At 39.1% G+C, this 288,358-nt stretch overlaps 2 protein-coding genes and 1 pseudogene across 4 annotated transcripts; 2 read left to right on the plus strand and 1 right to left on the minus strand.

The window, feature by feature from the left end:
* Positions 1 to 12,687: 12,687 nt before the first annotated feature.
* On the plus strand, positions 12,688 to 35,273 carry STRAP (serine/threonine kinase receptor associated protein). The gene is made up of 10 exons (XM_003906065.4): positions 12,688 to 13,682; positions 14,402 to 14,537; positions 20,788 to 20,869; positions 21,449 to 21,521; positions 24,647 to 24,743; positions 25,953 to 26,090; positions 28,449 to 28,585; positions 30,750 to 30,899; positions 31,797 to 31,862; positions 33,723 to 35,273. Exons 1-10 carry the CDS (start codon positions 13,571 to 13,573, stop codon positions 33,782 to 33,784), a joined length of 1,053 nt encoding a protein of 350 aa, XP_003906114.1. The 5' UTR covers positions 12,688 to 13,570; the 3' UTR covers positions 33,785 to 35,273.
* A 4,672-nt stretch (positions 35,274 to 39,945) lies between these two features.
* On the plus strand, positions 39,946 to 241,848 carry DERA (deoxyribose-phosphate aldolase). 3 transcript variants are annotated; one of them, XM_009180293.4, is made up of 10 exons: positions 39,951 to 42,521; positions 80,811 to 80,908; positions 82,068 to 82,215; positions 83,702 to 83,797; positions 86,622 to 86,756; positions 106,109 to 106,237; positions 166,489 to 166,601; positions 184,512 to 184,595; positions 190,190 to 190,275; positions 241,693 to 241,848. In XM_009180293.4, the coding sequence occupies exons 1-9, from the start codon at positions 42,491 to 42,493 to the stop codon at positions 190,238 to 190,240; spliced, it is 885 nt and encodes a 294-aa protein (XP_009178557.1). In that variant the 5' UTR covers positions 39,951 to 42,490; the 3' UTR covers positions 190,241 to 190,275; positions 241,693 to 241,848. The 3 variants fall into 3 exon arrangements, with proteins under 3 accessions (XP_021777771.1, XP_009178557.1, XP_003906116.1); XM_003906067.5 differs by lacking the exons at positions 184,512 to 184,595; positions 190,190 to 190,275; positions 241,693 to 241,848 and adding exons at positions 170,155 to 170,304; positions 170,612 to 171,213 and having other exon boundaries at positions 39,971 to 42,521; XM_021922079.2 differs by lacking the exons at positions 166,489 to 166,601; positions 184,512 to 184,595; positions 190,190 to 190,275; positions 241,693 to 241,848 and adding an exon at positions 131,791 to 135,365 and having other exon boundaries at positions 39,946 to 42,521.
* LOC116268961 lies at positions 96,208 to 96,971 on the minus strand (annotated as a pseudogene).
* Positions 241,849 to 288,358: the final 46,510 nt, after the last annotated feature.

The following is a 288,358-nucleotide window of genomic DNA, read 5'->3' on the forward strand; positions in this document are numbered from 1 at the left end:
AATCAGTAGCTCTTCTATATACCAACAGCGACCAAGTGGAGAATCAAAACAAGAACTCAACCCCTTTGACAATAGCTGTAAAAAATAAATAAATAAATAAAATACTTAGGAATATACCTAACAAAGGAGTCAAAAGACCTCTACAAGGAAAACTACCAAGCACTGCTGAAATAAATCATAGGTGACACAAACAAATGGAAACACATCCCATGCTCATGGATGGGTAGAAACAATATTGTGAAAATGACCATACTGCCAAAACCAATCTATAAATGTAACTCAGTCCCCATCAAAATACCACCATCATTTGTCACAGAATTAGAAACAACTCTAAAATTCATATGGAACCAAAAAAGAGCCTGCATAGCCAAAGCAAGACTAAGTAAAAAGAACGAATCTGGAGGCATCACACTACCTGATTTCAAACTATATTATAAGGTCATAGTCACCAAAAGAGCATGGAACTAGTATAAAAATAGGCACACAGACCAATAGAACAGAATAGAGAACCCAGAAATAAACCCAAATACTTAGAGCCAACTGATCTTCGACAAAGCAAACAAAAACATAAAGTGGGGAAAGGACACCCTTTTCAACAAATAGTGGTGGGATAATTGGCAAGCCACATGTAGGAGAATGAAACTGGATCCTCATCTGTCACCTCATATAAAAATTAACACAAGATGGATTCAGTACTTAAATCTAAGACCTGAAACCATAAAATTCTAGAAAATAACATTGGAAAAAACCTTATAGATGTTGGCTTACGCAAGGATTTCATGACCAAGAACCAAAAAGCAAATGCAATAAAAAGAAAGATAAATAGCTGGGACCTAATTAAACTAAAGAGCTTTTGCATGGCAAAAGAAACAGTCAGCAGAGTAAACAGACAACCCACAGAGTGAGAGAAAATCTTCAAAATCTATACATGTGACAAAGGACTAATATTCAGAGTCTACAACGAACTCAAACAAATCAGTAAGAAAAAAACAATCCCATCAAAAAGCAGACTAATGATATGAATAGACAATTCTCAAAAGAAGATATACAAATGGCCAACAAACATATGAAAAAATGCTCAACACTACTAATGATCAGGGAAATGCAATCAAAACTACAATTCGATACCACCTTACTCCTACAAGAATGGCCATAATCAAAATATCAAAAAACAGTAGATGTTGGCATGGATGCAGTCAACAGGAAGTACTTCTACACTGCTGGTGGGAATGTAAACTAGTACAACCACTATGGAAAACAGTGTGGGAGATTCCTTAAATAACTAAAAGTAGAACTACCATTGGATCCAGGAGTCCCACTACTAGGTATTTACCCAGAGGAAAAGAAGTCATTATTCAAAAAAGATACTTGCACATGCATGTTTATAGCAGCTCAATTGCAAAATAGTGAAACCAACCGAAATGCACATCGATCAACAAGTGGATAAACTGTGAGAGATATATATATATAATGATGGAATACTACACAGCCATAAAAAGAAATATATTAACAGCATTTGCAGTGACCTGGATGAGATCAGAGACTATTATTCTAAGTGAAGTAACTCAGGAATGGAAAACTGTTGGGAGCAAGCCCCCCAAAATCCGGCCCTAAACTGGCCCCAAAACTGACCATGAACAAAATTTCTGCAGCACTACAACATGTCCATAAAGGACTTGGGCTAACGCCCAAGCTGGAAGGTTGTGGGTTTATGGGAATGAGGGAAAGGAACACCTGGCGCACCCAGGGTGGAAAACTGCTTAAAGGCATTCTTAAGCCACAAACAATAGCATGAGCGATTTATGCCTTAAGAGCATGTTCCTGCTGCAGTTAACTAGCCCAACCTATTCATTTAATTCAGATCCCTTCTTTCCCATAAGGGATACTTTTTGTTAATTTAATATCTATAGAAACAATGCTAATGACTGGTTTGCTGTTAATAAATATGCAGGTAAATCTCTGTTCAGGGCTCTCAGCTCTGAAGGCTGTGAGACCCGATTCCCCACTTCACACCTCTATATTTCTCTGTGTGTGTCTTTAATTCCTCTAGCGCCACTGGGTTAGGGTCTCCCTGACCGAGCTGGTCTCGGCAAGTGGCGTCCATTCATGGGGGCTCGAATCCAGGTCAAAGGATTGCCAGAGTGACGGTTGGAACCGAAAACTAGCTGGAGGACACCCAAGTACTTTTAAAGCAATCCCCATGGTGAGTAAGAAGGGAAGCTCAGAAGCGTCAGGGTAACAATGGCGCAAGTTTGGGGTCTGGTTCGTTCCACCTTGGAACTTTTTCACACTGATGACAAGGAGGAATAAGAGTAGAGCGAAGTGACAGAAGAGGTTACAGAGCATGTTTATTTGCCAACTAAAGCTAAACCGGCAAAAGAAGGAGACGTTCATCCCTACCCTTCTGCACCCCCTCCTTATTATTTTGAAGAAAATGACCCCCCAGATCTTTCTTCTCCAGAGGACACTGGGCGAAAAGTAGTTGCCCCAGTGACTGTTCCTGCAGTGCCTCGAGCGATGGCTCTTAGTTCTATTCAGGCAGGAATTCAGCAAGCTAGATGAGAGGGTGATCTAGAAGCTTGGCAGTCCCCTGTTAGAATACACCCCCCCAGATCAACAGGGAAATATTACAGCTACATTTGAGCCTTTTCCTTTTAAATTACTCAAAGAATTAAAATAAGCAATAAATCAGTATGGACTAGGTTCTCCTTTTGTAATGGGACTGTTAAAGAATGTTACTGTTTCCAGTTGGATGATTCCTACTGACTGGGACGCTCTTACTGGAGCTTGTCTAACTCCTGCTCAGTTCTTACAATTTAAAACTTGGTGGGCACATGAAGCTTCCATTCAGGCTGCTCACAATGCCCAGGCCCAACCTCAAATTAATATAACTGCAGACCAACTTTTGGGGGTTGGCGGCTGGGCTGGTTTAGATGCACAACTGGTCATGCAGGATGATGCCATAGAACAGCTTAGAGGAGTGTGCATTAGAGCTTGGGAAAAGAATCACTTCTGGTGGAGAACAATGCCCTTCCTTTAGTGCTATAAAACAGGGACCCAGAGAACCATATGTTGATTTTATAGCTCGGTTACAGGAGTCTCTTAAAAAGATGACTGCAGATTTGGCTGCTCAGGATATAGTGTTGCAGTTACTAGCTTTCAACAATGCTAATCCTGATTGCCAGGCTGCTCTGCCATCTATCAGAGGGAAAGCACATTTAGTCGATTATATCAAGGCCTGTGATGGTATTGGAGGTAATCTGCATAAAGCTCCCTTGTTGGCACAGGCAATGGCAGGACTGCAAGTGGATAAAGGAAATACTCCATTTCCTGGAGCTTGTTTTAACTGTGGGAAGCATGGTCATACTGAAAAAGAATGTAGAAAAAATCAGCGAGTCAGGCCGCCAGATAGGGGAAAAAAGAAAACTGTTGAGCCTAAAATATGTCCAAAATGTAACAAAGGAAAACAATGGGTTAGTCAGTGTCACTATAAGTTTGATAAAGATGGGAACCCGATTTTGGGAAACACCATGAAGGGCCCATCCCGGGCCCCGTTTTAAACCAGGGCATATCCAGCTCAAGCTATTCCCTCACCCCTGTACAATGTCTGTCCCTCGCCATAGCCAGGAGCGCCACAGTAGATTTATGCTGCACAAAAGCTGTGAGACTTCTGCCTGGGGAACCCCCACAAAAGGTCCCAACAGGAGTCTGTGGACCCTTGCCAGCAGGGACAATAGGATTACTTTTAGGAAGGTCTAGTGTAAGTTTAAAAGGTGTACAAATACATATAGGAGTCATTGATTCAGATTATAATGGGGAAATTCCCATTGTTATATCTACTTCTGTTCCCTGGAAAGCAGAGTCAGGAGAGTGCATAGCACAGCTCCTGATTGTGCTGTATGTGGGAATGGGAAAAAGTGAAATTAAACGAACAGGAGGATTTGGAAGCACAAATAAACAAGGCAAAGCAGCTTATTGGGTGAATCGAATTTCTGATAAACGTCATACTTGTAAAATAACTATTCAAGGAAAGAAATTTAAAGGTTTGGTAGATACAGGAGCAGACATTTCAATCATTTCTCTACAGCACTGACCATCCACGTGGCCAATTCAACCCGCTCAATTTAACATAGCTGGAGTTGGTAAAGCTGCTGAAGTATATCAAGGTAGTTATATTTTGCATGGTGAGGGGCCCGATGGACAACCTGGGACTATTCAACCAATTATAACTTCTGTACCTATAAATTTATGGGGTAGAGATTAATTACAACAATGGGGAACACAAGTTCTAATTCCACAAGTGGAAAAACAAAGCTTCTGCCAAAGATTAGAAAAAATTTTTTGATGGCAGCCATTATTAAGCCTCCAGAACCTATACCTTTAAAATGGTTAACAGATAAGCCAATTTGGATAGAACAATGGCCATTAAGTAAAGACAAACTGGAGGCTTTAGAGACATTAGTTCCTGAACAATTAGAAAATGGGCACGTAGCTCCAACATTTTCTCCTTGGAATTCTCCAGTTTTTGTAATTAAGAAAAAATCAGGTAAATGGAGAATGTCAACTGACTTAAGAGTCATCATTTCAGTTATACAACCTATGGGAGCATTACAGCCAGGACTGCCTTCTCCTGCTATAATTCCAAAAAATTGGCCTTTAATAGTCATAGATGTAGAAGACTTTCTTTACTACCCCTTTCGCTGAGCAAGACTGTGAAAGGTTTGCATTTACAATTCCTGCAGTAAACAACCTGCAGCCTGCTAAACGTTATCATTGGAGTGCTGCCACAGGGCATGTTAAACAATCCGACTATTTGCCAGATGCATGTGGAGTAAGCAATTGAACCTACTCAGAAAAATTTTCACAGTTTACATTATTCACTATATGGATGATATACTTTGTGCTGCCCCCACTCGAGAAATATTACTCCAATGTTATGATCACTTGCAAAATTCAATTTCTCGCGCTGCTTTAATTATAGCTCCTGACAAAATTCAGACTACTACTCCTTACTCCTACTTGGGGACCTTAGTAAATGACACTACCATTGTGCCACAGAAAGTAACCATACATAGGGATAAATTAAAATCATTAAATGATTTTCAAAATTTACTAGGGGATATTAATTGGATACAACCTGCTCTAGGCATTCCTACCTATGCCATGAGTAATCAGTTTTCTATCCTTGGAGGAAATCCTAGTCTGACTAGCCCTCAGCAATTAACAAAAGAGGCTGAGGCAGAGTTAAAACTGACTGAAAAGAAGTCCATAAAGCTCTGATAAATAGAATAGATCCAGAGAAGACTCTACATTTGCTAATTTTTTCAACTCAGCATTCACCTACTGGTGTTATTGTCCAAGAACAGGACTTAGTAGAGTGGCTTTTTCTTCCACATACTAATTCATGGACTCTAACTCCTTATTTAGATCAAATCGCTACTATGATAAGGATTGTGAGAACTCGGATTGTTAAATTACATGGATATGATCCTGGAAAAATTATTGTCCCTCTCATGAAGGCACAAATACAGCAAGCTTTTATAAATAGTCTTACTTGGCAAACCCATTTAGCTGACTGTGTGGGTATTCTCGATAATCATTTTCCTAAAATGAAGCTGTTCCAGTTTTTGAAATTAACTAATTGGGTTCTCCCTAAAATACCTAAATTTAAAGCAATTGAAGGTGCTGAGAATGTTTTTACAGATGGGTCTAGTAATGGCAAAGCTTCTTATTTTGGCTCAAAAAGTAAAGTTTTCCAGACGTTCTATACTTCAGCTCAAAAGCGGATCTTGTAGCTGTAATTGACGTATTGACTGCTTTTGATATGCCTATTAATGTGATTTCTGATTCTTCATACGTGGTTCATTCTACACAGTTACTTGAAAATGCTCAGTTACTATTTCATACAGAAGAACAACTGATGACAAAAACAAAAAAGGAGGAGAAATAGGGATTACAGGACAGCCCATACACAATTGAATCTAGCATCATTTGGTGAAAAGATCCGATAGCAAAAAGTTGGGAAATAGGTAAAGTAATAATTTGGGATAGAGGTTATGCTTGTATTTCTCCAGGCCAAAATCAACAGCCAATTTGGATACCACCAAGACACCTGAAAGCTTACCATGAGACCGATGCTGATGAGGAGATTCTGGGAGGATGCTGAGGACCCCGCAGCTGCAGCCATGTCGAGGCTGATGCTGAGGACGACCCCAACTGTCATGAGCAACACCTGTTGAACACAGCCACCCACCTGGGGACAGATCAAGAAGCTGTCACACATGGCAGAAGAAAACCTGAGGAAAGCGGGACAACCAGTCACAATGAATAATTTAATGGTAGCTATGATAGCGGTTATCACCACTGCCCTGAGTATTCCTTCAATAAGGGCTTGTAATAATGCCTGGATGCAATCACTCTATGACACAGTTACACATGCTTTCTGATCTCAGTATTTACCATAATAATCTGCTCCTATAATTGAAGCATATCACCCTCAAAAACCTGTTTGTAAACAGGATTGGATCCAGTTAGAAAAATGAATGTACTTGTTTAGGAAGATTGCACTGCAGAACAGGCAGAGGTGCTGCACAACAATTCCTATGGAATCATTACTGATTAGTCCCCTAAGGGGATGTTTAGCTTGAATTGCACCTCTCAGTCTGCATGCCACAGCTACACTATGTTCAGATAATCTGAACAAAACAGTCAGATGGTAGAAATGATAAGCATGGCAAAAGTTTCTATTATCTGGAACCATGGCGATATAGTGGCACATCAACCTCAAATGATATGGCCCGCTCTAGGAGCTAAACATAAGGATTTGTAGAAACTACTAATGCTCTTAAAAAGATAAAAATTTGGGAAATAATAAAAAAGCATCTGGAAGAACACTCTACAAACTAGTCTTTGGATATAGCAAAATTAAAAGAACAAATATTTAAAGGATCCCAGGCACACCTGACCTTAATGCCAGCAACTAGAGTGCTTAAAGGAGCTGCAGAAAAATTAGCAGCTAGTAACCCATTTAAATGGATTAAAACACTTGGAAGCTCTGTGATTGCAATGATGATTGTGCTTTAATCTATGTTGTCTTTGTATAGTCTGCAGATGCAGATCCCGACTCCTGCGAGAAGTAGCTCACCTTGACAAAGCTGCCCTTGCTTTTATCTCTTTGCAAATCAAAGAAGGGACACATGTTGGGAGCAAGCCCCTCAAAATCTGGCCATAAACTGGCCCCAAAACTGGCCATGAACAAAATCTCTGCAGCACTATGACATGTCCATAATGGCCCTAACGCCCAAGCTGGAAAGTTGTGGGTTTATGGGAATGAGGGCAAGGAACACCTGGCCCACCCAGGGTGGAAAACCGCTTAAAGGCATTCTTAAGCCACAAACAATAGCATGAGCGATTTATGCCTTAAGGGTGTGTTCCTGCTGCAGTTAACTAGCCTAATCTATTCATTTAATTCGGCCCATCCCTTTGTTTCCTATAAGGGATACTTTTAGTTAATATCTATAGAAAAAATGCTAATGACTGGTTTGCTGTTAATAAATATGTGAGTAAATCTCTGTTCACGGCTCTCAACTCTGAAGACTGTGAGACCCGATTCCCCAGTTCACACCTCTACACGTCTGTGTGTGTGTCTTTAATTCCTCTAGCACCACCGCGTTAGGGTCTCCCCGACCGAGCTGGTCTCAGCAGAAAACAAAACATCATATGTTCTCACTAATAAGTGGGAGCTAAGCTATGAGGATGCAAAGGCATAAGAATGATACAATGGATTTTGGGGACTTGGAGGGAGAAGTGGGAAGCTGGAGAAGGATTAAAAGACTACAAATATGGTGCAGTGTATACTGCTAGGGTGATATGTGCACCAAAGTCTCACAAATCTCCACTAAAGAACTTACTCATGTAACCAAATACTACCTGTACCCCAATAACTTATGGAAAAATAAAAATAATAATCTTAAAAAGGTCATTGCCCCCCCTCCAAAAAAAATCGGAACTTCTGTTTGTGATTGTATTGAATATGTAAATCATTTTGGAGTTGTATTTATTTTCTAGGTCTGCCATAACAGATGTTGGTGGCTTAAACAATGGAAATTTATTTTCTCACAGTTCTAGAATCTAGAAGTCCAAGATTAAGGTCTCTAAGTTTCCTTTCTTCTGAGGCCTCTCCCCGTGACTTGCAGATGGCTACCTTCTCACTCTGTCCTCATCTGGTCATTCCTTTGTGTTGTCTGTGTCCTCATCTCCTCTTCTCAATAAAGACAACTGTTGCACTGGATTAGGGTCCACCCATATTGTGTCTGGAATTGGTGGGTTCTTGGTCTCGCTGCCTTCAAGAATGAAGCCCCAGACCCTCACGGTGAGTGTTACAGTTCTTAAAGATGGTGTGTCTGGAGTTTATTCCTTCAGATGTTCAGATGTGTCCGCAGTTTCTTCCTTTTGGTGGGTTCATGGTCTCGCTGACTTCAGGAGTGAAGCTGCAGACCTTTGCAGTGAATATTACAGTTCTTAAAGGCGGCGCATCTGGAGTTGTTTCTTCTTCCCAGTGGCTTTGTGGTCTCGCTGGCTACAGGAGTGAAGCTGCAGACCTTCGCAGTGAGTGTTACAGTTCATAAAGGCGGCATGGACCCAGAAGAGTGAGGAGCAGCAAGATTTATTGTAAACAGCAAAAGAACAAACCATCCACAATGTGGAAAGGGACACTAGCAGGTTGCCACAGCTGGCTCAGGCAGCCTGCTTTTATTCCCTTATCTGACCCCACCCACATCCTGCTGATTGGTCCATTTTCCAGAGAGTTGATTGGTCTATTTTACAGAGAGCTGATTGGTCCATTTTACAGACAGCTGATTGGTCTGTTTTGACAGAGTGCTGATTGGTGTGTTTACAATCCCTGAGCTAGACACAGAGTGCTGATTGGTGTGTTTACAATCCTCTAGCTAGACACAAAGTGCTAGACAGAAAAGTTCTCCAAGTCCCCACTAGATTAGCTAGATACAGGAGTACTGATTGGTGTATTTACAAACCTTGAGCTATACACAGGTTGCTGATGTTGGCATTTACAATCCCTGAGCTAGACATAGTGCTGATTGGAGCGTTTACAATCCTTTAGCAAGACACAGAGTGTTAGAAAAGTTCTCCAAGCTCCCAATAGATTAGCTAGATACCGAATACTGATTGGTGTATTTATAAACCTTGAGCTAGACACAGGGTGCCGATTGGTGTATTTACAATCCCCTAGTTAGACATAAAGGTTCTCCAAGTCCCCACTAGACTCAGGACCCCAGCTGGCTTCACCTAGTGGATCCTGTACCAGGGCTGCAGGCAGAGTTACCCGCCAGTCCTGTGCTGTGCCCCTACACTCCTCAGCCCTTGGGCGGTCGATGGGACTGGGTGCCATGGAGCAGGGGGCGGCACCTGGTGAGGCTCAGGCTGTGCGGGAGCCCACCGTGGGGGGCTCGGGCATGGAGGGCTGCAGGTCCCGAGCCCCACCGTGTGGGGAGGCAGCTGAGCCCCAGTGAGTTTCAGAGCATGGCGCAGGCAAGCCGGCAGTGCTGGGGGATCCAGTGCACTCTCCACAGCTACAGGCCCGGGTGCTAAGCCCCTCACTGCCCTGGCCAGGGGCACTGGCCCACTGCTCCGAGTGTGGGCCGGCCAAGACTGCAGCTGCTGGAACTTGTGCTGGCCTGTGAGCACAGCGTGCAGCCCCGGTTCCTGCCTGGGCCTCTCCCTCCACACCTTCCCACAAGCAGAGGGAGCCGGTTCCAGCCTGGGGCAGCCTAGAGAGGGGCTCCCACAGTGCAGTGGCAGGATGAAGGGCTCCTCAAGTGCTGCCAGAGTGGACGCTGAGGCCGAGGAGGCACCGAGAGTGAGGGCTGCTAGCACGTTATCACCTCTCAATATGACCTAATTTTACCTTCCTTATCCAAATACGGTCACATTCTGAGATAGAGAGGATTAGGACATTATTTAACATAGGAATTTGGAGGAGGGGAACCCAATTCAGCCCATAACAGGGGAGCACTGATATTTTCCCAAAATTGAACCTGCCAACCCACGAACACAATATATCCATTTTCCATTTAATATTATTTAACGCCTTTAATAGACAGTGATACATTTTGCTGAGAGGCATTAAATAATATTGAACATCATGTTGGGTATCCCTTTATTTAATGAGATCCCCTTTTCTCCCTTTCGTACTATGTTTTAAGTCCTAGAAGGTTGACATTTATGGACCCCATTAAAGGGCTCCCTTGTCTTCTGGGCTCTGACTGGGTTTGACCAATGGGAAGCATGGGCAGAAGATCTAAAAGTAGATATCCATTTCCCCACTTCTTCCCCATGGCTGGGCTGATGATAATTGGGAGCAGTTGTGTTCCTCTACTGATTATTCCACCTCTCGCCCAGAGCCTTCTGCTGCAGCCATACCTTTCTCAATGAAATCAGGTTCAGATAACTGCTCCCTTTCAGTTTCTCGTTCAGATCTACGGTTAGTGCCCCATTTTCTTCTTGTTGGTTACTTTTGATCCTGGCCACACTTCTGTTAACTGATCCCTTCATTACGTTGCCCTCAACTTCTATATTTCAGTGTGCCAGTTTTCTTTTGCTGGGGAGTACACTTTGTTTATTCCAATGTACTTTATAACTCTTGATGCCATTTAATATGGTATACTTTAAAATTACATTTTCTGTTGTTGCTAACATATAGAAATGTGATGTCTTCATTACACACACACACACACCCCCCAAAAAAAAACCCAGTAATGTAGCCATTGCACTCTAGCCTGGGTAACATAGTAAGACCTTATCTCTTTTAAAAAAAGAAAAAATCAACTCCAGTAACCTTTCTAAATTCTCTCATTAATTCCAGTAATTTGTATTAGTTTTTTTTTTCTTTTGAGACACGTTCTTACCTCATCATCCAGGCTGAAGTGCAGTAGCAGAAATAGGGCTTATTGCAGCCACAAACTTCTGTGCTCAAGTGATCCTCCTGCCTCAGTGTCCCGTGTAGCTGGGATCACAGGTGTGTACCACCATGCTAGGCTAATTTAATTTTTTTGTGGAGTCTGGGTCTCATTCTGTTGCCCAGGTGGGTCTTGAATTCCTGGACTGGAGTGATCCTCCCAACTCAGCCTCCCAAAGTACTGGGAACTGGAATTACAGGCATGAGCCACCGCACCTTGCCTCTTTTCTTTATATATAACCTCTAAAACAATTTCTAATCACAGATTTACAACTTTCTTTGGAACATTTATGCATTTTTAAGTTTCCTGAACATCGAGTGCAATGCTGTATAGAACAGGCAGTTGCAATCATCTGTCTTGTACCTAATACAGAATGCTTTCTGTGTTTCACCATTAGGTGTGGGGTTTCAGATTGTCAGGTTAAAAAACTCCCTTCTATTTTTAGTGTCTAAGAGTTCTTGTAAGTGAAAGGATGCTGAATTCTATCAAAAACTTTTTACACATCTTTTGATATGATTTTCTTCTTTAATCTTTTAATATTGTGAATTTTATCAATTACATTAACCTGTCTTCTAATATTAAATTGACCTTGAAGCCTACACAATTGGTCATAATACACAATACTTTCAGAACTCAGAATCCAAATGAGCAGGAATACATTCTTTAGAGCCAAGTAGGTACCATAACTTACCAGTTATATTTTTATCTACACACAATCAGCAATAAATGAACATGTATCAGTATCTGACCAGTTGTGTCGTTTTGACTGGCTCTTTTATTTACCTCCATCAGTAATGCAACAATCTATTTAATCAGTAAACAGTAATGCTGAGCATTCACTAAATGTCATTCACTTTTCTGGCACTAGAGTACAAATGACAAAGCCATGACCATTGCCATTAAAGAGCTCATAAACGTGTGAGTGGTGTGTATGTGTGAGACAAAAGGGAGAGGCTGACACAAAGGAGGAGTCAAACAAAATAAAATGAAAACGTATATAATAAGTGCTTTACTGTAAGTGAATGAACGAGAGTACTAAGGAAAAAGAATGGAGACATATTTCAAGTTCTCACGTTGTTTGACGCAAATCTTGTAGACGGTGTTTGCTGCAAAAAGATGAAGAAAACATTCACAGACATTTATGTTGATTACATATTTATTGGTATGTGCCAAGACGTTTTGATCTTGGGGATGAAGTAGTAAACACAAAAATCTCTGTTGTATAGGGCTTACATTCTAGCAATAAAGAACTTGCCCAGAGAAAAGGCCTCTCCTAGTTAGTAAACAGTATGAACAATTAACAGCTCTGGTTGTTTCACAGAGCCACACTGAGCTGCCTGCTGCAGACAATATCACAGTTTGTTTATATTTAAATATTCTTTTAATTTGTCCATGTATGTAATTTGCAAATTATCACTCATATGTATACATATCGAAAGATGTGTAAAAGTTTTTGATAGAATTCAGCATTCATTCGCTTAAAAAATCAGTGCACGCTCACTTTATTGATGAGGGTATTTAATCAAAAATATTGGGGATCTACAACTCTAGAGTTCTCCAAAGTCCACCAAGGAAAAAGTAATTTGAATTTAATCGCATTTAAAACTATATAGTATCCACGCCTAAAACATTAGCAACATAGGAAAACTTACACAGCAGAAGAGAAGGCTGCGGAATTTTTTTTGGGTTTTGTTTTTTTGTTTTAAGACAGGGTCTCGCTCTGTCGTCCAGGCTGGAGTGCAGTGGCGCGACCACCGCTTACTGTGGCCTCGACTTCTCGGGCTCCAGTATCCTCCCACCTCAGCCTTCCAAGTAGGTGGGACCACAGGCACCACCACGCCAAGCCCGTATATGGTTTTTAAGTAAGACAAATTGCAAAAAAAACGTTGCTAGACAGTGTTCGCAGGTTTGGGCCGTCACTGGGAATGGCTTGTGTCCGTCTAGATATTCAAAGGCCGAGCACAGTCCTCAGTAGGGCTGCTCGGCGGGTACACTGCTGCCGCTGGCCCCTGGGCTTACGGGAGTGGGAAGGGCTTTCAACTCGGCCGCGGACCGGGAAGGCGTTCTGACCCGCTAGAGCTCGGGGCGAGGGACCCCATTCCGGTGCCTACAGCGCCTCCTTTAGCCGGCGTGGGCCAGCGTTAGTTACCTCAGGGCACTGAACTGGCACCTGCGTCTTTCTGCACTTCTCGCTCTTTCAAGTCACTTATGCCCAGCGAGCCCGCCCTCCCGCCAGCCAACCGTCATTTCCGGCGGGTGCTCTGCGTCATTTACGTCGTCACTTCCTGCCGATACCGGTGTGGACGGTGTGAATCGTGGCTGGGCCGGTTCTCTGTTTCTCCCCATCCCCTACTTTCCTCCCTCCCTCCCTTTCCCTCCCTCGTCGACTGTTGCTTGCTGGTAGCAGACTCCCTGACCCCTCCCTCACCCCTTCCTAACCTCGGTGCCACCGGATTGCCCTTCTTTTCCTGTTGCCCAGCCCAGCCCTAGTATCAGGGCGGGGGCCTGGAGGAGCTCGAGGCGCTGCAGCAGAAGAGAGAAAAGACAACGACGACCCTCAGCTCGCCAGTCCGGTCGCTGGGTTCGCCGCCGCCATGGCAATGAGACAGACGCCGCTCACCTGCTCTGGCCACACGCGTCCCGTGGTTGATTTGGCCTTCAGTGGCATCACGCCTTATGGGTATTTCTTAATCAGCGCTTGCAAAGGTGAGCAAGGCCTCAATCCTGGTCCCCGACGGCTGGGACTGGGCCGAAAGGGATTGGGACCCGCACTCTCCAGTGCTGAGCTGTGGTGTGGTGAGCGGGGAGGGGGCGATATTAACATCTGAGATGAGGGCCAACACTGGTCCGGTGGAGAAAGGAGTGTGTTAGGGAATCCGCACCTGGAGCCGAGAGGCCTCCGACGCTTATGTAGAAACTAGTACCCCCAACTAAGACCTCTCTCCTTATTTTATTTTTATTGCTATTTTTGAAGGAGCTGGACAGCACTTGCCTAGACTCTCGGGACAACACTGTAAATAGCTGTCAAGGATTTGGGGAAAGGAGAAATTAGGCCAGGCCGTGCAATACCTTACAAAGATGTTCGCTCTTGTCTCACTGGGTATTCCTTTGTGGTATTAGCCTCATTTTTCAAATGGGAAACAGATTTAGGCTACAATGTTTGTCCAAAATAAGACTAAAGTCTAAGTTATTTCGACGCAGATCAGTATTCCCAGCAAATTACAGATGCTTTTCAGGGAAAATGATCTGTTCAGCTCTTCAGTTAATTATTACTGGACATTCCTTAGTGACTTCAATCGGTGGTGATAGTTAAATAGCTGAAACAATTTTTCCACTTCGTCATTGAACATCATTGTATATTTACATTTGAATCTTAGACTTTAATCCGAACTTATAAATTACATGTTTTAAAAAATATTTTCTAGATGGTAAACCTATGCTACGCCAGGGAGATACAGGAGACTGGATTGGAACATTTTTGGGTCATAAAGGTGCTGTTTGGGGTGCAACACTGAATAAGGATGCCACCAAAGCAGCTACAGCAGCTGCAGATTTCACAGCGTAAGTGTAGCCAAGATGGCTAACTTTGGTGTTCTCTGTAGATTGTGTCCTGAAATAATCAAAAACTTCAGTCTCAGATATTCATAAAATTCTGACTCGCTGGCTGCCATATAGAACGCATGATGTTTGATCTCACCAAAATTCCATCCTGGTCCATCGTGGTCCTGTGTGCTTCTTTTGTCTTCAGTGGTTCTCAAAATTTTGAGGCCTAAATGACTTACTCCTTATATTTTGATTGAGACTCAGGAATCTGCATTAACAAACGCTCCGGATAATGAATGTTGATCTCCTTTACGAATGCTGCTCTGTGTGTACTCCTTAGTGATAACCTACAGTGATGACCCTAGGTTTTTATTTCAATCCCAGTTTTTGTTAACTGGCTGTAGGCATCACTAAAACTCATTGTGTCAAAAACAAACAAAAAGACAAAACAACAACAAAGCAAAACTCAACTGCTCTTCATTTCCTAAGTTTTTAAAGGTTGAAATCTAAAGCGTTCTTGATTTTCCCTTACATCGAGATTATCATCATCTGTTTTGATTGTGCCAGCAGGATGTCTCCTGACTACAATGTTCCTCCATGTAGTAACTGCCACTGCCTTAGTTGAGGATCATTTTTAACTTTCAGTAGTTTCTTTTCCTCCTATTCATATTCCATATTGCTGCCAGTTGTCTTCCTAAAAATGTATTTGATCATGTCACTTCTCTACCTAATGATCTTGCTGTCTTCCCTTTGCCATTTTAGTAGTTCATGACCTTTGATATACATTAGAATATCTGGAGAACTTTTCAAATATTCAAATGGTATGTGTCCCAGAAATTTGGATTTTTAAAACTTTTTTTTTTTTACTTTTTTACTCTCTCTATGCATATATATATTTACACTTTTTACTACATTGAAAAGTTTTTAAAATACTTTTTAGTATATAGACAGTATCTAGCTATGTTGCCCAGGCTGTCTTAAACTGTTGGCCTCCATGCGTCAGCCTCTCAAAGAGCTGGGGTTGTGGAGGTGAACTATTGTGCCTGGTACAGAAATTCTGGTTTGATTGGTCTTTGGGGATGGAGTACTGATCATACTGATCATTGGCGTTTTTTTATTTTTCTTCCCTCCTTTTCTTTCCTGATATGCAGTTGTAGAATTGCTGACCTAAAGGACACATTTCAATTGTTGGCCCTTTACAGTTTGCTTCATCCTAGTTCATCAACATCATCCTCTCCCATTGCACACCATAAACCTACAATCTAATTATACTAATCTTATTGTTGTCAGAATATACTTTACCTGTTCTGACTTTTGGCTGTTAATTATGTTATTAAACTGACCTACAGTGGCCCTCGTTGCCTTTTTGGGAATATATCATGTATTAAAAATCTTGTTATCTCCAGTTCCTACTTGGTATTTGTAACTTAGGAATTTGACACTTCATTGTTTAAACTGATGAAGGCAATATCAAGAGCTATTGTGCATACACAAATTTATTAGATTTAAGAGGCTAGAGAGTACAAGTGGTGTTGATTTTTTTTTTTTTTTAAAGACAGAGTCTTGCTCTGTCGCCCAGGCTGGAGTACAGTGGCACAATTTCGGCTCACTGCAACCTCCACCTCTGAGGTTCAAGTGATTCTCCCACCTCAGCTTCCTGAGAGGCTGGGACTACAGGTGCGCGCCACCATGCCCGGCTAATTTTTGTGTTTTTAGTAGAGATGGGGTTTTGCCATGTTGGCCAGGCTGGTCTCGAACTCCTGACCTCAAGTGATCTTGGCCTCCCAAAGTGCTGGGATTACAGGTGTGAGCCACTGTGGCTGGCCTTTGATTTTTTTTTTTTTTAAAACAACCTCACACTAAGGAGGAATTGTAAATGTGCTGCCTCCTTCCTTTTAAGTAAATTAAACATACCAATTTTAGAATGAGAAAATGAAGGCTGATTGATTGTGGTGGCGGATACGTGACTGTATGCTCTTGTTTGTTGAAACAGTGTTGTCTTTATGCTTTTTTAACATTTCAAGTCTCAATGTCTTGTGTTTACAACTGGTGTTAAGAGCATGAAGACTGGAGCCAGATGACTTGTATTTGAATTAGTGGCCTCATGCACTTTATTTAACCATTTCTTTTCTGTCGTGGTACCTACCTCATAGGTTGGTTTTGAATATTAAATAAGTTAATATGTTTCAAATACTTAGAATATTGCCTGAAGTCCATTACATCTATGAAAGTGTTACATATGTAAAGTAACGATGATAGCTACCATGTAAACTATTACCACCCTCACTTGATCAAAATCACTATTATTTTGAAACTAATATGGCTAAAGCCTTGAAACCATTTGGCCTCATGTAAGGAAGGTTGAATGGATTTAAATGTCAAGAAGGAAGATTTTTGTGATTTTTTTTCCCCCCTCAGTTAAGGCTTTAGGTGCTGTGTTAGAGTGGAAAATAGTAACAAGCATTGGCACTAGGTGGGCTTGCATTCATGTGCAAACTATGTTGTGTATTTCCAGTTTGATCATCATAGGGTTATTATTATTATTTTTTTTGAATCAGGGTCTTAGGTGCCTAGGCTAGAGTGCAGTGGCGTGATCATAGCTCACTGCAGCCTCTACCTCCCAGTCTCAAGCAGTTCTCCAACCTCAGCTTCCTGAGTAGTGACCACAGGCGTGTACTACCGTGCTTGGCTAATCTTTGTGTTTTTTGTAGAGACGGGTTTCTCCATGTTGTCCAGGTTGGTCTTGAACTCTTGGGCTCAAGCGATCTGCCCACCATGGCAGGATGTTTCTTAAACGTCAGTTTTCCTGTCTGTAAAATGGGACTAAGACCCATGAGATTATTGGAGGAACAGAGAGCTTTCTCTACCATATATCCCTGAAGTCCAATATGATCTCTGTCACATAGTAGGTGCTCAATAAATGCTACTTGAGATTTATCCCTCATTTCCTCTATGTCTTGTCTATGGGGTGTAGGAGCGTGTTTTCGTGTGTGTGTGTGTGTGTGTGTGTGTGTGTGTGTGTGTTCTCTCCAAGAAGTTACTCCCCACAGCCTACCTGATTAGTCATAGTTGGTATAAAGCATTTTCAGAAACATCTTTTTTTTCCCTCCATTCTTATGTTTCTTGGAAAACTCATTTCTGGTGTGGTCATCTAGAAGTGGATTTTGGTCCTGTTTCTAGTGGAGAAATTTGGCAGAATAGGTCTGTGGACTAGTGTAGAATGTTATCTTGGAGTAATTTGGGCAGTTGAGTCCAGTGTTGAGTACAGTGTCCCTACAACACCATCCTCTTTGTATCTGTTTGGGAAGAGTGCCAAACTAAAGACAATTCTGTGCTGTGCTCCCGAGAGTGCTTAAGTAGATCTGGGACTGGGCCCAGGAATTTATAGGTAATGAAAATGTATCACTCTTTCTTTCTTGTAAAGCCAATAAAAATACCTAATTTTAGTTTTAATAAGGTTCTTGATAAATCAAAAATGGTATTATCTCCTAGATGACTTGGTCAACATGTTCAGGTATTTAGGCAGTTTTTAAAAAAATCTTAAACTGGCCTGTTTTGTTGAAGGTTTAAATAAGGAAGTTAAGCAGCTCCTATTATGAGACTTATGGTAAGTTCATTCTGAGGATATGAAAAGTATCAGGCAGCATTATTATTTGCAAGAAAATGCGGTATAAGAGGTATCAGTAGTTGAAGGAGATGACAAGTACTTCGTGGGATGTGAAGAAAATAAATGTTGGAGGGTTAGCTGCTGAAAGGATATGGTTAATAGCGCTTTACTGTCTTGATTTGAGCCCTGTGGCTAACTAATATATGCCAGTTTCTTGCCTGGAGATTGAATAATACCTTAGGAAACATTTAGATTAGATCCATTTTAGGGCTCTTACTGTGAATATTGGAAATCTGCCAGAGTTAGTACATGCCATGTCAGAAAGTGTCATGCGTCTATTTTAGTACTGTTTCTAAATAGGAGGAAAAACTACAGACACATTACCTCTCTGGTTAATATTCCTGCTTTGGTCACTCCAACTCTTTCCTCATCTTTGAATAGAGACAGTCTAAGCAGAATCTTAAGATTTTTAGAGCTGGCATGTTGGCATTAGCCTGTAGCTACTTAGGAGGCTGAGGTGGAAAATCTTGAGGCCAGGAGTTCAAATATAGCTTGGACTATATACCAAGACCCTGTCTCAAAAAAGAGAGGTTTTAAGTTTATGGGAGATTATTTAATATACCTGAAATTAGCATATCAAAGGACATTGCCCAGATTTCTTTTGAGACTTGTGAATAACTAGAATAGTCATTTTAGATACGTTTGTTGTTTTCTTCACTTTTGATGCTTTCTGTCATTCTAATACTTGTGAACTCTTAACCATGAAATGCATTTCCCTGTGATTAAGGATATATGTAAACAAAAAACAAAGCAAATTTAAACACAGTAATAAGTATAAGTGGAGTTCTGTAGGAGAACAGAAAGGAATGGTCAATTTTTGGAGTGGAGGATAAATAGGTTTAAAGAAAAGATAGCATTTGAAATGAGCCCTAAGGGTGAGTTGAACTTTAATAGCTAAGAATGTAAAATACAGACTTAAGAGAATAATATGAACAAGAACATAGGAGCCTGGAAGAAAATACATAAGTTATTTGAGGAATAGTTTATAATCTAATGTGGCTAGATTCAGAGAAACAATACAAAATGAGGTTGGGAAAGTAGACTGGGGCCAAAGAGTTACACTGGAATGACAGCGAGACGAGTAGGTTTCCTGGGCAAAGAGAAATGAATACTAGGGAGTTTAGTAGCAAGACTACTTATAGTTGACATTATTTCTTTCAGAACATATTTATTCAGCCACTCGTATGACCCATGTTATTAAATATTGCAAGCTTTGGTAGTGTATCATAAGCATTCCTATTAGATGGTCATGATTTCATATTTATTAACCACATTGCAGATGCTATTATTGTTTATCTAGAATAGCCTTCCCTTGTTTTTCCCCTGATATATTTCTCTTTGCTTCTTCCGATGAGTAGCTCTGTTACATAGATTTTCGGGACAATATCTAAGTGCTTTTTTTTCTGAGTTTTTATAGCCATATATATGTCTTTTAATTATATTTCTTACATGTGTAATTTAATGCATGTTTTTCTCCTCAGCTAAAGCTCTACTAGGGCAGGAACCTGCTGTGGGGTATTTTTTGTCTCCCATTTGTGCCTTAGCACTAAGTATAGAATGATATATATTTAAAATATTTTATTATGTATTTATTGATAAACAAAAGAAAAGATATATCTTGCTTTTCTCTGATTTTTTTCCCTCTACCATTTTATTGCCCACTGTGTTCCCAAAAATAAGTATCAGTTGCATTAAAACGGAAATCTCTGTGGAACATAGCTTCTTCACTCTTAGCAATTCTTTTCCCTGTCTGCAAAGTTTTCTTGTTTATTTTTCACTGACCTGTTCTGATCTAAAATCAACTTTTTTCCCCCCTTCCTTAAGCTTTTTTATTTAGGGGAACCCTTTTAGAGTAATTTTGTATTGTTCAACTATTACCCGCTTGGAATATACACACATATATATGTATGTATACCTACAACCAACTTGTATTTTGGGGTGGGGTAGTACAGAAAAAACAATGTAAAGATTAAAATTCTCAATGTTAGCATTACATAATCAAAGGCTGATAGTTTGGGGGAAGTTAACTGTCCTAGAGTTTGAAAATTTAAGTCAGCTTTGAAGAAGAGATGAAGTGGACATTGTCTCTCCACTATCTTAATTTAAAATTTTATTTAACCTGTATTAAGGCTTTTCATTCCCCTGTAAAATTTTTAAGGATTTCTGGGTTTTTTTTTTTGTTATTGTTGTTGTGCATTTGAGTGGAGAATAGAGAAAAAATTGGCATAGTGAAACTAAAAATTGGTTAAAATGTATGACAGTCTTGCTAAAGGGATATTGTGGCTATCAACTAAAATAAAAGTAAGTAGGATGGGTTGGTTCATGAATCTTACTTAAATTGTTCATATCTTTTCCACTGTCAAAGAAAATTAGATTGGTTATAAAGTTTTTACAAAGAAATTTCTTTTCCCTTAAGCTTTTTTAAATATTTTATCAAATGAAGTCTGTGAGGGATATTAGAGATAAAGGAGATTTATAATACATTTATGTAACATTTCACATATCTAACTTATTTGGTACTCATCAATATTATAATTGTATTTATCCTTTTAATTTATTGGGTAATATTTATCCTACTAATTTTTCCTTTTTTACTTTTAGCAAAGTGTGGGATGCTGTCTCAGGAGATGAATTGATGACCCTGGCTCATAAACACATTGTCAAGACTGTAGATTTCACACAGGTATCAGAAAATTGAATTTATTTTAGCAAGTTAAGTTGCTATTATATAGTGTGACAATGCTTTTATATTTGATTGGTGTGTATATTTGATTTATATATTTTGTGTGGAATATTTCTTATGTCTTGGTTCATATTTAATTTGATTGTATATTAAGCTCTATGAATTTGTTTCATGGTCAATCCTGTCACGCTTTTAAGATACTGTGGAACAAGTACCAGTCCTTCAACAAGCAAAAAGCATCTGAAAAGCTCGTCACCTTTCTCACCTACTAATAGAAGTGAAAAGATAAATTTGAGATAATCAAAAAAGGGCCTCTCACAAGGGAGAGGAGTAGGATCAGGGGAGAATGGGAGAGTTCATGTATATGTAGCGTAATGTAACGCTTTTGAACTGGAAAGCTCATATGGCTTGGTAGTTATGAGAGGGCAGCTGTTCCACAGTATCTTCTCAGAAGTAATTGGCTATGTCTTGCATCTCTTTGTGATGTCTGTGAGCTAGATTTTGATTTTATTTGGTGTTGAAGTTTGAAAGAGAAATAACTATTAAAATGGTTAACCTATTCACATTTTGTGTTTTCAGGATAGTAATTATTTGTTAACCGGGGGACAGGATAAACTGTTACGCATATATGACTTGAACAAACCCGAAGCCGGTAAGCATAATTTAAACATCAGCTTGTAGTTTTATTTTTTTTTAAATTTAAATAACTGATTAAAGGATTTCATGCTCAGTACTCAAATTTGGAAAATAAAGATAGTCATGACCGGGCACTGTGGCACACACCTGTAATCCCAGCACTTTGGGAGGCTGAGGCAGGTGGATCACTTGAGTTCAGGAGTGCGAGACCAGCCTGGCCAACATGGCAAAACCCCGTCTCTACTAAAAATACAAAAATTAGCCAGGTGTGGTGGCGGGCGCTTGTAACCCCAGCTACTCGGGAGGCTGAGGCAGGAGAATTGCTTGAACCCGGGAGGTGGAGGTTGCAATGAGCCGAGATCACGCCGCTGCACTCCAGCCTGGGCAACAAGAGTGAAATGCCGTCTCAAAAAAAAAAAAAAAAATTAGTCACAAAGAAGAAAACTAAAACATAATTCACTCGTTTTCGGTTTATAAACTTTTGGTCTTTTTTATCCTGCAGTTAAAAAAAAAAGACAGTTTATTTGCCATGTTGCTATTGTATAACCTCCCAAATTGAAAAGTTACTATGGCAAAAAATTTTATCATTATATTAAGTTTTAAAACAGTGTAGAACAGTGTCACTATTTTCTGGTGAGAAAGAGTGGTTATTTATAGAAGGTGGTGATGGTGAGAATTCTCAGTTGTGTGCACATATTGCTTAGATTTTTGAACCATGTAAATATATTAGCTATTTGAAAGAATTTTTAAAAATCTGCAATTACAGTTTTTTCCTGTCACTAAATAGTCCATGAACTCTTTGTAATGACTTTCTGGTTTTCCATCCTGTGGATATATCATAAGTGAATTAACTAGTTTCCTGTTTTGGCCTGTTTGGGCTATTTACAAATTTTAAATGTTAAAAGCAGTATTATGCTAAACATCCATATAGTTGCAGATATTTTCACAATGATTTCCTTAAGATAACTAAGCAAAGTAGAATTGGTGGGACAAAGAGAAGTAGAATTGTTGGAAGGTGGCCGGGCGCAGTGGCTCACGCCTGTAATCCCAGCACTTTGGGAGGCCAAGGTGAGCGGATCACCTGAGGTCAGGAGTTCGATACCAGCCTGGCCAACATGGTGAAACCCCATCTCTACTAAAAGTACAAAAATATTAGCTGGGCATGGGCATGGTGGTGGGCGCCTGCAATTCCCAGGTACTCAGGAGGGTGAGGTAGGAGAATCGCTTGAACCCGGGAGGTAGCGGTTGGCAGTGAGCCAAGATTGTGCCATTGCATTCCAGCCTGGGGGACAACAGCGAAACTCCTTCTCAAAAAGAAAAAAAAAAATGAATTGTTGGAAGCCACTGATAGATAGTACCAAAGTGTCTTCCAACAAAGTATAGGTATATATATGTATCTATACCCAACATGTTCTAGTGAACACTGATAATTAACTTTATCTTTGTCAATTTAAGAAAATAATTCTGTTGTATTAATGTGAAAATTCATGAGATTAAAATGCTGTTGAATACCATTTTAACATATTTCCTTTTTTATGAAATAATTGCCTGTCTACCCTTTGTCCATTTATCTGTTGTGTTAGTCATGTTTTTCTTACTGGTTTTTAAAGGTTCTTTATTGAATTCCAATTTATCATTTGCTTTTAAATTTTGTTAAGGCGGTTTTATGGTATATTCTTTTTAACATTTTGGTGGTGAAATCTTTTATGCATTCTCTCATTTTATAGAAGTTATAGGTGTCTTCCCCACTCTACATACTTACTTTATTTTATAATATTTTAATCATTGCCCTCACCATATATATATACTTAGCTACCAAAACATGACAAACATAATTTTGTTTTATTATATGTTTGGTATCTTTGAAATTTTATTATGTGGGCATTTATGTAGTCATAAATCTATAACATTGAAAAGAGTAATAAGAGTCAGAACCGCATTGGAAATTAAGCAGTTGTTCTCTTGAGATACCTTACATTTCTGAGAGCTTTTTAAAATATTTTACGTTTTAGTGTTAGGGTAGTTTGTTATGAAAACATTTTTAAGGTGAGGAAACAAAGCCCATTTACAGATTATTTTATTCTCCATTGCATGTAGGGGTTTTTTTCTGCTTTCTTTTTTGATAAATTTATGCCAAAGCATAGGAAAGGACTCTGACCTCACTTAATCTATCAACTCATTCAGCAAAGCAAGGTAGTTCAGGGATTGGGTCAAAGCAAGGTAGTTCAGGGATTGGTCAAAGCAAGGTAGTTCAGGGATTGGGTGGACATTTTTCATACTCTGCCTTTCCCAAAGCTGTGTTATGAAAGTTGATCTTTCTCTCGCTGTGCTGGCAGCAGAAATGATAGCAACTTACTGAGGTTTTACTGTGTATCAGGTTATCTGTTAAGCACTATTCTCATTTGTAACCATTGTTATCTCATTTTATAGATAAGGAAATAAAGTTAAAAACTTAAGTAACATGCCCAAAGGTGAAAATAGTGTTGAATGGCATTGCCTCCAGTGTCTGCTTTTGTCCCTAGAGAAAGCAGTGAGGGTTTTTTGAAGTCCTTTGAAAGGATAATCTCCTACAGATTTAAGCTCCCTTCCTTTTTTTTTTTTTTTTTTTTAATGTTTTCCTCACAGTGTAGAAACATTCTTGGGAATTGCTGTCCCACTTTCTGTTTCCCTTTTTCCTTCTAACTCTTATTTCCTATTAGTTACTATCAATAGCTGCTTGGATGAAGGTCCCAGAGTTAGCCATAGTACTAGAATCAGTTTCAACTATCTTGTTCCTGGGTCCATGTTCTTATTAAATTATGCCACATTAATTATTATTTTATTTCATGGCGATACAAAAATGCTTTTGAATATTATCAGTTGTGCAGAAATTTAGCCTAGAGGGAGTGAGTGGTGCATTCACTCAGCTACATATAGCAAGCATGGTAGTTCCTTGGGTCCCTGTCATGCAGGTAAATTTATGTTCCAGTATGGAAAAACTAACTGTATTCTATATAAACATCAGGTTTGAATTGGGCTGGGCTTTGAAAAGTTGCAGTCTAATTTAAAATGTGTGTTTTTTAAAATATATAATAGTTTCAATATTGTTCAGTTAAAAAAATCATGTATTAACAAATGTACTTTTAATTGTTTTATCTCAAGAACCTAAGGAAATTAGTGGTCACACTTCTGGTATAAAAAAAGCTCTATGGTGCAGTGAGGATAAACAGATTCTTTCTGCTGATGACAAAACTGTTCGGTAAGTACTTTTTCTTTAATAATTTACAATTTGAGGCCGGGCATGGTGGCTCACGCCTGTAATTCCAGCACTTTGGGAGGTGAGGTGGATGGCTCATTTGAGGTCAGGAGTACTGGACCAGCCTGGCCAACATGGCAAAACACTGTCTCTATGAAAATTACAAAACTTAGCCAGGTGTGCTGGCACATACCTGTAATCCCAGCTACTCGGGAGGCTGAGGCAGGAGAATCACTTGATCTGGGAGACAAAGGTTGCTGAGAGTCGAAATTGCGCCATTACACTCTAGCCTGGGTGACAGAGCTAGACTGTCTCAAAAACAAAAAACAAACTTAAAATTTGAAAAATATTTTACCTTAGAGCTTGTATTTTAAATACATTTAATATTATGAGCAAAAAATGTTCTGAACATTAAAATTTAAGTTGCACCCAGGTCACATTTATCTGGAGCTATTTACTATTACAGGTCAAGTATCCGTAACCTGAAAATCTGAAATTTGAAACACTCTGAAATCTGAGACTTTGAGTGCTGACTTGATGCTTAAAGGAAATGCTCATTAGAGCATTTTGAATTTACTATTTTCAGGTTAGGGATTCTCAATTGGTAAGTGTCTGATGCAAATATTCCAAAATCCAAAAAAGTTTGAAATCCAGCTTCTTTCTGGTTGCAAGTATTTTCTGTAAGGGATGCTCACCTTGTATATACAGACAGCAAAATTCAGAAGAAAATTAAATCCTGATATCTTATAAGCAGGTGTTCTTAACCTGGGTCTGTGGGCAGGTTAAAGGGAGGGTCCATGAAGCCTCTGAAATTCTATACAAAAATCTTGTGTGCTGACACCTGATGTATATTTCTTTGGAAAGATGTGTAGCTATTGCTAGATTCACAAAAACAGAGTGTAAGAACCACTATTTATAGCAGTGCTGAAATTGACTAGATTAGAACTTGTCTTATGTAGTTTTGCCACAATGGGAAGTATATGTAGGTATTAAAGTTGATTTTACTTACAAGCTGTTGTCATGCATAATTTGACATTGTATATAGAAACCCAGAATTTCTTTTTATCATCTGTAATTTGTGACTTGGAATGAATGTTGTTTTTCTGTAATTGTGATTGTTCTTTCTTTGGCTAATCTGCAGATGTAATTAGAATTTATAAGCTTTTTTCTGACATGAGTAAACATCTTCATATTTTTATCTTTATTTTGCAGACTTTGGGATCATGCTACCATGACAGAAGTAAAATCTCTAAATTTTAATATGTCTGTTAGTAGTATGGAATATATTCCTGAGGGAGAGATTTTGGTTATAACTTATGGACGATCTATTGCTTTTCATAGTGCAGTAAGGTATGTCCAAGAAATACTTTCATTTTCTGTTTTAGGTAACAAAAGACAATTTGTCTACTTAAAAATGGAAAGGTATTTACTTTTTTTTTAAAAGTAAAGAGGCCAGGAATGGTGGCTAATGCCTATAAATCGCAGCACTTTAGGAGGCTGAGGTGGGAGGATGGCTTGAGACCAGCCTGGACAACACAGTGAGACCCCCACCTCTACAAAAAATAAAATTAGCTGGTCGTGGTGGCACATGCCTATAGTCCAGCTGCTTGGGAAGCTGAGGTGAGAGAGTTGCTGGAGCCTGGGAGGTTGAGGCTGCATTGTGCTGTGATCCTGACACTGCACTCCAGTCTGGATGACAGAGCAAAACATCCTCTGAAAAAGAAAAAAAAAAAAAGAAAAAGCAAAAACTGCTGGATTGGTAATGTAATTTATGTTTTTTTTACTATATAAAACCATTGCGGGCTGGGCGTGGTGGCTCACGTCTGTTATCCCAGCACCTTGGGAGGCTGAGGTGGGCGGATCACTTGAGGTCAGGGGTTCGAGACCAGCCTGGCCAACGTGGTGAAACCCCGTCTCTAAAATAAAAATACAAAAAGAAGAAAAATTAGCTTTTCTGTAGTCCCAGCTACTTGGGAGGCTGAGGCAGGAGAATTGCTTAAGCACAGGAGGTGGAGGTTGTAGTGAGCTGAGGTCGCACCACTGCATTCTAGCCTGGGTAACAGAGCAGAGTCTTTCTCAAACAAAAAAACAAAAAAACAGTGTGATCTTGATTCTACTATTTATTTTCACCTTAAAATTTTAGAGAAGGAATAATCTTATTTCTATTCCTAAATGATTTTTTTAAACAGATGTGAATTTTGCGACTGTAAATGTAGTAAATACTCTTGTAGAAAGACTGTAATATATAACATAATTGAAAAAAAATGTACCTATAATATTATAACCATAGGTGCAAGAGTGTTAATGGTAGTTATATTTTTTGCTAGTCCATTTCTCTATGTTATATATGTGGGTGTACAGTATTTGTGTTTTTTTCTTTAATTATTAGGACCATAATGAGTATCATTTTGATTTATTTAAAAATACTAGCCATTTGAAAACGTTTTTACTTGATACACTATATTGCATTATAGGTTGTACTAAATTATGGGTTAGTTTCCCTATTTTAGCATCATGGTGAATGATCTGGTACATCTCTGAGTGTTTCTTTACAGTAGATAGGATCCTGTAAGTAGAATTGTCAGTTCAAAGGGTAGAAATGAGTTTAAAATTCTTAGTTGTACATGACACTTAATTGATTTCCATAAAGATTATACCACATTATACTTTGATTGATATTTGACCAGTGTCTTAACCTTGTGTCTAAAGGGCTACTTGCAGAGTCAAACTTCACTAAACTGGGAGAAAGAAAAGGCAGTAAAATTGGAGGAGAGCAATTAAGACTGTCAAGGAGTTAATACACATACAATAAACTGTTAATAGAATACTATTTCCTGGAGCTATCAATTAGTATATTAATGCTCTTCACTCACTCCTGCAGTTAGGCAAATCCCATGTTGGTGGCAGAAATTTTCTGACCCATTGAATGTTCTAGCATTAGAGCTAGCAAGTTGCTATGTAGTGATCCTGCATAAGTCATGACTAACTTTAATTATCATGCTTTAAAGTATATGATGATGGGAAGTATTTAGGAGCTGGGATATCATGTTTTGTATTGGAGGCCTTTCATGATTTTTAGGGTTAAACTGAAAAAGCTAATGACCAAACTGTAATTAATTTTCAGATGAAGCTGTTATTATGCATTGATTTTTATTATATAACTACAGCCCCAAATTTTGTTAAGTCTTTTACTGCCTTATAGTAATAACTGTTTTTAGCAGTTTATATTTTATGACATTGAAAGTTTATCTTACTGAGGAGCTTAAACCCTCAGCAATTAATAATATATAAATAATCCTTTATATTAATTACCTACTGTGAAAACTTTTTCTATTTACAAAGGTAATATGTGCTTGTAGAAAATTGAAACAATACAGGTGAAATTTATTTAAGAGCAAAAATCCCAATGTATTATTCATACTGTTTTAATTAGTGAACACACGCATTTCCGGGAAGACATCCACTGCATAAACTGGGTATCCCTCCATCAAAATGTCTTTGTATTGCTGAGATGAACTCCACTTGGGCATAGGACCCGTTTGAATTTTTTTTTTTTTTGCTAACAGAGCTTTTTTACATCAGTGTTTATGTTTGAGTAAATGAGTATTTAATTGTTCCTTGGGTTTCAGAGTTTAAGAACAGTTCAAATGTAACTCGTTATTTATACAATATTCAAGATTTGTAAATACTACTTAAATTTTTTTTCAGTTTGGACCCAATTAAATCCTTTGAAGCTCCTGCAACCATCAATTCTGCATCTCTTCATCCTGAGAAAGAATTTCTTGTTGCGGGTGGTGAAGATTTTAAACTTTATAAGTATGATTATAATAGTGGAGAAGAATTAGGTGAGTTGTCCCCTTACAGTGATGTGGTTACCTTTATCATATGTTAAGTCCCAGTAATTAACACCTCATTTATATAACATGTTGAAAGCAAATTTTTCAGCTAACTTAAGCTTGGTGCTTACAAGTGAAAAAGGAGTTTTAATCATTTGGGTTAGATTTTTTTTTAGATCTGTAAACAAAGTATGCAAAAATTTGACCTTTTAACTGAAGTACATCATTATCCTAATGTATTACCGTACAGTGAGTTTTAGGCTTTATTGGCTGGGAGGAAGGGGGGAATCTTACGTCAAAGTCATATGTTAAACAGATGAAAGGAGATCCATTCTTTCTGAAGTATGCTGTGGGTGTGTAACCCCATCTACTTGGCCCATCTTCCTTGTTGCCAACTTAGGAATCCCTGAGACTCCATAAAGAACAGTGTGTGGGGGAAAACCAGTATAGCATATTACAGGGACACCTTTAGGAATCTGAATTGGGGAGTTATTTTTATCGACTTTTTATTTATTCTATTTTGGAGTTTGAGTTTTGTTTACATTTTCATGATAACAGTCCTTAGTAAGGGGAAGGGGAAGGCATGTGGATTAATTTGAAGTTAATGTATATTTATCTGATGGACCAGGTATTTCACATAGGTACATGTGGTTCTCAGTATCTACTTTTAGCCTTCCCAAATAGTTTTTGCTTTTAGTTCAAAAATATATTTAGTTTTTATAAATACATATTTTTATCTATAAGCTGTCTCTTCTTGTTCTTGTCTGTTTCTAGCTGCCCTGCTTTACCAATCAAAGAACAAAGCTTGCTAGATTACACCCAAAGAACAAAAGACAATTTTACAGTTTTGTTTCTTGGGGAACATTGATACGTCTGGGTTGCACAAATGGAACCTTGGTGATGGACCATGCAGAATCTATTTTAATTGCTTATAGTTCAACTTTTATTGCTTGAATACAAGTAACATAAATAAGATACTCTTTTCTGTTACTTTAGTGCCGGTTTTCAAAGTTTTAGAATGTTTTTGGTTTCATATTTTATTCTTTTTCAAGATGAGAGAACTGAATTATTTGCCTAAGATCTGAAGTCACAGTGAATACCAGACCTGCCCAGCCTTTCTCTTTCCAAAACCTTGTGTTCTTTGTACTCTTACAACTTTTCTATTCTCTGATTGGACACAGATGGGAGACAGAATAGGAACATTGGTCTAGTAAAGGACTTTGAGAACTAGTAAGGTGATGAGGCATTAGAAAGTAGATGAGAAAGGTTCATACATAAAGGCACTACTTGAATATAACAATGTGCCTAATCTGTACATTTTCTTGTTAGGTTCCATAGATTAAAATATTTATGGATCATTGTTGATCCTGTATCTCAGCCTTTCTGTGTGACAGAATAATTAGTGGACTGTAGGAAATTAAGAGGCAAAGTGTGTAAAAGAGCTCCACCTGGTGGCTCTCTGTAGTCATAATAAAAATTGGTTCCCTGAGAAATAGGCAGTGAGGTGTTTTTTTTTGTTTTGTTTTGTTTTGTTTTTGAGATGGAGTCTTGCTGTCCCCCAGGCTGGAGTGCAGTGGCGTGATCTCGGCTCACTGAAAGCTCCGCCTCCCGGGTTCACGCCGTTCTCCTGCCTCAGCCTCCTGAGTAGCTGGGACTACAGGCGCCCGCCACCATGCCCGGCTAATTTTTTGTATTTTCGTTAGAGATGGGGTTTCACCGTGTTAGCCAGGATGGTCTCGATCTCCTTACCTCGTGATCTGCCCGCCTCGGCCTCCCAAAGTGCTGGGATTACAGGTGTGAGCCACCGCGCCCGGCCGCAGTGAGTTTTAAGATGTGGAAATTGGAGGTTGAACTGATAAGACTTTAAATCTACTTTCTATAGAATTAATGGGGTTTTCATTTACCTCTTTTTCTCCATCCTTAATGAAACATGAAGCCTCATTTGCTTTTTTAGCGGGACAATCCAAAACTAGAATGTGTGCTAGATTTGGAAAGGAGTAATCTTACAGAGAAAGGGTCAATGATATACCACTTTTGTGATGAGAAATTAAGTACAGTTTTTAATGTTTGCCTTAAGAATTTTTCATCTCCCCAGTAACACAGTATTTTTTTTTCAGCATATCAATATTTAACCTAATAGTTAAAATTATCTAATAGCCCTCTTCTTTTTCAGAATCCTACAAGGGACACTTCGGTCCTATTCACTGTGTAAGATTTAGTCCTGATGGAGAACTCTATGCCAGTGGTTCAGAAGATGGAACATTGAGACTATGGCAAACTGTGGTAGGAAAGACGTATGGCCTTTGGAAATGTGTGCTTCCTGGTAAGAATTTTTATTCAGAGTAATAACATTTTTAAAATGCATGATTTTGTGTCATTTTTCATCATTAATTTTATTTCAGGGTTTTTGTCTTCTATAAATTTTAAATTATATGTTTTGGTTTAAGCAGAGAGAAGCCCAGGATTATGAATTGGCCAGAGAAAGGGTCATGTTCCTTTGTTTGTTTAAATTTTTTTTTTTTGGTATGGCTGGGTGTGGTGTCTCACGCCTGTAATCCCAGCACTTTTGGAGGCTGAGGTGGGCGGATCACGAGGTCAGGAGTTCAAGACCAGCCTGGCCAACATGGTGAAACCCCATCTCTACTAAAAATACAAAAATTAGCTGAGTGTGGTGGCGTGTGCCTGTAATCCCAGCTACTCAGGACGCTGAGGCACGAGAATCGCATGAACCCAGGAGGCATGCATTGAGCTGAGATCTCGCCACTGCACTCCAGCCTGGGTGACAGAATGAGACTTGGTCTCAAAAAAAATAAAATAAATTTTGTTGTACAATCTAGTCTGTTCCTAAATTTTTATACTAGCACATTTTGTGGCTGGAATATATCTAATTCAAAATTTGCTGGAAGGCAATATGAAGACAAGTAAATGTATCTAATCTCTGAATAGTATTACTCACTGATCCACACCAATAAAGGTAGACATGTTCTTAATAAAAAATATCTAGTTACTAATCCCTAGGTAGTTGCAGTGTGAACCTTAAAGTAATTTCGAAGAAAGACATACTATTTTAGAATCACAATTATTTAAAAATGAGTTGTTTTTATTATATTTTGTAGCGATTTCTTGGAATAGTCTTATCTTGCTCTACTTGCTTTCTGAACACTAGAAATTACTTGTAATAGTGTAATTCATATAATCATCATTGCTTTTCTTTTTACAGAAGAAGATAGTGGTGAGCTGGCAAAGCCAAAGATTGGTTTTCCAGAGACAACAGAAGAGGAGATAGGTAAATGCTAAGGACTTTTGTAAGAGTCCTAGGGGATTTAAAATTGAACTGTAACAGAAGTTTTACTCATTGGCAGAAGAAATGTATTAAATATGAACATATTTAAATAATGGAAACTTTATTTGTGCATGTATATATACATATTTATAAGCTAAATATTTAAATACCTACTGCATAGTAGTAATATGTGCAGAAATGTACTATGGACATGACCGATGTGGTTACTCTTTCAGAGCTTGGAGTCTAACTTAGGAGACATGCCAAAACAAACAAATTATTGTAAGGGGGATTTAAAAATGCTTCCTTGAGAAGTGACATTTAAACTGGGACCTAAGGATGAGCAGAAGTGATTTAGATGAGGTCATGAGAGGGGCTATTGGTACGGACAGGATGGAAAAGTTCATAGCAGGAAAACTATGTTAACTAAAAGTTCAGAACCAAAAAGGAGCATAGCATATGAGGAACTAAAAGAACTTCTCCCTGCCTCCAGGTTAAACAGCAAAGGCAGAGTGAAGCTGGAGAAGCTAGATCATTTGAGGGCCTCATTTGCTGTATTAGGACTTGGAGAATTTTATACTAAGAGCAATGAGAAACCTTTGAATTTTAAGAAGAGGAATTTAAAAGATTGCCTTGGGAGGTCGAAACCAGCCTGGCCAACATGGTGAAACCCTGTCTTTCCTAAAAATACAAAAACTAGCCGGTGACGGTGGCGGATACCTATAATTCCAGCTATTTAGGAGGCTGAAACAGGAGAATAGCTTGAACCCAGGAGGTGGAAGTTGCAGCGAGCGGAGATTGTGCCACTGCACTCCAGCCTGGGTAACAGAGAGAGACTGTCTCAAAAAAAAAAAAAAAAAAGTTGCCTTGGCTGTGGCACGTACAGAGAATTGGCCTGGGAACAAGAGTGAACATAGACCAGTTAGGGGGCATTGTAGTCTAGATGAGTGATCCTGTAGGTTTTGTTTTGTTTTGAGATGGAGTCTCGCTCTGTCACCTAGGCTGGAGTGCAGTGGCACGATCTCAGCTCACTGCAGCCTCTGCCTCTGGTTTCAAGCGATTCTCCTGCTTAAGCCTCCTGAGTAGTTGGAATTACAGGTGCACTACCATGCCTGGCTAATTTTTGTATTTTTAGTGGAGATGGAGTTTCACCATGTTGGTCTTGAACTCCTGACCTCATGATCTGCCCACCTCGGCCTCCCAAAGTGCTGGGATTACTGGCATGAGCCACTGTGCCCAGCCTATCATGTATTTTTTAACAAGGGTATTGCAATGAGAACAGAAAAAGGTAGATGCAGTTGAGAGTCTTTTAGACTTGTTAGAATTGTGAGATTGATGAGTGGGGGTATCATAAGGAAGAATTCAGATTGCTGCCATGAGGAACTGGGTGTGATGATTTTGGGGGAGATTGGGAAGGTGTTTACCCAATTAGAGTTTTCCTTAAATTTTTTATTGCTAAGCACCTTCTTGCTGAAACTTAATGTTGATGGTTAATGTTTTGCTTTAAATAGCACTAAATGTTAGGATTTGCATCACTAAAAGGGAGGACCAGATCCTTCAAAGACATGACTTTAATTCAGGGTTTATTAGATAGTTGGAGTCTGAAAATTTAGGCCAGAAAGGGACCCTTCGAGGTTGAGTTATGGTGTAAGAGAGTCTAGTGGATAAAACACATGAACTCTTTCTTTGCCTTTTCAATGACATGAGTCTAGTTGTTAGTGGCATGTGCAGTTCTCTTCTTCCCCTTACCAGAGTATGCTTTACACACACTTTTTTATTCCTTCATTACACGGAAATGTAGATTTGCTTCTTTCTTTTATTAAGTTGACTAATGCGACTGTTTTTTTTTTTTTTAACTTATAGAAGAAATTGCTTCAGAGAATTCAGATTGCATCTATCCTTCAGCTCCTGATGTTAAGGCCTGAGCATCAATCATATGCCACAGTTAGTATACACCTGACTAAAACGAGCAAGCAGAGAAAAGCATCAGCCTTCCAGAGTTACTCTCTGCTTAAGGCAGAAACAGCAGTAAATAATGAGGAAAATGAATTATCTCCAGTGCTGGAACAACTAACTAACTTGGTGTTACCTGTAAGTGAAAACTCAGGAGTGTCAGATAAAGGGAGGTGGAGTTATCCTCTTATAGTACAGTGGCCTGTTATCTTTTTAATGAATATATACAAGCCAACATCCAATTTCTATTATTACAATTAGGGTTCTTGTAGCCGTTTATGTTATTATGGAGAAGAAAAATATATTGGCTTATTTTTCTGATCTTTTTCCTTAAAGCAGAATGCCCTTTTTTTTTTTTTTTTGCTTCAGTTGTAAAGAAGAGGGAGTACATGATAAAGTAACTGGTTTGATTTCTCTTTCATTGTACACTGCTTCTGAACATCTAATTGTTTTTAGTTGTCTAAATAAAATGCCTCTAAAACAAAACAATGTTTGTTTTTTTGGGGGGAAAAACTACTAATTTGAGTTTTATAAGTGGAAATAGCCAGAAAGTTTTTCTGTATCATAATCATAGCAAAAGATAAGCTGATTAATCTGTAGTAAACATTACTTTATAATATTGAGATTCAGTTACTTGTACTGAATTTTTGAAATTATTACATCCTTTACTAGTGTTTCATTTACCTCCTCTATTCCCAGATTGGATAGAAGTGCTTGACATGCCTTTTTAAATGATTATTTAAAGAATACATGCTAGTTATAGGAAAAAAAATCAACTGAAATTTTAGCAGTAAGCTGAAAGATCACTTAAAATCCTACCACTCGTCAAAAAACTATTAAAATCGAATGACCGTTAATACATGTTAGGGCATCTCTGTATGTATATACAGATAGATAGAATGGATTTTATAAAAATGGGATTACTATAGACCTGCAGTGGTTTAAGAAGTATGGAATTTTACCTCATTCTTTAAATTAAATTTGGGTGGCATTCAGAAAGCCCTTTTAAAACCTTCTAATAAATTGGATCAACTGAGTTTAGACTTGTAATTTATTTTTTAAAATACAGAGGGCATATTAAATGAGTAAGTTGGAAATACTTGAGATGAATAAATAACATCTTTGCCAACTTCCTTTTTCTCCTGATCTGTCTTGTGAGTGACCCTTGATAACTTTTCTTAAAAGCAATATGAGTCAACCAAAGAATAAGATTAATTTTTGAGGATTTGTGATAACCAGAAGAAAGCACTGTAGGCTGTGACAGCCTGTGATGGCCAAGAGAAATACAGGGGAGCCAACTGGTGATCCACATAGGCTTTCATAGAGTGGTAGTATTTTTGTGTCAGCTTATTACATGCCTGAACCTCTGGATTGCAGCAGTGTTGTCATTGTACCAGCAGTTGCTCAGACTAATCAGAGTCTGATTTACCCTCAATAAACTTTTGTGTCATCAGATTGGAATCATGAAGTTGCTTGTTATTTATGAACCAAGGGAATTTCTACTTAGGTTTCATAAAAGTCTAATGACCCTGTACAAGTACAGTCCTTTGTGTATTGGTTTCCTGCTGCTGCTATAACAAGTGACCACAAATATGTACCTTAAGGCAACAACAATTTATTATCTTACAGTTTGGGAGGTCAGAAGTCCACAATAGGTCTTGCTGGGCTTAAATTAAGGTGTCAGCAGAGCTGCAAGCCTTCTAGAGGCTCTACAGGACAATCTGTTCCCTTGCCTTTTCTAGCTTCTAGAAGTCAGCTGCATTCCCTGGCTCATGGTTCCTTCCTCTTTACGTCCAGCAGTGTCTATTTTTTAATCTTTTACTCTGAATGTGACTCTGCATCTCCTGCTTCCTCTTCTTTTACTTAGAAGGAGGTTTGTAATTATATCAGGCCCTCCTGAATAATTCAGGATAATCTTCCCAGTTCAAGATCTTCAATTTAATTTTGTCTGCAAAGTCCTTTTTGCCATATGGAATGACATATTCACAGGTTCTGGGGATTGGGAAGTGAACATCTTTGTGGGGGCCATTAGTCATTAGTCTGCTTACCACACTTTGTAATGGTAGAATCCTACAGTAGAATTTAACAAAACTTAAGTACATGTTTCTAGAGCAGTGGTCACTTTTCTGTTCTCCTCTTTCTAAACCTTCAGAAGCATTCAATAATCATCCACTTGCTTGTTTTTTATTTATTTATTTTTTTTAGTTTCTATGAAACTACTCTCCTGGGTCTTTTTTTTTTTTTTTTTTGAGATGGAGGCTCGCTCTGTCACCCAGGCTGAAGTGCAATGGTGCAATCTCAGCTTACTGCAACCTCTGCCTCCCAGGTTCAAGCGATTCTCCCACCTCAGCCTCCTGTAGCTGGGACTACAGGCAACGCCACCACGCCTAGCTAATTTTTGTATTTTTAGTAGAGACGGGTTTCGCCATGTTGGCCAGGATGATCTTGATCTCCTGACCTCGTGATCCACCCGCCTCAGCCTCCCAAAGTGCTGGGATTACAGGTGTGAGCCACCGCGCCTGACCAGGTCTTTTTATACCTTACTGACTCCTGTATTTGCCAGTTCCTCCTTTTTTTTCTTGACTTCAGATCTGGGCTGTACTTTCTAGCTCTGTTCTCCAAAGAAAAATATCATCCACTGTTAGGACATTCAGGATCTTCTGATACGTTCTAAATTGTGTATCTGGGCTGCCTCTTTGAGCACCAGAGTTTGACAGCATAGTTGAGTGCTCCACCTTTCATGAGACTCTGAGACTTACCTATTGTAAGTCTTGATTTTTTTAATCAAACCTGTTTCTCCCTCAACCTTTCCCCACTCCACTAACTGGTACTAACTTATACTTACTTGTTCAAACTAAAAGATATGGAAATCCTTGACTCTGTTCTCTCTCATCCTCATGTCTATATGCAAGTTCTATGGGCACTTCTGAAGCTGTGCTTTGTCTCCTCTCCATTGTTAACCACCTTAGGCAGGCTACCTTTCTCAGTTCCTCCATAACTGCTCCCTCTTGCCCCTACTCATTTGTCTGGCTTGTCCCATCCATACTCCACACAGTAGGAAAGGTAATTGCTTTAGGATTTGAAGAGACTAGGTGATTTCCTTGTTAAGATCTGTAATGGCTTCCCATTATATCAAATTCTTACGATGAGTTGGCTCTTGAGACCTTTTGTGACTTTTTCATACTTCCCTTGCTTACCCTGCTCTAGCCACAGTGGCCTAATTTCTGTCTCAAGTGTCTTTCACTTGATATTTCTGCTACTTGGTTCACTCTTACCTAATGTTTGCTTGACTGATCCTTTCTTTGCATTCAGTCCTCAGGCCGGTCTGTATTCCATCTCTTGTCACTTCTTACTTAGTCCTATTTTATTCATACTTGTCAACACTATTTGAAATTATGTTGCATGTTTTTCTGCTTCATTGATAGTCTCCCTTTCCCTGGAAAGGTGACTGGTATGTTGTGAGTGCTCAATAGTTGTTGAAACAAGTCCCTCACCAAATCTTTTTAATCTCTCCCAGTAATCCATGTCAGACCAGGAAGACTTTTCCAGTTATCTCATATGCAGCAGGCCATCCTCCACTGAAGAGTGAGACGTGGCAGGAACCTATTCAAAGCTCTTGCCTCTCCAGTGAACCCGTGTACAGCTTCAGCCAGTGTGAGACTCAAGTTACTCAGGAAGAATCCACCTTTCACTTGCCTTCTCATCCCATTCATCCTCTGGAGTCTCCTCTCTAGGTCCTAATTTCCAGTAGGTCATGCTCTTCCAAGTTCCCTCCTAATATTAGTAATTTACCTTTTTATGAATCAATTACTTCTCTATTTTAGTGTCATCCAGAGGTTTCTTCTAGGAAACCAGGATTGAGTGTGGTCATTCAATTCTCCAGAATATTTTTTCATGTCAGTAAAGTTCAACACATTCTTTTTAATGTCTACAAAATAGCATAGTAAAGATGCACCATAATTTATAATAAATTACAGATTACATTTTTTAGTAGTTGCTCAAATTCCATGGAAGTATTTAGCTGCCTTTTCTTTGAGACCAACGTTGGGGAAAAATGGATGCAATTTTTCAGAAGGTAGCAACAACAAAATGAGGCATTGAAAAAGCAGACCAATGGAAAATATTTCTCAACTAGCTACCTTGCTTATGCTTTACACCTAGGGGATTAACAACTTAAAAAGTGGTTCCTATTAGGTTACTATATGTTACTGTGCATGTCTGTCTGTTACACTGGGGGGTTACCCATAAAAACACTGTTAAAGCAAGAACATTCTCAGATAAGAGGGGGCTTAGCTTTTCTTTGGTTATCTATTTAATAGAGAAATGCTTAATTGCAAGTGTGCCATAGTGTTACTTAGATTGAGGTGACTAGATCAGTAGAGTTCTTGGAGACATCTAACAAATTTACCTTTCGAAAAAAGGTATGTATCTAAATGACAGCTAATGAACAATAATAATACTTTATAGATTGAATCACTTTAATGAGAGAATAGAACATGGTCAAATGGAAGGTAACTGATTTTAGTTTAAGACGAGTATGGAAATGACATAAGTGCCTTATGTTAGGTTTTATTGTTAACATGTGTCACTTTCTAATTTCTCCCGGTAATCCAGTGAGATCAGTAATTGTCTCCATTGCATATATGGAAAACCTGAATTTCAGAGAGGTTTAATGGTTTGTCTAAGCAGGTTAGCTTCCAAGAGATAGTAGGGAATAGTAGTGTGTAGTCTAAGGTTATATATTGTTATATGATTATCTGTTGCCAGGTTTTAAGCAATCCTCTAGCACTTACAGGTGAATCTCTCTTAGCCTCAGTTTATCTGTACAGGGAGAAAAGTGTTCTCACACACAGATTTTTTTTTCAGGAAAAATCTCATAAATATGAAATACCAAATAAATTTATGGAAAGGGCTTAATTCATATGAAGCACTTAATATTAGTATTATATATTCTATCAGTGATTCCCAAGCTTTAGGATTCTGTGGCCAATAGACTTTAAAACGGAAGAGGAGATGGAATGGTCAGCTTCTAGCCAATTGAGGCTATTATAAAAGAAAAAATCATTATCTATCACCACAATCTTTATAAAACGACATTTTAAAATTCAAATTGGTAGTGAACAATGTAGTCTCAGAATGAAGGAGTGTTCTTTAAATTGAATAAATTTAGCTTCATAAACGACTCAGTGTAATTCTTTCTTTTTCTATTTTACTATTAACTAGGAATTGGATGTTCTATTAGTCTCCCTCCAGTTCTAAAATATTTTGACTCTAATATTCATACTTTTTCATAGTCCTCCCTGCTCCTACACTTTTCTCCATCTGACCTAGAAATGCTGGCTGACAGTTTGTAGTCTAAGTGGTTATTTACCTAATGAACTTGTGAATAATTGCTCTTAGAAATCGTAGGAGTAGAGACTATATCAAATGAAATTTGACTTGATAAAATAATAGGCAGTATAAGAAAAGTAGCAAAGACAGCAATATACACTCATTCATCTAACAAATATTTATAGTCTAATATTTGCCAACTACTGTACTAGATCCTACATATGATGAACCAGGCACAAATGATCTATGCCCTTTGGAACTTAAAATTTGTTTTACTCCTATCTCCCAGGACTGGTAGGTTTTTAGAAGCTTCAAGATAAATATTACATATTCCTAGAGCTTTAATTTAATTAAAGGAGGAGTGAGGGTAGGAGGATAATTAGGTAATTTATTTGGCAATTTAAAATTTACGTTGAAAAACATCAATGAATAGGAATAGCATGCAAAATTTACATGGCTTAAAAAATACAACATGTAATACTTTATTTTTTTTTTATTTTTATTTTTTTGAGACGGAGTCTCGCTCTGTCGCCCAGGCTGGAGTGCAGTGGCCGGATCTCAGCTCACTGCAAGCTCCGCCTCCCGGGTTCCCGCCATTCTCCTGCCTCAGCCTCCCACGTAGCTGGGACTACAGGCGCCCGCCACCTCGCCCGGCTAGTTTTTTGTATTTTTTAGTAGAGACGGGGTTTCACCGTGTTAGCCAGGCTGGTCTCAAACTCCTGACCTGGTGATCCACCCGTCTCGGCCTCCCAAAGTGCTGGGATTACAGGCTTGAGCCACCGCGCCCGGCCAACATGTAATACTTTAAAAGCAATTTTACTCAGTTTGGGCTATGGCTCCAGATTGACATGCATAGTTTATTTTCCTCTGCTTCTCGTTTGTGGTTCTTTACATTTAGTTTGCATAAACATCATTTGAAGAAACATTAAAATTGCAGATTCCTGGGTCCTACAGATTCTGATTGAGTAGGGCTGTGAGGAAGCCCAGGACTGCTTTAGAAAAAGCTCTTGGGTGATTCCCATGTAGTGGTCTATAGCTCTTTCTTTGAGGGGACTTGCCTTAGGGATACTTTAGAAGTTTCATAAGGCAATAAATTTAAAAGGAATCTTCACAAAGTGAAATGTAGAAACATTTCTCCGTGAAAGAAACTCATTTTTTGCATACTATCCCTGCTGTCTCTCCTAATGTTGCCAAATTAACATACTTTTAAACTGCAGAGATTAATTTGAGATTAATACATTCAACAGGTCCATTTTAGAAAAAGTCTTTGAGAAATTCTTGACTGATATATTGCCAAAACGTTTGCTTTAAGAGGCTGCCCTAATTCTGATTTTTCAACTAAGTTAGGATATCACAACTTAAAAACAAACAAACATTTATGTAATGAATGGTATGGAATCTGGTTTGGAGTTGTGTCTACTTCTAAAAGTAGAATTTCATGTATTGCCTTTGTATCTTCTAGAGATGTGAATGATCTCCAGCCAGAGACCCCACCAGTAACACACCTACAAGTTGACAAAGTTGGGTTTATTGACTTACTGTAACAAGGGAGAATGCTTGCCATGGGGACCTAATGTGAGGTGTCTCAGTAAGAGGATGTTAGAAACGACATAAGATTTGGGCCTGTCATAGGTGATTTGGGGAAAGTTCAAGAAAGGTGGCACATTGACCTGGACTGGATGATGGTAGGAACTAGTGATAATTCTATAATAGGGCATCTTAATTCTTACCTAAAATGTAGGAATGGAGTGAAGCTAGAACTGATTGGTAAAGAAGTCATAATAGCTAGGATAGGGTCTATTTGAACAATATTCGTGGTTTTCTATTATCAGAAATGATTATGATTATGTTTTTGTTGATTCATTATGGTCACAATGGCCTTGGCTGATGCTGTTCTGTGAAATTGTGTATGTTTAACCAGGGAAAACCATGTCCAGTTGTGAGTTTCAGGCCAGCTCCAGGGTCTGCTTTTCTCTTTTTCAAGGTTAATATAAAAAAGAAAAGTGCTATAGTATGTATGAATAGGATCTATTCATATGTATGAATGAATGTTTCATCCGAAACATTCAACAGTAGCTGTGTGTGGATAAGGCTGAACGCTCAGTGTAGAGGAGTATACAAATATTACCATTCCTATTTAAAACAGCTCAGTAATTACTGTGTGAACTTGACAATAACATTAACAGCTTCCATTTTTTAAGCATCTACTGTATGCCATGTTATGTACTAGGTGCCTTGCATACATTCAGCAGCTTTGCAAGGTGAACATATTTTGATCAGGTCTACTTTGCCAGGTAAGTAGATAGACTATTATTTCTAGAACCACTGAGTTACATTTATTAAGTGGAAGAGCTTGTATATTAATGGGTTCAACTCATTTTGAGCCCACTGTTTTTCCACTATACCAGGATGCCTTTCTATTCAGAACTTTGATGTCTAAAGGTATAGCAATGGAGATAAAATACATTATTGGCAGGATTGTTCAGAGACTCAGATGCTATCATACATCTATGTATGATGTATGAAAGCACCTAGCACAATAAGTGGCTCATGGTAGACAAGTCATAACTAACTGTACTCTGTTTTCATAGCAGAGGTGCCCCTAAATGTGAGTCCAGGAAAGTTAACTATATTGAGGTTGTGGAGTATCTCGACGATTTTAACCTCTCGGTCACAGAGAAGTCAGGCTGAAGCATTTTACCTTTATAGAATCATAGAATTTAAAGAACCAAGAAATTGCTAAGGTCTCCTTTTACAGATGAGACAAATGAAGCTCAGAAAAGCAGTTAATTTGCCCAGGGTCACACATTTAATTATTGCCGGAGCTAGGCTAAGAAACCAGGTCTTCTGATTCCTAAGCCCTTGCCTTCTTCAGGTCACATAACTGGTTCTTCTTATGACGTGTAGATTAGAAAAGTCAGTGTGCCCTGGGGCCCTTGCTCCTTGGTTTCCCTAACAGGGTTATGGGATCTCTGCTGACATTTCAGATCTGAAATTGCAGAGCTCTGCACTTGGATCCTCTCCCTTCTTGTTATGTAATCTTACAGTTAAAAGTTTCTAGGAATATTTTTATTACGTGCAGTTGGCAACTTCGGTATTTTTAAAAGGGTGTTGGTAGCATTATTTCCGGGAGCTAGCTAGCGCTCCAGTTCCTTACCTCGTGGAGAAGACGGGGGCGCAGAGCAGCGAGATTTCCTCGCGGAGCTATACGCCTAGGGTCCTGACCTCGTGGCCCCGGCCCGCGACTCCGCCCCGGGAGCGGGCAGGGGCGGGGCGAGCGCTCGAGCTGGCGGGAAGGAGAAAGGGCCGGGCGCCTACCAGCCGGCAGCTCCGGAGCGGCCCGCGCCATGTCCGCGCACAATCGGGGCACCGAACTCGGTAAGGGGCCCGCGGGGCTCCCCATCCCCTCTCCCTGGCGTCCCGCGCCGCCGGGACTAGCGCGGGGCCTGCCGCCGCCCAGTGCCCTGGCCGTGCGTCCCCGAGGAGTTTTCGCCGGGGCCGGAAGCTGTGGCGTCGGGTCCGCACCCACCCCAAGTAAAGGCCCAACCCGGCAGGCGTAACTCTTGGACACGTTCGCGCCGCCGGCCTTTGCACCCAGGCTTTACTCTTGTATGCGGGAGTAGGGGAGGATTAAATTATCATCTTCCTATCATTTCGTTCACTCTACCTTGCTGGTTGGAAAACCCAACAACCCAAAAAACAAAACCCAAAACAACCCCCAAGCAGGTAAAACCAGATAAAAACCTACCTTCTCCTCCTTTTAATAGAATACCGGTGTAATTTAATGCAGTATTTCCGTAGATAATTTTAACCGTATCCTTGAAGTGGCGGTGCTTGTGGAAAAGTTGTCAGCCTTCTGTGCTCAAAGTGTAACACTGCAGATTGCGTGGGATTTTAGAGTTAGAAAGTTTCGTAAAAATATCTGTATTATTTCCCAATTTTCATCTTTTTTTATATTCAAATATTACTGACAAGAAAGCTTAGTTCAGATTTCTTAAAATGTGAAAAATGTATAATTCAAAGAGCAAAACCATGATCAAGATAAGGTTTAAGCGTCTCAGTTTAAGTATTATAGCTTGGATATCTGTGTATCCAGGATCTTTAACTTCTTACCTGTGTGACTTCGGACAAATTAATCACTTTGCGCGTGTTTCTTCATCTGTAAAATGGTTATTATACCGGTAGTTACCATATAAGGCCGTTAGGAGATTAAATAGGAGGATACATATTTGGTAGATTGTGGGCACCTAGTAAGTCTTCAGTATAGATAGTATTAGTATATGAAGTTATGGTTTTAGGGGCTAATTTTGAGAAAATTGGCTATAAATTGTATGTAACACACACAGGTAGTTCCTTTCCACCCTCCTTAAAAGTGACTTGTACTTAACACAGTCTGCACTTCAAGAGGTGTTGTGGAATTTTTGTCGAATGGTAAGAGTAAATCTATCATTTTAAAGACAGTTGATTTCCTGACCTAGTTGATTTTGTTTTAGTCAATGTCCTCTAGCTGATTATGTTTTAAACTCTAGTCCCATCTCTGGAACGTGGTCTTTAGTAATAACGGCATATTTCTTAGATTGGAATATCCTTGAAGGTGGTGGATATGGGACAGGTTTGGGTGGTGTCTTACCTTGGTATTCCCAGGAATATGACCGTGTGATTATGCATACATCAAGGATGTGCCCTAAATTTCCCAAAACGTAGACGTTTTAAATTTTTCAAAAAACATAATTGAATCATTTTAAAATTTATTTATTTGCAGTAATTAGAATCAGTCACTTCCATTCATTTGTTGAAAAGTAAAAGTATAGACATGAATAATTACCAGGTGGAATAATAGTAAATGTGATTTTTATGCAGCTATCGAAATGATCATAGCTTTGTTTTTATTATCTTCTTTGTTAAAATCAGTTTTTTTTTTCCTTCACAGGTATTAATCCTTAATCCAAACAGGTTTAAACTGAAATGCTAAAATAAGTTATCTGAATTATGTACTAGGGAAAAAAATCTTTTAGTATTAATTTATGCAGTATATTAACTGATGATTTTTAAAATAGTTTTCTAATTGAAAGTCTTTTTAATAAACATTGTAATTAATTTCTAAAATAAATTAACATTTCTGTTCCCTTTTCTTAATACAAAAGGAATTCGTGGTTATTGTGAAAATTCTAGAAAATGCAGTTAGCACAAAAATATTGTAGAATTATTACTAGTCCAATCACTGTTATTTATGATTTGCTGTATATACTTCTAGTTCATAGACTTAAAAAGTATGGAGTTCCTTTGAGACTAAACCTGACCCTCATGATTAAAAAGTCTTTAAGGAAAACATTGGCATTTGGATGTATGAAAGATGTTTTCCAAACAGGGAATGTACCCTGTAGCTTTAATATTGGAGGACGGGGCCCAACATTCTGAGTTTTAACAAGTCCTGTGGGTAATACTGAAGCATACCCAAGTTTGAGAACCATTGGCTTAATGATCTCCAAGGTACTATCAAGTTTTGTACCTAGACTATTATGCCCTATGTAGTCTATTAAAATGTACAGATATTCTTCTATTTTATTAGATGCCACTTAACTATTGCCTAAAATGTAGGTGTCACATGGGTAGTGATCTTTCTTTTGTTCACTGATGTGTTCCAAGTACCTAGAATAGTGTTTGGTACACAGAAGGCCCTCAGAAATGTCTTGAGGCTGGGCATGGTGGCTCATGCCTGTAGTTCTGGCACTTTGGGAGGCCAAGGCAGCCGGATCACTTGAGATCAGATGTTGGAGACCAGCCAGGCCTACATGGCGAAACCCCGTCTTGACTAAAAATACAAAAATTAACTGGGCGTGGTGGCACATGCCTGTAGTCCCAGCTACTTGGGAAGCTGAGGTACGAGAATCGCTGGAACCCAGAGAGTGGAGGTTGCAGTGAGCCGGAGTTGTACCACTGCACTCCATTGGGCAACAGACTGGAGACAGACTGTGTCTGAAAAAAGAGAAAAAAAAAAAATGTCTGTTGAATGAAGGAATAAATTGAGAGCTGCTTCTTACTTGGGGAAACTGGGGAATCTTCCTGGTACCCGTACATGGGTCTCTGTACATGGTTGCATGGACCGGTGCTGTGAAGCTCGGCACCTTCTTCCTCTTTGTGAGTATTATTAAGATTCAGTTTTGTTACATCTGTCTTCAAAGATAGCTCAAGAAGCCTATAAAGGATGTAGACTGTAACTTCCTTGCAAATGTTATCTTTGGAGGCGTCTGGAGAATGGGCGTGTTATTAGATGACTTCTAAGCATCTCCCTGCTCTGTCTCTGTGTGTCTGAAAACTCTTCTGTACAAAAAAGAACATTTCAAAGATACCTGAAAAATAATCATGATGGGATTTTTTTTTTTTTTGAGACGGAGTCTCAGTCTGTCGCCCAGGCTGGAGTGCAGTGGTGTGATCTCGGCTCACTGCAATCCCAGGTTCAAGCGATTCCCCTGCCTCAGCGTCCCAAGTAGCTGAGATTACAGGTGCTAGCCACCACGCTGGGCTAATATTTTTGTATTTTCAGTAGAGACGGGGTTTTGCCATGTTGGCCAGACTGGTGGGATTTTTTATTTTAAGAAGCACATTTATTTAGGTAGTTATTGAGTACCAATCTGTACTGGGTAGTATTACCCCTAGGCTGGCGGTACAAGATAATCAGGGATGGTCACTGCCTTCACAGAGCTATTAATAGGTCTGGTTCAGGAGCTGGACATCAAGCTAGAACTACTATTAAAATAAACGCAAGTGTGATGTGCAATTATTTTTCCTTTATTTTTGTCTAAAAATTAGATAGATGTACCTAGACTGTGCTTTAAATGGGTTGTGAAAACAGAATGTCCTGGTCCTTTTGTATTATAATTTTTAATTTCCTTTTAAAAGAACCTACGAATTAGGGATTTAGGGAGCTCATTTTTGGCATTCCTGCTAAGGTATAACTTGGGTACAGAGTGTTTCTGATTTGGGTGATGATGATTTTCCACTGCAAAGTTAACGTTTAATTTTTGGAATGGATATTTATTTATTTATTTATTTATTGTTTTAATAGAGACTAGGTGTCACTATGTGGACCAGACTGGTCTCAAACTCCTAGCCTCAAGTGACACTCCAGCCTCTACCTCCCAAAGTGCTAGGATTGTAGGCATGAGCCACCGTGCATGGCCTAGAATGGAATCTTAAACCTCAACAATAGGCAAGGCTATCTGTTTGCACAATAATTCTTCACCTTATTTAACACCTACTGTGTGCAGACACTGCTTAGGTGCTGGATATAATGATAATGTTAACATAGAGCTCTAGCTACTTATAAGGCACTATGCTGAATGCTTGAAATTCTCATTTAGTTCACAATGGCCCTGTGAGGGAGATAGCATGATCCTCATTTACACATGAGCAAACTGAGGTACAGAGAGTTTTAAGTAACTTGCCAAAAACCAGTTAGGTATAGCTAATGTGGCAGAGCCAGAATTCAAGCCCAGGTGACCTAGTGCTAGTAACGCTACATGCTTAAACCACCACACTGTGTCGATTGGTGCTAACTGGGAGCACTACACCCTCATGTCAGAAAAGTCAAATAGATAACTGGTGAATAATGTTAATGTTACTCTTAGGTTTGATTTGTCTATTTAAAACATAAAAGGTTGCTGTTTTATTTCCATAACCCACATCTTAAGCATTGCAGTTTGTTTCAGAGAAGACACAGTTTTTCCTGAGGGAGAATGGAAAAGTCCAAACTTTGGTAGATGATGAGAGTAGCGTTAGATGTTAGTGAAGTTTTCAGGGATGGCATGTCAAAACCAGACTTCCTCTGGAACTGCTTCATGTGGATATGCTGATGAGCCTCAGAACATCATGTGATGGTGACCAGGAAGTGACCTCAGGGTGAACTGAGTGGGGCTTTTCTTTGTGTGTTTGTTTTGGTCTCTTGCAGTTTTGTAAAACGTCACCTTTCATACTTCAGTCTTTGGGCTGGCCTCAGCTTCCTAGGTTTAAAAAACAATCCTGTTTCTTTCTTTCTTTCTTTCTTTTTTTTTTTTTGAGACAGAGTCTCACTCTGTCACCCAGGCTGGAGTGCAGTGGCGCGATCTCAGCTCACTACAACCTCTGCCTCCCAGGTTCAAGCGATTCTCCAGTCTCAGCCTCCTGAGTAGCTGGGATTACAGGCGCCTGCCACTATGCCCAGCTAGGTTTTGTATTTTCACTAGAGACGAGGTTTCGCCATGTTGGCCAGGCTGGTCTTGAACTCTTGACCTCAGGTGATCCACCTGCCTCGGCCTCCCAAAGTAGTGGGATTACAGGGGTGAGCCATTGCACCTGGCACAGTCCTGTTTCTTGATGTATTCTTTTTAAACATTTTTAAAATAAGAGATGAGATCTCGCTGTGTTGCCTAGGCTGGTCTTGAACTCCTGGGCTCAAGCAGTTCTCCGCGGCCTCCCAAGTGGCTGGGTCTATAGGCTCTAGTCACTGTGCCAGGCTCTTGTTCTTTAGGTTAAAAAAAATTAAGTAGAAATAGTGAAGTATTTGATAATTTTATTAATTTGGATTGACTTTTTTTGTCCTGGATTTCTACATCTGGAGTTTCTCTTAGTAGTTTCCTGAAAAATAGAACTGGAATCTCTGTAGTCGTAAACAAGATAAACAGTTTAAGGAATCTATGGGTCACAAGTGAGAAGTGACCTAATACACCTTACAAAGTCTCCATATTTCTTTTTATTGATACAGAGGGCTTTAAATTTTGCCTTGTAAGTTACAAAAGTCAATTCCTACTAAAATAAAAAAAAACACCCAACAACAAAACTAAAACATAAGGCAGTGTATTCTTCACTAGGTGGCATATGAAAATTTGACTCTAGCTCTTAGCTCAGGTGGTAAGAGAATTTAAAAATTTTTAGATTTCTGCAGGGAATTTCCCAACTGGAGTTAACTTGAGGTTTCTTTAAACAATAAAGTTGATTTGCGTAATTTTAAGTTAATGTGGGTTTTATGTCTGAATCTAATTTTTTTCTCTTTAATATTTAATACTTAGCATACATATATTACTTTAGGTTTCACAGAGTACTTTTACTAACATAATCTCTTCTGAATTCTCCCAGGAATCCATTGTGCTAGGCATTATCATTCTCATTTCATGGATGAGAAAACGAAGGCTCAGAAAGCACAAGTAACTTGCTAGTAAGAGTTAGTAAGAATTGAGGTCACGACTCAAATGCAGAACTTCTGATTACAAGTTCTTTACCCTTTGCTTTACACCAGCGGTCCCGAACCTTTTTGGCACCAGGGACTGAACTGGTTTTGTGGAGGACAGTTTTTCCACAGACCGGGGTGGGAGTAAGGGTTTCAACAAGATGTTTCTGGCTTATCTTACAATTTCCCTTTCTCAGCACCAGAGTCAGCCAGCTCTCCAAGGAGCATTTTTTTCAGTGGATAACAATACTGAGAAGCCAAGATCTGAGCCTTAGGTATTCTCATTGTGATGGGTGACTGTTCTCAAGGCCCTCAGCTGGCAGAGCTGAAAAATGTACGTACTGTATACACACACACACTTCTAGATTCATCTACCTATCATTTCTCTGTATCTACATAGTGAAAACCGTGAGTTCACACGAATACCTCCAGTTCTGGTCCAACACCACTGGATTTATTCCAGTTTTCTCCCTTTCCATGTTTAAAACACTCCACATGCTTCCCCTGGCCCCAGCAGACGTTCTTCTTACTGTTCTCAAGCTCTGACCCCTGAGCTGGGCCTCCCTCCTGTGAGGCTGCCTTCCTCATCCCACTGGTGCTTCGTCCCCCACAGCAGGCTGCTGCCTACACAAATCTCCCTGTTACCTTAGTGTAGGGCTGTGGAGCTCTGTGCCCAGCCGCCTCTCCAGGTGGATACCCTCCTTACCCTGGTTGCACTTCCACTCCCCATGTCTTGCTCCCCGTTTGTGCAGATCCCCTCTTGTTCTGATTGGACTCTGGGCTACCCCATGCTGTTTGGCCCACTCTGGGCCATAGTGGTGCCCCCATTTCAACCTGGCTGAAATGACTACCTTGTTCATCTCTTCAGTGCCCCACTCCAGCGGTTTAGGACAATTGTTTGGGAAGGGGAAGGGGGCCAGAATAATTTGTTTTTTTATTTTTTAAAATGTAAATATTTAAGAATATTTTTAAAACGTTATGTGGAGTGCCTGCTGTTCTGGCATTTGTTACTTGCTGCTCATGGTCATGGCGGGGATGCCAAGGTGAGCCTGACCTGGTCTCTGCTTTCCCAGAGCTCATAGTCAACTAAGGGAGATGTTTATGTAAATCACCACACACAGTATGTTAAAACTGACAACAGGAACGTGGTGGGATTGGAAGGATAAAGACGAATTCACAGAGGGTCTGGGGAGGTTTTTTTTGGAGAGGATATTTCTGATGGAGTACTTTCTACAAAGGGACTAGTAAAAGCAGCCCTGGCGTGTTTCATTAACTATAGGAACTCAGTTTTCAGGTATCTAGTGTAATCTTATTACACTGTAATGGCTAAGAGTAATGTTTTCATGAAGAAAGAAAAAAAAAATCCTTCATGATCTATGTATGAAATACATACACTGAGTCAATAATTATGTACATTTTAGATTTTAAGTGGGGCATCCTTTTGTGAATGCTAACTACTTTGATTTTACCTTAGAAGTCTTTTACTTTTTGCTTGTAAGCGTAAATGATGAGGCTGTCTTTTATTATTCTGATACTGTTTGATAAATAGAAAAACTATAAAGTAATAATTTGGGTTTGTTGTATAATTAAATAATTAAAAGTCCTCCGTGGTGCCTGCTAAGTTAAAAAACATTTTTTTTTTAAACCATCTAAGCCCGGTGGATTTTAATTATTAGGAAGGAAGAAAAACTTCAAGCACTTATTTAAAATGGGATGCCTCAGCCAGGAAAGAAAGACTAGTAAATGAGACAGCAGACAGAGCCCTTGAGGATGCGATTTAAACATGTCACCAGAAATTGTTTAAGTGGAGAGCTCTGGCCCTTTAAAAACACTGTCTGTCATTTGAGGATTGGGTCACCTTGAAATGTGTTCATCTTTTGAGTTAAAGGCATAAAAAGGCACTTTGAAATTTTTCAGTTAACTTTGGTGTGTGTTGTGTGTGTGTCTACGAATGTACTTCTCCTCAGCCTGCGTCAGCCGTAACAGTGAGTTCCCTGGAAACCAGAGTGGTTGCACGGGAAGGATAAATGTTTAATCTTGGCTCCAGCAAACTATACAGATTTTTTAAATGTTGAGACACTCTGGCTGCAACTTCTGGCTCTCTTTGTATAATCAGGCCTTCCTCCCCCAAAGCAAAGTCTAAGATAAGAGTAGCTGCTGGTAGTTATTTCCTAAAAAGGTGCCACTTAACTGGTGTCTTTGTTCTTTTGGAAGGTGGTTAATGATGCTAAAGTCTTTAAAGACTGGAAAAATATCCAAATTAACTTATCTCATAATCCAGATTCAGATAAAGTTTTCAACTGCCCACCTAATGGACTGCCCCACAACCTCAGAAAGAAGTGTGTGTGTGTGTGTGTGTGTGTGTGTGAGAGAGAGAGAGAGAGAGAAAGAGAGAAAGAGAGAGGGAAGGAGGGAGGGAGAGAGAAAAGAGATTTCATTCAAATGTGTAAAATTTGACACTAAACTAGGTATCCAGCCTGCTGAAGGTATAATTAGAGACTCCTTATCTGATGTAGAGATCCTTGAATAAACATTACCTCTTATGAATATTTCAGATACTCTTTTCTAGGAAAATAATAGTGTCCACACTTATAAGGCTACCTCTTTTTGTTGTTGTTTTTCATGTCATGGAATTTCCTAACGGAAAGGCATGTTTGCTGTCAGTCCATCTCCCTTCTGTTGTGGGTAAGAAAACTGAGATCTAGGGAAGTTAAGCCTGTGGTCACATGGCTGGTTAGAGGCAGTACTGGAATGGAAATTCAGGCTCTCTCTATGCTGGTTTAGTCTAGTACGTTGCATTACCTTCTTTTCCACTAGCTTACCATGAGCTTGGCTGGGCTGTGACCCTGCCTCAGAATCACCTAAGATGCTTCTTAAAAATACAGATTCCTGAGCCCCACAGTAGCTTTAATTATTTGTATTATGGGGGCTGGGCTTGGCGGATCACGCCTGTAATCCCTGCACTTTGGGAGGCCGAGGCGGGCGGATCACGAGGTCGAGAGATTGAGTCTATCCTGGCCAACATGGTGAAACCCCGTCTCTACTAAAAGTACAAAAATTAGCTGGGCGCAGTGGCACGTGCCTGTAGTCCCACCTACTCACGAGGCTGAGGCAGGAGAATCACTTGAACTCAGGAGGCAAGGTTGCGGTGAGCCAAGTTCGTGCCACTACACTCCAGCCTGGCAACAGAGTGAGACTCCGTCTCAAAAAAAAAAAAAAAAAAAAACCAAAAAACAAAATAACAAATTATTTGTGTTATGGGGAGAAAGCCCAGGAGTCTGCATTTTTACAGGATTCCCAGATAGCTCTTATGAATGAATATTGCAGGGTCAGAACCATGCAGTAAGTTGTGGAGTAGACCCAGGTTCAGATTCAGAGAATCTCTAATTATGATCTATTTTTTTTTTTATAAATCTTCTGTCATTTTTACCTTTATCTTATTATCTTTATATATCATATATTTTACATTGATAAGCAAAGTTTAAGCAAATATGGAGAGAAATTAGCCTTTTTCTTTGATTGAGGTAAGTGAAGAAATGTGTTAAAGTGAATGTGAAGGCCTATTGGAAACATTGGGGTGACGTAGTGAAGTTTTAGTGCATATATCTGAAAAGTGCACTGTGTCTGAAAAGGGACATATTTTATTCAAATGATGCCAGTGGCTGGTGGAAGGATATAATTAGTCTTCTTGATGATTTTGGAAATTGACATAAGGGTATCTTCTTTGTGGTCTCAGAGACTTTAGGAGCTAGACCCCAATCCCATTAACTGAAGATGTGAGATTAACCAGAAAGAGTAATTCAGTTAATTTTCTGGTAGAAAAAAACATATTCATGCTTCCTTGAGATTATGGATTAAGTTTGTATTTTGGACTCAGGGAAGAAAGTAGGTTGTAACAATTCCTATTGTATTTGGTGAAGGAGCTCAAGATCTGTATATTGTGGTATTTTGAGGGAGATTATTTTTTCTACAGTAAATAGCAAGAGACTTAAGTGCTTCTAATAATTTTACAAAGAGGCCGGGCACGGTGGCTCACGCCTGTAATCCCAGCACTGTGGGAGGCCGAGGTGGGCAGATCATCTGAGTTCACACGTTCGAGACCAGCCTGGTCAACATGATGAAACTTCGTTTCTACTAAAAATACAGAAAAATTCAGCCAGGCCTGGTGGCGAGTCCCTTGTAATCCCAGCTACTCGGGAGACTGAGGCAGGAGAGTCGCTTGAACCCGGGAGGCAGAGGTTGCAGTGAGCTGAGCCGAGATCACGCCATTGTACTCCAGCCTGGGCGACGAGCAAAACTCCATCTCAAAAAAAAAAAAAAATAAAATTTAAAAATAAATAAATAAATAAATAATTTTCCAAAGAATAAACAAGAAATGTATTTTAGTTTTTTGTCTTTATAAGCAGAGTTTTCCTTTTTTAACTTTTGACTTCTTAGGAGGCAATCATTATTATAATCTCAAAGTCATTCATTCAGCACGTGTATGTTGAGTACTGTGAACTCATCACTGTCCATGTCTTTGTGAAAGCCACAAGAGCGATAGAACTTGGGAGCCCTGCCCTTGAGAAGCTTACCTTCATCAAACTTTAAAATATCCCTGGGGAAGTACACTGCCTTATTCTTGTCAAGGAAAGCAAACTGTGGCCATCATCAGGATATGCACTTGCCCTGTTTGAAATGATTAGCTGGTCAACATTGTATTATTAACCTTTAGATCATCATTTAAAAATGCTGTGGGAAATCTCTTGAGCTAGGCAAAGATCTAATATGGAATTTTATTAGTGACAACATTTCCATAGATCTGTCTCCAGCAAGAAAAAAATCATAATTTCAGTCTGCAGATGAATGCTGTATTTGACTGAGTGTTCCATTAAACTACTAATTAATATAGAGAAATTTTGGGACACAGTGATTAGCATGTAGAGTCTAGAAAATAGGCATTGGTGCTGATAATACTGAAGACTGTCTCAAAGAAAAGCATCCTAAAGAAAGTTCAGTTGTTTTGGTGCTTGACAGTAGTTATTTTTACAGGCCAAGTTGAAATTAGGTATCCTGTGGAATGAATGTCAGGGAATGTGAACCTGCTCATTTATGCTTCATTGAATGCATTGTGGTTTATCTGGAAGGATACAGGATTGGGAGCCAGGCACTTTAGTTCTAGATACGATGGCATCTAGCTGTGGAAGCTTGCGGGGTGGGGAGGGGCTTCAGTACATTGGCTTGTACTTCCCAAGTCTGTAAAACAGACACAGGAGAACGTAGGTTCATCAGTTGTAAGGTTTGTACCACTCTGATGGGGGATGTTGATAATGGGGGAGGCTATGCATGTGTGGGGGCAAAGCGTATGTGGGAAATCTCTATACCTTCTGTTCAGTTTTACTGTGAATCTGAAACTGCTCTAAAAAATAGTATTTTTTTTTTTTAAACAGACACAGATCTCTGAAAATCCTTCTAGTTCTGAACTTCTTTGAGTCTTCTCATCATTCCTTAAAATGACCATTTGGTGGAATTGTAGGTCTAGAACGTTCCCTGTGCTGGGAGTTCAGACTTTTCCTTCCTTCTCTGGCTGGCATAATCTTCTCTGGCTTTCAAGGCTCTGAATTCCAGTGATCAGTTTACATTTTCTGTCCTTTCTCTGATGATTAGACACATTATATTTTCTTTTTCTCTAGATGTCTCATGAATGTATACCTTGACTTAAAAATCTTTATGTGAACAGAGCCTTTTATTTTTGTATTCAGTCCTCTCTGCATGGCAGAATATTGGTTATAGTCTTACTGTTTTTTTTTTTCCCCCATAAAAATATCTCGTGAATTCATCTCTTCTGTTCCCTAGGCTTGGCTCATTCTATCACACATGTGAATCACAATGGTGGCTTCATAGCTGGTTTCTTTACCTCTGTGATTTCTCATCTGCCCCTGGAAAATCTATGTTTGGTTAAACTTTTTCTTGTTGTTTTTTCAAATAGAACACATTATATTCATCTCCAATTTGCTCTTCTGATTATTTGGTTCCTTCAGAATGTTCTTTCATTTCGTGAAAAGTATGTAATCTTACTTAAACAAATTACTGTATTCTCTGTCTTTAGTTGAAGAAAATAATTGAGTTAGTGAGTAACAGCCAAATAATTCTATCCAGAAATATGTGAATGATGTTAGCCAGGTAAGAATTCTAAAGACTGAAAATAGAAATGTCTATAAAATTCTATTAAAATTATATGTGTGGTTGGGTGAGGTGGCTTATGCCTGTCATCCTGACTCTTTGGGATGCTGCAGTGGGAAGAGCGCTTGAGCCCAGGAGTTTGAGATTAGCCTGGGCAATATAGCAGACTCCAACAAAAAGTTTTAAAATTAGCTGGGTGTGGTGGTATGCCGCTATGGTCCCAGCTACCTGGGACACTGAGGCGGGACAAGGTTACAGTGAGTTATGATCATACTGCTGTACTCTAGCCTGGGTGACAGAGCAATACCCTGTTTCTAAAATTAAAATGTATATATATAAAAGTTAAATAATCGAACTCAGTAAATATATTTTTCACTGTAGAGATTACAAATACAATATTCTAGAAATAACTTGGGTTTTTGAATTATAGAGATCTGGGTTTCTGTCTTAGCCCTGAGAAGTGTGGTGTGACCTTGAATAAATAATTTAATATCTGAGCTTCAACTGTTTCCTTATCTATAAAATAGACCTAATGGCTCCCTGGTAGAGTTAGTGAGACTATTAAATGAGATATAGAATTAAATCACCTTTAACTTGATGAGTGATCAATAAATGGTAGCCACTATTGTAGTAATTCCAATCGATCCTGTATTATCGTCCTAAAATACTTGGCTTTCACCATTTCACCTCCTCCGTGAAGGCTTACTTGGTGGTCTCTGCTAGACTTTCAACACTGATCTCCTAAGATACTTGGCCTTCTTTTATGGTACCTACCAATTTCAGTCTTGTGTTTTTATGTTCTAATGCTACCTTAATAGACTGCTTGATGGTAGGATCTGTGCTTATCAGGCCTCTGTATCCCTCATGTCACCTTGAACAGTACTTTTCATAATGTGAAGACTTGTTTTCATCAGTGTTTGTTGAATGAATAAGGAAGCATTGCTCCCGTTTTCTGGGAAGTTACAATGGCCTTTTACTGCCTGGTGTACCAAGCCCAGACACTTCATTCTCTCTCTCTTTGAAGATCCTCGGTCATTTGGCCCCATTCCTGTTACCCTCCCACCCCCCGAGCCCTAACCCCTTTGCTCTTGTCAGGCTGACTTGGTCTTTGTTGTTTGGGAATGTTGGTCCTGTTTCGAATGGCTCTTCATGTTACCCACTCTGCTACTGGAAATTATCCCTACCCTTGAAGGTGAAGCTTAAATTTCTTCACTTTCATGAACCCTTCTCTTATTCCTCTTGAGTTTTAACGCTCAATTATTTTGATTTTTTTCCTCTGTAAATTTTCTTCTATTTTGAACACGTGCCCCTTAACACCAAAGACAGTAACTAGAACATAAAAAAGGCCTACCTATCTGTAAACTTCGGAGAACGAATCAATGTGGAGGCTTCACTCTTTTAAATGTGGAGACTTTACTCTTTTAAGTGTGAAAAAAAAAGATGTTTAAAACTTGAACCATCTGGAGTGAAACTGTTCTAAAATTAAGTGTGTTTAAAAAATGTTTTTGCGTAATTGTAAAGGTATATACATAGATTACCTTAATAATTTATCTGTACATTATCAAGGAAATTAAAATTCACAAATTTTCAAGGAAATCAGAATTGCCTAGTATCATCTCCTGAAGAAGTAGAACTTTGAAGGTTTAGTCCCTGTGGGAGGTGGAGTGCACTGGGGAGAATTTAATCATTTTTGCTGACTTAGAGGACCTTACAAGCATCAAAGCCGCTGTGTTTTCATGCAGTGAGGCCCCCATCGACTCCTGAGACTTTTTTTTTTTTTTTTTTGAGACGGAGTCTCACTCTGTCACCCAGGCTGGAGTACAATGGCACAATCTTGGCTCACTGCAACCTCTGCCTCCCAGGTTCAAGCGATTCTCCTGCCTCAGCCTCCCAAGTAGCTGGGGTTACAGGCGCCCGCCATCACAGGCCCGGCTAATTTTTGTACTTTACTTAGTAGAGTCGGGGTTTCACTGTGTTGGCCGGGCTGGTCTGGAACTCCTGACCTCAGGTGATTTGCCCTCCTCGGCCTCCTAAAGTGCTGGGATTACAGGCGTGAGCCACTGTACCTGGCCAACTCCTGAGGCTTTTAGAGCCACTTTCCGCTAATCAAGTGGCCAGTGCTGCTCTTCTTTTTTGATGCACTGTTTTTTTTTTTTTTCTTTTCAAGATGAAGTCTTGCTATGTTGCCAAGGCTGGTGTCAAACTCCTGGCTTCAAGGAATCCTTCTGGTTCAGCCTCCTCAGTAGCTGGGACAACAGTTGTGTGCCACTGCTCTTGGCTCACTGAGTGTATTTTGAAATACATTTTTTGATTCCTCCCCTGTGATCAGACTCTCATTTCTCTATCATAGCAATTTCCACTTCAGATATGCTATTTCGAATGTGCAGTAGGCAAGAAACAAGAGAATCTAGGTTACCAGAATTGTGGGTAAACCAACAGCAAGATGGTTCTGAGTGGAGGTTCTAGCAGCTTTCAACAACTGGAATTCCGTAAAAGAATTCAGCCCTCATGCCTTGGGGCACCCATTATATGTAATGAATTAACTCTCCAGTGCATCTGGAAGGATACCAGTTCTTCATTGGGAAAACTGAGAAAATAGTTGTTCTCGAGATTTTTTGTTTTGTGGTTCAAATGAGAAACCTTGGTTGGAAAAGTCTGCTGGGGTCCTTCTGATTAGTCAAGTACATAAACTATCTGCTATCTATCATGCTAACACATGATAATGATCAAGTAGTTACATAATAATATAATTGAATTTGTTAAAGTTGGTTTACTTAAAATATTTTGAAAGGGAGATGCTCTTCATGAAGATGGTAATACATATAATAAAGATTAATATTTACTGATTACTTAGAACATGCTAGGCATTTCTAGGTACATGCATTATCTTCTACTCCTCCCAACAATTTTATTCTGATTTTTATCCTGATTTTACAAATGTGGGAGCTGATATTTTGAGAGGTGAGGCAACTTGCCCATTGTCATACAGCTAGCAAGAGAATGGTGAGCCAGGAATTAGCTGCGGTCTGTGTGATTCCAGAGATTGCACTCTCAATCTGAAAACTACTTTATATACTTGTATATGTTTAATTATTCACATAACCTTCACATTCCTTATACAACTAGCTGCTGATTATCTATTTTAAAAGGCTTTTTTTAAAAGTTAGGAATTCAAGGTATAATGAGATTACACGGATGAGATGTAGATTGATGTGGCATAGAATAGTGGCTAAAAACCATATAATGGAAGAAAAAGCAGACAAATGAATTAGAAGTTAATTTATATTTCTCTTGCTAACTTTTAATTTTAATGAACCTGTTCTTGGCTCAAAAATAGTTAAAACTTTTTTAATTGAAAAATAATAATTGTGTATATTTATGGGATACAATGTAATATGTTGATACATGTTTATACAATGTGAAATGATTAAATCAAGCTAATTAACATAATCACCTCACATACTTAGTTTTTGTGTTGAGAATGTCTGAAATTTACTCTCTTAGCAGTTTTGAAATATATATTATTATTAACTGTAGCCACCATGCTGTGCAGTAGATCTCAAAGACTTACTCTTCTTGTGTGACTGAAACTTTGTACCCTTTGACCATCATCTGTAATTACCTGCCTTTATTGGAAGACCAGAATGAAGGTAGATATGAAGTCTACAGGTAATCACTAAGTGTTTAATTAACAAATTTTAAATTTCTTTTTTTGTTTTTTTTGAGATGGAGTCTGGCTCAGTGGCCCAGGCTGGAGTGCAGTGGCGCAATCTCGGCTCATTGCAAGCTCCGCCTCCCGGGTTCACCCCATTGTCCTGCCTCAGCCTCCCGAGTAGCTGGGACTACAGGCGCCCGCCACCACGCCTGGCTAATTTTTTGTATTTTTAGTAGAGACGGGGTTTCACTGTGTTAACCAGGATGGTCTTGATCTCCGGACCTCGTGATCCACCTGCCTCGGCCTCCCAAAGTGGTGGGATTACAGGCGTGAGCCAGTGCGCCCGGCCACAAATTTTAAATTTCTTCCCCTTTATTCCACTTATAGAGATTTTTGAACAAGAAACAAAAAGGATTACTTTAAATTTCAACTCTTTCTGTATTTGCATTTTGGACTATATGGTGGACCTGACATGAGCAAACTGTGAGCACAGGAGAAGGCCGAGGGCAGAGATCACCCTGTTGGGACTGTTTACTCTTCAGTCATTGAGCCAGCTGATGGCAAGGACAGCCCTTATGAAGTCGGGGAGATTTTGCCTGTGGGTGTGTTGGACTCTTGCTGCTTGCTTTTCCCACCCCAAGGTGTCTACTTGGAGATTAGTTTCTCCTATTAAATTAAAAGCTGTCTGGGAGAAGAATAGAAAATTTGGCTCTCACTAAAGTGTGAAAGACTGTTGGTGCTAATAGCTTTTTCCTGGGAAAGGTAAGTTTGTTTGACACCAGGGAATGACCTTCTATATGTGCAGTTTAAATTGTTTAACCAAAGGGAATATTTGGTTATGGGGAGCCTTTTTGGTGTCCCCGAAATCTTGCCATTTCGACTTCTGTCCATCATGGTTTTTGTACACTTCACCTTACTTTTCTCAGCCTTCTAGATCTGTAGCTGTGAAATCCTGCCCTGCAGACAGGAGCAGGGTTCTCTGTGAAAACTGGACAGGAGTCAGCTCCTTTAGAGCACTGGCTCAGCCGGTGACTTCCACCAGGGCTTCGGGTTCAGCCGGGCAAGGGAGCAGAGGCGAGAAGCGGGTGTTCCTGTGGAGCCCCACCAGGGAGAGCGTCTCCCGGCGACCAGCATCCAGGCCACAGTGATCGCAGAGCTAACCCACACTAACTTCTGAGTGGCCACATCTAAGGACTTCCCTTTTAAAAGTGGAATGGGGTGCTTTAAAGTTTTTGATGACTTGTCACAGAGCATTTGAAAGCACTGGGAAAACCAGCCACCTTGTCAAAACCTGTGCCACAAAAGAACCTCTTCCAGACGAGAAATTGCAGAAAGAGAGCAGGTGCCGTGGGAAGCAATGTTTTGAATCAGCACCCAGCAGGTGGTGATTTCCCCTCTAATTCGGTTTTGAACAGATATTCCCAGACAGTGTTGGCAATCACTGTGCTCCATAATGTAGCGGAGGCTTGTTTGTTTGTTTTGGGAGACAATATCAACTCAAGCCCTGTCTGCTTATAGTCACAGTATTTTAGCACATGTTAGATGCCTGCTGTTTAAGGGGTACACCTACATTCCAAGCTCCTTCTGTGTGTGTGTCTGTATGTGCATGTTTAAATATATATTTAAGCACAGACAAAGGCATTACCGGAGAGCATGAGACTGTTAAGTAGGGATCTGGAGAGTATTTGATTTTTATCTGCAAGTCAAAGGGTAGTGCAAAGATAATATATATACAGTAGCTGCACAACAAAGCTTTCTTTTTTAAATTTTTCTTTGAAAGCTTAGCTCACTTCGGTTTTGAAGGATGACCCTGTACCCCGGTTAGAGAATTTGGTTATAGAGTTTGAGTCCATCCTGATTAAAATTTTCACAAATAAATAGATATGTTGGGATGTTACTATCTAATTACCTGTAGCTTTTTTGAAAAGAAATTGGATTTTCGGGTGAGACTGACATTCAAATCCTGGTTCTTCTACCTATAATTTTTGAGTTTTATAAGTAAAAAATATTGTGAGTAAAAGCTAGTTCAGTGTAACTGTGAAGATTAAATGAGGTATTATATGTACAGCAGTTGGCATGGTGCCTAGAATATAGTGAGCCACAATAAGAATTACAGATCCTTCCCTTTACACAAAATATATTAGGAATGTTGGAAAATTCTGACCTTAAAGCTAAAGAATAACTGATTGTGAACAAGGGTATTTGGTGACTGGAATATAACATAAAGTTGTGAGGGAAAAAAGTTCCAAGAGTGTAGGCAGTTGGAACCTCAATATATGCTAGGATATAATGGAAGTTGAAACTAGACATGTATTCAATACCTTTTTACTGATTTTCTTTAATATGGAAATGTGATTAAAGGTAGTTATCAATTGTTTTTTTTTGCTTCCAGAGGGAATTTATCCATCTGAAGTTCTTTTATTTTTCAGATTCTTTTTTGATCAGCATCTTTAAAAATTAATCAATAGCCAAACAACAGAGTAGTGTTTATTTGATAAGTCTCATTGGTACCATCCTATGACTATTTTAGATAAATAATCAGACACAAGTGTTCATACACTATTACTTAAGAACAGTAACACTTTTTTGTCGTTGCAAAATAGACACTGGTTTCAGAATTTAAATATATAAGTTTTAATAGCAAAATTACTGTTATAATTCTCAGTAGGTCATTAAAAAATTTGCTTAAAAAGTTAGGCATCAGGAATAATATGAACTCACAAACTTCAGGAAATGAAGTTCTTAACACCCCTCTTAAGATATGCTTTTCATAGTTTGTATCTTATCCTAGAGGTGAAACTTTAAATGTTTCTGGGAGAGGTCATGTATTACCTTAAATTCATGGTAAAGTATAAATGACCAATAATAGATTTTTCCTGAAATGAGACTTAAGTGGGATAGTTTGTAGTAAGAATAGGACATTGAGTACTGAACTATGTTAATATGGGAATAAGTTTCAGGAAAAATAGGTACAGATATTGTATAATCTTAAAGTTCCATTAATTGTTTCTCTTTGAGAGCTTAATATACTTACATTTAAATGAAATGGTTTTCAAATTATTTTAAGTGTTTTCTGTTTTGGAGATGTAAATAATATTTATAATATTTTCACAGGATTTATTGTTTGCGGATCTGTTTTAGCATGCAAGAATTCTTGCAGTCACTCCAACTTGCATGACTAGCACAACATCCGGCATAAGTAGCAGCTTTAGGAATAGTATTTTCAGTTGACTGATAGTATAAATTCAATAAGTAACAGGGCATTATTGGACATTCCAAAATTTTAATTTTGGAAAGTTCTTCATCTAGTTTCTCATTGAGAGGAAAGAGTTAAGTGGATTTTTCTCGGAAGCTCTTGGTTCCTAGAATAATTGATTAAATCTTTTCAGAGGACTGAGAGTTGACTCTTTACCCAACAGGGGACCAAAGTTATCCAGCTTCTTGATGAATTTCTCTAAGGTCTAATGATTCTCTCTGTACGTCAGGCACACTTAGGTGCTTGACGAAACTCTCACCAGGAGTTTTCCCAGAGTACATTAAGTTGAAAAACTACATATTTGGAAATCTAAATGTGGTTTATTAAGCCTCTTACGGAGTTATCTTCATGAGAGCGTGCTGTGGTTTGGATGTGGTTTGTCTACACTAAAGCTGATGTTCACATTTGATCCTCAGTGTGGCACTGTTGGGAGATGGGGCCTAGTGAGAGGTCTTTGAGTCATGGAGGTGGATCCCTCATTAATAGATTAATGCTCTCTCTGGGGATGGAGTGGGTGAGTGAGTTCTTGCTCTCTCGGGCATAGATTAATTCTCATGAGAGTGGGTTGTTAAAAATAATCTGACTTCCTCGCTTTTTATCCTCTTGCTTCTTCTCTTGAGGAAGATCTTGTGAGTTTTTTTGCACACACCTGCTACCTTTCGTGTGTCCACTTTCCCTTTGAACTTTAGCCATGTTATGACTCAGCAGAAAAGCCCTTACCAGAAGCCAGCACCACACTCTTGAACTTTGCAGCCTACAGAACTATGAGCCAAATAAACTCCTTTTCTTTGTAAGTTACCCAGTCTGTTACTCTTTTATTGCAACACAAAATGGACTAAGAGCATATAATAGTATAACCGGTATACTGACAATAAACTGTCTTGTGATATGGAAACTTTTGTCTGATACCTAATTTATCCAAGATGTTAATTTGACTGAAAAGCATGAAAGAGAACTGATTTTTAGATGACAACTTTCCAAAGCGTTGTTAGTTCAAGGATTAACTCACAACTTTAGGTATGTAAATATGTGTGTGTGTTTTCCAAATTTGACAAGAATGTATGAACCCATATGATACTTTACCTTAAAGTTTCACTATAATTTGTTGGCCAGACACAGTGGCTCACTCCTGTTTCCCAGCACTTTGGGAGGTTGAGGAGGGAAGCTCACTTGAGTCCAGGAGTTCGAGACTAGTCTGAGCAACATGACAAAATCCCATCTCTATAAAAAATACAAAAATTAGCTGGGTATGGTGGTGCACGCCTGTAGTCCCAGCTACTTGAGGTGGGAGGATTGCTTGAGTCCGAGAGGGGTGGAAGTTGCAGTGAGCAGTGATTGTGCCATTACACTTCAGCCTGACTGTGAGAACCTGTCTCAAAAAAAAAAAAAAAAAGTTTGACTATAATTTTAAAAAGAAATTTCACTGAGGTATAATATGTGGTGAGAACATTTAAAGTCTACTGTTAGCAATTTTCAGGAATATAATACATTGTTATTAACTGTAGTTACCATATTCTACAACAGATCTCTTGAACTGAATAGATCTTCTAACTGAAATTTTTGTATCCTTTGACCAACATCTCCCCAATCCTCTCTCCCCAGCCTCTGATAACTACCATTCTACTGTTTCTATGAATTCAGCTTTTTTAGAGTCTACATGTTAAGTGAAATATGTGGTATTTCACTTAATGTAATACCTTCCAGTGTATCCGGAATTTATTCCTTCTGGTGGGTTCTTGGTCTCGCTGACTTCAGGAATGAAACCGCAGACCCTTGTGGTGAGTGTTACAGCTCATAAAGGTAGTACAGACCCATAGAGTGAGCAGCAGCAAGATTTATTGTGAAGAGCGAAAGAACAGAGCTTCCACAGTGTGCAAGGGTACCTGAGCGGGTTGCTGTTGCTGGCTGGGGTGGCCAGTTTTTAATTCCCTTATTTGGCCCCGCCCACATTCTGCTGATTGGTCCATTTTACAGAGTGCTGATTCGTCCATTTTACAGAGTGCTGATTGGTCCATTTTACAGAGTGCTGATTGGTGCATTTTTACAGAGTGCTGATTGGTGTGTTTACGGTCATTTAGACACAGAGCGCTGATTGGTGTGTTTTTGCAGAGTGCTGATTGGTGCATTTACAATCCTTTATCTAGATGCAGAGCGCTAATTGGTGCGTTTTTACAGAGTGCCGATTGGTGCATTTACAATCCTTTAGCTAGACAGAAAAGTTTTCCAAGTCCCCACTCGACCCAGGAAGTCCAACTGTCTTGGCCTCTCACCAGGATTATCTGTATTGTTGTAAGTGGCAGGATTTCCTTCTTTTTAAAGGCTGAGTAGTATTCTATTATTTAGGTATACTACGTTTTCTTTGTCCATTCTTTGTTGACGGACACTTAGGTTGATTCCTTATCTTGGCTATGGTGAATAGTGCTGCAGTGAACGTGGTAGGGCAGATGTCTCTTCAACATACTGACTTCACTTCCTTTGGGTATATACCCAGTAGTGGGATTGCTGGATCATATGGTAGTTCTATTTTTAATTTTTTGAGGCACCTCTATACCATTCTTCATAATGGCTATACTAACTTACATTTCCACCAACAGTGAACATGGGTTCCCTTTTCTCCACATCCTATCATTTTTAAAAGTTATCTGTTTCTGGAATTCCTACTCCTTAGATATTGGACTTTCCACAGTGATCCTCTAATTTTATTTTCCTGATTTCCTATTGTATTAAATTAATTTTTTCCTCCTAGATTTTAAAATAAGTATGTGTTCATTATACCAAATTGGCAGAAACTTGGCTATAGTTTCTCCCTAACCAGTCTATCTTATCCACCAATCTAATCAAATCAGTGAATGTGGTCCACTGGTATTTCAAGTCTAGAGTCTGAATTTCAGGATTCTCTGTGACCTCGTATCATAGGAATAAAACATGCTCGGTACGTTTGAATGAATGTTCACTATACCCGTGCAACTGTATTTTTACTCCCACATGTAACTTTTACCATTGTTACTCTGGAAACAGGCTGTCACCATTCCCAAACTGGTCTTCATATTATACTCAGTGTTTGAAATGTCTGTCTTCTCCTTGATTCCAGTTAATTTCTGCTAGTCTATCAGGGCAGGTCTGTCGGCTTGTTGAAATCTTCTCTGGCCAGCCTCGTCTTTTCACAGTGACAGAATTGGAGCTAGAACCCAGTTTCCTGCTTTATTCTATACTGTTATGCCCTATATTTAGCACTGCTACTCAGATCAATTAAATGATGACTGTCAGGCCACATAAGCCGGTTCTTTCCTTTTTGTCAGTGATTGCCTTCTAATACTGTGGTTAAGTTACTCAGAGAAGACCTCTAGCATCAAGTTGGTTGTACTAGGATAAAAGCACTGTAAAACAGCTAACAAAGTGCCTGGTGGAGTTAGTGCTTCATAAACGGTTATTCATGGTTTTCAACTGCAAATCCAGTAATGATGCGTATCACAGAACCAGAGAACCTAGAGTTCCCTTTTTCCAGGTCAAAGCTGTGTTCCCAGTGCTGATGCCTTGCATGTTCCTGTGAATCTCCATCTGTGGCTACCCAGTACTTGGCCTCAGTAGACAGCCTGTGGGTTTGGATGTATTAGAACTATGCTGTTAAAAGTTTTACAATAGGCCAGGCGCGGTGGCACAAGCCTGTAATCCCAGCACTTTGGGAGGCCGAGGCAGGTGAATCACGAGGTCAGGAGATTGAGACCATCCTAATTAACATGGTGAAACCCCATCTCTAGTAAAAATACAAAAAATTAGCTGTGTGTGGTGGCACACGCCTGTAGTCCCAGCTACTCAGGAGGCTGAGGCAGGAGAAGTGCTTGAACCTGGGAGGTGGCGGAGGTTGCAGTGAGCTGAGATTGGGCCACTGCACTCCAGCCTGGGCGACAGAGCGAGACTCCATCTTAAAAAAAAAAAAGGTTTTACAATAAACTCACTTGGAACTATAGTAAATTCAAAACAAAATGGGTGGGAAACTTAATGGATATTTTAACTGCCTCTTTCTTCGACGTCTTGATTCAAGACCAGAAGTACATTTCTCAAACAACTTTTGATATGTGGTGCTGGGGAAGCTTGATATAGTCCCAACCCTGACAGGTTGGGGTGGTGAAATTATTGTTAATGAAATGCTTCATACTGGGAACTTGGTAGAAGTACTTAGTTTCTGAAAAATCTTTTGATAATGCTTCCCCTAAGAGTTTAAGGAAAATGCCAGCAGAGTAAAAAGTACTACCTTTTTTCATAGGTTTAAGCATATTAAAACAATAGCAAAAAAGATTATGATAAAACTGCTGTTCCTCCCAGAGAGGTCAGTCATTGGTTGGCACCACTTTTTTTTATAGCAGATATTTCCAAAGCTAGCAAAACTCTTTGGAAGAGAGTTTGGAAAAACAATTGATGGACATCAAATTAAGGTTTTTGGAAAACTGAAAATATACTAGTTTTCCAAATAAATTGAGCTGAATTTAAAGACATGGACATCCATTGCTATGGTATTTTTAAGTTTCACTATAATTTTTTGGCTGAGTATGGTGACTCATGCCTGTAATCTCAGCACTTTGGGAGGCTGAGGTGGGTGGATCACTTGAGCCCAGGAGTTCAAGACCACCCTGGGCAACATGGCAAAACCCTGTCTCTACAAAAAATATAAAAATCAGCCAGGCTTGGTAGCATGAACCTGTAGTCCCACCTACTTGGAAGGCTGAGCTGGGAGGATCGCTGGAACTCGGGAGGCAGAAGTTGCAGTGAGCAATGATTGTGCCACTGCACTCCAGCCTGGGCAACAGAGTGAGACCCTGTCTCAAAAAAAAAAATTTCACTATAATTTTTAAGAAGAAATTTCATTGAGGTATGTGTACAGTACTATGTACTAATTTTAAATGTATAGATTAGTTTTCACATATCTGTACAAGAGTTTCAGTGTAATTTGGTTCATATGTTTTTATTAGCAGGATTTTAAATATTTACACTTTAAAGTTGGGGAAGATAAAAATAAAACACTTCCTAGTCTGCCATTTTATTTTTATGAAGAAGGTTGCTACTAGAATCTTTTCATATTGGTTTCTATATGTTGTTTGTTGTTGTGTAATATATTACTCCAAAATTTAGGGGCCTGAAACAGTTAAGTATTATCTCACAACATTTCTGTGGGTCAAAAATTTGAGAATGGCTTAGCCGGGTGGTTCTGGCTTGGGGGTCTCTCATGAGTTTGCAATGAAGTTATTGGCCCAGACAGCCATCACCTGAAGGTTTGGCTGGAGCCGGAGGGTCTGATTCCAGAGTGGCTCACCCATATGGTTGGCAGCTTAGTGCTGGCATCTGGTGAGAGGCCTTAGCCCCTTTACCATGTGAACACCCTCCTAGGGTTGCTTGAGTGTCCTTATGACATGGCAAGTGGCTTCTCCCAAGGTGAGTGATCCAAGTAGGAAGGCAAAAGCTACCATGTGTTTTCTTACCAAGTGTTGAAGTCACACGCGGATGTTTCCACGATCTCCTCTTGGTTACATAGGTCAGCTCTATTAATTATGGAAGGGGCATGAATACTAGGAGGAGAGAATCCTCATGGATCATTTTTGAGGCTAGCTACCAGTTTCCCTTACGTGCTGTGTTAATTATTTTAACTTGCTTTTGTATAAGTTTCTTCCTATGACTAAAGATTTCAAACACTCAGAAAAGTAGGACTAGTATAAAGAACACTCATATATCTGTCATGACCTAACACAATAATTTACTCTTTGTGTTGGCAGTTTTTTCTGCAATATCTTACATTAAAATTACAGACATTTTGGAAAACATTTTACTATATGATCTGGCCCTTGCCGCCCTCTCTTTCACTCATAAACATAAAAAAGTTTGCACTTTAAAGAAATTAATGTATTTTCTTAAACACCATAACATCATTGTCACAGTAGCCAAATTTGAAATAATTCCTGGGTAACATCTACTACTGAGACCATATTTAAATTTCTCCAGTTGTCCCCAAAATGTAATGTATTTTATAGCTGGTTAACCCAAGCCATAATACAAATGAAGACTATGTATTTTATTCAGTTGTGTTTGTCTTCCTTTACAGCAGAACTCCCTTTTTTACTATCATGGTACTGGGTTATGTTTTCTGTAGATTGTCTCACCACCTGGATTTGTCTAATTATTTTCTCATGATGTCATTTAACTTATTTCTCCATCTGCTGTCTTGTCTTATCTTGTCCTATCCTGTCCTGTCCTGTCCTGTCCTGGCTTTCTTTTTTTTGAGATGGTATCTTGTTCTGTTGCCCAGGTTGGAGTACGGTAGCATGAACATGACTCACTGAAGCCTCAAGCTCCTGGGCTCAAACAATCCTCCCACACAGCTTCCTGTATAGCTGGGACCACTGGCATGCACCAGCACGTCCTGGCTAATTTTAAAATTTTTTGTAGAGACAGGGTCTCACCATATTGCGCAGGCTGATCTCCAACTCCTGGGCTCTAGCGATCTTCCCACCTTGGCTTTCCAAAGTGATTATGGACGTGAGCCACTGTGCCCACCATGTGTTTTCTTTAAGTTGGAAGTTATATCTAAGACTTGATTCAATTCAGATTAAACAGTTCTGGTAAAAGTACTTCAGAAGCGATGCTGTGTATTTTAAATATCACATCATGAGGCACAGAAATGAGTGCCTGGCGATCCCATTGTAAGTGAAGTTAAGTTTGATCATTTGCTTAAGGAGATTATAGCCACATCCGCCAGTAGTATAGTTCCAGTTCCCCCCCCTTGACCTGCATGTTGTGTATGAGTTGATAGTCCAATACCATGTGAATGTCTTGTTTTTCATTAATTTTTCACCCAGTGTCTTTAGCATCCATTGATAATGCTAAATGTATTATTTCATTAAGTGTTACAACATAATGTAGTTTGCTTTAATTTGATTCTTATGTTGTTAAATTACATGTTTTTCTCCTCCGTTCTCCTTTGATGGTTAACACTAAGCTGCACAATCTTTGTGGTTTTGGATTCTTTTTCCTTGCCCCAGATGTCCCTTTCTTTTTATGTTTGTTTATCAAGTAGTGGTTGCTTAATGAATCTTGGGTAAGTGAATGGCTATACTTCCTTTATTCTGGTGTATCAGGGCTTCCCCAAACTACCAGCTCCCTTTTTCATTAAGTTATGTGTTGTCGTCCTCAATTCATCAAATATTTGTAGATCATTTGCTATGCGTCAGTTAAGTACAGTGATGAGGAGCTGGGTTGTTATTAATGAAGTAGTCTGAATACCTTTGTTTTGAGGAAGCTCTAGTATCTTGTTGGCAACATCCAAGTAGATAATTCAACTATCACAACATAACCACTGGATTATGTACCAGGGCCTGATAGACAATAAAACACCTAAATATTTATTGACTGACTTGGGTAAGAGTTGTAATATCAATCTGTTAAGGTTCATTGGAGCCCAGAGGAAGACTTTGTGGTTGAAGAGCCGGGGAAAGTTGCTCAGAAATGACATTGACTTGGATATTTGGTAGGGTGACTTAGCATGCAAACTAGACACTTTTGGCAGTAAAAAGGGAGCACTAAAAATACTTAAAATTATATAATTAAAAACACTGAATGATACATTGCCTTTATTTTATTGGTAGATCCTCTGTTCAAGAGAAAATAGTTCCGTTCAAACACTAAAAAATTCATTCTAACACTAAAATATACTCATGTACATCAAAGCCAAAAAATGTATTCGTATTATCTCAGCATTATAAAACAACATAAGTTGAATTATTACTCTGCTTTAATTAGCTTCTTAGCTGTATCCATCTGTGTGTCAGAGTTGCATTTTGTGTTTATTAAGTTTAAAATTCTTGATAGTTTTCGATTGATTCTTATCCATGAAACATGTTTTTAAAATTGAGAAAATATTTTCTCTACAAGTGTTGAGGTACTTGGTAAGTTTAGCACATTCTATAAATGGAGGATATTTTCAATTCACATTTTTTTAATTGAAATGTATAAATATTTTACCAGAAATGTTTTCACAGCTAATATATTTATGCCTCCATTCTGAGACAAAATAGTAAATATTTTTATAAGACAAAACTTGTCAAATAAGATGTCTCTGTTTATGATTCTTTTGGATATTTTGCTAATTCAAATATTGTAAAATTACAGGTCTTCTCAATTTCATTTCTTTCCAGTACAGAATATAAGTTTATCTAATTTAAAATAGGAGCTTGGGGTAGCTAGTCTCCAGAGATGGACCACGTCTCTGGTACTGATGCCTTTGTGTAGTCCTGTGTTGCATTAATTCTGGGCTGGCCCTGTAACTCACTTTAACCAATGGAATATGGCAGAAGTGATGCTCTACAGCTGCTTTAACAATTTTGGGTGCTCTCAGCTGCCTATTAAGAAATTCAGCTACCTTGCTGGAAAAGGCACTTGGAAAGGGAGAGGTCTGAGGACTACATGGAGAGAAAGAAGGAGACTTAATGTCCCAGCAGAGCCCAGTCTTCCAGCTGCACCCTCCAAGGTATCAGAAATGTGAGTGAAATCTTGTATGTCCTAATCCCAGCCACCACTTGACTTTAGCCACACAAGAGATCTCAAGTGAAAGCAGCAGCACAACCACTCAGCTGAGCCCCAGTCAACCTATCAGGAGAAATAAAATGATTGCTGTTTTTAGCCACAATGTTTTGTGGTGGTTGTTATGTAACAAAAGATAGTCAAAACAGGCAAGTTGAAGTATTCCAAAGTGCAACGTTAGAATTTTAAAATTAACCCCATGTACACTAGTTGAAATCTCATTATTTTATTTGTTCAAATCCATTCTTTTGTAGGAGTACATTTTATGTCTCCCTCTTTGCAAAATTGTCATTAATAATTGTAGTTCACTAACAGTTTCAAAAACAAGAGGCTTTGGTGTTTTATTTATTTAACTTTTTTTAATAAGAGATTTTCAACTGATTTTGCAAAAAAAGCGCCAACATTTAAAGGTCTTATTTAGAAGATAGTTCAAGACCGGTGTATATCAGCTTAGATTGATTGACAGAATGGCTCTTAACTCTTCGAAGAGTCAGATATTTCTAGTATTCAACTGATGAGAATCAGCAAAGAGAGAGTGCATATTGCCGTGAAGAAGCTTTATGTTTAATTTAATGTCACCTTTTTCACAAAGATCAGATTGTTCCTTTATTCTGTGTATAAATAAAATGTTTAAAATTTGACAATGACAGTTTTTGTTTTAGTTGTTAGAGTATGGAAGCATATTTGGATGAAATTATGAATTATGTGTCTGTCACAAAGAGATCCAGGTATATTTCTGTTCCATAGGTTTCCTAATTTAATAAGAACATGTTTTTATCATGCTACTACAACAAAATTTTTATCCATGTTATCACTGCAAAATCACATAATTATGTGTTTTATTCTAACCTCTTTAACTGAATTTATAGTGGTAGTCACAGCAATGTCAGTTATTTTACCTTCCGGTTTTTTTATTTGATAAATTAGATTTTTAAAATGAGTCAATATTCAAATTAATTTAACTGATTTTCTCTTTGAAGTACCTATGACTCTGCTATGAAACTGATATTTTCTAGTATTTGTGAATCTTCTGCTAATGGAGCCAACAATTTAATAACCACTGCTTTCCTTTTTAAATTAAATTTAATTTAGTTTAATTTAATTTAATTTAATTTAAGTTTTTAAATTTGAGATGGAGTTTTACTCTGTCACCTAGGCTGGAGTACAGTGGCATGATGTTGGCTCACTGCAACCTCCACCTCCCGGGTTCAAACGATTCTCCTGTCTCAGCCTCTCGAGTAGCTGGGACTACAGGCGCCCGCCACCACACCCAGCTAATTTTTTGTATTTTTAGTAGAGATGGGGTTTCATCGTGTTAGTCAGGATGGTCTCGATCTCCTGACTTCGTGATCCGCCCGCCTTGGCCTCCCAAAGTGCTGGGATTACAGATGTGAGCCACTGCATCCGGCCTGCTTTAGTTCTTACACATTCACTAGAAAATTTAGATCTAAAAGTGAGCAATATTTAGAATATAGCCATTTATCTAAATGAAAGTCATGCTCAGAGTTTTCTGTAACTGTGTCTTCTGAAGATGTGTTAAATTGCTATCTTTGGACACAGGCATCTGAACTACTAATTTTTTGGGGGTAGATAGTGATGCTTTTTAGCAGATTTAGGTCATCCTGGAGTCTGATATATATGTATAGATAGATGATAGATAGATAGATAGATAGGTAGATAGATAGATAGATAGGTACCTTTGGTTTCTATGGCTCGTGGCAAATGTTGAAAAACATTTTGTGCAGATTACAAATAATCAACTTTCCTGAGAAATGGGAATTCGGAGTAAAATTTTTTATTAAACATACTTTTGTTGAGGTCATTGTTACTGATAGCTTTTGTTGTTGTGGCAGAATTAAAAAGCCTGACCCAAAGTAAATAGTTTTAGATTTACAGAATTTGATAAATCATATAGTTTTCTGTAGTGGTTGTACTAATTTATATTCCTATTACCAGTGTAAAAGTGTTCCCTTTTCACCACATTCACGTCAACATCTATTATTTTTTGACTTTTTAATTATGATCATTCTTGCAGGAGTAAGGTGGTGTCTTATTGTGGTTTTAATTTGCATTTCCCTGATAATTAGTGATTGAGCTTTTTTTTATATGTTGGTCATTTGTATATCTTTTTTTGAGAAATATCTATTCATGTCCTTTGTCCACTTTTAATGGGATTATTTGATTTTTTTCTTGCTGATTTGTTTGAGTTCCTTGTAGATTCTGGATGCTATTCTTTTGTCAAATGCAGAGTTTGCGAATATTTACTGCCACTTTGTGGGTTGTCTATTAACTTTGCTGATTTTTTTTTTTGCTGTGCAGAAGCTTCTTAGTTTAATTATGTCCCATTTATTTATTTATTTTTGTTGCATTTGCTTTTGGGGTCTTAGTCATGAATTGTTTACCTAAGCTAATGTCTAGAAGAGTTTTTCTCATATTGTCTTCTAGCTCTTCTAGCATTTTTATGGTTTCAGGTCTTAGATTTAAGTCTTTCATCCGTCTTGAGTTGATTTTTGTATAAGGTGAGAGATGGGAATCCAGTTTCATTCTTATACATGTCGCTTGCCAGTTTTCCTAGCACCATTTATTGAATAGAGTAGCCACAAATATTCTGCGTACCCTCAGTAATCAGTGAATGCCTGGCATGCTGGGAGTGTTTTGTTATGTCCAGGAGAGTGAGGAAGAGAGTCAAGTTTTGGTTTCCTTTTAGAGTGAACCACTTGGTAAAGGAACACTGTTCACTGTACCGGGCTCTCACATGCTGTGCGACATTGCTGGAGACTGAGAGAGAAGAGAAGCTAGAGTCTCCCAAATACATCTTGGTGTATTTTCAACTTTGTTAAGAAATGAAATGTAGAAGATGAATGCTAGCACAGAGGGGACAGGAGGCATAAACCGGGCTTGTCTTGGGCAACCCAGGATGAGGTGGTCACCCTAGTGAGGACCAAAAGCTCAGCAGTAGTTGGACCATATTGGGAAGAGCTATCAAATTTGACTTCAGTAGTTACTTGGAGCATAGAGTGGTTGGGGAGAGGGACAGCGAGGCTAGCGCTGACAGTGTGTTCTAATCTGTAAACTCTTCCACAGAGAGACTTACCTGAGGCTGTTTATGGGTAGTGAGCAGAGGAAGCTCTTCTTTGAATTTTGTGCTTTGTGAATCTGACAGATGCTTCTGGATCTTTGACTTTTCACTCTCCAGGTGGGAATAATAGTACCAGAGATTGAGTAGCTCCAATTTGTTTGAAGACAAATTTTAAATGCAGAATAGAAAAGCTATAGTCAGTTGATTGATGAGATTTTGACCCCTCTCCACTGTGCTTCTTCTAGTGATTTGCTACAGGCCACCACCTGCTCTTGCTTGAGCTTCCGACTTGGCTTTCCCACCACAGCCAGAGGGATTATTTTAGAATGTAAATCAGATCATTTCAGCCCTTGCTGAAAATTCTCTAAAAGACTTACCATCTTACACGGGAAAACCTGCTTAAAAAGTCTCCTTAAGGACCTTTTGAACCCTGTTGGCCGTGGCTCACCGTATGCAGTATATTTCATATTGCCACATGGTACACACCACACGGTACATGGGATTGAAACAGAACTTCCACGAATGATCCTACCTGTATAACATGCGTCGTATCTTGACATTTTCTATTTTTCTGTTTCTTTCTTTTTTAAAAATGCTCATCACTGACAAAATTGATTTCATGACATATCCATGGGTTATTACCCTCCTTTTGGAAAACGTTTTACTACGTGATCTGGCCGTTGCCGCCCTCTCTTCCATTTCCCGTACCTGGTCTTGCCTACTTTCCTCTGATTACACTGTGTCCCTGCTTTGCCTTAGGTACGACTGTTCCCTCTTGCCTTCTCCTCTTTCTGTTACCGGAAAGAGGTCCTGATGCAGACCCCAGGAGAGCGTTCTTGGATCTTGTGCAAGAAAGAATTTAGGGCGAGTTCAGAGTAAAGTTAAAGCAAGATTATTAAGAAAGTAAAGGAATAAAAGAATGGCTACTCCATTCTTTTATTTAACCCCTGAGGGCTGCTGGTTGCCTATTTTTCATAGTTATTTCCTGATGATATGCTAAACAAGGGGTGGATTATTCATGCCTCCCCTTTTTAGACCATATAGGTCTAAAAATATTCCTGATGTTGCCATGGAATTTGTCAACTGTCATGGCACTGGCGGGAGTGTAGCAGTGAGGAGGACCAGAGGTCAGTCTTGTAGCCATTTTGGTTTTGGTGGGTTTTAGCTGGCTTCTTTACTGCAACCTGTTTTATCAGCAAGGTCTTTAGGACCTGTATCGTGTGCTGACCTCCGGTCTCATCCTGTGACTTAGAATGCCTTAACCGTCTGGGAATGCAGCCCAGTAAACTTCAGCCTCATTTTACCCAGCCCCTATTCCAGATGGAGTTGCCCTGGTTCAAATGCCTCTGACATTTCTGCCTAGAACACTGTTTTCCTAGATGATGACCTCATTGCTTATTTCACTTGGTGCCCTGTTCAAATGTTTTATTATCAGATTTTCCTGGCCCATGCCCATCCTACATTCTCCATTTTCTTATCCTATATAACGTTTCATTGTAGCTCAGATGTATAATATAGTTAATAGATATTTATGTGTTTATCTCTTATTAGGAAAGGCCTGTGAGAGTAAGAATTTTGTTCTTTTCAGCACTGCTCAATCTGCAGAGCCTCCAGTGGTGTCTGGCACCATTGTGGATAGCCCTTTGATATTACTTGAATGAATGAATGGTATTCATAGGCATACTTGCATTTATCAAACTCTCCAGGAGGTTTTCTGTCCCTTGTCTGTCTTATATCTTGTTTAAGTCTTAACTTTGGGTAGAGATCCCTGCAGACTCTCTAAAGAAGGCTGGAGCTATTTGATCTAGAAATTTTGGGTCCTATGCACCTTGAGCATGGACTAGAGGGGAATGTTGGCCCAGGGACAGTCTCTGTCCTTGGCCCCACAGACCCCTGCCCATGGAGAGGAGCACAGCTACGGGTGGGCTAGAGTAGGATCTTAAATAGAGCGTGGGCCCATCTCATCCCCTTGTAATGTTAGTATCATGTAGGTAGGAGCAATATAATGATCAGTTTCTACCTGGGGGCCTGTGGTAAACATTTTGGTGATCTTTTCTGTGGGAACAGAAACGGCATTCTGACATCATCATTTCTGCCTGACATTGTGTAGCTGTGACAGGCTGGCTTTCTGGAACAGCTCAGTGGCCAAAGATTGATCACGAAGGGTTTAGAGCTGTGAAAATGCCCCAGGTAGGTGTTGTGTGATGCTGGTGCCTGGATCACAGACAGCTGCCTTACTGGTTTACCTCCTGTAGTCTGCCTTTCCTTCTAACTGTCCTTCACACTGCTGCCTGGCAGTTCCTCTTAATTCAACAGTTAAGTATTATGTGTTATGTTTTCTGCTCAATAAGATAATGCATGCTCTTTGTAAGAATGTTTAAGTATTAGGGGAATATATAACATGGGAAAGTAGGAATATAATCTAATCTCTGAAGAGAAACACTTCTATGAATTTGGCATATAGTTTTTTTTTTTTTTTTTTGCAAATACACCAACAGATACATGTTTTGTATTTTTTGTTTTTATGAACAGTTTTATTTTAAAAAGCACACTGCATATTTCTTATTTTTACTGAGTAATGGTATCATAATCAGTTTCTACAACAGTACTTACTGATGTACCTCGTTCTTTTTTTTTTTTTTTTTGAGGTGGAGTCTTGCTCTGTCACCCAGGCGGGAGTGCAGTGGCACAATCTCGGCTCACTGCAAGCTCTGTCTCCCGGGTTCAAGCGATTCTTCTGCCTCAGTCCCCAACTAGCTGAGACTACAGACTTGCGCCACCATGCCCAGCTAATTTTTGTATTTTTAGTGGAGACGGGTCTTCACCATATTGGCCAGACTGGTCTTGAACTCCTGACCTTGTGATCTGCCTGCCTCGGCCTCCCAAAGTGCTGGCATTACAGGCGTGAGCCACTGCACGCAGCCTGTACTTCGCTCTTTTTAATGGCTGAAGTGTATTCCGTATTACGGATTTGCTATATATTATTGAACTGGACATGGATCTTGGTGTCATTTGCAACAGTGCTACCATAAATGCCTTTTCATATTTGCATTTGCAAACTTACGAAAGTATTTCCATGGGACATATTCTGTGTGCCGATTGCTTTTTAAAAATACTCCTTTAATTCTGTTGCAGCCCTATTTGGAAATCTTCTGTGACTTCTGGTCACCTGTATCAGAAAGCCTAGACTAGAGCCTAGAGCCAATAGAAACATAACGTGAGACATGGAGTCGTTTTAAATTTTCAAGTGTGCACATTATAAAAAAATAAAAAGGAACAGGTGAAATATTTTAATAGCATTTTACTTAGCCAAATGCACCCCAGATATTATAATTTCACTGTGCAATCAGTGTTAAAACGTAAGTAGATATTTCACATCCTTCTTTTTGTACTGAATCTTTGATATCTGTGTATTTTACATTTAAAGCACATCTCAATTTGGACTATCCACATTTCAAGGGCTCAGGTAGGCACACATGTGTGGTTACTGATTGGACAGCCCGTGCCTGCACTCAGCCTGGTGCTTACGGCACTTTACAAATAAGCCACAGTCGGTCACACAAGCCACATTCAGTCACATTTAGCCAACCTGCTTTTGCTTCTGACAGCCCCACAAACTTGCAGTGCTTCCTGTTTATTTTTCCTGCATCCTGCACAGTTTTTTGGGCAGGGTTTCTCAGCTTTGGCACTGTTGACGTTTGGGACCACATACTTCTAAGTTGTGGGTGCCTTGTAGGATATTGAGCAGTATCCTTGGCCTCTACCCACTAGATACAAGTGGCACCTTCTCTGGAATCTCACTACCCTATCTGTGGCAACCAGAAATGTCTCTAGACTGAGAAACAATGCTTTAGGGGGAATCAGAAATCTCTACTTATCCATTAGGGTTGTTTTAGCCAACTGGATAAGCCTACTGTGACCTACCTTTCCTCTGAACTGGACTTCTTATCCAGCCAGTGTGGTACATTTTTATTTTTGTGTATTAGGAACAAAGTTAAAATCAAAACAGAAAATGCACCTCCTTTCATAGGGTTATCATTTGGTGTTACATGTTTTAGGAATACTGCGAAAAATACAAGAACTTCTGTAGAAACACAGATGAAAATGATGGAAAGGCTAGAAAGTAAAGTTGCAGGGAAAATGACCTCCGTCTCCACTAAGACTTGAACCGGAAAATAATAATAGTAAATTGTGAGAAGAGTATTTGAGGACAAATTTATAACCAACACAAGGGCCTAAAAACCACCAAAATGGCATACTAAGATAAATAGTGGGACTTTCTTCATTGGAGAATTTTAAGAGAAGAGTGTCATTGCCTTCCAATTATGGTTTCATGTCTGTTCTCCCCAAAGGCATGTGTACTTAAAACCCCTTTTGGCCCCATAAGAAGATTCTTTGGTCCTGATGAGATTATGTGCATTAGAATCACTTCTCCTGGAAAGGAGACGCTAAAGGGTACTTGAATAAAATATTAAAAATTATGAAGGACATAACAAAGGCCAATCAGTCCTTTCTTTTCCCCAGACCCCATAATATGAGAACATGGGTTATTTGATGAAATTAAAGAGTAGCAAATTAAGTGCTAATAAAACGAGATAGTCACTTACATAATTCATTGCCATGGGAGGTCACAGAGGCAAATTTTGTGGCTATATTAAATATGGGGCTGGATAATTTTATGACTGCTAATGATATTTTCAGCAGTCAAGGCTGATACTGTGAGAGAAGAAATCCTATTACATTCTCCAGTAGATGGTTTGCAGGGACCTCTGGCAAGAGGTTTCTGAGAAGTGTAAGAGCAGACCTTGTGAGTTCTAACCTTTGGTGTACTCAAAATTGGTTTTTAAGGTGAAAGTTCCCAGGCATCCCATTCATACTTCAGTGGCACCTTTTCTTGTAGAGATCCAAAAGCCCTTTGTAGTCAGAAGCAGTGGAGAAAGACATTGCCCAGAATTAAATCCTTTCTGGTCTTTGGGAACCACTCGACTTATTTATCATATGCCACCCATGTGTCAAGTCCTTCGCTTGGAGTTTTAACAAATCTTTTGGGGACATAAACATTTGGACGCATCAGTGGCATTCTGAGTGAAGGGGGTGTACTAAAGGTAGAATGCAGAGTTGCATGGGAGCACAAAGAAGCAAAGGGATGTCTCAACCTGTGAGGTTCAGGGAAGGCTCCCAGAGAAGGTGACATTTGAACTGAGTCTTAAAGGATGAGCAGCAGTTCACTGTTCGGCCAGGCAGGGAAGGGTATTCTTGGTAGAAGGAGCATTCAGCATGCACAGATCCGGAGATAGCCTGGCATAATGTGTCAGGGAACTGCCAGTAGATTAGGAAGGTTGCACCATAGAGGCAGAGGACCGGTGAGGAAGGAGCTGGGGCTTGAGAAGGAGGAAGGAGCTGGATGGTGAAGGAAGAGGCTTGTGTTTGCCTGAGACCCTTCTTCAACAGTGGTGCCAGTGTTTCCAGTGGCGACAGTAGTGGTGAGTTGGGAGTAGAGAAGGGGAAGGACTTCAGGGATGTCCTGTGATCGGTAAAGGACAGCCTCTCAAAGCCTTGCCCCACTGAGTAATAGGCCTACCTCTTTTTTGATCATAGTCAACAATTAGTTGGCAGTAAGCCTTGGAGTTGACATACTCTTTGCTTCACTCATTTTCCTATATCTGCCTGAAACAGTCTTGACCATGAACCCAATCACCATTATCAATCATTTGAGGAAAAAAAAAAAAAAGAGCCTCCTAGGGCTGGGCGTGGTGACTCATGCATAATCCTAGCATTTTGGGAGGGCGACGCAGGTAGATCACTTGAGGTCAGGAGTTTGAGACCAGCCTGGCCAACAGGGTGAAACCCCGTCTCTACTAAAAATACAAAAATTAGCCTGGCATGGTGGCGCACGCCTGTAGCCCTGGCTCCTTGGGAGGCTGAGGCATGAGATCGTTTGAACCCAGGAGGTGGAGGTTGCAGTGAGTCAAGATCGCACCACTGCACTCCAGCCTGGGCGACAGAGAGAAACTGTGTCCCCCCCCCCAAAAAAAAAGCCTCTCCTGTGTTTGAGTAGGGGCTGTTTCTTACAGGTCTTAGATAAATTGGGACGAAGTCTAGTGTGTCTGGTCTGATTTTCTCGGGCGCTGCTAGAACAAAAACAGCCCTTGTGTGGGAAAGCAGAGGCAGATTTCATCGGCCTGACCCCAGACTCCCATTTTCTCTGTGAAGTTGGCTCAGCAAACAAGCAAAAAAAACATACAATATCTTTGAGGAGCAGGAGCAGATGGATTGAAATGTTAAAAATCTGGTTTGTTAAATGATTTCAGCTAACAAAATAATTAGAGAGAAAAAGAAGCACCCAAACTCTTTTCCTTCTTCAGTGAAATTTAAATAAGAATATCATTATTAATCACTTAGAGTCCAACTTGCAATTTCTATACCTTTAATACTGATACTTTTAAGAAGAATGAAATGAAAATGAGAGAAAGAACGTCATCTGTAAACATGAGTTTAGATGCAAATACTTAAATTTGTATTGTTACATGATACAGTATGTGATCAGCAGTTTTCTTCATTGCATTATATAAAGAGTTCTGTAATTAGTGCATTTTTTCTAATGGATAACTTTTTCTACAGTGCTCTTTTAAGGCTCTTTTAAAAACATGGAATTGGCCGGGCGCGGTGGCTCAAGCCTGTAATCCCAGCACTTTGGGAGGCCGAGACGGGCGGATCACGAGGTCAGGAGATCGAGACCATCCTGGCTAACCCGGTGAAACCCCGTCTCTACTAAAAAATACAAAAAACTAGCCAGGCGCCCGCCACCTCGCCTGGCTAGGGCCACCTATGTTATAGGATATTGGTGGATGACATTGAAATATATGTACCAAACACTGTTTGATGTTAGACACCCAAAGATGGGTAAGATCATGGCTGGCAATGACTAAGTACAACAAATGGTTTCACCAGGAATCCCTGATGAACTGATTACAAGTTCTGTAGCAGAGATCTGTCTAATGTTAGCTCTGTCTAGGGAGCTGACAGTGTTTTCACAACAGCTAATATTTAGACTAGGTCTGAAAGTAGAAATTACAGTTAACTGGAAGAGAAGAGAGAGTAGATCAAGGTAGCAGAGAGCATTTCAGAACAAAAGCAACAGAGATCTCTCCTGAAACTTTAAATAATTTGTTTTTTCTTTTTTTCTAATTTCTGTTATATCAGTCAATGTTGTTATTTCTAATACATTTTGAAAATTTTTTCTTTGAAGAAAGAATGGGCTGTATCCTGTCAGCATGCAGTAGGTATTAATCTTGCCAGTAGTGAGCACAGTTTCTGTAATTCCCACCATTAGTTCACTTAAGTATTTATTAATCATTTGCTCTCCTGGACTGGACACTCACAAATACGTCTTTGCTGTCAGAGGTGAGGTGCGTGGCATGGGTAACACATTTCCCCAATGGTTAGGCACGTCTGTGTCATGAATCAATACAGGTTCTTCCAGTTCCAAATGTATGGGCTGGTACAGAAGCAATTATAGTTTTTGCCTTTGAAAGTAATGGCAGTGATTTTGCATGAAGTATGCCTTTTGTTGACTGGGCTTCCATCAACAAGGCTGTTTATTTATAGTTGTACAAAAAAGAAACATAAGCTTTAAAAAAAGGTTGATGTCAAGTGATAAATGTATCCTTTCAAGGACCATGTAAAAGTAGGTGACTATATTTAGTGAAACTTTAGGCTTCAAAAAGTGTTTTTTCTGTCTGTTTTAGACCTTAGCTGGATCTCCAAAATACAAGTGAATCACCCGGCAGTTCTGAGGCGTGCGGAACAAATCCAGGCTCGCAGAACGGTGAAAAAGGAGTGGCAGGTAAGGGTTCTTGAGCATTCTGTGCCTGTATTTTACAATGCATGGTCTCTTCCCTCAAGGCCACAATATTGAATTTCGCTCAAGATGCATCTAAACTTAAAAGATTGCAGCTGTCCATGACTTATTTTAATAATTCATATATGATGATGATGGGTTGGAGAAAGATAACACATTTATCCAAACAAGTTAAAAATCTTATCACTCTTGAGTGGCAAAACCGCAAATGAATTTGAGGCATCTTTATTCATGAGTGAATTAAATGGCATATTTTCTCAACACATTTATTCAGTTTTTTAGACATGCCTTCTTTGGTTGTCTTCTATTTTAATTTTAAAGCCCTAACATCTAAACTTGATGTGTCCACTCTTGAGGCCCTTAGGTTTAAGAGTTGACCTTTCTTGACCATCGTGTTTACCTTACTATTACTTTCCATAAATCATTTTTCAAAACCCAAAAATGATGTTTCGTAGAGTACTTGCGGTCAGCATTTTCTTCTGTGTATCCCAACCAAAGACGTGCTGTGTAAGATTAAAAGGAATTCAGAGTTCATTTCACACGTGAGGCAGAATACTGTGATTGAATCCTTGAGAGTGATAGTTCACATTTTGCTCATCCTTAGAAATATTCTGATTGAAAAGATAAAAGAAAATTCATCAGACTAAGTTGTGAAATATGAATATTGTTTTAAAAATGGAATTGGATTAAATTGAAAAAAAAAAAAAACACCAAAAAACTTGGAAACTTTTAAAAATAATAATCTCATCCCAGATCCCAGAGCGGGAGGTAAAATGTAAGATAGAAACCTTCTTTCGGAGTTCTTCTATGTCAGGGTGGCTCTGATGGGCTCTCCCTTTGGCTGAGATGGAGTAGTCGGAAGTGGGGAGACATGGGCTAATAGGGGTTTCAATGTGGGATGTCTGTGGGAGAAAAACAATGTTTAAGGCCACTCTTCCTCCCTTTTATTTTGGGCAGTGTTCATCTTGTTAGTGGCTCTTGAGCTGTGTTTATATCATATGTCAGAATATTCCATAGAACAGTGTGGGTATAAGATATTAACACCCATACTTGTCTAATGCTTCTCTACTAACCAACTGGGTTGGAGGTTTGTTTGTTTATTTATTTATTAAATTTACTTTGTTTTCACTTTTCTTGAAACCAGGCTGCTTGGCTGCTGAAAGCTGTTACCTTTATAGATCTTACTACACTTTCAGGCGATGATACATCTTCCAACATTCAAAGGCTCTGTTATAAAGCCAAATACCCAATCCGGGAAGATCTCTTAAAAGCTTTAAATATGTATGATAAAGGTAATGTTGTTGGTGTGATCTGTGTGGTGTTTACTGCTTACAATACTGATTACTAGATCTAAGAGGGCTTAAGATACAACTGCTAATGATAGCAGTGATAGAATCCATAATAGAAACTCTTGCTGTGTATACATGGACAGATTCTTCTCTGAAAAACAGCAGGAAGAGAATCTGAGTCTTTTTTTTTTTTAGGTCAGTTCTTTCCATCAATGAATTAAAGTGCTTAGTAGAGAGTGACTTTATTTCTTTTTAGTTCTTCAGTTTTGGGAAATTTCTGTTTAGTGACACTAAAATACTAATTCTGATTCCCTAGCCACACGTGAAAAAGCCAGTCTCATTACTTAATAATCACATCTCATACATAAAGTATTTTCTGTGAGTATATGAAATACTTTTGAAAATAAAGCACAAATGAGAAATATAGCCTGCTTGTATATTAGGTTAGATATTTCAAAAAAAGTCATGTTCACTGCCTTAGTATACATGAAAAGAAAGACTTTCCTAAAGTTGCCGTAAGTTTAGGACCTTAGCATTTTGGAGATGTTGGACACCTGTAAGAACTGATTCCCTTGTTTTCTAAATAAGGAACCCCACACCTGGAAGGCTAAGCGGGGTTCCCAAGACTACATGTCTTGTTACTTGCTGTGCTGGTTTTGGGAGCCAGGTCTCCTTCCCATGGAGTATGCTTCATGGCCCCCGAGTGCCGATCTGCTGTGAGTGCAACTAGAGACGCTGAATTGGCCCAATGCAGGTCTTTTGTCCCAAATAAACATGTTTAGGTTTGTAGGTAACATACAAACCTAAACAGCTCTATGGCTTTTGAAAAGTATTTATTATGTTTATTTCAAGTTGGCCATAAAAATACCACCTTATTTATTGCACTCAAAGGTAACAACTTGGTTTAAGGTCTTATGATATTTCTTTGTTTTATAGTGACTATTTGATTTCTAAGTTTTTTAAAATTTATGAACTTACTTCTTAAAATCAGGGCTTCCGTTTCAGATTTTATTATTTCTTTCAAAGTTGGGAATGGGATTAGTTAAATGTCATTTTTGTGGTACCGCCCTCTAAATTTTACTTAATATTTTTCTTCATGTGTCCTTCTTCAAACTGTCCTTTCTTCAGGTTGTCCTGTGAGAATGCTCTGTAAATACGGATTTTGTTATCTACCTGAAGTATTTTCATTTAGTAATGATCACCAAGTTTACTATTTAGACATTTCTTAAAAAACAGTACTATGTTAATCTCAAAGAAGAGTATATCAAACTTGTTTTTATGACTTTAACGATAACAAAATAATCCATGTTGTCAAGAACTAGAAGGGAATGTGGAAAATAAAAATCTTTTAATTTATTGCAGCATGGCGGGGGAATTATTTTTTCTCTCGTTTGATTTTTGCCAGTGTTGCAATATAAATAATAATTAAAAGCATGTTGTGTGAATTGAACTTCATTTAAAGTTGGCTATTCCTATTTTTTCTTGATAGGCATTACTACAGCTGCCGTCTGTGTTTATCCCGCCCGGGTGTGTGATGCTGTAAAAGCACTCAAGGCTGCAGGCTGTAATATCCCTGTGGCATCAGGTAAAATGTGCTGTGGCTTTTGTTGTGATTTTTTAAACATGTTTCCAGTTCTTCATACAGTGGGGTATTATATATAGTTTCGTACTATGATTTAAATTAGTTTATGTATTTAATTAGTTGTATTTATTCATGATTTTAGTATGTATTAATTGCTTAGTAAGTGGAAGACATATTTATTCCCAACAATATAGAACTGTATTCCTATCCTTAAGGAAACTGAGTTGGTTTAGGAGGAATAGTCAGGTGAAGAAAAAAATCATAAGGCACGATATATAGTATTTTTATATCTATATATATACACACACACATACACATACTAACACACACATATATGTGTGTTCTTTTTTTTTTTTATATATATGTATGTAAAATATAATAAGGATATGCGGACTGGGGACGGTGGCTCACAACTATAATCCCAGCACTTTGGGAGGCCGAAGCAGGTGGATCACTTGAGGTCAGGAATCCAAGACCAGCCTGGCTAACATGGCAAAACCCCATCTCTACTAAAAATACAAAAATTAGCCAGGCTTGGTGGCAGTGCCTGTAATCCCAGCTCCTGGGAGGCTGAGGCTGGAGAAAGAATCGCTTGAACCTGGGAGGCAGAGGTTGCAGTGAACCGAGATCATGCCGCTGCACTCCAGCTTGGGTGATAGACCAAGACTCCATCTCAGGAAAAAAAAAAAAAAAAAAAAAAAAGCAAGGATATGCGCAAAATGCAGTTGCAATTCTGAGCAGGGAATGATTATTTTGCAGAGGTTGGTGACACCAAAGTAAGAGAAAGCATCGTCCTGGAGATAATTGCGTTGGGTTTTAAGGATGAGGAGGAGTTCACAGTGTTAATAAGGTAGGGAACCGCATTTTAGACAGAGGCACTAGCACGTGTGAAGGCACAAAGCATGTTCAGGGGACTGGAGAAGGTTTGCAATTATTGGCTTCAAAGGCAGGGTTCCGAAGACAGGGCAAAGGGAGAGATACAGGAGTTGAAGCTGGAGAGGGAGATCAGGACAGAATTTCAGAGGGGATCCATGCCATGTGGTGGCATTTGGCCTGAATTCTGATGATAGGGAAGACATTGAAAGGTTAGAGGAGTGACATGATCAGCTTCATGACATAGTAAGTTACCTGATCGTACTGGATAAATTAGAAAAGAGTGAAATGGAGTTAGGGGAGACTTGTCACAGTCCACGTGGGAGCTGATAAGAGCCACACAAAACCTAGAAGATAAAGGAGAGAGTGCATTCAGGAGTCACTGACTTCAGATAGACACAGTAGGACTTGGTATGACAGAAAAGTCTTTAAAGCATTAGTTTGGTAAATATATATCTGTGTGTATATGGATGGATGAATAGACAGATATAAAATTAGATTCTAGTTTTAAGAGATGTTCGAGGAATATCCTGATGCTTTAAAAAGGGAGTCTAGGCCAGGCGTGGTGGCTCACATCTGTAATTCCAGCACTTTGGAAGGCCCAGGCAAGAGGATTGATTAAAGCCGGAAGTTTGAGACCAGCGTGGGCAACAAAGGTCTCTAGAAAAAAATAAAATAAGTAAACATTTAAAAGGAGTTTATAGCTTATTAGGAATATATTAAAACAAACATGGTGCACAGTATTTATATAGAATTGGTTTATGACGATTCCCGAAGTATTTGGCAGCTACACCTGTGCAGACCTTAATTTTTCATCAGCCTCAGTCAGTACAGTTTTTGCTTTAAACAACAGAGAAACATGCTTTCCTCTAAGGCAGCAGACCTAAGGAATTGTTTTTAATTTTTATTTTTTGAGACAGAGGCTCGCTGTGTCACCCAGGCTGGAGTGCAGTGGCACGATCTCGGCTCACTGCAACCTCTGCCTCCTGAGTTCAAGCAGTTCACCTGCCTCAGCCTCCCGAGTAGCTGGGGCTACGGGCGTGCACCACCACACCAGGCTAATTTTTATACTTTTAGTAGAGATGGGGTTTCACCATGTTGGCCAGGCTGGTCTCAACCTCCTCACCTCCGCTTGCCTTAACATCCCAAAATGTTGGGATTACAGGCAAGAGCCACCATGCCCAGCCCCAAGGAATTTAATGTCAAGGAAACATGACAGGTTGTATTTAGAAACAGGGATGGAGAGTTAATGATGTGTGTGTAAAAGATGTTACTATTTTTCAAGAGTGTAGTTGTCTTTTGTGTTTTCATTTTCCTCTTATTTACACTTGACTCTACCCTGCCCCTCCCCCCATTTTGTGGACTAATTAGGTACGTTTTCCTCCTGCATTCTCTTTTCTTTATGCTCGTCTGCCAGGCTGGTTGTTTTTAACATAGGCAATGGGAGGAACACATATGACAGTTTGTTTACCACAGCTAAAGAGGTTCATGAGAAAGTTAATCAAGATAAATCAAGGGTAAAGAGTAAAAATCAAAATAGCTAACTTGATCAAGATTTGGATCCAGAACTAGTGTGCTAGGTAACTAGTGTTCATTAAGACAGGGCTACAACTACTATTTTATGGCTATCACTGTGAAGATAACATTTTTGCTGGTTACTTAATCCACCTTCATGAGCATCTCTGCAGCATCTTAGTTTCAGGTCTTCCAGAAGATGATAACATTTGTCCTAACACTAATATGAGAGAACATTCTATTTCTTCACACTTATGCATAATATAAGTGATGTTCTTAAGTGTAGTTAATGCATTGGTCTTTAAATGCTGATGTTTTGGGGTTTGGAATTCTTTGATGAATTACTGACCAATTGAAATTTGTTTTCCCCTCCCCCACTTCCTTACTTTCCTTCTTCCCTCCTTCCCTCTTTCTTCCTTTCCTTTCTTATCTCTATTAGTGGCCACTGGATTTCCAGCTGGACAGACTCATTTGAAGACACGATTAGAAGAGATCAGATTGGCTGTGGAAGATGGAGCTACAGAAATCGACGTGGTAATTAACAGAAGCCTGGTGCTGACAGGCCAGTGGGAAGGTAGGTGCATGCTCTTACCTAAGAGAGTGTCACCATTCTTCCCTGGTGAATCAGATGATGAGATACGATGTAGTATGTTTTAGAGGTCACTGTTCTAGATGACAAGTTAGTAGATCAAAGGGTGAATTTAGGAGAAAGCATGACTAAGATTACTCATCCTTGTGCCCCTCATAAATCTAGGCAGTTGCCTACCTGCATGAACTTCTCAGATCCTTTTGAGTGCTTAGGTGAATAGTTGCTTCCATGCAATAGATTCATAACTTTTAAAACAATTTTACCAACATACTTTTTCTTTAGAAGGGAAAAGTTACTACTATTCTGTACTGTTAAACTCAATATGTACTTCACTCTAGGCAAGTCTTTTATGCAAAGTTTATTGGAATGTATTGGAGGAAACTTCCCTTTTTTATGTTAATTTTTGCAGTCTTTGAAGATATGGGATTATTTAGTTGACTAAGTTTATTTTTACTTCTTGCTTTCTTATACATAGCTCTGATGACTATCATGAGATTAATGATTCACTGTCACATCAGAATACAATAAGACATTGCCCTTTCCAGCAACAACCTTTTGTTTTTTTAAGTAGATATTAAAGAATCAAATAGATTTTACCTCTGTTTTAAATACATTTTGTATACTAAAGATGAGGTCATTGGTAGCTAGAAAAGTAAAATTCTCTCTTTCAAAAAAGTCATTATAATAAATAGTTTAACCAAATTTTTATTTTTCTTTTTTGAGACGGAGTCTTACTCTGTTGCCCAGGCTGGAGTGGAGTGGCGCAATCTCGGCTCACTGCAAGCTCTGACTCCCTGGTTAACGCCATTCTCCTGCCTCAGTCTCCTGAGTAGCTGGGACTACAGGCGCCCGCCACCACGCCTGGCTCATTTATTGTATTTTTAATAGAGACGGGGTTTCACCGTGTTAGTCAGGATAGTCTCTATCTCCTGACCTCGTGATCCGCCCTCCTCGGCCTCCCAAAGTGCTGGGATTACAGGCGTGAGCCACCATGCCCAGCCTAACCAGAAATTTTTAATGATATCACAAGTGAAAGCTAGGATAATATATTGTCTCTTTATATGTGTGTATATCAAAAGGCATATTTTATACTAATTATGGAGACTATACCTACTCACTGTTTAAAAACAAAAATCCCCACTAGTCATAAAGGAAGTGGATATTCCTTGTAATCTCACTCCCTTGAAATAACCCCTGGTAACACTGCAGGGTGTAACTTTCCACACTTCTCTACATAGCATGCTATCCCCACACTCTTTTAAAGTTTAAATAAGAGATAGGATCTTATCTCTTATTTAACCTGCTTATTGGACTTGCCTATATCTCATGGGTATTTTCCTGTGACTCTTTCTATTCATCTATATCTGTAAAGCCTTTGTTTGTCTATTTGTGAAGCCTAATTCCATTGATTGTCAATTATGAATTGCTTTTGGTTATGAAGTAGCAAACGTTCAGTCAGTGGTTTAAACCCTCAGTATTTACTCTCTTATATAAAGTCCAGAGGTAGGTATTTCAGGGGTGTGTGGCAGCTCCACAAAGTTCTTGGAGACCCGGTCTACGTTTATATTCCAGTTCCAAAGCACGTGGCTTTTGCTCTCAATATCAAGAGCACTTCATTGTCTGAGATGGCTTCTGAAGCTCCAGCCCCTTACACTCATTTTTTAGATTACAGGAAAGAAAGGCTTTTCACATCAAGTCTCACACAACACCTTTGCTTATTACACCTTTGCCCGTTGGCCTGAGCTGAGTGACGTGGCCATTTTTGGCTTCAAGTAAGCTGGAAAATAGAGTTTTTAGCTTGGAATATTAGCTACTTTGCTGTACATTCCCATTTCCATTACCTTCACCCCTCCGCTCCCCAAGTTCCCCATTAATACTCATCAACATTTATAATTCTTGCCAGGTTTAAATTCTTGACAGTTCACAAATATCTTTTTGTATTTTGTGTTCCTTTTTTATGATTGTTCATGTGTGTGTTTTAGCCAATTACAGTCATTCTTATAAGGCATATTTTAAATAGATGTCTCTGTTCCTATATATTAATTTTGCTTATCTGCTTTTAGTCACGGATTTCACTAAGATTTAAGGCTAGAGTAAAATGAAAAAGTGAGTAAGCACAGTATTTAAAACAAATCTGGCAATAAAGTTTATGTGATTTAGTTGTATATAAACCTATGTGTCCTTTATATCTTAAGCAATTGTAGGTATAGAAATAGAGTTTATAACTTACACCTTTTATTAAGCAGTTGTGGATATAGAAATATGGTTTATATTATGCTACTAATTGGAAAATAAAATACAATAGGAGATGGGTTTTGATGCAATTGACATAAAAAAAAAAATTCCTGTTCTTAATGAACTAGGAATGGTTGTTTTTAAGAACTGATAATTTCCCAATAACAGGCATTTATGCAAAATATAATGACACATCTTTGTCCTGGACCATACTTTTATATTAACTCTTTTTCTGGTGTTAATAACCTCTCAACCCAAACAAATTGAAAAGGAACATTAATACTAGAAATTTAATTCTAAATAGAAACCTGAAATGACTTAGGACTTTTCACTGCAATATTTTGTCTTAATTTTGATTCTCAATTTAATTGCATATTGTATTTTTCTGTGCCATGTTTTAATATTAGCTGTTTATTAAAATATGAACGTAAACGAATGTCTTGGAATTTGTGGATGGAAATGTCTATCAAGCAATTGCATTTTTAAATCTAGGGCCCTCTCCCTTGTGCAGTGAGGTTTGTGGGATACTTGGTAAAGCACAATAGAAAGAACCTCATTTAATTTCATTTTTTAAGTTCTGGGGGACATGTGCCGAATGTGCAGATTTGTCGCATAGGTAAACGTGTGCCATGGTGGTTTGCTCCACCTATCAACCCATCACCTAGGTAGGTATTAAGTGCCGCATGCATTAACTATTTTCCCTAATGCACTACCTGCCTCCACCCTCCCCCAACAGGCCCCACTGTGTGTTGTTCCCCTCCCTGGGTCCATGTGTTCTCATTAAGAACCCCATTTTTTAAACCTGGCCCTTTAGAGTGGTCTTAACCATTTCTCATGGACATGAGAGTCCACAGTTTAGGGTATGAACTAGTGGAGACTGGAGTTTGGGGGTGAGGGAGGTCTCATATTCCTCTCTGGGTTCTCCTTAGTGACCATTTAAAATGTCCACTTTCCTGAAATTTCTTACTTTTCTACCCTCTTTGAAGTTCCTTCACTGTTAGCATGTGAACTACCTGCTACTTCTCAGAGAAAATAAAACCATCAGACAGGAGCTCCCTCCAGGTCCTTGTATCAGGGCTGCTTTTCTTTGCTTCTTCCTTTGCTCCTTCCTCATAAATTCAGTCCCTCCACTGTGCTGTGGCTCTCATCTCCCCCTGCATTTTCAGAAGCCCTGCTCTATCCATTGGGCATTCTTTCTCTTGTGTCATCAGCCTCTCTCTGCCAGTTCATTGCCATTAAGCATTTAGACATACTCAAGCTTTTCTTAGCCATTTACGAAAGAACCCACATGCTGGCTTTCCCTTACCTTCATCCCCAGCAACGTCCTCCTTTCTTCTCTTCCCTTCATGACTAAAATTCTGAAAAGAAGACCCGGTGCGGTGGCTCACACCTGCAATCCCAGCACTTTGGGAGGCTGAAATGGGCACTTTGGGAGGCCTCATCCCTTTTTGCTCTGCGCCACCCTAAGTTCTGTTTCCGTAGCGACACTCGGGGGCAGGGCGGCTTCCTCACTTGAGGTCGGGAGTTCGAAACCAGCCTGGCCAACATGGCAAAACCCTGTCTCTACTAAAAATACAAAAACTCGTTGGGTATGGTGGCACATACCTGTAATCCCAGCTACTCTGGAGGTTGAGGTGAGCGAATTGCTTGAACCTGGGAGGCAGAAGTTGCAGTGAGCCGAGATTGTGCCAATGCACTGCAGCCTGAGGGACAGAGTGAGATTCCGTCTAAAAAAAAAAATTTGTTTTGAAAAGAGTTTATTTGTTTGTCTTGAGAAGTTCAAACTAATATACTAATGACCTCTCATCTCATTTTGTCCAGGTCATACTCCCTAGTTGTTTATTTAGCATTACCATGCAACATATGACACAGCAGACTGTTCCTTCCTTCTGGTAACACTTTCTTGTCGTGGCTTTGGTGACTACATTCCTGAGGTCTTCTTTTCTGTTTCTGATTACCCCTGCGTCTCATTTGCAAGCTCCTCCACCTCCTCTGTAATCTCACATTCTGAGAACCATGGACACTGAACTGTGGTTCTCAGAGTCTGTCCCAGTGCGACTTTTCTGCAACCTTGGTGTACTTTCCTTTGGAAACGTCATGTCCTTGCTGATTTAAGTTACATTCCTTATGGCAAAGACAACCAAACCTCCTGAGCACCAGGACCACCTGGACCCAGGGCCACCTACTCCAGAACCCGTATTCCGTTGTATCAGTATACCATGTTGCATTTCACCCATCATTTACATATAAGTAGACATTCAAAATCACTGAACCTTGATGAAATCAGAGAAATCTAGCTATTTTAGAAATAAATCTATTAGGCCAGGCACAGTGGCTTATGCCTGTAATCCTAGCACTCTGGGAGGCTGAGGCAGGCAGATCACTTGAGCCCAGGAGTTCAAGACCAGTCTGGACAAATGGCAAAACCCCATCTCTGAAAAAAAAAAATTGCACAAATTAGCCTGGCGTGGTGGTATGTGCCTGTAGTCCCAGCTACTCACGGTTGGGGCTGAGGTGGGAGGATTCCTTGAGCCTGGGAGGCAGAGGTTTCAGTGAGCCATGATTATGCCACTACATTCATAAACCACTGTGTGTGGCCTAATAGATTTATTTCTAAAATAGACTGAGCAAGAGAGTGAGACCCTGTCTCAAAAAAAAAACCAAAAAAACAAAAAGCTATTAAAAAATATTTTCATTTCCCTGACTTTCTTAACAATTTTTGTTAAATACAATTCAATTTTTTATTGATTGTTCCAAACTGTTTTGTTACTGATTATATTATCCCAGAATACAGTGATGCTTTCAGGGGCCAGTGAAATCTCTGAGATGATTGGCCTCATAGCTCACAGTCCAGACTCTTTTTTGATTTATGTATCTTCTTATTTGTTACTGTTTTTTTGCCTGCTCCTTAGTAGTTAAGCTTTTTACTGTTAGGTATGTTGAGCTCGTGATGGCACACTGTCCTTCCCTGACAGTCCTTCTGTCACTCCTGTCCAGCTGGACATGGAAATGTGGACAACTGCATTTCTCACTTATCACCATAGTTTTAAACAAATAGGGTGTGGCATGTATTGTTGATTCTCAAAATTATAATACCTCACAAACATTTTCAAATGATTTGCCCCAGCTGCTTTCCTGACAGGATCTAGCATATCCGACTGGGCATTTGTGATGAAAGAATTGAGGTGTGTATGTGAGGGAGGAATAGACTCCTAAATGGGGAAAATCTCTCCAGGTGATTTTGTTCCCCTTCCCCACCAGTCCCAGGTCCTTATTAAGAAGTACTAACTCAGGACTCTTTCTTCTTCTTCTTCTTCTTCTTCTTTTTTTTTTTTTTTTTTTGACATAATTCCAGTTCTTAGTTGCATATACTTTAGGTGCCAGATAATGGAAGCATTGTTGAATTTACATACAGCAATGTATGTAAATTCATACATTGAATACATTCACATATTGTATGTTTTATTTTATTACTAGTACTAATTTAATTTTTATACAATTATTTGTATTTATATTTATATACAATTAATAAATTATCAATAAATATTTAACAATAAATTAATAATCAATATATATAAAAATATATTTATATATAAAAATATATAAATATATTTATAAATATATTTATATACAATTAATTGTATTTCCTATATGTTTCTATGCCTTTAGCCTGGATCTGTAGTTAGCTGTAAACAGGAGAGTTTGATGAATAAAGTGTTATCCCGGTGAATTTAGCTAAGAAATGCATCTGCTTTCTGTGCTCTTGAGAAAAGAAGGCTTTCCTCTCCCTGGGATGGCTGTGCTCTCTGATAAAGATAGCATCCAAATGGGGGCATCACCCAGCCAGCCAGCCAGGCCACCCAGTCATTGCTGATGTCACAGTCAGACCCAGAACAAATGCACTGTGAGAGGACAGTACTGGGAAAGCAGGAATAGTTGAAAGTTGCATCTTTGCATTTAGACAGATCTTGGTTGGAATCTTGGCTCTATTGTTTACTCTTGGACAGGTTCTTCTCTGTGTTTTCTGTTCCTTCTATGTAAAATGGAGATAATGACATCTACTTCACAGGGTTACAATAGGGAAGAAATTAGATAATGTATGTAAAATGATCATCCTGTTGCTTGACCCAGATGAAGCCCTCCTTGCTAGCTGCAATGTTGCCTTCTCCTTCTCCTTCCTCCTGCCCCTGTTGATGGTCTGTTATCAAGGGAAGTGACACATAGCACATGTGTTAAGTGAATAAAGTGGAACTCTAAAGACTTGGGTTTTAGTCTTTATGATTTTGATAATTTATACCTAGACCTTGGGTAAACACTTCACTTCTCTCTGCTTCCATGTAAATGTTACAAATGAGGGGATAGAACATAATGATTTCTACAACCCTTTAGAACTATAATGATCTTTGATTTTATATTTAGTGTTTTCATTTTCAGTGAATATTATTCCCACGATTTGTACATGTAATACAATATTTCTTAATGGTGGTGGTGAAGTTGACATATAAGGTGCATTCCTTAAACAGTTCTTTGAAGAAAGCATTCAACAGAAGTGGTTCATCATCTCATAAATCTTATTGAGCAGGTTTTAAAAATTGAATAATTTCCGTGCTCTGTAAATATACAGAGGTGTTCATTTTACTTTTTAAATGACTTTTTCTGTTGCATCTGTTTACCTAACATATTTACCAGTGACAGGGAAATGCTGTCAGATTGCACCTTGTTCAGGAATCTAGCTCCATGAGCTGAGGACCTGGAGCTGGCTTTACTAGCTTTGGGAGACTGATTCCATACTGGAGCACCAGCAGATGTCATTCCAAAGGTGGCTAGGATTGTCTGATATTCTGCAGCATCTCATGTTCAGTGAGCAATTGGAAGTACCTTTTGTCTCCTGTATCCAGAGCCTCATGTACTTTTCATCTCCTTCAATTGTTTACCCCTGAATTGCTATCTTAAATCTGGCCTGTGAAGTACATACCTCATGGCTATCAAACATTTTAGGATAAGAAAATGAAATATCGGCACCAAAGTCACATTATTTTTCATTTTCTTATATGAAGAGAATCCTAAAGACCTTGAATCTGTGCAGTAATCTATTTTTCTTATTTGCTGATTTTTACACAAGAAGGATGGTAGAAAGAACATCTCATATAAATTGGTATATTTCTTTTATAGAGTGTTAATCATATTTCATTAGAAAAGTAGTTTCTAAATCTATAGACACTTTTTGGGGAGGAATTGCATAATCTATAATTTGTGGTTTCTCTGTTTTAGGAGTTGTATAGAACAAATTCTGGAAATACTTACGACAACTGTATACTTTTATGGGTTTTATTTTTATGCTACAGTTCTTCAAAACTTTAGATACTATTGATAAAAATGTGCATCTTATCTCTTGTAGGTTATTATTATATCTGGTGTGTTAGCTTTTCTCTGCCTTAGTCTCACAAGATTAATTAGTTGCCTTGGTGAATGAAACTGTTCTTGAACATTTTGTGACTTCTTTAGTTTAAAAGGTGGCTGTACAATTTTATATTAAGTGTTTTACTGTACATATAATTATCTTAAGAGTTATTTTCAGGCCATTCTTGTGCAGTGTTGAACATCTTTCTGATACTCAAAAAATAATTGCTTAGATATGTTCGTTAACAATTATTTTTTAAGTGCCTTTGAATAGCAGGAAATATAAAAGGAAATATACTTTTTGACTTTTAGATAGGAAACAGTCTTTAAACACTTGGATTCTTACTTAAATCATAATTTTAAACATATAAGTTTTAGTAACAGAGTTTTTGTTGTCTGGAGCAGTGCTTTTCCAGAATACTTAGCAGATTGCCAGCTGCTTCAAAATTGAGAAGATACTTTCCTTTCAGGTGGACCCTAGAGAGAAGAAAGTTAATTTTATTTATTTATTTATAAGTGTTTTTAGCTTTTTGAGAGTTTTAAAATTTTCATGTCCTTTTTAAAAATATACCATTCTATTTTTTAAAATAGTGTTAAGAATGATCTCATTAAAAAAACTGAAAAAAAAGAAAAACGGGTGCACCCACATTTCCAACTCCATCTCCCCTTTCAGATTGTTCAAGATGTATACATGTTGATTGTTTATCTGTAGACCTAGTTCTTTCCATGTTGTTATCAGAGGTTGACACCAAATTACCAAGGAGATATTTTTCCTTTGATTTAAATTTAGATTCCATTCCAGCAAAGCAACACGAAAAAACCTAATGTCTAGTTTTAGCTTCTGGTGATTAGGTTCTCCAGGTAAGAAGTGAAAATGGAGACTAAATGGTGTTACCATCTTTATTCAGAAAGTCATTATTTTCAGCAAAATGGGACCAAGGCAAAAAAATCCAGGTTGCAAGACTTGGAAAAACGAGTGTCCACCCCATGGGACATTTACAGATTGATCACTATGACAGCAGCTCTTCCTAGAGGTAATACTGTTGTCATTAGGTTGTGATAATTCTCCAGAGACCCCAACAGCCCCATATTGAGAACATCTGGAAATTGTTCAGATGACACAAATTTTTGTTTTCTGTTGTTAAGGCTTCCATGGTGCCTTTCTATGGCATCTGCCATTGGTTTTCTTTTTTTTTTTTCAAACCTCCTTTCAAATCAGGAAATTAAAATACAAGATTATTTTCCTCACCTATGCTCCTAGGCTCTTGTCCTGATACCCAGTGTTATGAAATCTATCAGGTAAACTGCTGGCCAACTGGGATGTCTGCTGAAATTTCTGGAGGTGGAATAGCAAATGAGTTCATCCAGCAAAGAGAGCATCTGAAGGTCCATGAGTCTTGTCAAGAAAACACAAAGTCCCACACATAAGACAGGGATGGGGAGTTTTTCGTCACTGAAGAGGCCATCTTTAGATGTCAACTCTTTTTTTTTCTTGAGATGGAGTTTCGTTCTTGTTGCCCAGGCAGGAGTGCAATGGCTCGATCTCGGCTCACTACAGTCTCCGCCTCCCAGGTTCTAGAGATTCTCCTTCCTCAGCCTCCAGGGTAGCTGGAATTACAAGTGTCCACCACCATGCCCGGCTAATTTTTTGTTTTTTTAATAGAGATGGGGTTTCTCCATGTTGGCCAGGCTGGTCTCGAACTCCTGACCTCAGGTGATCTACCCGCCTCGGCCTCCCAGAGTGCTGGGATTATAGGCGTGAGCCACTGTACCCGGCCAGATCTCAACTCTTAAAGAAAATTCAGGAACCACTGCTAAAATGAACAAGGCCAGCAGATTTCGGAGTACAGTCAGTCTTCAGTGAGGGCAGATGTTTCCTAATTAAATTCCTGAATTTCTTTTTGGCTTCTGTCCTTTCTTCATTATCAAAGTACCAAACAGTATAGCACATCTGGTCTCATAGGAAGACAGCACCTCGTGTGGGTTCCTGCAGTCTAACCAGAACAGGAGTTTTTCACAAATGGCCTCCACATCTGCCATGAGCGATTTCTCCTCTGGAAATAGCCATAGGATCCTACCGTGTAGCCTGGTATCCCAATTCTTGTTCAGACAGTGGATGTAGGCGATGCAGCAGCCATTGTTGTTGGGGTTGTCCGCATGATGAATGTAACCTATTCCATTTTTAAGATAGCAAGCCACCATTGCCTTGGACCTCTCCTTCACATAGTATTTTCCCAGTGGCTTCTGCACTAGAGGACCAGCCTGTCAATGAGGGACAGGAGGAAGCTAATGGCCTTGCAGCCCTTCTTGTTGCTCCCAGTCTACATGAACTGGTCACCCACAGTTCACCTTTTGGAGACGCTGCACACAGCCCAGCCAGCTGGCTGTCCCGCAGGGCCCCCTTGCAATGCAGCTGCTTAATGTGCTCCTGGATGCAGTTGCCCACCACCTCCTTGCCCAGGAAGATTTGCAGGTTGCAGGAACTGACCTTCTGCAGACAGGGCATGATGTATACTCTAGGGAAAATTTCTCCAATTCCTGCCTCATGATGTGTCCCGGGGTGTTTCACGCACAGGGCAGAAGTCGGGGACCCCCAGCATGCACCCAGAGAGGGAACGATGTATGCAATGTGAAGCCAAGGCGTGGGGAGCGGGGCCATGGTCCCGAGCCACTGCAGTCAGTACCAGGTACAGGGGAAGGTTGCTCACAACTCTCAGGAGAAGGGATCTGCGTTCAGGGACCAGTGGGAGAGTGGTGCAGGACTCCACGATCTAGTGCTGGACTTGCAAGTTCATCTTAAATAGAGAAAACTAAAATGCTATAGATGCAAGTTCTGCTGGCGTGCGGGGACAGCATTGCAGAAGGTAGGGCAGGTTGTCAATATGATTGGATGCTGTTTCAAACATGCAGTCTGACCCCTTTGCCTCCTCTCCAGCCCTTAGATCCACACTGATGCACACAGGCCTTTCTGAGTGTGGCCGAGTGCTCTGAGTTCTGTCAGTGAGTACTCCACTGACACAGCCTCACTTGTTTTTCAGCTGGGAACGACAGGCAGAGGTCAGGTTATGACTTCTACTTCTCAGTGTGGCAGTAGTAGGAGGGATGTGGGGAGACAAACAGGAGACAACTCTTCTGCTAGTTGTGCCACTATATTGATTAAGCATCTGCAATGTAATATATCCTGGGTTTCTAGCACGCCCACTTTCACTACCCCTGAAAACCTCATTATAAGTGAAAACATTTATTAATAGGTTTTTAATGGGACATCACTATGCCAGCCACTTCTCTGGTGTATGTGTTTTGTTAAATTTTGCATTATTCTGACCACTTTGCAGTTGTGGTATTGGAATTCCATTTTCATTTGTCAGGCACCTTTGATAATAGCCTACCAAATTAGTATTTTTCTAGTACATGGCAAGAATTGCTTTTTTTTTTTAAATAGAGAATTTCCAGTTTTCATAAGGTTTGAAGTTTTAACAACAGACATATATTACATGTGGATATGTAAGCAGAAAAAATAGTAAAGGCTCTGGAGAATAAGGTCGTGATGGTTGCAGATATTTAACTATGAGGACATTTACTGAAGTCTTACTTGTAATAGCAAAAAATCTGGAACCTTAAGTATCCAATAGGAAAATGATTGAATAAATTTTTTATGTCCATGTGATGGAATATTGTGCAGCCATTAATAATAGCTCCATAGACCTGTATTTATTAACATAGAAATATGTCAGGGATATATTGAAGGAAAAAAGCATGTTACAGAATAATATGTACCATATATAATCACTTCTTTTTAAAGTCATAGAAGTCATAGAGTGATTGATAGTCTAAAAAGCCCTCCTGTAAGAAAAATATCTGGATGCTAAATTACAGCAAACATATCAAATTATTTTTTAACTTTTATTTTTGAATGATTTTAAACTTACAAAAGAGTTGTAAAATTGGTACACAAGACTACAGTTTTATCACTGAGATTCCCCAGTTATAAAGTGCTATCCCATTTACTTTTTTTGACTTATTTCCTCTGTGATGTGTGTACATACATATATAAATATATACATATATACGTATTACATACATATTTTTCTGAACCATTAGGGAATAAGTTGCAGACCTGTTCACCTGTTACCCTTAAATACTTCAGTGTGTGTTTCCTGAAAACAAGGACAAGGACACTCTTGTACCAAGCCACAGTAGTGCATCAAAATCAGGAAATTAACATTGATAACCATATGGCCATTAAATCTACAGAGTATTCAGATTTTGCAGATTGTCCCAATAGTGTTTATTAGGTCTAGGATCAGTTGTTTCATATTTCTTTAATATTCTTTAACCTAATAATACTAAGAACAGTCCTCAGTCTTTCCTTGTCTTCGACGATTACGGGCCTGTTATTTTTGTAAAATATACCTCAGTTTGGGTTTGTTTGGTATTTTCTCACAATTAGATTCAGGTTATACATTTTTGGCAGGCGTACCATGGAACTTTTGCTCTGTTCTTCTCAGTGCATTATTTCAGGAGTCACAGGATGTTAATTTGTACCATTATTGATGATGTTCCTTTTTTTACTTGGCAAAGATGGTTTCTGCCAAGTTTCTCCATTGTAAAATTAATAAGTATTTTGCATTTTAATAAGTAATTAATACAGATTATGAATGGAGATATTTTGAGACTATGTTAATATCCTTTTCCTCATCTAACTTTTATTCACTCTTTTAGCATCCATTGATGATTTTTCAGCTATTACTTTGATTTTCTAATTCTGTCATTTCTTCTATACTTATGAGTTGGCATTACCAAATCTGGGCATGATGTGGAACCCTAGAAAGCCAGATGTGGTATTGACATCCCTCCCTCCCTTCTTCCCTCTGTCCTTACTGGTCTCTCTTCTTCCCTCCCTTCCTTCCTGTTTGTGAGAACTCATTGATTCTTATTTTACTCAATTGGTTATAATCCTTTACCATCATTATTTATTTTGATATTCAGATAGTCCCAGATTTGGCCAGTGGGAGTGTAACTGCTCACTGGGTTCACCTTGCCTGCTGCCTACGGAGAGCCAGTTTCTCAAGACAGGGAATTACAGTAGAGAAAGAGTAGTTCATGCTGAGCCAGCTGTATGGCAGACCAGAATTTTATTCTTACTCAAGTCAGTCTCCCCGAGCATTTGGGGATCAGTTTTTAAGGACAACTTGGTGGGTTGTCAGTGATCCAGGAATGCTAATTGGTTGGGTAGGAGATGGAATCCTAGGGAATTGAACCTGTCCTCTTGTGCTCAGTTAGTTTCTGGGTAGGGGCCACAAGGTCGAATGAGCCAGTTTATCAATTTGGGTGGTGCCAGCTGATCCATCAAGTGCAGGGCCTGCAAAATATCTCCAGCACTGATCTTAGGAGCAGTTTAGAGAGGGTTGGAATCTTGCAGCCCCCAGCTGCACGACTCTTAAGCCATAATTTCTAATCTTGTTAGTTCTACAAAGGCAGTCTAGTCCCCAGGCAGGAAGGAGGTTTGTTTTGGGAAAGCGCTGTTATTATCTTGTTTTAAACCATGAACTATCAACTAAGTTCCTCCCAAAGTTAGTTCAGCCTGTGCCCAGGAAGGACCAAGGACAGCTTAAAGGTGAGAAACAAGATGGAGTCAGTCAGGTTAGATCTCTTTTACTGTCTCAGTCATAATTTTGCAAAGACGGTTTCAGGAGCTGCTTCAAACTGGCTCCTCTATCCTTTTTATGTTCTCATCATTCTTTAGAAACTTCCTTGCTTTCTTGTAATAGATGTTTCAGGTGTATCTTTGACTTTGTCTGCTCCAGCTTTGGAATCAGTCATTTTTCCAAGGAGCTCTTCCTCCTTTTATTGATTAATTGTATTTAGAAACCAAGATCTGGCTGCTAGGTATAACTCATTGCTATTCGGATGTTATTTTTCTAGGCCCTCTTATCAGACAGATCTAGTAAATACATGAACGTACACACATACACAGCACACACATAGAAACACACATTCATTTATATTTGTTTATCTGTATGTCAGTCTATAAATCTGTCTTAGAACTTACCACTTCACACTGATAACCTCTATTACACTCTAGCATTGCATGGTTTATTCTTACTTTCCCCTTCCATATTTATACCCCTTCTTGTCAGTGAGAAATCTTGCTCCCATTATCCATTATCTTCAGTATATTCATCTTTTTGATCAATATTTACCTAGTTGATCAATTGCTTTGTATTTGACAATCTCTAGAGCCTACGGGTTATCTTCCTGGCTCTACTTACCACGTCCTCCCCAACCCCTAGAATTTTCAGTCCTCGCTGGTAAGGACTTTCACTTTCCCCAGAGCTGACTGCACGTCCTCCTCACCTTGCCTCCACCCTGATGTGGCAACATGCAGGCTAAGAATTTCTCTAGGCCCCAGTGACATGGGGGCTAGGTTTCTCTTCACCTGCTTGGCAGTATGTGACTTGAGAAAATCCCTGCTCCCTCTTGTCTGTGGTTGAGAGCTCCCAAAGACAGAGTTCAGAATCATCTTTCTAAATCAACAAGAGGCTCTTTCATTTTAGTTATAACAGCTTAAACTTTTAGAGTAAGTCAACGTTTACCATCATTTTACATGTGCTTATTATTAAAGGTGGATCTGAAGGAAAAATGATTATCTTCCTAACCATTTTAATACTTTTATATTTATTGGCAGAATTTGAGAAGGGTTTGAGCTATAAAAGTAAAGCTCTTCTATCTAATCTTGAGGAGAAAAATGAATCTTGGAGAGGTTCAGTAACTTTCCCAAGTAACACAACTAATCAGCGGCCAAGCAAGGGCTGAAAAGTCCTGATTGAAAAATGCGAACTCTACTGTAGCACCATACTCTTGTTTTCTTCCCATCCAGGGGAGCTAAAAGAGCAATTTATAGATCATTTTTAGTGTATTATACAAAATGAAGTATCTTAGGTTTCTGAATTACCTTGGAACTTTTCATTTTATGCAGCTTTTTTACCCTAGAAGCATGAAAACCAGGTCTTAGGATTATAATGCCCATCTGTCAAGTGAGTAGTTTGAACTGGAAGGGAATTGACATCCCTTTGGGTTCTGAGTTTTGACGACTCTGTGGCTCGAAGCACTGCAGTGTATTTCCCTGAGAATATGTTGTAACTACAGTGAGTGTGCCTGTGCATGCATGTGTGTTATGTGTGCTGGAATAGAGGCAGAAAATTTTGAGGAAATACAGTTTTATTCCACGTATGAAGGCATGACGAGTCCTTTCTGTAAGATTTGGGGCAGGTCATTCATCTCTCCATGTCTCACTTTTCCTTTTGAGATGGAGTTTCGGTCTTGTTGCCCAGGCTGGAGTGCAATTGCGCAATCTTGGCTCACTGCAACCTCTGTCTCCTGGGTTCAAGCAGTCCTCCTGCTTCAGCCTCTCTAGTAACTGGGATTATAGGTGTCCACCACCACGCCCTGCTCATTTTTTGTACTTTTTTAGTAGAGAAGGGGGTTCACCAGGTTGGCCAGGCTGGTCTCGAACTCCTGACCTCAGGTGATCCACCTGCCTCGGTCTCCCAAAGTGCTGGGATTACAGGCGTGAGCCACTGTGCCTGGCCCACATCTTACTTTTCACATTGGAAACATGAAGGTAACTGAACTATCTCACAAGGGAATGGTTAAATGGTGTGTGGAGAACACTGAGCATTTTTGAGGGAATAAGCTTTGAAAACGTAGGGGATTTCTTATCCTTTAGAGTAATTATTCCTCATGCAAAATTTTTTGGAAAGGGCATCTGTTGAACTTATTACTTCACTTGTAATTTCCTCTGCGTGTGTGGTCTAGCAGCAATTATAATAACTCCACACCCCACCATTGTCCTTTCCTGTGAACATAGGGGAAAACCTGCTCATTCATTTTTCCATTGTTTGGCTTATTTATATTGAAAGGAAAGTGCCAGCTGAGTTTGTTAAAGAACATAATTTGAGATTGACTGGGTTACATTTCAGCCATCAAGCCACTTTTTTTAGCATATGTCATTCATCTAGTTTCCAAGGTGTCTATCATGGTACTGTCAAAGTACTCAAAATGACCTAAACACTAATAATGCTTCTTTGTGGTTTCTATGGCTTGTGTTGGAGTGAAGTGGTCTATTTTTTCTTATATGTAAGATTGGCAAATTCTAGTTGTGCTTTCATAAGTATTAGGACAGTGCTTGCTTTTTGTTGTTGTTGTTGTTCATTATAGTTATTTTTGGGTTTTTGGAAGTGTATGAGAAAGAATGTGGGAAGCTGGTATTGAATGATTAAATGCCTACTAAATGCCTGGTTCTGTTCTAGCCACGTGTATTATTTAATCGTCACAAAAATATGTGAGCAAACCGAGCCTCCCTAAGTAATTAGGCTTAGAGAAATTGAATAATTCCTATGTTCTTTAAGGAACATAGATCATGGTGTCCTCAGCTTTTGTAAGTCCCTCTGTAATCTGAGCCTGATAAGCACCGAGTAATAACAGTAACACCATCACTGCTGCCACCAACAACTTTGAAAACAGGAACTGACATTCTTTGAGCATGAACAATGTGCGGGATATTGTCCTTATCTATTCATGTATGTTAACCTGTTTGATGCTCAAAATAACTCCGTGAGGTGTGCATACTTCTATCATTCCCATTTTGTAAATGAACGTGGGACAGGTTTAGAGTTAAGTAACTTACCCAAATCAAACAATAAACTAGTAGTAGAGTTGGGGTGTGAATCCATATACTCAGGAGAACCCACATTATTGTCTACAATACCATACGTCTTCAGTAAATATTCATGAGTTGAAGATGAACAAAACCAATTCTGATTAAGTGAAGCTGAAAGGGGATTTATTATATTAGAAAGACATAAAGCAGCTCACTGAATAAGAAGGAAGCCTTGCTTGGAAAAAAAGCAGGACCATGAGAGAATAAGGAGCAGAGGACACAGTCAGATTGTGCCACAGGAAGAGCGTGGTCCCAGGGCCACTGCTGGTGCTGCTCCTGCTGGCCAGCACAGGTACCACACTGTTGGCTGGTCGCTGGCCTCTGGGACACTGGACTTTTGGATCTCCTGCTATTGCTGATACCGCACTAATAAGGAAAATATCTAACTATTCTTTCATCTTTGCCTCACTCTGTAAGATTCAAAGGCCTGGGTAGAAGCAATCACTTGATAGAGCCCAGGTCACATTTTAAAAAGACCAGATTTGGTATAACTTTTGATGTAATTGTTCTAGTATATTTTGGGCAGAATGGTAACAAAGAAATGACAACTTTCCACCTGTTAAACCTTAAAGATTAAGATATTTTCTCAGAAAAACTTGACCCTATTATGTGGTAAAATAGGCCAGTAAAATGATTTTAGAAATTGGCAGTTAACGAATGAGAAGGCATTGGCTGCATATTTGTAAATCCAGTTATGTTGTAAGTGAGCACTTTTGGTTCATTCTGTTTGGATCATGGATTAAAGAGCATAACTTCCAAATGACTGAATCATAAAATACCTCTGGTTTTCCTGGTTAATTTTAACTATACTTCAAGAAATTCACTTGGCATCAGAAGGTAGTACTCTAGAAAAAGGATGATTTTTTTTTGGTTCACAAATATGGCTATGATCAGTGTTTTAAGAATTTGTTTTACAGGCCAAAGTTCACTTTAACAACTGCTATAATAAAATACTTTCAAGCCTTGTCTGATGGCTCACTGATTGTAAGCAGTAATCCATACAACAGAACTTTGGTTACTGGAACTGGGTCAGGCCATGAAATAAGATTTGACTTTTATAACACAACACTTAGTGGAAATTCATTTTACTAGAATTCTGAACTTAATAATTAAACTTTTTGAGTGCTTATAATATGTCAGGCAGTATGCGAAGTACTTTGTACCTCTCTCTCTTATTCCTAGTAACCCTGTAAAGTAAATATTATTGACACCTTAAGGATGGAGCTGATGCTGAGAGAAATAACTTGCCGAAGGTCCCACAGGAAATGATGGAGTTGGGTTTTAAATCTGCGTTTGTCTCACTCTAAAGCCAGCTTTTAATGACAACACTGTTTTGTGGAAGGAAATCATTAATTAAATCACAAGTTAACTTGGATTAGTGTTCTTGGATTTTTAGATCAGAAGATTTTCCTTGTCACTTGTTCTTAGAGAACAAGTTTCTTTTTTTAGATTCAGTAACTCAAGAGATGTCATTCCATCCAATTCATTCTCTGAATTAAAAGAATATATATGTATTTTTTGCTACATAGTCTATTACTATTTTTAACATTCTTATACAGGTTGTCACATTGAAGGCATAAGTAGGATGATTTTCTCCCAGGTTAGGTAGATGGGCAGGGTAAGGTAGGTGGTGTGGCATCTCAGATCAATCATCCCTAGTACTCAGAACTGCGCGTTACTAAGGATCTGTGAAAATAGTCTGTTCTTTATTGAAGAACCTTCTGTGGGTACCATCTCTCAGTGGTAACAAACTTTCTAAACTGAGCATCTTGGAATAGAATATTTGCTTTCATTTCTCTTCATTTTTCACTTTTGAGCTTCAAGTTCATGTTTTCTAGGACTGAGAAGGCAAGTTTTATTTGGCCGTTACAACTCTTGTGGTTTGAACTGAGTTTGCTAACTTGAGACTAATTTTTCATTTTTTAATGTACTTTAGTAAGCCTGTGAATTACAGAACTCTCATTTTAGCTTTAAGAAATGCTTACCCCAATGCTTATTATGAATGTTTCCCTCCTGCTTGGTTTAGTCCATGTGCTTATAAAACTACTTCCTATGAAAGATTCTCAAATACAAAGGAAAGAAAAAGCCTTGATCCTGATACCATGGCAGTAGCCTGAGTTCAAGAAATGAAAGTGGCCGGCCTGATACAGGGTAAAAGCCAAAATCCACTGGTGTCATTGAAAAAAGACTTAAATAAGTTTTTAAAGATTTAATACCCATGATTTTGGTCTAATTTGCTTACTAAAATCCTGTTACCTTTCATATGAGATGTTACCTTGAATATGAAATATGAAATAAATCTGGGCACAATGTGGAACCCTCCAAAGCCAGATGTGGTCCTGGGGTCATGGGCTCAGGGGTTAATAGATTCAAGGCAGCATCTCTGAGCCTCCCTACAGATGGCTTTGTGCACATGCATCCGACACTACCTGGCCAGGCTCAACACTTTTTAGTCAGATATATAAACATACTCTGGCAGGCAGTGGGGCAAGCTGCTGTGTCTTTATTGTCATGAACATAACTCTCGAGAAAGGTGTGTTTTGTATTTCAACCAAAGAACCTATTACTTGTGAATGGAAGAATTAATGAGAACCTAAGATTTATTTTATTACTTTTCAAAGGGGTACACCACTGTATGTATAGTAGCTACATTTGTTTTTTGTTGGAAGCAACCATCATATGGACAAGACAGAAATTATTTATAATTTGCATGTCATTATGATATTTAAAAAGCTCTATGTCTCTGGACCTCAGGCCAGGGCTTAGAAACGGTTTCATGGTAGCAAACCAAGCATTCCTTGTAACAGGATGTGAACTGCAACAGAATGCTCCAGGCAATGTTAAATTGGGGTGATTTTTAGAAAGTGACAAATGTTTTATGTTTCCTAAATGTGAAATGGGTTCTACCAGCTCTAAATGGCTGCCAAGTTATGTTATCACTTGCCTGCTTTGTAACTGCCTCAATTATTTTCTTTCCCAGCCCTGTATGATGAGATTCGTCAGTTTCGCAAGGCCTGTGGGGAGGCTCATCTGAAAACTATATTAGCAACAGGAGAGCTTGGATCTCTTACTAATGTCTATAAAGCCAGTATGATAGCAATGATGGCAGGTAAGTGTTTTGTATTCAAATGATGTTTTCTATTGAATTGATGTTTTTAGGAGAAATTTAAGTAAGTGAAAGCATTTAGCTATTATTAAACATGCTAACCACTTGGAATTTTTTTGTGGGAGGAATCCGATATTTTGTAAAAACATGTCCAGTGTGAAGTGGTCAAAAACTCCTGGCTGTCTTCCACATTTTTTTTTTTTTTTTTGTGGCATTTCATTGCTGCACTATGCTTATAAGGCAGTAGATGGCTCTCTTGTTAGTGAATTGCCTTCTGTTTTATTCTTTGATTATTCACTCATCAACATATGTTAGACAGGAATTTCTTTAACTCTGACTTACTCCTCTCTGAATGTAAGCTTTTCATTTATCTCAGAGGTATGTATCCATACTATCTGAGACAACCTCTGCCTTTGTTTGTGTTAATGTTTTCAAATTTAGTGCAGTATCATTGATTTTTATACTTTCAAATATGAGTTGACTTATTCTTTATCTCTGAACAGCAGGTCTATCCATTTAGACATCCACGCTTGCAGCCTAGGAGTCATGCTTGGTGCTTTCTTTTTCTCACCTCACATAAATCAGTGAATAAGCCTTGAGAGTTCTCTCTAGACCTCTTTGCTGTGTTTGACATGTCTTCCCTCCATTCTGAGTGCTGCTGTCTTAGGCCACCATCCTCCTCCACAGGGATTACTTCAGCTGTTCCCCGTCTTCTTGACTTTTGTTCCCCTCCAATCTGTTCTCCACGCTGTCGCCACAATTTTTTTTAATGCTAATTTTATTATGGTACTGCTTGCTTAAAATTCCTTCAGTTGTTTCCCTTCGTCTTCATGGTAAAATGTACATTCGTAGATTCTTATTTTAAAAAGGTCTTTCCTAAGACCCTGGCTGTGCCTCTGCCATCTCATTTTTCCGTCACACCATGTTCTCCAGCCATGTAGAATTACTTGCAGTTCTCTGCAGGTGGTGCCATCCAACCTTTTGAGTCTTTGTACGTTCTGTGTCTGCCTCCTGCCTGGAATGCCTTTTGCCCAAATAACTCAACATCTTTGGGTTCTGCACAGGTACCACCTTTTTCAGGAATTATTTCCCCTGATACTGCTTCTCCCCCTACTGTTTGGCTCATTATCTCCTCTGTGTGTCCCCACAGCATTCAATTAAAAGCCCTGTCTTATAACTTATCACATGACATTGTGATTGAGTGTTGAATTTCTAGGTGTCCTTCTAGGAGCCCTATATTTGGAGGAAGATACCTGGTTTCTCTGGTCTTGAATCTGGGCCAGCCATACTCTTAGGTACCTCTCGAATGCTCTGTCAGGCCTAGCAGATCATTCCTTGAACTCTACTGAAAATCAGCCTACTAGTCATCAGTGGTGTTGTTGGTCTGGTCACAGCTGCTGTATCTAGAAAATATCTGCACTTGTCGTCTGAGAGCAAAATCTCAGAAAAACCTAAGGATGAGAAGGGATGGAACACTTTGAACAGTTGTTCATCAGTGATGCTGGCATTTCAAAGATTCATAGTAGAAGACTCACTGTGCCTCTTAGGAACGTGGGAAAAGCCCCTTGGAGGCTACCTGGTGTGCAGGTAACCCCCCTTTTATGCTCCTTGCCAGCACAAGTGATTGTTAGCCCGGGTAACAAAGTAAAAGTTTGGAGACGAATAACAGCAGCCACTTATAGTACATGCTTTGTGGTAGCCACACTGTTGGTTGTACTCATGAAGCTGAGATACTCCTCAGGATCACATCGGAGCCAATCTTGTGATATCTGTTACCCCAGCTGTTATCCTGGTCACAATGAAAGTGTATTCATTCTGGAGGTCAGCCAACCCTGTCCTAACCACAGCACCTACTCCTCATGTGTCTGGAATTTATTCCCTCCAGTGGGTTCTTGGTCTCGCTGACTTCAAGAATGAAGTTGCGGACCCTCGCGGTGAAGACGGTGTGTCCAGAGTTTGTTCCTTCAGATGTTGAGGTGTATCTGGAGTTTCTTCCTTTGGTGGGTTTATGGCCTCGCTGACTTCAGGAGTGAAGCTGCAGACCTTTGCAGTGAATGTTACAGCTCTTAAAGTTGGTGCATCTGGAGTTGTTTGTTCCTCCCAGTGGGTTCATGGTCTCGCTGACTTCAGGAGTGAAGCCACAGACCTTCGCAGTGAGTGTTACAGCTCGTAAAGGTGGCACGTCCAGAGTTGTTTTCTCCTCCTGGTGGGTTTGTGGTCTTGCTGACTTCAGGAATGAAGCCGCAGACCCTCACGGTGAGTGTTACAGCTCATAAAGCTAGTGCAGACGCAAAGAGTGAGCAGCAGCAAGATTTATTGCGAAGAGCAAAAGAACAAAGCTTCCACAGTGTATAAGGGGACCTGAGCTGGTTGCCGCTGCTGGCTGGGGTTCCAAGCTTTTGTTCCCTTATTTGTCCCCACCTATGTCCTGCTGATTGGTGTGTTTTTACAGAGCACTGATTTGTGCATTTACAATCCTTTAGCTAGACAGAAATGTTCTCCAACTCCCCACTAAACCCAGGAAGCCAGCTGGCTTCACCTCTCTGCCTCTAAACAGGATACCCCAACTGCTGTTGGGAATTGGCCAATGACCGCTCTAGCTACTTCCTGCTGGATAGGGGCAAAGAAGGGGCCCTGAAATTGTAGTGTCCTCCAGAGGAGAACTCTTTAGGCCAGTGAAAGGGCCAGCGGGTCAGTTCAGGGGTCCTTGGTAGAAGTTGTTAGTTGAGCTCATTTGGGGTTCCATTTGTAAGACTATAGTTTGGCCTTGATTCTAGAGGAAACAAATTTGACAAGGAGGTTAAAAATAAAGGGCCCAAAGGCGAGTAATAGCAAATGGCTGTCACAGGACCTAGAAAGGGGAGAAGCCAGGTCGCCCAACTCCAGAGGTTGGTAGAAGAGTTTGAAAGGCGTTGTCTGATTTCAGAAGCCTTTTGCTGTAAATGTCGGGTGGTATCTCATACTATCCCCGACTGGTTAGTGTAAAAACAACACTCTTCCCCTAAGAAGGTGCAGAATCCTCCTTTCTCAGCAGTGAAGAGGTCTAGGCCTCGGCGATTTTGGAGAGTCACTGCTGCCAAAGAGTCTATTTGTAGAGTAAGGATAGATTTTGTTATTTCTTGCAAACTGTCTGAGAAATCCTTTGAGAGTGTGTGGTAGTAGGATAATACATGTTACACTGTTAACTTTTAGCAAACTTTACGTTAGTTGAAAACCTTGTAAGTTTGGGATTTTAATTTTTCTTTGCTATTAATGAAACCTCGTTCAGTTCATATTAACTTAGAATTGGTACAGATGACTCCTTCCTGATTCTGTAAGTACTTTAAGATTTGGCTGAGTGCAAACAACTCGCAGGTTTGAGCAGAACAGTTATTAGGCAATTTTACTAACTGCTTCTACAAGAGTTTCCTTATCACTTACTGAATACTCACTGTGTCTTTTTCCCTTAATTGCCTGGGAAGAACCATCTATTGTCCTGTCCTGAAGGGAGTTCCTCCTAGATCTGGTCAGACCTTTGTATGGTAATTAATTATGATTTAGATTTCGTGTTAGGAAACCTGCTGGGTTAAGGATTTTTGGTAGGAAGGCTATGGGCTGTCAGTGGCCTCAGTGCTTTTGGGCTACACTCTTGTTTACACTGACAGCAAGGTGGTGTTGGAGTGTTATAGGGTTACAGAGAAGACCTTCAATTATCAATTATAGGTTTTAAATTTACCCTGGCTTTTAAAGGAATAGGGTACACTGTTTTTTCTTTACCACTTCTATCTCTCTCTTTCTCTGTCTCTGATTTCTTCTTTGTCTCTCTCTTTCCCTCTTTCTCTCTGACTCCCTCTTTGTCTCTTCCTGTCTTTCCTTCTTTGACTTTCTGTCTCTCTGTCTCTTCCTCTCTCTGTCTCTCTTTGACTCTTTCTTTGTCTCTGTCTCTTCCTCTGTCTCCTTCTCTTTGTCTCTCTGTTTCTTCCTCTCTCTCTTTCCTTCTGTCTTTGACTTTGTCTCTCTTTCTCTGTCTATCTCTCTGTCTTTCCTCTCTGCTGGTTTTGGCAGTGTAAGACTGCCACCTCCTTGGGTTTTTGCACTGTGTGCAATAACTCCATGGTTTCCTTGTGGTATTTAATGGGGGTTCCCCCCAGAGGGTAGGAACTCCCTTTCTTTCCATATTGCAGCATGGGCATGTAGGATTAGATAAACATACTTGCTATCTGTATACACATTTATTCTTCTTCCCTTTCCCAGTTCTAATGCTTGGGCAAGTGCCACTAGTTCTGCTAACTGGGCGCTGGTCCCTGGGGGAAGAGGCTTACTTTCAAGTACTGTTACTATGGCATAACCTGCCCTTCGTATCCCATTCTCCACAAATGAACTTCCATCGGTATATAGGTTAAGGGCAGGATTAACTAAGGGGACTTCTAAGAGATCCTCTCGGGTGGCATAAGTCTGGACTATAATTTGTTGGCAGTCATGCTCTATTGGTTCCCCATCCTCTGGGAGAAAAGTGACAGGCTTGAGGGCCACACAAGTACGTATTTGAAGCACTGGTCCCTCGAGTAGTACCTGGTGTCTAAGCAGGTGGTAGTCTGAGAGCCATAAACTTCCTTTGGCACCTAGTATGCCATTTACATCATGAGTAGTCCAGTCAGTGAGGTCCTTTCCTTGTATTATTTTGATAGCCTCTGACACTAAAGACAGCCACCCCTGCAACTACCCATAAACAGTGAGGCCAGCCTTTTCTACTATATCAGTTTCCTTACTTAGGTATGCCACTGGTTATGGGGTTGTCCCACGAGTCTGAGTAAGGACACCAAGAGCTATTCCTGCTCTCTCTGACGTATAAAGAGAAGTTTTGTCCCATGGGAAGACTTAAGGCTGGAGCTTGAATTTGTTCCTTCCAGTGCCTAGACTTCAGGGTTGATTCCCTTCTCAAGCAGGGGACAACAAATGGGTAACTTGTTCCCCATATTCATGTAGACAATAGCTCCAGCCTTGGCTAATATATCTCTCCCTAAGGCATAACAAGAAAGTCATGTGAAAAGAGAAAAGTCTCCCAATTACACCTGAGGAGGTGGGAGAAATACCTGGTTACAGGCTGTCCTAGGATTCCTCGGTTGGTAACGGACCTTGAGGACAGTTGTCTGGGACAGGAGATTAACACTGAGAAGGCCACGCCAGTGTCCAGGAGGAAGTCAATTTCCTGGCCCTCAATGGTTAAATGTACCCAGGGCTCAGTGAGGGTGATGACATGAGCTGGCGCTTGCCCCGGGCACCCTCAGTCCTATTGTTGGATCATCTGGTTGTGGGCTTTTGGCCCAGAGAACCTTTGTCCTCTGAGGCAGTGCACCTTCCAGTGATTGCCTCGGCGTAGTGGACATGGGTGAGGGGGCAACTTCTCATTGGACAATCTTTTTTAAAGTGTCCTTGCAAACCACCCTGATAACAAGCCCCACCAGGTGATTGGCCTGCTCCATTTTCTGTCCTCTTTGAACCACCAAGGTTTGTATGTCTGAGGGCCATGACTAAGGCTGCGGTCTTTCTCTGATCTTACTTTTCCTTTTCCACCTGTTCCTCTTGGTCCCTATTATAGAACACTGAGGTTGCCAGGTTTAATAATGCCTCCACACAAGTATACATATGTAACAAACCTGCACGTTATGCACATGTACCCTAGAACTTAAAGTATAATAATAAAAAAAAATAATGCCTCCAGATTTTGTTCAGGGCCCAGGGCTCGCTTTTGGAACTTTCTTCTGATATCTGCGGCTGATTGGGTAATAAACTTATCTTTTAGAATCAATTGACCATTGAATGAGTTGGGTGACAGGTGAGTATATTTTCTTAAGGCCTTCTGTAGCTGCTCGAGGAAGGCAGAAGGATTTTCTTCCTTTCTCTGAGTTATGGTGGACATCACTGAATAATTCATGGACTTTTTCCTAATTCTCCTTAGTCCTTGTAGAACACAGGTCAGCGGATATTTACGACTCCAGTCCCCGTGATCTGAGTCTAGATCCCAGTGGGGATCCATACTGGGGACGGCTTGCTGAACAGAAGGGAATTTGTCCCTTTCTTCGGCCGTCATTCTATCATTTGCTTGATTAAGATACCAGGTATCTCCAAACTCTCGGGCTGCAGCTAAAGCCACATTCTTTTCATTAAAGGCCAGGGTTTGATCTAACAATAGCATGACATATCTCCATATGAGATTGAATGTTTGCCCTAGACCCTGTAGACATCTATGTACCTATCAGGATCATCTGAAAACTTCCCCAGGTCTGCTTTGATCTGCTTTAAATCAGAGAGGAAAAAGGGGACATGGACCTGCTTTGGGTCAAATTCCCCTCCCCCTACAGCTTGAAGGGGACATGACCAATAGCCTGGGGGTTCTTCTGGTCCCTTGGAGATTTCTTTGCTTGTTTCCTTCTGGGCAGGGGATATTAGAGGAGGCTTATCATTAATAGGAAGGGGAGCTATAGGGAGGCTGGGATATGGGGGTAAGTTGCGAGGTCCTCCTGTGAGATGTAAATTGCAAGCTTTGCATAGTTGTGTATTCTCCTTCAATGAAAAGAAAGCTTGGACATAAGGTATTTCACTCCATTTGTCTTCCCTCTTACAGAAAAGATCAATCTGCAGGATAGTATTGTAGTTTATACTTCCCTCAGGTGGCCGTTTTTCCCCATCAGAGAGAGAATATTGGGGCCAGGCCGTAGTACAGAAAAAATGAGTCACCTCTTTTTCAGGGTTTGTGGATCAAATTGGTCCCAGTGACTTAGCATGTATTTCAAGGGTGAGCCTGTTGATGCCTGAGTGTTTCCCATCTGAAAGACAGAACTGCCCGTGGTTTTGGATTGTTTGGCTCCCCCCAACCCAAGAACCTGCAACGGTCCCTGGACCCTGCTGATTGGAATAGTTGCGCTCACCGATGCAGCAGAAGAAACACTAGTTTTCCTCCTAGACCACAAGGAGGACTGAGAAAGGTCGGATTTAGTGGCCCTTATCGATGCATTCTTGAAAACCTGCACCTTTGCTTGTCCTCCTAGACCAAGAAGAGGAATGAAGAAACTCGGATTTAGTGTCCCTTACCGATGCAGTCTCGAAAAACTGTTAAGAGTCCTAAGTGTTCTCCTGTTAGTATTGGGACTTTACTCCTGTCCTATAAAGATGTTATGCCCCAAAAATGAAGTGGAGGTCCATACTCTGATGGAGGGAGGGGATCTCCAGGGTTGGAAGAGTGACGCCTTTTGTCCTTACTTATATGATAGGAAAGATACCATTTCTGAAGCTCCCCATATCCTAGCTTCAGGAATAGCTTTTGTTAGGCCTGCTAGTCTGAGGAGGGATCCTAAAATTCTTGCTAAGATAGTCCCCCCAACCCCAACAGGGCTTTGGGCAAAAATTATGTCTTTCTGATTGGTGAGCCTGAGTGCCTAAAGAAGGGAACAGAGTCCTGAAGTTTATACTAGAAATCATACTTACAGGAGAAACTAGAAAAGCACCAGAAACAGGGAGTGGTTTTTAGAAGCGGGACTAGCCCAGGAGAAGAGAGGCGAGAGGAAGTTTCTTTGGCAGGCATGAGGACCCAGGAGGCAAGGGTCAGGATAGATAGGATAGATGGGCGAGTCTCGCTTGGGTGACATGACTTTGAGAGTTCCACTCATGGCTGCAAGGTCAGACAACTTGTTGTCAGGACCCCGGGGCTGAATGACTTTCCTCTCTGTCAACCCTCGGCTTAGTCCAGAAGTACAGGAAAAGCGGAAGCTGGTTCCAGGCGAACCAATGCTCCCAACTCCGAAGAGTCGGGGGTTGTTAGAGAGCCCTTTTCCAGAAAGCCTGCCACCCGTGTCTTTAGTCCGGCGGCTGTGCTAGTCACTTTTAACTGGCCGACACATGCCCAATATTTAGCCCCCAAATTCTAAGGAAAAATAGGACAGAATAGCAAGTAAAAGGAGTCCGACGGTACTTACCACTTGGTGATTGTCACTTCATGGTCGCCAGAATGTGTCCGGAATTTATTCCCTCCGGTGGGTTCTTGGTCTCTCTGACTTCAAGAATGAAGCTGCGGACCTTCGCGGTGAGGGTTACAGTTCTGAAAGATGGTGAGTTGGAGTTTGTTCCTTCAGATGTTCAGATGTGTCCGGAGTTTCTTCCTTCCAGAGGGTTCGTGGTCTCGCTCACTTCAGGAATGAATCTGCAGACCCTCGTAGTGAGTGTTACAGCTCTTAAAGTTGGTGCGTCCGGAGTTGTTTATTCCTCCCAATGGGCTCGTGGTCTCATGACTTCAGGAATGAAGCCATAGACCCTCGCGGTGAGTGTTACAGCTCATAAAGGTATTGTGGACCCAAAGTGTGAGCAGCAGCAAGATTTATTATGAAGAGCAAAAGAACGAAGCTTCCACAGCATGGAAGGGGACCTGAGCAGGTTGCTGCTGCTGGCTGGAGTGGCCAGCTTTTATTCCCTTATTTGTCCCCGCCCACGTCCTGCTGATTGGTCCATTTTATAGAGCGCTGATTGGTCCATTTTACAGAGTGATGATTGATGCATTTTTACAGAGTGCTGATTGATGTGTTTACAAACCTTTAGCTAGACACAAAGCGCTGATTGGTGCGTTTTTACAGAGTGCTGATTGGTGCGTTTACAGTACTTTAGCAAGACACAGAGCGCTGATTGGTGCATTTACAATCCTTTAGCTAGACAGAAACGTTTTCCCAAGTCTCTACTCGACCCAGGAAGTCCAGGTGGCTTCACCTCTCATGATATGAATATGGTATTAGGTCATCATGCTTTGGAAGCTCTGTCCCACCCTCCAGCCATCCTCTCCACAGAAAACAATGTGATTATAAACATGTCCCTTTATTTCTTCCTTCTGCTTGTTTCTCTGTTCATGTTGTTTATCCACTTCATTTCTTCATTTCAGCAGTGTTTATTGAGCACTTACTGTGAGTAATAAAACTGTATTCATGGTGTGCTTTACCAGGTACATTGAAATAATATTCCTTAGTCCTCACATCAGTCCTAGAGTGGAAGAAATCTAAGATTGTGTGACTTGCTTAAGGTCACAAAACTAATAAATAAACTGTATCACTATTTCAGCACCTGAGTCTTCTGGCTCCAGGTTTATTGCTGTTTCATTTGTAACACAGCTGTTTCCCAAGGCACATGCTAGATTTTATCATGAATGAAAGACACAATCTTTGTGAGGCATAATATATGAAAGCATGTAGCATACTTCCTGGCCTGTAGTTTATACTTCCTACTCTGTTAAGAAGATATATAATAGAATTGAAGTATTAATTTTCAAGTATTTTTTATATTCTTGTCCCAAATTTTGTATGTAACCTGCACAAAATAATCCCCCAAAAAGTAATTAAAAAATTTCTGACTAAATTCAGTATTCTACTTCTGTGGTGTTGTAAAATAAGTTTTTTTTTTTTTTAAATCAATTTCATTGAGGCACATTTGCATTAAGTAAAATTCAGGTGTTATGTAGACAGTGTGATGAGTTTGGCAGTTTGAAAACACCTGTAACCACTACTCCCTTCAAGACACAGAACATTTCCATCCTCCTTGAAATATCCTTTGTGTCCCTTTATAGTCATTTCCACTCAGTTCACCTGCCGTCCCTGCTGCAACCACGTTTCTACTATTATCACCATGCTTAGCTTTGCCAGTATTAGAACATTATCTAATCACATAGTGTGAACTCTTGTGCGCTTCATTTTTGGTTGTTTTTGCCCTCACTAAAAATAATAGATGGGAGATCTTAAGGAGTTTGCCTAGAAGTATTTCATTGTGTTAGTATACTGAGTTGCTAAAATTATTGACAAAATATTGTTTGTAATATGTTTTTCTATTCTCATATCTGTGGGATCTGTAGTTATATCTCTTTCTTTATTCCCGATATTGGTCATTTTTGTTTCCTTTCCTGTTGTTATTTTTGTTTTCTTTCTTTCCCCTCTGCTTGTTCATGCTAAGACTTTGCCAATTAATCTTTTTGAAGGGCCAATTTTTTATTTTGTTGTTGTTTTTTTTCATTACTTTTTGGTTAAAGGTATTTTCTAATTTCGCTTGTGATATCTTTTGTTATTTAGAGTGTTATTTACAACGAGATATTTACTTTCCAAATATTTTGTGCTTTTATGGATATCCTATTGTTGCTTTATAATTTAAGATTCTGTTATCCTCAGAGAGTATCCATTGTAAGAATCTTTTGTCATTTGGAATTAACAGTTAATTTGTAGCTCATTTTATGGTTATATTTAGTTATATGCTTTAAGTGCACTTAAAAGAATGTGTATTTCAGATATTAGAGCAAATGTCAGATCAAATTGGTTGATAATGTTTTTCAGATCTAGTTTTGTTTTCTTTTTGGTCTACTGGTTCTATTTATTACTGAGAGAGTGTTAAAATCTCCAAACATTATTGTGGATTTGTCCGGTTATCCCTTTCGCCTGTCAGTTTTTTCATCGTGTATTTTGGAGCTCTCGTTATGTACATACACCTTTAGGATTATTATGTTTACCTGCTGAAGTAGCACATTTGTCATTATGAAACGTCCCTTTTTATCTCTGATACTAGTCCTTGTCTGAAGGTCTACTAATGATATTCATCTGGCCACACCAGCTTTCTTGTGTTTAATACTTGCATGGTATATATTTTTTCCATCTTTTTATTTTCAACTCATCTGTGGCTATATATTTAAAATGTATCTCTTGTAGGCATTTCTTTTCTAATCTAGTGTGACAGTTTCTACTTTTTAGAGTGTTTTATTCATTGACATTTCATATAATTATTGATACGGTAGGAGTTAAGTCTGTCACCTTGCAAACTTTCTCCTATTTGTTTGAATCTATTTTTGTTTCCTCTTTTCTTGCAACCTTTTGGGTTCATTAGCTCTTTTGTAACATTTTGTATCTTCTGTTGACTTTTTATCTAGAAACTCTTTGTACAAAATTTTTAAGTGGTTGCTCTAACAATGTGCATCCTTAATTGATCACAGTCTAATTAGAATTAATGTTGTTTCACTATACATGTCACAAATGGAAGAACCTTACAACAGTTTAATTTACATCCTCATTGGTTCTTTGAGTTATTTTAGTATTCTTCTTTTCTATATATCTTACAAACCTCTTATTACAGTGATACGACTTTTTTAACAGTCACTTGTCTGTTGAGGACATTAAGAAAGAAAAAACTAAGATAAGCTAGTATTTTATGTTTTCCCTAAATGTATCCCTTCAGTCTTTATTTCTTCCTACAAATATGAGTTTCCATCTTGTATAATTCAGTCTGGGAAGCTTCCACGGGTATTTTTTGCAGTACAGGTCTGCTGGTGATGAGTTCTTTCTGTTTTTTTTTCATCTGAAAGTATCTTTATTTCACCCCCATGTTTTAAGGATAGTTTGCTGAATATAGAGTTCTGGGTTGAGCATTTTCTTATTTCGGCCTTTAAATAAATCATTCAATATCTTGGCATCTCATTTCTTCTGTTTCTTTGTATGTAACATCTTATCTTACTGTGGCTATGGTCAATCAATATTTTCCTTTTGTCTTTTTTTTTTTCCCCCAGTAATTTGACCACGATCAACCTAAGCATGGTTTTCTTTTTATGTATCCTAAACTTTTCTGAGCTGCTTGGATTTGGAGTTTGATGTTTTCTATCAGTTTAGGACATTTTCAAAACCATATATATATATTTTTTGTTTTTGTGGGTTTTTTTTGTTTGTTTGTTTTGTTTGTTTTTTGAGACAGAGTCTGGCTCTGTCACACAGACTGGAGTGTAATGGGGTGATCTCAGCTCACTGCAATCTCAACCTCCTGAGTTTAAGTGACTCTACTGCCTCAGCCTCCCAAATAGCTGGGATTACAGGCGCACACTGCCACACCTAGCTAATTTTTGTATTTTTAGTAGAGATAGGGTTTCACCATATTGGCCAGATTGGCCTCAAACTCCTGAACTCAGGTGATTTGCCCACGTTGGCCTCCCAAAGTGCTGGGATTACAGTTGTAACCCACTGTGCCCAGCCAAAAACCATATTTTTAAATGCATCTTCTACCCCATTCTATTGGTCTTTCCTTCTCGGACCCCAAGTACATGAGTGTTAGACTACTTGATATCCTATAGGTTACTGAGGTCCTGTTTATTTTTAATCTTCTTTTCTCCTCTATTCTCCTGATTGGTTACATGGATCTTTATTCAAGTTCTTTTGTCACAGGATCTTTAGGGTGTTGCTTTGCTAGTCAGAAACCTCCGTGCGCTTCTGCTTGAGTTTTGCTCCTGGCTGCTGGGCTTGTTCTGCCCACTTGGCCTGGCAGGCTGCACTTGGCTCGCACTACTGGCCTGGATCCCACAGCTGCCAAGGGCAAGCCAGGCATGGAGTGGCAAGGGATGTGTGAGTGAGTGCACGCAAGGTCCGGCCACTACGCACAGCCAGGTGCATCAGCTGCAGCAGGGCAAGCAGCTCCAGATGCAGGCTCCATGTGAGGCTGTGGCTGGACCGGATGTACCACAAGCAGCTTCCACTGCAGGCACCAGCATCTGGACAAGGGGAACATAATGATGCCCAAAAACTTGGAGACACCGGGAACCACAGAGCCCCAAAGAAGGTGTTACAGCATGTCACAGGCCTAGCTGGGGGAGCCCTGAGGTCTGGGCTCCCAGAAGGGCTGCCACTCCTTCTTCCTTCTCATTGCCTGCACTGTGGTGAGTTGGGGACGTGTTTCAGGCCTGTTTGTGTTACAGTTCTTTCAGTCCCGCCATTTGGTGGGTCCTGAGTTCTTGTCCTATGTCCAGGAAGAATAAAGTACGTGGACAACTGGAGGGTGAGCAAGGCACAGAGGAGCTTCATTAAGCAACAGAACAGCTCTCAGGAGACCCAAAGCGAGTAGCTCCTTTCTGCAGGCAGGTCGTCCCAACAAGTGTCCAGCTCTCAGGGGAGAGGAAACCTGTAGTGGGTAGATGCTTTTTGCAGGCAGATCATCCCTGTGAGTGTCTGTGAATCTGACTGAGTCTGAGGTTTTTATGTGCTCAGAATGAAGGAAGTGCATGCTGATTGGTCCATGGGCAGCCATGGATGGGCCTGGAAAAAGCACCATCCGATTGCCTGAATGGTCATCAATGAAGTTCTCACTCCAGGCTGCGGCCTTCACCCAGACCTGGCAGCCTGGCTCCCAGGCTTCAGGCCATCCCTGGCTTGAAGGTGGGGCTTCACCAGGGACCCATCCCTTCCTGCCTAGGAACCTGTCTGCCTCCTGCCACCATCATCTTGTCGTCCATGGCACCCAGGCTGTTCACACTGAGGGGCGCCTGCAGGCCCGCACCAAGCTTCCGTCAGCCCCTCGGCCTTTCTCCTATGCTTGTTGTCACCCAAAGTCCAAAGGGGGACCAAGGTGGGAGGCTGGCGTGTCAGCGCTGCCCTGAACGCGTGCACACTCAGCCAGGTTGTGGCAGCACCCAGGCTCAGCCACAACTTTGCTTCACACTGGAGCAGGCGCCAGGAGCAGGGAGAGGCCAAGGAGTGGGACCAGGTACTTCTGAGCCCGCAGGGGTAAAAGGCTTTCCAGGCTCCTAAGAGCACAGGGATGCCTAGGTCTGGAGATGTGGCTGGGTGACTGCAGCTGCCCCTGAGAGCATGGGACTCCTGCCCTACCAACATGGTAGAGGGTGGGGCTCCAACCTGTTCCCAGCCCTCACTAGCTCCATGGAGTGCGCAGCCCCAGCCATGCCGCCCCCGCTGCAGCTGGCGTCCCCACCGCGACTGCTTCAGACAGGCCACTGCTGCCATCACTTAGATCCTTGTTTTCTATTTCAGATCAGCTTTTAAGCCCATCCAGCGAAATGTATCCTGCTGTACATTTTTAGTTTAGTATTTCCATTTGATTCTTTTTTATAATTTTTATTTCTCTACTGACATGTCCCCACTTTTTCACTGGTTGAGATCATATTTTTCATTAAGTACTTAAGTATATTTGTAATAGCTGATTTAAAGCCTTATGTGCTAATTTGTACAGCTGGGTTATTTCAAGGGTCTGTATTTTGAGCTTTTAATTTTTTAGTGCCTGAGTTTTATTGTTATTTATAGCAGGAGGGCAAGTCTGGTGACATTCTGTCTGTTATTCTTCTCTGTTTTTGTTTTCCCATTAATTTAGAATCAGAATCTCAAAGGGAAACGTTTGTCATTACATTCGTAATTTGTTTTATATTTTTTGTAGCCATTTAGATTATGGCCAAAAAGAAATTCTTTGAAGAGAGACCAGGTAGCGATTACCTAACTATGTTATGTATTATACACCATTGTAAGTAAAATTCTGTTAACCAGCTTTGGTCAACTGAATGTTAGTAGTCTAAACTGTAAGGATTATTGGTTTAATCTTGTTTAGAAATCTTTCAAAATGTTTTAGAGGAAGGAACACAGTCAGTAAGAAAACCAGAACTCTTGTTGTATCTTGCATATTTTGTGACCTTGAACAAATAAATTAATCTGGTTATCAATTCAAATGCAGCAAGGTATGTGAATGCTTCATAAACTGTAAATGAAGTACTTTGCAAGTTATTGAAAAACAATAGTATACCTTCCTTCCCCATCCTGTGTCAATAAGAAAGGAAACATAATGAAATCTTTTTTTTTTCTATACTCTTACAAGGCATTATTTAGAGCATAACCTTTCAAAACCATTTGGTGTAGCTGTAGGGGAGACAAATGACATTGAGCTGGATTTCTTTCTGTCCGGATCCCAAAGCTTACTATATTAGCAGAATTGTTCAATGAATCTTATATTTGAACTTACTTTGCTAACACTTGCCTCTGTATTCAAAAAGAAAGGTATAAAAAGAATGATTAATTGAGAATCACAATTAGATGTGGTCCAGTTAATTATATGTTTATGGTACACTACTTTCCATGTTTATTTTTTTATTTTATTTTTAACTTTTAAGTTCAGGGGTACAAATACGGGTTTGTTACATAGGTAAACTTGTGTCACGGGGGTTTGTTGTACAGATTATTTCATTACCCAGATGTTGATCCTAGTATCCATTCGTTGTTTTTTTCTGATCCTCTTCCTCCTTCCACCCTCCACACTCCGAAAGGCCCCAGTGTCTGTTATTCTCCTTGATGTGTCCATGTGTTCTCATCATTTAGCTCCCACTTGTAAGTGACAGCATTTGGTATTTGGTTTTCTGTTTCTATGTCAGTTTGCTAAGGATAATGGCCTCCAGCTCCATCCATGTCCCTGCAAAGGATATGATCTCATTCTTTTTTTATGGCTGCATAGTGGTCCATGGTACATACATGCACCACATTTTCTTTATCGAATCTGTCATTGATAGGCATTTAGATGGATTCTATGTCTTTGTTATTGTGAATAGTGCTGCAGTGAACATATGCATACATGTGTCTTTACGATAGAATGATTTATATCCTTTTGGGTATATTCACAGTAATGGAATTCCTGGGTCGAATGGTCTTTAGGTCTTTGAGGAATCGCCATATTGTTTTCCACAATGGCTGAACTAATTTACACTCCCACCAACAGTGTAAAATAGGTCCTTTTTCTCTACAACCTCGCGGGCATTTGTTATTTTTTGACTTCTTGATTGTAACCATTCTGACTGGTGTGAGATGGTATCTCATTGTGGTTTTGATTTGCATGTCTCTAATAATCAGTGATATTGAACTTTTTTTCATAATTGTTGGCCACATGTATGTCTTCTTTTGAAAAGTGCCCATTCATATCCTTTGCCCACTTTTTAATGGGGTTGTTTGCTTTTTCTTGTAAATTTGTTTAAGTTCCTTAGAGATGCTGGAAGTTAGACCTTTGTTGGATGCATAGTTTGCAAAAATGTTCTCCCATTCTGTAGGTTGTCTGTTTACTCTGTTGATAGTTTCTTTTTCAGTCATGTCTATGTAACAGTTCTTTTAAGTTTTTTATTTTGGACGCCATAGCAGCAACATCAGCTCTTCAGACATGTACCTAAATAAAAATCTTTTAACTGGCAGTCACTTAATCAGCAGCTATAATTATCCAGAACCAAGGCAGGAACCAGAAACAAATAAAAGCATTTTAAATAGATGAAAAATATATAATCTAATCTATAATACAACAACGTCATCATAGCTAAAGTTTTTTGAGCATTTACTGTGATTTGGACAGTGTTTCGAGGATCTATGCACATTTACATTTAATCTTCACAGCAACCCTATGAAGTAGGAACTCTTATATGATACTATTAGAATATTAGTCAGAAAGATCTTTTTGCTGTTGTTCTATATGGTCATTGTTGGTGTTTGGAAACATTCCAGGTACTTCTGTCTTTGTTTTACCAGTTCCTCTCTCTGTTACAGCTTTGTCCCCACTCCTTGGCCATTTTAAAAGATTTAAATAAAATTTCTGTACTCTGTCAAACCTCCTATTGATCATGCAAAGGCAGAATTAATTGATCATGCTGTTATACTCTTAGGACAATTGTAAATACCAGTAGCATTTGTAACATAGTATCAGCATCAATTGTTTTACCTGTTAGATTTTTTTTTTGCCCCAAAACCGTGATCTTCCCTGAGGCTAAGGACCGCACCTTCCTTAACTGTATTCCTCTGCAATTAACTATCAAGCCTGGCATATAGTAGAGCCTAATAATATATTTCCATATACACCAATGAATGAGTGAAAGAGAGAAAAAAGAAATAAGGAAAAGTGAAAAGAGGCAAAGAGAAATTTGAAAATTTAGATGCCTCTTTCCAGATGTGCCAAAATCTTGTAGAGTTTGAACATGTTATTTTAGAGAGAAACTTTTATTTTAGTTGAACAAAAAGAGAGATAGTTTATATTTTAACAAGGATATTGTATTTCTAAAGCAGTGTAAGGTATTACAAGGATACTAATGATCTGTAAGAATGTGGAGATGGATCTGGAGGCAAGGAAGAACCAGGGAGAACTTTTTGCTTTGGTTTTGGGGTTGAAGAAAAATTGATCTTCCATGTACATTAGTGGAAATGTGATGAGGGAAGTGCAAAGACAGGAGGAACTAAAGTAGGAGCAAACAATTTGAAGGGAGTATAATCAGAGAAGAAAAAAGAGAGCTATACTTTTTTTCATTGAACAATCCAAGAACAAGATGATAGGAAATAAGATAGGGAAACATGCTTACAGAAAAGAGAAGTCTAAAGCAGGTCAATCTACTGCTAAGGGATTTCAGCCCAGCAAATGCACACATTAAGAATAATGCCAGAATGTAGAAAAGTGGCTTTATCTTTCAGTAGCGGTGGACTGTTCGCACACACGCAACAGCTAACAAGCTCCGCTCTGAAGTTATTCTAGACCTTATCTTTGGAAATAATGCAGGCATGATAAATAAGGTTGGAGTAGAAAAGCACTAAAGATGCAATCATAATGTCATCAGGTTTGAATTGCTGATGAAGATCTGTGGGAAGAGTACTAACACAAAAATATGGGGCTTGAGAAAAGCAGACCTTGAAGGAATACAAAATGAGTTTTGAACTTGGCTGGAATTTTGCAACGTGTAGAAAATGAAACATGAAAAAGGTAGAATCCAGGGGAGGGAACATTCAAAATTCAACCCAATAAGATCAAAGTAATACAGAAACAATGAGAGGAAGCAGAGAAATAGGAGAATATAGGGGAAGCCGTTAAAAAATAAAATAAAGGGGGAAAGTAGTGGAAAACTTGCTATGACTGAATGAAACCAAAACACTAAAAAAATGCGGTGATTAATAGCAAATTAATATCTAAGATTTTAAAAAATATATTTTTGAAAATTTAAATATGCATCGAAGAGTAGAGTAAATGCCAATGTCAATTTATTTTTCTAAAGATTGTCACAAGTCACATGGAGTCCCTCATCTTAGGCTGCAAGTCTTTGTATACTCAAGGAGTATTGATCCGGATGGCACATCTAGACTCCTGTAGTGTTGTGGCCCTTTTTTTTTTTTTTTTTTTAAGTAAGGTCTTGTCTTTCATAGGAAAAAGCATTTAATTTATGAAAAAGTAGGCTACAACTGAAAGTCATCACTGGGGAAAGCATTAAGACCATAGTTTGTATTGGGTTAAGAGATAAAAGATTTAAAGTGTAAATTTATTTACAGTCCCTTAAACTAGCCCTGGAAATTAGACTACTTATAGGTTGAAAACTAATTAACTTGCTATCTCATCCATGGAATAGATTTAAATTCAGGTCCCCAAGCAAAAATTTTATAGTTTACCCCCACCTGGCCCCTCGCTGTCCGTTGTTGAGTGGAAAACACAGAGCTCTGCAGAGGAAAGAAGTTATCATGTTTTCTGGCTTCCCAGAAAACATGCATATCCTTCTAAACAAAAGGTACATGCATATCCTTCTAAACAAAAGGTTGTATCCTTTGGTACATGCATATCCTTCTAAACAAAAGGTTGAGTATATGACATACATTTAAACATAAAATGTTTTCTTTGTTTCTTCATGGTTGGCCTTCTGTGAAAAAAGAAAAGGAGAAAGAGAAAAGAAAAAGTTTGTAAGCTTAGTTTTTTTTATGTGGCATTTATACTGGTCTGTGTAAAATTTTACTGTATGAAATTGTGAAAAATGTAGCCCAACATATTCCAAAATCACAGAACTGCTTCCTGCAGACCTAGTTTGCCTAGAAAAATTCACAGGTGCAAAGGCTGGTACATAGTAAGTGCCTGGGACGTGCTTACTGATAGATTCAGATATCACGCATATATATACAGGGACATCAATAGATATATTTGTAATCAACTTATATAAAAACCAATTTTTAAATAAAGCTGTATTTTCCCATTAAACATTAAGGGATTTTATTTTCTAAGTGAAATTGTGGCACATGACATAGAGGCTAGACCTGTGTTCACATGTCTGAGATTCTGTTATTCCTTTATCTGTAATTCCTAACATTTTAACTCTTGGTTATTTATTCCTTAATGTCTGTGCCACATAGTTACTGATCGGTTAGAAAATTCTTAAAATGGTGGGAATTGGAATCCTTGAATGGATCCCTCAGTATATTGTACCAGGTAGATGCTTGATTATGCATATTTATTGAATGAATAAATGAAAAAAGAGTAATGAATCATGTGAAGTTGGTAGTTTATAAATTCTTTCTGCAGTAATCCCAAGAGGGAGGGAGGGAGGAGAGGTATCTTATTATCATCTTTTAGTAGATGAAAACCTGAAGCTCAGATGTTAAGTGACTAGACCAAGGCTACACACTGAGTAAGTGGCAGAATTTTCTGAAGAACTTTTGACTCTAAACGCCATGCTTTTATTAATGCGCAATCCTGCTCTCTATCCTGCAATTGGTCTGTATAACAGATAATATTTACAAGCTGTGCTTAACTTTTGGAGGCACAGATGTATTTCTAGAGGCCCTGAATGAGATTGTATGTTGCACTTTACTTTTCTATCGAGGGCAAGAGAAGGAAGACATAATGGTAAGGTGTTTCTATAGAGAGGCAAGGTGTTTGCAGAAATTTATAGGGGTTGGTGAACATGAAATCAATATAAAAAAAAAATGACAGCACGCCCAGGGCCACCTGCCTATGATTGGCCCACAGTAACTCCTTGTTGAAAAGAAAAGGTAGGGTGCCCAGAGCTAAAATATCTCTTCTCAGGCAGCTTCCACTGTTTTTTGTGTTTACCTGCTCTGTTGATGTCCATGTAGTGATGCACTTAGAAAATTAACCAGGGTTGTGATACAACTGCCACTTGAGTTCTGTCCTTTTTTTTTTTTCCCCAGATTCCCTTACCTAGGGTGCCGAGAGAACAACTAGGGAGTGACAAGAAAATCAGATCTTTCTCTTTTCCACCTGATGGAGGAGTAGGAGAGATGTCAAAGCTGAAGACAGTCTGAAAATGAAGGAACAGAGTAGGGAGGATGGAAGGGGTATGGGAGAATGGAAGTGGTATCAGAATATTTAGAGGGAAGTCACAGCACAGGATGAGATACATTGAACCCTTCTCATGAAGAGTGGTTGGAAAGAAAGTGGACATCTAATTAGTAAGAGGAAAATCTTTGGGGTTGTAATACTATGTTCAAATACTTGCAAGATTTTCCTGATAAAGGAAGATTTTTCTCTGTTAACTCAAAGTAGTAGGACTAGGACCAAATTTTAGACATTGTGGGAAGATGGCTTTTGAGCTAGTTATTATAGGAAGAATTTCGTCAGTGTCTGAATCACCTGGAAATTGGATGCGCCACATCAGGAGGTAGATGTTCGAGACATAGGCTGAATGAGCCTGATGGAGCTACACTAAAACAGACTCAGCAAACATTAGAGATGCCTTGTCTTTCAGAGTTTATGTGATTCTGTGCAGAAGAGAAAATTATTTTATACGCGCGCACACACACACACAGAGTGTGTATGTGTGTGTGTAATTTAAGAGTAGATTACAATCCGTATATGCAGGGCCCCAAAATATAGAATACACAGGAAAAGAGGAGTGTATTAGTTTCCTAGGCTTGCTGTAACAGAGTACCACAAACTAGATGGCCTTAAGCAACAGAAATGTATTCTTATGGTTCTGGAGGCCAGAAGCCCGCAGTCAGGGTGTCAGCAGGCTTATGCTCCCTCTGAAACCTGTAGGCAAGCCATCCTTGCTTATTGTGGCTTCTGGTGTTTGCCAGCAATGCTTGACGTACCTTGGCTTTAGATGGATCACTCCAGTCTCTGCCTCTGTCACTAGATGGCTGTATTCCCTTGGTGTGTCTCTGTCTGTGTCTCTTCTCTTCTCATAAGGAAACCAGTCATGTAATGGCCCACCTTACTCAATAAGACCTTATCTTAACTAATAACATCATCAGTGGACCTCTTGCCAAATAGGGTCTCTTCCTGAGGTATTGGGGGGTGAGATTTTGACGTTTCTTTTTGGGGGATACAATTCAAAGCAAGGAGAAATAGGATTCTTGCTCTATGGTCTTCTTATTTTCTGTTAAGAAGACCTGAAGAAGTTAGAGAAAAATATTTTGACTCAAACCCAGCAAACTTGAATTCAGGTACAAAAGATTGATTTTTCCCTCTCAGCAATGTTGGATGGTTTTGTGGATAGGGGAAATCTAGTAGATATTAAATATTTTTATCTGCAAAAAGCATTTGGTAAGGTTCTCAATGGGAGATTAATGGCTAAAATAAAGAATGAGGCATTAGGAGATAAATTTGCTTATGAGCAAGAGACAGATAGTAACAGTAGAAGGAAATACTTTTTAGATTGGAAAGGAGTGACATATAGCACAAGCCAGGAATCAGTTTTGGGACCTATGGGTTTTTCACTTTATTTTTATTGGACTTTGTAATAAAAATACAGATCTTCAAACAGTCCAAGACAGAGTGAGTAATACTACAAGCATCAGTAATCAAAAGTTATTCTCTATCATAAACTAAATGACTGATAATAAATACTGACACAAGACTACACAATGTACCATAATATTATAAAATGGAGCAGGCGATTCTCTTGTGTTCTCTTTTCCTCTGCATGGGTGAATATTTCTTTATTTGCTTTTTAGAAAAAATATTTGCAGGCTTCTAACATTACTTTATAAGCCAAATGAATGAAAAAAATGATTTTTCTTTAAATTGGAAAGATATGTTAACAGGAAAAAATTGTTTGAAGCAAGACAAAGGTTATATTGCCATCACTAGAATAAAGAAATGAGGGACCCTGTGTGTTAAATTGCTCAGCAAGCTGTTCGGTAAAAATACTTGAGTTAGGGGGTGTTCTTGAAATCATCAGCTTATTCTGCAGTCATGACTTTAATGGAAGCCTATGCAAAAAAGTCATTATTAGAATGAGGAAACTACATATCTAAAGACAGGGAAATATAGCATGAAACTTTTTTCTTTTCTTTTTTTAAATTTTAACGTGGCTCTTTAAAAAATCCATAAAATCCATTGATTGTATATGTAACGTTTAGTCTGTCCAGCAGCTAGTAAATTATGTGGAGAACATACTTTTCAAATTGAACTTTTGCCTGTCACCCCTTTTGTCAAAAATCACTAAAAGGTGTTTACAAATTCATTGCCTTTTCCCCATTATTTGTACATTGTCAGATATAAGCCAAGAGAAAGAGAACAAATAAACATTTGAAAGTTAACTCAGAGAAATTGTAAATGCTTAGAAAACTATAAAAATTATAAAGTACAAAGAAGCTTCATTAACCTCAAACCTCTCATTTTGCAGGTGAGTAAACCGAAATCCAGAAAGGTCAAATTCATGAGAAATTTGCCTGAGGACAAATAACTAAAGTCAGAACACAGAGTCTAGAACAAGGTTCTCAACCTGGGCTGCACATTAGAGTTTCCTGACAAGCTTCTTCAATGAACTGTTGCAATGATCTTCCTACCAGAAGATCTGATTTCAGTGGTCATGAACGGAACCAAGGAAATTCATACTTTGCAAAACATGCATTTTAAAACTTCTCCAGGTGCTTCTGCTGTGTGGGCAGGAATGAGAACCTCTGATCTAGGATCTAGCTTTCCCGATGTTAACACAGGAATTTTATGTATGTATGTATGTATTTATTTATTTAGAGATAGAGTCTAGCTCTGTCACCCAGGCTGGAGTGAATGACCCGATCTCGGCTCACAGCAACCTCCGCCTTCTGGGTTCAAGTGATTCTCCTGCCTCAGCCTCTCGAGTAGCTGGGATTACAGGCATGCGCCGCCTCACCCGGCTAATTTTCTGTTTTTAGTAGAGATGGGGTTTCTTCATGTTGGCCAGGCCGGTCTCGAACTTCTGATCTTAGGTGATCCACCCGCCTCAGCTTCCCAAAGTACTGGGATTACAGGTGTGAGCCACCACATCCGGCCTAACACAGGAAGTCTTTCAACTCACATTTGTAGTTCAGAGATTACTTTAAAGAACTTCAAATTCTGAGGTAGGAAGCACCTTTAGCATAGGCAGTCCACAGTTAACAAACCAATTGTTCTAGTAGTTATTTTCATTGCAGTGTGCTTATTTGGACCGCTGAACTTAAATCTGCAAAGAAACAAGATTGTATCTTGTTGTTTGGTCTCTAGGCCAGCCCCGAGATTAGCGTACAGAATAACTGAAATGTTGCCCTGTGTCAGTTGCACTATAGGTCCTAACCAATGCATGTACAGTGTTTTTCTAAGAGCAAGAATGTATATTTTTAATTTAGGTCTCTCAGGACATTTTTAATTCTTGTACCGTTTTTATAGCGCTATCAAGATTTCTCCTCCTTTCATCTTCAACATATTAGATTCAGGATTTGAATAGGGAGTTCCCCAATTTCAAACTGTGTCGGGGAATGGGAGGAAATGAGGGATGGAGGGATGGTGAGGGCTGGAGGGAAGACTGAGGCACTATGGGAGAGAGGAGGAGGCCAGTCAAGAACAGAAGGGCCAGGGTTCTCTGCCATCAGTACCTGGGGATATTTCTTTCCCTCGAATGGGTTCATCCAAGTATTTGATGAAGGCATAATGTTTATCAGACACTATTCTAGGCTTTGGAGGAGGATTAGAAGAGAGAATGGAGAGAGTAAAGTACGCATAAGTTCCTGGCCTTAAAAAAGTGACATTATCTCTTAGTGTGGTGAAGAAGTGAAAAATAGGGTTTCTGATTTGTCATTTTGGGAAAGCAGGCGATGTAGGAACACGTTTTCCAAGCACTGCAGGAACACAGCTTACCTTCTGTGGAGGAGTCACAGAAGAATTCCCAAAGCAAGTGGCATTTGTATAGGAGTCGTTAGGTGCAGATACAGAGGAAGGCATTTCGGGCTGAGAGTCACTGGCTCTTTTATACAGAGATGTGAAAAAACATGTCATGGTGAGAAAGCTGGTCTGGTTGGGCTGGAGAGTAAATGGAAAGTGGCAGGAGAGGCGGGGATAAAGCTAGTAAATAGCTTGGAGTTTAAGGCCATGCTAAAGAACTGAAGTTTCCTATTTGGGGGTATAGAAAGATTTTAGCCTGAGAAATGAATATTTGAGTAGGTCATTCATCCATTTATTCATTCAGTTGTTAGAATTTATTGGAAGTTTGCTGTATGTCAGATACTGGATGACAAAGATGATTATGACACCCTCAATCCAGACGCTTTGTAGAAACGGAGCAGTGATCGGATTTTCATTTTAGGGACATAACCTTTGGGCAATGTGTTTAGGTTGGAGACAGGAAGGCCATTAGGAAGCTGCAGTAACACTTCAGCTGACCATTACGAACTGCTGAACTGAGATGCAACGCAGTGGGTATGGAGCAGAGTAGATGCCTGTGGGACATATCAGGGGGCAAAATTGATAGTGCTTGGTGAGTGATTGCATGCTGAGCAGGAAGGGGAGGGCAGACCCAACTCCTAATGGTGCCCTTTGTCAGGATAGGGAATTTAGGAGGACGAAGTCTTTTTCTCAGCCCAGGAACCAGCGTCTCTGTTTCCATTTATAAGACCTGCACCCATTTATTCTATTATTGGTTTATTGCAGAACATAGTGTAGTCTAACTGCTTTTCCTCTACTTTTCTGTTCTTGCAACAAGGAAAAAAATACTAATGTTTTTAAGGAAATCTGATGAAGGCTATGAAGGTAGAAAGAAAGGCTAGTTTTTGGTTTAGAAAACATTAGCAAGATAAAACATGTAAATCAAAATGGAGAACTAATACATTTGTTTTAGTGATTCAGGAGGAAAAGGCAATTCATGCTTTCACTTGAATTATCAGGATGATGCTTTGCTTTACAAGTGACCTAAGAATGAGTGTTATAGTATGCTTTTTGTAAAAAATTTATCACCAACTGGGGCATTGAAAGTAAGTTTCCTATGTTATACAGCTGCTAAATTGGGCAGGGACAACAGAGGAGGCACTGAATAGTCAATGAAATTGGAAAGAATTTAGATCATCCATGTCACACAAAGCCAGCAAAGGCTGTTTGTTGACTGTTAGCTGCTATCACACTGGCTTGATATTAACATTCTAGTGAATAATTAAAATATTCCTGTTTATTTTTTAATAAAAAGAAAAAGCATGTATGTTACCTCAGAGTCTGTAATGATACCTGTAGTCGCATCCATCAGATGTTGAGTTTTTTTTTTTTACTAGGATTGTAGAGTAGATAACTTAGATCATTAAAAAGCAGATTTTTTTTCTGCCTTTTTCTGCATTCTTATTTTACAGTATTCAATATGCCATTCAAAAATATAAAATAAGAATTCTTAAAACTGCTCTGAGACATTTTCATTATAGTCAGTATTTTCTAAATTGAGTGGTTATTAAATACATTTTTCTGCCGAAATTATTTTTGAAGTACATGTATCATTTTCATTTTCTGTCCATAAACGCATACCCAGGCAGAACTAATACTCTATTTCTTCCTGCTGAAATTCAGGCTCCCCTTAGAGGATGGGTTAGTAGGTGCAGCAAACCACCATGGCACACGTATACCTATGTAACAAACCTGCACATTCTGCACATTTATCCCATTTTTTTTTTAGAAGAAATAAGAAAAACAATTCAGGCTCCCATGAGGTGATCAGGTACTTCTTTATAATTGAATATACTTTTCAGCTGAACCCACCCCTTTCCACTGACTGTTGTTTTCTTTGGTTGTTCCTTCAGGCCTAGAGTGGAAAAGTTTGGTGTTTTATTCAAGACAATTGACTCAGAGAAAAGAACAACTCACACAGAGACCAGCAAGAGATTCGTGCTCAGTAACAAAGAGAGAGTCATACAGACTTTTGTGGAGCCATGGTCTTAGGTCTGTGTGATGTGTTTGATGCTCTGCAAGGTGGTCAGTTTACAGGGTGACCAGACACCACCAATTTCTGGAGGATCTGCCTGAATTTATATCCACTAGATATTAGTAACAGGCTTAGTAGAAGAGTTGGAATAAAATTGCAACTGAGGAAGGACAAGAATAAATGGTATCAGAGGAGAAATTTTCCCAGGAAGGCAAGGTCGTGAGTTAGGAGAATACTAAGACCGAATGCTCTGTCTCCTGCTTCCCTGAGTCAGAAGCGGCGGGCACGCTAGAGGAAGCAGCATTTTGCTGGAGACTTTGTTGAGAAGTCAGATGCTTTGGGAGCTTAGAAAGGAAACAAACCCCAATGTGGACTTTTCAGACAAAATAATTGCTTTCTTTGCCTAATCAAGTAAAGTTAGGATAATGATTACCAGGCACTTTGTAACAGCAAGGTTATTCTTAACTCTAAAGTCAAGGTTATTCTAAACTCAAAATTGTTTGCTAGAGAAATTACAAATGTAGAAAGAAATACCACATAGGACCCAATGTATATAACTGTTAGTTAAATGTGGCTGTCATCTGTTACCAGGAACTAGCAAGAACTGTGGCAGAGAAATTAAGAATACCCTCGCTCCTCACTGCTGCACTGCAGGGTTTTTCCTTTTTCTCTCCTTTTTTTTAAATTTCAATTTTTATTTATTAAAATTGTATATATTTGCAACATACAATGTGATATTTTGATAGACATTTTGAAATAATTACTGTAGTCATGTACCCATCTCCTCACGTTACCATTTTTTTGTGTATGTGTGGTAAGAACCACACAAATCCTCTCAGCAAATTCTGAGTATATAATACAACGTTAGTAATTAGAGTCCCATGCTGTACATCCTCTTCTCTTATTTCCTTAGCTAGTTGCTACCTAGGACTCTTTATCTCTCCGGAACCTCCACTTTGTCTTAGACAGGGCAGTAGTGCTGTTCTCTTCTCTTCCCCTACACATGTTGTTCTCCTAGACCCAGTGCCAGTTTCTTGGCTATATCCTCCTTCCTCGTGTCATCTCTTTTTAAAAATCTCCTCCCCTGCCTCAGCTCTGTGCTGAAATACCCTGGGGAATTGATTTTGGATTCATTCTGAAATATAAATGACCTAACTGTAGTCCTTGGTATATTTAAGACCCACTCCTTATGCTCCTACCCCTTATCACCACAAACTGGGTGCCTTAAACAACAGAAATTTATCTGAGTTCTGGAGGTTAGAAGTCTGAGATAAGGTGTCGGCAGGGTTAGTTCCTTCTGAGGGCTATGAGGAAGAATCTGTTCTGTGGCTCTCCCCTTACTTCCGGGGGATTGTTGACTATCTTTGGTGTTTCTTGGCTTGTAGACGCCTCACCCCAGTCTCTGACTTTGTGATCACATGGTGTTCTTCATGTTGTGTCTGTCTCTTCACCTGGTGTTCTTTTTATGAGGACACTAATCATATTGCAGTAGGAGCCCACCCTACTCCATTACGACCTCATATTGACTATGCAAGCACCCAGGTTCCAAATAAGGTCACATTCTTACATGCTAGGGCTTAGGACTTCAACATATGAATTTTGGGGGCTCCAGTTCAGTCCACCACAAATGAGTTCAAAATGAGGAAAGCAAAGCTGGAGTTCAGGGAGAATCTTTTTGGCTCATTTAGCTTGTGTGCCTAAGGGCTGAGTGCTTGTTTTAGGTAAGAGAGAAGCTGTGAGGGTTAGAGTTAGGGTTAGGGATAGGGTTAGAGAAGGCTACTACTGTAGGCTAGATGCCAGCTAAAAACAACTGCTGGGGGCAGTGGACAGGGAAGTAGACTGCAGGGTTGATGTAAGAAAAACAGGTGAGTCTGCACTTGTCGGCAGAGTGCCAGGAAGTGAGAGTGTCAATTTCTGGCTCATGAGTGAGAAGTATTCCTAGTTAGTTGTGCCCGAGAAGCCCCCAGCTTCCATAACTCCTCATTGCCCCTTCCCCCCAGAAACCCTCTTTGCATCACCATCTTGAGATTCCTTATCCAAATTTAAACTCCATTAGTAATTTAAAGCTCTGAGGAAGTCCATCCCCAACCTGGAAGATGAGAGAAGTGTTCTGGGTTGTAGAGCTAGCCAGTCAGGTGCATCCGGGCCTTCCTGTTTCCTAAAACATCATTGTGCAGAATGCTTAGAAGGAGTTGGTAGGGCTGTTCGTTAGGTGCAGTAAGAGTAAAACATGCTTTTCTGGGCTGGCTGGGACTTACTACCGTATGAAATCTGGAAAAGTACATTCTGATTTCCAGCCAGCTGTGAATTTACAAACTTTTGGAATCTGTCTGTTTCTAGATTGGAGAATGGCATTACTAAACTGCTCAATTTAATAATTAGAGGTAGAAAATATAATTGGTTTATCTTTGTAGTCAAATAGCAGTTTCATATATGTAGATAAGTTGAATCTGAATGTGCAGCCAAATATTCAAAATATAAGTAGATGCAGAGAAAAAATTAAAAGCACATATAATTCCCCCAGAGACCCTACATAAAGCAAAAGGAACAACTGCAGAAAAGAAAAGAAAAACCCACCTCCTCCCTAACAGTCTTGTTCTCCCACCAGTCTTTGATTTATAAATCTAGAAGCCTCATGCTTTCTGGAATCCTTAATAAAAAATGACTTTTAAATGCCACAATTCTTACTTTTTCTTAGTGCATCGGTAAAAATTAAAGCTAATAAGGAAAAGAGACTTCCCAGTATTTTCTGACAGAAGAAGAAAGAAAAGGACTAACTACCTTTCTAAATGTTTAATAGTGATCACATTAGCTTATTCAATTGTATGCTCTCTTAAGAAACAAGAGGATGTTTGCACATGTATCCTTTGTGCAAATGACAACAAATGACTTAATGGGGCTTTGGTTCTTTGTTACATTCTTTTTTCAAAACCAGAGGTGGATTATGTTCATTAAATTTTTTAAAGAATTTAAGAAAATCCTACTATAAACTAGGAGATATCTTGGGAGTTTCCAAAATCAAGGTTAGGAACCATTGATTTATAAAGATCATCTGCATATATGTGTTTCTTAGTGCAAGGAGTTAGAAAACTTTTGATAATTTAACGGGATTTGTGAACCTATTTTAAGAGTTAGAGTCTGTGAATAACTAGATAAAGAAGAAACAGAGCAACTGAGGATTTGGTTTTATGCGCTGTAGAGTTCAAATTAAATTTTACTAAAAGGCAGTTGAAAAGTTTAAAAGATTACCTTCTCTTTCATTTCATGCAGTCTACTTCAGAACTAGTCATCATAATGAACTCAGCAGACGTGCCCTGGAATGATTTGGAATACTAGAAAAGTTACTGTCAGACTTGAAAAGGGGCCAAGCACAGTGGCTCATGCCTGTAATCCCAGTGCTTTGGGGAGGCTGAAGTGGGAGAATCGCTTGAGGCCAGGAGTTTGAGACCAGCCTGGGCAATGTAGGAAGACTCTGTCTCTACAAAAAAAAAAATTTAAAATTAACAGGGCACGATGAGGCGCACCTACAGTCCTAGCTACTTAGGAGACTGAGATGGGAGGATTACTGGAGTCCAGAAAAGGAGTTCGAGGCTGCACTGAGCTGTGATTGCACCACTAGTCTCTAGCATGGATGACAGAGGAAAAAAAATAAAAATAAAAAGCTTATTCTGAAGACCAGCTCGCTTCAACCGAGTAAATGAAGAAAGCTTTTATGTTTGGAACTATTTTCTGCTAAAACTGATTTCTGAGTTGTGTTCTGTTAATATCTCAATCAAAACTTCTTTGACAAAAACATCTCATGGTCATACAAGTTTCGGGAATACTGCATGAATATACCCCTGCAAGCCATTCACAGTACACGTGCATTGAGAAGAGACCCTGCAAGTTTACAAAAAGAAAAACTTGTATATTTTTGGATAAGTTCATCATACCAAACTCATTTTTAGTATGGCAGAGTTTTTATTGTGTATCATTATTAATATTGAACCAAAGAATAGAGCAAGTGAATAGTTATTAGGTTCTGTTAAGTCCTGTAGACATAGAAGATTATGCTCTGTGGGAATATAAATTTTTAAGCAGACAAGATTACTATGAACACATAACTGTAAGAGCATAAGCATGCAGGTATAAGTGGTCCAATTTTAGAAAACCTTCCTTGCAATCTCTTTAAACACCACCCCCTCCCCATTCCTGCGGCCATTGTCTGAAATTCCGGTCCTCACACGTTCATTTAAGCCTATTAAAACTTAAGTCTGTTTAAAGGATGTAACATGTTCAGCAAATGTGTGGCCTTACTTGTGGAAAACCAGCTAATAGATGATGAGAACTAGATGTGGACTTTGTGAAAATATTGAATAAAAACAAAATCCAATGAGCTGAGACCGTTGGTGACAATCCCTTCGTCACCCTCTCCCCTCTTTCACCCAACGGAAAGAAGTCAGGACATTTGTCCAACCCAAATCCAGAAACCAGGAAAAGAGGAAGTTTCTCTTTAGGCTGAAAATTGGGTTGCCAGTTGAGACTTTTTTGTATTAATGCTCTTGACTAAATAAATAGCTGGAAAAAGAAAAAAGCAGAAAAATGTAATACAAACTTATGCAGTTAAATGACTGTCTGGGACTAAAGTCAAGAAAACAAAGCCCAAACGTTACCAATTAGTTAGTGAGAGGCCCTCATTTAGAGTGTGCTGAAACTAAACGACCCTCTCTCTGCACGTGGCCCCTCCAGCCCTGCCATCCGGAGACAGAAACCTCATTCATTTCCACATGTCGTACCCGACATGAATTCCTAACCTGTCACCGCATCCTGATCCTACCTCCTAGCTATCCCCCTCCTCTCCAGCATTTTGGACATGTCTGTCAGCATGTGTGTCTGCCTGTGTCTCACAGAGGAGTAGTGTCCAGTCAGAGACAGAGACTTATTTATCAATGCTGAGCGCACAGCCTAGAACATGGTAGTTATTCACAGATATTTCTGATGGGACGGAATAGTTAAGGAAAGTTCCTAAGAGTTAGGAAATGTAAGCCTGTATTACCATCAAGAAATTCTGGAAATTCCTTCTTGGTTGCTTTAACCTTGAAAATATGTCTTCTCCGTGTGTACTTCCACAGCTTTCTCATGTAACTGTGTTATTTTTAAAATATTTGTCAGGTTATGTATCGAGCTCTTAGAACAGTACCTGACCCATGGTAAGTGCTGGATAAGTGTATTAGAGAAAATCTTTAAATAAAAACCCGTTTGTTTATACAAGTAGGCAATTGCAGCCATAGAGTCATTGTAAAATTTAGTTATGTCTGTTATAGACATTTTTTATTCTGTTTTTTTTTTTGTTGTTGTTGCTGTTGTTTTTTTTTTTTTGAGACAAGGTCTCACTCTGTTGCCCAGGCTAGAGTGCAGTGGCGCGATCTCGGCTCACTGCAACCTCTGCTTCCGGGGTTCAAGTGATTCTTGTGCCTCAGCCTCCTGAGTAGCTGGGATTACAGGCATGCACTACTGTGCCAGGCTAGCTTTTGTATTTTTAGTTGGCCAGGCTGATCTCGAACTCCTGGCTTCAAGGAGTCCACCTGCCTCAGCCTCCCCTAGTGTTGGGATTGCAAGCGTGAGCCACTGCGCCCTGCCGATAGACATTATTCTTTATTAAAGCTGCTCTAATACAGAATTCATGTAGATTTTGTAAGTATTTATTAAGTTTCTACTATCCACAGGGCACTGTGCTAGCTGTATGGTCAATATAATGAGGGTTAGTGAGGCAGGCATGGCTCTCAAAGAGCGTGTAGTTCATTAGGGTGGGGAGTGAAGGGCAGGCACAGAGAAAAATTTCTCAGTTCATTCAGGCCCAGTGTCTTCTTCAGTTAGCTTTTTAAGACTTGTACCTTAGTTTCTTCCTTCATTTTCTACTATTGTTGAAGCTCCTTATATTTTCTGTATATTGATAACGCAGTTTTTTGTTTGTTTTGTTTTGTGACAGAGTCTCATTCTGTCACCCAGGCTGGAGTGCAGTGTGGCACAATCTTGGCTCACTGCAACCTCAGCCTCCTGTGTTCAAGCAATCCTCATGCCTCAGCCTCCCCAGTAGCTGAGATTACAGGTGTGTGCCACTATGTGCCTGGCTAATTTTTGTATTTTTAGTAGAGACAGAGTTTCGCCATGTTGGCCAGGCTGGTCTTGAACTCGTGACCTCAGGTTTTCTGCCCGCCTTGGCCTCCCAAAGCGCTGGGATTACAGGAGTGAGCCACTGCAACAGGCCAGAAAACACGGTTTCTTTTTCTCGGTTTCTTCAGCAACATGCAGACACACTGGTGTACAGATGCTTCATTCACTAGTGTCCCAGGCGGTTGTTTCTCCAACAGGAATCCTACTACTCTGTGGCTTCTCACCTTTAGCTTTTCCTAATATTTCCTAATAGCTTTCTCAAATCTCTCCTCCCTTGGTCCTTTCCTTCCACATTTTATTCAGCTGGACTCTGACTCCTGAATGATTTGCCAGTGTAGATGAGGTGGGGAATTACCTGCATAGGCATAGCTGGTGGTGTCTTAGGGGTCTCAGCTGCACAGAGCAGAGTGTGTGAGGGAAGGATTACTTGTGTCCCTGGTTGCAGAGTCTGAGCGATCCCCCCTGGTAAACTAATGTAGGATATCTTTGGATATCCAGGTCAGCAGAGTGAAAATAAACAGTCCAGGGTCTGTGCTAGGATTGAGTGTGGCCACAGATAGCATGGAACATGATAACGGTGGCTTAAATGGTTTTTTCTTGTGTAAGAAGGAACTCTGAGGTGTAGCCAGTCACCGCTGTTGGCTCATCATGAGTGTCAGGATTGGGGCCTCTCTTGCGTTTCTCTCGTGGTTATAAGATGGCTGCCACAGCTCCAGTCATCATGTTTATATTCAGAATGGGAAGAAAGCAATGACAGTGCCATGTAATATTGAAGGAAACAGTTTAACAGGGCTAGGTAGGATTTTGACTGGCAAAGAAAGGACATAGAGTACTACAAACTTGATAAGGTAGAAACTGCAAAACAATAGCTGCTCTGATGTAGGGGCAGAAGTGCGTAGCAGTTAAAATCTTGGACTTTGAGTTAGAAAAACATGGATTCATGACACAATGTGTTCCTCAGTCTCTATGAAGCCTTTTTTTTTCTTATTGGTAAGAGGCGTATTATGAAGATCAAATGAGGGAAGTTTTAAGGTGAAGCCAAGTACTTAGCAATTTTCAGAAGGGAAACCTATTCTGTTCCTCCTCCTCCTCTTACTGTTGTATATGGTTGTCAATCAGAATGAACTAGAATCTAAGATGCTTTCGGGTGACTAGCAAAAGAGAACAATGGAATATTGGATTAAATTCAGACCCTGGAGAGTGGAAATCCTAGGGTTTTATTCTTTTAGCAGGTTTTGTGATGAAAATGTCATGATCAAACCAGTCTCACTGTTCATCCTATATTACAACACTTTTTAGATCTTTATACTTTAAATTTTTCATCATCTTCAGTTTCCATGGATTAAATATAAAAAATTGGGCCAAGTCAACCCAGACAACCTCTTCTCGAGTAAATTTATGATATTTGTGACAAATAACCAAATAAATAGATCTCCAGCACTGTTAACTGTCTCTAACCCAGTTTCCCAAATGCCTTTTTACTTTGTAGGTTATCATTATGAATCTCATTTTCCATTTTGGTAATAAATTTAAGAGCTGAATTTTTTTCTCACTAAGGTTTTATATTTTTAAGTTATCCATGCATTCATTTTGGATTTTGACATTTAATAACTTTCCTGAAATACACGGGAGAAATTATATCTATGACGTAGAAGACTCTAACATGTGCTTTAAGGGGAGGAAATAAACGTCACACTCAAAGCAATTATACAGGAAGTATTAAAAACATTAAATATGTATCAGAAATTTAAAATGCACGTTTAAAAGGCAAGTAGGTAAAAACCCTAACTTTGGCAGTATACATGTTAAGAAATTATTTATATTCTATTTTCTGCTGAGCAGAAATCTAAAAACAAATGACTTTTAAATCAGACCTATTAGTTTTGTAATAGGAAGTTCTGTGAGAGACAGACGAAACCTCTGTGTTAAGTGTGCAGTATAACCTCTTTGTCTGAAATATACACGATTACCTTATGGTTGTGTATTTCTATTTAAGAGTTTTAGTAAAGGGAGCCAAGCCCTTCTGCTGTGAGGGAAATACAGCATGTGAACATATATATTCATGGGCAAGGCATTGCCTTGAAAACAAGTGTGTGGCATCCAGGGAGATCCTAGATGAGTTCTAGTTGATATGCAGAGTGGATCCAGGTTGCGCGCATGTTCAATATTAATGCATGACTTCTTCAGAGTCTAGGTCAGGACCATTCTTCCTGCCCCCTTCACAACTTTTTCCTTGCTTTCTCCTCGCCTCATGTGTCTTCAGGAATTTGTGAATGATTCTGTTATCCCAGTGATACAAAGCATGATCTGGCAAAATTTGATGGTGACCTTTTCTGCTTGTACCCTTAGCGATCGATGAGGTTTTCTGGGTGCCGTTGCTTTCTCCTTTGCCAGCATATACTGCTTTTGTTGAGGAATCAGGGTCTCTGGTGGTCACCAAGTGAAAAGGAATAAAGATTAAAATGAAGGCATGACTAGTTGAAAAATAGAGACAGAATTTTAACGTGAAAATTGTTTATGAACAGAAGGAGAGAGGCTGCATTGTCTTTATAAGTGGTTAGTAAGTGGAGACTGCGGTCACCTAGATGGCCAACCCCAGGGCTCCATATAGCAAATGCTTTCCATTCAGGGCTGTTTCAAAGTTCACCCATCTATGGATCTGCTAATGGGAAGCACATAAGTCTCCAGGTACAGTGAAATAATCACCTGGAGATAAAACTCCCCACAGAAAAATTAACACAACTTCTTTTATGAAAGACAGGTCACTGTAAAAAGAAACTCTACCCACTTATCATCAATTGTTGAAAAAAAAGATTTACGATGACATTGAGGTATGATAATCTCAAATACGTTCTGCATTGTTTTTAAAAGCTTTGTGTTTAAAATCCATAGCACTTTCTAATCCTGATAAAGTAGCCTAATTTTCTAGCTTGCTTTGTTCAGTAAAATGTATTTCTAAATCCATTTTAAGCAGCTATTTCTTCAATTTGAGTAATTTTCTCTCAAGTTAATAGATTCCACACAAGCATACCTGACTTTTAATGTTAATATATACTATATATTCCAAACTTGCTAGTGACAATAGAAAGCACAATCAAAATGAAATTCAGTTGTTTAACGCATATCTAGCTTATTTTGTTAAAATGTTTCTTCATTTTACTCATCTTTGCCAAAGCATAGTGATACCAAATCATATTTTACAGGTTGAATATCCCTTATCTGAAATGCTTGGAACCAGAAGTGTTTTGGACTTTGGATTTTTTCAGATTCTGGAATATTTGCATATGTTTGCCCTAACCCGGTTGAGCATCCCAAATCCAAAAATCTGAAATGTGAAATGCTCCAGTGAGCATTTCTCTTGAGTATTGTGTCAACAGAGTTTTGATTTTGGAGCATTTCAGACTTTCAGATTTGGGATGCTCAACTTGTACCTTGCTTGTATTGAGGTTCTATTTCCCCCTTCCCTCTCAGCAAAAGTAAAAGAAAAAAGAATGTATTAGATATGGTGTTGTCCCATCATTCTTAGCAAACTATCACAAGAACTGAAAACCAAACACCGCATGTTCTCACTCATAGATGGGAACTGAACAATGAGATCACTTGGACTCAGGAAAGGGAACATCACACACCGGGGCCTATCATGGGGAGGGGGGAGGGGGGAGGGATTGCATTGGGAGTTATACCTGATGTAAATGACGAGTTGATGGGTGCAGCACACCAACATGGCACAAGTATACATATGTAACAAACCTGCACGTTATGCACATGTACCCTACAACTTAAAGTATAATAATAATAAATTAATTAAAAAAAAAAAAAGATATGGTGTTGTCATTTTAACATGAGATGACTTTAAAACTACCATATCAATGAAAGGCATTTGCCTAACATAGTAAGTCCCTTCATCAGTAAGGTCAGCTATAGGAGCTGGCCAAGAAGGAAAAACATTTTGATTTTGAGGCATTTGGCATTGGTAATTTTATTTACGGATAGGTGTTTTCATTTTATATTGAGTCTAAAATACCTTAATTTTTTGTTCAAACTATTATACCTATATTATAATGCCTGTGGATATTTCTGGCATTTTCTTCTGTTTCCAGGGTACTGGCCTAATTTCCATGAATCTCATTTTTTTCTTCTCAGCAATGCCACTGGCTCTCTAAAAAACAGGATAATGTGATGGAGACAGATAAAGAATTTTTCTAAATTAGGTGGTCAAACCAAGAAAAAAACATATAAAACATGCATAACTAAGTCAGTGTTTCCTCAAAGGGGTCAGAGTTTGGTAAAGAAAAGCCTTGTATTGTATGCTGCTGTGTATGCAGTTTATAGAAAAGTACTAGCATAGAGTGGGTGCTTAGTAAGTATTAGTTAAATGGATGTTGAAGGGTTGGGAAAGAGAGGAGTTGGGTTGAGCACAGAGATGTGATACAAGTCTACACAGTCATGAGTTTATAAGTGTAGTTTTAGAGTTACTCCTGTGTGTTTGAAAACTGAAAGCAAAGCCAGTTCCAGAACAGGATTTAGGGGCCAGCCAGCTGGGCAGTTTCCCAGTGCGCTAATCTCTAAGAGGCATTGAAACCACTGAAAATATTCACGACAGAGGAAACTGTATTTCCTAAAATTTCTCTACTGTCTGTTATTGGGATTAGACATAAGGCATTCCAGGGCTGTGCTCTCCTGTCCTTTAAAGAGATACTCTCTTTTTTCTAAGGAGGGCAGGTTGAGTTACTTACAGATCTTTTGTTTTGCTGGGTGAAGTATTCAAATTTAGGAGCAGAGCTGAGTTCTTTAGACAAGAGATAACAGTCAAGTGCTGTCGTGAGGGATCTTCTTATTCTATTCTACATCTAGGCAGAATTAAGCCTTTTTTCTCAATAAATTTTAGGCCAACATTTAAAAGATATTGGTGTAAAATGGTGTCAAATCGTTAACCTACAGAGTGATTACATGTATTGGTGTCTCATTGAAGCCCTGGAACAATTCTGTTGAACAGAGATATTTAATTTAAAAGTTTTTAATAGCCACATTAATTAAGTGAAGAGAAACAGGTGAAACAGTAATTATAATATATTTTATTTAATCTAATAAATCTGCAGTGTCATTTTAATGTGTAGTCAATATAAAAGTTATTGAGATTTATTACATTGTATTTTTTTGTGTCAGGTCCTCAAATCCCCATATGTGTTTTATACTCATAGCACACACTTCAGTTTAAACTAGACACATTTCAAGTGCTCAGTAGATACATATGGTGTGTAACTATCATATTGGACCATGAAGTGTGGCCCTAAACCAATCAGTAGAGTCAGTGACTCCCAGTTGGCATCATTGAGCTGGTCCTAAAAGGTCCTTTAACCAGAATTCTCTCTTTGACCAGTGTGAAATTCCCAGTGTTGATAGCGATCTTTAAAACTCATTTTAAAGCACCACAATTACGAATGTGTTGTGAAGTATTTTTCTTCAGTAGTAATGCTTAGTTTAATGTGTGATTGCAAATGCTGTTCATTTGTGATATGGTTAGGCTTTGTGTCCCTGCCCAAATGTCATCTTAAATTGTAATCCCCATAATCCCCACATGTCAAAGGTGAGACCAGGTGGAGGTAATTGAATCATGAGGGCAGTTTCCCCCATGTTGTTCTCACAATAATGAGTGAGTTCTCACGAGATCTGATGGTTTTATAAGGGGCTCTCCCTCCCTTCGCTCGGTACTTCTTCCTGCCGCCTTGTGAAGAAGGTGCCTCGCTTCCCCTTCACCTTCTGCCATGATTGTAAATTTCCTGAGGCCTCCCCAGCCATGCTGAACTGTGAGTCAGTTAAACTTCTTTCCTTATTTCCTAGGCTAAATGACCTAGTCTCAGGCAGTTCTTTATAGCATTATGAACGTGGACTAATACAGTAAATTGGTACCGAGGTAGCGGGACACTGCTCTAAGGATACCCGAAAATGTGGAAGCAGCTTTGGAACTGGGTAACATGAAGAGGCTGGAACAGTTTGGAGGGCTCAGAAGAAGACAGGAAGATGTGGGAAAGTTTGGAACTTCCTAGAGACTTGTTGAATGGTTTTGACCAGAATGCTGATAGTGATATGGATAAAGAAGTCCAGGCTGAAGTGGTCTCAGGTGGAGGTGAGGAACTTGTAGGGAACTGCAGCAAAGGTCACTCTTGGTGTGCTTTGGCAAAGAGACTGGTGGCATTTTGCCCCTGCCCTAGAGATCTGTGGAACTTTGAACTTGAGAGAGGTGATTTAGGGTATTTGGCACGATAAATGTCTAAGTAGAAAAGTGTTCAAGAGGCAACTTGGGTGCTCTTAAAAGCATTCAGATATATGCCTTCACAAGGAGATGATTTGGAATTGGAACTTACGTTTAAAAGGGAAGCAGAACATAAAAGTTTGGAAAATTTGCAGCCTGATGATGCGATAGAAAAAACTCACTTTCTAAGGAGAAATTCAAGCCAGATGCAGAAATCTGCATAAGTAACAAGGAGCCAAATGTTAGTCACCAAGACAGTGGGGAAAATGTCTCCAGGGCATGTCAGAGATCTTCATGGCAGTCCCTCCCATCACAGGCCAAAGGTCTAGAAGGAAAAAAGCACCAGGCCTAGGGCCTTGCTGCTTTGTATAGTCTCAGGACTTGGTGCCCTGCATCCCAGCCATGGCTAAAAGAGGCCAATGTACAGCTCAGGCCATTGCTTCAGAGAGTGCAAGCTCGAAGCCTTGGTGGCTTCCACATGGTGTTGGTCCTGCAGGTGTACAGAAGTCAAGAATTGAGGTTTGGAAACCACCGCCTCAGTTTCAGAGGATGTATGGAATCACCTGGATGTCCTGACAGAAGTTTACTGCAGAGGGTAGCCCTCATTGAGAACCTCTGCTAGGGCAATGTGGAAGGGAAATGTGGGGTTGGAGTCCCCATACAGTGTCCCCACTAGGGCACTGCCTAGTGGAGCTGTGAGAAGTGGGAGACCGTCCTCCAGACGCCAGAATGGTATATCCACCAACAGCTTTCATCATGGGCTTGGAAAAGCCACAGACACTCAATGCCAGCCCGTGAAAGCAGCCAGGAGGGGTACTGTACCCTGCAAAGCCGCAGGGGCAGAGCTGCCAAAGACCATAGGAACCCACCTCTGCATCAGCGTGACCTTGATATGAGACATGGAGTCAAAGGAGATCATTTTGTAGCTTTAAGATTTGACTGCCCTGCTGGATTTCAGACTTGCATGGGGCCTGTAGCCACTTCATTTTGGCCAATTTCTCCCATTTAGAACAATTGTATTTACAATGCTTGTATCTCAGTTGTTTCTAGGAAGTAACTAACTTGCTTTTGGTTTTACCAGCTTATAGGTGAGTGAGACTTGCCTTGTCTCAGATGAGACTTTGAACTTGGGCTTTTGGGTTAAAGCTGGAATGAATTAACAATTTGGGGGACTGTTGAGAAGGCATGATTGGTTTTAAAATGTGAGAGGGACGTGAGACTTGGGAAGGGCCAGGGGCAGAATGATATGGTTAGGCTTTGTATCCCCACCCAAGTCTCATCTTGAATTGTAATCCCCATAATTCCCACATGTCAAGGAAGAGACCAGCTGGAGGTAATTGCATATTGGGTGTGGTTTTCCCTATGCTGTTCTTGTGACAGAAAGTTCTCATGAGATCTGATGGTTTTATAAGTTGCTTGTTACCCCTTCTCTTGGCACTTCTCCTTGTGCCTTTGTGAAGAAGGTGCCTAGCTTCCCTTTCATTTTCTGTCATGATTGTAAGTTTCCAGAGGCCTCCCCAGCCATGCTGAACTGTGAGTCAATTAAAACTCTTTCCTTTATAAATTACCCAGTCTTGGGCAGTTCTTTATAGCACTGTGAAAACGGACTAATACAATTTGGTCAACCTTATCTGTGGAGGGAAGTATCATCAATAGATAACTGTATCTATTTAACCAATGACAGGTTACATCTTGTTGATTATGGAGGAGGCCTGTATTATGGATGTCATATTTGGCAGCTAATGGGAAACCATGTCCAGAGAAGACTAGGAGCAGCTTTAAAATATAAGTTCAGGGAAAAGAGTAAAGGTACAAATTGATACATGTTTTGTCATTTGTCAGCTAATGATACTTTTCCTTGTAGTTACTTTTACTAGGCAGTTTTTCTTTTTTCCTCATTTCTCCCTCATGAACTCACTTGCTTTGTTCCTTTTGTTAAATTGAGATATAGTTTACGTACAATAAAGTTTACCCTTTAAAGTGGTTATGGTGAACCCCCTTCAAGCGTTTTTAGCATTCTCACAAAGTTGTGCAGCCATCTCTTTGCCCCTTTTCTCACATGGGTAGCCAATTATCCTTGGATCATGTAAGCATGTCTTTGTGGAATCATAGTCTCCAGATTTAGTATTAGTATCACATTGGTATCTCCAAAGCAGCTTTGTGCGTCCATATTTACTCTGGCGAGTGCTTCAGCCATAACACTGGATCTTTATTATATTGCCCCAAACCAGAGCCCTTTGTTTTAATTACAAATCTTCTAGGGCTCCCTTAACATAACTCTCCTTCCTTGACAGCCATACTCAGAAAATGGGAGGGGAAGGGGAGAAGGGCAGCAATATTTTGGAGAACCCATATTTGAATTGTTCTCTATGTAGATATTTAAAAACATCCTCAGGAGAACTAATACAATATTAAAAGTTAGAGAAGTGGTCTTGTTTAATCTTTCAAACAACTGTAAGGTTTGGGGTTTTAACACATTTGAAAAAAAGAAAGGGATTATTTAATTCAAGTGTTTACAAGTTGGGTGTAGTGGCTCATGCCTATAATTCTAGCATTTTGAGATGCCGAGGTGGGCAGATTGCTTGAGCTCAGGAGTTGGAAACCAGACTGGACAACATGGTGAAACCCCATCTCTACAAAAAATACAAAAAAATTAGCTGGCCTGGTGATGTACACCTGTAGTCCCGGCTACTTGGAGGGCTGAGGCAAGAGGACCTCTTGAACCCAGGAGGTCAAGGCTGCAGTGAACCGTGATTGCACCACTGCACTCCAGCCTGAGTGACAGAGTGAGACCCTGTCTCAAAAAAAAAAAAAAAAAAAAAAAAAAGATTAATCAGCTGAAACCCACTCTAAAATAGAAATTATGTACTTTGATTAGTAACTCATTTCCAGCATTACTACAGTTCTGAGGTTCATTTTGAACACCCTAAGTTTTAAAAGTGAAAGGTAACATCTGACTTATTGGACATAACTCAAGGACTCTTGTTTCGATCCGGTGAGTCTACCACATATTTTGAAGGGTTTGCATAATTATGCAGAATCTTCTCCTAGTCAGTAACCAAGGATTATACAATCAGAGTCACCACTTTGCATTCCACTTAAATCATACTGTTTTCCATTATTTTAAAAGTTGCAACTTTATTTTTATTGAGGGGAAGGCAACCGGAAGAAATGTGGTTATCATAAGATAGTCTTTCCTTTGGGGCATTGGAGATATTTTCCAACGCTAAAATTGTGATTTCTTTCTGACTGCCATTATGCTTGAACAAGTGTCATTGCTTAATTATCGTGTTCTATTGCATTGCTAACGTGATGGACTGGATGGACAGAGAATTACTCTATAGCTCACTATTCTGATTGGAAGAAAGCACTAGAAAGAGCAGGTGTTTGAATTTTTCAGTTTTCTTCTTATGCTTTTCTTTCTCTCTTTCTCTTTGCCCCCTTTCTTACATGGGTAGCTAATTATCCTTGGATCATGTAAGCATGTCTTTGTGAATCATAGTCTCCAGATTTAGTATTAGCATCACATTGGTACCTCCAGAGGGGCTTTCTGCTTCCATATTTATTCTGGCCAGTGCTTCAGCCGTAACACTGCGTCTTTATTATATTGCCTCAAATTATTTCCAAACCTGTGTTGAACAAAAGAATACAACATTGAAGACTCTTTTAATTTGAGGGCTCATATCTTGGTATATACCCTGTTTATTTTTTTTTAAAGTGTCCCATCGCAGATTGCAAGTAAAAATTGTGTCAGAATTACCATTCGAAACCCTCTAACTTTAATCGGTAATTTCTTAGAGAGCGATAGAAAACATGGTGCTAATGAATAATGTACCCAGAAGCTCTTATTATAGGGTTGGCATGAATTCCACTTAATGACAAGCTTTCTCAAGCAGCAGTTGATTTAAAATCCTATTTTTCATTAGTAAAGTATAAAATGTTAATAATACCTTCCACTGTGCTGTTCTTTTGTAGCATAGTAGCATATATCTTCCCTGTTCACCATGGACTCTTTTAAAGATCTTACTAGTAACTTCCTATATCATAAATAAGATTTGTTCAAGAAATAAAAATGTGTGTTTTCCCATTGTTAGCTATATGTTTTTCTAATAATCACATCTGAAGCTTATTATACGGTAATAGCCTTAAGATATTATTTTTTTAAATGTACTACTTTGGTCTTAATACTAGTTTTTAATCTCTTCTTGTTTCTATGAAGTCTGAATGAGATTTTCAAAATTGAATAATAATTTGATCCGTTAATCTTTTGAAGCTAGTAATTTTATTTTCCTCTCTTTACAGTCTCTGAGGTTCGCAAATGAATAGAGCTTCATTACTGCAGTCTGCATTTAATAACCATTATCCATTATCTTGTAATTAAGACTCCCTGTAACGAATCATGAGGACAATGCAAAAATACATAGTACATTTCTTTAATGAACTGGAAAATGTTCATCTTGTTCTATTTAGTAATGAGTTGCTGAATAGTCATTAAATCCACTGGAGAATAGAGCTAGATGGATTTTGAAGACTGTCTTGAGTTTGTGGTTAATCTATTAGAATTAAAATTTCATCTTCTATTTTTATCAACAGCTGATTAGAAGTCATTCTGTTTGACCAAATTGATTAGAAGACCATATACAAGGGCAGCTGTTGTTTAATGAAAGTTTTTAATGAAACTGTACCATGGAGACTTGTAATTACAGGCCTTAGAAAAGCTTTGAGTTGCCTTAGACCACAAAAATAGTATTGTGCTAAAGATTTCAAATTAGGAAAATAAAAAAATACGATTTAATATGATAGTATAAATTTATTATTAATTTTAATTTCAACTAATCACAGTTGAATATTAGTCTACTTAATGTGTTTCTTTTGACTTTTTCAGTCCTTTCATCTCTTAGTTTAGTCATTTAGATGAAATTATGGGCACTGATGAAAGAACATTTACAGGGATAGCTATTGTAATTTGAGATATTTTCTCATAAGGTTTTTTTCCCCAAGCTGAGCAGAGGTAAGCTTGGCTAATGTTAGATTTACGTGAGCTCTGAAGAGAGTCTGTAGTGCTGTGTGGTGTTGGTAATTCAAAATGTAGCATTTATTTCTCTAAGGTAATTTTGTTTTAGCAGAAGGGCAAAGGAAGCAATATTAAAATGAGAAGTAAAACAAAAGTGTGTCCTACTTAGTCCCATTGGAAAATCCATTTTTCTTTTGACAGTAGTAAAGTACTAATGTACTTTCTAAAATATTTTGTGTAATTAAAGCTAGATCTTATTCCTCTCTTAAAAAATAGCCAGTGTCTGCATGCCTGAACTATTTTTAGTATCTTGTGGTCTCTGGCTCTCAATTGTCCTTTCTCAACACATCCAATACAGACACTAAATTTAGCATCTTAAAACTAGTGTCAGACCTCACGTTACCTAAAGGACAGAGCCCAGTGTCTGTAGGTTCAAAGCTGTCTATAATATTTTCCTAAGGGATATTTACAGTCACATCTTCTAAAATGTACATTCATATGTCTATGTATATGCCCATCCTCCCACCTCACCTCCAACACAGACTTCTTAGGTGTATTCATTCATTATTGTTCGGTATGCCTTATACTTTCTTTGCTTTTGGTGTTTCTTCTTATGGTGGTGTTCTTCCACGTGTGCCCTCTCATCTTTAAATTTTGTCTCTCCTTCAAGCCCTGTAACACATTCCTTCTGTTCCATGAAGCCTTCCCGTATTATTCTAGCTAAAGTTATTTCTCTGATCCTTTGTAATTCTTATTGATCATAATACTTACTGGGCATATGATATAGTTTGGATTTTTGTCCCGTCCAACTCACATGTTGAAATGTGATTCCCAATGTTAGAGGTAGGGCCTCAAGGGAGGGGAATGGATCATGGGGGTGGATCGGATCATGGGGGTGGATCCTTCATGAATGGCTTTAGCACCATCCATTTTGGTGATGAGTGAGTTCTTGCTCTGAGTTCACATGAGATCTGTTTTTTTAAAAGAGTGTGACACCTCCCTCCATCTCACTCCCACTCTCACCATCTGACATGCCTGCTCTCTTCGCTTTCTGCTGCAATTGTAAGCTTCCTAGGACCCTCACTAGGAGCAGATCCCAGCACCACACTTCCTGTACAGTCTGTAGAATTGTGAGCCAATTAAACCTCTTTTCTTTATAAATTACCCACTGTATTAGTCCACAGGCTGTAGAGGAAGCACGGCTGGGGAGGCCTCAGGAAACTTTTAGTCATGGTGGAAGGGGAAGCAGGCATGTCTTAAATGACTGGAGCAGGAAGAAGAGAGAGTGGGGGAGGTGCTATACACTTTTAACCAGATCTCACAGTAACTCACTATCACGAGAATAGCACCAAAGGGGAAATCTAGCCCCATGATCCAATCTCTTCTTACCAGAGACACCTGAACATTGGGGGGTTACAATTTGACATGAGATTTGGGCAGGGACACAGACTTAAACCATATCACTCAGCCTCAGATATTCCTTTGTAGCAATGCAAGAATGGACTAACACAGAAAACGGGTACCAGGAGTGGTGTGTTGCTATAAAGATAGCTGAAAATGTGGAAGCAGCTTTGGGACTGGGTAATGGAGAGGTTGGAAGAGTTTGGAGGGCTCAGAAAAAGACAGGAAGATAAGTTTGAAACTTATCAGAGACTGGTTAAATGGTGTGACAAAATGCTGGCAGAAATATGGACAGTGAAGTCAAGGCTGAGGAGGTCTCAGATGGAAATGAAGAAGTTATTGGGAACTGGAATGAAGGTCACCCCTGTTATGTCCTAGTGAAGAACTTGGCTGCATTATGTTCATGCCCTAGGGATCTGTGGAAATTTGACTTTAAGGGTGATGAACTAGGGTATCTGGAGGAAGAAATTTCTAAGCAGCAAGGCATTCATGATGTGGCCTGGATACTTCTAACAGCCTACAGTCACATGCAGGAGCAAAGGAATGACTTACTGTGAAACCTTATATTTAAAAGGGAAGCAGAGTATAAAAGTTGGGAAAATTTGCAGCCTTTCCCTGTGGTAGAGAAGGAATTCAAGCTATGGAGCAACTACTTGCTAGAGAGATTACCTTAACTAAAAGGGAGCCAAGTGCTCATATATAAGACAGTGGGGAAAAGCCTTGAAGGCATTTCAGAGGTCTTCAAAGCAGCCCCTGCCATCACAGGCCCAGAGGCCTAGGAGGAAAGAATGGTTTTAGGGGACAGGCCCAGAGCTCCACTGCCTTGCACAGCCTCAGGATGCTGCCACCAGAATCCTGGAAGCTCTAGCTCCAGCCTCAACTGAAAGGACAACTGATACAGCTCAGGCTGCTGCTGTGAAGGGTACAAGCTGTAAGCCTTGCTGGCTTCCATGTGATGTTAAGCCGGGAGGTGCATGGAGTGCAAGAGTGAAGGGGGTCTGGCAGCTTCCATGCAGATTTCAGAGGATGTGTCAGAAAGACTGGGTACCCAGGCAGGAATTCTCTACTAAGGCAGTGCTGAAGGGAAATGTAGGGTGGGAGCCTACACACAGAGTCTCCACTGCAGCACTGTCTTAGTGGAATTGTGGGAAGGGGGCTGCCACTCTCCAAACCCAGAATGGTAGAGCCACCAGCAGCTTGCAACTACCACATGGAAAAGCCACAGGGCAGAGCTTTCTAAGGCCTTAGGAGCCCACCCCTTTCACCAGTGTGCCCTGGATGCAGGACATGGAGTCAAAGGAGATTATTTTGGAGCTTTAAGATTTAACGACTGCCCTGCTGGGTTGGGGCTTGCATGGGGCCTGTAGCCCCTCCCTCTCTTTTTTGGCTGATTTCTCCCTTTGGGAATAGTAATGTTTACCCAGCGCCTGTGCCACCATTGTATCTTGGAAGTAAATAACTTGTTTTTGATCTCACAGGCTCATAGGTGGAAGGAACTCATCTCCAGATAAGACTTTGGGCTTTAGACTTTGGCATTTTTGAGCTAAGACTGGAACAAGTTAAGACTTTGCAGAACTATTGGCAGGGTATTGTTGTGTTTTGCAATGTGGGAAGGACATGAGACTTGAGAGGCCAGATGCAGAATGATACAGTTTGGATGTTTGTGCCTTCCCAATCTCTTGTTAAAATGTAATCCCCAATATTGGAGGCAGGGCCTGATGGAAGGTGTTTGGATCATGGTACTAGATCCCTCATGAATGTCTTAGCACCATCCCCTTGGTGATGAATGACTTCTCACAAGATCTAGTTGTTTAAAAAGAACGATCTCTCTCTCTTGCTCCTGCTCTTGCCATGTGACATGTGTGCTCCCTCTTTGCCTTCTGCCATGATCGTAGGCTTCCCAAGGCCCTTACCAGGAGCCAGTCCTGATACCACACTTCTTGTACAGCCTGAAGAACTGTGAGCCAATTAAAGTTCTTTTCTTTATAAACTACCCAGCCTCTCAGGTATTCCTTTATAGCAATGCAAGAACGGACTAACACAGCATATGTTCAGAGCAGCTTAAGTACCAGATATTATTCTTATTTCCACCCACACCTAATCTCTAGACAATAAAGGCTTGGCTTAATACTTAAGGACTTCCAGTTTCAGCTTTAACATATAAAGAGCTTGGAAGTTGTCACTCCTGTCCTTAGAGCAAGAAAAAGCAGAATTAACGGAAAATTAGTGACTTTTCTCAGACCCATCAAAGACCTGAGGTCACAAGGTAGGATATTTTATAATGATGAGGGGGTCATTTCTCCAAGAAGACATAACAATCCTAAATATGTATGCATCTAACAATAGAGCATCCAAATATGGGGCAAAAATTTGATAGAACTGCAAAAAAGAAATAAACAAATCTACCATTGTAGCTGGAAACTTCAAAACTCCTCTTTTAGTCACTGATAGCCGAAGCAGGCAGAATAACAGCAAAGATATAGTTGACCTGAACAGTACTGTCACTCAATATGATCAAATTAACATTTATAGAAAACTTCATCCAACAACAGCAGAATACATATTCAAGTTCACATGGAACATTAACCAAGATAGACCACATTCTGGTCCATAAAACACACCTTAACAGATTTAAAAGTCTGAAAACCACACAAAGTATGTTATCAGACCACAATGGAACTAAACTAGAAATCAATAGTAGAGAGTTAGCGGAAAGATCCCCAAATGTTTGGAAATTAAACAACACACTCCTAAATAACATATGGGTCAAATAAGTCTCAAGAGAAATTTTAAAATACTTTGACCCAAATGAAAATAAAAATACACCACCAAAATTTGTAGGATGTTCCAAAAGCAGTGCTTAGAAAGAAATGTATGGCATTAGATGCATATATTAGAAAAGAATAATCTAAAGTCAGTATGCAAGCTTTCATCTTAGGAGGGTAGAAAAAGAAGAGCAATTTAAGCCTAAAGCAAACAGGAGAAATAGAAAGGAGAACAGAAATGATGAAATTGAAAACAAAAACAACAGAGAATTTTTTTTTTTAATATCCTAAAAGCTACTTTTTTTTTTTTTTTTTTTTTTTTTTAAGCCATAAGATTGGTAAACAGCTAGCTAGGCTAATCAAGATTAAAAGAGAAAAGACATAAATTACCCATATCGGAAATGAAAGAAGGGTCATCTCCTCTTCCCATGAATATTAAAAGGATAATAAAGGAATGTATGAACAGCTTCATTTTCACAAATTTGATAACTTAGGTGAAATGGATCAATCCTCAAAAGACATAAACAACCAAAACTCACAAGGAAAAATAGATAGTCTGAACAGGTCTTTATCTATTAAAGAAATTATTTAAATTAAATTTAATTTCTTTTATAAAGTAATGAATGTGACTTTTACATAAATTATACATATATTTACACATTTATGTAAATATATAAAATATTTTAATTATATGATAAAAATTATTTAAAAATTTAACAGATTACTAAAAACTATTTATAACCTTCCAAAAGAAAGCACCAGCTCTAGATGGCTTCATTGGTGAATTCTGCCAAACATTTAAAGAAGATATAATACCAGTCTTCCACAATCTCTTCCAGAAAATAGAAGAGAAATAGAAAGGAGAAATAGAAATAGAAAGAATGAGTGAGACCATTACTCATTCTGTGAGACTATTACTCCAAAACCAGATAAAGACATTGCCAGAAAGAAAACCTATAGATGAACGTCTTTAATGAACATAGATACAAAAATCCTTAACAAAATATTAACAAAATGAGTCCAACAATGTATAAAAATAATTATATGCCACAACCAAGTGGGATTTATTCCAAGTATGCAAGTCTGGTTCTCAACATAATATAATCCGTATCAGTAAGCCAAAGAAGAAAACTCATATGATCATATCAATTTATACTGAAAAGGCATCTGACAAATTCCAACACCCATTTATAAGAAAGACTCAGTAAACTAGAGATAGAGGGAAATATCTTCAACTTAATAAAGAACATCTGCAAACAAACCTCAGCCAACATACTTAATATTGAGAAACTGCATGCTTTCCTGCTAAGATCCTTCTAAGGACAAGGCACAGATATTCTCTCTTACCACTGCTGTTCAACATTGTACTGAACGTCCTAGCTAGACAAGAAAAGGAAATAAGATGTGTACAGATCAGGAAGTTTGGTAGGCTAGTAATGAGTCCTGAAGATAGGTTGACATCCTAATCCCTGAAACCTGTGAATGTTACCTTCTTTGGAAAAAAGAGCTATTGCAGGTGTGATTGATTTAAAGGTCTTGTGGTGAAATGATCATTCTGGATTATCCAGATGGGCCCTACATGGCATCATGACAAGTGTAAAAAGAAAGACACAGAGGGAGGTTAGACTTATAAACAAAAGGCTATATGAAGACAAAAGCAGAAATTGGAGTGATGCAGCTGAGAAATGGTGAAAGCCAATAGAAGAGGCAGGGACAGATTCTCCCTAGAGTCTCCACAGAGAGTATGGCTCTGCTGGCACTTTTATTTTGGACTTCTGGCCTCCAGAATGGTGAGAGAATACATTTCTCTTGTTTTGAGCCACCAAATTTGTGATCACTTCTTACAACAACCATAAGAAACGGGTATGAGAAGAAAGATATAAAACTATCTTTGTTTACAAACAATATGATTGTAGAAAATCCCCCCAAATCAACAAACTCCTGAAATTGCTAAATGAGTTTTCCAAGGTTACACAATACAAGGTTAATATGCAAAATTCCATTGCCTTCCTGTCTACCAGCAATATACAGTTGGAATTGGAAATTTAGAAAACTATTTGCAAAAGCACTCGGTATCCATGGATTCCACATATTTACAGATATGTGTATATAAATGGGTTAATATGCACATATATTTCCCTGTGCAGTCAACTGAGAGAGCTAAAAGCAAGAACACTAGAGCAGCAGTGAGCACAACTAGCACCCATATAGTAGTTTCCAATACTATTCTGCAGTAAAAGGAGCCAGGGCTCATTGGAGAAATGACTTATACCAGGACTGGTGCAGAAAACACACAAGATAAGCCCTGAGCATCTTGTAGTCTCAGAAAGTAAGTGCTTAAAAGACAGAAAAATCCACATGATGCAAAGGGATACAGGAAGCAACTGAAAGAGCTCCCAGTGGCCAAAGCTGGAACTGTGTGTACAGTAAAGTAAATAAAGTAGTGTGGGATTATAACCCAAGTGTACAATAAATATCTTCAAGTCTATACTGATATTAAGTAAATTATTGTAAATTTTAAAGTGGAGAAGACACAAATCTTCCCATATAAAAAATTCCAGGCTGCAGGTTCCAAGATGGCTGAATAGGAACAGCTCCAGTCTATAGCTCCCAGCGTGAGCGACACAGAAGATGAGTGATTTCTGCGTTTCCAAGTGAGGTACTGGGTTCATCTCACTGGGGCTTGTTGGACAGTGGGTGCAGCCCATGGAGTGTGAGCTGAAGCAGGAAGGGGCATCACCTCACCCGGGAAGCGCAAAGGGTCAGACTATTCCCTTTCCTAGCCAAGGGAAGCCGTGACAGATGGTACCTGGAAAATCGGGACACTCCCACCCTAATACTATGCTTTTCTAACAGTCTTAGCAAACGGCACACCAGGACATTATATCCCATGCCTGGCTCAGAGAGTCCCACGCCCATGGAGCCTTGCTCACTGCTAGCACAGCAGTCCAAGATCGAACTGCAAGGCAGCAGCAAGGCTGGGGTGGGGGACATCCACCATTGCTGAGGCTTGAGTAGGTAAACAAAGCGGCCAGGAAGCTCAAACTGGGTGGAGCCCACTGCAGCTCAAGGAGGCCTGCCTGCCTCTGTAGACTCTACCTCTGGGGGCAGGGCATAGCTGAACAAAAGGCAGCAGAAACTTCTGCATACTTAAACATCCCTGTCTGACAGCTTTGAAGAGAATAGTGGTTCTCCCAGCATGGAGTTTGAAATCTGAGAATGGACAGACTGCCTTCTCAAGTGGGTCCCTGACCCTCGAGTAGCCTAACTGGGAGACACCTCCCATACAGCTGGGTGCACTTCTGAGACGAAGCTTCCAGAGGAAGGATCAGGCAGCAACATTTGCTGTTTTGCAATATTTGCTGTTCTGCAGCCTCTGTTGGTGATACCCAGGCAAACAGGGTCTGGAGTGGACCTCCAGCAAACTCCAACAGACCTGTAGCTGAGGGTCCTGACTGTTAGAAGGAAAACTAACAAACATAAAGGACATCCACACCAAAACCCTATCTCTGGTCACCATCATCAAAGACCAAAGGTAGATAAAACCACAAAGATGGGGAGAAACCAGAGCAGAAAAGCTGAAAATTCCAAAAATCAGAGCGCCTCTTCTCCTCCAAAGCAATGCAGCTCCTTGCCAGCAACAGAACAAAGCTGGATGGAGAATGACTTTGACGAGTTGATAGAAGTAGGCCTCAGAAGATAAGTAACGGCAAACTTCTTTGACCTAAAGGAGGATGTTTGAACCCAGAGCGAAGAAACTAAAAACCTTGAAAAAAGATCAGATGAATGGCTAACTAGAATAAACACCATAGAGAAGAACTTAAATGACCTGATGGAGCTGAAAACCATGGCACGAGAACTGTGTGACACATGCACAAGCTTCAGTAGCCGATTCAATCAAGTGGAAGAAAGTGTATCGGTGATTGAAGATCAAAGGAATGAAATGAAGTGAGAAGAGAAGTTTAGAGAAGGAAGAGTAAAAATAAACGAACAAAATCTCCAAGAAATATAGGACTACGTGAAAAGACCAAATCTACATTTGATTGGTGTACCTGAAAGTCATGGGGAGAGTGGAACCAAGTTGGAAAACACTCTTCAGGATATTCTCTAGGAGAACTTCCCCAACCTAGCAAGACAGGCCAACATTCAAATTCAGGAAATATAGAGAACGCCACAAAGTTGCTCAAGAAGAGCAACTCCAAGACACGTAATTGTCAGATTCACCAAAGCTGAAATGAAGGAAAAATGTTAAGGGCAGCCAGAGAGAAAGGTCGGGTTACCCACAAAGGGAAGCCCATCAGACTAACAGCGGATGTCTCGGTAGAAATTCTACAAGCCAGAAGAGAGTGGGGGCCAATATTCAACATTCTTAAAGTAAAGAATTGTCAACCCAGAATTTCATATCCAGCCAAACTAAGGTTCATAAGTGAAGGAAAAATAAAATTGTTTACAGACAAGCAAATGCTGAGAGATTTTGTCACCACCAGGCCTGCCCTACAAGAGACCCTGAAGGAAGCACTAAACATGGAAAGGAACAACTGGTACGAGCCACTGCAAAAACATGCCAAATTGTAAAGACCATCAATGCTAGGAAGAAACTGTACTAACTAATGAGCAAAATAACCATCTGACATCATAATGACAGTATCAAATTCACACGTAACAATATTAACCTTAAATGTAAATGGACTAAATACTCCAATTAAAAGACACAGACTGGCAAATTGGATAAAGAATCAAGACCCATCAGTGTGCTGTATTCAGGAGACCCATCTCATGTGCAGAGACAAACATAGGCTCAAAATAAAGGGATGGAGGAAGCTCTACCAGGCAAATGGGGGAAAAAAAAATAAGCAGGGCTTGCAATCCTAGTCTCTGATAAAACAGACTTTAAACAAACAAAGATCAAAAGAGACAAAGAAGGCCATTACATAATGATAAAGGGATCAATTCAACAAGAAGAGCTAACTATCCTAAATATATATGCACCCAATACAGGAGCACCCAGATTCATAAAGCAAGTCCTTAGAGACCTACAAAGAGACTTAGACTCCCACACAATAATAATGGGAGTCTTTAACACCCCAGTGTCAACATTAGACAGATCAATGAGACAGAAAGTTAACAAGGATATCCAGGAATTGAACTCAGCTCTGCAGCAAGCAGACCTAATAGACATCTACAGAACTCTCCACCCCAAATCAACAGAATATACATTTTTCTCAGCACCACATCGCACTTATTCCAAAATTGACCATATAGTTGGAAGTAAAGCACTCCTCAGCAAATGTAAAAGAGCAGAAACTATAACAAACTCTCTGCCAGACCACAGTGCAATCAAATTAGAACTCAGCATTAAGAAACTCACTCATAAGCGCACAACTACATGGAAACTGAACAACTTGCTCCTGAATGACTACTGGATACATAACGAAATGAAGGCAGAAATAAACATGTTCTTTGAAACCAATGAGAACAAAGACACAATGTACCAGAATCTCTGGGACACATTTAAAGCAATGTGTAGAGGGAAATTTATAGCACTAAATGCCCACAAGAGAAAGCAGGAAAGAACTAAAATCGACATTAAAATTAAAAGTTCTTTTAATTTAACAGAAATTAAAAGAACCAGAGAAGCAAGAGCACACACATTCAAAAGCTAGCAAAAGGCAAGAAATAACTAAGATCAGAGCAGAACTGAAGAAGATAGAGACACATAAAAACCCTTCAAAAAATCAGTGAATCCAGGAGCTGGTTTTTTGAAAAGATCAAGAAAATTGATAGACCGCTAGCAAGACTAATAAAGAAGAAAAGAGAGAAGAATCAAATAGATGCAATAAAAAATGATAAAGGGGATATCACCACCAATCCCACAGAAATACAAACTACCATTAGAGAATACTGTAAACACCTCTATGCAAATAAACTAGAAAATCTAGAAGAAATGGGTAAATTCCTGGACACATACACCTTCCCAAGACTAAGCCCGGAGGACGTTGAATCCCTGAATAGACCAGTAACAGCCTGTGAAATTGAGGCAATAATTAATAGCCTACCAACCAAAAAAAGTCCAGGACCAGATGGATTCACAGCTGAATTCTACCAGAGGTACAAGGAGGAGCTGGTACCATTCCTTCTGAAACTATTCCAATCAATAGAAAAAGAGGGAATCCTCCCTAACTCATTTTACGAGGCCAGTGTCATCCTGATACCAAAGCCTGGCAGAGACACAACAACAAAAGAGAATTTTAGACCAATGTCCCTGATGAACATCGATGCAAAAGTCTCAATAAAATACTGGCAAACCAAATCCAGCAGCACATCAAAAGCTTATCCACCACGATCAAGTGGGCTTCATCCCTGGGATGCAAGTCTGGTTCAATATATGCAAATCAATAAACATAATCCATCATATAAACAGAACCAAAGACAAAAACCACATGATTATCTCAATAGATGCAGAAAAGGCCTTTGATAAATTCAACAGCCTTTCATGCTAAAAACTGTCAGTAAACTAAGTATTAATGGGATGTATCTCAATAAGAGCTATTTATGACAAACCCACAACCAGTACCGTACTGAATGGGCAAAAAACTGGAAGCATTCCCTTTGAAAACTGGCACAAGACAGCGATGACCTCTCTCACCACTCCTATTCAACATAGTAATGGAAGTTCTGGCCAGGGCAGTCAGGCAGGGGAAAGAAAGAAAGGGTATTCAATTAGGAAAAGAGGAAGTCAGATTGTCCCTGTTTGCAGACGACATGATTGTATATTTAGAAAACCCCATCGTCTCAGCCCCAAATGTCCTTAAGCTGATAAGCAACTTCAGCAAAGTCTCAGGATACAAAATCAATGTGCAAAAATCACAAGCATTCTTATACACCAATAACAGACAAACAGAGATCCAAATCATGAGTGAACTCCCATTCACAGTTGTTTCAGAGAATAAAATACCTAAGAATCCAACTTACAAGGGATGTATAGGACCTCTTCAAGGAGAACTACAAACCACTGCTCAGCGAAATAAAAGAGGACACAAACAAATGGAAGAACATTCCATGCTTATGGATGGGAAGAATCAATATTGTGAAAATGGCCATACTGCCCAAGGTAATTTATAGATCCAATGCCATCCCCATCAAGCTACCAATGACTTTCTTCACAGAGTTGGAAAAAACTACTTTAAAGTTCACATGGAACCAAAAAAGAGCCCGCATTGCCAAGGCAATCCTAAGCCAAAGAACAAAGCTGGAGGCATCATGCTACCTGACTTCAAACTGTACTACAAGGCTACAGTAACCGAAACAGCATAGTACTGGTACCAAAACAGAGATATAGACCAATGGAACCGAATAGAGCCCTCAGAAATAATACCACACATCTACAACTATCTGATCTTCAACAAACCTGACAAAAACAAGCAATGGAGAAAGGATTCCCAGTTTATTAAATGTTGATGGGAAAACTGGCTAGCCATATGTAGAAAGCTGAAACTGGATCCCTTCCTTACACTTTATACAAAAATTAATTCAAGATGGATTAAAGACTTAAATGTTAGACCTAAAACCATAAAAACCCTGAAAAAAACCTAGGCAATTCCATTCAGGACATAGGCATGGGCAAGGACTTTATGACTAAAGCACCAAAAGCAATGGCAACAAAAGCCAAAATTGACAAATGGGATCTAATTAAACTAAAGAGCTTCTGCACAGCAAAAGAAACTACCGTCAGAGAGAACAGGCAACCTACAGAATGGGAGAAAATTTTTGCAATTTACTCATCTGACAAAGGGCTACAAAGAACTTAAACAAATTTACAAGAAAAAATTAAACAGCCCCATCAAAAAGTGGGCAGACATTTCTCAGAAGAAGACATTTATGCAGCCAACAGACATATGAAAAAATGCTCATCATTACTGGTCATCAGAGAAATGCAAACCGAAACCACAAGGAAATACCATCACATACCAGTTAGAATGGTGATCGTTAAAAAGTCAGGAAACAACAGGTGCTGGAGAGGATGTGGAGAAATAGGAACAGTTTTACACTGTTGGTGGGACTGTAAACTAGTTCAACCATTGTGGAAGACAGTGTGGCGATTCCTCAAGGATTTAGAACTAGAAATACCATTTGACCCAGCCATCCCATTACTGGGTATATACCCAAAGGATTATAAATCATGCTGCTATGGAGACGCATGCACACGTATGTTTATTGTGGCACTATTCACAATAGCAAAGACTTGGAACCAACTCAAATGTCCATCAATGACAGATTGAATTAAGAAAATGTGGCACATGTACAGCATGGAATACTATGCAGCCATAAAAAAGGATGAATTCATGTTCTTTGTAGGGACATGGATGAAGCTGGAAACCATTATTCTGAGCAAACTATCAGGACAGAAAGCCAAACACCACATATTCTCACTCATTGGTGGGAAATGAACAATAAGAACACTTGGACACAGGGTGGGGAACATCACACACCAGGACCTGTCGTAGGGTGGGGGGTGGGGGGAGGGGGGAAGGATAACATTAGGAGAAATACCTAATGTAAATGACGAGTTTATGGGTGTAGCACACCCACATGGCACATGTATACATATGTAACAAATCTGCACACTGTGCACATGTACCCTAGAACTTACAGTATCAATAAAAAAGCTTGCCCTGGAATCTCATACCTCAGCATAAAGCATAAAATTTCTATCCATCTTTGTGTCAGAACAAAAGTTTGCATCAGCTGTTAATAACACCAGTGAAAAAATATGATTAATAATAATTGATTAAATTGTATCCGTGAAGGGTAAATGCACCTGATAGCAATAACTTAAGCATACCCTTAGAATGACCCTGTATGGCAGACACATCTGAATGTGTGTCCCAAGCTAGGGAGTTTGGGAGTGGCCAACCCAGAAATTATTCCTTGTTTATGAAGAACATCTGAGTCCCTGGCCTGAACCATGGAAGTGAAACACAGGCTGTACATGGGATTGAGGCCCTAAGTTTTGGGTTAAATGGTGAAGGTTGCCAGGTGGAGGTCATTAGGGGGAGGTCTTCAGTGAAAATGCTATGTAAACTGCATGCTGTTTGCAAGTGGTTGCAGTTTTCCTGCGCTGCCCAGTGCCACTGGGCCATGTAGTTATGTTGTCCAGCCCACCAACACTGGACTTTCTCTTCTGTGGGTAACCCCTTAATAGAACCCCATATCTCCTTTGCTGAAAAAAAAAAATTCCAAGTAATTTATGTAGCCAAGCCCCCTCGAGGAGGTGGATTATGACTTCCCACTCCTTAAGTGTGGGATACCCATAATGACTTCTTTTCAAAGAGTACAGTATGAAAATGGGAAAAAAAGATAAGCTTTGCAGTGGAGAAACCGAGCCAACACTACCTCAGCCAAGTGCTCATGGTCAACACCAACAGTGGTAAATCATGGTGCTAGTATGTGCCCTTGACATCATGTGATGAACATAGCAGTTTCCCTCTGTGGTCTTCCCAAACCCATAACCTCAGTCCGGTGATGAGAAAAACATTTAACAAATCCCAATTGAGGGACATTCTGCAAAACACTTTGCGGAATGTAAAATGCTGACCAGTACTTTCAGAACTGTCAAGATCATCAAAATAAAATAAGAAGAAGCTAAGAAACTATCACAGCCAAGAGGAATCTATGGAGACATGACAAATGTAGTATGCTAGACGGGATTGGTTATTGAGTCATGCTAAAGAAATCTAAATGAAGTGTGGACTTTGGTTAATAATATATCAGCATTGATTCCTTAATTGTTACAAAATGTACCGTAATTATGTAAGATAGCAATAATAGGGAAAACTGGGTGTCGGGTATTTGGAAACTGTATTATTGCTGTAATTTTTCTGTATATTGAAATTTGTTCTAAAACTAAAAGATTATTAAAAAATAAACTATTTTGTTCTGAGCCAACAGTCCAGTTTTGTTACTGGGACTGGAATGAAACAAAATTATTTTCCCTTCTTCGTTAGCCAGTTAAAGGTGGAAAATACTGTAGTTTTCTTTTTCTTGGTAGCTGTCTCCATCCATCTAGAAATTATTTATTGAGCTTCTCCTGTGTGTCATGTTCTGAGGATACAGAATAATATAAGAAAGATGCAGCACCTGCCCCTAAATGTCCAGAAAAGGGCATCAACATGCAAATAATGTGTGGGCCACTGTAGCTACTGCTGGGTTACTGTTGCTGCCGTAGTAGATCTTCTGCTTTGCTCTCCTAAATATATTAGACAGAGAGTCTCTACTCCGCCCTTCTGAAGGAGTTTGGCTCTTTTGATTAACTTCAGATGGTGTGGTTTTTAAGAGATCATGCCTTGTTTTTAGATCTCCAAAGGCAGCCTTGGTTTTTGTTTTTGTTTTTTTAATTATTATTTTTTTAGACGGAGTCTCACTCTGTTGCCCAGGCTGGAGTGCAGTAGTGCAATCTCGGCTCACTGCAACCTCTGCCTCCTGGGTTCAAGCAATTCTCCTGCCTCAGCCTCCCAAGCAGCTGGGACTACAGGCACCCGCCACCATGCCCAGCTAATTTTTTGTGTGTTTTTAGTAGAGACGAGGTTTCACTGTGTTGGCCAGGCTGGTCTTGAACTTCTGACCTTGTGATCCGTCAGCCTCGGCCCCCCAAAGTGCTGGGATTACAGTTGTGAGCCACCACGACCAGCCAGTAGCCTTGGTCTTCTGGCTTAATCTTCTCTTCCAATATGCTTAACATAATTTAGGTGATATCCATTATTATACCCAAAAGCCTTCTAGTGAATCAAAAGATGCCACATATTAGAAAAACACATCTTAATATCATTATGGATTCTTTGGGGATGTTTCCCTCACCTTCTTACATCTGTGTGTTGGCTTTAATCTCTTCTTTCTGATTGTCTTATTTCTGATGTTGGAGGCATCAGGCATCAGTTCTATAGTCTGTTCATCATGCATTTATTCATGAACTTAGTGTATGCCTGGCTCAAGGCCTTTACACTTTGTTTTCCTGCTTGTAATGCTGCATCCCCACATTTCCTTCATTCAGTCTGTATTTGGATTTCATTAGTTAGGGATGCTCTTATGATAACTCTTTAAATATAGCTGCCCGTCACCAACTCCACCACTCCCTGTCTCGTTACATTGTATTACATTTCTCCATAGAACTTATCTCCACTTGACATTTGTTTCTTTCTTGTCTTTCTCTTCTAGAACACCTGCTCACAAAGGCAGGAACTTTTTGTTCATTGGTTGGTCTATTCCCAGCATCTTTAGAGCAGAGTATGGCACGTGGTAGTACTCAGTAAATATTTGTTGAGCAAATGCATGCATGGTAGTCATGTCTCCAATTTCTCCCAGGCAGCCTGCAGACCCAAAGAAATGAAGGCTTCCAGTGACCTGCTCTGATGCATTGGTGTCCATGGAATTTGTATAGATTGCAGTCCTACCTAAGTCCTTGCTTCATTTCTATTTGTATAATAATTGACAGTTTTCAGAGTGCTTTCGCATAGATTGTCCCTTTTGATGCTTTGTGTAATCCTATGAAGCAAGTAGGAATTTCTTAGACGTATCGTACAAATGAGGAATTTGTAAGGGGATGGAATTTCAAAGGTAACTATGAGAGCCAGAGCTAGAAACCAGATCTAGTGACTTCTAGCTCATCTGGTGATTACACGGGGTTCACGTTTCATCTCCACCCGTGTCTACATTGGTTTTGAGGGCAAGGTCTTGAATTTTCTGTTTTTATATTTTTCCATATGCCTTATATACAGTGTGCTGAATAAAGGTGTGTTTCTTTGGGCCTTTTGGCCACTTCAACTTTTATCTTTGATTTCGTTAATGGACTTTGGGAGGATCTTAGAGACTTGTTTTAGGTATGGTGCCACGGATTCCATAGGTTAGGGCCATGAATTTGCACACGAATCCTAGGAATGTTGGTTATTAGATTCTGATTTAGTTGACCTGGTGTAGTGCCTGAGAGTATGCATATTTAACAGCCTCTGGTAATGCCCATGCTGCTGATACATCTTCCACACTGACTATTTCAGGGCCTTGTAACACGTGAAAGATGTATTCTTTGTTTGACTATCTGACTGTGTGAACCTAGGTAAGTTTATTGGAGACACTGTGATGGATTGTTTAGGCTAGATTACTTTGGTTAAAATCCTGCCTTTCCATTTACTGTGTGATCTCAGGTAAGTTACTTAACTTTTCTGAGACTCAATTTCCTCATTAAAAGTAGAGATCATATTACTATGATCTCTATTTTTAGCTCATACAGGTATTGACTGAATTAATATTTGTAAAGCACCTAGATTCATAATGCATGGCACTCAATGAATCTTAACTACTGTGATCATTTCTTTGTCTCCTTGTATTATTCTGTTAAACTACATTAATAGGTTTAAGATACATTTGAAGGAAGGAAGTTGTTTAAGATATTTGCAAGGTATGAAATAGCATGGTGTCTTTTGTGGAAATGCTAATCTTAGAAGGCAGTTCTTTCATTAATGAACAATGCAATAGAAATCAGCTAATGGTGATTCTTCTTGAGCTGTCACAACTGTATACTGTGTACTTTTCATTAAGCATGAGCAAATTAGGAGAAAATGAGTAGGCACTCCAGTTTTGTAGTAAAATGTTATGATGTATAATATTAAGCATAGGGCATAAAATTGTTTTTATTCATCTCAGTTATGTATTAAATGAACCAACTTGATTTTAATTGGCATTGTGGAAATACGGAGGCAAGAGTATCAGACGTCACTGAGAATATATTTGGTGCCTAATATAGTGATGGTAAGGGGGAAAAAGTATGAACATAATTATTTTAAAGGGAGATTTTGGTTCTAGTTTTTCCAATAGTTAATGAAAAAAAACCATTGGATTTCTTCGGGAAAAAATTTACACAACTCATTTCTCCCACTGACTCAAAAGTGTAAAAAAAAAAAAATCTTTAATTAACATGAGTTTTTCTTCTTTTTGTTTTAGGATCAGATTTTATTAAGACCTCTACTGGAAAAGAAACAGTAAATGCCACCTTCCCAGTAGCTATAGTAATGCTACGGGCCATTAGAGATTTCTTCTGGAAAACTGGAAACAAGGTATATTATTGCCAGCAAATCTTTCTTCAGAGTAAAGATGTTATTTATAATACTAGTTACAGCCACAATAACTGTCTTTATATGGAGAAGCTGTGAATGAATTACCTTTGTTAAGATAAATGTTTAATTTACCTTTCATTATAAAAGAACACATTGATGGAGCAAAATTGTGATTAACAGAAAGTGAGTTGTGAGTGTGGGAGTGAGTACGTGTGATCAAGATGTAAACTCACTTTATGTCCTTTTGTTAACCGAAGACAATTTTGTCACTGACAAGAGATTCCTAAATGGGTTCTTTAACGAACTAATTCTGCTGCAACACAGAGGCTTTCTCACAAGGCGTTGGCCAGTGAAAACAGGTTAATGCAGAAATTAAACTTCCTTGAGGAATGGAAAGAATTGCAGAGTAACATTTATTGAATGATAAGCTGTGGTGGCGATATGAAAAGTATGCAATATAATGGGAAATAATCTTTTCCTGTCATTATTGAAGGACACACATAAATTGGTTTTTCTGTTGGGAAACCCCCGGTCCAGAAAAACTTATTACTTTTAATAATATGAGGTGAAGAGAAAATTCTCGAGGAGATGAACTTATTAAACAAAATAATGAAATGCTGTGAAACAGCAGGGAAAAGGTAGCTAGACGTTATATAGCTCTTGAATTAAATATCAATTTTTGCGTTTTATGGCAGTTGGATGTGCTCTTTGGAAGACTGTTAAGCTGAGGAGGGTGTATACTAGCTTTTGTCAGCTTTTCGAAAAATAATACATATTTTTTGAAACATATGAAGTTAACAGGAAAAATGCGTATGAGGTGCTTTTTTAAAAATGAGTTTGGATTTTCCTTTTCATCTCAAGTTACTTGTTTAGCTGCAAATTATCTCAAAGGATTTTTTTTTACATGATTGGAGAGAAAGGTTGTGTGTGTGTGTGTGTGTGTGTGTGTGTGTGTGTTTAATGACACTTTCCCTTCCTGAGAGGCATCTTTTAAATCTAGTCTCTTGATTTCTGCCGAATAGAAACCCAAAAAAGACCTTTAATCCTTTGTCCATTGGATGTGATGACTTTATATGTAAGTGTAGTTTCAGTTTATTTTGGAATAGGTGATTTTTTTTTAACACACTAGTTTATGAGAGGAAATAAACTCCTTCCAGAATTTTCACACTTAGAATAACTTCACATCTTAATTACGAATAGGATAAATATCATTGTGATCTACATGAGAAAGCTGACCCAACTCGAATAACCTCTCCCTGGTAGACTTTCTGCAATTATCCAAATAAGTTAAAAGACTTTTTGTTTAAATAAGCTGTAAAAATTATAAATCTATCTTTGGTCCTCAGTTGAAACTACCACCACTCATTTGATTGTGATTCTCATTCTTAGCCAAAGAACATCAAACCACATGTGAAACTTTTCATACTTATAGATGCCTGGGCCCCCATCCCTGATGGTTTTGGGTCTGGCGTAGTCCTCAGGCATCTGTTTGCATTAAGTTCCATTGCCAGAGTTCAAACTTGCCACTGGGGACCCAATCCAGTTTTGTTCTCAAGAAACATTTATTGGGTAGTTAACCATTTGCGATGTTAACCTGTGTTAAATGCTGGAATGGAAAAATGAGTACGTCCCTTCTCAGGAGAGCTCTTAGACAACAAGCAAAGAATGTCAATGAAATTTTTAAGTGCTCCGTGTTCCAGGCCAGAGTACAGAGGGAGGGACACTTTGCTGTCTTTCAGTCCTTTCTTTTTAATTGTATTGATTCTTTCCCTCGGTAATAAATAAGTCCATCCTAGTTTTATTAAGACAAAGACAGGCACAGGCCAAATTGTATTCATTTAATCATATTTGATTTCAAACAAAGAGGCTCTGTGTATGTGTTTGCAAATCAGGTGCAGCCTTTCGGGTTGTTGACAAGTTGCTTGCGCGGCCCTTAGACTCTAAAGTTTCTACGTCGTTGATTTAAGGGTGTTTTCAAATGAGATAGGCCACCTTCCAGACCATGATTAGTATCACTCCTGAGAAACAGAGGTTTAATATTTCATAACTGATTTCATTGCAGATTTATGTTTTCCATATTCTTTCTCTTAAAAAAAAAAAGGATAAACTTATGTTAGAACCTCTCTGGAAACAGACAGGCTGACACAAACTGAACTGTATAGAAAATCTATAAGAAGCACTGTCTAATTGACAAAAATGCTCCTATGATTAACATGTATGCTAATATCAACTAATTGATTTTTTTGGCTTCTTCTCAACAAATAACCTCATCCTACTTAACCCGCCTACTACCTTACAGAGTCATAGCTTGGGCTCCAGAGTAACAGCAGATACCTTTGGAATCCCTGCACTGCTACTGCTTAGTTGTGTGATGTTGTGTAATTGAGGCAGGGAAACCAGTTAAAAGACTTTAACTGATACTTCCTGTGAGAACTGATAAGTGAGAGTATAGCAGAAAGTGTGCATATGGGGGGTAAGGAAAGTAAGGAGGTAGAATTGACAGGACTTAAATATTGGGTGTGGTGTGGCCAGGGAATGGTGGAGTTTGGGTTAAACTAGAAGGTTTCCTGCTTGGGTAGATAATAGACTATATTCATTTAATGTCTCCCTTCTCTAGCATTCTGTTAGCAGTCATCTGCTGGGGCAACCAGTCATAGCCCTGAGTGGTAAAATGTGAGAGATTTAGTATTCAGGCTCTGAGGTGTTGTTCTGACTACTAACATCTATAGATTCCCGACTGTACTGGATAGCCAGGTTCCCGAAACATGTAAGTTTTATTATATATCAGAGTTTTATTATATATGGAACATATCTTTCATTTCCTAATGGATACAGGGACATGATTTACGAATATCAGATATTGACTGAATTGGGCTGTGTTATGGTCCACCCTTAAAGACTACTGGAGTATGAGGAGCCCCCCATGGGGTTTTCCTACTGCTCTTATGTAACTGGTCTGCCAGCTTTTTAGAACTGTGTGTGCCTGCAACTTAGAAAAAAAATCCCTGCAGTTAAATTGATTAAAACAACTGTCAACTTTCCTTGCTGTATTGCTGCCAGTTTGGTTAGGGTAACCTTGCAGCCTTGCTGATTCTATCCTTTGATTTTAAATGCGTGTGTCTTTTGAACCTCAAGATGAAGGCTGAGAAGTGACTCTACAGGCTTACTTGTAGAAATGTAGAATGAATGGGCTTTTGTAATCTGTTTTCCTATGTATTGACACCTTCCTTGTTTATTCCAGGTTCACAGCTATAGTCTAGATGGTTGAGGTTTATGACGTTCCAATAAGTGAAATGTTAATGAGGGTTACTAACCCTCAGTAGTATCTCTTCAGAAGCAGTGACATTCTTCCAAAAATCTTGGGAAAGTTGTTCTGTAGTGTGAATGGGCATGAGTCACTGATCTAAGCCCTTTCACTGGATGAAGTGAAAAGATTTTTTTTTTCAACAAAAGAGGGAGAGACAGAGAATCAACACTGTGATAAACATATTATTATTTTTAAAAGAAATCCAGTAACAATAAAGGTTGTTCTATTCTCTGCCTTCCCATTTAGATAGGCTTTAAACCAGCAGGAGGCATCCGCAGTGCAAAGGATTCCCTTGCTTGGCTCTCTCTTGTAAAGGAGGAGCTTGGAGATGAGTGGCTGAAGCCAGAACTCTTTCGTATAGGTGCCAGTACTCTGCTCTCGGACATCGAGAGGCAGGTGAGTAATAATCTCTGTCTTTGGAATAAATTGACACGTGTTTTTGAGAAAGGAATTGAAAAGTCCAATTGAGAACTGGAGATAAAAACTCATCTGATGGACCTCATCCTACCCAATCCTCTACCTTTTCTTCCAAGCAAACCTCCATCACAAGTGAGTAGGGTGGAGATTCTGCTGAAGCGCATACTAGTGAGGCTTTAAGATGAAATGTTCGTTAAAACTATTCATTATTATTTGATAGTATAACTATTAACTGATGTGTATAATTATAGAATGATTGTTAATTAAACTCTGCTTTTCCTCACAGATTTACCATCATGTGACTGGAAGATACGCAGCTTATCATGATCTTCCAATGTCTTAAATTAGTCACCACTTCCAGAAAAGTTCTTTAGGACAACGCTTAAAAATTATTTTTCTACACAATTGCTAAAATTATTTAATTAAAACATTGGGTAATAGGTAACTGGCATTCCTCTCCTTAAAATTTCTACCGAGCTTAAAGAATGGAAAGGAAAAACCAAACTCATCCACATGTGGTACTCGTTTCAGGCACATCTGAAATGATCTTAATTACTAGAAGATCTGCACTATTAACTTTGTGAAGGGTTTCTCCTAAAAACCCTTAAGTAAAATGTTAATGGTAGCTTTGACAACATCAAATTCTAAGGTGGAAAAAAACAGTATTAAACTGCCCAAGCAGTGTGCCCTAGCAAAGGAAAATGCAACATTCCGCAAGTGCTGCTGTAACGACTTCAGGAGTCACTGATTCAGCACTAATTTCCTGCCGTGAAAACTCATCTTTCATTTTCGCAATGGGTATGTGCTTTTATTAATTGTCGTGCTGATGAACTTTCTGGCATTGTTATATACAACTATGGATATCATTAAAGTTTTTTAAATAATAAAGTTCCTATAGTTTATTTTTTTAAAAAAACTTAAAAGTATTACAATACATAATGAAAAAGTAATACGTGAAACATAAAAAGAGATTTGATCAGTGAGTCTCTGAATCTCTCTAGTTGATTCCTTGAGTATGTATCTGTAAAACACCCTAGTACATTATTAATGAATGCAACTTATGTATGTGTTCTGAAACTCTTCAAATTTTCTGGTATAGTGAATGGAGGAAAACAGTAGATATTAACAGTACTTGCTATGTAATAAGCTTTACATGTATCAATTTATTTAACTCTGATTTAATCCTCGTAATAGTAAGGTAAATACAGTAAGGGGTTTGATCCTTATAGCAGTAAGTACTGATGTAATCATCCTTTTATACAGACAGGGGACTGAGGAACAAAGAATTTAAGCAACATGCCAAAGGTTGCTCAAAATTAGCAGAGTTAAAAATCAAGCCCAAGCAGACAGGCAGGCTCCCAAGTGCGTGCAGTCACCCCCAGGTCTCCCTTTCCCTCGATACACATAGTCAGGTGTACATAAACAGAGCTCCCATCAGCTGAGGGGACGGTAATCTGCCTCGTGCTGGCTGGTTTTTCTGCTGTCTGTCTGTCCCAGCCTCGCTCTTCTGGAGATTCTGCTTGCTAGCACCTCTACCTCGTTACAGAATGTGTTTCTTTAAATGGTGATTTTCATCAGGAGAGTCTTTTTCTTCCCTGAATGGCTCTCCAGTTGCTCATAAGCAAAAACCTGGACTGGAAGTCAGTTTTGGTTTCATCTTCTCACCTGCTGAATTCTAGCCTGAACTCTCCCTCTTTGACTCCTTGGTCCAGTCAGTTCACATCTCTTGACCTCAGTTTCTTCATCTGTAAAGAAAATGGGTTGGGGCAGATGATGTCAAAGTTCTTTCAGACCTAAAATTATATTACCCTAAGGATAATTAGAACAAATTCAAGACAATGTTTTATGGCTAAAAAGAGAAAACACTTTTGTACCAATCTAAATTAGAATTTGCCTCTCGGGAGACAATTTAGCAAGTCCCTCAGAGCACCTCTCTTAACTGTAAATGAAATGACTAAAATAAGAATAGAAAAGAAATTCTGTTTTTCCCCATTGCCTTAGCAGGATGCCAACTTTTGACTTGTGCCTTTGGATATGGTCAGTGGCTCCGAACACGTATTCAGCCTCATAATATGCTAGCCCAGGTGCCCACCAGTGCAATGGCCGGTCACCTTTGGAGAAGAAACATTACAGAAAAATAATTACAGTCTATCATCTTTGAAGCTATTCCAATTTCACAGGGGGTTCTGTTTTCCTCCCATTAAACCCAGCTGGTCATTTTAGTTGATCAAGTGAACAGGCATCATTATCTTCAATTTTAATTTATATGAGGCATCCACTGAAATTGACCTCTGTGGACAATTACAGATTCACATAGGAAATTAAGATTAGTGAGTCCCTCAGACCTATTAGAGGCTGATGAGCATGGCCTGATCTAAAGGTAAGTAATGTTATATTTGGGGGGAAATTTTATTCCAAGGACTGTGGGACTGTTCATCTGGGAATGTCTGCCCATCCTTACCTGGCTCTTGAAATCAAATGTAACACAGATGACTTTAATAGGAACACCCTCATTAATGTTGATTGCTATGAAAACGTAAGAGGAAGAGGTCATTTCTGAGGTGACTATGATTTACTACAAGCTGATGTGTGTACTTCAGAACATTGGGATCAGATGCTTTATACAATCAGAAAATGACCTTCTGTGTTCTGTGTTTAAAGCTTCTAAGTTAATAAAAGCACCCTGCCCTGTTGCAATTGTTCAGTAAGAATATTAGGCTTTAAAGTTATTTTTGAAACAATCAGTCATAGCGTGGGAGCATAAAGAGACTTTAGAGAACATGTAGTTCAACACTTTTTTTTTTTTTTTACACTGAGAAACGAAACAGATTGGAGAAGTCACTTGTGCAAGACCACATAGAATGTCAGAGGTGATGCCAGAACGTACATCCCCACCACATGACGAATTATTTTACAACACATACCCTAGTCTTTGGAACTGAACATTTCTCGCTTGTTTACGCACCCTGCTATATCTAATCATGTTTGTCACCATGTAAACTTAAGACTTACAAGAGATTCACCTTTGCCTCTTGGAGTCTTTGAAATGGTGTTTTAGAGACCAACCTTCTCAATCTATACCAAGTGATAGTGTGATAGCATGGTTGATTTCATCTGTTAGAATCTCAGAATTTTGGATGACCTCTAAAATTGGTCATCCAAATTGGTCATTTTTTTGGATGACCATCCAAAAAAATTTGGATGATTTTTTTTAAGGGTTGAATGTTACTTTATTTTAAGGAAGAAAAAAATGTGTTATGGGGGCTTGTTTGGATTCTAATTTGTATACACATGGAGAGGAAATGACGTGTTGTCACAAAACAGTTTTATAATTAAAGTATTCTTGCCCCATTCTGGATTATTTCAACACTGATGAGAAATTCAGACAAATTGGTTCACATGAAAAATAGTTTGTAGAGACCTGTGGTAGCAGTGGGAACTGTTACAGATATCTGGAAGTGCATCCTCCCAACAACATAACACAATCTCCATCCTGATTGAGCAGAACAGTTTGCTATGTCATACATACATGTCTTACAGAAACCAAATCTGTTTCTTTGGAAAAATTAACTTACACTTCTAGTACAGAGAGAAACCAATATTAATTTTTCTTCCATCTACCTGATACTGTACACATCATAAATAGGGCCACAGTGCAGAGGCATAAAGAAGAAGAAAGAATTTGAATAGATCTTACCTTCCAAGACAGTGAAATGTTATGCCCATTTTGGCACTAGGAAAAAGGTATGAGGTGAAATCAATTTCTACCTTTATTTTTCTGATCACACTCAGGGGCTTTGCCTCCCAAAGAAAATATGTATTTTACAACCAGCACCAAATGATCCTTTTTAGAAATGACCACAGGTAACATCTGGCTGATATATCAAATATGTAGTAAAAATAATCATTTTTAATTAACTAAAACCTGCTCAGGAGAGAGTCAGAGGAATATCCATCTGGTCAATTCACACTTAATAGGACAGATGAGGATCAGGATGTTTAATGCAATATACGTGAAATACTTAGTGACCTTACAATGAACTAAAACTTTTTATTGGGAAAAAGAACACAGATGAGGAGGAAGAACTGGAATATCTAGAAAGGACAGGCCTGAAATTTGATATTTTTAGAAGTACATCTTGTAAAACAGGTAGAATATAAGAAACCTAGGTCGCATGGCATTAGTTTCTATTGTCCAATGACAGGGAATATTTTCAATTCATTTGAACAATAAAATAAGTTTATTCTTTATTCTGGAGATTGGTAAAGAGTTTTAAAAAGCGATAAGTACCTTATAAGAAGTGATTATAAGTAAAGCTTAAAGGAACTGGGATTATTTAGCCTGAAGAGAAGATCAAAGGGTTCTTAATGTCTGACAATCCCAGGAAAAGTTACTTCTATATTAGACTTTAGGAACACGTCCTATATCTCCTCTGTAGAAGAAGAAATGAAATTTATGCTACACGTGAAGTTAAGTTCTAGGTAAGGACTCCCTGAATGGACTAGAATGTGTTATTAAGAAGGTACATCTTACTATTCTCAGTAGTAGACTTGTCTTTGTGTTTGATGGTTTAGTTGTGCTGCCAAAAAAAAGTGTTTCTCAAATGGAATCACTGGAAGAATTATATGAAACAAGTCTCATCTCTACCCCCAGAATTTCCAATTCAATAAGTTAGCTGTAGAGCCTGAGAATTTGTATTTCCAACAAGTGCCCAGGTGATGCTGATGCTGTGCTCTGGGAACCACACTTTGGGAACCACTACATTAGAAATCTTTGCACTCAATACCTGGATTCCAAATTAAATGTGTCTATTAAGCAGTAAAATTCACCAGCTGCAGCACTTCTTTATCATGAAGCTCTAGGATGAATGTGTATATTTTGCTGCTTTTCATAGCCAAGAACAGGAGAGGGGACAATGGAAATGACATTATCCCTTAATCCTTTCACACTAGGCAATGAACTTGATTTCACTCTGGGCTTAAAAGCAAGCTTTGGAGCCTAGAATAAATTAGATGAATTTAGAATCATTATCCATAAAATCTCCAAAGGATTTTAGCAAGCCAAGATTGTAAGATTCAGCTGTATTTGATTCTACCAGTCTGGAATGCTATAATTTTTGGTGATTTATATATAATGTACTTTAAAACCAAGACATATTTTAACAGAGCCCATTCTTTAACTTACATTTAGAATAGATAAGATGTTCTAGGGAATGGTATGTTTCACAGATACTTGGCTTATTTTGAAGGTACTGTGTATATGGTCTCTAGAGCAAATGAAAATGTTAGTTCCTTGGTCTTTTCCACATAAAAGGATGTTTTAAATTTGTTTTTTGCTTTGTTAAGTGTTTGCTTTGCCAGTACTATAATGCACTTAGGCACAGTTCTTAATCATAAGCAACATAACTCTACCTAGTTTAAGCAAAAAAAGATACTTATTCTTAAAGCATGCTGTCTTACAGAATATCCAAGATGGCCAGATAGTGGGGAGTTTTATTAGGCCATTCTTGCATCGCTATAAAGAAATCCCTGGGACTGGGTAATTTATAAAGAAAAGAGGTTTAATTGGCTCATGGTTCTGCAGGCTTTATAGGAAGCATAGTGCTGGCATCTGCTCAGCTTCAGGGAGGCTTCAGGAAACTTACAATCATGTCAGAAGGTGAAGAGAAAGCAGGCACATCACATGGTGAAAATAGGAGCAAGAGGTGGAATGGGGAGGTGCCACACACTTTTAAATGACCAGCTCTTGAGAGAATTCACTATGGCAAAGACAGCACCAAGCCATAAGGGATCTGTCCTGATGGCCCAACCACTTTCCGCTAGGTCCTGCATTCAGCATTGGGGATTACAGTTCAACATGAGATTTGGGCAGGGACAAATATCCAAACTACATCAGAAATAGAGGCAGCTAGGTAAGAATAATGCTCAAACCACTCTTTAGAACTGCTCTTAATCACTTCTTGGCCTTTTGGCTAAGATCAAGTGTAGACCTGATGGTACTGCCTCATTGGTACTGTCTCAGGGCACTTGATACCAGAACCCCTGCCTTTGCCTTCCTTGAAAGTTGGGTTTATCACAGTGGCCAGAGATGAATTCCTCATGTTGATCTCTTGAGTATCAAGTTCCCGTCTGGTTATGTCTGATTGTTACAGTGTTGGCCACATCCCTGTACCTTAGCTGCACAGAAAGCTGAGAAAGCAAGTTTTGGCTGCCTTCTTGGGGAACAGGGCATATCGTGTTCAAAAGGTAGTGGACGGTCAAGTGTCACAGTTGTCAACTACAATATAACAAGGTGGCAGTGGAGAGACAGTTAATGCTTTGTGTTAAGAAAGAACATGTTGCCCCTCTACTGTATTTCCATTTTCAGTTGGTCTCTAAAGCTGAACACTGCAAAGTTGCCCCTTGTTTCTTGGTCCCATGTAATAGGTCCAGAGAAGTCCTATGGAGTCCTTTTGTTTAAAGAAAATTGCACTCTCACCAGCAATATATGACAATGCCCTTTCCTCCAAATACATATGCTTCTGTTTATTTAGACAGCTATTGACTTCCTACCGAGAGCATGATGAAATTATTTCTTTCTACTTTCTTTCCCTTATCTTCCTTCCAAACTCATCTGATTTTTGATGTCAGATAGCTTTTATAACATATTCTTGAGGCTTGGAAATATACTTATAGCTCTATTACATGATTTATCAGCTTTAATAATAATATTCTGTTCTCTGCAGATGAGAAAATCAGCATACCTACCCACCACCTTGTCCTCTTCTTCAAACTTTTGCTATATACTACATCATTAGAGTTTATAACATCTAAATTCTGTTCTGTGACCATAATCTCCACAATTGTTTTTGTCTTAGTTGCAAAGTTAAATGCAGTCAACACTCATATTCTTTTCAAAGTTTGGCCTCTAGTAGTTTCCTGAAGAATGGCTTTGGGACTACATTCCCTGAGTTTTTGCAAGTTCAAAAATTTTATTTTCTTTACACTTTAGTGATTATTTGGCCATGTACAGTTCTTGGATCACACACTTTATTTCGTTGAGGACCTTGTATTATTGCCCCAGTGTCTGCTAGCATTGAACACTGCTGTACATAGTAACAGCCTGACTTAAACTTTTGCCTCAGTCCAACAACAGATTTTTCTTTCAATGCCAGTAACCTTAATAAAACAAGATTCAAGGCTGAATGTTTTGTATCAGTTTTTCCTGGGGTTCAGTGTACCCTCTTAGTCTACAGATCCAAAACATATTTCTAGAAAGTTACTTTGAAGTATATCTTTAACAGTTTTCCTATTTATTACTATTTTTTAACTTTTCTTCAAGATGCCGGTTATTGCACATGTGTCCTGTCTAGCTATTACTTTCTCTAGTTCTGGGGTTTTTTTTTTCCTACTTCATTTCATACTATTTTCTATTCCTGTCATCCTTTTTTCTTGCAGTGTTTTCAGCACAGTCTGGTTGCTTTCAGTGAAATGTTTGTTTTCTGAGCTCTACCAAATTATATTTCATTTTCTGTTGTCTGGAATTATCATCCCTGAGCTCTTGTATATTTGATATGAACTCTTGTTTTATAGATACAGTAGCTTTGTTTCAGTTGTTTGTTTGTTTTTAAGACTTTGGCAATATGTTTGCCCCACATTTTCATCTACTTTATGGAAACATTTTTCTTGGTGAATATTCTTTGTCTTCTATTTCCCCCCCTATTTGTTTTCTCTTATTTTCTTGGATTAGTTTTGCATAGATGCTCATTTTTTAATGAGATAAGTTTTTTCTGGACCAAGTACTGGCAAGAGGTTTGTGTGGAATAAATGCTACATCTATCCATGTTCTAGGCTGGCAGGAATTCTTATTGTTTACAGACACATACATTCTTTATGACACAGGATTATGTATTTGAGTGAATTATTTTGGCCTTAACTGTCCCTCACCACCAGAGATTAGCAGCTTTAGGGCTACTCACAATGCATTTCTTTTCTCTGATTCTGCCTCAATAACAGGCTGCTTCCTACAGATATGGAGTTGTCATATGCTTTCTCTGTTAGCTCCACCTCTCTCGTTTCTCTTCAGTGCCAGATTGGGTGCAGGGAAACCTGCTGTCAGCCCATGCACCTATCCCCATTGATTTATAGAAGTTCTAGGCTTGTCTTCCTGGAGGATGCCACCTGTTTTGATATGCTGCTTTTGCCTGAAGCCAAGGAGTTGGAATTTGTATACATGTTACATTTGAAAAGGAAGATTTATGTTTGGAATGCATACAAATTCTGATTCACATTGAAACAGTAGTAGACGCAACAGCAACTTTAAAACTAAAGTGCTAAGAAATGGGGATGTTAAGTGGCAGTTCCTGAGACATCTGTTATTATTCTGTATTTCTCCCTCAGATAAAACTTATACCCATTGAAATGTGGAGGGGAATAATTAATAAAATTGGATCCGGAAAGTGCCTGACGTGTAGAAACTGTTTGAGAAGTTCTAGTTAGTCTTTCTATCACCATGATGAGATACTACAGAAAAATTGTTAACACAAATGTAATTTTTTAATGAGTATAAGCATGCTTTTTCTGCTTTAGTTTTACCTCCTGGGCATCTTTTAAGCTCATCACTGAGCAACATCAGAAAAGAAGATTCAAACCCAGAAGCCATCTCTCACTTTTCTGACTTAACTTTAACAACTGGTATAGAAACCAGTTGTAGAACATTCTTTGTATCGTTCTTATAAAATGATTGCCTTGTGTCTTTTTCTGATTCCCCTTCTATGGCAGGAAGGTTGCAAGGCCAGGGGGAAGTGGAGTGAGAGGGGTCTATGTTAAGTAGTTCTTATAAAGCAGAACTGGCAAAGGGGCTCTAACCTGGAGCTTTGCAAGTCTGGAACTCAAGAGTGAAGAGAAATCTGAATCAATAAGGGGCTCTAAATGTGTCAAAAAAGGCACAAGCTTGGGGTGAGTATAGGGAGCCAGGATTTAGGAGATTGCAGAAGAAGGAATTAGGGGCCAGTGGCAAACAAGTCAGGCAGTGGTGGCCAAGAACAGAAGTCTGGTTGGCCTGTGTATCCTTCCTTCATCATGATGGCACACTAGGCCCAGAACTTGTAAATGGACAGGGACAGAGCAGATAGTCTTGTGCTAAGTTTATTTCTCTACATTGCTTTTCTGCCCACCTTGAGTGGGAGCTCTTTGAGGGGTAAGCCTGTTGTAACTAGCTTTAAACTCCTTAAAGCATCCAGCCAAATATCTTAGAGAGTAAGTGCTCCAAATGTATTTGTCAAGCAGATTTAAAAGGTAATTATCATTTGGGATTAATACAGGGAAGATGTATAAAGTGAGACCCAGTCCACAAGATAAGCATAAATATTAGTGTCACTGAGGTAGACAAAAGTGCAGCTTTGCTAGTGAATTAAGTTTCAAAGTAAATGTGTGAAACATATTTTTCGAGGAGTTTTCATAAAATAACCACACCTGAAGTTTGATATATATGAATATAGGAGGGGGCTACAATTTACCAATAGCTTTTCTATGTTCAGACTGCTAAAACCTGCTGGATACATTGCAAATGTATGAAAAATGGTTTAGTTTGGGGAAACAATTTTTATTCATTAAGCTGTTTGTTTTGATAGATTAAAAAGCACATATCTTTTTAAAACCAATGTTTATTTCATGTTTTGAGTGGGAGCAAAAATAATTGCAAGTTTGAAATCTTTGAAATATGTTTTAATGCTTTTAAAATGACTAAAATGTGCCAAATTTACCCACTGCTTAAGTCATTCCAAGGTTGAAAGTTTGTTTCAGTTTCCAAGCTTCATGGAACTAGGTAATATGTTACTGGATTATGCCTTTTAAACTGCTGTCAGTGTCTGTATCCTGGTGGACTGATTAGAACTTTTGACACACCTAGAGTAAGATTTTGCAAAGAAGAGATATTACAGTTGTGTGAATGCTTGTTTTGAGCTTTTAAAAAAAATGGATGTGAATTTTTTGAATATAATAGAATTACGCCAACATGATCTCATAATGGCATTTCAGTTGGTAGATTTAGTATGTATATACCTGGTACTTATGCTAAGAATTAGTTTTCAAAAAATCCTGACTGTCTTTCTAATTTAAAAGATATTTTTGTTTTGATGAAACCAGGTATTTAAAAGGTTTGAATGAGGTCTATAAAATTCAGACCTAAGAACAGTTTCCAGTGTTTTGTGAGTGCCTACTGACATATATTGTAAGTTACTGGGAGTTCATGGAATTGTAGAATTCCTTGGACACATATTTGCTAACTAGTAGTTCATAATTTACTGCACACTTCGTAAGTGGTGGGCACTATGATTTAAATATATCAGCTATTTGTTCCTCACAACAGGCCTATGAAGTAGGTATGAGTATGATCATCATTTTATAGATGAGTTGATGAAGCTAGAAAAATTAAAATGCTTTGTCTTAAGACCATGTATATAGTCAAGATTTGAGGCCAGTTATTCTGGCTCCTGTGTCTGTTTTTAGCTGCAATGAGCTAGGCATTGTTTTGAGATGATGCTTTTGCACCGCACTTCTAAGAAAAAGAAACTCACCAGAATTACAGAATTTCAGGGGGTAAAAAGAGACCCCTAAAGGTCATTTAATCTAAACATCTAGCCAATGATCATGTTCTCAAGCAGTCTGCAGGCTGCTTTGTAGATGGGGAGAAATAGCAATGAAGTGGAATCTCTATAATGAGCTGTTAAGGGACAGAAACAATGCCCTCCTTCCAGGTTAAACATGTTATATCAGGCTTTTATTATATTTACTGCTGGGTCTTAGGGTCTGGGATTCGGCCTATGTTATTTCCAAAGCCTTATAAAATGAGCTGTGATACTGCAGGTTTCTACCATTATAGCTGTAAATACAAAACACACAAACACTCAAAGGCATCCACCCAAGTATAAAATTACTAGGGAAATAGGAAGGATGAAAAAATGAATTGTTGGGCTTGGGAGATAATTACTGGTGACCTTGTTCTGGCTAGATCTTGATAGGAAATGAGAGTAATTTCAGGGTCAGGGTGAAAGTTGAGTAGAGATTTGTGAAGGTCAAATGGTGTAGAAAGATTTCAGATGGTGCAATGACTTGTGTAAATTATTATTTGGTGGAATGAGGGTGTCTGTGTACTTGGTGCTTCTAAATTTGTTGAAAGAATAAATGTAGGGAATAAAAATCTGACAACTATATCAGAGATGCTGTCATAGATATCTTTTCTCAAACTTTTTCAAACTAGAAATAGTATCTTACTTGTATTTGTATCTTCGGTGCTGTGTATGTAAGTCTTAATATGACTTGAATTTATTTGTATGTAAAAAGTGCTCTATAGGTAGAGGGGAGAAGACATCAGGAGGTTAAAACTTCATACAAGAGGTCACGCTTAAGTATGACTAGGGATTTTGTAGGTAGAGAATATTGGTTGTACTGTGTGTATGCGTGGGGAGGGGCTGAGAGAGAGGCGGCAGTGGGAGATATGATTCATCCCCACTCCTGTTTCCTTTTATGTGAAAGAAAACAATTAGGATACCACTCCTGGTTTCTCTTTCAGTCATGCTTCCTGTAAACCAAAAATAAAATCCTAAGCCTCCCAACCGACTGAATGGCCCGCATCTGGGCCAGGGTGATCTCAGAGATACCTGAAAAACTGAATTCCTACCCACGAAAGAAAGGGAGGTTGGACACATCTCATTAAACCCCCTCCCTTTTAAGGTTTAGGCATAACTGGGCAGCCTTAACATTAGAGATCATAAGCCTGACAAAACAGACTCTTTGTGGCAGTAAGATACCAAATTCCAACGTGATTCTGATATAACATCATATAACAAATAGCAGACTCTGAAGGAAATAAAAATGCTTTAGGCCAAAATGTATTTCTTTGGCATATTTTGAAATGGCCTTGCAAAGCTGTCTTTTGTGGGAGAAATCTGCATCTATAGAGAATCTCTGTTAATATGGCAGGCCTCTCGGGGATCTAGGAGAGATTAAGCATTTGACACTTTTTAAGGTACAAAAGGAGATATTCACCATACATTCTCCCTGAAGGCTGTCATCTGGAGGCTTCATCTACATGACAACCGTGGTCTCACAACCCCCCCATCTTAACACAAATATTCTATTCTATTGACATCCTCTTTAGATGAAGCTTAACCAATTGCCAAACAGAAAATCTTTAAATCCATCTGTGATCCATAAGCCCCATGATATGGTTTGGATCTGTGTCCCCACCCAACTCTCATGTCAAATTGTAATCCCCAGTGTTGGAGGTGGGGCCTAGTGGGAGGTGATTGGATCATGGGGGTGGAGTTCTTATGAATGTTTTAGCACCATCCCCGCTTGGTACTGTATAGTGAGTGAGTTCTCAGGAGACATGGTGGTTTAAAAGTTTGTGGACCTCCCTACTTCTCTCTTCCTCCTGCTCCAGCCATGTGAAGTGCTATTTACCCCTTTGCCTTTCGCCATGATTGTATGTTTCCTGAGGCCTCTCCAGAAGGTGAGCAGATGCCAGCATCATGCTTCCTGTATAGCCTGCAGAACTGAGAGCCAATTAAACCTCTTTTCTTTATAAATTATCCAGTCTCAGTTATTTCTTTATAGCAGTGCAAGAATGGACTAATACACACCTCAACTTCAAGATACTATGCCTCTGATACAGGTGGTAGAAAGAAATTATTTAGGCAGATAGTGAGGCCAACAGAGTCCTTGGAAGAGCTTCCCTTCTAACAATAAGCAGCCCCCAAGTCATTTCTTTTGTAATGAAGAGCAGCCTGAAAAATTGAGCTGCGAACATAGATAAGCAAGCTGGAAGCTTGCACGGGGGGATACTGGCAGCTGTGTCAATAGAAAAGGGCTACCTGAGGGCCAGATGTGCCCAACATGGAAGCTCCATCTTCCTTTTTTGTTACTACATGTACAGTAATAGAGAAATGGGCAACATGGTGCAGCTCAGGTAGAGAACCTGCCTGCATAATAAAAGATTCAGGTGGGGGCAGCCAGAAATTCACACCCTATGCAAGTGGATACTTACTCCTAACCAGTTTTTCGCACCCTATGCAAATGGCACACCTGGTTCAACCAGTCTTTCATGCTCTATGTAAATCAGACACTGCCTCCTCACCAGCTCATCTATAAACCCCCCTGAATTTCACCATGGATCCAGCAACCCATTTCTCTGGGACCCCTTTCTGCAGCAGTGAGCTTTCTTTTGCCTATTAAACTTACACTTTTAACCTCACTCTTTGTGTGTCTGCGTCCTTGTTCTCCTTGGCTGTGGGACAGCAAACCTTGGGTGTTACTCTACACAGCAAGGCTGCTTCACCTCTTTAGGCTGAAACAATGTACACCTTTCATGTACAGATTTAAGATTTTACCTACAGTTCCTGTTTCTCTAAAATGTATAAAACCAACATGGAACCTGACCACCTCAGACACAATTTTGCAGGACCTCTTGAAACTGCCTCCTGGGCCATGGTGACACATATTGGCTCAGAATAAGCCTTTTTAAATATCTTAGAGTTTGTTGTTGTTGTTGTTGTTGTTGTTGTTTTTGGTCAACATTTCCCAGTGAAGATGGAGTGATTTATCTTGTTGACTATAGGATTAGGAACTGGGTGTTTCTATGTTGCTCAAGTCTTTCCTCCACCCTTTTCTTTCTTTCTTTCATTATCAAAATTTAATAATGGGGACCGGGCACAACGGGTCACACCTGTAATCACAGCACTTTGGGAGGCTGAGACAGGTGGATCACCTGAGGTCAGGAGTTTGAGACCAGCCTGGCCAATATGGTGAAACCCCATCTCTACTAAAAATACAAAAACTTAGCTGGACCTGGTGGCAGGCACCTGTCATCCCAGCTACTTGGGAGGCTGAGGCAGGAGAATCACTTGAACCCAGGAGGTGATCGTGCAGTGAGCTGTGATGGTGCCATTGCACTCCAGCCTGGGCAACAAGAGTGAAACTCCATCTCAAATAATAATAATTATAATGGGGCAGGGAAATGTACCTGGGGGAAGCTTGCAGTTGTCTAGTGCTTTCTGCACCTGGGTCGATGGGTCTGTAAAGTTTTGGGTATGGAGTATCAGGAAACCCATTGTTACCGTATATTAGCCCACATTCTTCAAAATCAACTTTATTGGTAATAAAGGCATTACTTGATTCTATCTGCTTGCTTTTTTGTTTTGTCTCAGTTTATTCTGAATTTGGAGAAGGTACTGAGCTCCTTCAAACACCAACATAGCAGCCAGAGACAGGCATTCTTGGAAGAGAAAATGGTAAGTGCAAAAATACGTAGAACTGAGAATTCATAATGTTTTTGAGAAGTAGTCAGAATTCTGCATGACTTTAAGAAGGACCATGCTAGAGAGGATAATTGAGGAAGGTTTAGTATTAAATCAAGAAAGGAATAGTATGACATTTTAAATAGTTAGACTTTATTTCTTTGGACTTTGTGGTTATCAACATATATTTTGGACAGCCCTAGAAGACCCTAAGAACTTCCTAGGGGGTTCATGAAGCCAAAATTGCATTCAGATAATACTAAAACATGATTTACCTTTTCTACACTTGTTCTCTCATGACTGTGCCAGGGAGTGTCTTGGAGACTACATGATTGCAACAGATCAAATGCAGAAGCAGATGTGAGATTTCCACTTCTACTATAATAGAATAAGCCAGTCACTAAAGAGATTTGTGAAAATGTAAAACAATGTCATATCTCACTGGTAGGATTTTTTTTTCCATTTGAAATAAATACAAACCACATAAACCAAGATCTTTGGTGCCCTCAATAATTATTAAGACTATAAAGAGGTCCTGATACCAAAAAGTTTGAGAATGACTACTATAGACAATGGAGAGCCCTTGGAGGTTTTATATCAGGAAGTCAACACAATTTATACTAGATACCTAATTCTTTAAAAGTTACAAAGAATGGCATACCTAGTGTTGGCAGAAACGTAGGAAATTGGTATACCTATGTTCCAATGGTAGGAAAATGAATTGATATAGCCTTTAAGAATGGTCTTTTGGCAATAAAAGTGCATAACCTGGCGAAGCATGGTGGCTCACACCTGTAATCCCAGCACTTTGGGAGGCCGAAGTGGGAGGATCTCTTGAGACTTTAAGATTAGCCTGAGAAACATGGTAAGACCCTACCTCTAAAAAAAAAATAAAAATAAAAATAAAAATTAGCTGGGTATGGTGGTGCATGCCTGTGGTCCTAGCTACTAGGGAGGCTGAGGCAGGAGATTCACTTGAGTCTAGGAATTACTGAAACTATTCAAATAATTAAGGAGGAAGGATTCCTTCCTAATTTAGGCTTTTTAAACAATTTTATTATTGTTGTTGTTATTATTATTATTTTGCAATGGAGTCTCGCTCTGTGGCTCAGGCTGGTATGCAGTGGTGCGATCTCAGCTCACTGTAATGTCTGCCTCCTGGGTTCAAGCAGTTCTTATGCCTCAGCTTTCTGAGTAGCTGGGACTACAGTTGTGTGCCACCACACCCAGCTAATTTTTGTTTTTTGTAGAGATAGGGTTTTGCTATATTGGCCAGGCTGGCCTTGAACTCCTGACCTCAGGTGATCCGCCTGCCTCCCCCTTCCAAAGTGCTGGGATTACGTGCATGAGCCCATGTGCCCAACGTCTTCTTAACTTATTCTGTGAGGCCATTGTCATTCTGATACCAAAACCTGGCAGAGATAAAAACGACGAGAACAAAAAGACAACTTCAGGCCAATATCCTTGATGAACATTGATGCAAAAATTCTTAAAAAAATACTGGCAAACTGAATTCAGCAGCCACTCCAAAACTGTATCCACCATGATCAAGTAGGCATTATCCCTGGGATGCGAGGTTGGTTCAACATACACAAATCAATAAATGTGATTCATCACATAGAACTAAAAACAAACAAAAACATGATCAGGTCAATAGATGCAGAAAAGTCGATAAAATTCAATATCCATTCACATAAATAACTCAATAAACTAGGTATTGAAGGAACACACCTCACAAGAGTAAGAGCCGTATATGATAAACCCACAGCCAACATCACACTGAATAGACAAAAGCTAGAAGCATTACCCTTGAAAACCAGCACCAGGTTGCCCTCTCTCACCACTTCTATTCACCATATTATTGGAAGTTCTGGCCAGGGCAATCAGGAAAGAGAAAGAAATAAAGGGCTTCCAAATAGGAAGAGAGGAAGTCAAACTATCCCTGTTTACAGATGGCATGATCCTATATCTAGAAAACCCCATTATCTCAGTTCAAAAGCTTCTTAAGCTGATAAACAACTTTGGCAAAGTCTCAGGACACAAAATCAATGTGGAAAAATCACTAGAATTTTTATATGCCAACAACAGTCAAATTGAGTGCCAAATCATGAACAAACCCCCATCCACAATTGCCACAAAAAGAATAAAAACTGAGGAATACAGCTAACTAGGGAGGTGAAAGATCTGTACAAGAACTACTACAAATCACTGCTCAAAGAAATAAGAGATGACCCAAACAAATGGAAAAACATGCCACGCTCATGGATAGGAACAATCAGTATTGTTAAAATGGCCATACTGCTCAAAGCAACTTATAGATTCAATGCTATTCCTATCAAACTACCAATGGCATTCTTCCCGGAACTGGAAAAAAACTATTTTAAAATCTATATGGAATTGAAAATGAACCTGAAGAGCCAATGCAATCCTAAGCAAAATGAACAAAGCTGGGGGCATCATGCTACCCAATTTCAATTTCAAACTATGGTACAGGGCTACAGTAACCAAAACAGCACGGTACTGGTACAAAAACAGACACATAGGCCAATGCAATAGAACAGAGAACACAGAAATAAGACCACACACCTACAAATATCTGATCTTCGACAAATCTGACAAAAACAAGCAATGAGGAAAGGATTCCCTGTTCAACAAATAGTACTGGAATAACTGGCTAGCCATATGCAGAAGATTAAAATGGGACCCTTTCCTTACACCATATATGAAAATGTAACTCAAGATGGATTAAAGACTTAAATGTGAAACCCAAAACTATAAAAACACTGGAAGACAAGCTAGGTGATACCATTCAGGACATAGGCAAAAGCAAATATTTCATGATGAAGACACCAAAGCAATTGCAACAAAAAAGCTAATTAAAGAATTTCTGCACAGCAGAAGAAACTACCAACAGAGTAAACAGACAACCTAAAGAATCGGAGAAAATCTTTGCAAACTATGCATCTGACAAAGGTCCAATATCCATCAGCTAAAAGGAACTTAAATTTACAAGAAAAAAAACCCATTAAAAAGTGGCAAAGGATATGAACAGAGAGTTTCCAAAAGAAGACATACATGTGGCCAGCAAACATACAAAAGAAAGCTCAACATCTCTGATCATTAGAGAAATGCAAATCAAAACCACAACAGGACACTGCCTAACACCAGTCAGAATAACTATTATTTTTTATTTTTTTTTAAAAAAGCAGATGCTGTCAAGATTGTGGAGAAAAAGGAATAGTTATACACCATTGGTGGGAGTGTAAATTAGTTCAGCCTTTGTGGAAAACGGTGTGGCAATTCCTCAGCGCCTTAAAAGCAGAAATATTTTTCAACCCAGCAATCCCACGACTAGGTATACATCCCAAAGAATATAAATCATTTTATCACATGTATGTGAATGTTCATTGCAGCACTATTCATAATAGCAAAGACATGGAGTCAACCTAAACACCCATCAGTGATAGACTGGATAAGGAAATTTGGTACATAAACACCATGGAATACTATGCAGCCATAAAAAAGAATTAGATTATGTCCTTTTCAGAGACGTGGATGGAGCTGGAAGCCATTATCCTTAGCAAACTAACAGGAACAGAAAACCAAATACCATGTGTCCTCAGTTATAAGTGGGAGCTAAAGGATGAGAACACATGGACACATAGAGGGGGACAACACACACAGGGACCTGTCAGATGGTGGAGGTGGAGGGTGGGAGGAGGGAGAGCATCAGGAAAAGTAACTAATGGGTACTAAGCTTAATACCTAGGTGATGAAATAATCTGTACAACAAACCCCTAGGACAAAAATTTACCTATGTAACAAACTGGCACATGTAGGTTTATTGCACAAACCTGAACTAAAAAGTTAAAAATATTAGGCACTTGTAGTAGCACGTGCTTGTGGTCTCAGCTACTCAGGAGGCTAAGCAAGGAGGATTGTTTGAGCCCAGGAGGTTGAGGATGCAGTCAGCTGTGATCACACCACTGCACTCCAGCCTGGGCAACAAAGTGAGATCCTGTCTCAAAAAAACCGAAAAAAAAAAAAAAAAAAAGAGTGGACAGATGCTCTGAATAGACATTTCTCAAAAGAAATGGCCGTACAAATGGCCAACAATTATATGAAAAAATGCTCAACACCAATAATGATCAGGGAAAATGCAAATCAAAACCACAATGAGATATTATCTCACCCCAGTTAGAATGGCTATATGAAAAAGACCAAAAGTATCAAATGCTAATAAGGACAGGAGACAAGGGAACTCTTATACACTGTTGGTGTTTAAATTAGTAAATACAGCCATTATGGCAAACATTATGGAGCCTTCTCAAAAAATTACAAATAGAACCCCGTCTCTACTAAAGATACAAAAATTAGCCGGGCATGGTGGGACATGCCTGTAATCCCAGCTACTCGGGAGGCTGAGGCAGGAGAATCGCTTGAACCCAGGATGTGGAGGTGGAGGTGAGCCGAGATCGCGCACCATTTCACTCCAGCCTGGGCAACAAGAGTGAAACTCCATCTCAAGAAAAAAAGGAAATACATACAATCCAGCAAACTCACTACTAAGTATTTATCCAATGAAAAGGAAATAAGCATATCAGGGAGATGCTTGTACTCCCATGATGACTGCAGCACTATTCACAAGAGCAAAGACACAGGGTCAACCTAAATGTCCATCAATGGATGAATTAAGAACATGTGGTAAATGTACACAGTGGAATACTATTCAGACATAAAAAAGAATGCAGTTCTGTCATGTTTAGCAACATGGATGGAACTGGGGACATTATATTAAGTTAAATAAGACAGACACAGAAAGACAAACGTCACATGTTCTCACTCATGTGGTTGCTAAAAACCAAACATCTCAGTAAGGCAGAACAGAATGATGGTTAGCAAAGGTTGGGAAAGGTTGGGGGTGGGGCAGGGGGAGATGAACTAAGGTTGGTTAATAGGTACAAACACACAATTAGAAGGAATAAGTTCTAGTGTGCAATAGTACAGTAGAGTGACTATAGTTAACAATAATTCATTGTATATCTCAAAATAGGTAGAAGAGTTTAAATGTCCCCAACACAAAGAAATTATACATGTTTGAAGTGATGAATATCTTAAGTACCCTAATTTGATCATTGCACATTGTAGGCGTATATTGAAATATCACATGTAACCCATAAATATGCACAATTATTATATATGAACAAAATAATTTTTAAAAAGAGAGAAAAGTGCATACCCTTTGGCCCAGAAATTCCACTTGTAGAATAAATACTATGGCTACTTATTGTGGTATTGTTTATAATGATTAAGAAATAGAAAACAACTTAAATACTTATGTTTTAGGTTTTGCCCATTTTGGGAATCACTTCACTGCCTGGGCCAGACTGAGCCTTAATACATTTCATTATAATGAGATGGAGAGTTCTACATTTCAAGAGACAGAGGCTGATCAAAGGATCTATATGCCTTTTATTCTCTATCAAATTCATCACCCAAATAATATTTCAAACTCACCTGCACTGACTTCAGGCATCCTCCTGAAGGTAAAAGTCTTTAAAATCCAAAACTGGTGTTGTTCCCCCAAGGGCCCAGGAGACAGCAGTGGTGGAGCAGTTTTTCATGGCCACACAGCTTGAAGTCTGCAGATTTGGGTACCCCACCTGGGAAAATTGTAAGTCTACAATAAAATTATTTTACATCTTTCTGTTGCCATATTTGGGATAGAAAAATAGGAATTTTCCCAAAACCTATTATGAAGACATGTTTCTTTTAAAAAATTCAATATGGTTTAGAAACTATATAAACCCCAATAAAAGAGTCACAGAAGTGGCTCATTTTTCAACAGGGCAATTGTAGATTTCTCAGTGTAAGAACACAATGACCTTTGACAATATTAGATTTGTTCCCAAAAGAAGAAAAAGAATTGCATGGTCAGCACTGCAATTTTCAAGCCCATGTGAGATTTCCCTAAGAATTCCCCAGCAATAGTCAATAATAAGGAATTAGGAATTGGTAAAAATTATGGTATGTAAATACAATAGGCTCCTAGTAACCTCCAGAATGAGGATGTAGATATGATTTTATAGACATGGTAAGAGGTTTACAATATGATGTTAAATGTAGAAAAATTGCTTATAATAAAGATTATGCATATATGATTACATAATTGTTATATATTGCATTGGACTCCTCTGGTTATAGAGAACAGAAACTCAGCTTATGTCAAGTATTGAGGGGCTTTATTATTATTTCAATACATGGAGACAAGAGGGGGAATCGCAGCCATGCAATCAGGCTTCACAGGCAGAAAAGGAACTAAGTACTTACTTGGCTTCATGGATCCTGAAACGGGCCTTACAGAAGTAACATTGCTTCTTTTTCTCATGCTCTTAGTGTAATCCAGCTCCATTTTCTGCATTCTAGTGGTTACATTACCCTCCATGGGTAACTGTTTCTCGGAGTCATGTCTTTGATTTCTATTTCTACCTCTTCATGGCATATATATCGTGCCTAAGGTATATGTCTACCAGTACTTACCTTTTTCCCAACTCCATTACTCTCTTCTCATATTTATAATTCAAATTCTTGAGAGAAAGTCTGGTCAAGCGAGTTAATATCTGTTTTCTCTGTTTGAATTATACCACTCAAAAGCCACTGTACAGCCTGTAGATGGGTTGTGTGAAATAAGGTTATATAGCATAGAAAACAGTTACCTACATTTAAGAAGTCACTTAGAGCCAGTTTCCTCAGCAAGAGAATGAGGATAGAGTACCTTGGAAGAAGGGTGTGGGCACGGTATGGCATTTTGAGCCTTGGACTGTTCATTAAAAATACATTTACATATGCATTGACGTGTAGAAAAAACTCTGGAAGATGATTTTTCCAGTACATCAGCAGCAGTTATCTTTAGGTTGAATGATTACAGATACATGTTAAAATTTTCTTTTTGCCTACTTTTCATTTCTGATTTTTCTATAATAAATGTGTAATAAGGAAATGAAGACTACAAGTAAAAACCAACAAACATTAACAATAAAAGTGACTGAGATTGATGATGGATGGGGAAGGTCAGGGGAAAGGAACAGACAGTCCTGTTTTTGAAAACGGACAGTCAGATGCTGTGCCAAGAGCCTCTCATGTAGTACATAGGGTAGGTTCCTTTCAGGAAACAGAAGACACTTAAAAGGAGAGGAGAGTTTAGTCAGAGGTGCTATGCCATTCAGTCCTTACATATATATCAGGAAACTGAGGTGAAGGAAAATAATTGCCAAGACTCAAACGCAGGCCCTATGACTCCAAATTTGTATTTCTCCACTCCATCATACTACAAGCAGAGAGAATCAAGCAAGGCCACCAGGTAGGGTGTAGTAAAAAATTAAGTATGGGTTGAGCCTCCCTAATCAAAAGATCTGAAATGCTCCAAAATCTGAAATTTTTTGAGCACTGATAGGATGCCACAAGAGGAAAATTCCACACCTAACCTCATGTGATGGGTCGCAGTCAAAACTTTGTTTCATGTACCGAATTATTTAAAATATTGTATAAAATTACCTTCAGGGTATAGGTATAAAGCATACATAAAACATGAATTTTGTGTTTATACTTGGATCCCATCCTCAAAATATCTCATTATGTATATGCAAATATCCCTACATCAAAAAAAAAAACCTGAAATTCCAAACACTTCTGATCCCACATATTTTGGTTAACGGATACTCAACCTGTATTTAGAATTATTTTAGAAAACCTGACTGAGCTGGCTTCAGCCAGAATGGGAATAGTCATTGGCCTGCAGAGCTACGGCAATACAGAGAAGGCTTTATCCAGGGTCCAATGAAGTGATCCAGGCCCAGTTTCTCTTTCCCCTTTTCCAGCTCTTCTTTCTCGGGCAGGCTGTCCTCTTTAAAATAACTTATCCCTTGCCTACAGCTCTCTGGGTGGCATGCTTCCTAGGCTGGATCTAGTAGGGGAGAACAGAGTGCCCATGTCTCACCATTTCCAGAGACAAGTTCACTCTGACTGGACCAGCTTAGGTCAGGGTCTGAGCCTGAACCAATCACAGAATGCAGGAATGTGATAGGCTTATTCGTTTAAGCCAGTTAACACCTCCCCGAGAGTGAAGGTGGGGCAGCTACCCCAAAGAAAACAGGGTTTCAGGCCCGGTGCGGTGGCTCACGCCTGTAATCCCAGCACTTTGGGAGACCGAGGTGGGTGGATCACGAGGCCAGGAGATTGAGACCATCCTGACTAACACGGTAAAATCCCGTCTCTACTAAAAATACAAAAAATTAGCCGGGCGTGGTGGCGGGCGCCTGTAGTCCCAGCTACTCGGGAGGCTGAGGCAGGAGAATGGCGTGAACCCGGGAGGCGGAGCTTGTAGTGAGCTGAGATCACGCCACTGCACTCCAACCTGGGCGACAGAGCGAGACTCGGTCTCAAAGAAAAAAAAAATAAAATAAAAAGAAAGCAGGGTTTCATACCATGAAGGAGAGGAAATATTGACTGGGTAGCAAACAGCAAGCATCTGTTACAAGAGGAAACTAAAATAACTCAAGGAAGAAAGAGCAAGGGCCTGTGAACTGAAGCAGCATGGGAGTCAAGAGGGAAAGACAAAGATGTTAATGTGGGAGAAGGAAAAGGACTTCACGCGTTAGTTATGTTAAGAGGATTAAAGGAACAAGGAGGAGCTCGGTAACATTTTGAGAGTTTTAGCCTGGATGACTGTGTAGATGGTGATGAATTTGGCTGAGATGAGAAAATCAGAAGGGAGGCAGATTTAAAAAAGTGATGAGTTTCGTTTTAGACACATAAATTCAGGTTAGGGGCATGAAGACAACTTCAGACAATTTTTGTAGAGATCCCCATGTCTTATTTTTTATTCCACTTTCTGTATTTCGCAGACAACACATGCTTTCCTTTACACAGTCATATTATGATTCTTTTTATCTTTAAAATTCTTACAGTGATAACATAAATTGTGATTGCCGTATCTTTGAATAAAAAATCGGTATTTAAAAAACCAGTACAAACTGCATTCAAAGTTGTATCACCAGTTTCTTAATCTGGATCTAGCCAGAGGCCTTTAGCAAAATGGGGATTTTTCCCCCCTCCTTTTCGTTACCCATCCATACAAACCCTCCACTCTCCTTGTCCCTTCCCTGATAGTATCCTGGATCCTCTCACATATTCCTTCCATTAAACTTCCACAAAATGAGGATTCAATCAGTGATAGAGAGGTTATCTGCTTACTGGGAGCTATCTGAATCTTATATATACACACATAGACAAAAGGTCCCAATCTAAATTAAAAATACTCTACTGGAAGCTGCTTTATGCATGAGGGACCACTGGTTATGAATTTCGCAGGAACCAATTCAGAGAGAGGATTGAGGGAGAATTCTTAATCAAGATACTACTATTTTTTCACTGAGGAGTTTTAGGCCCATAGAATTCCCTTCTAGCTATATAGCAATGCTATGTCAAACAAAGGAAGTTCTTCCGAAGTACCTTGCGTTTGTTTGACATGGCATTGTTTTAAGTTCTGGGCCTGGGACAACCTTCCAGTTTGGGATTCAAAGCTGTTCGCTCCGTGGTCCCTGTCAGGGTTCAGATATCGTTGCTCGGGGTCTAAGTCCGTCTCTAGCGTCAGAAGGCTCCTCAGTGGAGCCATGTCTTTTTCTTCTTCCTACCCAAGCATCTTGAACAAAGCATGGAAAATAATAGAAACTGGTAAAAAGGGACCAGCGTCTATGAAAATAGTGCCCTGGGACTATTTGCTATTCCACTATGTCTTGGAGAGCTAAATTAAGAATAAAAAAAGGGTGTACTGTTGAAAACAAAAACAAATATGCTCTTTCAAATCAGCAAGTAAGTCAGCATAGCCCAATGGTATAAAAGTATGAATTCTGCAGTTGAACTAACTGAATTTAAATCCCAACTTTATCACTTACCAGTTTCATGACCTTGGCAAGTTGCTTAAAACTTCTCTGTGCCTCAGCTTCCTCATCTGTAAAGTGTGGATACTAGACGGGCCTACCTCATGTGGTTATGAGGTTAAATGAGCATGTTTTAATTGTGCTTAAAACAGTGACTGGTACATAGTAAACTCTACTCAAGTGTTAATAGTAAAAAAGGATTATTACATGTCTAACTATTTGAGAAAACTAACACTCTGGCCATACAGCTTTATCAAAACAAATTTAAGAAGTTATATGCACAAATACAATTATAACAAATCTAAGACAAAGTACAGGTAAGTTATGTATGTAATTTTGGAAACTGTATAGTCTAAATAATACAAGCTAGAAAATCATAAGGGGTTTTATAAAAATAAGAAGAAATATATAAAATCTATGTTAAAATCTCCATAAATAAATTTAAAAGTAAACACTAAAATACAAATAAGGTCTGCAGTCTATTTACCAGTCTTGTACCAAAGTCAGTTTCTTGGTTTTGGTGATGGACCACAGTTACGTAACAAATTATCAATGCAGGAAGCTGGATAAAAGGGATGGTAGAGCTCTGACTGTATTTTGCAACTTTTTGTGGGTCTATAACTGTTTCAAAATAAAGTTTTTTTAAAAAGTGAATGAAACGCGAAAAAAAACATTTGCAACCTAAGGAGGGAAAATTTTCATAGCCTTGCTATAAAAAAGCTTACCCATCAATAAGAAGGACATCCCAGTAATAAAATGGGCAAAAGATGTAAGTAGATATTTTGCAAAACATGGCAGCTAAATTAGTGAAAAATTATTCATACTCATTTACAGTTTAGAAACAGCAAATAGAGGGCATACCACTTTCTATTTATCAGACTGGTAATGATGAACAGTGGACATAATAATAACAAATGTTGTCAACTGTGTGCATAATTGGCTACTCCATCTACTGCTGCTACCAGGGTGAATTGGCGCAATTTTGTAGGAAACCAGTCTGATAACACACAGATTGTCACAGAAAGGTATTATTTCATATACAGGAATTTATTTTAGGAAATAAGGATGTATGCAGATGTATCTATGAGAATGTTCATCAAGCATTATTTTAATAAGTCATAGGAACAATAATAGAAAAATGATTAAATAAATACAAGGGAATACTATCCTTATAAAAGAATATTAAATGGCATGGGAAAATAATATGTCAAGTATCAAAAAATCAAGTTTAAAAATGTGAAAAGATATGTATAGTATGATGCCAGCTATATTTCCGAAGGTTGTACTACATAGAAAAATACTGAAATAACAAAATAGCAATAATTGCATATACTTGCCTAAGAAGAACATATGTGATTTATTTTCTTCTTTGTGATTGCCTAAGGTTTTCATTTTTAAATGTTGCTCATGTATTACTTTTGTAAACAAAACACTAAAATATATTTTATAAAAATAAGTCAACCAAATTTATTAAAATCCCATGATTCTGGCTGATACAGATATACATACTTTTTTATATTTTTAAAGCATGTAATCTAACAGATCAGCAAATATAAGATGTAAGGAACACCTAAACATTTATATAATCAAATAAAGCTAATATCAGGGCAAGAGAAAGTCTGTGTAAACACAGGAATGTAAACATGGCAGTCAGTCAAATCTGACCTGGCCTTAAGTCCTGACCTTATTTTAAAAAAAGAAGGAAAAACAGTTCAGAGTGGGAGGCGAGGGTGGCATAGTGGTGCTTGCCTGTAATCCCAAGGAGGCTGGGGAGGCTGAGGTGAAATTACTTGAGCCCAGAAGTTCAACACCAGCCTGGATAATATAGTGAGACTGTCTCTAAAAAATTTTTTTCGAGTTTTTTTTTTAAATTTAATAATGGGAGTAATACTACCTACATCATTTGAGCTATAATTAGAATTAAATGAAGTAAGGTACATAAATGCATAGCATACAGAATATGTTCAATAAGTGTTAGTTGTGGTAATGAAGGTAGTGTATCTTGGAAAGTTTGAAGGGAGAAAAGCAAAAACAATGAAAAGGTAAGAAGTCATAGCTTATAACAAACTGGAGTCAGGTGGTGGTGGGGTGGTTGTTGAGGGAGTGGAAGAAGGGTACGAACAAAGACATTGAAATGGAAGCGATGCTTTGTGAGTGAAGGAGAACTGCTCTAATTAGGAAGAAAGGTTGTACATCATAGTGTAAAAGGAAATAGGAAACTTGCTAAAATATGTGTATTTATTACTATCCCACTGGATCTAAACTGTTTGAGGGCAGGCACTGTCTGTCTTAATCACGGTTGCATTCCAGATCCTAAAACAGTGCACACATAGGATAGATATATATTCATTGAATATTTATGGAATGAACAAATGTTAAATGTAATATTTACTCATTTGAAATGTTTAGTAATACAACCCCCAAAGAGCATACTAAATTGAAGCCTCCTTTTATTGTCCTAGACAGAAGGAATTAATTGTTTTATTTAGCCACTTATTCATGTGTTCATTCATGGATTGGTATACATTTATTAAATGCCTATATGTGCCCTAAAGTAGGGCTTAGTGATAAATAACAAGGTGACCCATGTCCTCAAGCAGTGGTATACTGGAGCCATCTTGCACTAGATTTTGTGAGTCAGTTGTTAAATTTTCAGGAATTTTGAAAGCCAGTTGTTAAACAGAGCCATTGGTAAAAAATTAAATTATATGAACTTACAATTAAAGAAATTGTATTACAAATAAAGCGATTACAAATGAAGGCATTTGCCATGGAAATTGAAATTGGTAAATGCAATAAATCAGATCTTTTTTCCCAGGAGAACCTTTTTTTTTTTTTTTTTTTTTTTTGAGATGGAGCTCTGTCGCCCACGCTGGAGTGCAGTGGCATGATCTTGGCTCACTGCAACCTCCGCCTCCTGTGTTCAAGTGATTCTCCTGCTTCAGCCTCCCGAGTAGCTGGGACTACAGGTGCGTGCCACCAAGCCCAGCTAACTTTTTGTATTTTTAGTAGAGACAGGGTTTAACCATGTTGGTCAGGGTGGTCTTGAACTCCTGACATTGTAATCCGCCTGCCTCGGCCTCCCAAAGTCCTGAGATTACAGGTGTGAGCCACCGCACCCTACAGAGAACCCATTTTTAAACATTTACAAGACCACCACCACCAAAAAGAGAGTACCTTTGGCTTGCATAGAAGCTCATGGGAGGGAATCTGGTTTGGGGTATTTATGGCCAGGTAGGCAGAGAATATGACTAACTAGGCTGTGTCTCCATTGCAGGGCCCTAGCCATTTATGAGCCTCATAAGCAAGGCTTTAGTCCCTAACAAAAGAGGACCAGGAAGAGCAGAACAGGGCAGAAAGAACCACGATGGCAACTCATTCCTAACACCTGATACATGGGGGCAAGGAGAGTTTCAGCCAAGGTAGTAAAAGAAATGACAATAGTTATTTCTGGGTTGCCAGATCTCCAGTCTTAGGATCAGCAGAGAGGGATGTGGGAAATCCCATTGGTTAGCACTGGAGTACACGGGAGAATGATGGATATTAAACCCCCCAAATGTGTACGTATATACGTATGTATATCTGTATGTGTGTTATGGAAGGAATGGAGTTGAGGCTTTTTACCTATTTCTTATAGTTTGCCTTAATTCCCAGGGGAACTGAAGTTTGAGTCCTTTTTATGTATGTGGGAACAAAGATTATTTGAGTTAGCTGTGTAGAGTACAAATGCAGATGAGTTGACATAGCTGTGAGTTTTTTGGGAAAGAAGAAAGTAGGAAACTAAAGTAGATGGATAAAACCTAGAAGTGGGCAGCCCAGGGACTGACTCCAGTAGAGCTGTAGTACAAAAGAAAATGGAAAACTTATGTCATCAATATTGGTATCTTTTCTTGCAAGCAACCTGTGTTGTTTCCAGATTGGACAAAGCTTTTTATTCCTTCTTGACTATAGGTCCTGATAAATGTCTGTGTTTATCAGGACCTAATCCATAGTCCGAATTTTATTTCTGCTTTAGCAAAAAGTGATATAAACCATTATAGGTTTATAAGGGCTGATAGATTAGGTTCCATATTCTTGTAAAAACAAAAGCAAGCACTAAAGAGTGAGTCAGCTGAGGACACTGTTTTTTCCCACAGGCTTTGGACTCAAATGGATGTGAATATGAGTAACCAACTCTGTTCACTTTTTTCTCACAGTTTTAAATTTAATTTTTTAAAATTGACAAATAATTGTACATATTCATGCAGTACATAGTGATATTTTGATACATATAATGTATGGTGATCAGATTAAGGTAATTAGCATATCCATAATCTCAAACATTGATTATTTACTTATCCAAATCTATTCATTTTTAACTGTGTGACTGCAGTTGTCTCCTCTAAGCCTCAGTTTTCTGGTCTATAAAATGGGGATAATAATAGTACTTTCCCCATTAAATGATACGATTCATATAAAACACCTATGATAATGCCTGACATGTAGAAAGCACTCAACAATTTTAAATTATTTTTATAGATTTATTCTTAATGTAATGTATTTACATTCCAACATATCACAAGTTGTGTGTATGTGAGTGTGTATGTGTGTGTGTGTGTGTATGTGTGTGAATAGATATGTTATATGGCTAGAAACTGGAAACCATTTTTGTGGACATAATAGCAGAGGGTTTTTGCTAAGCGGATACACTCTGTTGTCTGGTTTCTTTCACTCAAGATAATGTCTGTGAGGTGTGGCCATGTTGTTACTGAATCAGGAATCTGTCCCTTTTATTGCTGAGTGCATTTTGTTGTATGGATGTCACAATTTATTAATTCATTCACTTGTTGATGGACATGTGGGTTATTTTCAGTCCAGAGCTATGATGAATACATATGCTGTGAACATTCTTGTACAGGCCTTTTGTGGATATTTGTTTTCATTTTTATTGGGTAGACATGGAATTTGCAGGGTCATTGTGTAGATTATGTTTAGCCTTATAAGAAACACTATACTGATTTCCAAAGTAGTTGTTCTACTTCACCCTCTCACCAGCAACTTATTTGTGTTCTGGTTGTTTCACATCTTCACCAACCTTTGGTAATGTCAATCTTTTTTATTTTATCCATTCAACTGAGTGTGTTGTTTCCTCATTGTGGTTTAATTTGTGTTTCTCTGCTAATGACATTGAACATTTTGCCATCAATTTTTTGTCCTCTGCACTAAACTCTGTGCTCACAATCATAAGGGAATGCCGTAATTAAAAATCAAGCACATTGACACTGTAAAATACCTGCTACAAATAGTTTACGTGTTGATTAACCTTTAATCCCACCTGGTCGAAGTGTTATTTTCGATACACCTTTAGGACATTATGTTAGTTTCTGTCTCTTCAGTGCATTTTCCCTCCATTATTTAGCTGGATTTAGCATAAAGTAACTACTCTCTCGGTAAAATCCTCCTGATAATTTATATGATAATCATGAAGTAGAGCCTTTAGATTTCTTAATGCCTTGTATTTGGAGCATGTCTTTCTTCTGGAATGCTCAAAGCCCTTTGATGTTAATATTCACAACATCTTTGTGAAGTGGGTAGGAAGCACTGGGGGAAGTTGAAATTCCAGAAGGCAAAGCAACTTAGCCCAAATCTTAAAGTCAACCATTGAAATTCAGACTGTCACTTGAATCACAGTCATCAGATGTGTCACCAGACCTACTTTAACCTAGCAAACCAAGTTACCTCTCCTAATGGGGCCAGACTGATGAAAGTTTCAAATAAAGTCGAGTGGCTTCATCTGCTGATATAAAGTTAATATAGTTCTCTCCGCCCCAAATCTTTCAGAACTAGAAAGTTATCATGAGCCGTGCCATGTAGAGTCCCCATGGATTTGTGAACTGATGGTTATAAAGAAAAACAGAGTCATTCTGCCCCACAGAAAAAGATGTGTGAGAATGCAGTAATGTAAAAAACAAGTTTCAAAGAACAGTGCACAAAATCTCCTATCCTCTCATACACACATAAATATTTTCAAATAAGAAGACTGCGTTTTGATTAAAAAATAACAAAGAAGCGTATGGGACTCCAGCAACAAAGAAATAAAACACTTCGGTGTTTCAGGTTGGCTTTTCCTGTATCTGAACATATTGCATATTTAAAGAGTCACTCTAAAGTAATATGTCTGATGTTTAACAAATATGTCAAAATCCACACACCCAAATAGGTGCTGTTTTCCTCAAAGGAGGCATCTTGGGATGTTATACACTTACTTCAATGTCACTTTGTCACTGATAGAAACACTTTTGGAATTGCTATTTCGGAATTGCCTTTAGAGCTTAGGAACAGTTTTTGAATATTTTCAGGATTCTGTGGCTCTATAAAAAAGGATGCTTCACATATTCTCTCAGCATTTTAGTGCCTTAATTCTTAGTCTTCTTATTCTGAGTCTCCTTACTCCAAACCTCTACCCAATTCTGATCTCCAGAGTTTTAATCCATTCTTCAATCTCCGATTCACAGCTTATTTTATAGTTCTGACATGACCACTAGCTCCACAATTTTAGCTGTAATCTTCACTTCTCTTCCTGACCACATTTCTGATTTTTCTTCTGCCTAACAGCTTCAGGCAGCTCTAAGTAAAAACCCTTTGGTGTAGCCTGACACCTGGAACAATTATCCTAGCTCATCCCCTAAATATAAGACTACCCACCCACTGCACGCTTCACCCCCATGAGCAGTGGCTGAAGACTCAGTGGTGTTTCATCAGCATCCCTTAAGAGCAAAATTTATTTGTTACAACAGCCCAAAGTCATTTGGTACCAAATCGGATGAATGACATCTTGAACCCACGCTGTATATGAAAAACAAAGAACGACAAAGTGGCTATAAAGTAATGAGATGGAATTTATCCTGTGGCTCTGAATGCTGCATTGAATCATTTGCCATAGAGTAGGGAATCCCACTTTCACATGCGGTGAAGGTTCAGCTCTCACTGCCGCTACCGGCAGGTCATTTGTACCTCTGCTCCATGTCATCTTCGCTCTGGGACTTCTGCGGATGGGACTCATCTCCTGATAGAGGAAAATTAGATGTGGTGAAACACACACTCACAAATGTTTAGGGGCACTGATGGCAGAGTGGGACTAAGTATACAGCTTGCCATAGATGCCTGAAGGGAAAACTAAATTTATTTTAAAAAGTAGTTTTTAAAAAAATTAATTGTTTTAAAAATCTTTAGTAGAGTGAGAGCACATTCTTTTTTTTTTTTTTTGAGACGGAGTCTCACTCTGTCGCCCAGGCTGGAGTACAGTGGCCGGATCTCAGCTCACTACAAGCTCCGCCTCCCGGGTTTATGCTATTCTCCTGCCTCAGCCTCTCCAGTAGCTGGGACTACAGGCGCCCGCCACCTCGCCCAGCTAGTTTTTTTGTATTTTTTAGTAGAGACGGGGTTTCACCGCGTTAGCCAGGATGGTCTCGGTCTCCTGACCTCGTGATCCGCCCGTCTCAGCCTCCCAAAGTGCTGGGATTACAGCCTTGAGCCACCGCGCCCGGCCGAGCACATTCTTATATATCTCCAACAACTTTAAAATATTTACACTGTACAAAGAAAAGTAAAGAATGAGTAAATAAAAACTGCAATAATTAAAATATATTAGTCTTTTCTTTTGGATAGTGCACTTTTATAGTAGCATTTATCAATTTATTTTCCTAGCTGCCTTTGCCTTAATTAATATAATATGAATTTATATTTCCCAAGTGTGGGAAAGCAGATTATCCCAAACATAGAGATGGGAAGCTGTGTCTATGGTTATGGCTCATGCTCAAAGATGACCTGGATACTGTTCATATGTTAGGCTACGTCAAAAATCCAGTGCATCATTTGCAATATTTCCCATGCCAGATTCACCTGAAGAATTGACTTAAAAACAACAAGAAAAATTATCTTTTTAATGAAAATGCTAAGGATGAGTGCCAGGGTTTAGATTAATGTGTAAGAGAATCTGGTAGTTCTCCAAGTGCATGGGGAAGGAAGTAATCATCAGAATTGATAGGGAGGGCAGGTCAGCCCAGGCAGGAGAGAGCTGGGGAGGCCCGGGCAGCAGAGCCCCTTTCTCCTTGGGCAAGGCTGGAACATAATCACGTGGAGGGAAGAGAAGAATAGTTAAGGCAGAAAGTTGTATTGCATTTTGTCTTCCCTTCACGCACTTAGCTTGGGGTTTCCAACATGCAGGGGAGAGGATGGAAAGGGCACTCTGTCTAAGCTCCATCACAGCAGTCCTACAAAGGAAACAGCTTTTAAAAGTCGCAAGAAGGATTTATGACTTCAGGGACCTTTATGAGTCCTTCTATTAGCCTAGTACATCACTTCTCTCCCATCTTTATGCTGACAACACTTCTCAGCCCTTTCCTGGATTTCTTGTCAAACTGGGCAACTATATAAAATGAACAGACAAGAGCTGCAGGAAAGGGCTGATTGATTCCTGTGTATGCCCACACATTCGGAATAAGTTTATTCTGCTAAGCGGTTCTCTTATGCAGGCTTCCAGTGAGGGAATCTTCGATTGGTTCTGACAACTATGTGTTTCCAAAAAGCTTTATTTTTTTCTTACAGTGTTCTTACTAAGAACATAAATCAACATTTAAGGAGAATAGCACGCCAGCTTAAATAGTTTTACAAAAGTTATTTGAGGTTTGTAGATAGCTCTGATTAGTGTGGGTTGGCCATCAAAGTCAGTAAATGGTGCAGGTTCTTTTAAGCCATTTATGTGGCTGACTTTTTATTTCCACTACCTTTACTTATTAATATGAAGTTTTTAAGGGACAACTCAAATTTTACCTCCTCTGTAAAGCCTTCCTTGATTTCTCCAAGCTATAATTAATTTGTTTTTTTCTATATTCAGCAAAATTAATAGTTGCAAAAATTTAATGAACAGTTACATATCCTGTAGGCATTAGTCTGGGCATATTGATTCACTGATTCTCTACAACAATCCTATGATATCTGTACTGTGATATTCTGAGGCCCAGAATGGTTCAGTGACTTGGCCAAGATCATACAGCTGGAACAAGGAAGAACATAGATTTTAACCTAGACATAGGCATTCTTACTCCAGAGCATGCAATCTTAACTTCTGCCCTCTGCTGCAACTCCGTAATACTTTTAATGACATACACCTTCAGGAACAATCATCTGTAGTAGCTAACCTCCACTGGGTGCTGCACAAAACTAACTTCAGTGTTTTTATTGCACTTCTTGAGATGTGCACATTCTTCCAACACTCTCTACCTTTGGTTTACTGATGAGGAAGGAAGTACTGAAAAGAAGACCCCTCATGAATGGATTAATGACCTTATGAAAGAAGTGGGAGAGCTGTTTGACCCTTTTTGTCCTTCTGCCTTCCACCAAATGAGGACGCAGCAACAAGGCGCCATCTTGGAAGCAGAGGCAGCCAGCCCTCATTCGACACCTAACCTACTGGCTGCTCCTTGATCTTGGACTTCCCAGTCTCTAGAACTGTGAGAAATAAAGGTCTATTATCTATAAGTCACCTAGTCTCAGGTATTTTGTTATAGCAGCACAAATGAACTAAGACCAGTCACCTCTTGTGCCAAAACTGAAATAAATATAGCAGCACTTGTGGACAACTGATAAGGGATGGAAGAAAATTGGATTATAAAGCGAATGAGATTTTAAGATTTCCTTTACATAACAGGGAACATAATTTAGTGGAAAGCACTTGTGTATTGAATCAGAGAGACTGGATTTTAAGTATAGTTGTACCACTTATTAACTGAGTAAACTTGGCAACTTTCACTTCTAAACTTTTGTTTTTTTTTTGAGATGGAGTCTCGCTCTGTCGCCCAGGCTGGAGAGCAGTGGCGCGATCTCGGCTCACTGCAAGCTCCACCTCCCGGGTTCACGCCATTCTCCTGCCTCAGCCTCCCGAGTGGCTGGGACTAGAGGCGCGCGCCAACACGCCCGGCTAATTTTTTGTATTTTTAGTAGAGACGGGTTTTCACCATGTTAGCCAGGATGGTCTTGATCTCCAGACCTCATGATCCGCCCGCCTCAGCCTCCCAAAGTGCTGGGATTACAGGCGTGAGCCACCGCGCCCGGCCGACTTCTAAGCTTCAAAGTCTCCCTATGCTAAGAAGGGTATCTGTACTTACCTTGAAAGACTTGTATAAAATGAGAGAAAAACCTGGGGCTCAGTAAATATTAGTTTCTCTGTCCCTACAGGTCATGATTTACTGGTTATACAGGTAGTGCAGAACCCAGTCCAGTACTGGGGAGGCCATACTGGCAAAAGTGAATTCAGAGTAAAGGAAAAACCCAGAGTCTTATCATGTTCCATTCTTTGTTTTCATGAAATCTTCGCTTCTGCTTCTATCACATCATCCACATTTAGTTATGAAGAAGAGACATTATCGGGTCCTATGATTAACACACGAAAGATGTGCTTGAGAATTCCAAGCTTTATTCAGTGCCGATTCAGAGATTTCATTGTGACGTCATTTTAATGTCTGAACTAATGGGTAGTTTGGCCACACTGACTAGATTTGAAATTATTATTAATTTCTTTAGTACTATAATAACATTAATTTAGGTGAACCTTTATAACATAGAAAGTGTATAGTATTTAGCAGTAATTAATATCCTTTAATTTGAAAGAATTGCCAAGTAGTTTTCTCTCTTGGCTTGGGTGTAGGTAGCTAAGTGCAGCTGAATAAAAATTAATCAAAAAGGAAACAGCTTGTGTTTTATGTTAAATTTGCCTTTAATGGATTAAAAAATATTCTTTGGTAGAATATCTTATCATAAAGAGGTATATTTGAATCACCAATGTTATAGAATGTGAACAGTTCAAATGCCATAAACCTTATGGATAGAACCATTCACCTCCAGATGCACATGTAGGGTATAAAGTGAGTATAGAAACTTGATATGTGTGTCCATATGCTCATGGAGTTGTGAAGATCTTAATAGTGGCTCTGCTATTATTATTCCTCTAGAATCACAATATGAAGTTTCATATTTTTATGTGCATTTATAGTAAATGTTACTCCTTGCTAACCAGAGAGGCATTTAGGCAATCTCTGGGTATGAAAACTGCTGACATTTTCTGAATTTCAAATGACAAATGAGATGCTCCTGTCAGTTTACTGTGTAACTCCATAGCATATGGTGCTTCTGCTGGTGGGTGTTATTTCAAAGTTTGCAAATCACACCACGAGAAAGTCCCTCTGGTGGGCTCCTGGAATACTTAGCAACTGTGAATCTGAAGTGACAGTACAGAGAGAAAGAACTAAAAAAATAGCTTTTTTTTTGACAAGGAGAAGGCAGTACAAAGTGAATGATAAGTTAATACAAGGAGGTGGAGGAGTAGAGACACCAATCTAGCAAAAAAAAGAAAAAGAAGCAGTTTTCTGTTTTATAGGAAAAACTAGGAAATTATCTGAATTCTGAAAACAGAGTGTATAATGTCAGGTTTCAGAGAAAAAAAAAAGGATTAAGAGACTGGCTAGAAAGGGAATAACTGTCAACTATGCTACGCAGAAGTTTAGAAATAGAAGAGATAATTGTTTCATGAGATAGAGAATGGTGACAAAATGATATTTTATTCTAGATATTTTAACCCCAAATGATGAAGGTTTGAAAATAAAGCCAAAATGGGGCAGTTTATTTAAAACCAGTTCCCAGCAGGGCCTTATTCCTTTCATTGCGATCTATTTTAGTGGGCACATTGTCTTGCTTTGTTCAATAATGCCCACATTCCAGAGTGTTCCTACAGTGGTCAACAGACCAGACAATTAAATGGAAAAGCCAGTGAAAGTGGTTGCTAGAACTAATTGACTGACCAGTTTCATAACAATAGTTCAACCAACTTAAGGACCACTGCCCAAAGCTCATTTCTCCACATTCCTCTTTGGAATCCAAAAACTTTCCATTGTTCTCCAACCACAGAATTTTTTATTTATTCCTAAAGAGTGTAGAGAAAGTGTGAGCAACCTAAAATGATTTTTTTTTAAGTTGAACCTTCTATTCCTCTCATTCTGGAATCTTTAAGTAATTTTACCCCCAAATCCATGGAATCCTAGATATGTTTTCATGTATGAAATGAGAAATAGCCAGTAAAATAAGAAAGTGGGGTGAATGGTGTTGAATCTCTTCAGATATTTTCGGTTCTTGAACTTATATGTGTTAGGAGTTGATCTCAGATAATAACAAGAAATAAGAACAATAATAATAGGAAAAATGTATTATATTCTAAGCATGTCATGTGAATTCAAATTTATAATCCTCACAAAAGCAAAAAATAAATAAATAAAACCACCTTACTATCCCCATTTCACAGATGAGGAAATTAAGGCACAGAGGGGTCAAGCACCTTACTTAAGGTCCCCGGGGAAGGAGTATAGCAGCTACCTCCTAGTTTTGATGTAGAGTAGAAGCGGGTTAATTTGTCTACAAAACCTTTGGAACCCCTGCCCCTGCCCCCATACCCTCACTAGCCCTAAGGTGAGCCATTACAGTCCACCTTTGTAGTTTCTGACTATGACCCTTCTTCTCAGACCACAGGAAATTGGATCTAAGGGTGGACCATATTATACAAAGTCTAGATTCTGCCAAACATTTCTTTTCCTGTGGGACTTATCTCAGGCTTGGGGTGACCCAGAGGCACCTGAGCAAGCAGAAGAGGCCATTGGCTGACCCAGGGAAGGACTACCATAGAGGGCAGTGGGAGTGAGGGGCCAGAGAAGGAAAGAGCAAACGCAGTTGTCAACATTTTACTCCTCAGCTCTTGTCTGCAGGAGGCCTGATGTACTAGTTGTGATGGAGTTTCATGGGAAACCCCTATGGCCTTCTACTAAAACCTTTTAAAATTTATTCTTAACCATGTTTGAGCAAGTTTCTGTTACATACAACCAAATTATGCTTAAGAATTATGATTCTTCTTTGAGGGGCTCCTGTTCTGTGTCAAACCAAACCACTCTGAATAGTTACATCAAAACACATGTTCATTCACAGCCTCCCAAAACCTCTATCCTCCTTTACCCCCAGTATTGATACTGTTAGCAGAAGGCAAGATTGACAAAGGGTAAAAAAAGAGGCCAAGTACTGCTCACTACCGACAAGATCGGGAATGGCTTTTAACAAGAGAGTATATGTTAACTGACCTACTACAAGCATCTTTAAAAAATGTTTGTTTTCCTTCATTTCTGTTTATTCAGTAAAATTATAGCAGCTCTGGGTTCTGTGTTTTATAGGTTAAAACAAATAGAAATTTTAACTCTTGCAGAATTATGTTAACATGTTAAAATGTGTCTCTATTTTCAGTTGGGGAAATGTGCAGAGAGGCAGTGTGGTTAAAAATGGAGTCAGGCCAGCTGACAAGAGTACCCACCTCATAGGCTTAGAACAGTGGCTGGCTCACTGAAAGAGTTCAGGGAATGTTTGCATTAATTATCATTTTTATTATCATCATTATGCCTCTGACCTCTTACCTTTCTCAACAGCATAATTCCTACATTCTTTGGATTGGTACCAACCAACAGTATTCTTTAAGTTCTGTGGAAAGACATCATTAGTACATTTGACTTACAATAGCTGTCTGTTTTTCCTCTCTCAAAAGTAATGATTATTAGGCCCTTTACCTCTTATTTGCTTGCAAATCTTATTTTTTTCAGCATTTCTCCAAGAAATACAGCAACGCACTCAAAGGTTTTTCATAGACTTTTGTGTGACACTTTTCTAGAATATAGGAATTGTTGAGGAAAGACATTTTAATAGTACTAGATTTAAATTTACTTTCCAACTGTTTACTTTTTCCTCGATTTTTCAGTAAATGAGTATGTCCCTCTCAAGGCTTGTTTATAGTGATGCGCAACAAAATCCAGGTCATCATAGGGTGCAGCTCTTCCAATTTTCTGCTTTCATTTAATATCTAAATATTAGAGAAAAGAGGAGAAATAATTTTTAAAAGTGAAGTGTATGGAATCTAATAGCGGACTATTATACTCTAATAGGAAATGTTAGGTTTTACATATATAATAAGTATATATGTAAGTATATCATATCTTCTTTCTTTGTAACTTCACCCCACTCAATAAATGTTGACCGAATTAACTGACCTTAGTTCTATCCTTAATTTGTTGGAAATTGAACGTTTTCCTTCTACATATAATTAGCATATTTCTTCAGAGCAGCAGGATAAACAGACTGCTAGGTGTTTTTAGTAATGCTATCATTTAATTTCATAGAAAGATATTACAAATAGGAGGAGATGACAAGCCAGGCGTTTCATGCTGTGTAACTCTATGCAAGTTTCTATTATGATTATATCCCTTTTAGTGGAGATTCTATTGTGATTTGATGTCATAAAATATCACCTCTCTCTGACAGATATTGTAAGCCAAACTGCTTGTAACAGCCAGTCAGTCTCAAAATGACAGAAGTCCTGTATCCTCATCAGATCCAGCACTGGGAAGGGTTTTGTGTTTTATCTGTCACACTTACTTGACATATATAACATCAGTTGCAAGGACCACATTTGTAAGAACAAGTTGTCCGGGTGTTCCGTTGACATCAATGCTCACAAAATACAGGCTGCTGTGTTATCAGAAAGGGAACCACCAGCCTAGGAAATCAGTTGCCATGTAGGTACTACTACATGGAGTAGTACCAAGTGGCTACTGAGTTCAGGTTGGAGGCATGGTCAATAGAAATAGCTAGGAGATTATGTTAACACAAATTGTCTTTGAGAGCCATCCATCCAAATAGAACAGTTTGCTAAGAGCGAACTTGACTAAGAACAACCCTGGAACAAGTGGTAGCCCAAACGATGTTTTCATGACTCTAAAAAAAACCCACCAGGTCCATAGAGTGCCTTTGGGAAAGTCTGGAAAGGACATTCCTCCTGGATGGACGTATTAGGAAAAGGCTGATTTCTAGTGGTATGTGCCAGTTATCAATCCACTCAGCCACTAATCCTTTCTTCATCGCCCTGCTAATGATACTGGAGCATTTCTCACTTGCCAACTGACACTAAGTTAAACTGTCAATAGAGGGCACTGGAGGAACGCTGAAGGAAGAAGGAGCTTCTCTTCCTCGTTCGAGTGTGTGCTATTTTGGCATCTGTGGCACCTCTGCATTGGCATCTTCCCCCAGCTTTCCAAAAGAGGGCTTCCCAGCAAGTTCGGCTCTTGCCGCACTTCAGCAAACTTGTCTACATTCAGTGGACCCTACCGTCCTCTCTATAATAAAGCCTGTATCTCAGCCCTGGTAGGCAGGGGTCTTTTGTCTAATTTATTCCTTATTTGGGTGCTTTGCCTGTGTCCTAGAGATAGTGTCTGCTCCCTAAATCTGTTATCCTTGTATTGTTTAGAGTTCCTTTGATGTTTAGTAGCTAACCCTCTGTTCCTTCAATCTACTGGTGTAGTTAATTATTCTACTTATTTATGGTTTCTGTCTCCTGAATGAACCTTGACTGACACAGTGAATGAATTAGAATAGTGGCCATTGACAAGATTTACTGAGTAAAGGTGCTTTTGTGCAAAAGAATAAAGCAGCCCTCACCAAGACCTTCAACTTGTTGGGCAAATGAGAGTTGGACTTCAGCCTCCATTTACTTGTGTACATTGGACAGGCACCTTTGAGGAGGTGCACAGCTTGTACAACTGTTGCCCTTTCTGGGGCCACTGAAGCTCTATAAATTGAAAGATGGATTACCATGTCTCTGCTCTCAAGATGATCTCAGGCTAGTGGAAGAGACAGACAAGTAAATAGACAAAGGGAAATAGGTTTTGTTGGAGGGAAATGTAGGATACTGTGGAAAAATGTAGGACAGACCCTGTGTCTATTGCTGCATAAGAAATCACTCCAAAACATGGAGGCTTAAAACAGCAATCAGTATTTATTTGCTATGGTTTGGATGTTTGTCCTCTCCACACTTCGTGTTGAAATTTGGTCCCCAATGTTTGGTCCCCAATAATGGCAGATGTTTGGGTCTTTGGCCTGGATCCTGCATGAATGGCTTGGTGCCATTCTCATTGTAGTAAGTTCTTGGCTCTGTTAGTTTCTGTGAGAGCCGATTGTTAAAAAGAGTCTACCACTCCACTTCTCTTCCCCTCTCTCTGACTCTTTCCCTTTTGCCATATGATCTCCACACACACCAGCCCTTCTTCACTTTCTACCATGAGTGGAAGCAGCCTGAGGTCCTCACCAGATGAAAATGCCCAATCTTGAACATTCTAGCCATCAGAATAATGAGCCAAATAAACCTTTTTTTCTTTATACATTACCCTGTCTCAGGTAATCTAGTATAGCGGCACTAAACAGACTTAAGACATTTCCTTACACAGTTTCTGTGAGTCAGGAATTTGGGAGCAGCTTAGCTGAATGATTCTGGCATGAGATCTCTTATGAGGTTGTAGTCAAGATGTCAGCCAGGGCTGCAGTCAACTGAGGGCTTGCCTGGGGCTGGAGAATTTGCTTCTAAGATGGCTCAATCACATGGCTGGCAAGTTGATGCTGGTTGTTGGCACAAGGCCTTACTACACTGACTTCTCCATAGGGATGACTGAATAATCTCAAGATGTGGCAGCTGGCTTTCCCCAGAGTAAGCGATTGAAGAGAGAGCAAGGTAGGACTTACTACTTTTATTATGACTTAGATTCAAAAGTCAGACATTTGACAAGTTTGCTAGATTACATAGGTCAGGTCAGCTTTATTCAGTGGGGGAGGAGGCCATCTGGAGACCTTACCATCAGAAAGTAAAAATCACTGGGGGCCATTGCGAAGGCTGAGTTCCCCAGATCTTCTAGAACAACCTGCAGAGAGTCAAGCTTTCTGCAGCAGAGAGCACTGGAGGTGAGTCTGGCAGACTGAGTTTAAAAAGCAAAGTAGGGCAGAAGAATGTTGCAAACAAAGGCATCATCACATGCCAAGCAAAAAAGAAAGTGAAAGAGCAATGAGAGGTAGTGGGGTATCACTCTGTTGTAGGATTTGGGGTTTAGAGATAGGAAGTTGCTGCTGGATGAATTCAGTGAGAAATAATGTTGTAAGGCTGGATAAATCACCAAAGGTAAAGTCATAAAGAACCTTGCTTGGCATTTTTCTTTTTACAGGATAAGGGCAATCGTAGACAGACTGTAATTATTCTTAGTACCTGCATCTCAAAAGGAAGGCATCCAAATCCAGTGCACTTTTTGCAGTGTTAATTTCCAATTCTTCTTTGTGGAGTCAATCACTTTCTGTACGCATTTCCTGGCTTCTTCTCTTCTCTTTCTCCAGTTCCTTTCTCCTTAAACACATTTGAAGCATAAGGGCATGGCCAGTGTGCACTGAGAGGCTATGTTCCACGTTTCCCTAGTCATGATGGCAAATGCCCTGTGTGGACCTGCTAGCTTGTTGTGGGTGTTGTAGGGACTCTGGCCAGAGACACATGGAATGATATCAGCTTCAGTCAGTGACAGCACTTGAGTCAAGGGACATCATTTTGAAAGGACATTTTATTCATGTGTCAGCATGGCAGATCATCTGAGGATGCTGTCTTTTCAGCTGTCCTCATAAACAAGGAAAATAATGCTGTCAGCATTAGCATTTTCAAAGGTAATGGACAGCAGTGTATCTATCTACATATCTCAAGATATATATACACACACACACACACACATATACACACACACACACATATATCAATCAGTTAGGCCTGGGACACTGGATTAGGAAACATTATCTGTCTCTTTCAGGAACGGAAGCAATTCATTAAAGTCAATTTCCAATTTTCTATAGAAGGAGTAGGAATAAGACAGAAAATAAAAATCCTTATATAATCATCCAACCCTATTTTTATTACTAATGTCATATTCTTTTCTGGAAACACCTTAGAGGTGTTAGTAAGTCTGCTTGCAAGTAACAAATTGCCTAATTTTAGTCCCACTAACTCATTCAATTGCCTTGTCAATTTACTTTCTCTTTTTTTTGAGACGGAGTTTTGCCCTTTTCTTCCAGGCTGGAGTGCAGTGACACGATCTCAGCTCACTGCAACCTCCGCCTCCCGGGTTCAAGCAATTCTCCTGCCTCAGCCTCCCGAGTAGCTGGGATTACAGGTGCACACCACCATGCCTGGCTAAATTTGGTATTTTTAGTAAAGACGGGGTTTCACCATGTTGGCCAGGCTGGTCTCGAACTCCTGACCTCAGGTGATCCGCCTGCCTCGGCCTCCCAAAGTGCTGGAATTACAGGCATGAGCCACTGTGCCTGGCCAACTTTCTCTTCTTAAGACAGTTGACTAACCCACAAAGTTAAGAAATAGCCATAGTTAGCGTCTAAGTCTCTTTCAGACTGAAAAGATCCCATGTTATGAATTGCACTTTTTGAAGCCACACACTTATTGGAGATATTAAAAGATATGGGAAGTGTGAGATATGAAGGGAGATATAGTAATTCATAAGCCATACAAGCAATCTCTGAATAATTAAAAATTTTTTATACCACTAGACTTGCTTGTGTTTTACTTGCTGTTGACATGACTCAGATAACAAAGGAAAGTAATCAAAAAACTCTTAATGAAGAAGTCCATTTTGCTGATTCCTAGTCTAAGTTTTTCTGAAAGTATCCTAACTGGATTAGTACAGTTCCTGTGGAAAAGACTGTATACTCTTAAAAATTCACTGTCCATGTTTAAAAATATAAAACACACACACACATGCACACGCACACACATACATGTATGTTTTAATACGACCCTGCTCCTCCTTGTTCAGTCCACTGTTCCAAAGACACTTCTTGGTTTCTTCTAAGTTTTCCTAGTGCTTTGCCGCTGACTTGCACTACTCATGACTGCAGAGGCCCAGGACTGAGAAACCATTCCAGCAGTACAGAAAGATACAGAAAGCCTGACAGACAGGAGCAAAATTCCATAAAGGAAAAACACAGTGCAGTTCACAAGGCAGCAGCATGGTGGAGGACAAAACCTTGGGGAGAATGCTGATCACCACAAAGTTCTCTTTCTTAATTACAGATATTTGAGTTGACCATGGACAAAATCTTGACTGATCACTTAGTTCATTAGCAAGTGTAGGAGTTTATTACGTGTTAGCTTGACTGAGCCATGGGGTGACCAGTATTTGGTGAAACCTTTTTCTGAGTATTTCTGTGGGAGTGTTTTTGGATGAAAGTGAAATTTGTAGATTTAGTGAAGCAGATTGCGCTTCCTAATGTGAGTGGGCCTCATTCAATCAGCTGAAGGCCTAAACAGAAGAAAAAGGCTGCCTTTCCCCCAAGTAAGAGAAAACTCCTGGTTACTGACTGCCTTTGAACTGGGACATTGGATTTTTCCTGCCTTCTGACTTCAACTGAAACGGTGGCTCTTCCAGGGTCTCCCCAGCTTGCCGACTCAATCTGCAGATCTTGGAACTTAACCCCCACGTTTCTATGAGCCAATTCCTTGTAATAAATCTACCTATATATTCTTCCCTTCTTTCCTTGCTGTGTTTGTCAGGCTTCTCCAGAGAAACAGAACATCTATCTATACATCTATATCTGTATCTCTTTGCATAGTATACATGTATAAACTGTATACAACCTATTGATTCTGTTTCTCTGGAGAAGCCTGACAAAGACAGCAAGGGAGGAAGACATCCATAGTAGAGATTAGACAAATGAGTTAAGCAAGGATGACGATAATCTCATAGTAGTGAGAAAATTGGAAAATAGCAAAGATATGCAGCAAAACACAAAAGTCCAAGTGGCAAAATAAGTCAATATGTATTGATGAAAAAAGTATATGTGTTGTGTCTGTGTCACCACAATGGTATCAATAAGGGGTTGCAGGCAAGAGTGGGTCAGGTCAGATTCAGATGGCAATTAAACTAAACACACAAACTTGTTGCATAGTATGTAAGAGGAAAGAGGACCCAACCTGGGACCAGTTAGTGTATGTTTGTTATTTATTGCTGTGTGACGAGCTGTACCAAAACTCAGTGGCTAAACGTAATAACCATTTCATGTGTTCATAATAACCATTTCATGTGTTCATTATTTTGCAAGCTGGGCTAGGTCTAGCTGGATGGTCTTCTGCTAGTCTTGCCAGTGGTGATTTGTGTGGCCGTACTCAGAGGGCAGAATGTCTGCAAGCTGGGCCCAGCTAGGGCAGCTGGACTTTTATCTGTCTTCATCTAGTCTCAGGGCAAGAGTGAAAGCTGTCAGCCTTTCTTAAGGTTTAGGCTGAGAACTGACATAGAGTCACTTCTGCTACACCTTCTTGCCTGTGAGTCACAGCGCCAGCGAAGATTCCAGGAAAGCAGACTATACAAGGATGTACATATAACAAGGTGTGGTTCATTGGGGGTTGCCAATGGGACAGATTGTGACAGCATACAAAACAAGTAATGTGAGCATTGGAAATGCAGGACTGTGAGGAGGGAACTTGAAGAATGGGTAAACAAGATTAAAGTCGCAGACAGAGGGGCAATTCCTAATGTCTAAGGATTTCCTAAAGAGGAGGAAATGTGACAAAGAAATCTCATTAGGGAAATTAAAATTTTGTCCAGAGTGTGAGCTGGGTATGAGAGAACAGGCAAGAGATGGAGCTGACAGTGAGTAGAATGGGAACATAGCTTGAGATTCAGCATCGACAGGCAGGTCCACCAAACAGAGCAGTTAGTAATGATTACTGGACCTTTAAAATAAATAACAGCAGAATATATTATCTTAACTGAAAGCCTATGGTATAGTTTGGATATTTGTCCCTCCAGACCTCATGTTGAAATTTGATCTCTAATGTTGGGGATGGGAGCTAGTGGGAAGTCTTTGGGTCATGGGGGCAGATCTCTGATGAATGGTTTGATGCCATTCTCGTGGTAGGAAGTTACTGCTCCTGAGACAGTGGTAATTAAAAAGAACCTGGCACCTCCCACCCCTTGTGCTTTCTTTCTTGCCATGTGATCTCTGCACATGCCAGCTCCCCTTCACCTTTGGCCATGAGCGGAAGCAGCCTGAGGCCCTCACCAAGAAGCAGATGCTGGCACCATGCTTCTTGCGCAGCCTACAGAACTCCAAGCCAAATGAACCTCTTTTCTTTATAAATTACCCAGTCTCAGGTATTCCCTTATAGCACCACAAAACTAACTAACACAGCCTCAACAGTGAATATCGTTGCCAGAAAATAAAAGTGTTGACTTAATCTGGTGGGCAATAGATAAAAGCCAAGCTATGAAGGTTCACATACATTATCATTAAAGCCACATCACTTGAAACTGGCTAATTCTTTATAATAAATATACGATACAACCCTAATTCATAAGTTTATTAATTGTTCTATAGGTGTGATTTAGGAAATGTTAGATTTTAAGCCAAGGACAGAACTGGCTGCCTAGGTGGGGTGTAAGTAATTTGGAGGAGTGGGGTTGGATGCAGGGAAAACTTTTGCTACACCCACAAAAACTTCTTTATCTACTGAAAGTTGCCCAAAATTCCCCTTCATTCTTCTTTTTTTTCTTTTCATTTCTTTTCTTTTTCTTTCTTTTTTATTTTTTGTTAAATCTGCAAAACTTCCAAGAGTATAACACTTTTAAATATTTGTAGCATTTTGGGATCAGTTAGGGTCAGACAAGAAATCAGAAACTACATCAGACATTTCAATAAAGGGCATTTTTTTTTTTAAAAAAGGAGCTGGTTAAACAGATGTTGGAAGACTGGAAAAGCAAAAAGTGAACATTTAAGTAACACGGAGAGAGTAATTATACCCAGGCCCTGGAGAACAGAGGGAAGAGGCTGGAGCTAGCTGAACCTAGACGCTTAGGGAAGGGGCTCTGCAGAGTTGGAGTTCAGACTTCCCGGTAGAGGGAGCTGTTCCGCTGCTTCTGGTATCTCAGAAAGTCACAAGAGAGTGAGTGGCCTCATGGAATTAGGACTCAGAACTCTGAGGAGGGACACCTCCCATCTGATGCTTCTAAGGAGTAATGAACAAAGCTGGAGACTGGGACCACTACTGCCACTAGGCTATTGTTGGCAATACATGAACAACATGCGTATAAAAAGCAAGTCCCCAGTTACCTCTCTCTCCATACTGCCCTCTGTTAGTCGTGCCTAACAGACAAAGGAGAAATACTTTTGGTGAAGTCCTAGCAATAGCATCTAAGTATAGAGGAATGGATTTTCACCTGAAAAGGCAGCTTAGTAACCAGCACACGTATTATAAATGGAATAATTTGAAAACTAGTTTTGATAGAGAAGAAAACCTAGGGAGGTAGATTCTAATGGAATTGGAGAGGGACATGAATGAAATTACAAGGTGGACAGCAGAATGGGAAGGTATACTTGTCATCATTTTGCATAGTGTAAGCTTTGACTGAGATATTTCATCCCTCTAGGTAATGTTAACAAAGAAAAGCTAAAGCTGGTTGCAAATTTTAACTATGTAAATAGCAAAATAATAATAATAATAGACATTCATGTTTAAAATCTGTACTGCCTATTCAATGATACAAAGTATGGTACAGAAATACCTTATACCCATACTTGTATTTTATAATCTTCAATGGCTTTGATTGAAGTGATTGAACTTATTATAGATACAAGAAATAATTATAGTAATACAATTGAAACATTAAAATGTAATCACTTTGGAAAATTATACAATATTCCAAATATTTAAAGAGTTAACACTGGATAATTACTATGTGTCTAGCATTGCTTTATATGCTTTACATATATTAAATCATGTAGTTCTCACTGTAATCCTATTTCTCTATTTTCTTCATTTTATAGATAAAAGGACTATGGCAGAGGGAGGCTAAGTAACTTGCAAATAATCACACAGCTCTAAGTAACAGAGCTAGGATTTTAATCAAGGTGTTCTGGCCCTTAAACTCCATTCTACATTGTGAGTAAAAACATTTTGCATTAAAAAATCCCCCAAAATCCCTTCAAGTCACAAGTTAGTTTCCTTATCTATAAATAGGGGTAATAATTTTTTGCATGATGGGATTGTTATTTATTGTAGTTATTAAATTGTAATGTTGTACATTGTAGCTAGCACACTATTTGTTAAAAGTTCTAATTCAGTGTTTGTCATGTATTAAGGCCTTAATAAATGGTAGTTATTTGTACGTCTGAGTACCTTCACTGAGGTAGTGAAATGTGAGTCATCTGAGTATGCACAAGGTATTTCAAAAGTAAACAAGAAAATCTCCCATAACCAAGATAAATGGGTGGAGGGACAAACCATACTGGCCACTAAAACAGCCTGATAAACAATAAGATGTCCTATGAAGTATAGCATTAATTTTCTTATGTGCTTTCTAAACTGCAAGTTATATCAATGGATCATTATCTGAATAATTATCCTAATGTTTAAAACCTCAATTTACTATATAGATAGGGAAGCAACAAAACAAAACAATTACTAGCAGAGCCCTGTTATGGAGGTCTACCTTTTGGTCTGCCCAGCTGGCCTCACTCAATCTGCACTCAAGAGGGAAAATACCATTTCGAGACTGGTATAGAGATGGACCATAAAGTGATTTATTTTTCCATTTGCTTTTAAGAAAAAGGAGATGAGAGTATAATGTAGAGTAATGGCTGTATATTACGGTTGTGGATAGAGAAAATATAATAATATGCTACTTTAGCACAAAAAAAATCCTCTGATTTCTTATTCTGAAATCCATGAACATGTGTATACAAATGTTTTAATTAAATGAAAGCCCTATTTTGTGGGGCTATTTATTGAAGAGACCTTGTAAAACTATTTGTATAAGACCAGGTCTCCATGTTGGTTAAAATTAACTTGGTTGGGCCACAAAGAAGAAAATAAATGTGACACGTTGCTCTTGATGTTTCAGGAAATTTAGAAACATGGCTGTAACTGTAATACCAAAAGCATTTCAGGTTTGTAACCAAGGCAACTCTTCTTTCTCTGCTTTCAAGCTTTCCTGTTGATTATCTATTGTAATGCCAATAATTGCAGCTGAGAGGAGTCTCTGTTTGTTGTGAGAGACAATTAGCACTTGAAATAAAATAACAGATTTAAATAAATTGGGGGACTCAACAGTGTGACCTGATCTCTTAGGAGCAAGCAACAGCTTTGGAATATAACTGATTCCTATGTTTGCAGCAGCCTCCAGAGTGAGCGAGTTATCATCCAACATTACTTGAGGTCTTATTGGTGATTACTCTAGTTGTTATGGTTGAAAACCATTTGCTTCTTCTTAGATTTATATTGGAAAATAGCTTAATAAATCCAAACCTGCAAGAAGGTGATACTGAATTTTCGATTGATAGGCTTATTCAAACAACTTGTCTCTACATGTAATGCTTCATTAAAAAATATTTCCTTCAATTATTGCCATAATTACTCTTTGCTGTTATATAAACTGTATTTTAGATTGCTATTTATTTTAATTCAGATGTGAATGCAAAGCGAGCAACTCCTAATCTACATATCTTTACCTCGCCTGCAATTTTTGCTTTCAAAATGAAAGTCATCCTTCGTGTTGTGACCATTGCTGAAATCATTGCATAGGACAGACTCTCACAATCACTGTTAATTAACCTGTGGACCCACGACTCTTAAGAAAACCTTTTCCTAAGTCTCAATAAATCTTTAGTGTTCAAGGACAAATAAGTTTTTCCTGACTCAACTATATTTTTTTCAGTTTCATTTATGATTAGTATAATCACTCTGGCCTCGTGTTTTCCTGTGACGAGATTTCTACTAGATTAATACTTGTAGCCTCAGCCGGGTGTGGTGGCTCACGCCTGTAATCCCAGCACTTTGGGAAGCCGAGGTGGGCGGATCACAAAGTCCAGGAGATCGAGACCATCCTGGCTAACACGGTGAAACCCCATCTCTACTAAAAATACAAAAAATTAGCGGGGCGAGGTGGCGGGCGCCTGTAGTCCCAGCTACTCAGGAGGCTGAGGCAGGAGAATGGCGTGAACCCGGGAGGAGGAGCTTGCAGTGAGCCGAGACCGCGCCGCTGCACTCCAGCCTGGGCGACAGAGCCAGACTCTGTATTTAAAAAGAGAAGAAACCAAACATACTGGACCAGGTTCCCTCTAAACCTCTTTTTCAGGGTGAATATGTCCACAGGATTCATGCCCTCTTGTCAGCCCTCTGGCACAAGTAAGAGTTCTGTTTCTAGAGAGAATGCCCTGCAGCTGTCAGACTACACTGGAGAATAAGGAAACACGTCTCTAAAATTCCGTGATAAAGGCAGATTTAAAGTCACATTCTCTGATCAGCTTTAACAGTTATAAAGCTGTTGGTTTGATCTCCATCTGTCTATCTTTTCTATCTCTAATTTAGTTCAGAATTCAACTGGGAAAAAGGAATGTTATTTATTGGCCATTCCCAAACACCTAACATATGTTTTCCATATCAAATGTAGTTGATGGATATTAACTAATGACAAAGTAATAGGTGAATTCCATGACGACAGACTCCTGGCTTATCTTGTTCACTGACATTTCTCTAGAACATAAAAGTTGCTTAAAAATTGTGTTGAATGGCTGAAGTTACAGCTTCTCTAGTTCGTATCACAAATATTCTCACTCATTTCAGGATAAAGCATTTGGAGTATTTCAAATTTTTGCAACACCCAAAAGATGAATGAAAGATAATCTCACTGTGAATGAAAGGATAGGAACCACTGCAGATTCACTGAATTATTCACATCAGAGATTTACAGGGTGATGTGCCACAGACTGGAATTTAGGCTTTTCTGAGGCTTATTCTCTGGTCCAGGACCACAGTACTGGGGAATCTCAAAGGATGGAAAAGGAACAAAGAATATCGACATAGTCCAGTGGTAACGTCCGAAGGAACACAGGGAAAGGATTTGAGGCTGTGAAAGGTGGATTACAAAGTAGATATTGAGCTGTCACAATATCGGATAGGAAATAAGCAGTGACGTCTCTGAACCACTGCTTCCAACAGCATGTGCAGACTGACAGAGAGTATCATGGCAGGGGACACTGGGAAATACTGTGTTCAAAACAGGAATCTGTTTTGGTGGCCAATTAGTGTGGACTTTAAAATCTATACTTTGATCCTGTCAAAGAGGCAAAGAGACTGTAATTGGCAAAGAGAGCTCTAGCAGGACAGACTGCTCTGAGCCAAGAAACAAATGAGGAAGGCAAGCACCTTGAACTCTACACATTGGAGGGGAGGAAAGTCATAAGGAAACTTACAAAAGGGGCACCTAAAGTCAACTATGGGCATTTGTAAATGAAAAGACCAATACTTTATCCCAGAGACCTGAAAAACAAACAAAAAAGACCATCCTAGAGCTCAAGAGTGTAGAATAACTGGGATAACAGACAGACAAGTATCGAGACCAGGACAAAACAGAGATAAGCTATTCTTTTCCTCATACAGGCTCAAGTTTCCAAAAAGGAATTGGTTAAAAAAAAATAGTAATTGGGCATGGTGGCACATGCCTGCAGGCCCAAATACTCAGGAGGCCATGGCAGGAGGATTGCTTGAGCCCAGGAGTTCGAGGTTGCAGTGAACTGTAATTGCGCCACTGCACTGCAGCCCGGGTGACAGAGTGAGGCCTTGTCGCACAAAAGCAAAGAGGAATTGGTATGTGATCACCACTGTATAGTGTTTATAAGTTGTTGTCTGCCATTAGGTCTAAGAACAGCGTAATGTACGTAGCTCTTGTTACTTTGTATGGTTTCAGGCATTCCCCAGAAATCTCTGAATGAAGTCCTGAAGCTACATCATTCCTTTGGGTACTGTTATATGTAGGACTTCACTATTAGAGTTAACATTATTATGGTGCCTAGCATGGGTCAGAGAAGCCAAACAGAATTGCATAATTCTGTCTTAATAAGGCATAATATTTGTGTAGCAGAGTTCCTGAGGTGCTGGAGTAGTGCCTAAATGCAGGCCTGGAGTTAGAATGCCTGGGTTTGAACTCTGCACTGCCACTTAGCTAGCTAGTGTAAAAGCTGGACTCAGTTACTCATGATTTTCAGCCTAAGTTTCTTCATTTGTATAAATGTGCAAATGGGGATTATAATAGTATGACATAGAGCTGTAGTAAAATTTCAGTAAGATGAGTCACATACAGGAAATATTTATATCAAATGAATTGATTATTCACTTATGTAAATTTTATGAGGTTTTCAAAATAGGTAGTATGCATAAAGCCCTTTGCACAGTGACTGACATGTTCAAATTCATACAGATTGTAAGATATTAATAGATCCTGCAAACAGGTGTTGAGTCCCTGCTATATACTGAGTGACTGTCAAAAATGTGCTGAATATTGGCTGGGGGCAGTGGCTCATGCCTGGTAATCCCAGCACTTTGGGAGGCGGGAGGTGGGAGGATCACTTGAGGTCAAGACTTTAAGACAAGCCTGGCCAACATGGTGAAACCCCATCTCTACTAAAAATACAAAATTAGCTGGGCGTGGTGGCACATGCCTATAATCCCAGCTACTCAGGAGCCTGAGGCCCAAGAATCACTTGAACCCAGGAGGTGGTGGTTGCAGTGAGCTGAGATCGTGCCACTGCACTTCAGCCTGGGCAACAGAGCAAGACTCTGTCTAAAAAAAAAAAAAAAAGAAAAGAAAAAGAAAAAAAAAGTGCTGAATATCTAACAAGAGCTATCTAACCACATTTTATATTTCATGTTTATCTCACCTTCTAAAAGTTGATAATTTTCTTTCTCTCTGCAATATTACTATTTTTTTCTTCCAAAAAACATCGACATTGTATGATTGGGCTACCTCTCCTATCATCCTCCCCTTCCCTGCAGGAATTTTAGTGATAAGTGAGTTGATGGGGTAATCAGGAAGCCCTTGATGCCTGCTATTTCTGTCCTGGTGTTGTTTAAGGGCCCTCATTCCCATTGCTCAGTTCATCCCCTTTTCCTTCCCTTCTTTCCTTCTTCACAAATTTCTAAGCCCCTATTATATAAACTGCAAAGAGCTAGAAGCTGTGGAAATCCCAGAAATGCACATGTGTTTGTGCACACGTGCACACACACACACACACACACACTCCATGTTGTCCCTGTTGTCAGTATTTAAAATCATTTGAGGAGACAAGGCATAAAAACTTAAGTGTAATATTTTAATGCAATACAAGACCCTATTATAAGATATGTACCAAGGTGACTTAAGATATGCGATCAATGATTGTCCTTACCAACTTATCCTATCACATTGTCAATCTCTTGTGAATAATTTAGGGGTTTTGCTTTTGTCTTTCACATAGAGATAGCTTTACGGGATAGCTTTACTCTCTGGATTGTGTAGATGTAGAAATCATCTAATTCCAAAATTGCTAGATGAACTTAATACCTTGACAAGGATAAGTTAGTGATACAAATGCCCACATAAGATAAATTCAGTATCAGTAACGTATTTGGAATTTGACTCAATTATGTATTAGAGGGACTCTCAAAAATTATCACCAAATTTCTATTAGATGTGTATGAGTGTAAAATATGAAATGAAAATTTGCTGACTAAAGATATGCAGAAGATTATTCTGAATAGTGATGTTTTGATAATAAGAAGTGAATCTATTTGGAAACATATAATGAAACACTGATACGCATATAGAAGGGGAAACATGGAAAGCAGTAATGCTAAATGTACTCGTGTGATAACCAGCAACAAATTCAGATGAGCATGTAATGTAAGGGGTACAGGAAAAAAAGGCAGAATGACTTTAGATAGAAGACTAAGCAAAGAAATCACATGACAGGCCAAGAAGAACACAGGCCAGTCTGTTTATGTCTCCTGATGAAAACACCTGATCTCAGGATTTCAGTGCAATGAAGACATTGAAAAACAAAGGAGATTCAAGCATGAAAGCACAAGTTAACATAAAGACCTGCCAGATTGATTTATGAGGCATGAATGGCAAAACCACCACCTAAATATATGCATATATGTGAGTATCTCTTGCAGAAACCCAGTGATTATTAAGATAACTAGTTTTCTTTGTACTTGTGTTGGGAGGGACAAGCGTTTATTCGCTTAAGTAAGATCTTATGCCTTGAAGAGAAGATTATTTTGTCATCAGGTAGGTCCTATAAATAAAACAAAAATACACGTAGTTCTCATGCAATTGTCAAATTCAAGCTCATTTGTAATAAACTGAGGAGACTGTAGTGCTAAAAACAAATGGTTACAGTAGCAATATGGTGATAATAGAAATAAAATATAACTTTAGCTGATAAATAACTATAGTTTTTGCTGGACTTATTCTTGGCCAATAGCCCGAGTTCAGGGCGTGAAATTTTTAATAAATGTACTAATATCTTAAATGGAGAGTTGACTAATAACCTTAGGAGAAGAAAGGTAATAGAATAGAAAAGAGAAATTAAAAAAAAAAAATAGCTAAAGGGTGAGATGTGCCTGTCCAGTGCCATTGTTTCTTAGAAAAGGTGAGATCTTGAACTAATTTATCACTGGGAAGGTGCTTAAAATTACCTTTTTTACTTCAAAAAATATAACTGCTTATTATAAGCCATAAGTTACTGAAATTGTTCTATGAATATATAAAGGAAATATGAGCATTTTAAATATAGGATAAAAATAGTCCTTGCTAGAGATACTATTGACTCAAAAGGCTGACTATGCCTATATAAATGTTACGTAAGAAATAGCTTTAAACTCCTTAATGTCATCAGCTGACATCTTGGCCCTTTTTTTTGTTTGTTTGTTTTTGGTAGAGACAGAGTTTCATTCAGTTGGCCAGGCTGGTCTTGAACTCCTGGTCTCAAGTGATCTGCACACCTCAGTGCTGGGATTACAGGCATGAGCCACTATGCCCAGCTGGCATTTTCTAGTGAACCTCAAAAACGTCAACAGCAAATGTGAAGAATTTTGGAATATATATGTCTCAGAAATGATTGCCTTTTATTTATAAATGTGCTTTAGAATACACTCAACATGAATTATTTTCTACTTGAAAATAATTGCCTACAAATGGTATAAAGAAAAGTGATAGGCAAAGACACAACTTATAAAACTATTTTAATGATTGTGGTTCCACATATATTTATGCTTGAGTTTATGGGAAGTGTTTTGAAATTCATGCAGAACACTGAAAAAAGGTTATAGGACATGTGATTCAAATTGAGGTCATACAAGTTATAAATCAAAACATGAATGTACTTCACAGTATATTTAGTTCCAACATAGTTCATAAAATAACCTGTTTACTTGTTGAAGCAAGGCATATAAATTTTTAAAATTTATTTTAATCAGAATTAACATTTTTTGAAAAAGCCAAAATTAGCTCTGGTATATCACTCTTCTGTGCAAAAACCTTCGATTGCTCAGCATTGTTTACTGAATCAAATTCATAATTTTCAGCTTATAGGCAACTCAGTTATCCTCTTCACAGTATAGGTGATTCAATCTGCTTTTCCTATTTCAGCAATTCATGGCTTATAACTTAATAGTTGGTCACTTATTTTTGAAGTGAACTGGATAATTTCAAGTACCTTTCTAATCATATTGAAATTATTTCAAGTTCTCTTACCTTATCTTAGACTACATCTCATGTGTTTCTTTTGAATTAGTTGTTGTAAACTCAAATGCCTACAGAGACCACGTAGGTAATGCAAATGGGTGCAGTGGGTCTGGAGGAGACATAGGCCAGTGGCAAAGTCCTAAGGAATACAGGGACATGGGAGGAGAGGTCACACCCTATGTTAGAGGTCAGCCTCTACACAGCCCCAATCATTCACATGCAGTAATAATGCCCCTGGTAGCTAGATCATCTGACTTTTTAAGGCGAGTCCTAAATCTAACTCTTATGTAAAATCTTCCAACTTTTTAATGTTGGAAACACATTTAAATTAAAAAAAAAAAAAAAAAAACCCCAAAAACCAAACAACAAAAATCCCAAAAAACAAAAATCCTGGGTAGATCAAAAAAGAAAACAAGAAGTTACCAGGCTGAATATGGTACAAGGACTCCTAATCTTAACCTCTGTGGCAAACTATACACCAACTAACCCCTCCCCACTGCCCAATGACCTAATCACCTCCCACAAGGTCCCTCCCGCAACATGTGAGGATTACAATTTGGATTACAATTCAACATGAGATTTGGGTGAGAACACAGAGCCAGACCATATCATTCTGCCCTTGGCTCCTCCAAAATCTCATCTTTCTTACATTTCAGAACACAATTATGCCTTCCCAACTGTTCCCCTAAAGTCATAACTCATTTCAGCATTAACCCAAAAGTCCAAGTCCAAAGTCTCATCTGAGACAAGGTAAGTCCCTTCTGCCTATGAACCTGTAAAATCAAGAGAAAGTTAGACTAGATACAGTGAGGGGACAAGCATTGGGTAAATATACCCATTCCAAATGGGAGAACTTGGCCAAATCAAAGGGGCTACAGACCCCATGTAAATCTGAAATCCAATAGGGCATTAACTTAAAGTTCCAAAATGATCTCCCTTGACTTCATGTCTCACATCCACATTGCACTGATGCAAGACGTTGGCTCACATGGCCTTGGGCAGCTCTGCCCCTGTGGCTTTACAGGGTACAGCTCCACTCCTGTCTGCTTTCATGGGCTGGCATTGAGTGTCTTTGGCTTTTCCGGTGCTTAGTGCAAGCAGTCAGTGGATCTACCATTCTGGGTCTGGAGGACAGTGGCCCTCTTCTCATGGCTCCACTTAGTAGTGCTCCAGTGGGAACTCTTTGTGACGGGCTCCAACTCCACATTTCCCTTTCACACTGCCCCAGCAGAGGTTCTCCATGAGGGCTCTGCCCCTGCAGCAAACTTCTGCCTGGCATTTCCATACATCCTCTGAAAACTAGGTGGAGGTTCTCAAACCTCAGTTCTTGACTTCTGTTCACCCACAGGCTCAACACAATGTAGAAGCTGCCAAGGCTTAGGTCTTGCACCCTCTGAAGCAATGGCCTGAGCTGTACCTTGGCCCCTTTTAGCCATGGCTGGAGCTGAATCTACTGGGACACAGGACACCATGTCCTGGAGTTGCACAGAGCAGTGGGGACCTGGGCACAGCCCAGAAAACCAGTTTTTCTTTCTAGGCCTCCAGGCCTGTGATGGGAGAGGCTGCTGTGAAGGTGCCCTGGAGGCATTTTCCCCATTGTCTTGTTGATTAACATTTGGCTCCTTGTTACTTATGTCGGTTTCTGCAGTAGGCTTGAATTTCCCCCGAGAAAATGGGTTTTCTTTTGTATGGCATTGTCAGGGTGCAAATTTTCCAAACTATGCTCTGCTTCCTCTTGAACACTGCCACTTAGAAATTTCTTCTGCCAGATACGTTAAATCATCCCTCTCAAGTTCTAAGTTCTGCAGATCTGTAGGGCAGGGGCGAAATGCTGCCAGTCTCTTTGCTAAAGCGTAGCAAGAGTGCCCTTTACTCCAGTTTCCAACAAGTTCCTCATCTCCTTCTGAGACCACCTCAGCCTGGACTTCATTGTCCATATAACTATCAGCATTTTGGTCAAAGCCATTCAACAAGTCTCTAGGAAGTTCCAAGCTTTCCCATATCTTCCTGTCTTCTGAGCCCTCCAAGTCTCTAGGAAGTTCCAAGCTTTCCCACATTTTCCTGTCTTCCCCTGAGCCCTCCAAACTGTTCCAACCTCAGTCTGTTACCCAGTTCCAAAGTCACTTCCACATTTTCAGGTATCTTGACAGCAGCACCCCACTATCTCAGTATGAATTTACATATTTGTCCATTCTCACACTACTATAAAGAACTGCCCAACATGTGTATTCCTATGTAACAAACCTGCATGTTCTGCACAGGTATCCCAGAATTTAAAGTATATATGTATATTCATATATATACGTTCACATATATATGAACTGCCTGAGACTGGCTAATTTATAAAGGAAAGAGGTTTAATTGACTCACAGTTCTGCATGACTGGTGAGGCCTCAGGAAAGTTACAATTATGGTGGAAGGGGAAGCAAATATATCCTTTTTCACATGGTGGCAGGAGAAAGAAGTTCAGAGCAAAGTGGGGAGAAGCCCCTTATAAAACTATCAGCTCTCATGAAAACTCACTCACTATCACGAGAAGTGCATGGGGGAACTGCCCATGAGGTTCCTCTTTGAACATGTGAGGATTACAATTTGGATTACAATTCAAGATGAGATTTGGGTGGGGACACAGAGCCAGACCATATCAGTGATAGTATTAGGAGGTGGAGCCTTTGGAGGAGATTAGAGTTTGAGAGTGGAGCCTTCATGAGTAGGATTAGGGTCCCTACAAAAGAGACCCCAGAGAGCCTCCTCACATCTTTCATCCATGAGGTTATGTGAAAAGATGGCTGTCTATGAGGAACAGGTCTTTATCAGACACTGCATCTCCTGGTGTCTTGATTTTGGACTTTCCAGCCTCTAGAACGGGAATAAATAAATGTCCATTGTTTGTAAGGCACCCAGTCTATAGTATTTTTGTAGCAGTCTGAACAGACTAAGACATATTGCTCTATGAGATCTCCCTTGTCTTTCTCCAGGTCTCTTCTTTTTTTGAATTCAGATAATACTAAATCCTTTCCAAACTAAATTCTTCCTTGTATCATAGTCATTTTTATAGTTGTTTTATTCTTATTGCTAAAGTTGTGAACTCCCTGAAAGCAGAGTTTATTTTACTATTCCTGACACCTAGGCACTCAGTAAATGCCTAGGTGTCAGGCATAGAATTTAATTGAATTAGATATATAGGGTATCACTTACAGATGCCTCATCAGCAGTATTTTTCACTAAGACTTTCATTTGAGCTGGACAACATAGAGTTAATATTTGCAAGGCTAAAGTCTAATGAAAAAATCAGTTAAATTATGTTTTCTTAACAGATGGTGCATCTGTGTTTCCTAATGCAATGTCCTGACTGTGTAGAGTTGTCATAATTAAGTATTAGTTGCATGCAAAATCTTCCATAACTGAAGAATCTTACTTATATGTAGACTCTAAGTTTGTTCCAAGCTTGATCCATACTGCTCCTGAATTTGATTCAGCACAGACTCTTTCTGGATGGCATTCCTCCCTTGACCCCAGTAATTGCTGAAGTCTTTCTTGGCTTCAGTTTGAGTAAACAGATATTTAGAGTGTACTAGGCCTCTATGATTACTCCAGAAATAACCCTGGGACCCAGCACACAGAATTTTCTGGCTTTCTGGTTACTCACAGCTTGGTCTAATGCTTGATTTAGTATCATGGGAGACTCAATGGGGCTAGATGAGTGTTGATATATTGCACTCTGCTGACCAATAACTATATCTATAGAAATTGTTATCACTTACATTTCTTTCTGTTTGATCTGTATAATGTGCATGGTTTACTAGACGACTGGGTATGCGGTGGAAAGAGCATTGAAACTGAAATCAAGATATCAGTTGTTTGATGTAGCAGAGGAGTTACCTGAGAAACTCAAGTATGACTTTCTCATGTGTAAGATAAGAAAATGATAATTACTATCTCTTAAGGTAATCTTCATTTCAGGATTAAATGAAATAGTATTTGTGAAAACCTTTGTGAGACTGCTTTCCTTTTTTTTTTGAGATGGAGTTTCATTCTTGTTGCCCAGGCTGGAGTGCAATGGCATGATCTCGGCTCACCACAACCTCCACCTCCCAGGTTCAAGCAATTCTCCTGCCTCAGCCTCCTGAGTAGCTGGGATTACAGGCATGCGCCACCACGCCCAGCTAATTTTGTATTTTTAGTAGAGACAGGGTTTCTCCATGTTGGTCAGGCTGGTCCTGAACTCGCGACCTCAGGTGATCCACCCTCCTCAGCCTCCCAAAGTGCTGGGATTACAGGCGTGAGCCACCACACCTGGCCTGTGAGCCTGCTTTCTAGGTGTTCACTATTGTTTATTTAAGTAACTTACGTACTTGTTTCTTTGGTGGTAGATAGCTAATCTCTTGGGAAGCCTTTGGGGTCAGCAAACTATGGTTGGACCAAATCCAGCCTGATTCACTGATTTACATATTGTCTATGGCTGGTTGACTCAAAGATGGCAGAACTGAATATTTTGACAGAGACCCTAGGTCTTGCAAAGTCAAAAATATTTAATACCTAGCTTTTTACAGAAAAAGCTTGCTGACTCTTGCATAGTTTTTCACTTGCAGGAGATATTCAAAGATTTGGCTTTAAGCCTGAACCTGGAGAGCACTCCAACAAGACCTTCTCAGATTTACTGTTTATTTTTCCTGTGGTCACAGGGTAGGAATGAAAACACCTGTGGGATTTGGGACCAGAACAATAATTACTTCTCAGTGTTATCTCCAGCAGCCAGAAGAAAATATCTGCTTTTTTAATTCTGCAGAAAAGGGCAGAATTAAAACTGTCTAGGGACCTCTACTGTATCTCCGGCACAGAGAAGGAAGGGAGGAAGACAGGCAATAACATTTCCGGTTTAACTGAATGAAAAGTTAACGCAAATCAAATTAGTGAGGGTGAAGCCTTGGCTTTAAAGTTTAAACCTAAATAGGTCTCATTGCTGTTCTTGAACCAATGGATAGATGTTGGCAAAAGTCCCACTAATTCTTTGATTTGTTTAATAAAAGTCATTTTAGAAAATCAAATGGATCACCGGGCAGGAATTTGACCAGAAACACCTTCCAAGTGATAATTAGCTTGCCAATTTTTCTCCGAGTTTTATGTTAGCATAAATATTCATGACACATTCCCCATCAAATTGTAAGTTCTTCAGGAAACAGTTATCAGTTTAAGAAGAACATGAATCAGACTGATAAAGCTAATTGGTTAGGGTTCTTTTTTCTCCTTCATTTTAAATAAAGCTGTCGAAGGTTCCCAGGGTAATGAAGAGCTTTGTTGTTATGACAACTGCTTATTCCTTTCCCTTTGAAGAAGCTTGTGATGTGATAGGCAACACATCAGGAATAATGAAAACAAATGATAAGCGAGACACATCCGCTTAGAAGAATAAACCAGCACAAACCTAAACCATTTTACTGGTTTTCAGTTACTGTTTTCATGGCAGGAATTTGATATAGTCTGAGCTGGTCATTTGTGCCAATTTTCATTCTTTCTTTATCCAAGAATTGTGTTACTCGGGAGAATTTAGACATGTACTGAGATTTTTTTTTTTATTTTTTTTTTGCCTAGTGCTTCTCCCTGTCCAACCTCCTCTTCTCACAGACTGCCTGAAATACAAGAAGTGATGGTTTGTCAAGGTGATGGTACACACTTGAAAATGATTGAGAAAGCTCACTTAGTTTACTTACTCTGATTTCTTCAAGCAAAAGGGAAATTGCACTATGGCTTTAGAGCTTACCCCCTGGAACCATAAAACAGTATTTGCTTGTTTTGTGCTAGGCACTTTCACATTCCTTTCCTCCTTTAACCTGTGCAACAACTCTGTGAACTTGACATTATCTGTTTCGAAGAGGAAGAATACATTTCCACATTTCCAGAAAAGTCCAAAGAACACGCCCAAGGTCTTCCAACTAAAAGCAGATAAGTAGGAATTCAAACTTAGTCTTTTGATTCCAATTGGTCTTTGCATGATGCTATAGCTGAGAAAAAAGTGGATTTGAATAATTAAGATATAACAGCTAACTCTCAACTGAGGTAAGCTATTACTCTAACTCTTCCTCATTTTTTTGCTGAACACTTAGCCTAGCTAATCTAATGCATTTTTCCCTCCAGCTCCAACTCATGAACCTTTGGGAGTTATGAACATTTTATGGATAAAAACAGATTCTTTTTTTTTTTTAATGACATAGGCTAAGATATGTTTCTTCACATGTAGTAAGGATAAGTTTTGTGAAATGTTTATTTCAGTTTATATATACTTACGTATAATTGGTTGTAAGTCATGGCCTAAAAAGTTTGAGAACCATGTCTCTAATACTATCATTGTCTCCCTGTTGATTCTCTAATTTCATTTTACTTCTATTTTCCTGCCATTTTGATGTTGATAGACATGAAATGTGCTAGGGAGAGATATTTGTCTTTAATAAACGGTCACTACAAAAACAGGCTTGGCTACTCCCTGTAAAATAACTTTTTGAAAAGTATGTTGTCCTTTTTTCATGGAATTAAAGATTCTGTTCTGCCATTGTCTTAGTTCATTGGGGCTGCCATAGTCATACTTTAAACTGGGTGGCTTATAAACAACAGAAATTTATTTCTCACAGTTCTGGAGGCTGAGACGTCTAAGATCAAGGCACTGGCAGTCTATTGAGTCTATTGAGGGCCCACTTTCTCTAGACAGCCATTTTCTCACTGCAACCTCACATAAGGAAGGAATGAGGGGTCTCAGGTTTCTTTTATAAGGGTGCTAATTCTGTTCACGAGGGTGGAGCCCTCATCACTTAATCTCCTCCCAAAGGGCCCACTAACCAATACTATCACCTTTGGGGTTAGAAGTTCAACATATGAATTTAAGGGGCACACATTCAGATTATAGCAGCCAATCATGAGGATCAGGGAACTAAGTCCTCAATGAAAATGATGCTACGGCCAACTGAGTCAAACTGCCATGTGCTTATGGACAAGCATCTCTCCATATTTTCTGTTAATGTCTTCAGTTTTACTGAAGGGTCCCTGGGGCTTAACTGCTGCTATTCTTGGAAATGGCCACAGAGAATTAGGAAGGAAGTTACATGAGAAGGATGGATATCAAAGTGTATTGAATAGATGTACAGATAGGATGTCCTTCTATGAAGTATACTTTTCAAAAATATTTAACCTAAATATCTCAATCTTCCAGCTCAAACCTACAATGTAGGGGAAATACAGATGATGGAGACACAAGCTAAACAACACCATAAAGAAGTAGACAGATCCAGAGTGTGACATACCCTAAAAAGACAAATTGATCAGGATTTTCCGAAAAGGAAATGTTATGGATAAAAAGGAAGTAGGGGTTAGATCCTAAATTAAAAGAGGCTAAAGAGACAGTTAACAACCAAATGTAATGAATGAGACCTGTTGGAAAAAAAGTTTATAAAATTTATTTTTGGTATCACTGAAGAAAATTAAATATGGACTTGATATTAGGTATTATGGAGTTATCAATTTTTTAAGTGTGGTAATATGGTTATATAACAGTATAGCTTTATTTTGGGGATATGGATAAAGTATTTAAAATGGGGTATCATATCCATAATCTGAAACTTACTCTCTAGTGATTCAGTTGTCTATCTATCTATCTATCTATCTATCTATCTATCTATCTATCTATCAATAATCTATTATCTATCATCTATCAAGAGATAGAGATAGGTTAAGCAAGTATAGGCAAATGTTAACTAGAAAACATAAGTTAATAATATCTGGGGTTTGTGTGGTACTATTCTTGTAACTTTTCTGTAGGTTTAAAAGTTTTTCAAATAGAAAGTTGGGAGAACAAAGAATATGTATTATAAAATTCATTTATATAGAGTTCAAAAATAGTCAAAAATAATCTGTGGTATTAGAAGTTACCTTTGAGGAGGACAGAAGGGATTGTGATTGGCAGGGAACACAAATGAAGTCTGGGATTGTTCTGATTCTTAACTTGGGAAGTGATTACATGGGTGTGTTTCATTGAGATAGATCACCGAGTCTCATTATTTGTGCATATTTTGTACATATTTTGTACCTAAAAAGACAGAGTAGAAAATTAACATTTTAGAATAGCTTATTTCTACTGGGATGAAATTTGGAAAGGGTAGGTAAAATACTGGACTAATATAAAGCTGTGTCTGTGCTTGGGCAAAGCCTTCAGAAATCTCTTGAGTTTTGGGAAATAAGGGCTACAGTTAAATTGTATAGCTTCTGCATATGTTAATTAAAATATTTTGCCCTTAAAGTTGCTTACTTAGATGTAAAATAATTACAATAATTAAAAAATGATTACTGCTTCAAATGTTGAACTTGAAAGCCCTGCTAGCCTATGTATACTTATCATAGCACTTTAAGTTCACTATTATACTGTAGTGTTACAGCTATTTCTGTAAGATTTTTACAATAAGATCCAAAACACTATATTTTTTTATGATTAGAGAATGTGGGCTGTATCTGCCAAAGGTGATGGTAGTGGAATAGAATCTAGTTAATGGGCAAAAATGGATTTCTTTTAAATGGCATCTCTCTAAGCCTTTCATTTTGGGTTAGGAAGAGAATGAATAATTCTTCCACTTTCTACCACTTTCCTGCCACCATGGATGATTGCAGGTCTACTCAGTGATGGTTTGAAACCCATTCATTTACAGGGGAATTTTCTACTCAAAGGCAGTTAAGTCCTATGGAGGATATAGGTTAAGTTAACCTTAACTGATATAGCAATTTTATATGCATCATGACAATTTTTGGGGAATAAAATTCCTCACTGTTACCTGATATCGTCTCCTTTCCTCCTGATACATTCATCCTTTTATTCATTCATTTATTTAATGGAGTCTTCCTTTTAAATGTAAGTTTCATGAGGGTAGGGACCTCGTCTATTTTATTCACTGCTGAATCCATAGTACCCAGTACCTGGCACATAGGAGTTGCTCAGAAACTATTTGTTAAAAATAATGAATGGATAAATGTGCTTTGAGCATCTACTATGTGTCCCAAGTTATTCAGAACTCATAACAGAGAGGAGAACTAGAGATTGCGACTTGATATGAGTGGAATGACAAACTCCTTTGTCTCTCTGGATTTTAAGGAATTTCAAAGTCTTACCTTCTCAACTCATGTATTAGTTAAGTTAATGCTAGCTGCCATAGCAGAAAATCCCTAAACCTTAAGGTCTTATCATGTCAGACACTTATTTTCACTAAAATAACATTCAGTGCTTTTGACTGGTACTAGCTTAAGTGGAGGAGGGAAGGGCAGGCTCTGTGGGTTGCAGTTATTCTGAGACTCAACTATGGAGGCTCTGACATGCTCACTACAAGGCATTTGAGATCACTTTGTTCAAGGATATCCAACTGGCAGAAGATGGAGGATAGAGAAGACACACTTGCTTCTTAAACATCTTCGCTTTAAGTGATATGTATCACTTCTGCTCACATTCCAATGGCGAGAACTAATCACATCCTTTCCTTACCTCCTACCCCATATGCAACAGGGGCTGAGCAGGTATGGCTTTAGGATAATGTGACCTGTGCAGCACAGGGCCCCGCACTTAGAAGGGTTCCATGTTTGGTTTAATGCTCTGCTATTACCATCTTGAAATTCTTAATATATATATTTTTAAAGAGGGGTCTGCATTTTTATCATTTTTATTTTGCAGTAGTCCACACAAATCATATAGCACAACCTGAGGCTTTAACACGGCAGCCCCTTCTCAATATCATCTCTACCTTATGGAAGATGATCATGAATATTTGGTAGACAGCAAGCAATCTCTGCCACCCAAGTTTAAAGTTTCCATGTTTGAAACAAATAAGAGTCAATATAATATCTTACAATTTCATTATTTAATAATCCCCAGTAATCAAGTGAGAAGAGTCAAAATTAAGTGCTGGTAAACTTAATGCTTTTCTAAATCACAGAATGCTACCAGCTCAGCTAGTAAAAATTTATAACAGGGGCATATCTTAATAGATGGGCATCTTCTGCACATGGCCCTTTGAAAAGGCAACATGGCACAGATATATGTGACGACTGTAACCACATGCCTGTTTTTCTAGCACTTTGGCTTAAAGAAATATTGAATGAGTATACATTATATTTCTATGCTTGGGATACCACAGTTAAGATAGACCAAAAAAACAAACAAACCCTGATTCATAGCACTTATATTTTATGCAATTCTTTTATATTTTAAAAACAGTTTTATATAAATATAGTTGACATACATAAACTGCATACATTCAAAGTATATTATTTAACTTTCATTTAAATATAATTTAGCATATGTATAATCTGGTGACATCCTCTCCCTACCTTACTTAATCCCCAGACAACCATTGATCCACTTTTCATCAATATAGATTACATTGTATTTTCTGGAATTTAATATATGTGTACTGTTATTTGGGTGGCTTCTTTTTCTCAACATAATAGTAAGAGTAATTTTTACATTTTAGATTCAGAGGATACATGTGCAGGTTTGTTTCATGGATATATTGTGTAATGATGAACTTTGGGCTTCTAGTTAACCCATCACCCAAGCAGTGAACGTTGTACTCAACAGGTAATTTTTCAACCCTCACTCCCCTCCCAACATCCCCACTTTTGGAGTTCCCAATGTCTATTATCTCCATCGACGTGTCCATGTGTACCCACTATTTTAGCTCCTACTTATAAGTGAGACCATGCAGTATTTGGTTTTCTGTATCTCTATTATTTCACTTAGGATGATGGCCTCCAGCTCCATCCATCATGCTGCAAAATACATAATTTCATTCTTTTTATGGCTGTGTAGTATTCCGTGGTGTACATATACCACATTTTCTTTATCCAATCAACCATTGAAGGAAATTTAGTTGATTCTATAACTTTGCTACTGTGAATAGCACTGTGATAAACATGAGGCCAGGTGTCCTTTTGATATACCAATTTATTTTCTTTTGGGTAGAAAGTTGGTAGTGGGATTGCTGGATCAAACGGTGGTTCTACTTTTAGTTCTTTGAGGAATCTCCATACCGTTTTCCATAAATGTTGTACTAATTTACATTCCCACCAACAGTGTAAATGTGTTGGTGGTCTGCATTCTTGTCAACATCTGTTATTTTTTGACTTTTTAATAATTGCCATTCTGACTGGTGTAAGATGGTATCTCATTTTGATTTTAATTTGCATTTCTCTGATGGTTAGTGATGTTGAACACTTTTTTCATATGTTTGTTGGCCACATGTATGTCTTCTTTTGAGAAATGTCTGTTAATTTACTTTGCCTACTTTTTAATGGGGTTACTTGCTTTTTTTCTTGTTGATTTGTTTGGGTTCCTTACAGATTCTGGATATTAGGCTTTTGTCAGATGCATAGTTTGTTAGATGCATATGTCATATGCATATTTTCTCCCATTCTGTAGATTGCCTGTTTACTCTGCCGATTGTTTCTTTTGCTGTGCCCTTCAGTTAAATTCTCATTTGTCTATTTTTGTTTTTGTTGCAATTACTTTCGAGGTCTTACTCATAAGTTACTTGCCTAAGCCAATGTCTACAGAAGTTTTTCCTAGGTTTTTTCCCCTAGGATTTTCAGTTTCAGGTCTTACGTTTAAGTCTTTCATCTATCTTGAGTTAATTTTTGTATATGGATTTTGTGTAGGGTTAATTTTTATATATGATAAGAGAGTTAATTTTTGTATATGGTAAGCCTTTTGCTTAAGGCTAGCCAGTTTTCCTAGCATATTTATTGCCTGGAGTGTCCTTTTCCCATTGTTTATTTTTGTTGACTCTGTCGAAGATCAGTTGGTTGTACGTATGTGGCTTTATTTCTGGGTTCTCTGTTCTGTTTCATTGATCTATGTGTCTATTTTTGTACCAGGACTATGCTGTTTTGATTACTAAAGCTTTGTAGTGTATTTTGAAGTCAGGTAATGTGATGCCTCTGGTTTTTTCTTTTGCTTAGAATTGCTTTGGCTATTTCAGCTCTTTTTTGGTTTCATATGAATTTTAGAATTGTTTTTCTAATTCTGTAAAAATGACTTTGGTAATTTGATAAGAATTGTATTGAATCTCTAGATTGCTTTGGGTGGTATGATGATTTTTAACAATATTGATTCTTCTAATCCATGAGCATGGGATATTTTTCCATTTGTTTGTATCATCTACAATTTCTTTCATCTGTGTTTTGTAGTTCTTCTTATAGAGCTCTTTCACCTCCTTAGTTAAATGTATTCCTAGGTTAAATGGATTACTAGGCATTTTATTATTTTTGCAGCTACTGTAAATGGATTTGAGTTCTTGATTTGGTTCTCAGCTTGAGTGTTGCTGTATAGAAATGCAACTGATTTGTGTATGTTAATTTTATGTCCCAATAATTTACTAAGGTGATTTATCAGGTCTAAAAGTCTTTTGGAGGACTCTTTAATTTTTCCTAGGTATAAGATCTTGTTATTAGTGAACACAGATAATTTGACCTCTTCTTTTCCAATTTGAATGCCTTTTATTTATTTCTCTTGCCTGATTGCTCTGGCTAGGACTTCCATTATTATTAACATAATTATCTTGATATTCATTCATGTCGGTACATATATAGGTAGTTCATTTTTTGTATTATTGAATAAAACTCCTTTGTATGAATACTTCACATTGTTTGCCCATTCATTTATTTGCTGGTGGACATTTAGATTGTTTCCAGTTATTGACTATTACAAATAAAGCTGTGAACATTTGTGAAGAGTTGTTGTGTGGACATAGGCTTTCATTTCTGTTATATAAACACCTAAGAGGAGAATGGCTAGCAGGTGTATCTTTAACTTTTTACGAAATTGTTAAACTTTTTCAAAGTGGTTGTAACATTTTACATTTTTCTGGCAGTGTCCAAGAGTTCCAGTTGCTCAACATCATCAGTATTTTTAATTTTGGACATTTTAATAGGTATATACTAGTATTTAATTGTGGTTTTAATTTGCATTTCCTTAACTACTGATGTTTAAGATCTAATATATTTTTATTGTTTTTGCTTTAAATGATTTTTTTTGGGGGGAGATTTTAATAATAATAAAAAGATATTATATTTATTTACATAGTTTCTAATGCATTATTTCAGCTTTGTGCACCTAAATGAGTCTTTATTTTTCCTTTATTTTTGAAAGATATTTTTGCTGGGTATAAAATTCTAGATTGACAATTTTATTCTTCTTATTAAAGGATACTGGGTTGAGTGCGGTGGCTCACACTCAGCACCTTGGGAAGCCTAGGCAGGCAGATCACCAGAGGTCAGGAGTTCAAGACCAACCTGGCCAAAATGGCAAAACACTGTCTCTACTAAAAATACAAAAATTAGCTGGGCATGGTGGCACACACATGCAGTCCCAGCTACTTGGGAGGCTGAGGTAGAAGAATCGCTTGAACCTGGGAGCCCAAGGTTGCAGTGAGCTGAGACTGCACCACTGCACTCCAGCCTAGGTGACAGAATGTGACTCTGTCTTAAAAAAAAAAAAAAAAAGATACCGTTCCAATGTCTTCCTGCTTGTCTTGTTTCTAATAAAAGGTCTGCTGTCATGTTTGTTCTTCTGTATATAATATGCTTTCCCCCCTTCTGGCTACTTTACAACTTTTTCTTTTTACGGTTGTTTTTTTTTTTTTTTTTTTTTTTTTGTGAGACAGGATCTGGCTCTGTTGCTCAGGCTGGAGTGCAATGGTGCCATCATAGCTCATGCAACCTCAAACTCATGGGCCCAACGGGTTCTCCCACCTCAACCTCCCAAGTAGTTGGGACTACAGGCACATACCACGATGCCTGGCTGATTAAAAAAAATTTGTAGAGATAGCTTCATGCCATGTAGCCCAGGCTGGTCTTGAACTCCTGCCCTCAAGACAGCCTCCTGCTGTGGTCTCCTAAATCACTGGGATTATAGGTGTGAGCTACTGTGCCTGGCCAATTTTGAAATTTTATGCCTGGTTCTGACTAAATTAATTATGATGTTCCTTGATGTATTTTTTTAATATTTTTATTGTGCTTGGGATTCATTGAGATTCTAGGATTTGTGGGTTTATAGTTTTTATCAAATTTGGAAAAAAATTGACCATGATACCTTTAAATGTTTTATCTGTCCCTTCCCTTTTGCAGACACTAATTACATGTATATTAAGCCACTTGAAGTTGTACCACAACTCACAGAAGCACTGTTCATTTTTTTAGCCTGTTTTTGGGTGTGTGTTTCTTTTTTGATAATTTCTAATTGTATTAGTCCATTTTCACACTGCTGATAAAGACATACCTGAGACTGGGCAATTTACAAAAGAAAGAGGTTTAATTGGACTTACTGTTCCACATGGCTGGGGAGGCCTCACAATCATGGCGGAAGGCAAAGAGGAGCAAGTCGCATCTTACGTGGATGGCGGCAGGCAAAGAGAGAGCTTGTGCAGGGAAACTCTTGTTTATAAAACCATCAGATCTTATGAGACCCATTCACTATCATGAGAACAGCATGGGAAAGACCCACTCCATGATTCAGTCATCTCCCACCAGGTCCCTTCCACAACACGTGAGAATTATGGGAGCTACAATATGAGATTTGGGTGGAAACACAGAGCCAAACCATATCACTAATTCTGTATCTGAAAATTCACTAATATTTTCATGTGCCTCATCTAATATGTTGTTATTGCCATGTGTTGTATTTTTCATCTCAGTTATTGTAGTTTTTGTATCTAGAAATTTGATTTACATCTTTTATATATTTGCATATCTTTGCTCAAGCTTTCCTCTAACTTAGTGAACACATGGACTAATACAGTTAAAATAACTGTTCCAATGTCCTTGTCTAGTAATTCTATTACCTGTGCTATTTCTGGGCAGTGTTCTATAATGGGGTATAATTCTTTTATACTCCAGGGAGACCCACTGAAGACTTTCAGACCTCTCTTTGTCTGAAGCTCTCTCTTCTCTGGTACTCTGCACTGTGAATTCTGGTTGCCTTGGCCTACTGAGACTTTTAGCTGTGTTTCCTCAATTCAGGAACTCCTCCGGGCTTTTCCTCGGTTTTTATTTCTTGTCCTACAGCCTAGAACTCTCCAGTAAGTAGGCTGGTGCATTCATAAGGCTCATATCATTTCTTTCACGTCTCTCAGTGATCGTTGCCCTTAATTTTCTGGTGTTCAATATCTTGAAAACAACCTTCTCATGTATTTTGTGTATTTTTTTCAGCCAAGGGTTAAGTCTGGTCCCTGGTATTCATCTTAGCTGGAAGTAGATGTCTCTATGTCATTCTTTTTTATTTTCTTTATTGAAATAGGGTCTCCATCTGTCGCCTAGGCTGGAGTGCATTGGTGCAATCTTGGCTTACTTCAACCTCTGCCTCCTGGGTTCAAGCAATTCTCCTGTCTCAGCCTTCTGAGTAGCTGGCATTGCAGGCATGTGCCACCACAACTGGCTAATTTTTGTTTTTTTTAGTAGACATGGGTTTCACCATGTTGGCCAGGCTGGTCTTGAATTCCTGACCTCAAGTGATCTGCCCACCTCAGCCTCCCAAAGTGCTGGGATTATAGGTGTAAGCCGCCACCCAGCCTCTATGTCATTCTTGACTAGAATCTCACCACTGCCACCATAAAAAGAAAGAAAGAAAAAAAGGCCTGGCAGAGAATTCTAGGAAGTCAAGGGGGGAATAATGAGGAATACAAATTCCTTGCACATAGTTGATAATAAATGTTACACAGATTAATAAATAAAGTACTGTGTTTGGAGGAGTTACTTCTGAGAAGAAATACAAATGAGGATGACAAGCAGGATTGCATATTTGCCTTCTTCATATACGTATTGTTGGTGGGGATAACAGAAACAGAATCTTCAGTGAGGTCATTTGCTAAATACTACTGCTTTTGAAAGCAACAGTGGCAAGTGCAGATTCCAGTGAAATGAAGGATTACTATTTGGGAAGATGGGAACACTTCAATTTTTCATTCTAATGCCTTCACAGGAATAAAAGAAAATACATTTCAGCAGATACTAAAAAAAGTGAAGTGAAATTTATAGTGTCTACTATATAAAATATCTTTGGATTGAGATATACAGTTTGTGAAATAATGTCATAGCACTTCAAGCACCAGTTTCTTGTCCTGATCCTACCCTGAAATTTCCTCTTTTCACCTATGAAACAACATTGAATGTAGTGATGTTTGGGGAGAGCCCAGTGTATCAATGCAAAACATTATATTAGCTGTGTGTAATGAGGAGTCTTGTGGCCTGAAAAAATAGGAGACTGCTGTGCCTATCAGCATTACTGTGAGCACATTATTCTCCACATAAAGCTGGGGGCTACTGTGAGTTTGAAAAGAAAAAACATGGGCTAAGCCGACTGAGTATTATATTATTCTTGAAACACGAACTGTCCTGTACTTTTCTTTAAATCCACTTAAATACCTGCAAAGCTTTGAAGAGGGATTTTAATGACTTAGTGCAAGAACTGTGTGTAGAATTAGCATGTTTGAAGATTTTTTTTCCCTCCTACTTTAAACTATTGAATAAAGGACACAATAGTTTCTAGATTGAGATATTGAGATATGTGGCTTATTGACATAGCAAAACTATGTACTGCGAGGACTGTTTTAGACCATGGGACTGTAGCTTGGTTTTTATCCCTTACAGGGGCTTCCTCTCCACTGACTTCTACAACATAGCCCATGTCACTGAGCTGGCAACCAAGAGGGTGAGCTAAGACCATGGTTTCTACATGGTGAATGAGAGACACTGGAATCTACCCTCATATATCTTTTCAAATTAAAATAATTTTAATTACTACTATATCATATGAGAATTCTGTCTCTGCTACACACAGACAACATGAGATGGCTGCAAACATCCTCTGGGACATCCCAATTTGTCCTCCCCTTGCCATTCATCTGCTTTTGTTAAATTTTGCTATCCCATTGTCTTCTCAACATGCAAATATTCCAGAGAGAGTTATCATGCATCTCACGAGGACAGTTTTTATCAAGTCATTTTTTTCTATTTCACAAGAGAGATTGGTCAACACGAGTGCCTTGGGAGAGGCAGAAATAATAGCAGGGATGAGGAAAAGGAAGGCAAGCACCAAAGATACATCTCCTACTTAAGAATTTTGCCAAGGAGCAAAATACCATCATTCATCCAATTCAACAAACATTTATTTAATGTAAACAAGTAAGTTATTAATTTATATCTCTCCTTGTAACAAAAATAAGTATTGTCCTGTCTACTGGGGACACAGACCTAGTTCTCGGTGTGGACATGATGTACAGAGCAAAGAATAATAGGTTACAGAAAAATATGGAAGGCTGATCATTGTTCAAAGTATAATGTGCTATGTAATGGATGTGTCACAGTCCATTCACATTTAGAGGAAAGGAGAACTCTAGGAGAACAGGAGTAGAACTTGATAAATAACCAGAAGTGGAGATGGCTGTAAGATTTCTAGTGTAGAAAACTAGGTACTATCATAGAGCCATCATAACTGAAATATAAAGTGCAGGCAAAGGAAAAATTTGGGTGGAAAATAACGAGTTCAACTTTAGAAATATTGAGTTTGAAGACAATGTCCAGTGGGTAGTCGGATATACTGTTTTAGAGCTAAGGAGACAAATTTCTAGACTGAAAGTGGAGATTTTGGAATTATCTGTTTCTAGGTGGTAGTTTAATATTTGGTTGATGGGATTGCCCAGGAAGATCAAATACACTGTTAAGAAGGTCAAGGACAGAGTAACAACTTTAATGGGCAGCACAATGAATATGGAAAAGCCTGACTGGGGAGGTCAGGGCACAGAAAGGCAAGAGAGAAAACAAAGGACAGTGATGTGACAGAAAACAAGAGGGGAGAAAATTTCATGGAGGTGGGAAGGGATTGTCAGTGGTGCCAAATGCTTTTTGCTTAGTGAGTTCCAAATGCTTTAGAGGTTAGTGAGTCCAATCTAAAAATTGGACACTTGGAGGGCAATTCAAAGAGATTTAGTGATGTCACGTGTTGTGGAAGGTACCCAGGGGGAGGAAATTCTTTCCCCAGTCTTTTCCATGCTATTCTCATAATAGTGAATAAGTCTCATGAGATCTAATGAGTTTATCTGGGGCTTCCACTTTGCTTCTTCCTCATTTTTCTCTGGCCACTGTGCCATGTCACCTCAGTGGGCTGAAGAGAGAATATCGGGAGAAGAAGGATAGATATTAAGTGAACTCTTTCAAGGCAGGTTAGCTGTGCATACATTAAACTCCAAAATGTGGTCTCTGGCCAAGAAATTGCATTTTGTTACTAAGTAAATTATCACAGATACGTAAAAAGAAGTACATCTCCAGATACTCATCATAGAATTGTTTATAAGAAAAAAATTGGAAACAACTTTAATGTGCAACTGTGAGGCATTGATTAAGCAATTTAGGATTCAGTCATGAAAAAACATACAACACTTAAAATTATGTTGAAGAAAATATACAGACATAAAAAAATGTTTGTGAAATATGTTTTCTAAGACTTCTGCATTGAGACTGTAGTCATTTTGTAATTCAGAGAAAGTCATTAAAAATGTGCTTACACCCAAACTAAGGTTGGCTATGAATAGAGAGAAGAGATAAGGTAGTCGGGGGGAATCAAAGAATGGTTTTTATCTTCATCTTCCTTCCCCTCCTCAATCGTCTTTCTTACTTTTTAATTAATTGGAGACACTTGAACATGCTTATTTGCTCCAAGGAAGTAGCCATCAGAAAAGGCTTAAAAAATATATTGGGCTTGCAATAGGGAAGAATAAGTGAAGAACTAAGTTTCATCTGAATTTGAGAAAAAATCAAATTCAGAGGAGAGTTGAAGTGCATATTGCTGAGCAAGAATGAAGACAGGATGGGGAAGAAGCAATGTAGATGGAGATATAAATGGGTATGTAGGTGAGGGACAGGAGACACAAAGTCTGAGGAATGTTCATTCAGCACATTTTACTTTTTATGTGAAAGAAAAAGCTAGGTCTCCCATCCACAGACTATAAGTGGGGTAGGAGTGAGAATGAAGACTTGAGAAGTATTGAAGTTTAGGAATATGATTATTTGTAGGGAATGGACAAGGACACCGTAGTCTTATGGATGTTAACTTAGAATGCTTGCCTTGTTTTCTTTGACATTGATACCATGGTAAGTCACAAAATGGGGAGCAAAATGTTAGCATGTTAATGACAGGAATTCGTCTGCATAACTGTGTGAATGAATAAGGTCCTGCCTCTTCATTTTATCGCAATCACTAACATGTATTTATGAAATTCTCATGATCAGGGCACCAAGGAAATACAATGACGAGCTATAATGCCCTTCCTTACAGAACTTACATCTGGTTGGGGAAAAGAGTCACAGTCACTTGAAAAGTTAACTACATTTCAAGGTAATTTTGCCGTAAGTGATGAAAGTGGCATAAAAAATCAGAGAGATGATTGATCACTTACAACTGGAGTGGTGAAGGGAGATTTCATATAATTTTTACATTGCCTTTGTGTAGTTATTTATTTCCCTTTTCCAATAGAGTAGGCACTGCCATATTCATCTTCAGCCCCTGTCACATTTCCTGGTACATGACAAGCACTTTATAACCATCACTGAATGAATGAACTAATGAATCAGCGAATAAACAAATCAAGTCAGACTTGAACAGGTGAAAGGGATAGAAATTCATTCCAGTAGGGTTATGATCACATAAAAATATACAGTAAAGGAGAAGATAAAATAAAATTGCATTCACTGAGTATTTACATGCCAGATATTTATAATATATATTATATATAAAATATATATAATATATGTATATTTTTTTGAGATGAAGTCTCGCTCTGTTGCCCAGGCTGGGTGAAGTCTTGCTCTGTCGCCCAGGCTGGCATGATCTTGGCTCACTGCAAGCTCCGCCTCCTGGGTTCATGCCATTCTCCTGACTCAGCCTCCCGAGTAGCTGAGACTACAGGCGACCACCTCCACGCCTGGCTAATTTTTTTGTATTTTTAGTAGAGACAGGGTTTCACCATGTTCAGGATGGTCTCGATCTCCTGACCTCGTGATCTGCCCGCCTTGGCCTCCCAAAGGGCTGGGATTACAGGCGTGAGCCACCGTGCCCAGCCCCAGATATTATATTATATATGATATTACCTATATTATTAACTCACTTAATTGTTACAACAACCCTGCAAAATAGGTATAAATATCCACCAATATAAAGGAAATAAAAGAGGAATTCCAGGGAGATTAGCTAACTTTCTCACACAGTGAATAAATGTCAGTGGTGGGACTGGAGCCTCTGGGTACAAGGCTTGCCCTAGGGCAGTGAAGAGGTGGGTTTCCACATCCTCCCTTGCAAGGATATGGCTGTCTTTTGCTTGACTGCAGTACATTATGTTTCTCTACCTTTAATGTCCTGTAACTACTAGTTACATCTCAGGACACAGTTGTGTTGATGGCCTGAGTCCCCACTGCCCAAGACATCAAGCTGAGACTTTGGTATGGCCCCTGCTTGTCTCTCCAGATGTATTCTCAGCTATCTTCATTAATCAATATCCTTGCTACAGCTTTCCTGAACTCTGCTGGCTCACTTACCCTGCTCCTCTTTCTCGCATGCAATTCTCTGTTCCCAAATGTTCTTCCTCATCTTGGCATTTATTCAGCTTTCAAAATATCACTCCATGGCCACTTCCTCTTTTCCTAACTTGTAAATGATATTAGTTGCATAAATTGATGTTTTGTCTTCCTAAGCCGCTATCATATTCTCCTTTTTCCCAAATAGTGATGCTGATGGATTCGCCTTTCTCCTCCCCTAAAAATATTTATTTTTTATTTAAAAAAATTACTTGTTGATTGATATGATTTGGCTGTGTCGCCATCCACATCTCAACTTGAATTGTATCTCCCAGAATTTCCACGTGTTGTAGGAGGGACCCAAGGGGAGGCAATTCTTTCCGCTGTCTTTCTCATGCTATTCTCGTGATAGTGAATAAGTCTCACGAGATGTGATGAGTTTATCGGGGGTTTCCGCTTTTGCTTCTTCCTCATTTTTCCTTGACACTGCTATGTAGGAAGTCGCTTTTGCCTCCCGCCATGATTCTGAGACCTCCCAGCCATGTGGAACTGTGAGTCCAATTAAACTTCTTTTTCTTCCCAGTCTTGGATATGTCTTTATCAGCAGTGTGAAAACGGACTAATACATTGATTAATTTAAAAAATATATATATAAAGACGAGGTCTCACTGTGTTGCGCAGGTCTCAAATTCCTCGTCAAATCACAGCCAGTGCTGGGATTACAGGCGTGAGCTACTGTGGCTGGCCCAGTTTAATACCTCTACAGCTACAAGTGGCCTCTCTACTTCAATATTGTGAAACACCAGGGAAATTTGGACCCTTATCCCCAAGGCAATGATTCTGAAATTTTGTTCCTTTGGTAACTATGGAACGTCCTCCCCTCATCCCATGAAATAAAGAGAAAGGAGAATTGAAATTATACATGTATATATATACTATACTTCATTCACAGCCTATAAAATTTTTCAGTTTTACTAAGTTCTGGAATTCCTGAACTCTTCTCCCTACATCCTATCCTGCGTCTGCTTGCATTTTTATCCATTTTTGGGAGTGTCTGCTAAGCTACTTGAGAGGAACAGAAAGGAAGCTTCTGTAGGTTCTGCCCAGGGGTGGTGGCCAGAGTGCAGCTGTGCCGGCCCCCTGGAGCCTCAGAGGCTGAGAGGGAAATGCTGGTGACCTGAGAGAGGCTTTTTCTCAGGAACAGCATGAAAGGACACCGTTGTCTAGCTCCAGGGATTAATTAGCACTGCTTTGAAATAAATCCTTTACAAGAATTTTACTTCTCTGCAACAGAAAGCTATTTTTGAATTCGGATCAATTTACTATTATTAAATGAGACTACGGATGGTCTCCTTCCATAGTCCTCTTATTCTGAATGTAGCTAGCGACTTCAAAGCCATGTATTGATACCATCCTTACTTTCATAGTGGTCAGGCCTTGCCTCTAGGTCCTGGGTGAAGAGGGGAGTGCTATGGTTTGAATATTTGTCCCCTCTAAATCTCATGTTGAAATTTGATCTCCAGTGTTGGAGATGGGGTCTAGTGGGAAGTGTTTGCCTCAGGGGGTGGATCCCTCATGAACGGCTTGCTGCCATTCACGTGGTAGTAAGCGAGCTCTTGCTGTTTGTTCCCGGAAGAGCCGGTTGTTAAAAAGCACCTGGCGCCTCCCCTACCCTTGCTTCCCTCTCTTGTCATGAGATCTCTCACACACTGGCTCCGCTTTACCTTCTGCTGTGAGTGGAAACAGCCTGAAGCCCTTATTAGAAGCAGATGCTGGTGCTGTGGTTTAGCTTGCAGAATTGTAAGCCAAGTAAACCTCTTTTCTTTATAAATTACCCAGCCTTGGGTATTCCTTTATAGCAATACAGACTAAGACAGGGGGCAGCTATGGTCTTTGCTACAGACTGAGCCTGGAATTAAGTATTTGTGGTGCTGATGGGGGAAATTGAAGCTGTTACACAGTTTAACCTGCCTCAAGTTCAAGGATATTTGGGGGCAGCCCTGTTTGCTCTCACCTAGATAGAAGGCCAGGAGGGGAAGGAGAATTGTTTCAAGAGCTCATAGGAGACTCTTTGCAGATCCCCTACTCTATAGTTAGATGGCAGCTGGAAGAAAGAAGAAATTACCTATGGACTATGGGTACACCCACAGTCCACCAAGAAGGGATTCCCAGCTCATGCACTCCATCTCCAGATCTTCCAACGCTCCCTCATGAGTGCTCAGAGACCCCCTAGGAAGCCCCTAACCTGCCACTTTCCTGTCATCTTGCCCTAGCAAAGTGATATCACAGAACATTTGTCTCTGACTTTTTGTACTTCATTAATTGTTACAAAATCTGATAAAATTTCTACTGCTTATCAAAGAGAACAAATGTTATCTTCCAACAGGCACAAAGGCCAAATCAGGGTGTGAAATTAAAACACATGTCAAAATTACAACTTTACATCTTCATGTATACAGTTGTCAAGAATCCACAGCTATTCCTAAAATCTCTGTGTACTGATAACAATTAGTAGCCATAAACAACCTAAATAAATAGCCAACCTTTTTGCTAAAGGTTCAAATTTTGTTTTGTTTTGTTTCTTTTTTGTGTTTGGAAAATGAAAATTGAGGGACACAGGAAGCCCCTTTTCTATATAGAATATATTCCCTAAATTACAGAAGTGCAGTGACTAAAGATAACATAGACCATCCAATTAATATATAATATGTATTAATATATAAAATAATAAATAATATTTATTGTGAACAAATAATATTAATAACATTTAATCTAATATTATTAAATATTTGATTATATTTAATAATCCTAAATATAAACAAATATGTAGCCAAAATGATGTTGAGTATGAAACCCGATTGTTATAAAGACATCAGGAAGTCTATCTTGAATTGCTATCTAAAGCCCCTGCCTCATTCTTCTGGCTGCAATCTCAAGTAGATATCAAGTTAAAGAAACCATTTAGCACAGAGAAGAAATGTCACAGAAAAATCTTGAAATGTTACTGATTTTTTAAGAATGGCATAAATATCATCTGTAACATTTATCCCCAGAATGGAAGTGAATGAAGGATTACTCAGAACATATGAGAATGTCATCATTATGCAGCACTAAACAACATTGCATGAATAAGCAGGAGACAGTAAACTTTAGTCAAAAGGGGACTCTGTTCACCGCTGGGTTTCTACAGCTTTGCATACAATAAGTGTTGATTGAATGAGTAACAATGTTGTGAAGAAATGTGTTGCAACTCTTCACTTAAATTGAATTTTGATATGCATAGAAAATCTTTTAAAGGCCAAACTTCTAGACTTCTTTGAAAGTTTGAAGCAAAACTCTTCTTCAGAACATAGGCTCAAAAGGTACTGAAGGAGCAAAGTGAAATGCAAGCTTCTAGAGACAAAGTATGCTTGACACATAGATTGACTGAAGAGAAGCAAAATGGTTGAATTGCCCTTGGTAGTGGGTCACTGTCTAGATCTTCCTTCAGGATGCAGGCACTCATTCCAAACACCTGGGAAATTGGTGGTGGACAGCACGGACCTGAATGACTATCTGGGAATTACCCTCAAAGGAAGAGAGCTACTTGGCCCAAAGTAGCTCATGCTCCTTTCCCTAGAGCAGCCCTTATCTATGACTGGCTGTTGGGGCCGGAACAAGGTGTGTGTAATAAAGTCCCATGCTCCTTGCCTCAAGGTGGGACAACTCTGAATTCTTATTCCAGCTCCGGCACTTCCATGGGACTGTCTGAGGTCTGCCTGCATCGCAATTGCATTCTTTCACCAAATCCATCTTCCTTCACTTCCTCACAGATGTTGGTCCCATGAGCACTCCCCAGTAAACTTCAAGCATGCAGCTCTGTGTCCCAGAGTTAGTGTGCTGGGGAGTCTGACCAGCGATGTTCTATGTCACTTATTTTTTCTAAATAAAGAAGAGGGAGCTCTTCTAAAAGCTAAAACATCCGGGGAGACCTGGGTTTGGGCCTTATTTCAAGCTCAGTGCTAGGCACCCATGTGTTCCAAAAAATGTAAAGTGGTAACCAGAGAATCAGAGAGACTTTCTAAGAATGTCTTAATTTTGAAGCTCTGTTTTCTACCATTTAGCTACTTATTATTACGTTAGAATATTACAAAATATTTTCAGTTTAATTTTAAGTGTAGCTAATATTTATTTAGTACTTATTTGTTTACTATTTCTGTTGTAAAATGAAACACAGTTACAGAAAAATCACCCAGAACTGTGTAGATTAATGAGCGATGCATTTGTTGAAATAATTACCCATGTTTAGAAATATAACTTTTCTGGCTACCCAAGGAACCGGTTCTAGTTTCAACACTTCTCTTTCCCTTCAAAGTAACCAATATCCTAATTCTATAATAAGCATTTTTTGACAGTTCATTATAGTTTCATCAAAATTATGTATCCCTAACCACTATAATTTTGTCTTGCCTATTTTTCAAATTTTAAATCTTCTAAATATTTTTAAATCTGCAGGTCCTCCCTCTATCCCTTTCTTTTCCTCACAAATTATTTATTGAAGAACCTGAGGGATATTCACTGAAGAACCTGAGGGATTTGATCTGCAGAATTTCTTATAGCCTGTATTTTTCCTTTTAACACTTCTGTCCTCTGTATTTCTACAAATTGGCAGCTGGATCCAGAGTCGTGTTGATCCCTTCTGAAAGATGAAATTTTAATCCCCATTCAATCCATTCAGATATCTTCACTGAAGCTTACATTGTCCTGCATTTGGCTAGTGGGGGCTTCTTCAGGTTAGCTTTCAAGTTTTTTTACTTATTTTTTTGTTTGTTTGTTTATTTATCTCTGAGATGGAGTCTTGCTCTGTTGCCCAGGCTGGAGTGCAGTGGTGCAATCTCAGTTCACTACAACCTCCACCTCCCGGGTTCAAATGATTCTCCTGCCTCAGTCTCCCGAGAAGCTGGGATTACAAGCGCCCGCCACCATGGCCTGCTAATTTTCGTATATTTAGCAGAGACGGTGTTTCGCCATGTTGGCCAGGCTGGTCTTGAACTCCTGACCTCAACTGATCCACCCCCTTTGGCTTCCCAAAGTGCTGAGATTACACGCGTTGGCCACTGCGCCATCAAGTTCTTTTAACATGACTCTGACTTGTTTTGCTATTTGGCATGATGAGGTTTTCCAGGTGCATCTCGTACATTTCTTACCATAGACATGGAAATAGCCACTTCTTCAAGAACACTTGAGTGTTGTTTTAGGGGGAAATGTTACTTTAAAGCCACTACTTGTTTGCTAGAGATGGTTGTTGTTTCTAAGCATCTTCAGTGGACAAAGTTATTTCATGAGTTCACACTGATAGTTTTAATTTAAATTCCAGAACACAGTTTTGTTTTTTTTTTAACTTCCGCATTGCATCTGTATTTCCTTTCTTGCATACCAGAATCTTAGTTCCCAAGGACACAGGGGATCATAGAATCAGAACATTGCATGATTAATCATTTACTCAATTCTAATATTATATACCCAAACAATATTAACAGACCACTGGCAATATAATTACTGAAAATAACTAAATTGTTTTTGCATATACTTTCCTCATTCTCCCCATTAAGTGTTATAGCTGTGCTATATCTATGTTATCTAAACATGTAGCCTTTAATACTGTACTTTCCCCTTTTATTAAAGCTCATTTGATCTTAGTTCTATAGTAACTGTATGTTTTACATACTGTGTTTAGTCCTACTCATCAGTCCTTATGTCTGTGTCTCTCTAGTGATTTGGATTATCTGAAGCTCATTACTAGTATATTCCTCAGTAAGGGCTCATGGGAGTAATATTCCTTGAGTTCCTGCATATTGATGACAGTTTGTTTATGTTCTTTCTATCTGAAAGTCACTTTTACTGGGAAAAAGTCCTTTAAAAATATTTCCTATAGACATTTCTTTCTTTGAGTATATTAATTAGGCTACTCTGTTTTCTTCTGTCATAACGTATTGCTGTTGTAACGTCTGATGGTAACCTAATTTTTTCTTTATAAATCACTTGCCTTTTTTTCTGGGATGCTCAATAAACTTTTTTTGCTTTAAAATCCAATGATTTTTATTAGAATACACCTTGTTGTTGGTCATTCTGAGATGATATTCTTAGATTTGTGGTGTGCTCTTTCAAGATACAGTTTTAATTTTCTTTTTTAATTTCAGGAAAGTATTTTTAATTCATTGTTTTTACTACTTTTTCTCTTCCTTAGTTCAATTTTCTTTCTCAGGAATTCCTGTATTATATAATCTGAACCTCCTTTTCCTGTCTTCTCTTTTTCGATTTCTCTTTAATCCTTTTTATCTCTTTATTTCTTTTTTATTTTTATTTTTTTTCCTTTTCACCAAATACTCTCTTCAGGCATATTTAGTTCTTATTTGCTTTTGTGTTCCTTCTAGTTTAGTCTTCACTTCTGAAATGACTTTTTCATTTATTTATAATTCTTTCCTATGTTCTGTCACCTGATTTCTGAGTTTTTCTAATTCTGATTTGTGCTGTTCTTTTACATCTTGTATCATGTTCTTAATGTCTTTTAGCTCATTTTGAAATAGGTTACAGTTTTGATCTGTCCCTGTCTTTCTGATATGCTTTTATTATCTATAGTGATGTTATTCTGCTCCTTATTCTCTTTTATCTTATAATAACTTTGCATGGGACTTGACTTCAATACTTTTCTGCTGCTCATTTTTATGTGAGATCAGTTTTCTGAAATTTTAGAGGCCTGGCTCTTCTAACTGGCGTTTCTAACTTTGGAGAGTTCCCTCTTCTGTTGTGTTCTAAGACTTCCGGGTTCTGTTTTCCTCCCCCACTTTTATCTGGATCATTTCTTTCCTTTGTCTCTATTGAGCCTAATTTGCTCAGTTTTGATTCCATTCCAGCAGTTTCACCTCAGTGCATGGCCCTTTCCTGGAAGGGAACTCTATCCTGGAGGAAGGCTCATAAGCGTGAGATTCCTAAGGTTCCCCCAGTTCCCACGATGAGCTCCCTTGTACTGCCCGTTGTTGGGTTGGGTAAACCTCCCAGTTTCAGTAGCTGTTTCCAAATGGGCACATAGTACTTTGTCTTTGATTCTCTCTGCTTTCTTCTGCACAGACACTGATACCACTCTGGTCTTGCAGCTGTCAGTGGTTTGTCCTTGCTGGCTGATATTTGAGGTTTGTAAAGAAATGTAGTCCTCTAATTTCATTGGAAATGTTAGCCATGGAGTTTTGGTTTGCTATCTGATTACTTTGTCTGTTTTAATGCAGGGATTCAGAGAGATAAAATGGGTATGTATATCATGTCCACTGCCACCATCTCCTTTTGAACACTAAGTATTTGCCAAGATTCTCTTACATATTGTCTCATTCAATTTTTACAACATCCAGGTGGGGTAGGAATAATTATCATTTTTATTTCACATAGGAGGAAACCCTGGCTCAGGAAGTCAAATAGCTTTTGAAGTGGTAGAGCTGGGATTCGAACCAATGTTTGTGTGACTACTAAGTCTGCTAATCTTTATGTCAAAAATATTTTTAAATCAGTTCTTTAAAATTTTAAAAATATATTCCCATAGAATGATTTCTAACCAAAATATTGTAATTTATGGTTTAGAAAACATTAGTTTTTGAGCATGAGAATTCGGATGATTTTTTTCTTTTGTTCACATCCTCACATTTCTCTAATGAGTCTATATTAACTTAAAATGAAACATCCAATACACCTTATTTTAAAAATTAAAACAAGCAGGTTTGCAAAATTCCTTGGCGAGTCTTCAAAAGTTTATTTAATTAATGATGTACCTGGAATACAGTATGTATACATGCATGTGGATACTTATACATACACAGACATTTGATTAAAGCAGCAAATCATACATCTGTGAAAGTAATAGTAATAGCATAATTGTTAAGGTGCTTAACGGTTAAAGATGTCAGTTCTGTGTTTAGACAGACTTGAGTTTGAACACTGGGTCTTTGTCTTATTTGGTTACCTTGGATGAGTTATTCAGCTCATTCAAGCTTCAGTTTCCTCATCTGTACAGTGGAATGACTTCATAGGATTGTCTTGGTCATAAAATGACATAATACATGTGAAGCAAAGCACTTAAGGCAGTACTCAGCAATAATAAGCACTCAGCAAATATGGTTGTGAAATTAAAAAAAAAACAACAACAAAAATTAGGTGTATTGGAAGTAAAAGGAGGATTGTAGCCATTCTGAGAAAAATTCTGCGTAATGTCAAGCCTGCAGAAATAGATGGCTTTTTTGTTTGTTTGCTTTGTGGAGGGGTGCGGGGAGTTTTTTAACCAATTTATCAGAGATCGATGAGTGCCTTTAAAAAAAATGTCACAACTGGGGGAAATGAGAGTTAAAGTAAGTAGCCTTAGAGTAGGTGGAGTGGGTGGTCCAGTGTGGAAATGACAGCTCACACATCATATAAAAAGCATGTATAGGTCAGATACTTGTTGCAACTAGGAAATTGACTTCCTGTAGTGTTCTGGGGACAGATTGAAAATTGCCCTGCTGAGCCAGTATATATGTGACAGAAAACTTTGTCAGGTCTCCCCAGGAACTGATTTGGAAGGCCATTTGTAACCCTGATAATTGTAAACAAATTGTACTGAAGTGGTAACTTGAAATATGTATTGGTGCGAATTGTTAGACTATTCAACTGCAATGAGTTTAATTGGTTATAAGAATGTGGTTCTTCCTGGAAAGTGTAATACACACCTCTCCTCCCCCGTGGAATTTGCTATTTTGTGATGGTTGCTGTTGGGCTAATAGAAGCATTTCATTTTATTGCGTGCAAATACGTGATTTGAAATGGATAAACAGGATTTCTCCCTTTCTAGTTTTGGGCTATAGCATCATTTGTTCAGTGATAAGATGCCTGTTAGCATCTGGAAGTGATATAGAGGCCATTTTCCATGCGCACAATGTGGCGAAGATAGAGAGGGTTAGGTATGGTGCAAAAGGAATTCCCCGGTGCTGTAGGCAGTGTTGCCAGTTGAGATGTATTTCTGCTAGTTAGTGATTGCATTCGTGCACCTGCCTTCCTGGGCCTGGTTCCCCACCTGGGAAGTCTGGTAAGCTGACAGATAATAAGCTTGGGTGACAATAACTGTACCATTGGCTCCAGTACATTCTTATGAAGGAAAATCCTAAGGTGAAAAGAATCTGTTAGCTAACATGGGGACTAGAAAGCCTCCTGCTACAAATGTGGGCTGTGGTTCCCACTACGCAGATGGTTTTCAGCTCCAAGAATCCAGAATGGATTCTCCTCAGGTTTCCAGTTTCTAGAGAAGGCAGATTTTTTTTTTTTTTTCTGCCAACAACTAAATGTGTTTATTTTCTGATAGGTATTTTGTGACTCTTGAAACTAATAATGATTATCTCTTTGATTTGATCACTAGGGAATCACATTTGTGACTTATCTCAACAAATATTATAATATCCCTAAAGACATGAGCTTTTATGCAGTTATTTTTCTGGAGAACAGAGATGCATCTCTATCTCTTCATTTTCCCTTCATTGTGATTTCCTCATCTATCATTTATTCCCTAGTATATATACTTTTCTGTGAGGCATTTCAAGGCCTTTTTAAATCAAGTTAAATCAGTTCCACACATAATAGTTTCCAAGTCAGGCCAAGAAGAAATACAGAGGGAGCCTAACTTTCCCTTTCATTGTTTTGGTCAGTAATTAATTAAATCTTTGCTTAGTAGAGAGGATGAAGTTGCTGGGAGTGTATATGGTCTGTTCCACTTATTGTCGTTTGAGAAAAACTTTCTTGGTCACTTAATTGTTATAATCAGTAATTACATCTTTATTAAATAATTTGTAAAATCCTATTCCTGCAACCTCTGCCTCCCAGGTTCAAGCAATCCTCCTGCCTCAGCCTCCCAAGTAGCTGGGACTACAGGCACGCGCCACCATGCCCAGCTAAGTGTTTTTGTATTTTTAGTAGAGCTGGGGTTTCACCATGTTGGTCAGGCTGGTCTCAATTTCTTGACCTCGTGAGCTGCCCGCCTCAGCCTCCCAAAGTGCTGGAATTACAGGCGTGAGCCTCCGTGCCCAGCTCATGTTGGTATTTTCTATTTCTGTTATTTTCAAATAATTTAAGAGATTAAAAATACAATGTAATCTATACAAAGTACAAAATTGTAATATATGTTTATCAAAAATGTAAATTAAAGTGGGTATAAAAAGATTAAAGATTCTTTTTATCTATGCTTGCAACAAGTTATTTTCTTTCCAGTCAAGAGAATCTATTACAATTAAAAGGTAAAATACAAATTATAGTAAATGAATATAGTAAATGAATTTTAAGTGTTATAGAAATCACATTTATATAACTGACATTTTAATTTTAAAAATATCGAATTAAATGTTATGAAATATTTTTACAAAAAGAACTGTTTGAAATTCTAGAGTTCAGTATGCATCAGGTTGCCAGCATAAAGAAACGATAACATGCTTCATGTATGTTATGTCTAGCCCAGTGGTTTTGAACCAGTGGGGGCAGTGGCAGTTTTGCCCCTTAGGAGAGATTTGGCAATACCTAGAAATATTTTTGGTTGTCACAAACGTTGGGAAAGAATGGTGAGTGGGGAGACATTACTGGCATCTAGTGGATAGAGCCAGGGATACTGGTAAATATCTTACAAAGCACAGAATAGCCCCCACAACAAATAAAATAAATAACTTACAAATGTAAATAGGTTAGAGGTTGAGGAACACACACACGCACAAAGGTAAGAGCAACATGAAGATCGCAAGATGCTCCTCAGTCACCATGTGTGATAGTTTCTTATATTGTACTAATTTGTGAGTAGCTCTGGAACCATGAATTGGAACGCAAAGAAAATCAAGAAAAACATTTAGCATTCCGGGGAAACAATACTTCATTATGCAATAATCTATTGTGTTCATGCTACCTCAGAGGAAAGATCTGACAAGTTAATTAATTTGTCTTGTCTCTTAAGTACCTCTGCCACTGAAATCTTCCTCATACTCTAAAGCAGTGCTCATTCATTAGGAGTGCCACAACCCACAAACTTTTACAGCAACTGAATGAAGTTATGCTTTTTGTGGGAGATATGGGGCAAGAGATGAAGAGCATTTCTGGGAATATAAGTGTTGTGCCAACATTAGTTCCTGAGGGACAGAGGCATGAATGCGGTGTGCAATGCCTGTGTGTGTGTGTGTGTGTTTGCCTGTGTATGTGTACACGTGCGCATGTGTTATGCAGACCCCCTAAAGCACCGGCCCAGCACAGAGGCCTCTTGTGTTCAGATTTAAGGACAGTTCTGTCATAAATATTTTTTAAATGTGTGAAATTTGAGACCTTGGATTTTCAGCTTGAAACCAGAAGGTGTTTAGCTGGGAATCAAGTCAGGAAATCAGTGGAGCCTACTGTAATACTAGATTTCTCTTTACATTTATACTTGAATATTGTAATAAAGGACAAGCGTTTCTGTATGTCTGAAGGACTCTTGATGAAAGGACAGTGGGTGCATAGACGAGTCCCAGGTAGTTGTTTGTGCCTAGAGCAAGATTAGAAGTGAAAGAGTGGTTGTGGGTGAGTCCTGGGGGCACAGGAGCCCTTGATCCTGAAGCTGCCTTTGCTTGATTCTACCCAGGGGATTGTAAGGGAAAGAAAACTTCGGTTTAAACACTTTCACTTTGCAGGATCTTATTTCCCTCCCCCACTCCAATTTCCCTGGTTCATTTTCTCTTAATTGGTCCTGATTGGAAGTCATCATAAATCAGAATAATTTCTCTTTCATGCTCTTCAAATTTTAACTTACGAAAAAAAGTCTTTAGCTGGAAATGTCCATAAAAAATGAATGTCAGTGGTTTCATCTCTAACAGGGAGAAAATGAAACTCAGACATTTTGGAGTCACAGTCAAACTACCTCAGTATGATTGTGAATTGATTTATACAGGGCCTTAAGAAACTTCATGTCCTTTTTGGAACGTACTAAGCAGGAATCACTCTTTCACAAATCCAGAAATTATAGCCACCCGTGAAGTTAAATGCTATATCTGTCTTAGCCTGGGTCTGTAGTAGGCTGATAATTTACTTCAAGACTCAAAAAGGCAATTTGACTCTGCTATCTAGTTCTCAAAATGACTTATTCAATACTGAGTATTTAGATAAAGGCTTTATTTAGTATTTAGATAAATATTTCTTTCCTCCCTCCCTTTCTGTTTTCCTCCGTTTCCCTTCTTTCCTCCTTTCCTCTCTTTCTTCTTCCCTTCCTTCCTTTCCTTTCCCCTCCCTTCTCTCCTTCCTTCTTTCCATTTTTTAACCCACATGCTGTGGGTGACAGTCTGGTGACAGCCTGCTATTATCAGCAGGAGCAGTGTGGGAAATATCAATTTATATATGGATAGAGGTTATACATGTTCCCTTAGCTCCAAGGTTGCAAATGAGAACAATCTACTTTCTAGTAATTTCTAGTCGTTATTTGCATAATTTAAAATCTGACATATTAAAGACATTTATGCATCAGTATTTATGAGTTGGCTAGATATCAACTACCAAATCTAGAATGTAGAGATTGAGAAGGGTATGTGTAAGTTACTTCATTTTGAAAAAGCCACGGAATTTATCTCTCCCATTTGCTTCCTCAACTAGTAGAGTCTGGGCATGAGACTCAGAGAAAGACATTTTAGTGAAACAAGTCCAGGAACCCAACTTAAATCATAGGCTAGTCTATTTTTTGGAGCAATTTTTTAATTTTAGAAACTCGCACTGTTGGTGCTGTATAGGTCAGCCAGGAAAACTCAGGTGAAGGGAGTAGAACATTTATCTTGGAATTACATCTCACTCCCTTATAGTTCAATGGAGACCCTTTCTAATAGAACTCCTAGCATGCCATCATCTCAGTAAGGCCAACAGGAAGGCTGCCTTACATCGTTTTTCACTTTATGGCCGTGTGACCTTGTACAAGTCCTGAGCATCACTTTATCTATTCATTAAATAGAGAGAACTGCTGTTCTTGCTTTGCAGAGTTGGGAAGCCTAAAAGTGGTCAATACCAGCTGTAGTCCCGATGAAATACCCAAAGCTTTATATGTGATGTCAGGCAGTGGCATGATAACAAACATCAGTGATTGTGAAGAACAATGAAGAAAGGATGGTTGTCTTTTTCTGGAGAGCAGAGTATGCAGGACAGACTCCTAAGGATTAGGCAAGTGGAGCGGGGAAGGGCCACTATAAAAGGAGGCCTAAAAAGGTGAAATAAAAGTTTCTTGCACTTCAGAGGTTGCTGGGGCTTTGTCTAGCATTTAATCATTCCTCTAACCTGACAAGGCTAGTTACACTTCATTTACTGAAGGAAAAACAGATTTTAGAGTGTTGAGATTTGAGGAGTGGCACCTACATGAGATACAGAACTATTTTCTCTTACAGGGTGAATAAAAGGCTACTTGGCCAGAAAACCAGTTCTTTCATTCATGTCTTTTTTTTTTTTTTTTTTGACAGAGTCTCCCTCTGTCGCCCAGGCTGGAGTGCAGTGACGCGATCTCGGCTCACTGCAAGCTCTGCCTCCTGGGTTCATGCCATTCTCTTGCCTCAGTCTCCCGAGTAGCTGGGACTACAGGCGCCCACCACTGTGCCCAGTCTTTTGCATTTTTAGTAGAGATGGGGTTTCACCATGTTAGCCAGGATGGTCTTGATCTCCTGACCTCGTGATCTGCCCACCTCAGCCTCCCAAAGTGCTGGGATTACAGGTGTGAGCCACCGTGCCCGGCCCCATTCATGTCTTGAATAGGATTTCCCATTTTACTTATTGAGCTAAAGTAATTGTGCCCATAGGATACTTTTCTGCCTATTTTCTATGCCTTTTGGTCATGTAAGTGAGGTGGTCGTAGACACAGATGGACAGAATGAAAGGGAGGGAGCAGAGAAAGAAGGGGAGGAAAGGAGTGAAAGGACAGGAGCACATATTGAGCACCTGCTGTGTGTCAAACACTGCACCAGGCATTTTACATTTTAGGAAGTTAAACCATGCAGTGTGGCACATTCTTTGCCTATTCCAATGATTACTGGACATTTGAGATTAACTGATTGTTTTCAGATGAAGTGACAATAACTAAAAAATTACTTTCTATCTCTTTGAGCCAGGTGACACCTTTGAATGGGGAAAAAGAATTCCTCTTTGCCTTGCTAAATAGACAAGGTATACTCCTGTACTCTTAAGCCAGAGTTTTGTACTTTACAGGTTAGCCCAGCAGCCAAGTATTCTATGGTCCTTCAGAATGCTGAAGTCCTGATGAAGCTACTCACCAACGTTTGAGAGTTTTTCTGTGTTTCCTGAGGAGCAGTAAGTTTAGTGATAAGAGATAGATGAATAACGCCTAGAGACCAATTAACAGGTTAGATGCACCTTATCTAACCAGACTGTGACATTCACACAAAAGCTTTCCTTGAGTGCCCGCCTAGAAGGTGTTTCTTGGAGAACACAGATGCTTAAAATGGGCACCTGCTTGGTAAGATGAACACACTGGGGTTCCAGATCTGGATTTTTGCTGAGTTGATAAAATATTTGCTTTTTTTTTTTTTTTTTTTTTGATTTTGCTTTTGAGAGTCCCATCTTTGGACTAAAGGGAGTCGAAGTCTTCAGCGAAATCTTACTTTGATTCACATTTTAGATAGGCTTTCACTTGACTCTATTAGCCTGCTGGAATTCATAGACTAAGGAGAAAAATGAAAGAGAAAAAGAGAGATCAAGCCGAATTTGACAGTCCACAGGATATTTCCATAAGCATGGTGGGGTGCTTTTGTGGGGTGATTCCCATGGTCTGTTACTGATAAGACCAACTCTCTGGATAGAAAGTCCTAAATCTTCCCTTCTTGTATGAGGGTGAAGTGCATCTGTCAAAGCAATAGAATTCTGGGACAGTGGTTATTCTGACTTTCCATCTCTCTTTTAATTTAAAGGATTCCCCTGACCCTACCATTAACTAAGATAAAAAAATACAAGAGATGTAACAGTTTGGGGAGGTACATGAAAAATGAATTTTATTTGGAAATATTGAAATGGAAGTGCTTCACATGGAGATAACTAATAGATGGGTTCAGAAATAGTTCTGAAACTCAGAAAAGTGATATGGGCTGAACATGGCTCATTCAGGCCTAGATAGTGGTTGACATTTAAATGAGATTTCTTAGGGACAATGGTTCATAAGGTGAGTGTGGAGAGAACATCAAGGTCTTGTGGCAATGATGACAGAAGAAAATCAGTACATAAAAATTACCACCAGGACACATGATACCCAACTGAAATGGAAATAGAAACCGTCTGTTGATCTAAACCATGATGATAAAATTATAGTCATCTTCATAAATTATACTCTGAGATAGATGGTGGTGGTTGGTGGTAAAACAGGGTATCTTTCAGAGTGCAAGATTTCGTAGAAGTTTGCATGTGAAGGCATCAGGGGACCAGAGCATGGGAGAATGAGAGGTAGAGACAAATATGTTTAAAGGGAGGGGAAAATATATGTGTGGGTATGTATATGGGTATGTGTAGGCAAAACTGAGCTGTAGAATATTCAGTGAATATCCCTTTGCATTTAGCAGCCATTTACAAAACTATATTATGTATAGAAATGTACTCCAAAGGTAACTGATGTGTATACTTGAGTCTTTGGTCACAAGCATCATCCACCTAGTAAAAATTTACTATTAAGTTTAAAATTATACTTCCAGTATTCATGTCTGTCAACAATGTGCACTTACAATTTCAAAAATTCAGAATAAAAGGGTGCTTATCCTTCTTTGGATTAATTTATTTTAAAACTGGTTCATCAAACATTTATCGACTTCATTTCTTGCCATGTCTGAAACATGTACAGGGTCAGGGAAAATTACTTCATCCTCTTGCTGGGCAACAGGGTCACAGAGCAAAGCAGTGCCTGGACATGGAGGTGAGAAGTGTAGTGCTGCCTCTTGTAGGTCCAGCATGTCTCTTAGCAGGTAGATCTCAGGAATGCCAGCTCTAGGGGCAAAAGGGCACTGATATGGTTTGGCTATGTCCCTACCCAAATCACACCTTGAATTGTAGCTCCTATAATTCCCATGTGTCATGGGAGGGACCTGATGGAAGGTAATTGAATCATAGTGGTGGATCTTTCCTGTGCTATTCTCATGATAGTCAGTAAGTCTCATGAGATCTGATGGTTTTATATATGGGAGTTCCCCTGCACATGCTCTCTTGCCTGCTGCCATGTAAAACATGACTTTGCTCCTCATTAACATTCCGCCATGACTGTGAGGCCTCCTACAGCCATGTGGAAATGTGAGTCGATTCAACCTCTTTATAAATTACCCAGTCTGTCTTGGGTATGTCTGTATTAGCAATGGGAAAACTGCAGGCACCTTAATCTTAACTTTATGGTCTGAACAAAAGCAGCCTATACAAGCTTTACTCCCAGCATATCAAAAATAACAGGTCTAAAAATCCTTCATCTATCCTCCTTCCAAGCAACTTCTCCTGCATTTGATTCTCTTATGACAGCATCATCTTCCCCTCAGTAAATGTTTTTCTATGTAGTTTCTAAATTGTGACCCATGAATGGGTTATAAAATCCATGCAGGGAGTCGTGATGAGCATTAAAAAGCAACAATGGAATAGAAAATATCAGAGTGCACTACACATGGTAAGACTAAATCTATAAGGCCCTGCATGGTGCTGAGGCTTGGGCAGTGGGAAGGGTTTGGAGCGGTTGGGGTTGCCAGGGGGCAACATTTCCTCCTTGATGTTGTCTCTCAAAGGCAACATCTGTTAGACATCCATCACACCATGTTCTAGATTGAATTGTGTCCCCCAAAAAGATATGTTTAACGTATGATTAAATCTTAATTCCTGGTACCTGTGAATGTGACCTGATCTGGAGATAGGGTCTTTGCAGTCATAGTCAAGTTAAGATGAAGTCATACTGGATTAGGATGTGCCCCAAAACCAATGACTCGTGTCCTTATGAGAAGGAGATTTGAAGACAAAGGAGAAACAAGGAAGAAGGCCATGTGAAAATGGATGCATCTACAAGTCCAATGATGCTGAGGTTTGCCAGCAAGCACTGGGAGCTAGAGAGAGAGGCTTGGAGCAGATCCTTTCCTATGGGCTTTCGAGGGTGAATGGCCTGCCCACACCTTGATTTTGGACTTCTGGCATGAGAGAATAAGTTTCTGTTGTTTTAAGCCACCTAGTTCATGGTATTTTCTTATGGCATCCCTCAGAAAGTAGTCTACCCATAATCCATATGGCCGCTTCAGGCCTCTGCTGGTTCCATGCCTTGCTAGGGAGGGCATCTTCCTGGTTCCCTGTAGCTCCATGTACATTCACTATACAGAGACTCACTGTGTCTCTTCTCCCCTTTGTGTTTTACTTCATTTTGGGAAAGTTATTTAAAAAATAATATTCTGCCACATAATTAACACACTTTTCTATCGTCTATGATTTACCTATTTCCTGAGGAGAGAGATTTTGTGTTTTTGAGTTCTTATCTGTAATGCCCAACCCTCATGTGTATTTAATGCCTGAGTCTGGTTGACAATGTGTCTGAAGGAGGGAATAATGAACAAAGGTTCTCAAACATCTGTGTCAACACCCTGTGCAATACCAGCATTTCTGGCAACACACTTAAAGGAATTAAAACATAAAAAGTTGTTTAAATAAACACATTGGAAAAACTGAGAAAAATAACGTTTATTGTTATAACACTAATCATTTGCTGCCATTCAGGAATGTAACTAGGGCTGTTTACCGCCCTGGCCATGTTTTAAAAATTTATTTATGAGGTAAATTTCTGACAATTTTAATGATCACATACCATGAGATCACAAACACACTCAAACTACAGTCAGATGTGCAAAGAGAATGTAGATTCTTTATTTTTCAATAGTTATCTGATCTTCTTCACAAGCTTTCCCCCATTAGATACTGGAAGAAAAAAATAGCTATATTTTAATCTTGTGTTTAAATAGTCTCTTTACATAAATTGGCCTCTATTTAGAGGACTCAAATAAAATGCTCAGTTTTTTGAAATTTCTTCTCTATGACTATTGTATTAGCTTTCAAGAAGGTTGTGGTAACAACATGCTCCAAACTGGGTAGCTTCAAACAGACATTTATTATCTCACAGTTCTGAAGGCTAGAAGTCTAAAATTAAGGTGTTGGAAGGTCTTGTTCCCTCTGAAACTTGTAGTGAATGCTTCCTTGCTTCTTCCTAGGATCTCGTGGTTTGCTAGCAATCTTCGTTGGTCCTCAGCTTGCAGCTGCATAACTGTCATCTCTGCCTTTGTCATGACATTGGCATGAATGACATTCTCCCAGTGTGTCTCTGACATCACGTGATCACATGCTTGTTTTTTTTTTTTTTTTTTTTTTTTTTGAGATAGAGTCTCACTCTGTCCCCAGGCTAGAGTGCAGTGGCATGATCTCGGCTCACTGCAACCTCCGCCTCCCATGTCCAAGTGATTCTCCTACCTCAGCCTCCTGAGTAGCTGCGACTATAGGCATGCACCACCACACCCGGATAATTTTTGTATTTTTGGTAGAGACGGGGTTTCACCATGTTGGCCAGGATGGTCTTGATCTCTTGACCTCGTGATTCGCCTGCCTTGGCTTCCCAAAGTGCTGGATTATAGGCATAAGCCACTGCGCCTGGCCAACCACATGCTTTTAAAGACACCAGTCACATTAGAATAGGTGCCCAGTGTACTCCAGTATGACCTCATCTTAATTAATCATGTCTACAACAAACTTGTTTCCAAATAACATCATATTCCAAGGTACTAGGGGCTAGGACTACAACATTAAGTTTTTTGGGAGACAAAATTCAAACTAGGACCACCTATCTTGTCTTTAAGATGGCTTTGAGGTACATAAAGGAGAGTAATGACTTGCCTGACCATGGGTCTCTGTTTTTTGCTGGTCTCTGCTGAGGGGTGGGTATTCTGAGTTGCTTTTAGGAGTGATAGCTGAAGTGTACAATTCATTCTATTCTTGTTCTAATCATGTCCACTGCCAAAATGTGATACTGGCATACGCGTAATCCATTCTCCCTCTGCTTGGTCAATTCTCAACTGACTACTTAGTTTTCCTTTCGAAGAATGTGGGAAATTTGCAGTCCAATTTCTCAATCCCATCCCCACCATCAGAGACTGAGGTCTCTCAGGAGAGCTGAATTCTGGCTTTCCCTCTGTCTAAACATGACGAGCCATTAAGATTTCTTTACTGTAGCCACTCCTACATAAGGGGTGGCATTCTCTCACTGTATCTCTGTTTTCACATGACCAGGTACTTATAAGGATACTAGTCACATTGGATTAATGTAATCCCATAAGCAGCCTCTTCCCAGAGGCATAAATAGGAAGCAGAGTAAAAACCTTTCTGCTTTTGAGCTCTTCCATACCTAACTGTGGGTTTCTGCTTCCCACACCATCTACTTCCACAAGATTGGCCTGAGATGAGGTAAGAGGAAGAAAATAGTAATAAAGGACTGTGACATCTGCCTTCCTTTTCTACCTCTGTCTTCCATCTTCTTCCCACAATCTCTTGTGCTAAAAGGAGTAGGCCTTTTTTTTTTTTTTTCTCTCTCTGTGTCAAACTGACCTTATACATCAGGCAATAAACCTTCTTGCCAGATCATGGTGGAAGAAAAGGTATGACCTTTTCAATTTGAAATAAACTATGATGTGAGTCTTCTAGAAATGGGTTTCCATGTGAGAACCTGAAGATGTCTTTGAATTAGGAATAACCAAAGACAACCAAATATACTGGTTTAATATCACAGAAAATATTATCTTACTCACATGCTAAAAGCTTGGATTATCGTGTATTAAGAGAATAGGCTTTGGAGTGAGACTACCTGAGTTTAAATCCCAGTTCATCACTCACTGTTTGAAACTGGCAAAGTTACTTAGTCTTTATGAGTCACTGTTTCCTGGTCTTGAAAATAGGAATAATAACAATCACTCATTTGAGACTTATTGTGAAGATTCAAAGAAGTAACAAAATTTTCCAAGAGCACCTGACACATAATGACTGCTCAGTAAATGTTGGCCAGTGTTTCTAGTAGTATTTATTTTGTATTACCTACTTTGATATTATGCGATGCCTTTTTCTTTTTTACTCCCAGAAAATTGTAGCCCTCTTTCTGTGGCATTTTTTTTGACAAGCCATTGCCTGTCACACAACAGCATGTATCCTCATTTTTTTTTTTTTTTTTTGCGACGGAGTCTCTCTCTGTCGCCCAGGCTGTAGTGCAGTGGTGCATTCTCAACTCACTGCAAGCTCTGCCTCCCGGGTTCACGCCATTCTCCTGTGTCAGCCTCCCAAGTACCTGGGACTACAGGTGCTTGCCACCATGCCTGGCTGATTGTATCCTCAGTTTTAATACCAATACATTTCGTACTTCAACCGCAAATTGCTAATGTATCCCTGGGAAGGTTTGCCGCCCATCAGCATGTGGTGGAGATCTGATTCAAATCCACTGATCCAGGGCTGAATGACTCCATGTCCAAAGATAGTCATCAACTTTGTAAACTAAAGGGGACAAGTGAGTCACCTCTTAGATGCTAGTACAGACATCATTTACTTATTTTTGTTGTTGCTTTATTAAGTAGTGCTTTTCTTTGTATTCTGAGTATATAGAAAAGATGACATTGTAGGGCAGTTTTCATCTGTCTATGTGATATATGTATCAATTTAAAATAAATATGATAGAAAACCTTATGAAATAAATCTTATCCTTCCTGGTGGAAAGAGGATACTTTGCTGTCTGATTTTTAATTCACACTGCTATATGGAAACCACCCTGATGATTTATTGATTTGGAGAGTAAGAGCTCAACGGAAAGGGAAATTTCTACAAAGACAAAAGACTGCCATAACCAACTTTGTATTAGCTTATTACTTTTGACAAACGACTCCTACTTTATGGGTAATATTCCATGGGACTCTACCTAGCAAACATCCTTGTAGAATGATTTGAAGAACGGTAGATGCTAATTCACGAGATCTCTCCATCTACCTTTGTGCTATTAAATGCTTATTGAAATATGGCTTTGACTACCAATTTTCTTTCTGGAAATTATAGGGTTTGGCAATTATTGAAGTGAGAATTAGTGAGGTGCTGCTCTGTTTAACCCAAGTTTTCCCTACTACAGCTTAAAAGCCATTAGTTCTTATTCTGTCTTCTTGACTAATGAGAATAATTCATTCCTGTCTTCTTTTTACATTATACATTTATGTATTTTTGTCCATTAAGCTTTCCCTTTTAAAGTGATGTTTTCAAGAAATGCCATATTGATCATCTGTGAGTAGAAGTTCATGATTATACTAATATGAAGAGGTGAGTAACCTTATTTCTGGGTCATTAAACCAATCAGTAGAATTGGAATTAGACAAACAGATCTTTCCCATCTCTAACTTTAGTGTGTCTATCAAATTGAGACAAAATGCTTTGCTTAATCCATTTCATCTACCTCCTTAGTCACTAAATATAGAATTTTCTTTATAGAATTTTTGAGCAAGAAGTATCATTTGAAACTGTGCAGCCCAGTTTCATGATTTTACAGATGGCCTAAGATGGGTAAGTTCTCTTTAGCCCTGAGTTTTCTGACATGCCAGAAATATTTTCCTCCTCCTTCTTTATATGGCTGCCATATCTTACCTTTAAGGTCTCAGCTGAAAGCTGAAATGTTAAGTGTCATGACTTTAAAAAGACCTTCTCTGACTCTCTTGAGAAAAATATTTGTCCTTTTTCTATCACTGCATTTTCTTGATTTTTCTTCCTGGAACTTCACATATGAATCACAATATGCTGCATTCTTTTCTGCCTTTTCTGCTACACTGTAAGGTACATGAAAGCACGGTTGGTGATGTGATGCTTACCACTATGTACCCAGTGCCCCAGCAAGATGCTTGGTACTGTGTAGGCACTGGGTTTGAGAGCTGAGACCAGAACATACCTTCTTTCCTTGCACACGCGCACACACACCCCTACCCCTGAGATAAATCAGCACCATTGTTTACTTAAAATTCTTGATCATGTGATTGCCATTACGTTTTTGCTGGTGGTGGTGCAGCTTTAGTCTGCATGGGAGTTCTTATGTTTGTGTTATGTGGAAGAAACTAGTACAGGCATGCAGAAATCATTAGCTAGAGGGCCTGGAAGCAGAGTGATCACTTTTTACTTCTTCCAAAAAGGAAATTTAGGTTCTGAAAGTGGAAAATGCATGGTAAGCTAAAGAATTGGCTTGCAGAACAATAGGTAGGCATACTTATGGAATAAGCTGAAACCAGTTACTGTAAGAACCTGGTTGCAATAAGAAATTATGCTGAGTCATAGTTTGCAACTATGGTGGAAAATAGGATCGCCTATAGGGCTTCTGAAACATACTGATGCCCTGGCCCTTCCCTAGGATCCATTGGATCAGAAACTCCAGTGATGGGCCCTGGGCATGTATATATTTTAAGCTTGCCACTTGTCATTCTGTTGATTCTGTCGTATACCAGAATTTAGAACAAACTAGAGAATGAACTTAGGTCGTGGATAACCAAATTTGTGTTTGGTGTGTTGAGTATTTTCTTTTGAAAATCAGTAAGCTAGTCACTACAGTGGCTGAGAGATTATGCATGATATTTAATTTTATTGATTGCTATGATTTAACCATGTCCCCAAAATGCGTAGGTTGAAAACTGAATCCCTAATGCAACAGGATAGGGAGGTGGGGCCTAATGGGAGGTGTTTAGGTCATGAGGAATCCACCATCATGAATGGATTAATGCTGATTATAAACAGGCTTGAGGCTGCAAGTTCTATTATATTGTGTGCTCTCTCTCCCTCTCTTGCCCTTCTGCCTTCTGCCATGAGACGATGCAGCAAGAAGGCCAGATGCCAGCACCTTGACATTGGACTTCCCATCCTCCAGAACTGTGAGAGTTTTACTTTCTTTATAAATTACCCAGTCTGCGATATTTTGTTATAGCAGCATAAAACGGACAAAGACGTTAATTAAAGATATTTTGTAGATAACCATTGATAGTATTACATTAGTCTACTGTCTGTGTATTTGGTTATAGAACAATAAGGAAAATGGTTCTGACTTATTTTAAATGTGGTCCATCTACATAGTAATTCTGTGGCCGCAATTACTTTTCTTGAAATGTGCCAATTGTGCCTTCATGTAGTTTTGTCACCTCCCTCCACCCACTCACCATATGCATTCCTTCTACTGTTTTAAGTCAGGTTTTAGGGCCTGTCTCCTTTAGCAAGTTTCCATAAACAGTTCTATCTATTCTTCTTAAGCACACTGTTAGTCAAACTGGTGCCTATTTACCTTTGTAAATTGCAGTGTCTTATTATGCACATACTTCTATGCAGCTACGTCTATGAGCTGCATTATTAGTCACCATGTCTACTTCAATAGGAGTTTAGTGACTTTTTAATATGAATTGCAAGGATCCAAGGTCATATGGACTCAGCTGATGAATGTCCAGTAAATACTTGTTGACTAAGTGAGTGGCCAAGCCATGCTCATTCCAGGCAAGCTTTTTCACAAGAGTAAGTTAAAAAAAAGGGGTGAGGGGAAGATTTGTTGGCAGTTTGTTTCTGTGAAATAAAAATGAAATAGAGTTTTCTTTTTTCTTGTGGCCGATTTCCTTTCACAGGTTTCTTTACGAACTGGCCAGTGGCCAACTTTGTCAGAGCTGAAACAACAGACAGCTAGAAGAGAGGTTCTCTGTTGATAAATATTTGATTTCCAAGGTATTGAGAGGTTTGAAGAAATGGAGGGGAGTTTGCCTAATGGGAGTTGTGTTTAATATAGTGAGGAAGATCACCAATAACCAGGGCTGTTTTTCTTTGCAATGGCCAGTGGGTACTAAGTTTACCAGCCTCGTTGCACTTCTGATTGTGCTGGACTGAGCTGACAGCTAAGCAAAACTGAGGAGGACTGGGATGCTCTTGGTTCCACAACAGAAATACAGCTGAAGGGAATATTCTTAGATTTTCTTTTCTTCTTTTCTATAACCTGTGATAAATATTGTATGTCTCAGCAGCATAGGGGAAAAATGATTGATCCTTTCTCAGTGATATAGCTATGTGGCCGTATATGTTATATGCAGAATGAATGATTGAGAGCGAAAGCGGGGAGGGGGGCATGAGAGAAATGCAAGCCACTATGTATAGAATTGCCAATAGCAGTCTATCAAAGGAATGTCAGGAGTGCTAGAATAGTTGGTGGATTTTATCTCTAATTTAATCATTTTTGTTTTTCTGTTATCAAAGTTTTGTTTCTTTTTAAATTTTACTTCTCATTCCCTCCCCAAAAGTTCCAAAGAAGTACTCATGATTAGGAAAAGAGTAATAAACTGATGGAACCAAATGCTTAAGAAAAAAATGTACTGCCTTTTATATACACCATGAATCTTATGTATAAAGATAATCCTTCTGATCCAGCACCACACATTAAGAACATTGCACTTTAAATTATTTTCCCCCACCATGAGAATAGTGCAGACCACCCATTCTCAATGGGGACAATATTGCCATGAAGGAAGAAGTAAAAATTGATTTGGAGGGAGGGGAGGTGAAATAATTAGATCTCATTATAGTTTATGGCTCTCAAATGAGGCATAGTACATATACAGATCCACAGTATCTATCTTTTACTTCAGTCTCTCCTTATAACAACAGCTTTAACTATGGAAATTTTTCTTTCTGGTTGTATTATTTTGGAGGATATTTAACCAGGTGATTTTACGAGGACTTTGCTTTGTAGGAAACTTAGTTTCAAGACTAACAGCTAAATGAAAAAAGAGTCTGTGTAGGCTAGTGGGCATAAGTCTGACTTCTTCATAGATTATCTACCTGTTAGTCTCCCTGAACTGTTAGAGAGTGTGGGAATGTGGGCGGAAGATGTTTACTACAATTTTCGAAAAGTGTGCTACTCTCTGATCATGAATACTATATAAACATTGAAAGGTAGTTAGTAATGTACTTGGGTCTGTTAATCCAAGCCATGAAAAGAGTTTATGAGTTCTCACCAGAACATTTATTTCTTTCCCTCCACATCTCCATAGTATGAACATTATTCAGTATCTGTTTATGAAGAGTCTTGTTTGCTTTGCTGGTATTATCTGTGTCTATTGTGTCTTTCCATCTAAATTGTATACTCTGAAAGAGAAGAACCCATGTAGAATCACAAAGCATTAGAGGAAAAGGAAGGGAACTCATTTCTCAAAAAGCCAAAATTCACTTGTTAGTTTGTTCATTCAGTCATCATTCAACAAATATTTATTGCACACTTAGCACATGACAGGCTGTCTTGGTTTGTTTTCTGCTGCTATAACAGAACACCTGAGACTGGGTAATTTATAAAGAAGATAAATTTATTTGGTTAATGTTTCTGGAGGCCGGCAAGTCCAAGATTGAGGTGTTATATCTGATAAGGGCCTCCTTGCTGCATCATCCCATGAGGGAGGGCAGAAGGGCAAGAGAGCAAGCTTGAGAGAGAAAGAAGAAAGGGCCAAACTCATCCTTTAATCAGGAACCCACTCCTGAGATAACTAACCCACTTCCTTGATAACGGCATTAATCCATTCATGAGGGCCGAGCCTCATGACCTAATTGTCTCTTAAAAATCCCATCTCTCGTCAGTGGCTCATGCCTGTAATCCCAGCACTTTGGGAGGCCAAGACAGGTGAATTGCTTGAGCCCAGGAGTTTGAGACCAGCCTGGGCAACATGGCAAAACCCTGTTTAAAAAAAAAAAATAAAGCTAGGTGTGGTGGCACATGCCTGTAGTCCAATCTACTCAGAAGGGTAGGGTGGGATATCACCTGAGCCTAGGAGGCAGAGGTTACAGTGACCCAAAACTGTGCCACTGCTCTCCAGCCTAGGTGGCAGAGCGAGACCCTGACATACACACACACACACACACACACACACACACACACACACACAGAAGAAATACCACCTCTCAACAATATTGCAATGAAGATTAAGTTTTCAACACATCAGCTCTGAGGATACATTTAAACCATAGCACAGACACTGTGCTGGAACTTTTAGGGATACAAATATAAATTAGTCATCAATTTATCATGCTTTTAGAGAGCTTAAAGTTCAGTAGTAAGAATAACACACTTTTGTGTGCCTTCCACTTGCCTAAAATTATTGTCTTATTATTGGTCTTTTAATTCTTCGTTATAAACAATACTACAAGGAACAAACTTACACGTAAAACTTAATTAGTAAATTTGAGACAAAGTCTTGCGCTGTCACCCAGGCTGGAGTGCACTGGCACGATCTCGGCTCACTACAACCTTTGCCTCCCAGGTTCAAGCGATTCTCCTGCTTCAACCTCCTGAGTAGCTGGTATTACAGGCACCCACTACCATGCCCAGCTAATTTTTGTATTTTTAGTAGAGATGGAGTTTCACCATGTTGACTAGGCTTATCTCGAGCTCCTGACCTCAAGTAACCTGCCCGCCTTGGCCTCTCAAAGTGCTGGGATTACAGGCGTGAGCCATCATGCCTGGCCAGTAAATTGTTATTTCTATTATAATTTTCTAGAATTTGAATTACCAGTCTTAAAAGTATAGTCTTTAAAATGTCTTGATTTTAATGCTATTTTTGTATTGTTCTCCAGCGAATTTTTACCAATTTGCACTGCTGGTAGCAATTTGTGAATGTGACTATCTCACTGTACTCTCTCACTGGCATTGAGTATTGTGAAATCTTAGTTAATTTAATACAAAGGAGAAAAAATGTTATTTGAAGCAAAAGATGATTACAGCAATTTATACTTTTTAAAAGGAGGTAGCATAATTCAAAATAATGAGAAAACAAATATCTAAACTACTCCATTCCTTTCAGAGAAACTTGTGGAATTGATAGAAGAGCAAGGCAGGAAATTTCAAAGTTTCTGTCAGTTCAATTTTTCTGTGCTGAAGGTGGGACACGGAATAGAGATTTATTATTTAGGGGAAAATACCAGTGACTCAGGATGCCTTGAGCCAACTAGGGGGTAGAAAACTGCAGGATAAAAGGAGAGAACTTGAGTTTTTGATATGAGTAGGAGATGGGAGGGTGGTGGTGCAGGCAAGTCTGAGGAGAGGAATTCCAAAAGAGCGGCTAGCAGTTTCTAAAGGAAGTAGGGAAAAATAGTCAACCTCTCTGTGACCATAAACCTTTGGAAAGTCTGTTCTTGATATGGAAATTAAGGAAGAGATATGTTCCATGTCTGTGACATCGTTTCCAAAGGACATTTCACCTTGTGAAATGGCGAGATGCTCCATTTATGCTCTGAACTCATGGACCCAAAGTGGAATAAGATTTAGAAAGAGTTAAAGTGATTCTGAAGAGCTCTACAGGCATTAGGAAGGAGTCAGGCTTTCCTCTCTGAAAACTAAATTGGGTTATATTTTACAGTTATTTAAAGTTGGATATTTTTTATTAGTCATGAGGCTGAACATTTTTTTCAGATGATTTAAATTTATTTTTTGGTTGTTCATTTTTTCTTCTGTGAATTGTCTACTCAGATCCTTTGCCCCTGGCATTTGCACCTTACATGAAAATATTGTACCTGGTCTGTATGGGAATAGGATGAAACATATTTCTCTTATGTCAAGACCAAAATAGTCTTTATAATGTAAATAATATTCGGTCAATAACACAACTCTGGATGGTCTTCCCAGAGGACAAGGGCTAAGGAACACCTGTGCCATTGTGGGTCTCCAACAACTATTTGTTGAATGTGTAAGATAATGACCTTGAGTCTGCTGCTTGCCTCTTGGTAAGAAAAAGCTAGGAATAGCCCACTTAGAATCCAGTAGAAATCTTGTCTCTACCAACTTCCTCCAGGAGCATGATCTCTTAGTTCCAAATTGGCCATGAGGTTCAGAGATACAATGAGCATTTTCTCAGCCGTCTGGCCCATAATATACATTTTTCTAGAAAGCAGGAGTGGAGGAAGAAACACTGGAAGTACCTTAAGACCATATCTGGGACCATGTCCAATGACGTACTAAAGTTTAGACAGCCTGCATTATGGAGATCATCGAACTGTGCCCAGGAATACAGATTTTAGGGCTAAATGCCAGCCTGCTTTGTTGGTCTCCTCTTTCCATGCTAATAAGATGTTCAGTTTTCAGCGAAGTACACTTCACATGAAAAAAAAAAAAAATCCAAAGGTGACTTTGTTTTGGTTTCGATTTGAACATTATCAGAATATCCATGAAAAAAGTCAATCTCAAAAGGGCTTATCATAATAATAGCAATATTTTAAAAGTGATAAACTTCAAAAGCGGAATGGGCCTTTGTTTATTTTCCTGCTAGGACAGATAGTGTCCCACAGGATCTTCCTTCGGGAATCCTTGTCAGAGGATGAAAAGAACAAGGTTTATGTAGGCAGTGCCAGCTCCTATTCCCTTCAAAAAACAAGCAAACAACAAAAAAAGTTACCTCTTCCAGTAGTTTGCCATGTGGATAGAGTAAAATTTCAGTTGATCTGCTATTCATTGATTGGCATAAAAAGGTAATAGAATTATTTCAGGAGCTTATTTAATCAATGTGTTTCATTAAGATTCTGCCTAAAAGGGAGGAGGCTGAAGGTGGAAAATCTTGAGATGAAAGTCTTTTTGTATCCAGACCATTGATAAATTGATTATGACACTAATCAAACCCACAAGCTGGAGAATAGGAAACATGGGGACAAGTTTATTAGGTTTACTTAAACAAGCCGAAGTCCTAGAATTGCACTGACATCGCTCATAGCTATAACCTGTTCTAAGGAGCAGGTGAGAGCTGGATGACCTGATTTAAATTGTCTTGCAGTCTCCAGGGAAGTCCTGATTTTGTACTCCCTGGAATTGTGAGACCCAGACAGATCTCACCTTTACTAGATGAGGGCAGATTTGCAAGTGCCAATTGCACCTGAAAATAATAAAGTGTGTACCTCCTCTATCAACTTGACCCTAATGAAACTGAGGGCCAGATTCAGAGTTTGTGGGTGGCACTGACACAGATGGGGCTATGTGAATGATGCAGGATTTTTGTCTTCCCACAGGTCAACTACAGATTGTGACCTGGAATTTTCTTCATGAGGATATATTTTAAGTCTTATCTATGTTAGTTAGACTTTTAGATCTGTGAATGACAGAAAACCCAACTCTAGTTGACTTAGGCAGGAAAAAGGTGTTCATTGGCTTGGGAAAGTGCGAAAAGTCAAGCTAGAACAAACTTCATACATCCCTTGATCTAGGGGCTAAAATGATGCAAACAAGACCAATTCTCTTTTCATCTCCTCATTCTGCCTCCCTTATTGATATCATTCACAGCTCTTTTTGGAGGCAGGTGGGCAGCTTTTAGCTCTAGTGCAGCATCTTTCAATATTTATGTCTTTTTTAAAAAAATTTTTTATTATACTTTAAGTTCTAGGGTACATGTGCATAACGTGTGGGTTTGTTACATATGTATACATGTGCCATGTTGGTGTGCTGCACCCATTAACTCGTCATTTACATTAGATGTATCTCCTAATGCTATCCTTCCCCCCTTCCCCCACCCCATGACAGGTCCCGGTGTGTGATGTTCCCCTTCCTGTGTCCAAGTGATCTCATTGTTCAATTCCCACCTCTGAGTGAGAACATGCAGTGTTTCTTTTTTTGGCTTTGCGATAGTTTGCTCAGAATGATGGTGTCCAGCTTCATCCATGTCCCTACAAAGGACATGAACTCATCATTTCTTGTGGCTGCATAGTATTCCATGGTATATATTTGCCACATTTTCTTAATCCAGTCTATCATTGATGGACATTTGGGTTGGTTCTAAGTCTTTGCTATTGTGAATAGTGCCGCAATAAACATGTGTGCATGTGTCTTTATAACAGCACGATTTATAATCCTTTGGGTATATACCCAGTAATGGGAGGCTGGGTCAAATGGTATTTCTAGTTCTAGATCCCTGAGGAATCGCCACACTGTCTTCCACAATGGTTGAGCTAGTTTACAGTCCCACCAACAGTGTAAAAGTGTTCCTATTTCTCCACATCCTCTCCAGCACCTGTTGTTTCCTAACTTTTTAATGATCACCATTCTAACTGGTGTGAGATGGTATCTCATTATGGTTTTGATTTGCATTTCTCTGATGGTGAGTGATGATGAGCATTTTTTCATGTGTCTGTTGGCTGCATAAATGTCTTCTTTTGAGAAGTGTCTGTTCATATCCTTTGCCCACTTGTTGATGGGGTTGTTTGTTTTTTTCCTTGTAAATTTGTTTGAGTTCTTTGTGAAGGACCTCTTCAAGGAGAACTACAGATCACTGCTCAATGAAATAAAAGAGGATACAAACAAATGGAAGAACATTCCATGCTCATGGATAGGAAGAATCAATATCGTGAAAATGGCCATACTGCCCAAGGTAATTCATAGATTCAATGCCTTCCCCATCAAGCTACCAATGACTTTCTTCACAGAATTGGAAAAAACTGCTTTAAAGTTCATATGGAACCAAAAAAGAGCCCACGTTGCCAAGTCAATTCTAAGTCAAAAGAACAAAGCTGGAGGCATCACGCTACCTGACTTGAAAGTATACTACAAGTCTACAGTAACCAAAACAGCATGATACTGGTACCAAAACAGAGATATAGACCAATGGAATTGAACAAAGTGCTCAGAAATAATATCACACATCTACAACTATCTGATCTTTGACAAACCTGACATAAACAAGAAATGAGGAATGGATTCCCTATTTAACAAATGATGCTGGGAAAACTGGCTAGCCATGTGTAGAAAGCTGTAACTGGATCTCTTCCTTACACCTTATACAAAAATTAATTCAAGATGGATTAGAGACTTAAATGTTAGATCTAAAACCATAAAAACCCTAGAAGAAAACCTAGGCAATACCATTCAGGACATAGGCATGGGCAAGGACTTCATGTCTAAAGCACCAAAAGCAATGGCAACAAAAGCCAAAATAGACAAATGGGATCTAATTAAACCAAAGATCTTCTGCACAGCAAAAGAAACTACCATCCGAGTGAACAGGCAACCTACAGAATGGGAGAAAATTTTCGCAATCTACTCATCTGACAAAGGGCTAATATCCAGAATCTACAAAGAACTCAAGATTCATGTCTTATGGGAAAATAGAACTTCACACATTAACTAGTTTAGATACAAGTACAGTATTGGGACTAATTCTCATTAGCCCAACCCCAGATGAATCCCTGTAGCCAAGAGGCTGGAATTTTATTCTTGTGCAGCTCTGAGTGACATGTTCATTCCTGAAGCTGGTATGGTGTCAACTACATCAGAAATCCATACTGGGAGAGTGAAGGAGGGCAGGAGAACAAAGGGAACAGGAGAGGCACTGATATCACAAGGGGCAGCAGAACAAAAGACCACAAAAGTTCAGTACAAAATTCTGCAGGCTTACTAAAGAGATTGTAAACCCAGCTGCTTCTAAAGACCAAAGATGTAGGTCCGATTGGAGTAAGAATTGGCAAACTGAGCAGTCACTAGAAGATCTAGTGCCCCATGCCGCATGAAAGCAGTTGGAGGACAATCACCTTTTCTTGCCAGCCCCTTGGAAAATAAAAGGTTCACCTCTGGGAAATGGGCTCTTGACCTACAAAGAAATACCTGTGCGAAACTCTGTTATTTCTTCTAATACAACTTTTGTTTTTCTTTGTAGTCAGCATAGAAGTTGACAGCCTAGTATCAGCTTATCGGGATGCTGTTCACTGAAGGGAACTATGTAAGTTTCAGCCATTAGAGTTGGATATAAAATAAATATAATAGTCCCATGAAGATATTCTCGGACACAAGGAATACCAATAACTTGGCACCATTATCAGTAAACAGCTGGAGTTTCTGAAGGCATATTATTGATCTTCTTGTGACACTTTTTCTCATGGGGAGATCATCCACTTTCAGGACTTCAAATACAGTCATATGTAGATAGAAGTTACATCTTTCTCCAGATGAGATTCATTGTCTAGGTCCAAATACAATTCAGCTCCTACTGGCATCTCAAATCCGTAATATTTAATACTGAACTGTCTTGAGTCCTGTTCCACTTCCTGTGTTCTCTATCTTGGCTTGCCATTTCACCAACCCAATCTAAGCCATAAACTTGGGGGTCATTTTCGAGAACCCCTCCCCCAGATGATACCTGTTGACACTTTTTGCATCTTTCAATCCATCTTCTACATGACTTCCACTCACATGTTCATTCAAGCCACATTTTACATGTCTCAATTTCATACTTACCATGTAAAAGTCTATTTTAGATATTGTTATACAACAGTGAGCAACACAAATGTCCTGCTCTCATAAAGCCTGTATTTTTTTGGGAAGAGAGAGTGAATATGTGAATAAACGTAACTAAAACAGGTAAGAGGTAGAGAGAGAATTTGGAGTGGGGAGTTGCTGTTTTCTGCAGTGTGGTCATGGAAAGTTTCTCTGATAAAATAACTTTTGACAGAAGACTTTAAAGGAACAAAGGAATGAGCAATGTGGATATGGGAGTGAAATGAGATTCAGCGTACAGAACAGCAGAATGTATAGGGGTAAGTGTACATGCATAGGATACCAAGGAGTCCCATGTAGCTGAAGTGGAAGGAGCAAGGGCATGATGGTAGCAAATACTGACAGCGAGGGTAATCGGGATGGGGGGATCAGATCAGGGGAGGGCATTGTAAGGTTTTGGCTTTTATGGAGTAAAAGGAGAAGTCAGCCCTGACATGGTAGCTCACACCTATAATCCCAGCACTTTGGGAGGCTGAGGTGGGCAAGTCACGAGGTCAGGATATTGAGACCATCTGGATAACACGGTGAAACCCTGTCTCAACTAAAAATATGAAAAATTAGCCTGGCATGGTGGCGGGCGTCTGTAATCCCAGCTACTCAGGAGGCTGAAGCAGAAGATTTGCTTGAACCTGGGAGGCAGAGGTCGCAGTAAGTCGAGATGGCACCACTGAACTCCAGCCTGGGTGACAGAATGAAATTCTGTCTCAAAAATAAATAAATAAATAAAAGGAGAAGTCATTGGAGAGTTCCCAGCCAAAGAATGAGTTAATCTAACATTGTAAAAAGAACAGTCTGAAAACTGTGGAAGTGGAAAACAGACTATAGTTTTAGGATTGTTATGGACTGAGTTTTATCTCCCCAAAATTTATGTGCTGAAGTCTTACCCCATAACATCACTATATTTGGAGACAGGGTCTTTAAGAAGGTAATTAAAGTTAAATGATGTCATTAGGTTGCGGCCTTAATCTGATATGATTGATGTTCTTATAAGAAGAGAACGAGACACTAGATCTCGATCTCCCTTCCCACTCTTTCTTTCTCTCTACATGTGAAACCGCCTTTGCAAAGATTATTACAGTGAGAAAAATCTGGCATAGGAAAATCATGGCAGTGAAAGAAATCTGACTCAACCCCATCTTTCTTCTCACCTTCAAGCTGCGTTGTTCATTCCTGGGTGTAGACCAAGCTAACTATGGGAGGAATTTACTTTACAGTTTACCTTTTTTTTTTTTTTTGAGTTGGAATCTTGCTCTGTCACCCAGGCTGGAGTGCACTGGTGCAGTCTTGGCTCACTGCAACCTCCCTCTCCTGGGTTCAAGCAGTTTCCTTGCCTCAGCCTCCTGAGTAGCTGGGATTACAGGCGCCTGCCACCACGCCCAGCTAATTTTTGTATTTTTAATAGAGATGGGGTTTCACCATTTTGGCTAGGCTGGTCTCAAACTCCTGACCTCAAGTGATCTGCCTGCCTTGGTCTCCCAAAGTACTGGGACTACAGGTGTGAGCCACTGTGCCCAGCCAACATAGTTTAACTGTGAAACAAAGATGATGATAGCCTTTTCCCAGAAACAAACCCCCTCCTTGCTTGAGGATCAGACCACTTTTTAAAAAACTAATGAATTAGCCATAGATCAGAAATTATGGCTCAGGAGTCATGCAGCCAGAGGCCACAAGATTCCCAGTTTTCCCAAATGTTTCAATAGATAACATCACTATTGTAAAATCTAAGATTGGTGTTCAAATTTTTCAGACCCGGAATTCTGATGGACCAGCTGGCACCAACCAGATTGGTAAACTGGCTCATCTAGCCTTGTTGCTCCCACCCAGGAACAGACTCAGTGCAAGAGAACAAGCTCTGACTCCCTGTGATTTTATCCCTGACCCAGCCAATCAGCACTCCCCACTCTCTAGCCCCTGCCTGCCAAACTATCCTTAAAAAACCCTAGTGTCTGAATTTTCAGGGGGGCTGATTTGAGTGATAACTCCAGTCCTTCTGCTTAGGTAGTTCTGTGTATATTAAACTCTTTCTCTGTTGCAAAAACTGGCTGTTCTCAGTTCATCGGCTTTTCTGGGCAGCAGGCAAGATGAACATGTAGAGCGATTACACATGGGTACAGAGAAAAGGCCATGTGAGGACAAAGCAAGGGTGTAGCCGTCTGCAAGCCAGAAAGAGAGGCTTACCAGAAACCAAACCTGACAGCACCCTGATCTTGGACTTCTGACCTCCATGACTGTGAGAAAATAAATTTCTGCTGTTTAAGCCACCCACTGTGTGGTATGTTGTTATGTCAGATCTAGCAGACTAAGCTACTATAACAAAGGTACCCCTATATATAAGATAAAGGTTGATTTCTCTCCCATAGAATAATCTAAGTTCTAGGCTAGTGGACAGTTCTGCTCCATTCGATTATTTAGGGGCTCAGGTTTTTCCATCTTGTTTCTCTATCAAGTTTACTGTATTGTCATCATCTGCATTGCCAAAGCCATATTCTTATGTTGCACCAGACTGATGAGAAGAAGAAAAGGCATATAAAGGAGCAATCCCAGTCTCTTAAAAGATCTGTCTCAGTAGTGGTTCATACTCCATTGTCATGAACCTTGTTACATGAGTGGGGCAGGGAGACTGGGGAATGCAGTAAAGATGGCTAGTCATGTATCAGGCTCCAATTGTATTACTATGACAGAAGGGGAGAACAGATTATATTGGACAACTAATTATTTTTTACTACAGCCTGATCCTTTGGCCACCAGGTATCTATGGACCTTTCTTTTAATGTAAAAATACACACAATCCCTCTCAAAAAAGACAACCCTAAGCCCCACCAATTTTTGAATTTAGATCAGAGCCCAGAATCTCTGGATGATGAACAATTTTCTCCACCAAATCTGGGTGTATTCCTAGGACACAAAAACTAAAAGACATGTTGTTTGCAAACTGACAATGCAACAAACACACCCTATACACAATTATGGACTAGGGACAGGATAACCGTATTAAAAACTATCAATTGGAAACAAACAAATGAACAAACAGCAGTCAATGTTTTACGTAGTGATGGGTCCTGCTGTGTAGGAATTGCTTAAATGCCCTAATCTGGCAGTTGAATTTACTTGATTTAACCCTGGTTCTGCTTTCTCAAAGGAATTTCTTGTCTATTATCCTCCTGGAAAATATCCAAAGTGTCCTCTTTAGGGACTGTGCCACTTTTGGAGCCCGCTTCTTGCTTGTGCAAATTTGGTGATACCACATTTGTTTTAAACCTCAGTCACAGGTGTTTTGCAGACTAGGCTTTGGTTCCTTTGGAAATACATTTCTCAGTTCTCTCAAAAACATAATATGTTTCTGCTGTATTCATTCTCAGTCACGTTTGGCTATAGCCAAATCCAAGGTTTTTTTTCCTTTAGGCATAGTGTTTTCATTTGTTTTATGTAATTGTGCCTTGCTACCCATTACCACCCCCGCCGCCAACCCATATGCTACCTTAGCAACTCTCTGAAACAATAGACTTGGATAAGAAGGCAAGATAAGAACCTTACAGTTTGGGTTCTGTGATCAGAAAGCTTTTTCAACCTTCAGACCCTGATCCTTTCTATTCTTTTCCATTTCTGCCTGCCAACAGGCTAATTCTCAACCGAGCTCATCACTTCTTTGTTATAACTTGCAAGCAATAAGGATCTGTTCTTTCTAGACATTTCTTAGACCTGCTACTTCAGAAGGCATGTGATCTCCCTTCCCAATTGTTTGAGGCAATAGTTTACACAATGTTTTGCCAGGATATACCAAGTATTTGTGGGTTTCTCATCTCCAGTTGCCCTTCTGATGAACAATGCCACATTTTACGTATTATAATGGTAGCGCTCCATATATGGTAGTTCTTTCTGTATTAGGTTAAAGATAGCAGCTAAATAAAGAGACTATAAAATACAATGCTTAAAACAAGGTGGAAGATTTTTCCTAGCTCACATAATCATCTGAATTTCAGGTTGATAGGTAGCTGTCTTCCATATAAATAATCAGGGACTCAGATTCTTTGTATGTTATTTTCTTACTACCTCATGGGGTATTGTCTTCATTTGCAAGATTAAAACTATATCTCAGGTATGTCCATTGTGTAAAGAGGAGATTGTGAAGGAGGTGGGTCTAGAAGTAGGCACACTTATGTTCTGCTCATATTTTAGTGGTGAGAACAAAGCCACATCTAACTGAAAGGGAATCTGGGAGCTGTAGTGTGTGTAAGCAGCCTTGTGCAAAGCTTCAGTTGTATTATTATGAAAAAAGTGAGAATGCTAGTCAGCAGCCTCTGTTATGGGAGACCGTCTAAAAGTAGGGATCCTAGTTAAGAGGCTGCTGCAATCATCAAGGTTTGCAATGATCATGTCTTTGTAGAGGAGCAGTAGTAAAGGTGTTGAGAAGGAGTTGGATTTTAGATATATTTTGAAAGCTAGTAGAATTTGCTAATTGATTGGATATGGGTATGAGAGAAGAAGGTGACTCTAAGATTTTTGGCTTATGTACCTGAGCAGTGACATGTACCGAGAGAGGGAAAATTAGAGGAAGGGCAGGATTGAGATGGGGAAAATAAAGAATTAGATTTTGAACTAATTAGACATCCAAGTAAGCAGGTCATGTGGGGATATATAAGTTTGGAGTTCCGGAATGTTATTGAAGATATACATTTCTGGGGCCATCAGTGTGTAGATGGTATTTAAAGCCATGCATCTGTAATACCATCTAGAAAGTGAGTGAAGCGAAAAAAGCAAAGAGCTCTAAGAACTGAGCTTTAGTGCACTCCAGTGTTTAGAAGCCAAAGAGATTGGGAGAAACCAGTAAAGACTATTGACAGGGTGGCCAGGAAGGTAGGGGGAGAATTAAGAGATAAAAGTTTCCCTAAATACAAGAGAAGAAGGTATTTCAGGAAAGAGATAGTCGCAGACTAGGTCAAATATTGGTATTTCGATGAAGTTGAAACTGACAATCAAACGGCAATGTGTAGCCTAACTGGTGACCTTGACCGAGTGTTACGTTGGATGGAGTTGAAGAGAGAATGGGACTAGAAAAAGTAAAGACCAAACATGACCAAATTTTGGAGAAGTTTAAAGATTAAGGGAAGTAGTGAAGTGGAGTAGTAACTTGAAGGAAACTACGGGAACATGAAAGGTTCTTTTAATATGAGATATATTAAAACAGGTTATATATTCATAGGGATAATCCAATAGAGAAAGAAAAATATCACAATGTGTAAGAAGGAGTGATAATCATTGGAATGACCCTAAGCAATGGAATCTAGTGTTTGAGCATTGATCTTGATCTTAAATAGGAACACGCTTCATCCACTTTCATGAAGGAAGGTAGGGAAAATGAGTATAGATGCAAGTAAGTTGATAGACACAGCAGTGGAAATGTGTGGACATTCTTTTCTGATGGCTTCTATTTTATTAACCACATAGGAAGCAGGGTCCTCAGCTAAGAGAGGGTCAGGAGAGAGGAATTGGAGGTTTGAGAAGAGATGAGAAGTTGTGAAATTGGGGTCTAGAAGAAGAGGAGTGAATGAATTCAGTATATGTGGAAGAGCTGCTTGATATTCCTGATTATGAATTTAAAGTGAGACAGTCAGAAGAAATGAATATTTTTTTCCAACCTTGTTTAGCTTTGTGATTGTAGGTACAGAATAGACAAGAGTTGGTTTAACCAGCACAGGGATTTATCTAGGTGTACCTGTCAAGATCCAGTGAGAAAACAGAAACCATACCACCAACTAGAACAGAGGAAATCTAATATAAACAATACCTAGCTGAGAGATGGTTAACTACTAAACAGGGGTGAAAGAGAACTCTAAGGTGCACAGAGGCGGTGCCTGCGAGGGTGACTAGATGCCTACATGCCAATCACAGCACTAGAAATGTCTCTTCTTTCACTTGTAGCCTTGCAGTTTCCCTCTAGCATTTTCTATGGGCAGAGCTTATTCTGAAGAAATGTCTGCAGAATCCAGCTCTTGTATCACAAAGCAGGGCAAAGAAGAGTGGGGTTACGAACTGAAAGACAATGACTTAATAATTAGCACAACAACTTAATAATTAGCGCAACCAGATGAGCACAAGGTGGAAAGAGCGGGCAAGAAAAGTGAGGTCGTATACCAGAGAGTTATTATAATCATCATGGAATCGTATCTGGATAAGGAGGGAGAGACGGAAAAGGAGGTGAAAGGCAGTGAAAAGAAGAAGGATTCTGGGCTGCTACATCCTGTAGCCTGCTGGAATGGCACTTTCTGGAAGGGTGCAGGGTATGACCTGCACAACTGTTCCTCAATGCTCTGGAATGCATTGCAAGACCCAGTGGAACCCCAGAAAGACCGGAGGAGGGTTCTACATGTGAACAAATCTGATTTTGCTATGTCAACTTTCAAAATGATCATAAAGATATACTAGAAGAACCCTGTTGGAGAAAGTAAGTGGAGAAACGAATTCGTGCTCAGGCACTTTCATTTTCTGTAAGAACCATGGAGAAGGCAAATTTTCACCTAAGCTATTCTTATTAAACATTGCAAAACTTGGGGATCTTTCAGTGCTTTTCCACTTTATTTCCTAAGCTATGAAGAAGAATACTGGAATATTCAGTTCTATTAATTTGTATAATGAAACAATGAATGTATTAAGTATGTTTTCCAAATTACACGAAGATTCTCTTATTCCCCTTCTCCTTCCTTGCCTGCATCTCTTCCTCCTCCCACCCTCTTGAGAATCATTGACCTAGACATATAAATGTCTAACAAGGTAATCTCAGGGATCTGAGGGAGTGCAAGAGGCCACTCAGGAAGAAATCTTAAGCGTGAAGCATTTTACCCCACTAAAATCATGCTAGTTACTGACAGCCAACTCTGCCTGCCAGTAATTATAGCCTGTCAGGGTTCACAGGCACTTGCATTTCACAAGGATGTGTGAATTGCACATGTCTTACATTTCTTAGTAGGGCCCTGCCCTACAGCAATATTTTTACCAAATGACAGTTTTCAGGGAGGTATTGGATCTTATTTAAGTGAAAATAAATAAATAAATAAATAATAATAATAATAGTTATTCTTCACTGTAAGACCACAAAGGAAGCTACAATTAATGAATTTGCAGAGTCAGGAACATTGCTCAAGGCATTAGCTCAGTTTGGTGTAGAGCTGTTTGTTTACAAGTCATTAGGAGACCCCAGACCCATTTGTGTTGACAGGTAGTCTTCAGTCCTTTATCTGCTTTTTTCCCTCCTTAAACTAATTTTTTATGGTGGTAAGATATACATAACATAAAAATTACTATTTTAACCTACTCATTTAGATGTCTCAAGGGTTAGCTGCCTCTTTTTAATCTACCTATGCAATATAAAATTAAGAGCCAATTACACCATCATCAAATAGAGGAGGGCTTTTAAAAGATAACTGGAGAGTGATATAGAAGGTTTCCTAATCACTACACCTAATTGCAAAGAGGAGCAAAGAATTTTTCATGAGTATCTGAACTATAATTAAATACAAATAATCAACTATGAACTTTCCATTATTTTAGCAGTGTGTTCTCTGAGGCAACGAAACTTTTCCCAAGGGAAAATAGATTACTGTTTGCTGTAAATCAAATGTGTGTGGAAAAAAGGGCATACAACAAAGTGGGAAATAAGAGAGAGAAGACTCCAGGAAAGTAGAGAAAGAATTCCCGAGTCGAGAAGACATAGGAGAACTTTTACAGGCTAAATGAAGAGGAATTTAATAAGAGAAAAACCTAAATAAACATGAAGTTGGAGGAGTATGTGGAGAAGTGGGCTTGCGCTAAAAAGGTGATACAAGGATCATATATGTAACCTGCTAGGGGGAGTCCAACCAAAAGCAATCAACTTCCATCCTGGATTTCATTAGAAAATACTTCATTCAACAGGGACAAATTCAGCTTCTATTTTTTTTTCTTACACATAACAGTTGATCACTGGATGAGCAAGATATACCCATAGTAGGCACCCTCACTGTTGTGGAGTAATGATTTTAGAAGGAAGGTTGTGCATTGGGGTGAATGTGGAGAGTAGAAAGTGTTCTTGCCCTTCTAAGCTCAGGGAATTAATTCATTAATTCATTCATTCTTTACTGAAACTTTTTTTTTTTTTTGGCATTACCTAGGTTCCAGACAAAAACACTTTTTCACAATTGTAAGCAAGACCAACAAATTTGTTCTTTTATGGCCGTTACTATTTTCCTAAAGAGAAAGACAGTAAACACACAAGTAAACAAGAAAATACCAGATATTAACATCTACGGTGAAGAAATTACAGCAGAATGGTGAGACAGTGTACACATCTTCTTGCATAAAGTGAATTATTAGACATTTTTATTTTTCCTCCTCCTCTCCTCCGTCTTTTTCTTTCTCCTTTGCTTCCTTCACACATTTTCTGGAGCCCATATTATGTATCAGGCTTATCTGGTTTATATTTTTATACTCCCTAAAACCCTACTTGAGAGAAAAAGTAGTGTTTTGCGCATAATAGGACTTCAGTAAATTGTTGGAAAGATTCAGTTGTTCACAAACTTAGACTACATGAAATGAAGAGCATAAAATATCAAAAGAGAGGAAAGAAAAAATGAGCATAATTAACACAGAAACAGGTTAAAATTAGATGACAGTGAGCCTTATTGGCACAAATAATGACTACATCAATATGGCATTTGAAATAGCAGGACGCCATCATTTATCTCACTTTTGTGCCTCATCTGTCTTATGAATTTGGAGAAAGCAGGGCATTTTGCCAAATTTAGAAGCAATTCAAATTTTATGTATTAAGACTTTCGACTGAAAGTTGTAGATGTCTGTATTTGAGCTCTGATTGCTGGCAAGATAAAATTTCCCAGTTAAAAGAAAATCAGTTTTTAAGGTTATGAAAGAGAGAGAGAGAGACCTAATGTGCCGAGTTAATTGTAAAGAATCAGAAACAGATGGACTGATGTCTTCTTAAGAGATAGAAAGGAAAATAGAGGGAAAACAGTGAGTGGCAGAATGCAATTTGGGGGTCGTTGCTTTTGATCACATAGCCTTAGCATGTTGGGTAACTAACAAGCTTAGGCCGATTTTCCCTGGTAAAGGAGCTTTGGATGACATAAGCCAAACATTTTTCCTCTTAATTCTCCTGGTAATAGCAATTTATCTTTTTCAAGCAGTGGTGGAAATGGAGGAATGCACACGAATGCAGATGCTGGACCTCTCTGCCCACCTCATATGTAAATGTTATAATAGGATTTACCTGACTTAGCAGTACAGTGGAGGCTCCCAGAATTCATTTTGATTCTTACCCCTGCTCACAAAGGCTATATAGGTTTGTAGAAAAGATCAGCATTAAGCAGAAAAAGTCACAGCCATCCTAACACTTTTGGAAAGTATGAGTTTACCGTAAAATAAAAATCTAAAATCCTGGTCAGAAAGTTACGGGTGTCTTAGGGTGGTGGTGGCTTATCCACAATTGATTTAGGCAGATGTTGTATCTTGCATTTTAACATTCATGAATAAATTCCCTCAACCTAAGGCATATAAACACACATTCATGAAAGAATCCACACGACTCTCTTTATTTTTAGGAGATTACATAAAATATTTATATCCCTCTGTCTTCCTAACCAATTACTTTCCCTAAGAAAAAAAATAATACATATGAAATGTGATTAAAAATTTACCTTGTACCAAATAACTTGCAGTTAACTCATTCATTTCCACATTTCTTCATTCTCAGTTACAGTTGGGATGCATTGTAAAACAACTATCACTTTTGAACCTTTCAAACTGGAAATACACCATATCAATGGTGGCAGGCAAGTCAAAACACAATGTAGATTTTGTATCAATCAGAATGTAAAATGATCTCATTAGAGTTTCAGGTCTATATGTGGGTGCATTTTCAACTACTCCGCTTTCCTGCATGAAAGTTTAGCAAAGATTAAGTCATTTACCAGCGACAGTTGGCTAAGGCAGCTGAGCGGAGGCTTTGATGAAATGTGTCAGTCATTTTCCAGCAACTCTGCCTTAGACAGTAGGCTATCAGGAGTAACCGCTGTCAAAGAACTATTGTCAATGTGGTTGGATTTCTTTAGACAGAACATTCCTCTCCTAAATATTTTCTTTAACCTGTTTGTGAGTCTTTTCTTTTTATGACTGTATTTACTATTAAAATTAACATTCTGAACATGATAGCTTGGATTTATTTTTTGAAAGAAATTCTGGGGGAGTACTGAGTGGAAAGGATGGACTTTAGAATTCATATAAAGAAATAGCAGTACATATATTCATTACGTGAGTGATGGGATCAGTCGTACCCCAAACCTCAGCATCACGCAATATACTCATGTAACAAACCTGCACATGTACCCCTTGAATCTAAAATAAAAGCTGAAATTATAAAAAAGA

This window comes from Papio anubis, chromosome 9 (genome assembly GCF_008728515.1).
Source record: "Papio anubis isolate 15944 chromosome 9, Panubis1.0, whole genome shotgun sequence".
Lineage (NCBI taxonomy): Eukaryota > Metazoa > Chordata > Mammalia > Primates > Cercopithecidae > Papio > Papio anubis.

Bases quoted from the DNA above. Each gene is read 5' to 3' on its own strand.
- STRAP (XM_003906065.4), top strand. From the start codon at position 13,571: ATGGCAATGAGACAGACGCCGCTCACCTGCTCTGGCCACACGCGTCCC. The intron at 13,683-14,401 runs GTGAGCAAGGCC...AATATTTTCTAG, and splicing joins CTTAATCAGCGCTTGCAAAG to ATGGTAAACCTATGCTACGC. The intron at 14,538-20,787 runs GTAAGTGTAGCC...TTTTACTTTTAG, and splicing joins GCAGCTGCAGATTTCACAGC to CAAAGTGTGGGATGCTGTCT.
- DERA (XM_003906067.5), top strand. From the start codon at position 42,491: ATGTCCGCGCACAATCGGGGCACCGAACTCG. The intron at 86,757-106,108 runs GTAGGTGCATGC...TTTCTTTCCCAG, and splicing joins GCTGACAGGCCAGTGGGAAG to CCCTGTATGATGAGATTCGT. The intron at 106,238-166,488 runs GTAAGTGTTTTG...TTTTTGTTTTAG, and splicing joins TATGATAGCAATGATGGCAG to GATCAGATTTTATTAAGACC.